The sequence below is a fragment of the Pelmatolapia mariae genome, linkage group LG20 (assembly GCF_036321145.2).
Source record: "Pelmatolapia mariae isolate MD_Pm_ZW linkage group LG20, Pm_UMD_F_2, whole genome shotgun sequence".
Taxonomy (NCBI): Eukaryota; Metazoa; Chordata; class Actinopteri; order Cichliformes; family Cichlidae; genus Pelmatolapia; species Pelmatolapia mariae.
In genome coordinates this window covers 4,010,604-4,248,545 of record NC_086244.1, presented here as the reverse complement: position 1 = coordinate 4,248,545, position 237,942 = coordinate 4,010,604, and the positions used below count along the sequence as shown (strand labels likewise).

The 237,942-nt window shown below is 40.3% G+C and overlaps 3 protein-coding genes and 1 pseudogene across 3 annotated transcripts; all 4 read left to right on the top strand.

Annotated features, from left to right (window-relative positions):
* Positions 1-27,862: 27,862 nt before the first annotated feature.
* Positions 27,863-97,167, top strand: kcnd1 (potassium voltage-gated channel, Shal-related subfamily, member 1). The gene is made up of 9 exons (XM_063465431.1): positions 27,863-28,094; positions 39,122-40,333; positions 44,636-44,881; positions 50,929-51,641; positions 82,366-82,528; positions 84,438-84,521; positions 90,796-90,891; positions 91,574-91,824; positions 91,940-97,167. Exons 2-9 carry the CDS (start codon positions 40,178-40,180, stop codon positions 92,145-92,147), a joined length of 1,917 nt encoding a protein of 638 aa, XP_063321501.1. The 5' UTR covers positions 27,863-28,094; positions 39,122-40,177; the 3' UTR covers positions 92,148-97,167.
* Positions 97,168-108,583: 11,416 nt separating this feature from the next.
* On the top strand, positions 108,584-165,199 carry LOC134618348 (suppressor of tumorigenicity 14 protein homolog). Its single transcript, XM_065469630.1, has 20 exons — positions 108,584-108,724; positions 110,035-110,105; positions 111,237-111,430; positions 114,090-114,318; positions 114,742-114,878; positions 116,956-117,053; positions 117,464-117,564; positions 118,925-119,058; positions 119,150-119,254; positions 126,055-126,159; positions 127,764-127,868; positions 129,803-129,919; positions 130,005-130,188; positions 132,390-132,661; positions 132,906-133,042; positions 134,136-134,260; positions 155,178-155,921; positions 162,792-162,877; positions 163,904-164,034; positions 165,107-165,199. Exons 1-20 carry the CDS (start codon positions 108,584-108,586, stop codon positions 165,197-165,199), a joined length of 3,309 nt encoding a protein of 1,102 aa, XP_065325702.1.
* Positions 165,200-167,753: 2,554 nt separating this feature from the next.
* LOC134618346 (suppressor of tumorigenicity 14 protein-like) lies at positions 167,754-196,549 on the top strand. Its single transcript, XM_065469629.1, has 15 exons — positions 167,754-167,779; positions 167,869-168,062; positions 172,965-173,193; positions 173,810-173,946; positions 175,093-175,197; positions 175,959-176,063; positions 176,278-176,382; positions 178,464-178,568; positions 179,331-179,435; positions 183,944-184,063; positions 188,808-188,921; positions 189,007-189,190; positions 191,836-192,107; positions 194,053-194,189; positions 196,388-196,549. The coding sequence occupies exons 1-15, from the start codon at positions 167,754-167,756 to the stop codon at positions 196,547-196,549; spliced, it is 2,100 nt and encodes a 699-aa protein (XP_065325701.1).
* A 2,368-nt stretch (positions 196,550-198,917) lies between these two features.
* On the top strand, positions 198,918-214,274 carry LOC134618345 (suppressor of tumorigenicity 14 protein homolog; annotated as a pseudogene).
* Positions 214,275-237,942: the final 23,668 nt, after the last annotated feature.

Below are 237,942 nucleotides of genomic sequence, written 5' to 3'. Positions count from 1 at the left end.
CCAACCCACATACACAAAACTGCACAAAACACAGAAGTCAGATTTAAAGTTTTTGTGAAGCTTTGTCTCTTTATTAAGAATCAATATGAAACCTTTAAAAATGCTTTTAGGGACATTTTCTGTGTCATTCAAGTCTATTGTGAAGACTTAGTATTGAGCTGTTATGATAAACAGGATGTAGGATATTTTGTTCCATACGGCTGAATCACTGGACAATACTGCATTTCGTTAAATTCCATGTATCTAAATATGAGCATGAATGCACAGATGCAATTATTTAGATTCCACATGGAACAAGTTTGTGCTTCACTTCTTTTGTACCAACACATCACATATTATGTAATTGTTCTATGCATTTATGCATCTATGATCACAGCAGAACAATGACTGTCACGGGGAGTGCAGGAAGGACGCACAAACAGATAAATTAAAACCCACATTTTATTTAATGGAAAGTTGAAGTCCAATAAAGTGCATCGAAGTCCAGAACATAAAGCAAACCACAGAATTCAAATTCTTCAACAACTACAAACACTGAAAACAAACTAATATGTTTCATGAAATGGAAAAAAATTATTTTATTGTTTTGCACAAACCAAACCTGATGAAAACTTGATAATTTGCTGAATTTACCCTTAAACATGGATTTATAACCTTTTTCCCCACCTGGTAGTTACACGTCCACCCTCATGCCTGCTGCAGATTTCAGTCCAGGGTTCATGTTTTATAACATACGTGGTTACTTTTAGATTGTTTTTATTTGTTCTTTCCCCCTATGTAAATACAGTAGTTACATTGTTACACAACTTGTATGTATTTTAAAGAGGTTTTCTGTTATCTGCACCGTTGGGCAGCAGACAGATTGAGAGGGACGGCTGCAGACAGAAAGCATCGCGTTACATGAGAGACAAACGGGTTTGAACAGGTAAGACTGTGCAGGGAGGATGGATGGACAGGTGAAATGACAGGTAAGAGTCACAACTGATCCTGTTCCTGTGGTGTGTGACACTACAGCCGGACACAAAGACCAGGATCTGGGGGCCAGACAGGCAGAACCACACAAAGCATCGGGTTTCCTTCGTCCCTCAAAGTTTCCACAAACTCTCAACAGCAGACTGACAGACACCTCCCACAGCAGGAGTTTCAAATATGTGGTGGGCGGTATTTCTGAGTGGAAGACACTGGAAATACATAGATGTTGGTTAGTGGGGTTTTAAACCTAACAGGAAATAGAAATATTGATTTTTCACAGCTGAGCTTTAAGTTCCCCAATCAAATTTATTAGCACACCCACTCCAAATTAAAGACAAAACCTTGTTTGTTTGGCCGACTCTGAGTAACATTTTCATGGAGTATTGTTAGTTTCAAAAGAGAATCTGCAATATTTTAATGCCTAAGAGTTAGACTAGAGAGAAAAAAAGAATACTTTAATAATCCCTAAGCACATGATGTGGGTTACAGTTGCTCCAAGACAGTAACAGTAACAGACTAAACTAATTAAATAATACGATATATTACAATATATCAATTATAAATACCAGGAATATTACAGAGGTGAAATATAGATGATTGACATTTGACTGTAAAACTTTGTCATTTGTTATTTTACTGTAGAGCGTTTGCAAAGGGTGCAACTATTGTAATGAGTACAGTGTATATTTTGGAATCTAAGAATTTTTATGAAACTCTTGTACTCTAGAGCAGGGGTCCCCAATCCCAGTCCACGAGGGCCGGTGTCCCTGCAGGTTTTAGATCTCACCCTGGGTCAGCACACCTGAATCACATGATTAGTTCATTACCAGGCCTCTGGAGAACTTCAAGACATGTTGGCCGTTTATCAATGCCCAAGTACGCGAGTACGTACTCGCGTTCTCGGTGAGTACGTACCCGCCGAGAACGCACGGGAGTACATACCTGCCGAGAACGCGAGCACGGACTCGTGGGCCGTTTCTCAATTCTCAAGTACGCGAGCACGGACTCGTGATTTGTACAGTCGGAACACCAGCGTACGTGATGATGTCACAGGTCCGGAGTTTTTACTGCCGTCCCCTCTTAATTTAACTGTAAGTAACATGTTATGAAGCTTAACTTTAATCACAGCCAAACCGGTTTACTCAGGAACAAATAAAACACTGAAATAAACCAAACATTAACATTTAGAAGTGATCTAAGTGACTTATATATCATTGTTAACCTCAGTAGTGAAACCTCTATTAATAAAAATAGTGTACATGTACATACGTGTACATACCTTAATAAAAACAAGCAGGTGAGATGTTAGAACGCTTTTATTTCTATTCTAGTGGACACTCAATACTATAGACAGCTGCTGGGGTTTCTTTAACCTGAGTAGTGAGACGTCCGCGAGCGGGCGGGGAGGGGGGGGGGGGGGGGGGGGGGGCGGGGGTTGGAAACGATGTGCCGGGAGTCTGCTGTTGAGTTTTGGACGAAATGCATTCTGGGATATTTAGCTGTCCCAAGTCTACACCGATGCATGCTCGATAAAATGGGCGGATCGAGAACACATCCGGGACTTTTTCGCGTTCTCGGCGTGATGCGTACTTCGAATTGGAACAGTACTTGGTCTCCGACTGATGACGTATCACGAGTACACGAGAACGCAAGTACGCACAAGTACGCATATTGATAAACGGCCGTTGAGCAGGTCATTTATCCATTTAAATCACCTGTGATGGATCAAGGACACATCTAAAACCTGCAGGGACACCGGCCCTCGTGGACTGGGATTGGGGACCCCTGCTCTAGAGGCTATGAGTGCTCAGAAATGCTGTAAAATATGGCAAAATAACTTAAAATGAAAATAAATGGTTCCCAATTTGATCCCCACCTACACTTGATTAGATAGACCAAGTTATTTGTTTGGTAAAACAAATATGAAATTAGGCAGCTCAGTGAATTTCAGACTCAGCATCAGAATGGGGAAGAAAGTAACTTTTAACACAGCATGTTAGTTTGTCCCTGACAGGCTGGTTTTAGTATTTAAAAACTGATGAACTGCCTGGATTTTCTCAGAAGTCAGTTAATAATGACCAGACTTCTTTGAGCTGATGGGAAGGCAACAGGAACTCAGATAAACACTTGTTCCAGCCAAGATATGAAGAAGAGCATCTCTGAATACACAACACGTCAAACCTGGAAGCAGAAGACCACACTGGGTGTCACTCCTGTTAGAGAAACTGACTACAATTAACACAGGCTCACCAGATTTGGAGAAGATTGGAAAAACGTTGCCTGGTCTGATGAGTCTCGGTTTGTGCTGTAACATTTGGATGGCAGGGCCAGAAATTGACATAAACAACATCCATCCCACCTTGTGTTAATGGTTTAGGTGTCATGGCTGTGTGCAGGCAGGCAGAGAGGAAGGACCCAAAACGCAGGACTCACGGAAGCGGAAGTAACTCAGAATGAACTGCTTTATTGCAGGCTGCTTACCAAACAGAAGACTAACTAAACTGGAAAAATATAAACTAACAGGCAGGCAAAAACAGGTAACAGGACACACAGCAGAAACTGAGGGTGAGTAGACGTTGACGACGCGACACCGAGTAGGGGAAGACACAGACACTAAATACAAGAGGTGAACGGAGCGAAGAGGAAACAGCTGGGAGACACGGCTGACGCTGATTACACTGACGAGACAGGGAGAGCACAAAGCTGAACGCACTGACATAGGACACAGACCTACAGAATAAAACAGGAAGCACACGACAGACAGAGACACAGACGCAGACTCATAAGCAGGCATAAGGACATCATGGACAGACAGAGAAGACTAAGCACAGGCAACCTAAACTAAACATGAGGGCAGGATAACGAAACCCAAACCAGAAATAATCATCATCATCCCCAGATAGCTTAAAGAAACAGAATACAATCACAATCAAAACAGCATCACCCGAGAATAAGAACTAATCCATAATGCAGAGATAAACCAAAACCTAAGGAACTCAAAATGCTGGGTCGAACCGACCCAGGACCGTAACATTAGGTGGGTGGAGGTGTAATGGTGTGGGGGATAGTTTCGTGGCACACTTTGGGCCCTTTAGTGAGCCTCAGTGAGCATTGTTTAAAAATCGCAGCCTGCCAGGATGTCATTGCTGACCATGGACATGACTTTATGATCACAGTGCTGCTTCCAGCAGGATATCACATCCTTTCACAAAGCTCAGAACATCTCAAACTGGTTTCCTGATCATGACAATGAATTCACTGTGCTTAAACAGCCTCCACAGTCACCAGATCTCAGTCCAATAAAGCATCTTTGGGTTATTGTGGAACACCACAGTCGCATCATGGATGTGCAGCTGACAAATCTGCAGCGACTGTGTGATGATGTCAACATGGACGAAGATCTGTGAGGGACGTTTCCAGCATTCAAATCTTTAATCTGTACAGTTCAGAGGCAAACTTGGTCAATCCCAGCACAAGCAACGTGTGACTAATGAAATGAGTGTATGCATTTGACAGTATGAAGGTAAAAGTTTGCATCACTCCATGAAATACAGCCCAGTGAGCGGGTCAGGTGGACTGCTCTCAGAATGTTTCTTTTGCTTTTTACAGTGTCTATTTTTTAACAATGGCAGATTATTAAATATACACATCAATATAAAAGGAAAAATACATCATCACATATTCAGGCGATAGAGAAAGTACTAAAAACATGAAAATAAGTTCCATGTACAGATGGAACCTCATTAACACTGAGAGTCAGATCATCTCTGCAGTCATCACTGCAAGATAAAAATATGTCTCAGTCTCATTGCAGCTGCTGTTTGTGCGACAGCTGAGGGAGAAGATGGATTTATGTGGCACAAAAACGGCACCATTTGTTTCCATTAGTGGGAATCAACAGTTTCTGAAATTGAAGCTTCCAGCTGAGTGATATTATTCATGTGACATTAGAATATTTTTTTTTGCAATATTTCAAAAACATTAGAGAACGGTGTACATCGTGTCGTGGCAGCAAACTGCAGTCTTTTTTGTCACATTGAGTGCAGTGTACACACTTGCAGTTTAAACCAAGTACAGCCGCTTCTGTCAAACTGCACTTGAGCTCTTTTGACTCTAAAAATAAAAACGCCACAGTTTTCCTGGTAAAGTTCACTGACCTGATTTGATCAGTTTCTCTGTATTAACATTAAAGCAGCACAGACTTGGTAAAATCTTGTCATGTCCCATTATCTAATTGGATTTCCCGGTGATAATGTCATCGCCTGGGGCAGCAACGGCGCTTGTGATTGGTCAGAGCTGTCAGCCTGCAGCAAAACGCATTTTAAATTAATGTATTTTTTTGATATATTGATTTGAGCTAGTTTATGTTTTGAATGCAAATTTCTCTTTTCATCTTCTTCTCCGTCTTTGGTGTCCTGCCTGCTGTTTGTAAAGCTGCCTTTACGCGGCTGAAACATAAGCCAGAGAGAGAAACCATTAGAAGCTTTCTTGCGCTCCTCCTCCAACCGTCACTTCCTTATTTCTCATGTGTCTACTCCATCCTCTCACTCTTGACCTGCTCCTCCTCCTTGTATCAGTGAGTAGATCATTAAACTGACACACTAATAATTACTTTTTCGTGTTCTTCTTCTTCTACAGTCCAATTCTGTGAAACACCCCATTATCCACCCGCCTGCACTCTCTACCAGCTTCTCTGAACTCTCATTATTTTTGGCTCAGCTGAAACCACCATCCAGCTCTCTCTTTACTCCTCTCATTTCATTCCACTTCAAACAAATGTGACTGAAATCAGCTTTTAACTGTTACTGATCAATCACAGCTTCATTACAGTAAATGGCTAATCTGATGTAGGGTTAGGATGTTGTTTATGGCATTTAATGGTGCATTAAAAAGCATTATCTTGTGTTGTGATACGATATGAAATAATTTGGTGTCTTGTCGTTGTTACTTCATGGTGCCAGGCTGTGATAAAAGGCTACTTCACACTGTTTTTCATGATCTCAGGTCACCATCTTCACCTGCTTTTTGTTCAGTAGCTCTGGTTGTTAGGCTGCAGCTGAATAATTAAATGAACCTAGCTGCAGTTCCTCTAATGGCCACTTGGGCCTGGCTCTGCAAAGGAGTCAGTCCTCCTAAGCTGGGCATAAACTGTGCGATTTTTTCAGTCGCGTTATTCAGCTCCTGCTCAAACTGTACCATTGAATCGCAGGTTAGAAGTTTGTAGGTCTCACACTATATGGCCAGTGTTGGGAAGGTTACTTATAGAATGTATTCCACTACAGATTACAGAATACATGCCCCAAAATGTATTTTGTAACGTATTCCGTTACGCTACTCAATGAGAGTAACGTATTCTGAATACTTTGGATTACTTAATATATTATCATGCTGTTTACAACTACATGAATGTGATTTATTACGATTACTGAAGGTCCGCGGCTCCGAACCATAGTAAAGGGACCTCTGGCTAATACGTCGGGTTCATGTCGGGCTCGTAGCCGAAAAATAGCTTTACTTTGTTGTCTGGGTCAACTTTGCTTGCGAGAGACAGAGAGAGGCGTTGAAAGGCTGCTCCAACGGAACTTATTGTTTCGGAGGAAAACACGAACACAGTGTACAGTCGAGTCTTAATAGCTTACTTACAACTGGGCTCGTCAGGCACTCTTCTTGGCTGCAGTGGTTATTATTATATTTACATGCTTCCAGCTCCCGTTTCTGCTCCCGTTTCAACTCGTAGTTTTCCACTCTCCTTTTTCTCCCTCCTCGTGCTCACAGACACATAACGGGTATGGCAGTCCATTCTCCCTGCAGCACGGACTACACTGCCCATGAGGCTACATTCTTTAGGGCTATGTCTGTAGCAAAGTAACTGTATTCTAAATACCACCTTTTTAAACAGTAACTGTAACGGAATACAGTTACTCATATTTTGTATTTTAAATACGTAACGGCGGTACATGTATTCCGTTACTCCCCAACACTGTATATGGCCCTCTGATGTGACCTGAGTGCTCATACTCTCTCCTACACTCCATATTATCCATTCTTGATCTGCACACATCTCAAGACGTCGCACGCTCATACGTCATTGTCATGTGACACTCTCACGAACAAAATCAGGGTTTAGAAACGCAGCGTGCTTACGGGAAAGTAACAGTAATCGAATTACTTTTTTGGCAATATTAATCCATTACTTTACGCATTGCTTGGAAAAAGTAATCAGATTGCTGCCCATCTCTGGTCATGGACTACACCGACTACACCGACCGCTTGACTGTGTGTCTGTTGTGTGTGAGTCTTTTAAAGGATGTTTACTCTGTATGTTGCACTTGTGGAGTTTATGGATGCTACTTTCATCCATATTTGATCACTTACAAACAAAAAACCACCATGGAGACATCGTTGATGTAGTCTTGACATTCAGACTCACGGTTAACATCACAGTGGCTATGCCAATCTTTTATATACATATTAACGTCAATAAATGTAGAACAACTTTTCCAGAGCAGCCTGAACCCAGATGGGCTCCTTTTAAGCAGTTTAAAACTCTTCGTGAAATGAATCATAGCTCGGTTAATTTGTTGTTTCTGACAAACAGTTTATTATAAAACACTGTTGGAAAGCTTAAATATTAGTACACCAATAAATGCTCCAACCTAACTGTTCATGTACTGTTTATTTAAGCTTGTGCAATTAGTGTAGAGCTGAATTTCAACTGGGTTGGGCTGAGCAAAAGCAAAACAGAAATCCTACACTCTGGTGTGGATACAGATCACTTTCCTAGAGTACGATAAGGTATTGGTGTCTTGTCTTTAGCAGAGGATGTATTCTCTACATGCCTTTGGCAGTTTAACCTTTAAGTGCATATTTTTGCATCAGACATCAGGCAGTAAAACTTGCCTTTTTTTCTTTGACGTATGCTTGAATCCCTGCAGGACACATAAACACACATAATGACATTTATTGTAATTTCTCAGCTGCACCACAGCTCTGAGATTCTCAGACACACAATACAAGTCGCACATATTTTGGTTACTTTGTGTCTTTTTAAATGTTTTATATCATGTGTTCCGCTGACATGTGTGGTGTTTGTTTTGCACCGCTCTGAAATCTTTTTTATTGAGTTTCCAGCAAGAAGTCTGAATATTTCACTGCAGATGCTCGGGCCCAACGAGCCCTTGGCGTTTTGGAGGGCTCGGGCCCAGTAAACATGTTGAGTAATCCATCCACGTGTGTATTTTTGTGAAACTGTGGCAGGAAGGATGGTATTGTGTATCTCGTGCAGCTGGAGTCTGATGTTGAGGACGACAGTTTAATTATAGAACAAGCATGTCAAGAAGATGATACCAGCCTCAGAGTGAGGGCTGGCTCAGAGCGCGTGTGGGTGTGTGTTAACTATAGATTTGAAGTATTTGATATTGAATTTCTTTCCAAACAAATGACAGTTTTGTCACCGTGGACCAGACAGTGCAGAGTGACGTGGGTCGCAGCTGTCTGCTCGGCTTTCCAAAACGACCTTCAAGGCACGAGTACAGTAGTCTAGAGTACTAAAAATAAATGTCTGGGTCTTCCTGCACCGTGAATTATTTACTCTCATCTTAGTTTTTAGGAGAATCTGATTTCGTCCTGACACAGTGCCTAAAATGCAGCTCTGTGGGCGAGACTTCTCAGATCACTATAAACCAAAACATTTAGACACTGATCTTTCGAATTTCCTTCATTAAATCAGAATTTAAACAATCAAATTAATTAATTAATTTTCAATTAAAAGCATCACAATAGGCTTTGCTTTTAACCCGGTGATGTCTAAGTACCCTCGTTACCCTGACCCTAACTCAAAATGGTCAGAGAGACCCTGAGTTTTACAAAAGAAGAAAGAAAGACAGATAAATAAACTAGAGGGACAAAAAATGTCCAAAGACAGATGCAAGATAATGACAACAAGAACTCCAAACAGACACTAAATGACACAAAACATCTGTAGGATACACAGCTGGAGGCACAAAGAGAAATATAGATGAACGACACTTCTTTGGTTTGTGGTCGCCTTCTTATCTCGTTCAGAGTGGAGGTCTTGATCCTTTATAGGTGGGAGAGGGTGGGGGTTGGTGGTGACGGTGGGGGTTGACATGTTGTTTGTGCCAGGAGCCCTGGGATTGCCTCCCAGTCCATCCATAATGAAAAGAGTCCATGATGCAAAACAGGATGGGAATTAAGTCTCCCAGTTTGTTTCAGTGCATGAATGAGTTAATATGAATGAATATGAATGAGATTTAGAGACAGTGTGTGAATGACTCTGTGTGTGAGAGAGAGAGAGACAGAGAGAGGTAGAGAGGATTGCGTGAGAAGGAAGTGCTTCTTTGCTTTCTCTGTAAATGTAAATCGACCACTCACTGACCTTCCAGTGTGTGTGTGTGTGTGTGTGTGTTCAAGCATATAGTTTGCGTGTCAGGATCTGCATCTGTTGGCCTCTGGTTGCCTGATCGTGTGCAAAAACACTGTCGTGCAGTGTGTGTGTGTGTGTGTGTGTGTGTGTGTGTGTAACAGCTGCAGTTTTCGACCTCCACACTGAGACATTTAGTCTTTAGATTTTTGCGTGTTGAGGATTCTGACTTGGTTGTAAGGTCAAGGTTATAAGTTTGTGTTTATAGTTGTGTGTGCACCATAAAGGGTTTAGGGTTTATATTTGTATTTAGATCCGAAATACTTTTTTTGTCTTTAAAGGGAAAGACTAAGAAAAGAAGCACGGCTTAGAAAAAGAGTATCAAAGTCAGATGTTTTGACATTCTTGGTGCTGTGTACTGTGAATTGTTCCTTCAGGGATGGATGTCTGCAAATGTCTGCCCTGAAGGAAAAGACCAGCACAAACGACCAAGACTGGGATTCTCTACAATGACAACAGACGCTCACAGCGTGTTGAAAGTGCATGAATTTTGGCTGTATGAGTGTACTCTTCCCCAGGGTCAGATTATTAACACAGAGTTATTCTGTAATGCCTGCTGTGGAAGGGGTTACACAGTAGACAAGCACACCTTGGAGTAAAATATACTGTCTATTTTGTATTATTATCATGGGAAATTTTGTTTCAAGAAACATGAATTAACATTAATTTTGCCCACTGCCATGAGACTGTTAGATGGTGGCAGTAGAAACACATCTAAAAAGCCTGGTTGTGATGCTTACATGTGTATATGTATGATGGCAAGCTCTGACTCTGAAAAATGAAAGAAAAGCTAAAAACTGCAGTTCCTCTTGTAGCCACTTGAGGCTGACTTGAGCAAGAAAGTCAATCCCATAGACTCCTATTTTAAAACGGCCAAGCTCATAGCAGAAATTAATTATGTTCACAGCCTAATACAAAAACTAAAACAAAACAGTTTTGACTCCATGAATATTTCTCCCTTGTAATTACTCTGCAGTGGGTGAACTTAAATAACTCACCTTTTTAATTCTATCTCCATTATGTGGGGTAGACCATCCAGTTAACATGTGCTTCAGTTCTAGCATTTTATTACTCTGGTTTCCCACTTCATAAAATCTATATGGATGTTAATTTTGTTCTTTATCGCTCATCTATCCAGTCATAGAACAGGACCTGATGACTCTGCAGAACCAGCCCACCCAAAATCATATGCTCCAGTAATGGCATTAGTATTATTGGTACTGATTAGCATGCCTTTGTATGTGTTCCAATGTAGTTTATAGAGACAGCTTGCTAACCAAGCTAGCTAACATTAGCTGATCTCATACAAAGATGGTCTCTACTGTGCAAAAAACACTCAACACGGTGATTTCAGAGACACTGACTCTTTCCTCCAGCATAACCTACCTGTTCCTGCTGAGCTGGTTCTTCTCTATAGGCGATCTCACCACATCAGCTCACCTGCCCGTCCAACTACGACTCTGTTCACTGGACTCAATCAAACCATTGGTCCCCATCTAAGAATCCTTCTGTGTTTCTCACAAATGAGCAATCGTACTCGACTCAAACACAATACTCTGAAACATTCCTCTGGACTCCTTACCTGGATCAACCCACCTCTCCGCTCTCTCGTTGACACCGGTCCCCATAAACCAAACTGTCCTCTGGAAACCTGTATGCTGACACCTCTTTCTGTAATTGCTTGTTGTCTATTTTATACACAGCCTATGCATATGTCACTCCCAGGGTGTGTTTGCTGAGACTTTGAACAGCTTAATTTTAGTAGATTTGCTTCCACATGCAGTGTGACCCTCAGAAGAGTATTTTCTATCATTCTATCACTCTCCTTGTTTTACTCTTTGCTTTCCCATTGTTTTCTGCTCATTTTTCTCACCTCTTTTTAATTGATCTCTTTAATCTTTAGTCCCCCCTTTCGATCTTTCTATCAAACCAGATCTTTTATCCATCTTTTCCTCTTCTTGCTTAGCTCACTTTGTCTCATCTTTCTCTGTTTCTGATTTGTCATCTGCATTCGTCCTCCCAACAGTCTTCTTTTCTCTCTCTCTAGTGTTTAAACCCACAAATATAGTTGCACACATAGTAAAAGTCCTTCTCCTCCTCCCTCTGCCTGCATTTCTTCTCTTATTCTCTTTTGCTGTAGATATTCTCTCTCTCTCAGTCCATATCTTTTTACCCCCTCCCTCTGCTCTTCCGTCTTTCAGCCTTTAAATGCAGAACTTTGTGTCTGAATTTGGCTCGTTCTGTGTGAGTGGCTCATCTATTTTTCATGAGTGTTAAATTATAAACTGTGGGTCACTGCTCCGCCCTCTGCTAACATCCCCTTGACTCTGAGAGAGACATAAACTAGCACAGAGAAAGAGTAAACAGTAGATGGATATCAGGCCTCGATGTTATCGGGGTACTCGCTGGTGTTGTCCATTCTCCATCTACCTTGCAGTCAAACATTATACTGGGCTCTTGCTCCTCGTCTGTAATGGAATGGGATTCTGTATCCTTTTAGGGGATCTGAATCATCCTAAAAAAGACCTTGCTGCTCTCCCTTGGCACATAAAAAATAGTTTTTGCACCAAGTCTCTAAGATAATATCAGAGCGTTAAAAGACTCTTTGACCTCTTTGAACACACCAGCTCACTGTGACCCGGTGTGTTCCCCAACCAGTGATTGCTGAGGTTTCTTGGGTGTCAGGTAAAATCAGTCACAAAAGAGCTACACCAGAAACCTCCTTGCATTTGTTTTGGTCACCAACAGACTCTTGTTGCTGCCTGGAAGACACCTAGGTACCCTGCTTGCCTGCAAACACTCACCAACTACTTTCCAAGTGATACTTGGAGATGTTTGTCTTCAAAATAAAAGTTTCAATCAATACATTTCAAAAGCCGCGGTTCATACTAGCTAAGAGATTTGCTGAAAGGATTGCTTGTGAATGCTTTGTCACTAGGTGAAATTTGCATCTAACTTCTCTTTGTGACTATCAGCAGCAGCCTACAGCAACCACTTAACAACTCGTTAGGAAATGCACACGTTCTCTAGCGACCAGTGGCTACTGGTCTTTAGGCCTCTATGACTAGTAACCTTGCAACCAGTTCCACAGCAACAGCTAGCAACCTCCAGCAACCAGTCACCAACCAGTCAGGGTATGGATAGTTTTCCCTAGCAACCTGTGGTTGCCCAGGGGCCACTAACTAGTCTGTAAGCCTATTTGGGCGATGGATAAAATCAGAGCAATCAACAGAAATCTATGGCAGGATTCTATTAGACAACACAGCGCAGGAGAGATTTAAACCGTAGAGATTTTAAACAGTAGATATTTGACTTTGTCTTGACTTTGTGTATCCGTAACTCAAAATGCAATGAATTTTTTCAACTGGGTGGAACCGGACAATTTGTCACCGTGTGATGCTGTGTTACTTTGTGCACATACATTAGAAGTATAACTTGTTTAGGAAAAACGTTTTTTAACTTCATTTTGGGCAAAGTCAGCAAACTTTTTTTAAAAGCTTTTTTAACCAGATTTGATTTGTCTGCTGACCAGAGAAATCTTCACCATTCATTTACATAGAAGCTTTAGAATAGGCGTCTACATCACTGCCAGTAGACGATATCAAGATATTGGCCAAGTGTCAAGACTGTCACAGGTTCCACAGAAGCACAGAAGGCATATCTCACAGAAGTAGGCATTTGGAACTTTCCTGTGGATGAGAGCTGGAAATACAAAAAAATCAAGTGTAGATCCTGGGATTCAGCTAGCTTTGATAGCTCACAACGTCCTAGGTGCTAAATGCCATTGGCGTATATCGAATTACACTAGTTTATGAATACAGCTGTTCAGTTGATGGATCCAGCTTGCTAGATTTAGCTCATAATTAACAACATGAGCAGAATTATTAAAACAAGACATAATGTATTGCTTACCTTCTCATATTGAAGTCTTATAGCTATCCACTGGTCAGCTGCTGAGCTGCACGCATATGTTTTGTTTTGAAGTTTGTTCCAAGCTAGCTGTTTTGCTATATTTCCAGTCTTTATGCAAAACCAGGCTTAGCACAAGAAATACAGCACTGTGCAGACAGATTGACTATTTTTTAAAAGTTTGATATTTTTTTTATGGATTGAAAATGTCACTTATAGACAATGTAAACTTGCAGAGTGATGATATCCACTAGTTAATCACAAGAAATTGTAATCAGGGGAACTCCTGTTGAGTAAAATAGAACTAAAATTAAATTAACAATATTAAAGTATCATTCAGTTAAATGTAATTCACATCAGAAATGTGTAAAAAAGCTGTGAAACACATGGAGGAAGTAAAAGCTTTATTCATCCTGGTGTAGTGAGCTGTTGTTTATTGGAAATAGATCATGAACTCATGGTGAAATGTTGGAAACTTTTTAAAACTGAGAATAAAATTAGTTTCAGAGAACTTCTGTTACATTTCAGAATTTCTCAAAGATCTTTTCCTTGACAGAACATATTATTTTTCTAACTTTTGGCTTCAAAATACAGGTTCATGCATTAATAATACAGCAATATAGACAGTATTCCTAATTCAACAGTTGAATTATTGTTGTTGTCAGAAGTGTCTTACTTTCTGAAAAAGTAATCTGGTTTCCCTGAATGGAAAACGCTGAGACACCTGGCGCAGGTGTGGCAGGGCACCGCTCAGCTAATCCCGGCTAACCTCCACAGAACTATTTACACCTCTGCATGAATGATTCATCGAGAAGGAGCTCTTATAAATTACACATGAAACAAACTCTTAGCTGCTGGGTACATACTACATTAGCACAATCTCTCAGCTCAGCATTTACAACCTCAGGCCCTCTGCAAGAAACACAAAGCCACTTCAGATTTTATTGCTGGACTCTAAAAAAACATCATCTGATTGGCTGAAAGACGCTTGAGTGAAGCTTTTTTCTTTTCGGCAGCACAGAGAATTTTGTTGGAGAGTGGCATGTTTCCAAAGTAAACTCATGCACCGAGGGTAGGGAACACTTCACAGTCACTGCCGCTTTTTTAATGTCCAGAGTGAAATAAGCTTGACTTCATAGATCATCAGTACATTATACACATCAACACAGTCAGCGAGTTTATTAGTTTTTCTCTCTGGAGGCTTCAGACCAGACTATTAAACAAGGAGGACGAGCGCGATATTGGAGATGATTCAACAGGGATGACAGAGCGGCGTGGCGAAGTGTTTGTTGATGAGATGAGTTATAAACTTATGACCGATGACGGAGAGTGACTCTTTTGCTTCGGAGTGAAATGAAAAGTGGGTGTTTTGATGACGGAGCTGCTGTTAGGAGGGACTCCAGATGTCTTTAAAGGCTGCTGCAGATACCAGTGTAACATACTGGCTGTGAGTCAGTCTGGAGTTTAACGTGAGTTTTTCATAAGTCAATATGAACACAGCTGCTGTTTTCTGTATTGCACATGAAATTAATAATGAATGACCGCTTAATGGTGAATAAATAACGATTCATGCTTTCACTTTCTGTTGCTGGCTTCCTGCTTAGACTCAACCTCATCTCTGGTCACCAGTCAACCTTCAGAAAGTTTCTGTCTTTGTTGATGGCCTCCTGAGGGGATCATTGTTCTCCCCAAGTCTCCAAAAGGATTCCACCTTTGGCATCAGTTTCCTGCTCGGGTTCTGAAGGACCTGTGCCTGCAGGTTCTGTATCCCCAGTGTCCTCAGCCATTCACATGTAGGCTCTGCTTCTGAGTCGCCCTCCAGAGTCATGCTGCTTGCATTCCCCACCTCCAAGCCTCCAGACAGTATGCCTCCTGGCCATTCTCCTGAGTAGTCTCACCTGTTTGCCCTGGTCCTCTGGCATTTTTGCCTCAATATGTCAATAAACAGGAACAGATGAAAAGTCCTGGACATCATGGGCAAGATTGTTTAATAACCTCGGCTTGGATGGACTCAGTCAGGACCAAGAATGATGGTGTGAGCAGCAGTTTGATGGCTTTTTATACTGAAGGTAGGAACTGACTCTAAAGTCTAACATCAGAGGGGAGGAACATGCAGGGAAGGAGGTCAGAGTGGATGGGTGAAAGGTTGATGACCAGGTCTCTATAGGGACTGAACATTTCTGTAGGCTATCCATCACATTTACCACATTTACAAATGGATGGTCCATCTATTGTTTCTTTTCCTCAGGCTTTTTACTTGAGTGAATTTTAGTATTTATTTGGCTGAAAGATTGGTTGGTTTATAAGGTTTTCTAAAATATATTTTTAATATCTTTTTTTCTAGGGACATAAGACATATTTACATTACCAGTGTTGAGATTCACATTATCAGATTAATTTTAAGTTAGCTTCCATTAGCTGTGGCTATTTAATTATGATAGGAGTGCTATGAAACATAAGTTGATAGCAGGAAAAAAATCAAGCTTACCACTTCGTGCACTTCAGTAACTGACCAGCGGGCTAACTGGGACCTTTGTGCTCTGACCCCACAGCACCATAGGCTGTATATAAAATGTGATTGAACCCACTGTGATCTGACATTTTGAGTTTAATGGCTTTGACTGTTTCCATGTACCCTTTAAAAAATGTTTTAGACTTTTTTTATTATTGTTTTATTTTTCTATTAAAAAATATTAGCTCAATGTGAAATCGATGGCAGTATGTTTTGAAAACATTGGGACAGGGTCACGTTTACTACAGTTTAGCATCCCCACTTCTTTTATTAACATCAGTTCCCAGATGTTTACAGACATCTGTTCCCAAAAGTCAAAAATGTGAACATTCCTCTCTTAATTAACATTTTGCGATTTCATGAGCAATATTAGTACGTTTTGAATTTGATGGCAGCAACACAGTTGGAACAAGTCTGTGTTTCCCACTGTGCAGCATCCTCTCGTCTTTTAACAACAGCTCGTAAACATCTGGGAACTGAGGACACCAGCTGCTGGACTTTCTAACTGCTCAGCAGCCCTGCGTTTTCTCTCATATTTCATTCATTTCATGATGTGCCAAATGTTTTCAGCTGGTGAAAGGGCCTGTCTGCAGTCCAGACAGGCCCTTTCACCAGCTGGACTCTACTACTATGAAGCCATGCTGTTGGAATAGAAGCAGTCTATGCATCTATTCCATTTTTCTATGTCCTATTGTGAATAAAATATGAGTTTATGAGCTCTGCAAATCAATACATGCACTTTATTCTGTTTTTATTTACGTTTTACACAATATTCCAACTTTTTTGGAATCAGGATTTTGGCTTGGTTAACAAAGTCCAATGATAAACTTCCTGTGCTGGCAAACGTGTCGGTCAAGCAGCCACTGTTACCGCTAAGCTTTGATAAGATCGAAATGCTTGAATTATACAAAAGTTCACCAGTGTGGAGTTGTAAAGAATAGGAAACAAGCTCCAGAAGCCAAAATCATTTCTTGTAACCAGCTGAAAACTTGCTTATGAAAGCTGACTTGCTTTGTCGCCATCAGATAAACTGCACTTTCTGGCACATTCAGATTAGCTTCATTTATCAGCCTCAGAGGACGCTGTCTGGCCAGGTGGGAAATCTGAAGAGTAAAGTAAAAAAAGAAAAGTGTTTTTTTTTTGTTTTTGTTTATAAAGTTCAGCCTTTGATATTTGTATTAACTTTCAGTTCGTCTTTGGTTTTATCTTCATTGATATTGTTCAGTTATTATGCGACCAGTAATTACTTGGTAACACATGATCCAGATTTCTCAAAGAAAGATTTGTCCAGAGAATAAGTCTGACTCTAATCTCCCCTCATTGAACCCTGAGGACTTCTGGGAGTTCCCGGTTTGTCTGGGAAATGTCAGTCCACTCAGTACTGATGTCTATATATAGACATCACACACACTTGCACGCGCGCACACACACACACACACACGCGCACACACACACACACACACACACACACACACACACACACACACACACACACACACACACACACACATTGTTCGTGTGTGTTCGTCTCTCCTCCTTTCTTTAGATTCCTCCTTTTTTCCATTCTGTCCTTTCCTCATTACTCCCTCCATCCCTCTGCCAAGACTGCACTGGGCCGCTCTGAATTATTAATGAGGCCACACACACACACACACACACACACACACACGCACACACACACACACACACACACACACACACACACACACACACACACACACACACACACACACACACTGTGTCTTCCTCTGTGATCAATACGGCCACAAAAAGCTTTTCCTCTGACCCTCCCTCCTCTTCATCTTTCCTTTTACTTCTCCGCTTTACTCCTGGCTCATTCTATTCTATTCTATTCTATTCTATTCTATTCTATTCTATTCCATGTTTTGCATAATTGGGACCCATGGTAATATATCACAAACTATTCTGTAAACCTTTGGGATAATCTTGCTTATTCACCGGACTTTTATTAAACAGACTTCAGCATTTTGGGGGCATTTTCACTCCATTCAGACTGGAATTATAGAGCAGGTCAGGAGGATTTAATGTTACGAGTCCTGGTCAGTTTAATCTGTGCATATTTCAACCACATCCAAGTAGTACTTTCAGCTGCAATTACTTTTTTTTTTTTTTTAATCTCCCGTGAATTGAATTCTACTCCAGATCCGTATTTTTGAGTGAATTTTCCTTTTAACTTGTTCTGTGAAATTTGACTTTTGTGTTATAACTGCGAAAGCCAGAAATGTTAGCAGCCTCGTAGATAGAAACACCCACATATGAACCCTTTTAGAAACCAAAATGATGACAGAACAAAGTGGTGATGAGTTTTGAGATTCTGTTGTTGCCTTGTTTGCTCGTTTTCTTTGTTCAGTGTTTACTTTGATGAAATGTGATGAAAACATTCAGCATCATGGAGAAAGTAAGAGGTGAATAAATCAGATGAACTGATTATGTGGGAATGTGAACATGAATTATGAAAACAAAAAGACTAATTTCCACTTTGTACTTGGAAATGCTTTTTAACAACTTTCACCTTTACCCTCAAAGGGGGGAAGATGACCCTCAGCCCATTCTCATTCACGAGGTGTCACTTAATGCCGTTTGTCAAATCTGCTGGCTCGGCTCATTTACATACAAAATGTCCTTAGTGTTGGCTGTAGATCGTCTGTCACTCCCAGCTTGTCATCTACCAACTTGCAGGGCTGCAGTAATGAAAGGTGCATGTTTGAACCCAAATTGGGATCTTTTCCCAAACCTGCCCAGGTAGCTTTAGTCTCCAAACATGACTAGAAAGGAAAAATTAAGTGACAGATGAAACAAATGAACAAGTAGAAACAAAGTGTCATGGTGTGGGTGGCTCACAGTAATTTTCCACAGTCCCTGCTCTCTCGGAGTCTCCATCACTCCTCCCAGGATGACCACCTGAGACTAATCAAGCCAGCTGTATTTAAGACCAGCGTTCACAACCAGCCTTCGTCAGATGGTCTGCTAACCTACGTTAGTGTATGGCTTCATGACTTCCATGTTTCTCATAGTTCATGTACTTACCTTTGCTCTCTCAGTGGTTCCTTGGAAAACTCCATCATCATCACAATAATCTCACTAACCTGGACGCTGGTCTCTACTCACGTCTTCACTGCCGGTAACCTCTCAGTTTGTCTTCTCCAGTCTCACCTGCCGTCTCTGTTTGGAATCTCGGATCGTTACTCCACTGGACTCACCCAGACCTCGTCTCCACACTCGTTCCACCTGCGAATGAGTAAGGCTGTTCCATTCTTCGACTGTGGATCTGCTGAACCAGTTTCCCAAACCAACTCTGACTCAGCTCTCCTTCTGTTTCAGTGCCTCTCCACCATCGGCTCTCGCACCACAGTTCCCCTTGCTGGTCTTTGTCTATCACAGCTTATGTTCACAGTATCTCATAGCTCCTGTTCATAGTATTCCCCATTCATGTTCATTTACCCTTGCCTCACTCCTAGCTTTAGCACTTGTAAATATGGCTGTCACAACATCACTGTAAAGTTCTTGCTCACTTCATTCTGAGCCTCTGAGTCTGCCTTTGGGTTCACTTCACGTTCTGGCTTCGGCCCTGACACAAAGAGAAACAAAATGCTCGCAGGTGTAAAAGTTTGGTGGACAAACCTGCAACTTCTGACACCGTCACCCCTCCAACCTCCTAGTGCAGAAGTTCCGGCTCCCTAAAGCTTGACTGTTATCACTTGACAGTCAATACAGCTGCAGCCAGTGTATCACCACAGCAACGTTACAGGACACCTTGTTCATAAAAGGATCAAGTCAAAGCATCACAACTTCTTAAAACTGCATTCAATGATTTCAGCAGTTTTTTGTATTTTGACCATGAGCTTGAACAAAACTGTAACACTGGTTAGGTGTAGGTAGTGTGAAATTGTAGAAAACACTGGCTTTTTTTGGGAGACTGGTTTACAGCCCAGTATTCATGTATATAAGTCTATATGACCATCCGTGCCGAGGACTGAGCAGCTTCACTATATGTAATACGTAGATTCTTTGTTGTAGTTTAGTTATTTCATAGTTGCCGATTTCTTCTTGGCCTTCTTATGTCTCCTTGAGTTCATTTCCTGTGGTTAATATGTGTCTATTTCCAGGACCTGCTGTCTTTGTTGAAACCCAAAACCAAATTGGAGGTACTGGGAACATGAATCAGGCCTCTGGGCCATTGTGGGGGTGTGCAATGGAAACCTTCCCTGTACTATTTATTACAAACATCTTCATGAAATCACTCAAATGATACATTTTTAGAAATAATCTTTCATCAAAAATGAGTGTAATTGTATGGTGTGTGTGTGTGTGTGTGTGTGTGTGTGTGTGTGTGTGTGTGTGTGTGTGTGTGTGTGTTAAATTTACCTGAGGGAATGCAGGAATAATGGGGACTTAAACAAATGGTCCCCTGAGTCCTAAAGCCCCTCTCACCACCTGATTAACCATTGATTTTTTCACAGCTGGGTGTGTGTGTGTTCGTGTGTGTGTGTGTGTGTGTGTGTGTTAGTGCATGTGCGTGGTATTTCCTGTCTCTCGTACAGCAAGTCAGTCAACACAATTACAGCCCAACCTTTGCTTTGACGAAACCAGACGAGACAAATAAAAATGGAAAATGAAAAAATAAATTCAGGCCAAATCCAAAACTCATTCAACTCCTTACATTGTGTAACGGGGGGTGTGACACATTGTTATCTGATGAACATCTCACTTCTATTAAACCCAGTAGATGCTGGCGGTTTGCACACCCTCGAATAGATCTTTGGAGACAAATATGCAGGTAATAAGATTATAGAAGACTTTGATTAGTAGCTGTATATCGACAGTTTTGGGAAGGTTACTTATAAAATGTATTCCATTACAGATTACAGAATACATGCCCCAAAATGTATTTTGTAACGTACTCTGTTACGTTACTCAATGAGAGTAACATTTTCTGAATACTTTGGATTATTTAATATATTATCATGCTGTTTACAACTACATGAATGTGATTTATTACTGTTACTGAAGGTCCGCGGCTCCGAACCGTAGTAAAGGGACCTCTGGCTAATGCGTCAGGTTCCGTGTCGGGCTCGTAGCCGAAAACTAGCTTTACTTTGTTGTCTGGGTCAACTTTGTTGCGAGAGACAGAGAGAGACGTTGAAAGGCTGCTCCAACGGAACTTATTGTTTCGGAGTAAAACACGAACACAGTGTACAGTTGAGTCTTAATAGCTTACTTACAACTGGGCTCGTACTTTTCCACTCCATTCCTTTTTCTCCCTCCCTCGCTCACAGACACATAACGGGTATGGCAGTCCATTCTCCCTGCAGCACGGACTACACTGCCCATCAGGCTCCATTCTTTAGGGCGATGCCTGTAGCATTCTGCCTATTGCCTTCATATTAAATCATTTTTAAAAATATTTCTTCACGTCATTATGAGACGCGAGATTGAGGCACAGGCATTAGGGCCTCTTAATGCGTGTTTTGTTTGGGCTTCCACTGGCGTGGAATTACCAAAGATAGAGCGGGTATAGCCTAACATATTGTGGCGAGCTCAGACAAGGTGGAGACAGAGGTGTCGTTTGGTCTTGCTTCACCGAGTTTCCAGGGAGCACAGCCGTTTATTTTCCAACAGAAACACACCGCCGCTAACCCAACTGCTCGGCATAGCTTAGCACAACAACAAAAAGGCGCACCCTCACACAGGAAACACACAGTCGCAGAGAGAGCGCGTCACCCTGTAACCATGGCAACCGTAACGCTGCTGCCTGGAACAACAGAACAAACCCAAACAGTCCTGACCCGCCACAATATGAAACAGGAAAATACCGCCGTGTAATCCATTTATTTCAACAAAGTAACTGAATTCTGAGTACCACCTTTTTAAACCGTAACTGTAATGGAATACAGTTACTCATATTTTGTATTTTAAATACGTAACGGCGGTACATGTATTCCGTTACTCCCCAACACTGTATATTGACAACAGTAAAAGACAGTCAGCTGGTTAATTATATATATCGTTGACATCATCAATAAATAATAATAATAAACAAATACAGTTTTAGTTTGAGGTAGAAGGAAATGGTTCTGGGACCCAAAAGGCAACACCCTGCACTGCAACAGATAGACACTAAACAAATGCTGGAGTCTGCAGGGTATGATCTTTACCAGCATGAGTATAAAAGCTAGATGTAACTTCAGAGTCTCCAGAATGAAACCACTAAGCCAAGCTTTAGTGGAAAACACACTCATTTGAAAGGTTCAAAAAGAAACTTTGCAAATCACGTCACAGGGGACCAGCCAAAACGTAGCTTCTATGAAATTACAAAATATCCATAAGAGATGTAAAATATCCAAAAGGAGACACATAAGTGCATCAACAAAAGGGAGAAACAGTCAAAAAATGACAAAAATGAAACACAGGAGGTTTCAAAGACACAGTAAAGTAAATGAGTGCAATATTAATATTACACCTGGAGAGTAATGTAAGAAAATCCAAACTGGCTATGAAAAATGACCAGTTGGTGTAATAAAGAATCATAATTTCACAAAAGTCATGGCAGCAGACAAGACTTACACTGCATATCCATCACTCTGATTTCCACACTTGGAAGGGATTTTTTTAAGTCTATTTGCCTGAATCTATCTATCTATCTATCTATCTATCTATCTATCTATCTATCTATCTATCTATCTATCTATCTAACTACCTACCTACCTACCTACCTACCTACCGTGGTATGTTGCAGTTGTGCCCTGACTCACTGCTCTAAGTCTGACACTGGCCCTAAAATTTAAAAGCACTCAGCCTACCTTCCAGAAAGCCATTGTTGTTAATGACAGTCATTGTCGTAAATGAACTGCAGTTACCATTTAGCTGTTTGCATTTGTGTGCAGCTCATGCTTATTCTATGAGCAAACCAGCACTGGCCAAAATACTGGCAGACTTACAGAGGACTGTCATATATGCTGCAGGCACTCTATATAATGATCTTGTACCGTAACTGAGAAACCAACTCACATGTACATCTCAGTGTCAGTATGAAGACGTCAGCTACCAGCTGATGTATAGTGTGTAGCTGAGATACAGTTTGGTGGCAGGCCCTGCTCGATACCTTATAAAGCAAATGTTAATTATTGCCCTTTTTGCTTTTGTAATTTAGTGCTGGCCAGTATTAAATACAGTGCATCATGGCTTATCTTAGAAGGTGAAATAATCCACAGTAGCTAACTGGTCAACTGACATTTGGTGATATTTAATTTTTAGCTTTAGTTGATGAAGAAACCAGAGAATCTGGAGCTAAGTTACCAGCAAGATTAGACCTAGAAATTTGGATTAATGCTCTGACCTTACCCAGCATATTTTCTTCTGGGGAGATGACATGCAGTTTATGTGTGTTAGCTAAATGAGCTCATCAGCTAATATTAGCCCAAACCATGACCTGTCCATGAATGAAATTTCCTGCTTATTTGGACCCTTATTTCCCCCGGCATCTGCAAATTTCAGATTTTATGGGTAAATCTTTCTTCCAGCAATGTTCGCTAATACTGACTTACCTGCTAAATACCAATTTATACCCAATGTAACAACATGATGGCTAACCTTAGCTTTTTCTTTCACCAGCGTAGTATATGAAACCATATGAGTTTAATTGTTCTTTTGATCCTTTCTGAGGATTTTCTGACTACCTGTGTTGTGCTGGGGGCCGGTTGTTTGCTTCGTGCACTTGGGAGTCTCATATAGAGCCCAGAGTTGTTCATTTTGGTCTTGCCGTTATGGTGCTGTTACTGATTGATTTCAGGGATATTTTTCAGGCTGAAATTAAAGAAAATTGCCCAGGGCTTGAGGGCTCAATCAATGGAAAACTCGTTTAAAGGGCCATGCATGTACTTCTGTTCTTTCAGCCCATTAACTATAAATGGTGTACATGTAACAATCCTGCTATCTCATCACCTGTTAGATCACTTTTCATTCTTTCCATTCAGCTTTATTCAGGTTTCAGTGTTATGTCACCAGAAAACAAAATCAGATCTTTTCATGCAGGAGTCGGGTTTAACAAAGACACATGGGTAATGAACACTGTTGCACATGTGACAGTAAAACAAAAGCATGTGTGACAAGAGCTTGAATTCTGTACAAAACTCCTAAAAAACACAAAGGTCTTTGTTAGCCTTCACAATGCAAAGTAAAAGCAAAGATATCACAAAAAGAGTATCGTAAAAAAACCTGAAGGGAAGCAGAGCGGGTTACAGTGTTAACACTAAGGAGTTGTTGTGTCTCAGGGTCGTGTAGACATGAAAAACATCCAAGAAGCCTCTCGGTCAAAGATGCAATGATTTGTGTGATCTGACCCTGTGAGGCTTCACTCAGTCGGGCTTTACAATAAAATGTTTTGTGTATGTCACACATACACTGCAATCAGTTTTTTAGACATCGAGCTGGTCTGAAGATGTGTGATTAGGTTTGTGTGTCTGTGATGACACCGTGAGTGACAGGTGACCAAGAGGTTTTTTTTTTTGCTTCACATTCATTATTTAGTTGTAACTGAAGTGTGTATGTGTGCGGGTGTGCATGCTGTCTCTTTAATCGTGATGGAGTGAGTTGTCAGTGTGGGGGCGTAAACCTGCTGCACTCACACTTTCAAACTGTCTTTGTGTTTTGTACATGTTGCTGCCTCATGTTTGAATTAACTTTAGTTTTTTATTTATTTCTCACTTTAAATTTGTAATTTTACGATATTTGTAGTGTACTGCTCAATCAAATGTATCACGGCAATTCATCATGCGGTGTTTTCTGGGACAGTAGACTTTGTAGGGTCTCCCAACGCAAACTGATGCCAGGTAATGGGACAGACTTAGAGGTATCCCCAGAACCTTGAAAACGTTCCCTGGGATGGGAAACAGGGGCCCTGGGAGCTGGGAGGGGAGCTCCTCATGAGCCGGCCTTGAATGCATGGCGCTCTCCAAGAAACAACAGACTGGGCGACTGACAAAGGTGTGTAGCTGGACCCACATCTGAACTATTGACTTAGAGCATTCTGATATTCTGATTGTAACCAAAGGGATCTCACAGGGTGTTGGGTACATTGTTGTAAGCCAGGAGTGTGGGAACTCCAGGCCTCAAGGGCCGGTGTCCTGCAGATGTATCCTTGATCCAACACAGCTGGTTTAAATGGCTGAATGACCTCCTCAACATGTCTTGAAGTTCTCCAGAGGCCTGGTAACGAACTAATCATTTGATTCAGGTGTGTTGACCCAGGGCGAGATCTAAAACCTGCAGGACACCGGCCCTCGAGGCCTGGAGTTCCCCCACCCCTGTTGTAAGCCATCAAATCATTGTATATTCAAGATAAGATTTATATCTACAACCATGCGAAAAAGAAAGTTTAAACACAGGATTTTGTTCAGTCCTGGAAAACTTAGTAAACTCTTCCTGCTTCCGTAGGAATTAAGAGGGTAAGTAGCAGCCATATGCTACTAATCAAATAACGTCTATTAACTAATCATCAGCAAGTGTGACCCCCGGTAAAAGCAGAAGCTTTGCTAAGTTGGAGCATTTATTTGTGTGTTAACACAATGCTCTTCCCGTGAGTCGGTGTCCCAGCAGATTCATCCCAAGATCAGACCATCTCAGACTTTAAAGGTCTCAGTTTTGTTAGATTTTAAAGTTCATGATAGCATAATTAGAAGAACACTGAACAAATATGGCTCGTGTTGAAGGGTTGCCAGTAAAAACCCTCATCTTGGTCCTTGCATATTTCTCCTTAGTCCTCAACAAAAATGTGACAGACCGATAAAGTCATACGGAAAACAATTACTTTAACTCATTGCTGATATAAGTGGATCTGCAAACTATCATGTGACACATTTAGTTTTTCACACAACTGCATGCAGTCTTTTGAACCTTTTCACAAACAGAGAGACTTCAGAGGTAAAGCTTTTTGATTTATCAGTTGCTGTAACTCTTACCTTTGGTCATCAGCTCTTGGTAATGATCTCAAGGATGAGGTGAAGTAGCTGAAATGAGTTTCCTTCTCGGGATGATTGGACTGAGCCTTAGAGATTGACAGTGAGGGGGATCTTGGACATCCAGAGCAAGTTCAGACTAGACTTTGAGTTTAAGATGTCTGGGGCATCTGATCAGAATCCCTCCTCCCCTGTGAGGCTTTCCAGGCACCCCAACTAGGAGGGCATCCTGAGGCAGATCCAGAACTTGCAGGAATGATTGTATCTCATTTTGCCTGGGAGTGCCCTGAGGTCCTCCAGGAAGAACTGAACACTGATATTAGAGAAAAATGCTTATGGGGAAGCAAATGGATGGATCAATATCTGTGATGCAAAGGTGATTAGCAAGTAGTAGGAGAAATATTTTAAAGGGGACCAAGTCTTCTAATTCTCAGCTCCACATTTAATCTAAAAAGCAAAATACAGAAAAACACATGGTTTGCTTTGTCATCAGGACAGATCACTGGCTCTTTAAATGTTTTAGTGCACAGCTCCAGTGTCCGGCCGTGTGGGTGTTTGCGCGTATGGACAGTGTTTTGTCTGATTAAGTGTTTAAGCTGATTGTGTTACCTTCACGTGTCTAAGGGAAAAAACGAAACCCGACCCTTAAGATGATTCAGGTAAACCTGCTACATTCAACCTTGAATTAAAAACTTCTGTACTTTATGTCAGTAGATTACACATGACTACAGCTTAAATTTGTATTGAGTATTGTCAGATGCTCTACTAATATGGATCCTCATGTAGTTGTGATGTTTGAATGGGCTGCACATGGTCATTGTAGGGAAAAAAAGATATATTGAGAATTAATATGGAAATAAAATTTTAAATATGTGAAAAAAAATTGGGTTAAAACTGTAATTTCACAAAAGCATTAGTGAGGGTAAAATATCAGATCTATGTAAAGTCAATGTCATCATGTCATTGTGCATGAAAAGTCACAACAGTGTGTTGTGTAATGGAACATTATTGGAATATTGTCCGTTTCAATATTGCCTAAAAATAATGCCGTGTAAGGTTTCACAATGTAAAGTTTTAATTTTTGTAAGTTAATTGCTTTTGAATAAATCAATATATAGAGATTATATTGCATCAGTTGCCAGTTAAATACAATTATGTTAATTTATAATATTTAGATTGAAGTTCTCAGAATCAGGTGGTGTGAAAGTATCTCAAGAAGTAAAGTTACAGAAAATAGTTATTATAAAAACAAACAAAGACTCCATTCATGACACATCCCTGAAATCTGCCCCATTACAGCCCTAACGAACATGTAACACCTCTCTATTTTTTAAAATAAAACTGTCACGAGTAATTTAAATTAACACCATAAAGAATAAAGGTCATAGCTACGTTTACGTTTTTAAAGTGAAAATAAAGTTAGTAATTTAACAAAGAAATAAGTTTGCACGCAGAGCACGTGATAGAATTTGGAGTATAGAATAGTCATTATTACACAAATGCTGTAATTTCAAGTGTCTTTCTAATAACAAATATACATTTTTTCCTTATAAATAGTTTTTTTTAATTGCAACTTTATTTTACTGTTTGTTCAATGAGGGGTTTTTTTTTTTTTGGGGGGGGGGGGGGGGGTGTACACAAATGATATGAAAGATTTTGTAGTGTAATCTGAACACGTTACATCAGAAGTTGTAATTTTCCTCCCCCTCTCTCTCTGTCCATTTCTCTCTCTCTCTCTCTCCTTCCAACATGAAACTCCCATCAGTCTGTTTAATGTAGAACAGTGTGTGTGTGTGTGTGTGTGTGTGTGTGTGTGTGTGTGTGTGTGTGTGTGTGATGAGAAAAGGGAGGGACACGAGGAAGAGAGCAAGAAATGACAACGAACAGAGAGAGAGAAAGGAGAGTGAGAAAACAAAAAGGAGAGAAGGGGAGGGTCGAGCAGGAAACAGGAGGAGGTGGAGCCACAGAGAGAGAGAGAGAGAGAGAGAGAGAGAGAGAGAGAGAGAGTGAAAGAGAGAGGGAGAGAGAGAGAGAAAGAGAGAGTGAGACAGAGAGGGATGACAGGAGATGTGGTTGTTGCCGCGGCAGCAGAGCAGGACAGATCTGAGACAGTAAAACAACACTCCTCCTCTTCTTCCTCCTACTTCTTCTTCTTCTTTTTTATTCTTCTTCTGTCCTCCTGCATCCGTCCACAGTGGTTTCACCTGGAAAACCTGCCTCCTCTTCCTCCTCGCCTTACTCTTCACCTTCATCATCATCAGCAGCAGCCGCACCAGCAGCTGTGGTAAGTAGGATGGAAACTGCTCCAGATACACCGCTACCACTGCTGAGAATAGAATAAGAAGGGAGTGGAAAAGTCGAGTGGAGGAAGAGGAGCGGGACGGGATGGCGTGGTGGAGAGGGGTGGGGGTGGAGAGGGGTGGGGGGGTGAGAAAGAGTTTGGAGCGAGGAGGTGAAGAGAATAAAATCAGAGTAGAAAACTTGGAATAAAGAGGAGCAAAGAAGAAAAAGTGGCATTTGTGACTAAAAACTGTAGATGGAAAAGCAGCAGAACAGGACGAGGGAGGAAGAATAGAACTGAATAAAACAGAATAGAAAAGAATAGAAAAGAAAGGTTTGAGGTGTTTGGGATAAACAGGTGACAGCAAGTTCACCAATTTATGACAAATAATTAAGAGAAAGCCTCAAGATTAAGATTTAGATAGAAGATAGAAGCGGATATATGTGGATAATTTTCCTGTGTGTGTGTGTGTGTGTGTGTGTGTGTATGTGTGTGCGCCTGTGTATGTGTGTGCGCCTGTGTGTTGAGGTTGACGTAATCCAGCTGTATGAATTAGTGATGAAGTTCTGTGTGTTTGCTATTAACAGTGGTTAGCAAACACACATACACACACACACACACACCTGCTGCTTGAACACTTGTCATATGCATGCGTGCACACACATACATGTGCACACACTGTGCTCATTAATATTCACACACCTCCTCCTTCTGCAGTCCTGAAACTCTTTAAACCTGTCCAACAGGGAGTCCTAACTCACTTATTGTATTTTTTTACCTTTTAAAGTTTAATTGAGAGTCGATAGGAAAGATTTAAATCATGCAAGTCAGGAATTTTTGATGGCATTGCACGCTCGAATGTCTTTTGTAGTCTTGATACTTTGTGACCTCACGTCTGGCTTCAATCCATTACGAAAGGTGTACATCTTTAAAAACACCTCACTCATGTAAAAGTTGATGTTTTTATTCTGAAACAGCCACTCAAGTAAACAGTGCATTCTTGGGGACCGATTTCATCGGCAGATTAATGACTATTTTGTACTCCACAGAGCATTTGTGGCATTTTCTGTTTCGTCCAATAAGGACACGTGAAAAATATAATTTTTCCCTGTAAGGCTCTGTGGTTTCCTAAATGTGGACACTGTCGTTTCTAGCACAACATTCTTTAAGAAAATAAACATTTTAGGCTAAATAAATGGGTTTTTTTTGTTCTTATCAAAGATGAAGATTGTTGTGAAGTCACTGCGTTATCAGACTGTTTCATGGTAGCTGGTCCTGATTTGTGTCAGTGACGCAGTCGGTCTGTTTCTCAGCTGACTGCTGAGAAGCAGACGGTAAATAATCTAATGTGAAACGTCTTCAAATTCAATCTATGCCAGTTCATAGCTAACGTGATGCTGCACAGGCTTTTAACTAGTTTTAAGGTTGCTTTTTAATACGCGGGCACACTTTGGTAGCTGAACAAATTTCACTCGAGGTTTTACAGTGAAAGAGGAACACAGGCTGTGATGTGCTTTTACTTTAACAGTTTTTTGGTGAAACTCTGCAGGATATCCTGATATGACACATATGCAATACTTAATCAGTGAGAGTTTGGTCAACTCCTCCTTGGCAGCACATTTAATCCACTGGATAAGAGCCTTTGCTGTACTGGGCGATGTTGCTCTGGTGTGTTTGTGTTGCTCTGCCATCGTGAGTGGAAGTGAGTGGACTGTGTTGGAACGCACGCAGGAACGGCTGAAGACTTCCGAGCCGATGATCAGAGCTGTGAAAATGAGAAAACTGGCATATGTCTTCATTTCAGGAATACTGGCAATGCATTAGCAAGCTTGATGCAATTACAGAGCATTACATTAGCATGATGGACTACAGCACAGAATTAATGCAGTTCTATAAAGCAAGGATTTGTGTATTTTCTAGCATGCAGGATAAGGTAAGCTGGTTCTTATATAGCGCTTTTCTACTTTACCTGAGTACTCACCTCATTCAGCCATTCATACAAAAACTTTTTCTATAGTTTTTCTACATAAGTGCTTTCTATTGAACATTTACACACATTCACACTCCAGCGGATGCATCGGAGATGGGGTTACTATCTTGCCAGATGATATTTGGTATGCAGACTGGAGCAGCCAGGAATTGAACCACAAACCTTCCAATTAGTAGATGAAAAGTTGTTTTGAGACTTTGCCTTATTTTCTCATAATAAGCTTTGTTTATAATCACTGTTTAAAGAAAATATCCCGATTAAGGCTAAAATACACACTTTTACAGGGTTAACAAAAAACTGGAACTCATCTGCAGCGAGGTTTGCCTCCATAGTCGTGAATACCAGAGTGGCGGGTCACACCCGGTCTCATGGCATCTTTTTCAGATGTTGGAGGGCATCTTTTGACATTTAAATTGCGTAAATAAAATTTGACAGCTTGGGATTAACCTCCTATCATCCCTAAGGTCAATATTTAGAGGCAGGGAGTAATGTTAGGTCTAGTTTGAAGAAGGAATTATACTTTCCACGTCTGCAAGGCAGTAAGGGTCCACTCGGATCAGGCAGCAGACTTCAAGCAGATGTCAAACAATGTAACAGGAATGACTCAGCCGTGGGGTCTCCAGCTGTCCAGCATCCACAGTAGAGTATAATCTAGCCTTTAGCCACATGCTAAAAAAGTTTCATATCAGAACCCAGAACAGTTTTCAAATCCAGTCTCTAACATGCAACATGCTTCTGTTAGAAGAGTTTCCTTACAGATGTTTTATGTGCAACTCGCTGATGAAAAGTCAGTATTCAGTGCTATTTGCACACAGAGTAAACATGATGTTAAAGATCTGAACTGTCAGAGAAACGTGTTCATACCATATGGTTTGGATTGTTCAGTGAGTCAAGTACCCACTAAAAACCCAACAGTGGCTGCTTTAGTAACAAAAAGCTCGCGGGTACATTGATGTGTGAAAGCAGTGCCACGCTGGCTGCAGCCAGAGCGCAAACTAAGAAGCAAATCTGTCAATTTTAAGGACAAACACATATCTGGTTCTTCACCTCAGTGAGTGGATGTAACTGTGTGTCAGCTAAAAGTTTAGAGCAGCCACTAGATATAAATGAACGACACAGAAAATAACATAAAATAGCACATGTGCACGATTTAAATGGTCTGAGCCGGCTATAGATCAGTCCTTGTGCAAAAAATGGACACAGCTCTCAGCAGTGAGTGTGGAGCTGCATGTTATCTGAAAGTGCAGCCGCGCTCTGCATGTTCCGATAACATGCATCCTGGTGCATTTGTGCAAAATTTACGCTGCTTTTTCCCACCACTTTTCTCCTGTCCTCACCGTGTTTCTTTTGTTAATTTAAATTATCTTCTCCTGCACAGAGTAGGACATCAATCTGGAGCATAAAATAACCTCACAGTAAGTGCTAATCAGCATGTAGGTGCTAAGACCAGTGAGTCAACAGCTGCCAGCCTTGTTACATGTCTTTGAAATGTATGGGCGTCATTTTGGTCTTCCACATAGATGCAACAGTTTGCTGCAGTCATCTGGAAAAAAATAAGAAGAAAAAATATTTTTATATGTTTTCCACAATGTTTCAAGTGTCATCTTTTTGTACCTGCTGATTATCTTTATTAGCCAACAACATTATTCCACACAACAGTGAATGGAAACATTGATAAAATAATTTAAATTTTAAATTGTTCATGAGATGACGTAAAAATGTCTTCATAGAATGGGTTAACCTGTAGGAGCGTTAATACCGGATGATCCCTGATGTTGTTCACTTTAAAAATAAAAAAAGGAAAAGCCAGCAAAGCCAGCAGCGGTTGAAAATAAAATATAAAATGTCTAATACATTTTAACTCCAGGTCTATAATAAAAGAATCAAAGCTTCGGTAGCTCTGTGTGCAACTGAATGAGCAGTGTTCATCAAACTCTGCAACAACCTTGTCAAACCTGCGTTGGTGAACAAAAATGTGTTGAACTCTTCTAAGACCTGAGGTCCAGTGAAGGCTAGAAGTGCAATCTTCCATGTGTCCGGTTTATCGTCCAGCTCCAGGCTCTCAGGTACAACATGAAAGGCAAAACCTCAGCCAGCTTTATATTTTACTTCCACTTTTTTACACTTCTACTTCTCGTACCATGTAATACTTCTAATACACGTAGAAACTTGAGTCTAAGACCTTCAAATTTGGCAAACTATTCCGTGTACAGAGCCATAATTACAAGCTGCTAATCATCAGGTACAGCAACAGGTATTAACAGGACATTGGCACCTTCTACTGGTCAGGAGGTATCATCAACTCTTATTAAACTACTATCGCTGCATTCGTGAGCAGCTCTGTGCTAATTTAAGTTACTGTTCTGGTGGGAAACGCCAGCATATGTACAGATGATGAGACTCAAGAAGACAAAACAAAACAAGAGGAAATAAATCATAAATCATGATCAGAGTCACAGCAATCCAGTGATAGTAGTCGGTACATCAATACGTACATTAAAACAAGCGTTTTAATAAAGACTTGTGCTCCTCTCCATTTGAAACTACTAATATCTGACATCACGGTGGTGCATTTATAAGCTAGCGTGGAGGAACTCACCTGATCCTTTCATTTCTTCCTGTCATTATACTGGTTCTCAAGCAGGCTACATGTTGGGGTTGATGTGAATTTCACACTGAGGTACCTTTAGATCCTCTTTAAAAAATAAGGAAGGTGATGGGATTTTAATGACAGGAGGAGCAGCCTGTTCAGGTCTTTTCAGCTTGATTTGTTGGCAGTTTATACTAATATAAAAGGTTCATGTATTCTCATCAGAAAAATGGTGAGATTATGATTATGATGTTTAAAAAGAGTCAGCTTCTGAAGTATTAGACCCTGACATGTGCTAATGATCTTTGGGTGGTTGCATGTTGGTGCGTAAAGGAGTGGAGCATGGAGCCACATGACATCTGATCAGGATGCATCCTGACCTCCTTACTTTCCAGGTTTTCTGGGCAATTACAGTTTTAGAAGGAGACCCAGGGGCAGACCTCGAACCCGCTGTTAGATTATATGTCTCATCTGGTCTGGGAAATCCTCAGGATCCTCCAGGTGGAGATGGAAAATGCTGCTGCCACCTGACTGTGATTCAGCAGCACCTAATGGGTGGATGGGTGGGTGGATGAACAGATGGGTTGATGGATGATTGGGTGAATCATTTTGCTTTTGTTTGCTTTTGTCAGCTGACATATTTTCGGTTAATCATTATATCCACTTTTGTGCAGATGCTGTATTCTTTTGCTTGTACTGTTTGTGTGTGTGTGTGTGTGTGTGTGTGTGTGTGTGTGTGTGTGTGTGCCGCAGTGAAGCGCTGCTCAGTGATGGCCGTCTAATGGTTTCACACAAACACTTAGACTGGCCGGCCATGTGCTGCCCTCCATCACTCTGTGAGTGTCTGTGTGGGAACAGAAGTTTCCACTCCAGCAGAAACGCTGCTCCTACTGTTTCAGAAGCTTTCCTCTCATTTAAAACAACCTCATTTCATCTGTGAAATAAATTTTATATTTAATAATTCTTGGTAAGCGTTTTCCAGCCGTCATGTGAGACAACACAACTGCTTTTAACAGCACCCTCTGAGAGCTGTAGTAATAACGACAGGTGGAGGTCAGGGTGGATGGATGGGTGGACTGCTGTTTATTGAGTTTACTGACCTCAGATTTGCGTGTGTCTGGTCTTTGGCAAGTTCTACAAACATTTGCACTGAACGATGGAACAGCATGAAAACACTACATCATAGCATGATAAAGTATATACATGAAAAGGTAAAGGTGGAAAAATAAGGGAGTACTGAGCACTTAACAAAAATTATAACAAAAACAGTTTCTGAACCTAAAATATACCAAATACATGCCCGTAAAAATACTGTACAATGCAAAACATTGAAAGTGGAACAGTATCCTTCAAAGCAAAACTTCAGTTTTGAAGAACCGATGACCAAAAGTATAATAAAAGTAGGCTTCATTTGTATAACGCAAATGTAACCTTAAGCAGAAACACTAACCTAAGTTTTATTTTAGGAGCAATAATCCTAATTTGAGAAAAGTAACATAAAAATAGATCAAAGAAGAGATTAAAATGATAAAAAAAATAACTCAGCTGTAGAAACAGGATGTAACCACTAGCTGAACAAAGAACAAACCCACAATCAATAAAACAAGAAGGAAAACTGTAAAATCAGAAAGACTGAAAAGTCCCCACCGCACTTCCCGAGGACTTTCAAACATTTTATTGATCTGTGAGCAGACAGCCTGGTTTCTCTTTATTGATTAGTAATCAGAAGCATGTTTTCTGCTGATTAGTGATTGGAGACCTGTTGTTTTCCTGTTATTGATCAATTTATGTGAAGAAGAGCAGATGCAGAAGATTCATGTTTTACTGAAAGGTTTGTTACCAGTGGATCGAGTTTTACGCCGTTTACACTTTATTTAGTTGTGGCAGTTTGTATGAGGGTGAAGCACAAGGTGATCTTCCTAAAGGGAAAAAAATCCCTTGGAAAAAAGAAACTTGGAAAAATATATATATTTTTTTCTGTTAAGGATCTGCTTTGCTTACTTTACAAGGTTGCCTGGAGGGGATGAAAATCCTGATGATTGTACCCAGAGTCACCGTATTATCAGAAGCATCGGGACCTTGGAGAGAAGTTGCTGGGATTTGGTGGAGTTCAGAAGAAAATTGCATATTGATCTGAATGAGCGTCTCCTACTTGTGGTGTTTCATGTTTCCTGATGCATCTATGAAGAAGTTTCTTTCCAAACAATTTTCCAATATTGTGATTATTTTTTAGTTAAATATTACACTGGAGCAGCTCGTTACCCAACTGGTGTACAAGTGTTTCCACACTAGGGGACTGGATATTACCGCATTTCTCTGGTTGTCCTCTGGAGATGCTTTTGAATTGTCGCGCTTGTTTGCACAGGGTACTTTGCATCTGTGCAATTGTAGTGAGAGCCTGAACTACATTGCAATTCAGCCTCATACTTTGCGGGTGCTGGACTCCAGCAGGGCTGCCCTTTGTCACCACTTCTGTCACAAGTTTTTTATACAGAGTTTCTAGGCACAACCACGGAGTGGAGGGTGCGCTGCTTGATTGCTTTGGGATGATGTGGTCGGGCAGATGGATGTCTGGGCCTGCCATATCAGACCTGTGTGGGAGGAAAGGGATGGATGATGGATGGATGGATGGGACTGGACATTTGAATGCAGGTTTTATTATAAAGTGTTATTGAACATTTAAAAGGCAGCCCACTGAATGATGGAAGCTCTTTACCTGATCTAAACACACTACTGGTCCCACTATTGAATAATGTATCTGTTTACTTCAGCTGATTCATTTCATAATCACAAACAGATGAATGTAGAAGACAAATAGAGCAATCAGGCAGATCCCATTAAAGGAGAACTCCTTTCAGGTTTGCTCAAAGCTTTTAAGCTGTACAGACAACACAGTGACTGATGGGTTGGATGGATTACATGTGAACACAGTTCACTGTACAGATAAATGCAGGGCTATAACATGTTGACTTTTATTCTGTAACTTCAGTTGTTTATGTTCTTTGAATTGTAGAAACTCTTTCAAACTTTTGGGATTCGGCTCTTGGGTGGTAATGACCATAAAACCAGCAGCCAACACATTACCAGAAGGGTCGAAGGTGCAGCACCAGCTGCTTGATGGGAGCTAAACGCCAATCCCAGAGCAGTGGCTGCAGATAAAAGGCATTATGCGGGTGCTGTAAATATCTAATGTTCACTCAGAAACCATGATGTCAGCAGGGATTCCCACAGAGAGGATGGGCAGATGGGTTTACTACAGGCCTGCAGACTGAGGAAAGAACTGCAGGTGGAAAAAGACTGTCCAACACGTGCCAGAAACAGAAAGCCTTTCAGCTTTTTAAGCTGTTTACTACAGACATTACTCACCTCGTGTGGTACTTCAAGGACATTCTTCTGGAAGTGAAACTGCTGAACTAACCTGAAATACCCATTTTAGAACCTAACCTCTATTTTCTTGGCCATTTAATTCAAATTACAAAATGAATCACAGGGAAGACATTCCTTAGCTGGTTTTAATGTGTTTTTTCAGTTTGCATATTAAACAACACCAATCTGTTATCATTCTCAGGAAGTCAGACGCTGCCATTTCATCAAAGCGCTCTTTGGCTTTAGTACATAATGCACTGGGCGATGGCAACAGGGAGGAAGGTTTTACTTCCAGTTCATCACATATTGATGCTTGTGAAGGACACTCGGCATCACATTTAAAAGCACTTGATAAAAAGAGACATTTGAACCCACAACAGTATTTTCCTCATTCTAATCAAAGCTGTATTCACTCATGGACTCAGTACTCAAGATCAGTAATGCCCTAATGCAAATGTATACGGTATATATCACCTCCTTGTTCATCAACATTTTGGCCCAACACACTTGTAACATTTAAGCCTTGATAAAAATTACCAGCGAAAATATAGAGAAAAGAAATAAGCGTCATGACAGAGTGACTGAATGTTTCTGTTCAGTTAAAGCTTTCCTGCTGAGATGATGGAAAGCTCAACTTGGAGCACGTTCACCGCTGAGCGCAGGGAAGCTGTGTGTGTGTGTGTCTGTCTCTGTGGTGGATTGCATGTGCTTAGTGGTAACTGAGGCAGTGGAGCTAAACTAAACTAGTCAGGCTGAAAGTGTATTCATAATTCATCAGCAGACACACACTGGAGACTTTACCGCGGCAGGACAGGTAACAGTCACAGGCAGGTGACTGTGTGTGCGCTTAATATGTTTTACTAAAGTACTAACAGCAACAGTACTACAGTATGGAAGTATTCTACTAATGAGAAGTAAAGGTAGTGCAAAGAAAACTGCATACAATAATGTAACTTTGTAACTTTGATTTTTAGTTTTAGTTTAGTCTGATTTCTAAGTCATATTTGAGGAGACTTTTTTGCATGCAGGTAAAAATTCCATATGAAGAGCACAGACAGATAAAAACTAAAAAACATATTCACTATTGCTTTTAGTATCATTGGGAGCCTCACAGTCAAAAACTTATGAGCAGAAGTAGTTAATGTTTGTTGATCATCACAAAGGTTTCTTGGGGTTTAAGAGGTTAAATTTCCTGAAGACGGCAGATTCAGTGTGATTCAACTCAAACCTGAGGAAGCAGTGGTTTTATTGCTCCCACTGTGGACTTAATGCAATAAATGCATGACAATAACTTTTCATCTGATGGTGAGGAGTTTCACAGGAAACTTTATTGTTCTGCTTTATTGAGTGAAGAACGCAGTGGGAGAAATAAAGAGAGAAAGAGGGAGATGGCCAGCGATGTTTTTCCTCGGCAGACTGAAGATACGCTACTCGTCTCATCATAAAAAACATCTTTAATAACCTGAAGCCTTATATCTTCATCTTAAGCACATGAACGGAGCTTCAGCTGTACAGCCCTCAGGGGAAGTTTGAGAAGGAAGAAGAGGATCAATAAACAGACATGAGATGTACATACTGTCCACTGTTCAATCAAAATGATTCGTTTAGATTTAATGATAAAACGAGTGTTTGTCTAAAACAGCATTATATGTGTTATTTATTTTTTCTGTCATCGTTTAGCTTGTTTTTGTAACACATTTTAAAATGGCTCTAATAAGTACTTTCTGCGGTGGTTTTCATTCTTCCATTCACAAATTAATGATGGTAGACCTGCCAACCATATTGCTCATGAGAAATAGAACTTCCGAGTCCCGGGGTTCAGAGGACACCTTCACATATCGATTGGCCAACGATTGATATACCAACCACATCACTGGCTCACCTGCTCGTTTGGGAGGGGGTTTAGAGATCTAAAGAAGGAGTTGAGGTGATTTGGGCATGTCAGCAGGATGCTTCATAGATGCTTCCTATGTGAAGTATTTCACAAGAGGTCACCTTTGCAGAACCACTCTGTAGATGTCTCTGCGTGGTGTCTGGGGAGAGCGAGGTCAAAGCATCTCTGCTTAAATTGCTGCCACTACAACTTGGACACGGATGGATGGATGGATGGATGGATGGATGCATGGATGGATGGATGAATGCATGGATGGATGGATGGATGGACCAATGTTGAGTGGATGTAATGAGGCCAGAACCAGGTTGAAAAATATCAGTTACATATGATCCCTTTGTGTTCCCGTTGCTTTGAGCTTATTGTTGGGTGTTTGCTTTTATTTCTCCTGCCTCATTGACATTGATTGTCTTCACCTGTGTGGTTACTCTCACCTGTGTTTCATTTCCCCCAGCTGTTTCCCATTCCCTGATTAGCTAATGTGTATAAACAGTCCAGCCCTTCTCCTCAGTCGTTGTCTTAGTGTCTGTTTGTCTTGTTTACCTACCCATGTGGGCACCTTTTTCACTCCTGAAGGTTTTGATTCCTAAACCAGCGATAGGTCATGAACAAAACTACTCATTTAGTGTCGGGAAGATCTCAGTTCAGGGATATACACATGCAGAACATGCTACCCTACTGGCACTGTTTCACAGACTTCTCCACACAACCACTAGAAATTTATGTATAGTTTGGTTGCTCTGTGTTTATCACTGATTACAGTGATTAACATCAGCCTACTGAGCTGTCTGTTAGGTAGATGAGGGACCTACTTCATACAAATGGGACTAATAACAACTGACAGTGGTCATTAAACAGGTTGATTAAATCAGATTTGGGGCTTTGATGTGGTCTGGGTCAGTTTGTGTGTTCCGGTATGTCTGTTGCATTCCCGGACACTTGGCTACCCAAGTCCACACAAATCAGCTCCTGAAGTAGGAACAAAGACTCTTGGCTGTAGTACAGTACGCCAAAAAAACAAAGTCTTTCTTCCCTGTAAGGACCCTTGCAGTTCCTACCTCTCTTCAGCTTTTTCCCACCCATACCTCCTCTTTTCTCTCTAAATTCAGTCTCTTCCCTCCTTCATTTCTCCTTCTCCTCCTGGTTTGTCTCTCACTCTCTGCTTCTTTTTCTGTTTGTGTGTTTTCTGACAGGACAACCATACATGGACATGGAGAAAGGAGCGCCTGACGTCTCTTCTACACTCAGAAACAAAGCTGGTGTCTCTCTTTCCCCACCACTAATGCCCCGGCAACTTCAATAAGAGGGAGAGACTAAAACACAGAGACAGATAAAGGGGAAAACGGCAAGCAAAAGCAGAAAGAGAACAAGAGGAAGAGTGAGGCTGCACAACCATAATCTCCACAGCTGAGAAACACTTAGAGGGAGGGAGGCAACACAGGCGATTCTGTCTATCTTGCAACTTCAGGGACCATCATCACAATTTAATAAGAATTTGAAAGGCTGCGGTGCTGCAACAAATCAGTCTTCACAGGGAAAGAGGGTGGGTGAGAGAGCTAGAGTCAGACAGAGAGAGAGCGAGAGAAAGGGAGGAGGCCAGACACAAATGTTTTAACGCTTCCCTACCTGGATTCATATCTTTCTGCCTTTTGTTGTAAATCCCCGCAGCAATAAACCTGCGACGGCAATATCAAAGAACCACTTTATTATTATTTTACACATAATCTATTGTACTAAGACTGCTGAGATTTCAAGAAATTATGTTTTCCTATCAAGAGAGTTCATATTTTCAAGAAGTGCATCCTGTTTAGAACAACAGGACTGAGAGGAACTTGTAGAGAAACAGAGAAATATTTTAAAAAAGCAGCGTTTACCCTGAGAAGTGTCTCGCAGGCCAGACGGAGAGGAACAGAAAGGACGGCGTCACTAGAAGACCATCCAAATTGCAACAAAATAAAAACACGGGCCTCACGTTTGTTCATCGATCTGCTTTCCTGCCCCTTTACAGCTTTTTTTCATGGCTTGACACCCAACTGCAATCTGGCCCCTCCCTTCCCCTTTCCTTCCCCCCCAACATGTCCAACCACCTCGCATCTCACTGCCCAGACCGCCAAAGGAAATCAGGGCAGCTGAAGAAGTGAGCAAGGCTTTAACCGAGCCAATAAACATTTCATTAGCTCCATCCGCTCTTCCCTCCTTCGACGAGGACAAGAACTCTCAGACTCTACAGGTGGGCGCTCTGATACAACATGGCAGCCGGCGTGGCGACATGGCTGCCATTTGCACGGGCGGCGGCAGTGGGTTGGCTGCCGCTGGCCAAAAAGACGATGCCCAAACCTCCAGTGGACAACTCGTCCAGATCGGATGAGATCCTGTACCTCAACGTCAGCGGGGTCAGGTTCCAGGTGGGTGCTGGCGTCCACTGAGCATGCTCTAAAATGCTTTCAAAAAAGTGGCTGCAAGTTACAGAAATGTGGGAATTCACAGTTGAAAGCTTTGTGACTGACTTTGTAGAAAAGTTTGAGTTTTGTAAAGAGCAAATTTACACTATTTTCATTGAACATCAAAGTTTGAACTCAAAAGAATAAAAAAGAAAGAAAGAATTTATTTTAAAAACATGAAATAAAAACAACATCTTTTCAATTTCTTGATGCATGCTCAGTCATCCAGGACATCTTTTCAATCGTCCTAACCAAGAATGAAAAGATGTAGTAAGCATGTCATCAAGGCCAATGCCTTCCATTACACTCCCCAAACATACTTAATAGATTAAAAGTAAAACTATGACTGTAAAGTTTATATAAAAACTGTAAGTGAAATATAATATTAGGTTGTTTTTATTGGTTTTTAGTGTAAAGGACACTTACTGTGTGTTATGAGCTTCCATCCACTCACATTCTCACCTAGGACCAAGTTAAATTCCCATTTTACTTAACGTGCATGCCTTTAAATTATGAGTGGAAGTTGGAGTACCAAGACAGACTTTCTGACCTTTCAATAAACAATATGAAACCCTAAAAATAAAACAAACGGCAAGCAAACAACAAAAAGAGAAATAAATTAAAAATCAGAAAATAAAAAATTATTACATTTAACAGGATGGAACAATTAAAACTTTGATGTTGTTGAATAAAAATGATTTGGATTAATTGACAAATGAAATGCATAAAAACTTAACCTCTAACAAAGCATTATGTATAAACATCATCAGATATTTCTTTAGTAAATAATTTTCTGTTTCAGAAAATTAAACTGTTGAGATTAAATTTAATGTTGAGATTAAGAATCTCACATGTGAGAGTCGTCCTGGGCAACACTACAGCTGAGTCTTTGCTGTTCAAAGGAAAATAAATGTGGAAGGAAAGGAAAAACCGAGGAGCTGGGCACCACGTTGGCATTATGTATGCTATGCTCATAATCTCCTACGTACATAACTGATAAATAACTAGAAGGGTTATTTTTTGGGTCTCTGACGATCTAATGAATGTAGCACCTGTTTGTCCGTTTGTCCTGCTGGTGTCCTGCATGAACGGATTCTTAACATCCACCACCCTTAGCTTCAGCAGCCTTAACATCCACCCTACAGAGGACGTACCTCCGCCCGTGTGTGCCACTACTGGGTGTAAGTTATGCGTTGTGAGCTTGTCCAATATGAATGTAAATCCTCGGGATGCCGGGCTGCTTCCTGACAAATCAGAGGCCTCGTTTATCAACCGCCTGTGGTGCATAAGCAGTGTTTATGCTCGTGTCCACATTCTCTATCAAACTTTTCATTTTTTTTCTTGGGTTTTAGATTTAAAAGCACTCTTCTGCATGTGTAAACACAATTCCAGCGGTAGACAACGCCAATATTAATATCAGCCGTGCAAAATTTGCAGGTTGTCAGCTGTAGTTAATAATTATTTATTTTTTTGCAGTGCAACATGAGTGAGTTTCAATTACAGCGAGCAGCTTTATTTCCCTGACATTCAGTCTTAAGTGAGGTTCCCTTTGTTATGACAAGAAAATGCAGAATTTTTCCGGTGAATTGTGCTTCTTTTAAATTAGTTTCTGCCTCCTGCTGCGTCTTTTTGATGTCAACAAAGCCTTTATTACACACTGCGTTTGTTGGACGAGCAGCTCCATAAACTACAGCAGATCCAAAGATTCTGTTAGTGCCATTCAGTTATTATATATTATATAATTTTATATGCATTATATAATAATTCAACATTGTTACACTTCAGTGCCCCTCCTTCCTAGTTTTTTTTCTGTATAGCACAGTCTATTAAAAGCAAGTGTATCAGATAATAATAATAATAGTGAAAAACAAAAACAGTCCTCAGTGATCCTGGATTATGATAAGAAAAACTACCTTAATGAGACTCCCAGCTCTCTTAAAGGTATTATTTTTTTGTTTGTTTTAATTTAGCAGGTCTTAATTTGTTGTTATTTTTTCTCATTAAAGTTGACCTATTTTCCTTTCACATAAAAACAAACCAGTGTATTAACTGAATCATGCTACATGCTATATTAGCCTATATTTGTTTACATTTTGAAAGCGATGCTTTGGCTATGAGCAGTTACTCTTCAGTTATTCCTGAATGTTTACTGTTGTGGGATTACTGTAAAACAGCACTGATTCACACAGTTAGGCAGGGGGATATTATTCCAGCACAGCAAGCAGGAAAGAAATATTCCCAGCTCCACATTTTTATTCTTGGACTGTTCTGGAGTAGATTTGCATGATTCAGTTAAAAATAATCCTTACTTGTCTTAAACTGGGCCTCGGTGCAGTTCATCCTCTGTCTGGAAGATGCCGTTTTAGCTCGTTTCCCTCCTGCTTTCAGCCAGCTTTCTGAAAGAGAACGTTTAGAGCAGTGAGCAGCTTTTGGGATTATTTGTAGGTTTCATGCAGACCTCATTATTCGAAGCTTTGGTTGTTTAATATGAGCCTTTCAAACATGAAATTCAACCTATGGTGTTGGTTGGTTTTCTAGTCATTGAATGCGACAGTACTGAAATCAGGACCTGCTGTGAACGCTCCCAAAATCAAAGTGGACTGAAATTCCATTTGCAGGTCCTACAAAGGTCAACTTCTAATTTCCTCTAAAATTGTCGTACATTTGTCTTTTTTAATGAAGAAGAACACTCTAAAGGTTATTAAAACTCATTATCTGTTGAAGTGTTACAGTCACTTGACATTTTCTAGGAGGAAAATTAAGAGCTCTGTCACTTACAGAACTATTTCCAGAAACTTGTGCTCCCGTGATGTGTTCCAGCCACGCTCCTACTTCCACGGCAGCAAGTTGTAAATCCTGTATGTCTAATCAGCGCATTGATGTGCATTTGGTAGAAATAATAATAAAATGGCTCCACAACTAAAATAGATTTGGGTAGCTTTCAGCGTACTTTCTGCTGCGGTGGCATAATAAGAGGAAAGTTCTTGTCGAGCTTGTGACTTTGTCCTAATTTTTCAAAACAAAATGCAGCAGCTTGAAGTTGCTGTAAAAATAGAAACTTACAGTAATGCTGCCATTTAATATGGAATCCTAAACAAAACAGCAGAGGCATTAAAAAGGCCCTACTTCACCATTACCATTAGTTACTGACAGTCCACTGCTCCCATCTAACATCTCACTGCCTCCTTCAAATAGCACTTTTGCTTTTCACATGTGAATGTGATATTTGGATTTTTATTTTTAGAATCTTTTGTACATTTTACACGGGTCACTTCACTAAGCCCCAAACCACCAGTGGGAAGGTTACTTCAGTTTAGAGATCGTTACCACGTTCTTCCCTTTCTCAAAGGACTTTTTATATTTGATTTATTTTCAAATAAATGTTACCAACTTGGGAATGAAGCAGAACATTCCTCTAAACGCTCAAACCTTGACATCCAGGATCTCACTGCTGGCAGCATTTTAAAACAAGCTTTTCTCTTTTCTCTCCACAGACGTGTTTGTCGATGGGCTATAGCAGTGCAGCACGATTTTATGTAGTTGTCGGAAACTAATCTGGTTGGCAGTTTGTTTGCTTTTTGCTGAAGTTTAGATCTTTTTGAAACAGGAGTAGTTTGCTTACACTGACGGACTGCCTATAGCAGCCTATATACTTTTGCTATTTGAGGGTGTTATTTCCAATGCAACACCGTGGACGAAATTCCATGTCCCAGGAACTAGCTTCAGTAACTGTGGCCTTCACCAACCCACCTGACTCTCACAGCATGCTGCTTCTTCGGGCTGTGCCTGATCAGGTCCCATGGGGCTAATGTCTGACCACCCCAAAGCTCAGGGAAGTGACTGAAAGAATAAAACTGGATAGGAACGAATTTGGCTGGGAGGGTGAGGTGTCCAGGAACGACTCAAAGTAGTGACACCACTCCTTCACATTAAAAAAAAGCCTGTTGAGGTGGTTCAGGCATGTGACTAGGATGCCTCCTGGATGCCTTTCAGGCAAGGTATTTTGGACATGTCCTCCTGGGTAGAAGCCCCAGGAATCATGCCTCTCAGCTGGCTTGGGAATGTCTTGGTGTCTCCCTGGTTAAGCTAGAGTCTGTGGTCAGTAAGAGGGAGGTCTAAGCTGTTCTGTTTGGACTGCTGCCCCTGCAACCTGAATCTGAATAAGTGGTAGAACATAAAAAGATGGATGATTGATGCTTACTGTACACGAGAACCTGAGAAAACTCCTCGATTCTTATCTCTTTTCCTTTTTTTTTTTTTCTCCAGACATGGAAGAACACTCTGGACCGTTATCCTGACACACTGCTGGGCTCCTCTGAGAAAGAGTTTTTCTTCAACGAGGACACAGAGGAATATTTCTTTGACAGAGATCACGAGATGTTCCGACACATTCTGAACTTTTACCGCACAGGGAAGCTCCATTACCCACGACACGAGTGCATCCAGGCCTTTGACGAAGAGCTGGCCTTCTACGGCATCGTGCCGGAGATCATTGGAGACTGCTGCATGGAGGTACACCTACTCTTTCTTCTACAAAGCCTCCCCCCTTGTAGTTCAAAATGTTACTAATTGTTACAAATTGCATAACAAATGAGAACCCACTTATACACAGATTGGTATTCATCAAGTTAAAGAGATAAATTGGATTTTGTTCCGTTATGAACAACAGAGGACACATTTTCAGTTGTCATCAGTCACATTATTGCTTTTCAGGTTTGTCAAATTGCTCCTAATGGTGTATGCAGTAATCTTTGCCACTGTCTACAATCAAGCAAATAAATGAGGTAATAATAGCCTGCTGAACCATCAGGTGTAGTAGGACGTCTACTAACCACATCTAATGGGGTAAAAAGGTCTAATAATGGCCATTTAACATTCTGAATAGTGCGGTATGAACAATCCTTATAGACGAAAGTGAGATTTTGGATTAAAAACCCCAAAATGTTGCATATTCTTGCCCAATGACTCCATCGAGCCTCTGGGCTTCATTACAGCTCTAACAGTCCAAATGATGAGGGCAGGTTTCAGCTTTATGTTCTTTTAACTGCAGTCCTTTTAGACGACTTTATAATGCCTGCATCATTTGTAGTGTACTTATGTGGACGCTGTGACCTTTGACCTTTTATCTCTTTCTAATGGTTGACTCTAATGCTGGTTATTCTGCTTCTGCACTCATTAAGTCTCTCTGGAGGGGAACATCATCAGCCAAACGCCTAAAGAGTAAAAACATTGATGGATCTGAGAGGAATGACTAACCAGGGCTGCTCTCAAACCCCATTATCAAACTTTGACTCATTAAAACAGCGGTGATGAGCCCTCGGAAACGGCAGCAGCCCAAATACAATCTGATTTGCCTTTTTATTGCTCCTGATTTTGGAAAGCTCCTTACAACGGCTTTCTGTAGGGGATTTCTTTAACGAGCCTTAAACAAGTCTCTTTGTTCCCTGCCCACTCTCAGCACAACAGATCACCTTCAGAGCTTGTTTTCCATTTTATTAGCCTTGTCTGCACAGACTTTATTTTTATATCCCCGTTTTTATAGCTGACCCATTCATTGACTCATGAATGAGTAATTGTTCATTTCCTCTTATTTGGCAGATCTGATCATTTCCACAAATGTTGATTCAGCTCTAACAAATTCTGGTATCTAAATTTCTTTTTTTTTACTCTGAGTCTTCACCAATTTCCCACAATTTTTTTTTTAGTCCTTTAGTCGACAAATTCGGTTCTTGTGTTTGATATTTACTGAAATTTGCTCGTTTACTGAATATTAAATCTCCTTCTAGATCAAACTGTAGAAGCTGCTTGCTGCTTTACATTTTACTTGTCTTGCTAAAAGCTTTCAGGAATGCCAGCAGCAGGTGCTAGAGAGAGAAACATTGATACATTAAAAAAAAGATGATGTAAAAACTGGGTGAAAGTACTTTGTTTCTTAAAATCTGAAAACTCCTCTATAAAAATATATATTCCTGTCATCAGTCTTTGTTTATTTTTAGCTGAACAAACATTTTCAGAAAGTTGAGGGTAAACATGAATCTCATCCCAGCATGCACTGGGCGAAAAGCAAAGTTCAGCTTTCTGCTCCATCTCAACCTGGACGCGTCAGAGTCTCCAGAGAGCATCTGGCTTTTATCCCGTCTTCCTTCTCTCACTCCAACCGGTCGCAGCAGATGGCCCCGCCCCTCCCTGAGCCTGGTTCTGCCGGAGGTTTCTTCCTGTTAAAAGGGAGTTTTTCCTTCCCACTGTCGCCAAAGTGCTTGCTCATAGGGGTGGATTGTTGGATTTCTCTCTGTATGTATCATTGTAGGATCTACCTTACAATTGTTGTTGTGATTTGGCGCTGTATAAATAAAATTGAATTGAATTTTCTAATAATTTTTACCTTTATGATGTTGAACCATGCCCCTTCTTTGAATTATTGTGGTTCAATATCAAAGCAGATAACTGAGCACTCACTTGTAGCACATTTATAAATGATTAAACTCCATTAGCCTTGCGAGAAACCACCAATTGATCTCAAACCACACAGCATTATTCCCAAACATTACGGAAAAGACAGCTGTGTGACCGAAGTTATTGCAACAGTGACCGACCTACTTGCTTTTCATCTGGCTCCTTTAAAGACGGGGACCAGGAGCAAGATTAGTCGCAGTCAGTTCCTGTCTTCAAACCAACTTTGGTGGGTCAAGACAGCAATAACACAGGGATAAGAAGAGTCAGCCTGCTATAACTTTTCATGCATTGTTGTATGAAGCCTGGGGTGGACTGGTGCAGATTCCACATATCAGGCATGACTCTCTCAGCCACAGACTAGGCCGAATGTAAACACAGAGTAAAGTACTTAGTGTAAGGGAAAGTTTTAGGCATGTGTTTCTCAGCTGGAGAGCAGAGAGTTGCTTTATTACAAACTGTTCCTCTTTATAAGCCTGAAATTTATGTGTTGTAGCTAACATCATGTACTCTGTGTAAAACACAAAATGTTATTTCAGTCAGATCCTGAGCCATCTGTGCGTTAATGCTGTTATTGTTCCATGTGCCTAAATGCACGCAGTGCTTTGGGATTTTCTGCACTGTGTAAAACAGAATCAGAGTTTTGCACCATGGCTGCAGTCTCACAAGCTATAGTTCAAAAGCCTTGTTATGTCTGAAAAAGTATGTGTGCTTGGTTTGTTGGCTTTGTTGGCCACTGATGATGCAGCTGCTGTGGTCGGCTGATAGAGAGGAACAGCCACACTCATGAGTGAAAAGATCAACCATAACCTGACTGTCATTCATAAATTAGAACTTGCAGCCTATGATGGGTCATTTTCATTTATTTATTAACTCTCAGACTCTGAAGGTTTGCTGTTGATTTCACTGAGCAAAACAAGATGCCCCCTTCCCTGTATGGAGGTTCAGAGAGGTGTTTAAAAAAAGTGATGCTCTGCAGGAGCGCGGAAAAAAATCTCTCATCAAAACAGACGGTTTTCTTAATCATCTACAGTAGTGTAATATTCATTCTTTCTTTAAACTGACAGCTTTTTGTGCCGTCGAATCTAACTTTATTAAATATTCAATACCAGAGCTTACTGTAATCTGATTACTTTTTTCAAGTAAGCAGTAAAGTAAGGGATTACTATTGCAAAAAAGTAATTAGATTACTGCTACTTTTCCATAAGCATACTCCGTTACTAAACCGGGATTTTGATTGTGAGAGTGTCTCATGGCAATGATGTACGAGCGTGCGACGTCCGTGGCAGCAACAGACGTGATCAACAATGCGTAAGAGAGTACGACCATGCAGCGTTTAAGCTTGGAAGTACTCACATTACTTTGAGTTTGATTCTGTAAAAAGTGACAAAACCATTAGTGTCCGCTGTACACTCTTTGTGGGAAGAAACTTCTTTCTACAGCAAAAAATTAAATTTCAAATCTGAGCGAGTGCTGAGCACGCTGCCATGAGAATGTGAAATTCACAGAGAACCCCCCGGATCCCCCCACTGACTTGACCGCTGTGGCACCGGTGCAAACCTCTACCCGCCCCACTCCTGCTAAACAGGTGACAATAGATTTAAGAGCAACAGGACTCAGTGCTGCTGAATCTTTGATTTTCTTTATTTTCTGCTGTGTTTCACTTGCATCTATTTGAAAGAGTGAGTGTAAACACAAAACATTATTTTATTTTATAAGCTGGAATATGCAGAAAATAGGTTTAAATGTTAAACACATTTCTCCAAGTCAAAGACTGTTGCATATAATTAAATTTTTTCTTGATGCATAAAGTTAAAAGATTAAAAGTAAAACCTTTTAAAAAGAGACTTTTCATTTGATTCAATTTTATATGATGGATTATGCAGAAAAAATAGAATTGGGCTGAAAGGTCTATTGCTTTATGTATTCAGGTTGTGTATCATTTTTGTTAAAAGTAACGGAGTAATAAAGTAACTAATTATAGTAATCAGTAAAGTAACGGGACTACTTTAACGGACACAGGATTTAATTCTGGCATGTTAAACCGTCTATTGTTACATTTGTACTTGAACTATGAGACTGCATCGTAGATATTAATTTGACTAATTATAATGGCGACATTTTGTAACATTCCTCCATCAATCCAATTAGTCCCATGATGCGTTGCCTTTTGACATATATGGTATGAAATAGCGCCTATGGAGGGAAGTAAAGCAAGAAACATCGATGCTGCTCTGTGTGCGCGCACTGCTGAGAGAAGGCAGGGAGTGATTGCTTATCTCTGTTCTGATCTCTGTGTAGAAATGTTACAAAAAGCCTGAAACACTGGAACCTACTCTGCTCCCTTTAAAAAGGAAAACGTGCATCCTCGTATGTGTCTAGCATTAGTATTCTCCTCCTTCCTCACTCTGACTTTCTGTTGAGTTCAGTTTACTTCTGCTCTGTTTAGTAACATATCAGTATTATTGCAGAGCGGGTCTGTGTGGGGCTCCGAGTGAGGACTGAGTAAAGAGCAACAGGACAGAGCCAAAGTTTTGTTAATGCACTCAAAGCTTTGACTCATCCAGCCCTGCCAATTACGCACTCTTCCTGATCACATCTCTCCCTCTCATCCCAAATAGATGAACACTCCTTGCAGCAACTGACACACACACATAACAGCACAAAATAAGACATGCTTTTTGTGTTAAATGTACAGCCATTTGCCTAACACAAACATTGGATTTGCGTGTTTTATTATTTGATGGACAGAGGAGTTGCGCTCATCAGCACAGACTGACTCGCCGTGATTATATGTTGGCAAATGATCTATATTTATATATTGGATCTTGATTTATTGCAGACCTTCACCAATCTGTTTTAGAGGGATTGCAGTCAGTGCGAGTAAACCATGTCAAAGTCGTGTCTTCGCCCCAGATTAGGGGAAAAGTATTGCATTGTTTATTTGTAATTTATGCATCAGAAAGTATTCAGTAAACTACATTTTTCAGACATAGTTGTGAAAGTTGTCTTCCTCCCCTTACCCCAACCGGCCGTGGCAGATGGCCCCACCCCTCCCTGAGCCTGGTTCTGCTGGAGGTTTCTTCCTGTTAAAAGGGAGTTTTTCCTTCCCACTGTCACCAAAGTGTTTGCTCATAGGGGGTCATGTGATTGTTGGGTTTTTGTCTGTATGTATTATTGTAGGGTCTACCTTACAACATAAAGCACCTTGAGGTGACTGTTGTTGTAATTTGGTGCTGCAGAAATAAAATTTAATTGATTTGAAAGTTATTACAAACTCTAAAACTAAGATAAAAACATCGTTAATATTGGAAAGCATTGTTCTAATTTAATTATTGAGCCAATGATGGGCTATTTCACCAAAGGAGCTCTACTCTGATGCTTCTTTGATTAGAAGTATGCCACATAACTAACCAAAATAATACTTTCTTGTCACTAGTATCCCATAGCAATAACTGCAATGACCATGAAAGTGACAACAGAAACAGGTACCTATTAGTTAAAAACATTAGTTAATTACTTTAAAGTATTTCTTCTTCTTTGCCTTCCAAACGGCAGTATTCTGAGGTTCTTTAAATGATATAAGTAAAATATTGCTGAATTGGAGCTTCACCTCATCACAAAATTCATGGTTTACTCTGACTGGTCAACTCCAGAAACCTGAGCAAGACTCTTATGTATCAGCGTTAGAAAAGGACAAATAAGTATATGAAAGGATTTTGTATGACTTCTGTCTGTTGATGTTTTGGCTCAAGGATAGGCAGGGCAGCCCAGCTGCTTGTAGGCAGTTTAAAGTCATAAGGTCTTTCCTTATCTACAGTGTAGGTGTACGAGGGGATTTGTGAAACTGTGTGAGCACAGACTATCAGAAATGGATGGCTGTTGTGCCTGTAATGTGTGTTCACCTGTTCTCCTTTCATAGTAAATGGACCTAGAGTTTGTATTTTTATCTGTCTTCTGAAAAATTCTTTCTACATGAGAAGAAACCTGATCTCATCACAAACTACATACAGTTGTTACAGAATCCCTTTGTTTTTTGCTCAGCCACATCAGGCACTTAATGTAAGCGACACTAAAGTTTTTCTTTTCCATTCCCCTTTCCTGTGAAGGAATACAGAGACAGGAAAAAAGAGAACCAGGAGCGTCTGGCAGAGGACACAGAGGCCAACGAGTCGATGGACGCCCCACTTCCTCCTGACAGCACCCCCAGGGAGCGTTTGTGGCGAGCCTTTGAGAACCCCCACACCTCCACCATGGCGCTTGTCTTCTACTATGTCACCGGCTTCTTCATTGCTGTGTCAGTAATCGCCAACGTGGTGGAGACGGTGCCCTGCCGGCCTCCAGAGGGCAGAGTTAAGGACCTTCCCTGTGGGGAGAAATATCAGCTGGCCTTCTTCTGCATGGACACAGCCTGCGTGCTCATCTTCACCTTCGAGTACTTGATGCGCCTGTTCGCCGCGCCCAGTCGCTGCAAGTTCATGCGCTCTGTGATGTCTGTGATTGACGTAGTGGCTATAATGCCATACTACATTGGCCTGGTGATGCCCGAGAACGAGGACGTGAGCGGCGCCTTCGTCACCCTCCGGGTTTTCCGCGTCTTCCGAATCTTCAAGTTCTCACGTCACTCACAGGGTTTGAGGATTTTGGGCTACACGCTCAAGAGCTGCGCCTCCGAGCTCGGCTTCCTGCTCTTCTCCCTCACCATGGCCATCATCATTTTCGCCACCGTCATGTTCTACGCCGAGAAGGGCACCAAAGGCTCCACCTTCACTTCCATCCCGGCCTCCTTCTGGTACACCATCGTCACCATGACGACCCTGGGGTGGGTAAACATCAGTTCAGTGTTGTGTGTTTGCTGGCCTGACGTGTAACAGAGTTTTATCCTGCTACTGATGACTGTACACCTGTTAAGATCATCCCCATGGCAACCTTGGCAGGTTCAGTTTCCGTAAACACTCTGTTTCGTGTCGGGACATGGATACGTCCTCATTATTAGTTATGGAAGACAGCTTTACTGTCTGTTTCCACCATGAAAAGAGATGAAGTGTGTGCGTTGCGTGTGTGTCTGTGTGTTTGCTTCCCACTCGTTGCTTGTCGAGTACGGTGGTGTATCTTCACCCTGCTGCCGCCTACACTCATCACCGCTGCCATGTGGATGGAGTTTGAATGTGTGTGTTTGTGTCTTCACCCTGCAGCTCTCCAGCCCCGATCTATTATCTGCTTTTCAAAGAGCCTTTGGAAACATCAGAAATAGAGCGTGAGTCAGGAATCTGCCATAAGCTCAGAGCGAGCCGACCATACTGCTTTTTAACAACACACATTCAGCGCGTCTTCTCTATACGACTCTTTACACCTACCTGTCTGTGAATGGAGAGAAAGAGAGTTCAAAAGGTGTGAATGGGAAAGTGTGAATTGCCGCGAATGACTCAGACTGCTCAGTATTGTAGTAAACAATCAGCAGTGTTAAAATGTAAAGAGTTGAAACACTGACTAATTTGGGTGAATGAAAATAAAAGGTTTTTATGGGGTTTTTTTTCCCAGCACAATGCTGGCTATTAAAATCCTGCACTTTGCATCGCATCCAACAAGTTGGCTGAGTTTGACTTCTGCAGCCTGCAGGGTGTACTACAAAACAAGATTAATGGGTTAGAGAGTTATATAAAGCTTAAAGTCACGTAAATGATGTTTTGGGAATTTTGTAATCTCACGTGTTGTGCTGCCACCAGATTGTACAGAGGGAGCAGTTTGAAAAGATTACATTTTCTCTAGAAACAAAACTCTTTTGCTTTCAGGTTTGACTTATTCTCCTCTCATACCAGCGCTGATGTAGCTGGTTTGCCTGGGTGGCACACCCATCGTTCACAAGCGTACTGCAGAAGGTACTCATGCCCCACCGGTATAATTGCTATGGAGCTGTGTCGACGTCACCATTGGTGTGCAAAGTGACCAATAATACTGTGGCCCTAACACAGCACCAATTAGGGGGGAAAAACCTATTCCATTAAAATTAGCATCACTTTAGTTGTACAACAAACTAATGCAGTTTCACATCTCCTTTATAGGACAGAAGGCTTTAATGCTCAAACACATTCAGTTTAAAGTTTCAGAGCTCTGATGTGAAGCTATCACATTAGAAATAAACAGCAGCACTTAGCGCTCACTCAACATTAAAATAATTAACTCAAATTAAAATGTTCTGTGGGCTGAAACATTAACCCCTACATGTAAAATAAAACACATCTTAAGAGAGACAGACCCCTCTCACTTTGGGTTATGACTGGCTATAACCCAAAAGGACATCTTGTACATAATGAGGTTTGCAAGCAGCTATAGTATAACAGGAGCATGTGCAGGTCATGTGGTGTCCATATTAGTTGACTGGTGATGCGCAAAGTGATCGTCAGTCAGTCTATTCTTAGTGGTCCTCTGTGTGGAGGACTGTGTGGCCACCATCCACCCCAGCCTCCATCTGCTAACAGATACAATTCACAAATACATTTTAATGGAATTATTTGACAAATTACATGGCTTAATGTGTGGTGCTGAAGAAGTGTTGTCTAGTTTATGGTTATAACTCTTAACTAAGCTTGTTAACTGATTACTTAGTACTCCATCATGTCACTTAAATATAGTCACTTCTGGCTTCAAAACAAACATCAAAATGTGGAGTCCAGAAACCAACTGGTAACAATGTTTTCAAAAGTAATGTTAAAAATTTTAAATATAAAATGTTGTCATATTCCCCAAAGCAAGAGAGAGGAGAACAATTTTGGGAAAAACCCAAGTCTAACAAAACACATGCACCTCTCCTCTCCTCTTTTTTTCCCTCTCCTCTCCTCTCCTCTCCTCTCCTCTCCTCTCCTCTCCTCTCCTCTCCTCTCCTCTGTCTCCAGGTCCATTAGTTATCAGCAGGGAGAGGCTGGCCTCTAAATGGATTCTGCAGGCAGCAAAACATAACCAGGGCTTTTACCTCATCCCTCTTTCCTTCATTTCTTCTCCTCCTTCTGTCTTTCTACACCCTTGTAGGGAGTATGACTTTCTTTCCTTCGCTTCGTTACTGTTTTCCTTCCCTTTGGCTTCACACCAGAAAATATGCGTGCTAACAGAATAAATAAAACTGCACTGTGATTGATGAATTGACTCAATGGCCCAAATATTGACCCGTGGAAATCAGGTCAGCAGTCACCAGCCTCTTCAAATCTCTTCTTCAATAATCTCCTCTGATGTTTGATGTTCATAAATTAAGTAGGAAAAAATTAATAAAGCTGTCAAAATAAAAATGAAATTAGATATTGGAAATAATGGACATCATTTCCCCGGAGCTTTGGAGCAGAGTGACCCAGAGTTAGCATCTGTGCTTGTATGAAGGCCCCATTAATGCTGAACAGTATGGACACGTTTTCATTGGAGTGTTAAATATGTTGACTCATTGTCTGCTAGTTTGTGTTCAAGCACTGAAGCCAATGCAGAAGCGCCTTAAAGCTGCATTCTTTCCAAAGACCAGCAGGGGGCGACTGCTGTGGTTGCAAGAAGAACTCCAATTAGAGAAATCCTGCCTCAGCAAATGCTTTTCTAATGAGTCTATGGACTCATTCAGTAGCTTCAAATCTACTGACTATAGCACGATTTTAATCTGAAATATTATGGTACTCACTGGAATCAAAAAGAAGGATAAAGCAAGATATTAGGGCTGACCTGCTGTGTGACTCAAGACTCACTGCTATTGGCCTTTTCCACTCGTTTTTAGGGTTTTCCAGGGTTCTCCATTGTTGTGTTGTTTGTGCTGCATACAAATGACATTATGGGACTTAAGACCACGTTGGTATAATGACCCCAAGAACATTGAACTGGTACTCAGTTGTAATGGAAAACAACTGAAATCAAGTAGAATCAAGTCGAGTAGGTACTAGTGGAATAGAGACATGTGACAACCACTCTTTACTCCTCGCTTTCAAAACAAAAAGATAGTGACGGCTCGAGGCTTCACAGCAGTGGGTGATTCCAGGATGTCAATGGCCATCTTTTATATACAGTTGCGTACAGTGTTTCTTGAGTTGCTCGAAAGAATAAGAATAAGAATCCTTTCTTATGTGTTTCAAACAATGAAATTTCGTCTGGTAGCTCGGCACAGCAGAGAAGAAGCACGTAGCTCACCCTTTTTACATACTGATGTATATACTATACATGCATATATACACACAGAACCACACTTTTTATATCTATGTACACACACAAAAGAAAGACACTATAAAAAGAAGCACTATGAAAAAATTGAATCCACCCTATCCACTCGTGCAGGTGTGCAGAATAAATATTTGCAAAAAGTCACAGCATTGAAATGGATTTCACAGCTCTGAGGAAGAAGCCGTCTCTCAGTCTGGTGCTGCGTGTCTTTATGTTTCAATACTGCTTTTAAGTAGGAAGCAGTTTAAACAGTCATATAAGCAGGAAACATACATTTCACCCGTTCAGTATAGATGCTTGAAGTAAATCTAACTAAAAACAGATGAATGATGGGAAAATGATCACCAGGGACATGAATGTTATTTCTCATATTTTTGCTGTTGTCTGATTTTTAAATGAAGGCTTTTTGTAGGATGGTAGACTTTCAGAGACTTTCAAATGCAACTTGAATTTTGATTTTCAGCTGGGATTTTAAACCTTTTTCTCTACGTACAGTCTTCCGCTCTTTCTTCTTCTTCTTTTCTTTACATCCCCCGGCATATCACTCTTCTTTTTATCTCTCATTGCTTCTCTTCCTCCTTTCTCTCTCCAGCTTGTTTCTTGTCTGTGGTCCAATCTACTCATTTGTTTCTCTTTGTTCAGTTTGTTATCACTGTTTTTCATCGCGCTGCTTTTATTGCTTTGCTCCTGTGTTTTATCACTGCGCAAATAAACTGGAAGTGAAATCATAAACCCATTGCAGCCCGTCCAGAAGCAATATATGTGAGGGGAAACATAATCTGCTGGAGCTCATTCAGAGAGCTGTTGCCAGGAAAATGTGCACACTATTTGTGTCTGGACTTCAGATAATCCATGCTTTCCTTCAGGTGGTCTGATAAAAAGCATTTAAATGGAACAATTAATAGTTTACCTCACTGGGGAAACACTCTATTCACCTGTTGATGAGCTGAAATTATCTCATTAAGATTTTCTTCTACTGTTCAGGTGGAAATTAAAGAGTGGCCATGACACGGAAACTAGACTAGAATACAAACGAGACGCATTTGTATCGAGGACTCTCCAGTGCAGTTTCAAATATTAAAGAGATTTTTTTTCAGAAGCAAAAAACTTTTTAAAAGACAAACTAAAAGGGGGTTCAAAGTCCCAACTCAGTGTTGGATCAGTTAGTATGTAGATGATGTTGGATTAGCTCATCCACGGTTTTTCTTTGTTTTCGTTTTCTTTTTAAAACATTTCTACCAACATAAAACTTTTTAAAGTTAATCATAAATTTCATAGTTTTGCATATGAAAGAAATATTATTCAAGCATTTATACAAAGAAATATTGCTAAAAGATAGTCAGCTATTTGCTTATTAGGTGAGTTTGTGCAAAATCATTTGAATTTTAATCCAGTTCATTTTTCGCCAGTCAAGCCCTGGTTAGTTTCTGGGAAAACACACTGGTTGTTAGTACGGGTCAAACACACATTTATGGCCCTCGGGAGGTTAATCCAACCTGAAACACATTAGACAAAGACAAGCATATAAGAGCAACTTTATTACCCCCTCTGTATACTTCAGCTGTACAGAGTTTGTACTGCTGCAGAGCACTTTACCATCGGTATTATTTATAGGAACGAGATAGGAAGCAGCCATTTCCTCTGAGGAACAGGATGTATATGAGCCTGAGAGCAAGAGCAGCACTGGCCTTATAAAACAGCCTGGATGGAATTATAGGCCATCTCAACACATGGCATACACTGTTAATGTTTTAATAGAGAGGAAGAGGTGGGGAGGCAGAGGATTCAGACAAACAGAGCTCCAAGTAGAAGAAAATGAAAAAATTCTAATCAGAGTCCAAAAAATCCTTCTGCTAACAGGCTGGGATATAAAATGGCCACGGACATGGGCTGATTGTTCCGAGACTTATGGCACCGTGTGTTTGAGTGCCTTTAAATATTTAATGTTTGAAAGTCGCTAAAGTGACACCCAAGTGAAAATAAGCAGCCACAAATGGACTGAAATAACCAACGATTTCACTAGTTCAGAAAATATTGTTGGCACATGTGGTTGATTTCTCACCTCCAGTACTTTGCAATTCCTGGAGATCCAAAGTTGTTCAGTTGTGCAATTCTCATATTTTAACTGTTGGAAATTTTCAGTAGGATTTTAGAAATAGACTGGATTCTTGAATGTTATCCAAGACAAGATTCTGAAAAGTTATAAGGCGTGATTCTTGAATACTGTAATGCTTCAGGCGAGATTTTAGAATCTGAACCTTTGGCAAGATTTTGAGACGCTTTAAATTAAAGTCTTAATTTAACCAATGACTGTGACATTTACATTTTTGGATGAGAACTTGCCTAAAGATACTTAGCAAAGTGAAGAATGTACAGAGAACCACACAATGTTCCTTTCACCTGCCTTTAAAGAGATGGTTGAAGATTTGACTTTATAGTTTATGTAAGAATAAAGCATTGGTTTCTGATGTTTTATTAGGTAAGAGTTCATGACAGTATTGCACCAATGTTGGTCTCCGCAAAGGTAGAAAGAAAACTGCCTGAACAAATAACACAGTTAAATGAAATTTGCCTCTTTTTTTTAATCTTACAGAAGATTAATTTAGCTTTCTCCTGTGTGAGAGAGACACAGAGAAAAATAGAGGAGGGAATCACGTGATCACCACGATAGGGGATTTGCTGATCTATGTGACCTTATATCTATCCTATCTTACTGGGCTGTGATGGAGTAAGAACTCCACCAGAGATCCATAACGGAGGAGAAATCAACTGCTGTCTCCTTGGCGGAGAGCTTTGAGGGCCACAGTGTGACACCGATCAATAACCTGCGATCGATCGACTCCTGGCAGCAACTGTAATGAGTCTCTGATCTATGCTGTTCTAGATCTATGCAGGAAGTTTAAGTGAAGGGCAGCAGATCTAGAAGTCCAGATGAGTGCTGGATACATTAAATGACAATTACTCGGAGGTTGTTCATTTTTCTTTGGTTTCAAATTCATACAGATTAGATTGATGGTTTTCCTTTTAATGAGTCGTAAACCTCTCAAAGTATTTTCATTTTGGACGTTTTCTAAATTTTAAATTCTAAATTGCGTTTAAAAAGAGCATCTTTCTTGTTAATGCATTAATTCCATGACAAAAATAGTTATTACTAAGTCTTCTATATATTAGCACATCAATCCAGTTTCCCTACTCTAGTTGCATTTTCATGAATGACACTTTAGTCCAGTTTTTGTGTTCACTTTTCCAAAAGTTACATTTTTATTGTTTTTAACCATATAATTTTCCTCAGTGCCATTTTAATACAGCTTTCCTCGGTGACTTTTATGGTGCAGTTTCCTAGTTGCTGTTAAATATTTAAATAAATTAACTGATTTGACTATCATAATGTTTTCTTTTATCTCTCCTGTGAACAGTTTTTCATTTTTATGATGTCATGATAATAATAAGCTTGATTAGTTATATACAACTGATTTATTACACCTTAAATCAACTTTTATTCTCCCACAGTGCAATGAGAAAGTGAGTCCGCATAGCTCCCCTCTGTGCGTGTTATGTAACAGGTCACACTTGTATAAGGTGCTCCATTCAGACAGTGTCGGAGCAGCAGCATGACATTTACCACAGGTCATTATGTAACATGGTAATTATCAGGTGGTACTAATCAGAGTATGCTAATAGAGACATTTTTGTAATGTGGAGGTGCACACAGCATAAGTGTTCATGAATGACTTCAGCAGGGATCTCCAGCCTAATATTCAGAGACTTTGTTAGCTGTGATGTGCAGATGAAACAGCCCCAGTGCAAAAACATTTCAGTCATTTCTCAGTTTGCTTTTTACAAAGTGAAAAATAAATGAGATCAGAGTTTGGTGTGACCAGTTTCCTTTAGAACTGAACCAGTTCTCTTTAGTACACCTGCACACTATTTTTTAAGCTAGTTGGCAGGTAGGTCAGTCAGCAAAGTACATTTCTTCAGTGGATTTAGGCTGTCTCTTTCTCTTTTTATTTCTTTAAGTAATCCCAAATGACTCCATGGTTTTGAGAGCGAGATGCTTGTTTTAGACTGGTTTCAGACTTTGAACTGTTTTTGCTCTGGATGGAGGTTTTTTTTTTTTAACTTGTTTTGCTTGATTTTCAAGTTGGCTTTAGACTTTAGATTGGTTTCAAACTGGTTATAGAATGAATTTTGAATATTATTAGACTGGTTTAGACTAGTTTCAGAAGTGGTTTCTAACTTGATTTTGAAGTAGTGTAGATACTTTAAAGCAGTTAAAGCAGTTTAGGCTGGTTTTAGACCAGTTCTGGACTAAATGCTGGGTTAGTTCTGCAACAGTCTCTATACAGTAATATCCCAAATATTAGCATAGTACCTAAATGCAGTGCATGCAAATTAGATGATGTTTAAAATGGCTCCTTATCTGTACAAACTGTTCTCTTATGATATTAATTTTTTTAACACCTGATTCTGTTAGACATTTACAGGCAGGATCATCTTTTATTGTGAAATCAGTGACCTTTGTAGCTGCAGTGTGTGTAATGATGTTAATATTTATTCATGTAGCAACACTGAACACATTTTCCTCCACCTTCTTCACATTCACAGAAAACACTCACCATATGGGCCAAATTCTACAACCACAATCTGCTGCACATACATATAGATAGTGTAGTTTTAAACTATTATATCACTTAAAGGCAAAATTCTCTCAAACCAATGAAGTAGAAAAAAATAGATGGATATCTATAATCTATCATAATAGAAATATTTAATTTCCCAGAATTACATTTTATGTTAATTAGTTGTACAATATAATATGATGAAATATAGCTTCTAGCCTAGACCTCAGACTAAAATAAAACCTGAACAATCATTCAACCCTCTGTGTCGACTGAAATTTCCTTACAAATTCAATAACCTTCATTGGTCCTCACAGAGATACATAAGCATGTGCACACACTCGGTCTCTTCCCTTCAACAAGCACTACCAGGAATTTATTGCAAAATGTAATTAAGGATTTGATTCTTTACTTTTACCCCAGAGACATGCACACGCACCCAAACACCGCTCACAGTGTCCTTCAACATGGCAAGAAAGTAATTTATCTTGTTGCTTTGTGATTAGGAAATCCTCATTTCATCACAAATCCCCTGACATGCACGAACACACACACACACACACACACACACACACACACACACACACACACACACACACACACACACACACACACTTCCATGCCTCCGAGCCTGGGTGGGGCTGTTACCATGGTTACGTACACTAGCCTATGATTTTTCAGGTGGTTTTTGTGGTCAGAAGATTTCATAATCTGATTAAAGTATGATTTTATGTGACAGAAATTGAGACAGATGGTTTGTCAGACATGTGCATGCACCCAACTGCACACCCACCCACACACACATGCACGCACCCGCACGCACGCACACGCACGCACGCACGCACGCACACACACACACCCACCCACACACACACATGCACGCACACGCACGCACGCACACGCACGCACGCACGCACGCACACACACACACACACGAGTGTGTGCTCTTTTTACTAATGTTATGGGGACATAGATCTATTTATATTGAGACACTGTGAGGACCCATCGGCATAATGGACTATAATTTATAAAACTAGTATGAAGACTTGGTTTAAGGTCAGGGTAAGTCTCCAGGTAATGAATGCACTTTAAGTCAGTGTCGTCTGAACTGTTTCTGTATTACTCATGTTCCTTGGGGACCTGAATACCTTTACACAGCTGCACTGTGGGCGGGGACTTAACTTCCCTCTGGGGACAAAATAGTGTCTTTATCAACTCAAGTTGGGGTCTAATTTTTGCGTCTTTTAAACTTTTGTTTCTGTTGTCCAATGTAGATGATAATTAACTCTAAGGTTTCTTTCTCTTTTCAGATAAAAAAAAGAGCACAAATTCTGCCTAAATTACACGACTCATAGCATCAATATTTGCATCTCATGTTGTACCATTATTCTGCCAAGTTTCTTTACCCCTGAGCCATAAATGAAAGGGTGACCCTGCCGGGTGGGCGGTGTGGACACCCAAGTTTGGGAATGCGATAACTCGAGAATTGATATCATAGGTTTATCTACTATGAGGTTGAGGGGTACCACTGGGTGCTGCCAGTATTTTCTGCTCTATTTTCAGTCACAGTGTGTTAGCATCACATGTTTTAACAATATATTTACACTTACTTTATAGTTTCATTTTCAATTGCATTTTTAAGTACTTGGTTAGACTTTGGGCAAGGTCATTGTTTGGTATATTGTATGGCCCATCCCTACAATAAACTTCCAAAAACATGTATTCTAGAGCCTTAAAATGCTACAATATAATACTACTACTTCTTGTGCTTAGACCACTTTAGCTGTTAGGCACCTGATTAAAGCGTGAAGTCAAGACTTGGTTAAATTTCCTTATTATGTTAGGATGTCTCTGAGAAATGAATGTGAGTAAATGCAGTGTTCTCTGAAATGTGAGTGTGTGAGTGCTTCTATTTTACAGGGTTATAAATACACAGAGCTATAGTAGGGACTGACTTGCTATTAAAGACAAGAGAGTCTCCAGTTCCAAGGTGAAATCCTGTATTTAGTTTTTTTTTCTCACCCAGCTGCTGCTGGCCCATTATTATAGAGGGTAACGTGTGCCTGTTCAGAGGTTTTAGCATTAACATTGCTAACAACCAACCTTATCCAAAACTTAGACTGCTTTAAAAAAACACCCTGATATTCATATGTCCTCGGTAAAAACTTTAAAATCAGTTCAGAAGAACAGAGGAAATTAAATCTGAGCTCTGAATCTACGTGTCGACCTCTGCCGCCCTCCCATCATCCTTGCGTCTCCCCCACAGCCTCCAATAAAGCTCGCAGCTATGCCGGTCGTCTGAGGGTCAAAGCTTGTTTCCCTCAGCACAGATTTCACATTAAGCTGATTTACAGACACTGAAGCTACAGTGGGAAGTGTTGGAAGAGAAATAAAGAAGAGCACAGGAAGAGAAGACAAGGATGATATTTAAGCCGTTTAGTGTAATATGAACTATGGATGGCCACTGATATTAGAAAGTGACTAATGACTTTGACAAAGTAAAGTCGTGACACAGTTCAGGAACTATAATCTTTTCCTGCTTTAATCATTTATCACCTGGATGTATCATATTGATTCTGTGTTCTACACTGCTGACTTTATAAACTCTTGTTCAGTGCTAGAAATCTAGTTTGGCTTTTTTAGGTGAATCCAAAGAATGCTGAATATATATTGTGAATGATTAGGAATTAGGAATTCTATCCATCCTTCAAGTTGTTCAAGAACAATTTTAGAAGGTTCTTGGTGTCCTTGATATTAAAAGACTTCTTTGATGCTATATGGATCTTGATGCACAACTTTAAAGATGTTCCAGGGTTGTTTACGGGGGTCTTGAGGAACCCCTGTATGTAATTTAGGGGGTTTGAGGCTTCTGGAACCTCTTATGAGATATTTTAGTTTTGTTCTAGACTTTCCTGGTGATAATCCAGAAATCCTTAGTTTGACTCCACTAGACCTTAACGCCTTGATATTCCTGTAATCCTTACAGTCATTGATTCCTTAAAAGGATTTTGGATTTTTAAGTGATTAATATTCTTCTAGGCCACTTTCCATTTTTTTTCACATTTTTCAAATGTCCTTGCTAAAGTTCTAGATATTCTCAGGGAAGGTTTGTTTTGTGGGGGTTCCAAGTCTGTGGTGTTATAGCTGCTATTGAAGTTCCATGTTCTTTACGAAGTTACAATAATCCCTGTTACACAAGGAATTATGGAGGTTAGATGTTCTTGAAGATGTTCCAGAAAATCTTGAAGAAGTTGCAGAGGAGGTGGTGTCATGAACGGTCAAGAGATTCTTTTTCCTGTTTTTTTAGTGGACTTTTAAAAATCTCTTTAAGATGTTGGGATGATTTAAATGATTTAAAAGACGGCCAATGGAACAGTGTCTGTGAAGGGTCTACTCCCACTTACACCTTGTCCCATGTGACCTTAACAGCTCACACGAGGGCAAGGTGGGTCAACAACTCTTAGGAGCACCACCAAGGTGAGTTGTCTTCAACGTGAGCACTTAAGATTTCCAGTGCATGTGACAGGCTTCAGGCAGACTTGAACATGAAAGGCATTCTTGAAGTTGTTCCGGAAGTAGTTCAATTGAAGGCTCTCCCAACAGAGTTCCAGGTGGTCTGAGCTTTCATGAAGATCTTCCAGGGCCTTGATCAGTTCCAGAAGTCGTCATATATAATTAAAATGTGTTGAAGGCCTCTTATAGTTACATTAAAGATGGCTGGAATATCTGGAAAGGATCATCTTGTCAAAGCATCCTGCAGGTTTGAAACAGGCTTGAGGAGGTTTGACCAAGTCTCTGACAGATGACAAAATGTAAGATGAGTGTAAAATGTTTCTGTTTACATACAGAGTCAACTCTTCAGTGAAACTGGTGAACACTTCAACAGATATCTGGCAGCCAGTCAGAGAGCAACATTGTCTTTGTCAAAGCAAACACAATGCTCATGCACACGATAGTTTATTTATCAATGTGTCATCATTCTTTCTTTTATTCTTTCTTTCTCTTTCCTTAGCTTTGCACTTCCCTCGTCCTCTCTCTTCGTGTACAGCTTATCTAAAACATTTAAAACATCATGTGATATTCAAATCACGTGTCTGTGTGTGTGTGTGTGAGCGAGAGAGAGGGAGAGACAGAGAGAGAGGTAAAAATAAACATGGAAATGTAGATTATGCAAAATGAACAAATAAAGCACATTAGAGACGCTCTGAAACAACGTGAGCTTCTTCTCAGCAACAAACACTGATGAGTTAATAACAAGGAGAGGAGTATGCAGGGGGAGGAGGAGGAGGGTAGGTGGGAGAAGGGAGAGAGCGTGGGAGATGTAAATACAGGAGAAAATGAGAGGGCAGAAAATAGGAAGAACGAGGCGTAGAAACAAAGAGAGAGAGGGAGATGTAGAAAGAAAGCAAATGATTTTATTCTCCTCTGAACTGACGTAAAGCTCCCTGAGGTCAAAAGAAATGCCCACAAAGAACGGTATATTTGTTTTAATCTTAAATAATTGGTTTATTTGAAGTGCCCTTTGCTGTGTGGAAGCTGGCGTGTTCACTCTGTTTATATGAGAAACCTCCTCATTAGCAAAAATAAGTTATGTGTCATACAAAAGCAGCTCTCAGAATTATTGTTTAAAACTACAAATATGTGAAATTAGAAGTTTAGAAGTGCTGCATGTGCCTTTAAAAACAGCAAAACAATAGAGCATCGCTGGTTAATTTGCTAGCACTAACATAAACTGCCTTTAGAGGACAACCCACAGAGGTGTGTCCATCAGCACTGTGGATTTAGTCACTTCACAGATCCATGCACATAGATCATCAGCGCAATTATGCTTCATACATGATAAATCAGAGTTTTGGTAAATAAATGTGAGAATATATGTGCATGCCTGAGTTTGTATGATTTTCATTGTACAAGAATACAAAACAAAATCAGGAAAATATATATTCATTAGTTTGTTTACGTCTTTTTGTTTCTAGGTTCACGTCCTTCTTCATGTTTGCCTTTGTTGGCTAATTGTCTTTAGGTTTTACTTTGAAGGCTCATGTGTTGCATATACGTACTTCCTGCCTTTGTTCTTTGACCCTGCTTTTCCAGTTGTCTGGCCTGCCTTCATTGTTTCCACCTGTGAACTGGTCCCATCTGTTTCTTTTGACCATTGTCTCTAGCTTATCTTGTATTTTCTTCAGTCTTTTTATTAATTTCTTGATCTCCCTGTATTCCTAACTTTTGGACCTGTTCTGATATAATTTCTATGTTTTTGTTTGTTTCATTGTTTGTTCTTTTAAATAGTTCATTGGTTTGTGTAACCTGTCTGACTCTAATGTCTGCATTTGGGGCCTTAAACTTAAACCCAACATGACTGAACATCTTAAATGAGCTTCACAAACTTGTTTTACTTTTTAATTTAAACATTTTTTAAATTAAAAGATATTTTCCATTTTGTGATGAAGATTTTTATTGTGTGGATTTTGCTTTGTGGATGGCTAAAAAGGCTTTAATTTAATTTATTGTTTATTAAGTTTATTGTTGTGTTTTCATGTGATGTTGTACGTCTTTTTTTTATTGGGGGGCTGTTTTATTACCACCATTTTACTTCATGTCTTTTATTTCAGCTCAGCCTTGCATGATTATTTAATATATTATTATATTATTATTTTATTAAAAACCTGCAGCTGAGAACAAAAAGTAAAACAGCTTGCCCAATATTTTAAAAGAGTTATACATTTAAACTTCAACACAGCACCTGAAGCCAAATAACTTATACCAGAACATGAAGAGGTTCCTGGTTGTTCACCTGATGAGTAATGGTTGCTTTTCATGGTTTATTTGATATTTTATATTTTATGTACCATTTGTCCAAAAGTGAGGACACAGAAACTGTCAGAATGTCTGTTATTTTGGGAGAGTTTTAGTTGGTTTTATTTTCAGTGTCTAGAGTCTAATAATAGCACTCTACAGCTCACTGCTCACATGCCACATCGATTCTCAGTTTATATTTATATTTCAGCTCTAAAATCTCCCAGTGGATTAAAGACTAATCAATATAGGATCATACCATTATCTTGCCAGCACACTGAGGCAAATCTGGGTCAGAACAGAACTCCATAGATGCTATTATTCTTTTTATTATGCCAGGGAGTGTTTGATAGCCAGATAAGGCCTTTAGTCACTTCGATGCCGAGAATTAGGGATGTTCCTGAGTTTTTTGGCAGCAGGGATGCTGACGCGCAGTGAGGTTATTGCCAGGACTTCCTAGGGTCCATTATAATGTCTAATGTTTTATTCACATCTAGTTGTTTCATTCGCACAGCTCTTACCTCCTGTCTGTGTGCTGACTCGTCAGCCGTGCTGACACCAACAATCAGAGCAGTGTCGTCAGCAAACATGATGATGGTGCATTCATTTGAGTTGCATTTGGCAGACATGTTTGGAAGCAGGTCAAACAACTATTACTGTTTTTGTCAGCAGTAAATAGGTCAAGAAGTCTAAGTCCAGTGCTAAAACAGAGGCCTAATGAGGATACCTCTCAAACACCAAGCAACAGCCAGTCAGGGCTTCCTCCTTTGTGTGGGAGTCTACATTATGTACACACCTGAATGAAATGGCCTGCTCTAAAGGTATTGGCCTTTTCTGATCCATCATTTAATCGTAGTTACCTTCTAAAAACATGCTCAACATATCACAGACATCAACCATGTGGAAGGTCAGAAAACTTCTGCCTGTGGGAAAAAAGTAAGAAGATTGCACCTGATCATCACTTTCCCTGCAGGTAGAAAAGAGTCATCACTGAATAACTATGAAAATAAAACTTTAAAACCTTAAATAACATTATTGAAGTCTTATCTAAAATGCCGTAAGCCCTGCATGTATCCAACAGTCAGAATAATTTTCTCTGACAATCTATTCTCTGTTTGAGCTCATCATTTGTGACAGCTGTGATTCTTGGCTGTTGGACAGATCTCTGTGCCTTCCATGCTTCCCTCTGTTTAGTTTTAGTCCCCATGTCTCAATGTTCATTGTCTTTTCAGTACTAACTATTTTACTACTTAGTTTTCTTTTGCGTCATATTTGATCTTGCTTTGTGAGTGTCTGCTTAACCCTGATTAGTTTCACTTGGGTTTGGCTCCACCTGTGTCTCTTTCTTACCGGTGTTTACCTGTATTTTTTGTTGTTGTTTTCTATTCAGACTTTGCCTTTCTTAGGGATTTCATGACAGTAAAAAAGGCTTGCTTTTTGTTATTTAAACCTGCCTACATGCCCTGCTCTTGGAACGTCCCTCCTGTACATTCTGGCTTATCCTTGTTTCCCCTTGACCCCCACATTTAAAGATTGGAAAAACACTTGCCAGACTAGCAAAATTAAGGTTACAGGCAACTTACAATGTACCCCTCTCTTTAAAATGTAAAGTTTCTCTTATCAACTGTCCACTTGCTTTTCCCTCGTCCCCACAACATTCAAGCCCAGCTGGTAACTTTTCAATATTGAACACACATCTAATTTTGTTCAAATATACTCCAAACATAAGATGAGATGCATTAAGCCATGCACAACTTTTTCACTTGTGCCTCAGCACAGTAACTTCCGTCCTCATCAGTCTCTGAGTCCCATGGACATTTTCTACATTAGTTTGGCTGCAGAATCACAGCAGAGTGGATCGCTGCGGCTTTTGGACTCACTTCCTGTTTTCTTGGTTTCATTTAACTGTTGCAACTTTCCCAAACCAAGCCACATATAAACTGCAGAGCTGTCAGACCAGATAATGGTTTTTCATTCTTTCTAATTGAAGATGCATTACGTTGCACTGTTGATGGAGGGCAATTAGAGCAGCTCATTGTATCTATTAATATGAAGCAGATGTTGGTCATTGCTTAAAGTGCTAAACAAAGTTGTAACAAAGCACAAGTCATATTCAAGAATTCTCATAAAAACAATGCGTTCACTTGTTCCGAGGCAACACATGGTTTTTAGGTGATGAGTGGAGCTTTTGGGACAGGGTTACACTGGACATGATATCATATCTGGTTCATGATAAATCACTCTGAGGTCTTTATTGTGACATGGTCTGGTGGGACTGAAAGAGGAGGAAGCTGACGTCTCTGTCAGGGTTCGTTTCCTGATGAAATAAATAAGACGCCATGACGTTAGCGAGCAGACCACGTGAGCAGAGCTCGTTTTGCTCGTAAAACTTGTCCAGAATGTCTCTGATGTCACTGTACAGTAGAGTTTGATTCACTTTGATCTGAATGTTGGAACTCTAAGCTTTAGATAACAACACAACCACTCTGATGCTGAAAATAGACTTTCCGTCTTATTTTTGGGATTTCTTTGATTGTAGCTCAGCCATCGTCGGGCATCACGTCTCTGTCTGTTTATTATTTGCTTCCTTTCTCTCACAACAATCTTCCCATTTTTTCAGTTGGGTGCATTTAACATTTGTTTTATCAAAGGTTCAGTTTTAAAAACTTTGAGAGCAATTGCTGTTAGGTATTCATGCAATTGAATCTAAATTATTAATAATGAATGTAACAGAAGGCAGGAGGGGATGAAGGAGGCAGTCAGATTCATAAAGGAGGGACTTTGCAATTTAAAAATTCTCCCCTGTCAGTCTTGTAGTTGGGTTTTTACTACTGATGGACTGGCATTTTTTTTAAGTTGTCACCTTCTGTTTAAAGCAATCAGACTGCTTTGACAAAACCTTGTTTGTCCACCATACTCCATGAGGTAAAACCATGGGTTTTATAACAGAGGTCTGCTGGCTTGGATGAAAACTGTAATAATGTCTCAAAAGGCTATCAGAAGGTAATGTAAAGCCAAAATATTTGCATTAAAGATTATATTTTCATGGTTTTAAGGGGCGTTCCCAGGGACTCAAAGCTCTTGTCCATACCTGTATTTAAAGGTGTTTACCTGAATCTAAGTGTGACAGCAGCTTTCAGCCATATGTTAGGGTTTCAGACAAGGATGCTATCTTTGCAAAAGATGATTTCATGCAAAAACTGAAAGAGGAAAAGGTGAGATTTAAAAGGAGTAAAGGAATGCATGGAAATAAAAAACAAGAGCTTAAATAACAGAGAAAGGAACGTGAGAGAGAGGGGATGGAGAGGCAGGATTTCAGTTTGCTTAAAGAGCTGGATCTCCTTCACCAGAGGAGGAGAAAACATGGAACAACCATCCCTCCTCCTGCAACTTTCATCATCACTCTATCAATTAAACATGGCCGTGGATTACACTGGAGGAGGAGAGGAGAAAGAAAGGGAGCAGACGGAAGGAGAGCGCAGGATTTAGGAAAAGGAGGAGAGGTGATGGAGGAAGGAGGGGGAAAGATGAGGATGGAAAGAGGAGGAGAGCAGAGAGGCTTTTAGCAGCCTGATGTAACCCAGAATAGAAGTTTTCAGAGAGGAAAAACAAACTGAGCTGGTGATCAAACTTGTCCGGTCGATACCGGTGTCCTTGTGAAGAACAATTCAAACAGTTTGGAGGCAGAAGAGGACACTCACGGGGAGCCATACAGGGAGCTCAAACCCCCAAATTTCACCCGTTTTTTTTCCTCCGCTTTTCGCTGCAGTTGTGTGAAGCATAGATGGTAAAATATTGAGTGTTCCTAGAAGCTGCATTAACTCATTTGTTTGGTCACGTGGTTTCGTCGCATGCAAAAGTTAATTTTCACAGAGAGCTGATAAAATGCAGGAAATGGAAAAGGCTCATTTTAGCTGCAATTATTAATGCAGTGATGACACAAATGCTCGGGATTGGATTAAAACCCCTGAAATGAAAACCTTATCCGAATGGTGTTTACGTCTCTTGTTACGGTGTAACATCAGCACTCTGGCAGTTTCTCGGCTGCTGTCAGTCAAACACACACAGACGCACACAGTCAGTTGAGACCAACTTCTGATCTTCAGACCTGTTTTCTGCCTTTCAATAACAAAACTGTTGAACAAATTCATACTTTAAATGTTGTTGTCACCTTTAACCCTGAACTGGATAAGTGGAAGAAACTGAATGAATGGATGTTCTTATTTCTCGATTTTGCTGGAGTAGCTTTGCAAGAATCCCACTTGCAGGGAAAAACAAACCGTAGACAGCTTCTCCTCAGTGGAGCCTCTGCACAACCCCACCTCCTTAAAAGGTGTAAATGAACACAAAAATTATATCTGCAAATTTGACAGCAGAAATTTAAATAATGTAACATCAATTTTGCCTGCTCATCATGGCACATAATGGCCCGGGTGTATTTGAATATTTCATTTGATCACAGTAAAAAAAAAACCATCACTTCTTCTGTGCGCTGATGTAAACTTGCATTTAATGTCACGTTGTTACTCAGGTTGACTCCTGATGAGCGCGTCATGTGTACAGCAGATGGCTGTATGAAGACATCTGTGATAACAGCTCCTCCTGGAAGAAGAGGGAACTATCGGTAACCCTGTTGGACTACACTAAAGTCTGAGCTCTTGGGACACAGAAGAGCTTTTAAACATTGGAAAGTTGCCACATTTAATATGAATATTCATAACTACCATATTGCTGTATCACTTTACATTCTGCTTTAGATTGCATGAAAACCGTTGTATAAATAAGAAGTCTGATGTGGATCAGCAGTGCTGCCAAAACTTTATTAACATATTGTTTGGATTTACATAACATCATTATTTACAAATTTGTGAAAAAATTAACCGTGCCAACACCTGTCTTGTTTGGTGTCATATTAAAACATAAAAGTACAGCAAAGCTGACGAAAACAGTTAATTACAAACACATCTGGCAGTGTTTTTATTTAGTACGTATTTGGACTGTTTGACTGTTCAAAAAGTTTTATTTCTTACATCATAAATGAACAAATTCAAATATCTCCGAGTGTCCGGCCAGTAATCGAAATCACATATATCTATTACAGATAACTGGGAAACCACACATCCTATGTTTCATTTTATATAGAATATAACTTGGAAAATATTGATCTTCTGTATAACTAAGGTCAACTATAGAGTAACGACTGGTTTCTGGTCATCATCTTACAATTATGCTCTTTGAGACAACATTTTCCTGACCCGGCGCCATATGAACACAGTTGAATTGCCTGCTTGTGAGTAATAACACCCAGTGTTGGGGAGTAACGGAATACATGTACCGCCGTTACGTATTTAAAATACAAAATATGAGTAACTGTATTCCGTTACAGTTACCGTTTAAAAAGGTGGTATTCAGAATACAGTTACTTTGTTGAAATAAATGGAGTACACGGCGGTACTTTCCTGTTTCATATTGTCGCGGGTCAGGACTGTTTGGGTTTGTTTGACAGCTATGTTCTGTTGTTCCAGGCGGCAGCGTTACGGTTGCCATGGTTACAGGGTGACGCTCTCTCTCTCTCTGCCTGTTTCCTGGGTGAGAGAGCGCTTTTTTGTTGTTGTTGTTGTGCTAAGCTAAAAGGCAGAATGCTACAGGCATGGCCCTAAAGAATGTAGCCTCATGGGCAGTGTAGTCCGTGCTGCAGGGAGAATGGACTACCATACACGTTATGTGTCTGTGAGCGAGGGAGGGAGAAAAAGGAAAAGTCCGAGCTGTCACGGAGCAAAAACGGGAGCTGGAAGCATGTAAATATAATAATAACCACTGCAGCCAAGAAGAGTGCCTGACGAGCCCATTTGTAAGTAAGCTATTAAGACTCAACTGTACACTGTGTTCGTGTTTTCCTCCGGAAAAAATAAGTTCCGTTGGAGCAGCCTTTCAACGCCTCTCTCTGTCTCTCGCTAGCAAAGTTGACCCAGACAACAAAGTAAAGCTAGTTTTCAGCTACGAGCCCGACACGAACCCACCGTATTAGCCAGATGTCCCTTTACTACGGTTCGGAGCCGCGGACCTTCAGTAACAGTAATAAATCACAGCAATAGTACATTCACGTAGTTGTAAACAGCATGATAATATATTAAGTAATCCAAAGTATTCAGAATACGTTACTCTCATTGAGTAACGTAACGGAATACGTTACAGAATACATTTTGGGGCATGTAATCTGTAATCTGTAATGGAATACATTTTAAAAGTAACCTTCCAAACACTGATAACACCGATGCGTCTCTGGAGGCTTAACGGTACATTTTTGCCCCGAGGCGCCTCTGGAGGTTGTTCCGGCCATGAAGGCGATGGAAGATTTGCTGTAACTCTTTCTACTCTGAGTTGGATCTTGTTGTTGTGCGGTTGTTGGTTGCTTGCACTGAGGGGATTTTGTTGAATGTTCAGCAGATTCTTTTCTTCTCCTCTGCTGTTCTAAAAGTGTTTCTTAATTTAAAGCTTTTGGACCATGTAAGCACATCAAAGTGTGATTATTTCAAGTGCTGAGTTAGTGAGGAACATATTCCATGTTTGTGATGACTGAAAGAAAAGCAGGAAGCCCAGAAGTCGAGCGCCACTCCTCTGTGTGCCTGTATGCTGTTTAAAAATTAAAAGAAAAGAGCTTAAATATCCAATCATATTAAGCTGAGTTTGAGTGGATACATTTCAACTTTCTTCTTCTTTCTTTTTTTTACGTTTTGTTTTTTTTATAAATGCAAAAAGTTGGAAGATGCTCAATTGCGTTTCCCCATTTCAAAATAATAGTAAAATACAAATATTAAGAAATACATTTTTAAAAGTCCTTAAATTTTCGTTTCAGCTCTTCTCTTCTTCTTCCATTGTATCTGATCGGGGGGCTCTCCCTACAATTTGATTGTCCTTCCTGCTCTTCTCACTAAATTAATTACCATTGGCTGTCTGCCCCTCTATTAGATTGTGATTGGCTGGCTCCCCTATTACAGGTAGGAGATAAGGATCGGTCTCTGCGTTCCATTGGCTGACTCGGCATTATTGGATTTCTATCTGCTCCAATTGGGAAGCAGCATTTGCTTTGTCTTTTAGTCCTTATGGCTGGGAATCAGTTTTTAGATTTCGAGTGACTCTCCAACCTTCCCGTTTCTTTTTCACTTCCCTCAGTGTTTTCCATCTTTCCTCGCCGGCCTCCCTCTCTCGGCTTGTGTCTGTCTGTCTGGTCTTTGGTATCGTGGCTCGGTGCAGGATGACATAATTCTGACCATGAAATATTTAACATACTGAGAGAGCAGCTCAGAATATTTGGGCTGACCCGTGCCTCCCGAGACACTCCCCTTTTGTAAAACCGTTATTTATGACGACGGCTGACTCCAACTCCAGCTGCAGGGTCACTACAGTCAGATATCTGAATGAGACCGTTTTGCTCTGCTGGAACTCAGACAGGTTTTATTTTCTCCTTTTTCACGTGTATACACTATAAAAGAGAAAAGATAAAAAACCTTCAGATTTCTGTGAAACCAACTACAGTAAAGTGTAATTTCTTATCATTAGGCTTTGAGTTTGTCCAACTCTGATTTTTCACTCTTAAATTTCTTTAAAATAATGTTTAATGTTTTGGCACGATACATTTTTCTAACTTTAAATGCTATGAGAGTTTCTGAGGCACAACAGCTGTCATTTTTATTAATGTTGCATCTTTTACAGGGTCTCTCAGTATTTTCCATGTTAACCACTGTTCAGACCAATAAATAAATAAAGGTATAAACGATTCAGTATTTAGCTTCTCCTGCAGATTTCTTTTTATGTGCAGTGTGGAGGACACTTAGCCTGTAGGCACTGCTGGGTTTATAAATAACTCCCGTTTTACAGAAAATATGATTAAAAGGTTGAGTAAGTAAATAGTAAGGTCTGTATGTGAGTGCACATGCTTGAGATTTACAGATTCAGTATACGCTGTTTTTCCTCCTCTTCTTTCTCACACTTTGTTCATCTTGACCTTCTCGCCTTCTTCTTTCTCTTTCTCTTTGCCCTTCTCTTGGCTGTCCTCACTCAACCTCCTCTTTCCTCCCTCCTTTCTTCCCTCCTTTGCTTCCTCCTCCTTCCATCTCCCTCCTCTGGCTTCGCGTCAAGCTACCACTCGATGTGTTGTCCTCCTCCTGCTGCAGGACGGAGACTTGGCTCCAGCAGCTGTAGATAATGACCCAGGAGAAAGAGGTGGGAGGGCGGGAAGAAGAGAGAAACGGGAGATGGCAAGAGAGATGGAGGAGAGAACAGAAAGGGTACGAGAGAGAGGAAGGAAATAAAGGAAATGTGTGGAGAAAGGAGGGAGCGATGCACGGAGAGACAATATAAACTTTCTAATGCCTCTCTCGACATGCCAGCTACAAGCCCTCTAATGCTGCCATCCATTATTTAATATTAGCAGCTCCAGGCTCTCTCTCTCAAACACACACACACACACACACACACACACACACACACACACACACACACACACACACACACACACACACACAGAGTCTTAGTTGGTTTAATCACCCCACTCTGCAGTCACAACCTTCTACATTATAAAGAGCAACTTTACTCTGAGCTGAATAGCTTCGTTTTACTGACCTCTGCTGGTTGAGCATCCATCACGGTCTGAGTGAGTTCATGGCGAGCACCTTTGGCTGAGCGGTAACTAAAAATGTAGTTTAGCAGAAATCCAGGTAAACTGAACGTCAGCTCAGCTCTGGATGAGATCTGGCTAAATTTCAGATCATTTGCTTTACTAACCTGTGGTGAAGTGTAACTAAATGCTGCTTTGGCTCCAGTTAAACTCCAGCTAAACTTCAGCTAAGCTATGACTGATGTGCGACTTTAGTCTGGCCAGGCTTTCCCAAGCTCAGCTTTGGTCAAGCTCCAGCTCAACAGTGCTCCAGCTCACTTTGTTTCACTTGTTAAGAGCTTTTACTCATCTTTTTCAGCAAACTGAATACACATTAGCAGCTTGAGATACAGCGAACGGCACTGTGCTGTTTCCATGTGGTAATTCTATGTTCATCACATAATTTGCAACTCATTTTCTGACCAGCACAAACATGTGAAATGACTCTTTATCATCAGAGATATTGATAAAGTCACTCAAGAAAACATGCAAATTAACTTTTTCTATCTAATTAATGTTTTGTTTCATGTGTTAAAGGATGCACACGCTCTCCGTCTGTCAGAGGCACGTTGAACATCCAGGTACACATGCCATTACACAAATGTTATTTGAATGAATGAGACGGTATTCATATTCATTAATTTCCTTAATTCGTTCAGACTGAAAAACATTTAAAAAAATCGGCAGCTGTAGCTTTAAAGCCTGCTAACACGCTACAGCTACTGTACAATAACTGCTGCACCGACAGAAAAGATCTTCATGGAAATTATGGAAATGATAGAATATCAGACTGTGTGTGTGTGTGTGTGTGTGTGTGTGTGTGTGTGTGTGTGTGTGTGTGTGTGTGTGTGTGTGTGTGTGTGTGCATGCAGTAATACTCTTTGGGTCAGTGAATAAGATAAACCATTAAAGTCATGTTTTTGTCTGAATGAGTTAAATATAAATCAGGCTTCATTGTGAGTCTGTGCCTTTGCACTCTGAGCACTATGTGAGTATGTACTCTATGATCCATATACAATGTGTATATGCATTATAGAGGAGGCGGCTCATAGGTTGACCATGCTTTATGTTTGAGATTATTTTCTGCTGAATGGCTGTGGGCCTCCGGGCCACTCTGGGTGATGTAGTTGGTTGACCTTTTGATCTTCTTTTCTTCTTCTTCATCTTTAGATCCACCATAGATCTATCGAGAGCTCTACGCCATATTTTTATAGATCTGCTTAAAAAATACCTTAATTTATACATAAGAAAAACAGGCCTGACTGGGGAATAAAAAATCTTCCACCTAATCAAACAGCCTCAGACACACTGAAGTTATTGAACCTTGATGCAAAAAAAGAAAAAAACCTGGTGCAAGAGAAAGAAAGTACAAGAACGCTGCATCGATTTTAATCATAGCGGGGAAAGTCTACCTCTGCACTAAGTGTAGCTTCTCAAAGTGGCTGCAAGCTGTGTTTACTAATAGATAATACCTGGCTCTGATACAGGATGGAAAGAAATCTTAAATAAACACACACTCAAGTATTGGGTCATGCTTCTTAATCTTTGAATTCAGGTGTTTTCAGTCGTATTGTCACAAGTGTATAAAATCACGCACCTGGCCACGCAGTCTACTTTTACAATCATTTGGGAAAGAATAGGATGCGCTAAAGACGCGCAAATCAGTCACTTTGTGAAACGTCTCTCCTGTTAGATGCTCCACCGTCAAATATAAGCAATATTATTGCCACACTGAAGTCTTTAGAAACCACTCTGTCACATTCTGCAGTCGCATTTCAGAGAGGTGGAGCTGATGGTGTAAATCTCACCAACAGTCTGCTAAATCAGTAACTGCAGACTGCCTGTGGCATTAACATCAGAGCAAAGCTGTGCACCAGGAGCTTCAAGGCTTAGGTTTCCATGGCCGAGCAGCTTCTGCAGGCGCAGTGTTTAAGTGGCCCAGTACTTTAAATCCATCTGTTTTCTTACAGTTTACAGTCTTTGCAAAGAATAAAGCGAGGAGCTGCAGGCATGATGTTTCCAGAAGGATGGTGTTTGATACCACCAAAACATCCAAACAGAAACCATGTGGATAAATGAGGAAACAGACGACATGTTCAAGTGGGAATCAACGAGATTCATAATTATAAAACATTTCCTGATTACATTTCATTGTAAAGCCTGTGGGCTGAGGACGCTGATGAGACTGTTTTAAGCCTTAATTAAAAACTTGAATTGATTTCTGTGACACAAAAATAAAAGATATGAACATATTTAATGTAACTTTAGCTGCACACAAGTGCGACAGCTGTGTTTTATCTTTCAGACAAGTTGGTTCCATGTTTATTGAATCTGTTTCACCATGGTATGCCTCCATTCAACACACATTCACTCAAACCAACAGGCAGCAGCATCAAAGCTAATTTATGGTCCATTAAAGGGGCACTGCGTGTAATGTTTGGCTCTGGACGGAGGGCCACTGCAGATTTACTGCTGCCGTCTGGTAGTAAAAACTCACAAACACAAGGAGGACGCTTTACAGCTACGAGAGAGAAATGGAGCGTGTGCCTGTTTGTTGGTATTAAAAGAGGCAAAAGCTAAATATGTCTTATAATTTAGGTCCAGCAGTAAACAGAAAATGCACTATAATAACAGAAAGCAAATGAGCCATGATTGCATGACATTTATCAGACATTGCTGTTGCTGTGCCAAGCTTTCCTGTATAAAAACATTTCATACTTTATATTTGATTAGCTATAAGTTTGAAGACAAAGAAAACAGCGATCAGCAAAAACTGAGGTGACTATCTTTCAACGAATATCCACAGAATATTCAGTATATTGCCCAGAATTTTATTTTCAATAAAGACACATTCAGGTCACAGTCAGCCTAGACTCACTCAGCACAAAGACTGAAAATGAAATTTAGGAGTATTAAAGAATATTTCAGTTTTAGTAGAAATGCAAGAAACTAATTCAAAAATCACCAGCTGCTATTCAATTCAATTCAATTCAATAAAACTTTATTGATCCTGAAGGTTGACCCCGAAGGAAATTGGGTCAATCTATCTTCTACCTATAAAAGGTAGAAGATAGATTGAAAAGACAGCATCAGTCATTTTTTATTAAAAATCAAATCACTGTCAATCTGTAATTTCTTTTATATCTCACATTCACAGAGCTGAGATTTATTACTAAAAATATTAATAAAAAAAAAAGATTTAAAAGTTTCAACCCAGAATATATTTAATTCAGGTTTATTTATTTAGCTCCAAGAGCATTATGAGTTGCTGCTTTATATTGTAAAGTAAGGACCACACAGTATTAGAAAGAAATTATCCAACGATCAGATCCTGTATAAGCAAACACTCAGGAACAAGGAAAAATTCCCTTTTACCAGGAAGAAACCTCCGGCAGAACCAGGATCAGGGAGGATCGGCAGGGACAAAAGACACGCTGTGTGAGCCAGAGCCAAACGTTAGTCCTTACTAATGATTAAATGCACAAATATGAACACAAAGACAGTGAAGAAGACCATTCAATTCAATTCAATTTTATTTATACAGCGCCAAATCACAACAACAGTCACCTCAAGGAGCTTTATATTGTAAGGTAGACCCTACAATAATACATACAGAGAAAAACCCAACAATCATATGACCCCCTATGAGCAGCACTTTGGCAACAGTGGGAAGGAAAAACTCCCTTTTAACAGGAAGAAACCTCCGGCAGAACCAGGCTCAGGGAGGGGCGGGGCCATCTGCTGCGACCGGTTGGGGTGAGAGAAAGAAGACAGGATAAAGACATGCTGTGGAAGAGAGACAGAGATTACTACAATCCCCATGATGCAGTCCCACAGGAGCCTAAACATATCTGCTATTTGGTTTGTGGGATACACCTTAAATGCATGTAGTGGATGTCAGTAATACTAACAGACAGGTATATGCTTAAACCCAGAAAAGAAAAAGTTAAGCTCTATCTCTGTTGTCTCAAGCCCTTCTATCCAAAAACAGGAAAAAGGTCATGAACATTTTGGGTTAGCTGGCTTGATGAGTGATGTGCTGAGCTGAATATTAGTTTCACAGCTGCTTAACTTGGCTGATTTAAAGCGTTTGTATCATCCTCTTGTTACACCTGAAAATCCATTTGTGCTGCCGCCTGTAATACTGCAGCTTATAAATGTTGTTTTCCTGCATACGGCTGCGCTCACCACTTGAAAAAAAAAATCATTTTACAAGTTTTAATGAGAGTTTTGAAGCATCTGTGATAAGATGGCTATTAGAAGTTGGTTCGAATTGGATTTTTTCTGTAAATCCATACAAATTGCCTATGAAATCTAATTTAGTTTTCAACATTTGCGAGGAAATGTAAATTTGTTGTTGAACTGATTAAATTGCAGCACCCGCGGGGGAAAAATGACTTGGCTGCTAGGGCACCTCTAATGATGGTAGCACCTGATGAATGTGCAGGCTCTTTCTTCCTTCTTCAACAATTGCATGAATCACAGGGTCCATAAAGTGCAGGCTAATGAGGCTGCTGTTCCAGCTGTACGGAGTTAAACAGCTGGCAGATGCTCCGGTCGGCCGTCTGCCCGTCACAGAGCGGTTCATTTCCATTTCCATTCATTTACATTCTGAGCTGTACTCACACGGCTGGCAGCAGCTCGGTGCCTGTTTTCCCATCTTGTTCTACAGCATCAGGAGTTGTAGGAAGTTGGCAAGTTTATGACTTCGCCCTTCATCAGTATTTTGGGTTAAAGTCCTGAACTATGCTGCCATCTGAAAATGAGATTTCTGAGATGTTTTTTTTCTGCTCTGATGTTTTCTCCTATGAAAATTTTGTGCCAGCACCACAGAAACAAAGCCAATAGGAGGTTATTTAGGAGCATACTAATATCCTGATGGTGACGCTGCCACAGTCATAAAGACTTAGAGTCTACATTTGGAAGTGGACTGGCCTGGCTTAAATCTACCACAGTGCACGAGCTCTGGAAAGGGAAGACTCACAACTTGTTTCTGTTCACTTAGCTTTAACATGTTGGTTAGATGTAGGCAACAGAAATTACAATTAAAGTTTTTGGTTTCAGGGTTTAGTCACTGTGTTGGTCTATGATGTTTGATCTTATAGTATCTGTGTGTCCTTACCTTTTATTAGATGTTACCTGTTGCTTTACTTCCACCTCCTTGCCTACCTGTGTTTCATGTCAGCGTTTGTCCTCGTGTCCTCCATATGTTCCTCTTTGCATTTCCACTGTTGAGATTAAGACAAGCCTAGAGATGAAAACGAGATGAGATACAGTAAAATTTAAATATTAGTTTTGGGTATCGGACCCTAGGCTGTATATTTTTCTGTAAATTGCACACTTTTGACACATACATACATATGCTTTAAAATGTCATTAAATTGTAGTTTGTGCTTATTTTACAAACCTTGAAGTAAAGATTATGTAAAAACTTGAGAAATGATGAACGAGGGAGGATCCAGATACAGGCCTCTCTGATGTTCAGGCTGAGTTCAGTTAGAGATCCGGCACAGATTCATCCTGGCTGTTTGGCCACAGTCTGACGTCTCCGTCGATTCTTCTGAGTGCTTTTTGCCAACAATTACAGATGACTTCTGTTCCTCTCTGCCCTCTGTTATCTCCATTGATCTGCTCCCAGCTGCCAATATTTCTCCCGGCTGAAGACACTGGAGGTTCAGTAAAACTGACCCGCGTGCCATCAGCACGCCCTCAGCTCCCGGCGAATTACAGTCAGTGATGCACTCTCCTCAGCCATGAGTCCAGTGAATTTAAGAATAAGCACAGAGCTGGGTGAAAGATGCATCTTAACAATTAACTGCATATCACTTAGCTAAAGTCATTTAGCTTTGGAGAGTGGAAAGTCAACCAGTGAGAGCGCCTAAAAGATCCTATTAGTTGTTTCAGAAGTGTCTCACTCTGTCTTTGTGCTTTATGTGAGTGACACGGTGGGACGCAGGTCTGAGCTGATGTTTGGAAGTGTGGAAATTCTGGTTTCAAAAAGCAGAGGACCAGGTTTGGTGAGCGTGTTCTGGCTCATTTTAAGAGAAATAACATACTTCCAGCTTCTCAAACATGGATTTTAGCACACGGTGTTTGTCTTTCAGTACCACTGCATAATGTTTAGCTTTCAGAGTCCAGGTCATTTGAAATCAAGGCCTTGAACTAACCACAGAGTAAACCGATTAATAGAGAAAAAAAGGAAATCAGCAAACGCACACTGATACCACCGAAGGTCTGTCTTTAACACCTCGATACAGAAATTTTGATCCAGTAAGAGAGCAGATAAGGAACCTGGGATTTTCTCGAATGATTAAACTTCAGGATGTTCTGGCTCCATGCAGACCATCTCTGCACTTTTTACCACGAGGTAAAGTGTAGGGTATATGGACTATAAAGAAAAGCTATGAAGGAATGAGGGAAAAATGCAAATCCTTCTGTGCAGTCTGTCAGTCAGCTGAATGCACTTCAGTACATATGGAATTAGATTTAGAAAACAGGATTTATGCCAAGAATAAGAAGCAATTCATTATGAAACTCATCTTCAGGAGGAGCAACTGCACAGCTTTAAAATTAGCTTTAAAGTTTTGAAAAATAATAAAATGGCTTGTAAGATTTGAGCAGCACACAGCAGACAAGGTCGTGGCCTTATTTTGAGAAGGACGGATATATAATCTACTGCAGCAGGTACACGAGCAGAGAGCTGCAGTTCATTACCTACATATCTGATTTACTGTACAGCCTGTGCTGATTTGCATATGTGTAATATAAAGAGTTTAATTCCACAGTGAGAAAGACACCAGTTAAAAAAACGGGAATGTGTTCTTACAAATTAATCATTTAATCAGCTGGAAAGAAATAATTTCTTTGAGTAAAAGTGATTGGTACACAGTTCACTGAGGACTTAATTATAATAACGACTTTATGAGAGATTTTACGTCTCTCTTTGGAGAAACTTTCTAAAATAAGGTTTCTGATGCTAAAAGAAGTACAAATAAATACTACAGCAGCATTTCAAAGTTATTGTGTGATAATGTTTCATTTCAGATCCTAATACAAAGTACAGGTAGGTTAGGAAGCAAAAAGGAAACGTTAATGAAACGTGGTGCAGGTTTTTTTAAGATTTCCCATAAAGTAAACTAAGCTAAAAAAAAAAAAAGTGTCATTTTAAATGGATATATATAAATATTCATCTGAATCAGAGCCATTTAGAGATCACTGACTCCTACTCAGAGACTGCATATGAAACAATGACATAGCTTCTGAATCCAAAAATGGAAACCTGTCCAAACACCTTAAAACTTTCAAAAAGTAGTCCTGCTGTAAAGAAGTTTTGAAAAATGACCTTTGGCTCCTTTGATCCACTTTTCCTGATGAGTTTATGGTTTCATCTGCCCATTTCAAGCCTTATTAAATCTAACATGATGTTCATTTTTCAAATATGATCCCCTTTAAAGTCAAAAAGCACGGCAGAGCCAAGTATGCTTTATACTACCTTGTGATTAACCAACGGCTATCATATGAGCACGCCGCGCCCCGTGATTTCTCAGGCTTATGTCTGCTTTAATAAAGCTAAGAAAACTTTTCAAAAATGAGACTTTGGCTGCATCATCCAACGGCACTTCTTAAACTGGAGGACCGATTGCTGATCATATCTCTCTGAATATTTACTTAAAGAAACAAAGTAAACACGTGGAGCTGACCATCAATCAGCTTCTAGCTGTTGAGTGGTTTGTATAGTAAACTGTTGACTGGTGCAGCTGCAGGTTTCTTCCGTCGGTGTGTCTGAGCAGAATCACACAAAGCATCCTGGCCTCCTGCCCACTCTCTAATCTCTTCCTCCTCCTCCTCTTACTTGTCCTCGTCTCACTACCTGTGATTTATGGCTGAGCACAATGAAAGGTGAAGGCCGCATGAGGCAGCGACCAGGAATTTGTGAGTGTGTGTGTGAGCAGCTTTTCAACACTGGCACTGTAATCTTGTGGAGGACTTGCCTATTTATCTTTTAACTAATACCACAGATTGAAAAAAAACCCTCTAAAATCAAATAAATATCCAGTTTCAGTGATTCGTGTTAGTGGAAACATTTTCCCAGTATTGAACTTGTTTGTCTAAATTATGTTTATATAGTAAATTGCAGCCTCAAACTTTATTGGGGGGACATAATGCTATTTATGTAATGATCACCATAAAGAAGTCTTCTTCTTGCTTAGCCTCCTGCTTGGACACGCTACAGAGAATCAATGGATTGATTTATTCGGAAATTTCATATGAAACACATTTTCTCTCTGCAGATATGGAGACATGGTTCCAAACACCATCGCAGGGAAGATCTTTGGATCGATCTGCTCTCTGAGCGGCGTCCTGGTGATCGCCCTGCCTGTACCTGTCATCGTGTCCAACTTCAGCCGGATCTACCACCAGAACCAGAGAGCGGACAAGAGGAGAGCACAGCAGGTCTGATTCTGACGTTTCAGTATCGAGCTCAAAATAGTCTAACCAAGAAGTAAGACTGCAACTTCTAGGTTCTGATGCAGGTTTAAGACAACACAAATAAAAACCATGTAACTAAACATCCACCTTTGACCTCTTCAAGCTCCATCCATCCATGCTGTGTTCTGGGATGAGTCTAATCAGATACTGTGGCCTTTAAAACAAAATCCCTTTATGATTAAAGTTGGCTGAAAACTTTTGTTTTCAGAGATACCTCATTTCAGCCATGCATTGATTCATTTACTCACTGAGCAGTTATCTTTTGACTGAGGTCTAGCAAACATCTAACAGGCCAAGGCAACCCTTTAAGGCCATCTCCTTGAACATCTCCTTTCAGTGCTTCCGTTCTGGCCACTTGCCATCTAGGATCGACACCGGAGTCACCCTTTAATTTGATTTTGGGGAAGAAATAGAAGTCACAGGAAGCCAGACCTTCCTAGCCACTAGAAAGCCAAGGATTTTGTTGATGCAGCCCAATATTACTGCCTATTTACTGCACTGTGGGTGGCTGCAGAATGGCATGCATTGCAGTTGCATGAGTTGTGGCAGAGACATAATAACACAGATGATATGGCAAAAATGGTGGTAGATGTATAACTTCTAGAGAAAAAGACTTCATAAAACCTTTTTAAATAATTGCCTAAACCGTTACCAACAAGCACCAAACATTCTTCCTGTGATGCCTCGAGATGTGATAGCGGACCTCCATGTTAACAGTCCAACCCTGTAGTGGTGAATTCTTGCTGTGCAACCCTGTGAATGTTAAAGAAAACAGTGAGCATGCTCGTGGTCGTGAAACCAGCTCCCAATCCTCGACATGAAAGTTGAAGTTAATGTTTGCTCTCCTCATATATTTGAGGTCCACAGATGGAAATGAATTGGCTTTTATACAACACTTTGCAGATCTTTGAAATCACTTTCAGTGCTTTAAAGGAGAAGCATTCACGTAGCCTTTTTCACTACACTTTATTTACCTCACACCCGTGGCCAATTTATAACCACTGGTAACCTACAATGCAGGAATACATGCAAACTCCACACAGAAAGGCCAAGACAGAGGTGACAGCTTTAACTACTGCACAGAGATGGGCATGTGCAAATAATGAGAAGATGACTTTCAGAGAGGAATCTAAATGTAGCCCTGGGAAGTGCTAAAGGTGTAAACGTATGCAGCCATTAAGGGAGGACTGGCCAAATTAAAATCAGGTCATTTTTTTGCTTTTTGGGTGGGGTCATAAAATGTTTAATACACTGCACAAACAGAAATAGCAAATCAAGATAAGCAGCGTCGCCGCTTCATCCCACTTTTGATAAATGAAACCAAAATATTTTGAAACTGTGTGCTGCTTTGTCTGTGTGGGTTCTCAGCCATCCAGGTCAAGATAATCTAAGTTTCTTGAAGATTTTTCTCTCATCCAAGAAGCTTCTTCAGCTCTAAGTTCATTGAGCTGTGCTGCTTTCTTCTCCTGGTGCTGTGCACCTCTGGCACTATGACCAATACTGCACCCAGCCAATAGGAGGCAGCTGTGATATTTTGGCTTGACTTCTGTGTAGCTGTCATGCCCATCAATTTTCATTTTTATTCTTTGGGTGCACCCTAAACGTACATGTGGTGCATCTTTATGCTTCTATTGTATCAGCTGAAAAAATAAAGTTTTATTGAAAAGCACCTTTAAAGCCCGAAAACTGGAGCTTTGCAGCAAAAATTGCAATTCACCTGAAAAATTATGAGTTTAGAGACAGATGATGTGCTCCTCTACAGTGTGTGTGTGTGTGTGTGTGTGTGTGTGTGTGTGTGTGTGTGTGTGTGTGTGTGTGTGTGTGTGTGTGTGGGGCGCTGACGCTGCTGTTTTCCTGTATTTCTGTCAAACAGAAAGTGCGCTTGGCTCGGATCCGCATGGCAAAGAAAGGAACAACCAACGCCTTCCTCCAGTACAAAGAAGACCGAGCGCTCGGGGTGAGACACACACAAACATGGACGCAGACACTCACACTAACAGTGGATGATTTCTCACTGTCAAGGAAGAAGGCTGGATTACACTCGGGTTAACTCAGAAAGTTGTGGAAAGGTACGGAGAGATAAAGGGACTAAAGACAGAGTGAAAAACACAAAGTCACATAAACCACAACAAACAAGATAAAAATCAAATAAAAGTACACCCAAAGAGAAAGCTGGCTGATGTGTGGGGCCAAACTTTATAACTGTTAAACCCACAAATAAATCTGAGCCTGCAAATAAATTTTACATGAGATTTCTTAACGAGGCATCAAATGTGCTTTCAGCAGCTGCAAAAATTTGCCTTGACCTGAACCATCTCGGTCTATTCAGTAAAAACCACCATGCACGAGGCCTCATAAGCTACATGTAGTTTCTCACTTTCCTGTAGTTTGCCCACAAGTGTCCCACACACAGATGTGTGCAGTATACTGTGGACAGAGAGATCTTCAGGCCACATGTACATGCAATAAATTTGGGGATGACGATGTTTACTTCTGCATACATCATCCAGCATTATAAATACCTTCATCATCCATCATTTGCTCTGTAATAAGATTTCCAGGATGTTTGACCTTTAAATTCAGGAAATCTTTGTCCTCCTTGGTTTTGCTAATCATGACAGCACTCTTACAGGCATGCATCCACTCCATAAGCACAATGTATGCGAAGGAGCTACTGGAGACCAACACCTTTAGGACCAGAGATATCTGAATACATAATATGGTTCACTAGGATTCTGCTGATCATGACTTATCTATATTTTAGCTGCAGCTTCTGGTTGGAACATGAGTAAGCTAGACCTCTCACAATGCATTTCAGGACCCTGTCACGGTGCTGGGTTGGTTGACCCAGTGCTTTGAGTTCAATATATCTGGATGGTTTATGATTTATGTTTAAATTAATTTAAGCTCATTCTGTTTTCCCCAGGTTGCCCTGTTATAGTTCATTGTTTATTAGATTCCCCTTGTGTCTTAGTCTCCCTCGCTCTTCATGTGTTTCAGTAATGTCTTTGTCTTTGTTTGTGTTTCCCCCAGCCATCATGTTCTGTTTCTGCTTAGTTATGTCCATGTCTCATCTCCAGTCCCCTTTTCCCTCTGTATGTTTATAGTGAATGTGTTCCTCTTTGGTTCGTCATTTTAAGCCTGCGTGTCTTAATGTTTCCTGTTTTATTTTGAAGAGATCTGGTGTTCCATGTTCAGTGTGTTTAGTTTCACTTCCCTGTGGCGTCATTATGTTCATTCTAATCAGCTGTTTCCCCGTGTGTTTCCACTTCCCCTGATCACCTCCTTTATGTATTTAGTCTTCATTCCTCATCCGTTTGTCCTGCTATGTTTCCAGGTGAATGTATTCATGCCAAGTCTTCATGTTTCAGGTGTCCGTGTCCACTTTTAGGTCTTTTATCTTAGCTTTAGTTCACCCAGTTTAGGTTTCGCCCTCGCCCTGCCCTTTTGTTTGTATTATTTTTGACAGCCTTAATAAACGGCTCATGTTTTTTTGTCTCTTCGCGTGTCTGCACTTGGGTCCATCTCCTCACTCCACACATTCAGCTTCTGCGACTGTGACAGACCCATCTTTGACTCAGCTAAACAAATAAGTCCCTGTGATTTACACAACTAAAATGATATTTTCCCCTCTATTTGTGTTTATAATTTCCCTCAAATAACACATATCACCGTCATGTTTAGCTTTAAAGCTCAGTGGACTTAATAAATATGTTCAAACTGTCTAGCAAAATTTGTTCTATATTTTTGACATTACACCGGCTAAAGCTATAAACTTGGCTGTTTTTATTTTTAATGACCGACACTAACAGAACACAAAAAGAAAGTCAAGCTTGAAGGATTTCCAACTCAAAAACAGGACCATGACAATTATTACAGTGAAATATATTAATTGTGTAAATATAGCTATTTTGTAAAAATGTGGATTTTGTCCATTAACAATGTTTTTCTTAGAAAATAGTAAATCCATCTATCAAAGTTGTTTCCTTTTTAAGTGGCAGGTACCACTAACTATCCAGAGTTTTTCTGAAAGTTTGAAGATTTACTTGTGAGTTGTTTTCTTCGAAATCCCCCCAAACAATCAATGTCATTTTAGTTATCATCTGCAAATTGAATTCAGTATTTAATTTTTTAAAAAGTGAGCTGCAGATTTAATGAGTTTTGACATGCTGAGGTGAGGCAAGACTAAGAGTGAGGCAGCAAAACAAAGAGCGCTTCAGACCCTCAGACAGACGAAGAGCTGCTGCTTCAGCAGTTTGGTGATTCGCTAATAACAAGCGCATGAGAGGAGAGTTTCCCCAACAGCAACTTGGCAAAAGAGCAGTGGAACCTGATCACTGTCCACAGATGCAACAGACACAAACAACAACGTACTGTGAAGATTTAAATCAGACGGTTAGATACTTTACTGATCGCACAAGGCAAATTCAGAAGTTTCAGGATCCTGCAGAGGTTGTTGTTTTGCACATAACAAAAGGCAGCTAATTGGTGTTTTTTCCTAGACACATGGAAACCTTTCAAATGAAAACTCAGCAGGATGAAATAAGCCTGAATGCTAATTAGAGTCTTCTGATATCATCTTACATTTCTTTGACAGATACACAGATACACCTGCAGATTAAGATTTTACATTAAACACATGATCAGAATAATTAAAAAGCAGCTGACAACCAAAACAGTTTTAATCCAATATTTCGGCGTTAACCCACAAGAGCCCAGACCCATTTTTACAGTCAGGAAAACTATGAGTAAATGTTAAAACTGGAACTTTCCTCAGTGTGTAAACAGGCCCATGCTTCACCAAAGATACTGCTGTCCCAAAAAAGCTGCCCTGTGGTGTATCATATTATGAGTTTATGGCTCAGTCGCACTAGAGTAAAAATTCAGTTTATAAATGCAGACAGATTTAGTTTGCAATCAGTCACAGTTGGTCTGGCCCAATCAGCACAACTCATCTGTGGTCGGTCTGTTTGCATAGGGGCCATAAACCGGTTGTATGCTGGCTATATTTCTACATAAAAGCGAGGTTGCTGAGTGCCAATGTCATTTTGCTCTTGAATTTGTATCCTCCAGCAGCTACATCTCTATTTGTGCAGGAATTTCAGAATGTTTATGTCAAATCTATGAGGTTCTAGCCTGACTCTGAATAAAAGCAGTTAATGTGAGTTAATTTAGCTCAAATTCTGTTTAATGGGAATTTCTGCGTATGTAGATGGCAACAGATGGTAAAAGTTGCATTAATGTTGGCCATTCCTGGAGACTCCAAACACTGTTGCCCCAGTGTGACTCTGGTTTTAGGTCATAGTGAGATGTTTGTTAGTTCCAGCTCCTTGAATGGATGCTTGTTAAAGAAACCTTTGGCATCACATTTAAACAAACTGGGTGAGCCTACAGTTTTAGCGCCTTAGATCCAGCTATTGTTTGGGATGCAGCAGCTCTTGGTTGGGCAGAATGAAGTATGCAGAAAAGCCAAAATAAAATAAATAATCTGAAACTCTAAAGAGGGCAGCTATCTCTCGGTGTCCAGTACTACACCATTTTTGCATCTTTTCCTTGTATATATTTCTCTAAAATGCTAGTGATGCTAGCTATCTGACAGAACAGCCGTATTTAATGTGTAGTATGATTAAAGATGTCCTTTAGTTTCCACTCTAAACTTCCATTTAAATACCTATAACTGTCCAAATTTTTCAGACTAGAGAAAAGAATTGTTTCTTTTTTTTGTTATAATTTCAGAACTCACATAATTTGTTGGGGTGTGAGGAGTATGAAAGATTCAGAGGAGCCCTCAGCCTTTTAGTCTTGTTCCTATTTACTAGATGGATGTATCCCACAGTGTGAACCTGCAGGAATATTTTTATTACATTCTGAAAATAAACTGGATCTAAATCACTGCAGATCTGAGGAACTTTCTTTTTTTATCTTTCAGCTTAATCGTGACTCAGAGTCTCAGTTTTTTCTTCAGTCAAGAGGATGAAAGATTCACCGGGTTTAAATGTTTTATCATGAAAACGGCTTTAGGCTTCAGGTAGAGGGTGAGTGGATGGGTCTCACACAGAGACTCGCACAGATATTGTTGAGTCTTAATCTCTCTGCTGCACTGAGCCAAAATGAGGGATGACTGCTGGATTTAAAGAGTGCATAATGAGGGTGAAGAGGAAGAAAAATGGGGTGCAGAGAAAGTGGCGAATATATGGAGAAAGGGAGGAAATCTGTGCTACAGGGCAAGAAGAGAGCTTCATTTTTCTTCATCATAACACATGAAAAAAAGTTTAGGGAAAATAACAAAACTCAATTAAAAGCCGGCTGGGAAAAAAAACAAAGCAAAATGAGAAAGAGCGAGATAAAGGTGATTAAAATAAGAAGAAAAGAGTCTTAAAGATATGTCGATCAGCTCTCAGTTTGGCCTTTTAAAACATGAAAAGATAACTTTTGCAGTTGTTTCTTATTAATGTGGAGAAATCTGAACTGGAGATGAGTTACTGATAAAAAAATAAATTCTAGGAAAGAAATTCTGCATTTTAAATCAAGGATTTGTCTTAGGAGACTGAGCCAAAGGAAAGATTATGAGCTCATTCAAATCCAGTGGTGGAAATCACACAGTCTCAGCATTAAAAATGACTCCTTTACTAGTGCAAGCAAATATTAGTTAAAAAGTTACTGTTTAAAGTGCATGTATGCAGAAGCCTCTTTTTGCTGCATTATTAATCTTTTATTAAACGCAGATTATTTACCTGTAACAGTTTAGAAAAGCAGTTATTTTATTACAACCTCAGTATGAGCCGTCAGCTGTTAGATGAACGCTTGGTAAAAGTGGTGGAGTCAAAAACACAGTATAGTCCTTCTGAACAGGTGTGCCGTCTTATGTGGGACTGTACAGCAGCTTTATCCCTCAGCCCGCCGCCCCACATATCCAGACAATGTCCCACATTTCACAAGTTTATGAAAGTAAACTCGTGAGTCTCATAAGAAACACGTACCTCAAAAATAGATGTTCTGATCTATTTATGCTTCCCCTGCTGCAAATAAGATGAAATGATTACAAGACAGAGCAGCAGCTGAAATAAGTTTGAACAATAATGCAAAAAGAGAAAAAAACAAAGCAAAAACGCTGAAGCTTAGTGATTAACACATTCACCTTATCCATGAAAATCCCTGAATAGTTTCCAGGTGGAAAAATGAAACTCAGTAGGTCACAAACCCGGGTGGCGTAAAGAAAGCCATCTTGGATCCACCTGCAGTAGGGACCCTTGGGAAACAAAGGAGTGGCTGAAAGTACCTTTATTTAGTTGGAGTTGGGAAAACTGTATTCAAATAAATGGACTGTTTCTGTTCAGTAATAGTTGGCAGCTTTGTGCTTATTCAGGAGGTATCAAAATTTGAGAGCATCTCAAATTTTTCTGATACCTAGTGGAAAAGACGTCATGTTTGAGTAAATGTTCTCATTTTCCTTGTATTTTACCTCCTTTACTTTTATTTTCACCTAATTTCATTTTAAAAATAAAATTTGTTATTTTATTACATTTTCATTTCTTGTGTCCCCAGGTTCTTTTACTTTTACATTGCAACTGTTTCCTCTATGAAGCACTTTGAACTTTTGTCATGTGTATGAAGTGTTATACAGCTAAAAGTTAGTTTGTGCCCGTCAACCAGTTTGTCGACAATCAAGTGTTTCCTGACAATGTGACCAGTAACATATAAAAATGTTTTCATTTGCCTGGAAAACTCTGTCTTCATCATTACAGCCTGGAGCCAACACATTAAAGTAATTAATACTTGTTTGTTTTTATGCCGATGATACGAGTTTCTACATCACATCCGCCTCATCTCAACTTTATCTCTTTTCTCTTTTTTCAGTAAAGTTTTAAATGCAGATAGTTAGAGATTTAACACTGCACTGGATTGCTCAGGATCAAACATAGCAACCCAACATAGAAAGTGATTATTGTGGTTTTACTGGTCAAAGAAGCAAACAAAGACCAGGATGAGCCTACAAAGATTCATTGAATACATGATTGTGTTGATATTTGACATTAAACAGAGGAACTGAACTTAAGTTCTTGTAGAAAGAAGTGTTGATCATAAGATAAATCCTTATTATTGAATTCTGCAAACAACCTTATTAAGGACATTTGTTAAGAGAACCTCAAAGTGTGAAGCTATCATCGCCAATTCTACAAAACAGTATATTTGTTAAACAAATTTTATTACATGTGTGTGTGTATTTTCAGGGTCGTGACAGCGATAGCACAGCTCTGTGTGTGAAGAACAGATCGGCTTTCGAGCACCAACACCACCACCTGCTGCACTGTCTGGAGAAGACAACGGTGAGGTTTCAGACATTTAATTTCCCTCAGGACCATCAACTATTACATCTTATGCAGACAGAACTCAAGCTGCCTCTTACTTTTTTGAACACCAGTTTAAAATATCTTCAGCAGTTCTTTGTCTTTGTAGAAAGCCTTAATATAAACTCTGTTTCTGATCCTAGAAACAGAAGCTGGATAAACAGACTCACCAAAGTTTCCTTTAAGTCGCCCTTCTGGATTCTCTCTCAGTACATTTTGAAATTTACATTTCATTCAGCCCTTTTCATCCATGCCATTAAAATAAGCTTACAATCATTCAGTGTAGAGAGATATATATTTTTAACTTCACTTTTTAAGACGGTCAGCAGTCACAGACTGATGATCACACATAGATTAATGAACAGAAGAATTTCAAGAGCTTCATCTGGAAAAACTAAAGACAAAAAGACAATCATACGCAGAAAACACCCTAAAGATAACACAAATATTCAAAAAATAAAAGAAACGGGAAGAGAAAAAATATATTTAAGAGAATGTATAACTGTAACATACAAATTAGACCACAAAAATATGCAGAGGCAGAAAATGACAAAGATTTAGATTTACGACTACGGAGAAATGCAAAAGCCCATGTTCCACAATCCACACATGCAAGATTGAAACTTCAGCTGACCTCCCTCCTTCCTGTCTCTGCTTACAGAACCATGAGTTCACAGATGAGATGACCTACAGCGAGCTCTGTATGACTGAGTCAGTGGGCTTCAGAACCAGTCGCAGCACTTCGCTATCCAGCCAGCAGGGGGCACAGAATAACCCCACTGGCTGCTGCCCCCGCAGGGCCAGGAGGCGAGCTGCCATGCGTCTGGCTAACTCCACTGCATCAGTCAGCCGGGGGAGCGTCCAGGAACTGGACACCCTGCATATCAAAACAACCTCCATACCGCCACAAACGTAAACACAGATGCTATAATCAGATAAAGATACACACCTGCGTATCTAAATTTATCACAAAAATAAAAAAACAACCTTTTGCTTATCTTGTCTTTTTTCTTTTTCTTTATTTCAGTCGTTCCAGTCTGAACGCCCAGGCTGATAACCTAAAGCTGAACTGCGGGGAACAAGATTTCACGGCTGCAATCATCAGCATTCCCACGCCGCCTGCCAACACACCGGACGAGAGCCTCCCCCCATCGCCTGCCCCCATCCCCGGCATCCTGCGCAACACCCGAGCAACAGCTTTTACCCATGAAACCGTCAAAATCTCCTCCTTATAACCTCCAGCTCCACACATGACATCCCTCCTGACACCCCTCCGCCCCACCAGCCACTTTCCCAGTGAACTTCCTTTGAACCTCTGATCCTGGATCTGGGGCGCTGCTAGCTGAAATATCGGGAAGAAAATACTCAGATTGATTCCTGACTGATTGCTTTAACTTCCACATACATTTCGCTGGTTACATGGATTAAACAGTCGTATAGCTAAAACGGCAGATGAGATGGGAAGCAAAATGTACGACCACATCCAACGACAACTGAAAAATAAGAACCTCAAAAAAAAAAAAAAAAAAAAGAAGCTCAAATCAAAAGCTACAACTTCATGAACGAAGCAAAAGACCTTAAACCTTTAGTATCCACCCTCATGCATTTTGTCTCCTTGCACACATTTGACCTGCCTTGCACAGTTTTGACCTTTTAGATCTCATTGCACAAACCCATGAAGGGTTCAACCTGAAACATCAGTGGAAAAGAAGCCAAGACTCCAAAAGTCATCCCGAACTGGCTGATGGTTTGGTTTGCCTGGCTTTGTTTTGCCCTCCTTTAGAGGAGGCATGCTAAATGACTGCTGACGACAGAAGTTTTATTTTTCAGTGTAAACTCGACATGAATGGACTGAGTGGTTTTATAAAAAAAGAGAGAGCATTACCTATTGCTTTGGGAGGGACCAACAACCACCAGAGGATCATTTAGAATAGGTTGGTTTAGTTATTGGTAAAAGATTTAACGGAGATGACCTGTAGACAACCAAATAACCCTCAGCAGCTTGAAGGGCCATATCTAAGACATTTTGTGGTTTGAGGTTTTTTTTTCTGGTAGGAAACATGTGCCGGTTATTAAGTCAGGAATTTTTGTTTTCTTTGGCTGGATTTCTTTTCATTCCAATGACAGACTACATGTTGAAGCCTGAATGGAGCGACAGTGCTGCACAGCTAAGTTCACTTTTGGATCTCTTTTGCTTGAAACATGAAGGTTTAAACTCTAAACAAAGAAGCTGAAAGACTCATCTGCACTCAAATGGATTTTTGAAGAGTTTGTGGATGAGCTCTCTGACGGTTCTCGCTGAGCAGCTGAAGGTCTCATATTTAGAAAATCAAGGAAATCATGAAGGGGAACTCTTGATCACTTGACCTTCAAATAATTTGGGAAACTCTGTGAAACCCAACAATCTTTGTTGAGCAACTCACAAAACTACACTGGGCAGTCTGCATCTTTAAGGAGCTGGGCTGGTCTGAGCAGCACTGGACTCACCTGGTTTTCTAAATAAACTGTGGAGAGTTAAATTTATGGTCCTGGACTGGATTACTCTGGTCTAGTCTGACTGTAGCTCTGAAGTGTTTGTCAGTGTTGACACTAACGCCCAGACCGGGATCAAGAGCCTTTTACCTTTCAAAATATGCAACATTACAACAAGCAGGAAAATAGCATCAACAACTGAACAGAATAATATTAGTAACAGTTATAATGTGTGTGTTTAAAACTACAGTAATTATTGCAGGGAACAAAGTGTAAAGCAACTAAAAAAATGCATTTGTTATGCGATCTTTCCACTGAGAGAGAACATAACGAGTATTCTGCAATAGATTTGAAGGGGAAAGGAAACGCCGACACTGAAAGCTCTTTAAGCGCTGAGAGTACGTTCGCCCCGATGACGGACACTTTGGAAGAAAAAGGCATGTTTTTCACATCTTTGCTGAAGTGGAAAACATCCACATGAGCAATGATTCCCGCTTGTTTATATCATTAATCCTCTTTTTCTTCTGTAATGTCTTCATGCTTTTAAAGGCTTTAATACAAGTAACTCATCCACAATATTTATAGAGCTTATTTAATCTTTTGCCAACATGCTCTTATAACATAAGGTAATGTTATGATGCTAAACTAAAGTTCCAACAAATGAGAAACTTTTAGAATTTTTAGTTGTTTTATTTTTTTTTTATGTATAATCAAATTAAACAAGTCATGATCCTTCTTTACAAATAGTTGTTTCTCTGAGCACGAGGCCGCAAGTGACATTCAAAAGTGTGAACATCTATCAGCAGACTGGACAGTAAGTCAGCTAAGTATGTTACTGTTAATGGATCGGGCGAGTCCGTTTTTAAACCAACAAAATCACTTCATAACTGTAAAAGAAATTTCGTTGATTAAGTACACCTGGTAATCATGTTTACACTTGTAATGAAACCGCTCTGCAACCAGACTGAGACCGCCTCCTCCGGGGTCTTAGTGCATCTCACCCAAGTGAGATTATAATGTTCACATCTGTGCAATCAAACTGCGCCAAATAAGAAAATGAACCAGAGTTCAATTTGAACAGAATAAACAGGGCATTTGTACACAGTCTTTACCTTACATGTTCAAGAGAGACGGGTCTCCTTTTGTGGCTTTACTGGCATCTGAACGCTGACAGAGAGGAATCTCTGCAAGAGTCTCAATCTGTTATCAGCTAAATCCACAAAAATCGAAATCTAGTATAACTAAAATAATGAACAACTCTACAAATAAGGGATTTGAAGTTGAACATTAATGTTTTTACTTCTTAGTATGCAGGCGGAAAGAAATGGTAACTCAATATGAGTTTAAACTGAGTTCAGTGCACTGATTTGAGTAAAATAAAGGCTCTGTTTGCATCTAGATGGAAGCATGTAGCGTCGGCACTCACTGGGCGGAGACTCGTGCTCAGATGTGTTAAAAGTTACCTTTTAAATATACGTCAGCACGTGCATTCAAAACCATACATGCTTTTTCAAGAGTGTACGCCGTCGGCCACGTGTGAGCTCAGCTGCGAGCGATTTGTTGAAGCGTTTCCTCGAACCATTTAGGAGCAAGTGTGAATGCGTGACACACAGACAGAAGACAAGAGGTACATACTGTAACATATTTTGTATCATAAACTTTCACCCGCATCTTCCAATCAAATCCTCAAATCTAAAAAAAAAAAAAAAAAAAATAGAGAAAAAGAAAAAAGATAGATGAAAGTCATCGGGTATCTGACTGGCGTTCCTTCGTGCATGAGCCTCGTACAGTAGAAGTAGCACTACTGATCATAGGAATTTATAAAGCATATCAGAGAAAAAAAGAGAAAAAAAACACGACATAGTGGGGAAGAAAATCTCATCATCTGTTCTTTTGCATGACGACTCTTATTGTTTTCTCTCCTGCCAGTTGTTGGTTTGTTTTCCTCATCCCCTCTGTTCCTGAATCTTTTCAAGACGAGTGTTTGCACCACCGAGCAGTTAGATTACCGAGAAGAACTCGAGCAGATTATTATCAGTGAATCATTCAGGCATGTTCCTCGCCAGAATGCAAAGTGTGTATGCGCGAGGTCGGGCGGCTGTTTGTGCGTGTACGTGTGAATGCGTGTATGTGTTCGTATGATGAGCAGTCACAAATATGCATGGATACCGTTATAGGTATTTTATCTGTTTTCTCCTGCAGTTTAACGAGAGAGCGGGGACTGGACGGACTGGCTGTTCGCTGGATGGATCTTTGGCTTGTTTTCTGAAATACCTTCGCAGTCTCAATGTTTTCACTTGGCCCCCAACCGGCATCCACCCCCGCTGTCTGTGTCACTCAACTGAATTTTTAAAAACTGATTTTACAAAGAGAGAAAAGCTTAGGGAGAAAACTAAATTCAAACAAAAAGTTGGATTTTAGAGCCAAAAACACAAAAAAGGAGCATTGACGCCCACTCGCTTGCTCTTTAAGTCAGTTATTATCAAACTTAAAAATAGGTTGTGTTAAATTAGCCAGCTGATACACTGTGGCTTCCTTGGCCTTCTGACGGTTTTTTTTTTTTTTTTTTTACATTTCTTTCTTTTCTTCTTCTTCTTCTTCTTTTTTTTTTTTTACGGTGAACCTTACACGTTTCTTTTAATTATTATTACTTTTAAATTCCAAAACTGTGAAGCAAGTTCATTTTTTAAGTCGATATAAATCCAATGTTATTTCATGAGTGAGGTACTGTCACTCATGCAGATGCTGATGGGTGGAGCCATGGCTGGGAATCATGGCTTGACTGTAATTTACTGGGATCTGCTGTTTAATGTCATGTTGCTTTGGTGTCTCTGGAAATCAGGAAACATCTAAATTTAAATTTGAGCTGCCTTCTTTGGTAATTTAGTCCTGTCATAAACCTTCATAGAGATGCAATATATACGTTTCAGACATGGCTTAGTACGGGACATACGTGTACTGATTTAGGGGGTGATGCTGTCCTGGGGACAGACCTGACCATGAGATTTAATAATCACGGTTTAAGTGTACTGATTACTGCAGTCATAGATTTTATTGTGATTGGTCGGCAGGTCCAAATTCATCCATTAACCCCCCCTCCCCTTCCAGTCAGATGTTCTCTGTATGTCACAGTTTCAGCACGAGGTTTAAAGAGCAACTTAATAATTCCAGTTATTAATGAGAAATGTAATGAGATGAAATTAGATGTAATGTAGTAATGAGAAAATAACAATTTTCCTTAATGCTGTGTTTAGATTTTTTCCTTTGTTTGTGAAATAAGCAACCTGAATCTCCTGATGAGGATTCGGAGTCTTGGGGAAAAATATAAACTGTAAAAGTTCTTTCACTGTTACACTGTGTATAACTTACACTGTTATGTTTCCAGAAGCCCAAAGACTACTCATAGAACCAGAGTTATGTGTGCAACAGATTTGATGAATGTGTGAAAGACTGTTTCCAGTTAAAACTAGGTGTTGAGTTGCTCTTTAACTTATTTATGTTGTTTTGAGAATGAAGTGGTGGTTCTAAAGAATTTGAGCACAGGTAATTAAATTTAAATGTCACTTTTTTTTTAAATGTCAGGTGAACCTGACTGAAGCACACTGGTCTGATCCTGAGGTGACACAATGGGAGCTTAAATGAGATGATAAGCAGCATTTCAGACGCCTCAGAGTTAAAGTGTTGATGTTCAGTCTCAGAGAGAGAGTGAGGAGCGACGAATAAATGACGGAGAAAACAGCATTAAAGCACAGAGGTGTATATTCCATTCCACTAATAAAGACAACAGAAATCAGAATGTGGTGTGCTGTGTTTGTTCCTCAACATTTATCCTTCACTGTTACAAACTGCTTGTGCAAGTCCAGCAGTTTGTAGCAAACCCCAAACTGTCCAAAATCCCCCAGAATCACTCTTGGCTCATTATTTCTGGATCTATTTTCTATCTAACTTGTGAGCTCTAGCATATATGGATTCAGGGGTATGCATGGTAAAACACTGACCTCTAGTGTCGTGTATACAGATTACAAGCCACTGTGTTTCCTTTTATTCCTTATTCTGACATGGACACTTTGTGCCCTGTACCAAATTTTGTTACCAGATAAAATGGTACAAAAACCTGCAGGCACATTTGCAGATTCACATAATAATAAATATGTAAGAGGAAATTAAGTGCTACTGCAAATATCACAGAAACACCCATCATTTTAAAAGTGATCTGATGTAATAGAGCTCCTGGTTTTCTGAAGTTTCTCTGCTTTTCACTCATTTTCAGTCCACTCCTGATATCTGACCATTTTCAGAGGATTATTTTTGTCATTTGTTGAAGCACTGAACACTGACCTATGAATCAAGGCACCTAATTCAAGGGATTGATGTTGTGTCTACACATAGCATACATTTTCACTGCTATGCAGATGACACCAAACTTCAGTATTCAAGATTCAAGATCCTTTATTTGTCACATGCATAAATATACAAGTACAACACGCAGTAAAATGTGTCCTGACACACTCCTCAACTGTGAAAAAAAGAGAGAACATTATATACTTTATCTATCTTTATCTATCTATCAACTTTATGTATTCATGAAGTCAGGTAACACACACCAATTGGTTAAACTGCAGGAATGTCTTAAAGACATAAAGACCTGGATGACCTCTAATTTTCTGCTTCTGAATTCAGATCAAACTGAGGTTATTGTACTCGGCCCTAAAAATCTTAGAAATATGGTATCTAACCAGATTCTTACTCTGGATGGCATTACCTTGGCCTCCAGTAACACTGTGAGGAACCTTGGAGTCATTTTTGACCAGGACATGTCCTTCAATGCACATATTAAACAAATTTCTTGGACTGCTTTCTTCCATTTGCACAATATCTCTAAAATTAGAAATATCCTGGCTTCCCTTCATTGGCTCCCTGTTAAATCCAGAATTCAAAATCCTGCTCCTCAGATACAAGGTCTTAAGTAATCAGGCCCCATCTTATCTTAATGACCTTGTAGTACCATATCACCCTATTAGAGCACTTCGCTCTCACACTGCAGGCTTACTTGTTGTTCCTAGAGTATTTAAAAGTAGAATGGGAGGGAGAGCCTTCAGTTTTCAGGCCCCTCTTCTGTGGAACCAGCTTCCAGTTTGGATTCGGGAGACAGACACTATCTCTACTTTTAAGATTAGGCTTCAAACTTTCCTTTTTGCTAAAGCATATAGTTAGGGCTGGACCAGGTGACCCTGAATCCTCCCTTAGTTATGCTGCAATAGGCGTAGGCTGCCGGGGATTCCCATGATGCATTGAATGTTTCCTTTCCAGTCACCTTTCTCACTCACTGTGTGTTAATAGACCTCTCTGCATCGAATCACACTTGTTATTAATCTCTGTCTCTCTTCCACAGCATGTCTTTATCCTGTCTTCCTTCTTTCACCCCAACCGGTCGCAGCAGATGGCCCCGCCCCTCCCTGAGCCTGGTTCTGCTGGAGGTTTCTTCCTGTTAAAAGGGAGTTTTTCCTTCCCACTGTCGCCAAAGTGCTGCTTGTAGGGGGTCAAATGATTGTTGGGTTTTTCTCTGTATGTATTATTGTATGATCTACTGTACAATATAAAGCGCCTTGAGGGGACTGTTGTTGTGATTTGGCGCTATATGAATAAAATTTGAATACGATTAGACTTAGCAAAGAGCCCATTTTAAACTCCATCTTTAGGCACTTCGTTACTAGAAGCCTATTGGAAAAAACATATCATGTGTCCTCTTTTTTTATTTGAATAAATGAAAAATGCCAAAGACATAAAATACTATTTCTGTACTAAGAAGAGCTATGAAAGAGCTTCACTTTTCAGCATAAAAATCCCAAACACACTGCTAGTGCATGCAAAACCATACCTTCATAGACACACACCTGTTAGAATTATAAACTTAGTTTTTGCCTTGTATTTCGTTGTATGTTTGCATGTGTCAATAAATTTTACATTTTCCTAATAAACTGTAAAGAAATACAGGATAAATCAAGACCTTATGCAATTTCAACAATTTCAACAGTCTATGTCAGTTTTCCACATTAAATCAAGTCTTACAGATTACAGAGGATAATAAACCCTCACAGTTGTGTGTTACGCATTACATCTCTTCATGTCCAGATAGTTTTTCTCCTGTGGAGTAAACCTAGTGTCACCACACCAGAAACAGAAATAGATTTTTCTGAAAAAAAAAAAAAAAAGTATACCTATTACTTCATTGCAGTTCTCACACTGTGAAGAGCAGTGTATTGGTGAGCCGGTTCTGGCTCCTCAGCCACATCTTTGACACCTCCGTTCTATCTATCTGACCCTCCATCAAGGAGGTTATGTTTTTGTTAGTGCTTGTGTGTATGTCACATCTGTATATCTTGAAAGATTTTGCATGAATTTTGATCAAACTCTGCAGGCGATGTAGAGTGGGGTCATGTCAGCAGTCCATTAAAATTTGGCTTACACCCACCGCGGTCTTCAAGGTCGACTGAATGATTTATTGGTGGAAAATGGACAAAAAGCCGTATAACTTAAAAACTATGATTCTTACAAGTGCTGTTGTCAACACATAGAAAGTACTTGATTGATCTGAGCGTCAAAGTAATAATAATACTAAAAATATCTATTTTTTAAAAAAGTTTCTAACTGCTATTATTTGTATTGATAATATATAGGCATAAAGTGAATAATATACAAGTATTTTAAATATCACTTTACTTTGAACCTATGACCTCTTCTTCGAAGTCAAGTAGAGTCAAATTTTTCATAAAGTGTCTATTATTTTTAAAGCAGCACTTAAAATTCAGCTATCTTTGTGTGTGTTAACAACATTTAGGAAATGATACTGTTACATGGGGATTCTAATTCCACATTATACTTTGCATCCAAATATTACATTACATTTGACCTCTGACCTCACTTTTACATTTGACATTTTCCTTTCTTTCAAGTTAACGCCAAAAAGCATTTCAAGTATGTTTAAAGAGTTTACTGTCAAGAGAAAGAGAATGAGCTGTGTGATGATTTAGAAATATCCCGTACTGTACTGTAATATAATAAGCTCAGCTTAGTCATGTCCAATTATTTACAAATCAATAATAAGCAATAATCATGAAATTTAAACAATAATATAGAAATAGTCATCTGGCAGTGATGTCAAAATTCATTTCAAATTATTTGTAAATTATCTGTACGTGTGTGAGTCGACGTGGGGAAAGAGGCATTCGTCAGTATGAGTGCGTGACAGTACTAACTTGTTTTACTTGAAATCTTTACTGTGGTAAAGTTACAATTTTACTGTGTAAAACTGTAACCTGGAAAATGTCCCTAGTATCAGTTTTGTTCCTGTTTGATTTGATGTGGTTTGACACTTTGTCCTGGTGGGAGAGTCCCAACTTTTGCACCAATTAGCACCAGAACTGCAGAGGAAAGTTCAACAGGTAACAAACACTTGAATAGTTTAAGTGGTTTTCTATTTACTAAAGTCATATTCTTTGACACACACACGAAAAAATCCTGACATTTATTTTTTTCTTTTAACAGTTTAGCAGTTTAACCTAGTTTCAGCTCTCTTGTCCTTTTTTATTCTTTTATCTTCCATATTCAGCTATGACGAACCACTAGAAAATAGTTTCTTTGCACAATGACATTAAATAATCTGTCTATACCACGTAGTTTAAAGCTTTGGTTACTTATTATTTTACAGAATTCAAAATATAAAACTAGTCATATACAGTGCTGTAATATTATAGATCAGACTTAAATGATTAAAGCCATCTCCAGCTGTAGCTTTACAGTGAAATTCATATTAACAACCTACAATAAACAGTCACAATTTAAAAAATTAATATTATTGACATATTATACTAATAATTGGTGCCTTTACTGTACTTTAGCTACTTTAAGGATATTTTAATGCCAATTTTTATTTCTCTCATTGCCTGAACACAATTATTACTTTTATTTCAGAGTCCTTAAACTTGTTTCAGTATTTTGTGAAGCAGTTTTTCAATTTAAAAAAACACAAACTACATAATGAGTCATTCTATTGGAGCATCTTAAAAGAAATGCAAAGTTTGTCGAGTATTTGGAAGGTGCTGGTGTGGTTCTCACAGGTTCGGGTATAGACAAATGATGTGCAGCTAAAACCACATGCAACTGTAATGGAAATTCAAAATGCAAACAAACCCCAAAAAAGTTTCCTGTTGGAAACCACGATTGTTCACAGGTGTCAGACTGCAGGCTATTTGCTTCCTCAGTAAACTGACACCTTCCACCAAAACATACAGTCTTAAAGTCACAATGAATAATGCAGTGATACAGTCTGTTAAAACAGCCAGCGTTGTTGCTTTATTCACTGCTTTATTTCTTACTATGTTCTATTTGAAAAGGACTTTGTGTGGATGCAAAGAAAAAAGCTGTGACTGGTGGTTATATATGACTCTGCCTGCATGTATAGTGGTTGTCTTATTGCTCTATGTGGTCCAAATCTTTCAGAGGTTCTGGAAACAGACATGCTTATACTGTTCAAAAAGATATGATGGATGAATCTTTGTCTTAATCTTTGTTTTTTGTAGAATGTGGTATGGTGGAATAATTAAGAGGATCTCTCACTGTACACTGGGTTAGGATTGTTTTATGTTTCAAGTATTGTGTGCTTTTGATTTTGTTGCGTTTCTGTTTGGGATAAAGGCCACACCCATGTGGGAGCAGTCCAGCTGCCAGCTATTTGGAGTTCTGGGAGTACTTGATTGGTGCAGGTTTGGCTCCTTCTCTATAAAGGAGGAAACCTGCTGGAGAAACAGGAAGAGAGGGGGACTCAGGTGAATCTGTGTAGTGCTGGTTTAAAATGGTGATCCCCAGATGGAAATCAAGACTCATTTTAATCAGGACTTCTGTGGAGGGTTTTACAAACGACTGGAAACTCCTGGTTTGTTGGAACTGTGTATTAGGGGAGATTAAGGAGGAAAAGGCTGCTCTGTAATTATGAGGTGACCAACTGAGTGAAATCACCTAAGACCCAGAGAGGAAGCACTTAAGAGTCCATCTGGGCTCTCCCTAAGAGATGAGGGGGAGGAGCTTGGTCATTTGGGAGGGCTTCAGAGTACAGCTGCTATTACTCCACATAAAAAGGAGCCAGGTGAAGTGGTTTTGGCTACAAGAAGGAAGCCCAGGATATTTGAGCCATATAACCATACTTAAAAAGGGAAAAAATGGATGGATCGAGATGTCATGGAACATTAGTTAATTCACTCTAAGAACGATGATTTAATTTGTAATTTTCACTTTTTAATGTTATTCTGTTAGTTTTAGTTTCCTAGTGTTATTACTACTTTTGTTCTTATAGATTTTTTTACTTTGTCATGAAGATCTGAGCTGATCACAAGAAGTTGCTGTGCACCGACTCTTATCTGCATGCATCTTGCATGTCTCGTGTTGCTCGTTTTCTAGGGCGTACTTTGGTTCAGAGGTGCTCGCAGTATTTCCACTTAAAAACCACTGGATGTGGTCCGGCTTCATACGTCATGTTTGAGAAGTTGAACCTGGTCAGGTGTTTTCAAAAACCCCAGTACAGATCCCTCCAGATCTAAAGAATATACAAACATCGCAGCAGAATGTATCCTACAAAAAAATAAAATCACGAGGGAACGATAACATCACATTGAGTATAAGTTCATCATTTAATCCTTCTATGAGGTAAATATCCAAGACTCTTCTCCTCAGTAACGAGTCATGAGCTCCTTCTTTATGTACTCATTACCACAAAACTACATCCTCATCATTAGCTGATTGAAGTGGGCTGCTACTGGATAATTCCTTTTGCAAATGGAAATTACTGGTGTTTTTTTCCAGTGTTTTTAAATGAACGATGAACCAATACTCAACATAATGTTTTATACAAGTATAAAATCGTCATATCAGTAGTAGATACCATTATTTCCATCTTCTGATGTGTACTGGCGGCTGTGGCTGTGGCTCAGGTGGTAGAGCAGATCAGCTACTGATTGGAAGGTTGGTGGTTTGATTCCTGGCTCCTCTAGTCTGTATGCCAAATATCCTTGGGCAAGATACTAACCCCAAATTGTGAATGTGTGTGAATGCTTATTAGTTGCACTTGAGTTTAGAAGTGCTTGTATGAGTGGGTGTGATTGGGTGAATGAGGCATGTTGTATAGAGCGCTTTGAGTACTCCGGGAGAGTAGAAAAGCGCTATATAAGAATCAGTCCATTTACCATTGACAGTAAATTGAAGCTTTTAGTCTTTGCTTTGGAAGCCTTATGAATGTTTTATCAGCAAAACAATGTTTCTGTTACTTTCAGTATCTGATTATTATGGTGTGGTTTTGAGGGTTTGAACATTAATTGAATTATGTCTGATTGTCTCACACCAGTTACCACCAGTACTACAGAAAACTGTAGCTGAATATTCCTGAATTTCACATTTACTTGTTTTTTTGTGGGGTTTTTTAACACTAGCAGCTACTGGTGGGTGGTGAGAACTGGCTTCAACGTTAGTCACTCCCTAAAGAAGTACTTAGTTTCCTGTTGGTTCAAATGTCAAATGTGGGCAGTTTTAAACATCTGCTGAAGTTTGCTAAAACAGCCGACTGCGTGTGCAGCTGAAAACCACGTAAACACCTCTGAGCTGAAAAATAAGTCAAAGGTGAGTGTTTTTTGGCCTTCATACAAACAATTATAATAATTTTTGTACATAAATAATCTGGTGTTTAAGATGATTACATCTGTTCTTCAGCATTATGGGAACAATATTAATTATTATATACTGTCCTGGTCAAATATGCCATGTCTGTGCAAAGTTTCATGGAGCCGTGGTGAATTGAATTAAGTTAAATTAATTTTTGAATTCAAGGAGAACCTTTCTTCTGTCCCATGAAATGTTCCCACCACCTTAATCCAGATTCCCAGGTACGTTTGACTAGCAGGTTCAAAGGTTCCTGCTGCTTTTTGCCGATCATGGAGGAATCTCAATAGTAAGCTGTGATCATGTATGGCACACAAAAAGAACTGCACTACATTGTGTCTTGACACAGGCACAAGATTTGCTACAGTAGTTAGCACTGTCACCTCACAGGATGTGATATAGATCAAGTGTTTGAAGTTTAGAATAAAGAGCTGCATGAATGTAACTGGTCAGTGAAACTACACATTACTATATAAGTGTAAGTACGGTAAATTTGGATCTCCAAGCATAACATAACTAAATCACCTGAAAATGAACAAATCAGAATCTCTTTATGCTAACTGAAGTTAAACTAACTGAGATTAAACCACGTCAAAGATGAATTGGGGGATAAAATTATAATGTAGAAAACATGCGCAAGTGTTTTTGTGGATACTGGGATACTTAAAGGAGCGCAGCCAAAAGTCAAAATATCTGTTATCAGGTAAATGCTTATTACTTCCTATTTTTTCCACAGACAGTAAAATAAACTAAATTGTTAAGTTATTCTGACACATACAACTACTGTTGTTATTTAAATCGCTTTTGCTGAAGTGCACTCAGACACAACATTAAAGACTCTGTGCTGCTGCTCCACACTGACAGAAGCAACGGACAAGTAGGATATTTAAAGCTTTCAAAAGAAGAAAAAATCAGACCTTCAGTTAAACGAGTTCTTCTCAAACACACAAATATTATCTCACAGCATTACTACATTTACCCTTATATTTGGATTAATATTTATTATTGTTGCTTTAATATTCAGTTAAATTCAGCTTCTGTTAGTTTCCAGAATCATTTTGTTTTTTATTATCTTTTTTTTATTGAGTTCTTTTTTTCTCAGGTGCAAGATCTGGGCTGATCATGAGTTTCCATGCAGTACACTGATTTAGGCGTGATTATGGTGTTTCCACTTTGACTGTTTATGGTTTTATGAAATGCTTTATATTCTGTGAAAGTTTGGTTTCACCCAGGTGTTTTTAAATTAATATGTTTTATAGTTCTATGTGAATAGACCACACACATCCTGTGGGGGTGGGGCATCAGCAGAAATGAGTGTGAGCGTGCAGTCAAAGGTTTTGGTCGTGGCACCAATGACAAATATTTATTTATTTGCAGATAACAGTTTTTGAAACTCGTGAAGTCCCTGTGATTGTTCTTTACTACATCATAGCAAAATGTGAAAAACAAAAAACATACTAAAGTGTCAAAGTGCATGAAAAACAAACTTTGTGCAAAAAGGAGAAAACTGCTGCTGTCAGTCAATACAGTTTTGTATTAAACCATTCAGAATTGCCACTTGTTGTCTTTTGCCCAAACATGGGTCTGACTTATGCATCAACCATCCAGTACTCAGACCTTTTTAGTGCAACTGTCCCAAATTACACATTCCAATTTATTTTGAAGAAAAAAAAAACGAGCAGTGACAATTTGATCTTTAACAGTTTTTGAGATATTAATGTTCAGACATTGGATCAGACTTTTTTTTTTAATTATTTGATATGAATAAAATTCTTACATATATCAGAATCTAAATAAGGTTTAAAGAACAGGCCACCAATCTGATCTTTCTTTTCTTTACTCATTCTTGTTCCAGAACTAAGCTTCCAGTAAGAACCAACACCGTCCAGACAAAAGTTTTTGTCAGTGGGTTTCTTCTCGACTTCCACCCAGACAGAGAGAGAGCTGCTGCTCACCTGCTGCTGGGATATTTAAATTAAAAAAATAAAAAGGACAATGAACCACGCTGAAGTTTAAGAAGAAGGTCACTGGGAACCATGAGTTGGGAAGCTGAAGATGTGGATTTACTGGGTTCACAGGAGAGTTTAAGTCCCAGACAGGTGAGTCCAGCTGTTAACCTGCCCATGATGTCACATCAGGAACAGGTTTGTTTGTTTAAGCTGAGATTAAAAAAGCAGAAATATACTGGTGTCATATCGAAATGTTAATAGTTCCAAATTCTCTGCACCTCCAGGATGTTTCTGCACCACTAAATAATCTGTGCACACAATCTTGGTTCAAAAAAAAAAAGGTTAAAAGGTAAAAAAAAAAAAAAAAACCCCGAAATGGTTGAAGTTCTGACTTTTGAGAAAACGCCCACTTATAGTCAGAAGTTGGGGTAATTTCTCAGGCTGTCATCAGAAACCCTAAAAATAGTATTAATGAAAACAGTGACTAATCCAGATGGTGGACATGAGTCACAGTAACTGGTTTTATTTCATAAAAGATTATCCAAACCATTTCTTTGACCACTCATTGGTTTGGATAGTCTTAAGGCTGGAAGCTGGGAGTGTGGCTGTAGCTACAGCTGCTAACTGAAGTCACTGAACTGAACTCAACTTCACCTTGTTTGTGGTGCTGCTGCCTTTTTGAAATGTTTAAATGGTATTAGCTGATAAACTACGTGTCCTGCTGTGATGTGCAGCCAGTCTAAGAAGTTTGAGCTTCGGTTTTATAACAGAATAAATCAAATATTTTATTAATAATTTAATTGTCAATAATTAGCAGATATCTGTATGTGTGCAATTCAGCGGTACACTTTATGGATGCAGGTTGCTAACTAACCTTAAATAATCTAGTGTTTGGCGGTAACTTAGCACTCCACCTTCTCCTCTTGAATATTTTTACTTCTGTCTTTACAAAAATAAATAAAATGAAACATTCCTTAACTGTCCATTTCAAATTGCATGTAAGAACAATTCACTTTCTCTGCCCTTATTTCATTGTCAGCAGCCAAAAGCTTCCTCTTATAGTTCAGATTTTTCATAGCTTAAATGTTTTTAATAGACAATTCTTGTTTGTGTGTTCCTTTTAATGCATCCTTGCAGGACTTTGTTACTGACTGAGTCAATTTGTGCTGACTTCAGTCCTTAGAAGTCTCCTGATCAATGTCATTGTCTTACCTTTAATATACTGTTTGATTCTTTAAGTGGAACAAGGGGTGAAACTCTAACAACAGTATCCTGTCTGCAGTATGGTGACCGTTGCACAAACTGCAGTCTGTCCAAGAAAAGGTTGTCAATAGGAGTCGGTCTGCTGATAGTAGCCTTTATTCTGGCTTTGATGACTGGATTGCAGCACCTTCATTGTAAGTGGACTTTATTAAACTTTACTCATTCATAAAGGTGTGCAGTTCATTCAGCTCGATTTTTGTAGAGGAGTGACAGAAGTTCAGGCAGGTATCCTCCAAAGACCCAGCATCTCTTTATGAGTTAAAGACCTCTGCAGCATTCATCATTTATACAATCTATATCAGTCCTACTGTACTGTCAAGAGGACATTCTGAGTTTTCTGTCAATGCCACAGTCGTGGTTGGGCTAACAGAGCACATGAGCTTTCTTTTCAAAATGATGTGAGTTGCAGCTTCTATTTTTTTATTGCCACGAGGGTTAGGGTTAAGTGATGGGTTTTTTGCAAATATTGCGATTGTATTCCCAAAAATCAAAGTCTGAACTTCCATTTTTGTAGGATTACAGAAATGTAGTGAAAAGTTAAATGGACTCTTATAAAATGCTTTTCCACTCTAGCAGCTTTGAGCACATGTCTCATTCACTCACATATTTATACAAGTGTTCTTTCTGTGTCTAAGTGCTTTCTATCTAACAGTCACACCCTGATGAACATCGGCAGCAACTCGGGGTTCAGTATGTTGCCCAAATATATTTTGGTATGCAGACAGAGCAGCCAGGAATCAAACCATCAAATCTTTAAGTCTTTAGCAAATGACCTGCTCAACCTCCGAGTCACAGCCTCAAACTACAAGGGACATAATATTTTCGTTTTAGTTAATTTTATAATATTAAGTTTTTCTTTTTTCCCCAAGTACAGAAAAAGTTTAATTCTTTCACTTGTTCATCCTGCTCATATAATGCAGAAAGTGAAAACACATAAACACTGGTGCACTGTTTTGATAACACATCAGTTTCTCTATTTGCTAAATAACTAAAGTTCTTCAATATATCATTAGGAAGATGGTCGTGATTGAGGCAGCGTTTCAATAATAAGTATTTAAATATTTGCGTATATGCAGTATTATGGTCTGTGTGTTAGTTTCCCACAAATATATTGTATTAAGTTCCTGTTAATATAAAGTGAAACTTGCTGCAGTTGAAGGTAATGGTATAACTCCAGGTAATATTTCAGAATTAGTCTTTCACAGCCAGCTGTGGTATTTTTTTATGTGAACAGTTGTTTAAAATTTTCATTAATCATATATGCAATATTGAAACATCCATGTATGTCATCAGCACACAACGATGTCACAGTGCAGAGAATTTACATCGGCTCCATGGAAATCAGCAACCAGCGATTCCTGCCAGAGCATGAAGATCCCAGCAGCTCAGAGTTTACTCAGCTGGCCGCTCAAGTCAGCCAACAGGTGACACCTAACAGACTCACAGCTGTATGACATGTTATGGACTTTATGATGTGTCCAGGTTTGCTCTTGTGGAGAAAGAATTATTGAGTAAACAAAGAAGAGTAGTATGAGATATAGAGTGGTTAACACATTTATTATACCACCTGTCATAACAGTGAGAAAGATCAGCATCACAAAGTGCTTTAATGCAGACTCTTTGTTTTCACTGAATTCTTGATATTTGACTGTTTTCAACAACAGTGAGGAATTTCCAACTGAATTCACATTTTTATACCCAAGTTTGAGACAGCACACTGTCACAAGTCAGAAATTAATCAAGCATAACATTCAACCACTAAAACAACAACGAAAGTAAATAACAGTAATTTAGCATCTTAATGACATAAAAAAAATATCACTAAAATAAAATATATTTATAATTTTTTATTAACAAACCTGCTGATACTGGTGGATTAACCATGAGGGAAATATAAAAGTTAATAATAGTTCTGGTTATTACCAATGCTGCTAATTTAGGGCAGCTGCAACATAAACCTTAGGGTGGATGGTGGCCTAATATATTTGTTAAGCACTGTAAAAACATTTATTGTGAGATTACAACAATCCTAACATTTTATTCTCATACAGTTTCATAAATCAGCCTGTAAAATCAACTCTAAGAAATTCATAAAGTCTTGAGTTCTAAAACTCTGTTGTGACATTTGGATGGTAGGGTCAGAATTTGGTGTAAAGAACAGGAAACCATGGCTTTATCCTGCTTTGTGTCAACAGTTCAGTCTGGCAGTGGTGGAGTAATGGTAGAGAGAATTTTGTTGTTGCTACACTTTGGGCCTCTTAGTACCAACTGAACATCATTTTAACACCACAGCCTACCCAAGGATAGTTGTCTTTACGCCCACATGATACTCACTGATTTCTTGAACATGACAATGAGTTCACTGTAGTCAACTGGTCTCTACTGGTCTTTGTCACATGCACAGTGTCACATGTCACTGTGCATGTGACAGATCTCCATCCTCTCTATATAGATCAAGATCTCTGAGGAATTATTCCAGCATTTTGTTTACTCTACGCCACAAAGGATGAAAGCAGTTCTTGTATATATCCACATAATGAGACCTGATTAAATATCAGGGTTAACTGCCTAATGATTCAGTTACAACATGGTTCGTTTTGCTAAATGACTGCTTGCTATGAATCTGTATTGTAATCTTGATGTTATCACAAACCTGTGGCTTCCTCTGTTGTGTGTTTTTGTCTTTGTTGAGGCAATTAAAGGAAGTCGCTGCAATGACTTTTTTCTCTTTCAGCTGAAACTGATTTACTCCAAAGACTCAGTGCTGGCCAAATACTTCAAGCGCAACACCGTCCAGGCCTTCAGGTACTGTGAAATAGAAACTTGACTGTGCCTGTCAGGGGCCATGATGTCATGCTGACTGTTAAATGTTGTGTGTTTGTCATTTGTTCAGTGTCAGTGATCAGCTTATCTAGTTAAAGATGTTAAGGTGCTGAATCAACAGTCAGTTCTTGAAGTTTATGTTTTCTAAGACGCATTAGAGTCAGTGCAGCTCTGACAAGAGTCAATATGTAATAACTTGGTTATGACTACATTTCCAGAACAGCTGGTCTACATGTTTGATGAAATTGTGCTCCACACCAATTGTATAACTCTATAAATAGCAGATAGCAGGAATAGATAGCTAACAGGAGAAATATATACAGTCAAGAGGGATATATATACAAAACAATAGAGATGCACGCAAGGGGGTGCGAGGGGTCACCTGTGATGGCCCTGGTTTTTCCTGAGACAGTAGGATCTGGCAATGGCCTCCAGGGGTGGCAAAGGGCAGCCACTGATTTTTTTTTTTATTTTGTTTTTGGGTGGGTCAACAACTACGCCAGTGAATCGAGCCAAGCACCCCGGAACCAGAAAGTACTCACATCGCATTGGGGGGGCAGTAGGGTCCACTCTCCCCGCTGGGCCCTAGGCTCAGCAAGCCCCAGACCCCCAAGCCTATGTGTTTGGGTTGAGTTGTAACAGGCTGAGAACGTGAGAGAACTGTGGAGAAGTGAGTGTGTGTACAGATGCTTTGGTCATATGAATCTCCTGTAGAAGGATAATGTGATAACTGCCTGTAAGTCTGATACAAACGCATTAATTTTAAGCCTCTTTTCTCTGAAACCAGCTCCATGTACATTCCATGAGGCAAACCTCAGAAGTCTGAAGGTTGTCGAGTTTGGTGGTGAGGGTGTGTGGGATTATGGTGTTGAACGCTGAGCTGTAGTCCATTTCTGTGCTGATTTTAATGTCACAGGAGGTCTGGAACCTGGTTATTGACTCAATTTTTATGGACTATGTGCAAAACTTGCTAACTCTATACATCTGCAGAGTATTCAATGGTTGGTTTTAATATGGTGGATTGGTTTGTACCTAAAATACTGAACTCTCTTGTTCAATGGGGCACTTCAAAAATAAAGTCTGTATAAATCCTCTCTGTGTCTTGTGGTTCAGTGAGGGTGACAGTGGTGATGACAGCATTGTGGTGTATTATGAGTCGGAGTTTGATGTCCCCGTCCCTCAGCAAACCACTGTGGATCAAGCCATTGAATCTCTGGAGCCTCCAGCAGAAAGTGAATGGAGCCAACAGGGACAAGGCTTGCTGAAAGCCAGTGACAACCTGAACATCAGCAATATCATTTCACAAGGTTTGACAGCTCACAGACTCATGCAGTTTACACTTTTTCACAGGTTTGTTCTTCGCCTGTTACCAAATCTATTACCAAAGAAAGCCTACATCTCTCATTGAAATTGGCATGATTGAGTTAATGTGAAATCATTAAAGACTCGACACTAACAGCCAGTAATCTTAACCAGTATTACAACATCATTCAAGCTTAAATTGACTTTTTTAAAAAACACTGCAGGGACTAACCATCCAAAGCTGTCCATGGATTCATTAACTTTAGTTCACCTTTTGTTTGGTATAATCTTTATCTGCTTTGCAGATCAGTTACTAAACGTGCAGTAAATGTTGCTTTCTGATCAAGAGGTCGTTCTGTAAGGAACTAGTTCAGACTTCCAACAGGTATATGACTCGGCAATGACCAACAGATGGCAGCATTAGACAGGAAGATGCACATAGTCCATGGAGAGGGCAAATGTCTTTAAACATCTTAAACGTTCTGAAAAGATTAGGCTTAAAACTTTCCTTTTTGCTAAAGCATATAGTTAGGGCAGGACCAGGTGACCCTGAATCCTCCCTTAGTTATGCTGCAATAGATGTAGGCTGCCGGGGATTCCCATGATGCATCGAGTTTTTCCTTTCCAGTCACCTTCTCACTCACTATGTGTTAATAGACCTCTCTGCATCGAATCATATCTGTTATTAATCTCTGTCTCTCTTCCTCAGCATGTCTTTATCCTGTTTTCCTTCTTTCACCCCAACCGGTCGCAGCAGATGGCCCCGCCCCTCCCTGAGCCTGGTTCTACCGGAGGTTTCTTCCTGTTAAAAGGGAGTTTTTCCTTCCCACTGTCGCCAAAGTGCTTGCTCATAGGGGGTCATATGATATGATTGTTGGGTTTTTCTCTGTATTTAATATTGTGCTATCTACTGTACAATATAAAGCGCCTTGAGGCGACTTTTGTTGTGATTTGGCGCTATATAAATAAAATTGAATTGAATTGAATTGAAAAGTGCAAGAATGATCTAAGTTAGGTTAAGATATGAGCCTTTGAAATCACAGCACCATATTTTCTTTTTAAAAAATCTTAAGTTAACATATATTTGAGATCTCCTGGTATCCACTTTCCTCCCAGCATGATTTTAGTTGATTTAAATGATTCGGAAGACAACAGAGATTCCTAAGTGGTTGCACCACTGCTGAAAATACCTTGTAGTGTGTGATACATGCAAAACTGTGATGTTTGCTGAAGAGCACTTAGAGTAATATATCTATCTGTGTATCACTGTTGTCTCCCAGTGGTGAGAAACTTTGAAGTCTTTGAAACACTGGATTTGCTCTAGTGGCTGCTAGACTGCTGCACTGTATCTGATAAGGCAATAGGGACTTGGTATATGCTGCTACTCTTGCAAAAAAGCTTCAGGTGTCATGCTTGACATGTGATGTGGCTGACACAACTGTATGAGACGGATAAAGAAGTGTATAAACAAGGTATCATTATTGTCAAACTTATGTGAGTTTTGATGTGTTGAACTGAACAAATGCTAACCAGATTAAACTTAAACTCCAGTGTGTGAATGGGTGGATGACTGGATATGTAAAGCGCTTTGGGGTCCTTAGGGACTAGTAAAAGCGCTATATAAATACAGACCATTTACCATTTACCATTTAAAATAATAATAAATCAATTAAATGAAAGCAAAAATAAAATGATACATGATTAAAGAAATATTATTTTAAATTTCCCCCAATATTCATCTGACCATAACACATCCATCATGATGACTTTTTACTATGCCTTCCTGGAAAGCATCATGACCTTCTCCATCACCTGCTGGTTCCACTCCCTCAGGAACAGACTGCAGCACACTGCATCAGTGTGCTCTAAAATCATCGGCCTGCCTGTCAGAACTCTGGCACAGGTTTTCAGCCAACAGGCCCTTAGACAGGCAGCCAAAATCATCAACGACCCCTCTCACATTCTCCACCCCGCATTTCAATGGCTCCCCTCTGGGCGACGCCTCTGCTGCATCTCCTGCAGGACTGAGAGGAGGAGAGCCACCTTTGTCCCCAAAGCCACTCTGCTTTTTAACTCCAGCCAATAAGACCATTTCCCACACCCATAAACATAAACTACACTCTTCTTATACTGCAGGCACTTTACTTACTTACAGTTATTTATTCACCTTTCAGTCACTACAATTTCAAAGCTTAGTAACTTTTGTATATACTGTATATTTTGTGTATTTATTATCTCACTCTTATTGCCTGTTTATGCCCTGTCCTTATCTTCAACATCATGCTGCTCTGTTGTATGTTAATTGCCCCTTGGGGATAAATAAAGTCATTCTGATTCTGACCATGTTGTTGTTGTGTTTAGATCAACATCATGAAATTTGAACAGATATGTGTTTTCGTAATAAATTTATTTTTGTCTTCACAGCCATAGATCAACGCTTGGCCAGGACCCCATTAAGTGGTGAGAACTGTTTTACCTTCAAGCATTTGTGTATTTAAAGTTCGAACTTTATTCAAATTAACATGTAAAGCAGTCTGTTCATGGAGGTAAATATGTTGCAAAATATAAGAGCTTGTACCTTCATATCCTGTTGAAAAGAAAAAATGATGCATTCATGGTAGCATTGGTGTGGGTCAAACAAGAACTTTGTCAATGTATTTTCAGAGAGGAAGTTCTTCGACATCCATGTCAGACACCCTGGATTTGTTCATTCTCCGGGGTTTCCAGACTATCCTTATCCTCCAAATCTCAACTTGCAGTGGAGGCTTCGGGCGGACCCCGGCAACAGAGTCTGGCTCAACTTCCACAGTCTGATCTTGGAGAATGACTGTCAGCATGACTTCATCAAAGCCTATGATTCACTGGCCCCCATAGAGAGACGTGCTCTGACAGAGTGAGACAAATAATCCCTCTCCCAGAATTTAAACTGTCATCTCTGTTGCATGAGTGAACTAAAATTTTGGGCATAGAAGTTAGCATCAGACAAAATAAAACATTTAATGAAAAAAATTTAAATTATGACCTCTGTTTGTTTCGAGATTTCAGCTTATTACAGTGATGTACAGATATACTTCAGCTAAAGCTATATGTATAAGAAAAGGCAGAAAGGTACACTCATTGTTTTTATTGCTGGATTTGTTTGCAAAGAAGTTTTTGAATGGTAATTATGTAATAATGTAGATAGATGTTTTAGTTTTGCAAGCTACCATAATTCCTGTCCAACTTACTTAAAAAATAAACTTCTGTAATGCTTTTCAGGCTTCTGTAAAGTTCCTCTTTAAAAGGTAAATGTTCTGTTTCTGTGTTTTCCTCTCAGACAGTGTGGAGACTCTCAAAAGTCATTGTCCTTCATCTCCTCTGGAAACGTCATGTTACTGACGCTGGTCACAAATGAGGAGATAAACTTCGCTGGCTTCGAAGCAAACTACTCCCAGATTCCTGTGACTAAACTAAGTAAATTAAGACATATTTTGAACAACTATCACTTCATGTTTTTTTTTAAGGAAAAAAACAAATATTTTCACTGGGACTGAAAGACATGAAAATGTATGTTAGGAATAAATTTAGATCGTATTTAGTGGAAATAATATTGCACTTTTAAATATACATAGATTAGTGTGTAATTTTGTCTTGCAAGAAACTGACTCCTTGTCATAAACATAATTATTCAATAAAAAGTCCATAAGAAAGCACACTGACAAAAACATGTTTGCCACTGTAACTAGGATTATGCACTTGAATGTGTATGAAAACAGAATTCAGTTGATTGCAGATCTGTAGGATTATGCTGTGAGTGTAAACTCCATCTCCTGACATTTCTTCTGGTTCTTGTGACATTAGAAACTTCATAAATAGAAGCTGACTATAGTGATGAACTACAGTGGCTTGCAAAAGTATTCGGCCCCCTTGAACTTTTCCACATTTTGTGACATTACAGCCACAAACATGAATCAATTTTATTGGAATTCCACGTGAAAGACCAATACAAAGTGGTGTACATGTGAGAAGTGGAACGAAAATCATACATGATTCCAAACATTTTTTACAAATAAATAACTGCAAAGTGGGGTGTGTGTAATTATTCAGCCCCCTGAGTCAATACTTTGTAGAACCACCTTTTGCTGCAATTACAGCTGCCAGTCTTTTAGGGTATGTCTCTACCAGCTTTGCACATCTAGAGACTGAAATCCTTGCCCATTCTTCTTTGCAAAACAGCTCCAGCTCAGTCAGATTAGATGGACAGCGTTTGTGAACAGCAGTTTTCAGATCTTGCCACAGATTTTCGATTGGATTTAGATCTGGACTTTGACTGGGCCATTCTAACACATGGATATGTTTTGTTTTAAACCATTCCATTGTTGCCCTGGCTTTATGTTTAGGGTCGTTGTCCTGCTGGAAGGTGAACCTCCGCCCCAGTCTCAAGTCTTTTGCAGACTCCAAGAGGTTTTCTTCCAAGATTGCCCTGTATTTGGCTCCATCCATCTTCCCATCAACTCTGACCAGCTTCCCTGTCCCTGCTGAAGAGAAGCACCCCCAGAGCATGATGCTGCCACCACCATATTTGACAGTGGGGATGGTGTGTTCAGAGTGATGTGCAGTGTTAGTTTTCCGCCACACATAGCGTTTTGCATTTTGGCCAAAAAGTTCCATTTTGGTCTCATCTGACCAGAGCACCTTCTTCCACATGTTTGCTGTGTCCCCCACATGGCTTGTGGCAAACTGCAAACGGGACTTCTTATGGTTTTCTGTTAACAATGGCTTTCTTCTTGCCACTCTTCCATAAAGGCCAACTTTGTGCAGTGCACGACTAATAGTTGTCCTATGGACAGATTCCCCCACCTGAGCTGTAGATCTCTGCAGCTCGTCCAGAGTCACCATGGGCCTCTTGGCTGCATTTCTGATCAGCGCTCTCCTTGTTCGGCCTGTGAGTTTAGGTGGACGGCCTTGTCTTGGTAGGTTTGCAGTTGTGCCATACTCCTTCCATTTCTGAATGATGGCTTGAACAGTGCTCCGTGGGATGTTCTAAGGCTTGGTAAATCTTTTTGTAGCCTAAGCCTGCTTTAAATTTCTCCATAACTTTATCCCTGACCTGTCTGGTGTGTTCTTTGGACTTCATGGTGTCGTTGTTCCCAATATTCTCTTAGACAACCTCTGAGGCCATCACAGGGCAGTTGTGGAGCTGTTTTGCAAAGAAGAATGGGCAAGAATTTCAGTCTCTAGATGTGCAAAGCTGGTAGAGACATACCCTAAAAGACTGGCAGCTGTAATTGCAGCAAAAGGTGGTTCTACAAAGTATTGACTCAGGGGGCTGAATAATTACGCACACCCCACTTTTCAGTTATTTATTTGTAAAAAATGTTTGGAATCATGTATGATTTTCGTTCCACTTCTCACGTGTACACCACTTTGTATTAGTCTTTCACGTGGAATTCCAATAAAATTGATTCATGTTTGTGGCTGTAATGTCACAAAATGTGGAAAAGTTCAAGGGGGCCGAATACTTTTGCAAGCCACTGTATCTGTTGTTCAGATTGTGGTGGCACGCTGACTGAAGACAAAGGCTCGTTCTCTTCACCATTTTTCCCCTCTAATTACCCTCCAAGCACATCATGTGTCTGGAACATTGAGGTAAGTCCTCAAGATTCTTTTTTATATTAATTTAAATTAGAAATTAGAAATTAAGAATTAAAAAATGAATAAAGGGTTGCTATCATCTTCCCTGCATAGAATGTACCATCAACTTAAGCTCAATTTTATTTTATTTTTATATTCCCAAGTCACAGCAGGTGCTTTATAATGTAAGGCTGTTCTTGAGTTATCACATTCACAAACGTAGGTGTCCACACTGCCCTTCTAGCAGTGTGATGACCAATCAGCCTTTTACAGCTGAGTGGTAAAAATGGATGGAAAACAATACACATAGATGCAGATCCCATCTAAAACCCCAAAGAATCCACTGATCATCCACTGACCTTGACATCCATTTTCACAACATTTTCTCAGTTAATAATTACATTTAAGTTGTATTTGTCTTTCAGGTTGCAAAGGAAAAATTTGTGAAGGTTGACTTCAAAAAGTTCTTTGTGGGAAATCAAAGTGAGCATTGCCCCCATGATTATGTTGACATCAACGGTGAAAGGTAAGTAAGCATCAGTTTATGCCTCCTTTTAGTTACTTTGTGCATCATTTGTGCCTTTGGTGGGATTGCAGGAGTCCAAAATTAAAACTGCAGAGTTCTGAGTCAGCAAGTCCCAAATAAAGACCACAAGTCAATGTGTCAGAAGAGTTTTATGACTTGATCACTCAAATTGTGGACATTGCCTTAAATTTGATTTATTCTTCTCATTTTCATCTCCATATTTTATTATTGTACTGGACTAGAGTAGCTTTGCATGATTCACTGTTCAAATAATAATAATTTATCTTATAATGGGCTTTTGATGTAGCCTCTGAAAAAAGCTCATCTCTCTTTAAGCCAGCTTTCTACTGATGAACTGACCCTCACAAACAGAATGTTTTTTCTGGCGGAGAACACTAAAGTAAGGGGGGTGGGGGTGGACAAAACTGGAGGGTTAAACAGCAGGTGGATGGAGTTTGTGTGCCCACAGGCACAGCTGTGTGCGGGAGCTGACCATTTGAAGGATTTCCCTAATATTTGACATCATACAGACCCAAGTGTAGAAAAAATATATTTTTTAATATATTTTTTAATTTAGAGCATGCTTAAAACAGAAATTTTGGCTTACTGCACTTGTGCTGACCATTGCACTGTCAATTCTATCAGGCACACTTGGTGATGGCCACAGAATCAGAATTACTGTCACTGTAGTTGGTTATGTGTTGACACAACATTGCCCCATGCCTTTTTTATAGTTGAATGATTCATGGGTCATTGCTGTTCATGACTGGAAAACTATTGCTCAAGCCCATCTTAAAAATTACTTCCAAATTACATGAACAGTTTTCAAAATCCTAGGTCCCATATATGCTAATGTAAAGCCAACTGGGGGTGCAGTTACACTCAGTTCTAACCTTTGAGCCACACATCAGTTCTTTCTGATACAAATAAGAAGTTACTCTCTCACATCCAACTAGTTCAACATGTACCTGAGCTTATTACTGGTACTTATAAAAGTATGATTCTATTTGAGGTGTCTGTAGCTCAGGAGGAAGGAGTTCTAGTTCTGGTGTTCCTACTTAAATTTACATTTCAGGAACAAACTTGAGTTTTAACATTTGGCTATTTGTTTGGTGATGAAGCTTCTTTGTAGCTGGATGAGTATTGTACGGTATGTGCACTACCTGAAAGTATTAGTTATTTGTCCCTTGTCACTTTTGTGTTGCAAAAAGAACACTATTTTTGGACTTGTGTGTGTATTTAGGTCTGTTTAGATGGACACACACACACACACACACACACACACACACACACACACACACACACACACACACACACACACACACACACACACACAGTGAGCTATCTCTTTTTGTTGTAGGCTGTGTGGCAATGGCTTAAACACCAGACTGATCACCATCAAAAGCAACAAGGTGACCATTACGTTTAACTCGGACTCCTCCTATGTTGACCAGGGTTTCACTGCCGAGTATGAGGCCTTCATCCCAACTGACTGTAAAGAGGACTTTTCAAAAACATTTTAATAAAAGGATTTCAGCATTTTCCAAAGCAGGCAAATAGATGAAGGGACTTTTTGTTTTATCAGCTTGTCCGGGAAGGTTTCAGTGCAACAACACCCTGTGCATCAGCAAGATTTCTCAATGTGATGGCAGGAACGACTGTGGGGATAACAGCGATGAGATCAACTGCAGTGAGTCCAAACCATCAAACATCTTTGTATAAAGTGTAAAAAGAGTTAAAGAAGGTTTAGCAAAAAATGTGGACTAAATCTCAATTGGACTTGCACTTTTTTCTATGCTTAAGTGCTTTTATATCTAACATTAACCTTGGATTTGCACTACGACAGATGCATCAGAGAGCAACTTCAGGTTAGTATCTTGGCCAAGGACATTTGGCATGCAGCCAGCAATTGAACCACTAAACCTTTGCAATTTGTGGATGTAGTGCTCTAACACCTGAGCTACAGTCAACCCAAACCCTGGGATCAGCTGGAGCTACCTACCCAGTTTGGGGGTCACTGGCCCAAGTGGTCCAATTACCATAGGGAACACAGAGTTGCCTTTATCCGGCACATATTCTCTTGCTAATCTCGCAGCCCTTGGCATTTCCTTTCTGGGCCCTGCTCATGTATTGAGCCATGTGCTTGTTCATCTTAGCCAAATGGACAGGACCTTCCACATGGTGCTGCCAGAAGGGATTGTCTGTAATGCAGTATTCAGATATTCTAGTAGAAGACCTAATAGAAAGTAAAACGTCTAGTAGACTTTCAGCGGGTACTTCAACGGGGTACTTGGCAGTTGGCCACCCGAGGGGGATATTGTCTTTCCCTTTCATCTATTTAATGTACCCGTTGTTTTTGTTTGGGCTTAGTAAGTAAGTAAGTAAGTAAGTAAGTAAGTAAAGTTTATTTATTAAGCGCTTTTCATAGACAGGCTGTCACAAAGTGCTGTACACAAAGATTAAAATAAACAGACCGTTAAGACACAGAATAGACAATATACACAATATAAAAGGTTAAAAGTAAATAAAAATGTAAAATTTAAAAAGCGTTGATCAACAGAAGGCTTGTTTAAAAAGATACGTTTTTAACTGCTTTTTAAAGGATGCCACAGAGTCAGCCAAACATAGTTGTGGTGGTAAACTGTTCCACAGCCTTGGTGCCACAGACTGAAAGGCTCTGTCCTCTTTGGTCTTCAGACGTGTATGGGGAACAACTAACAGACTCTGAGTCTGTGAGCGGAGACAACAAGCAGCAGTGTATTTTATAAGAAGCTTGTATAAATAATCTGGGGCCATTTAGTGCTCTGTACGTTAAAACAAGAATTTTAAAACGAATTCTAAAATCAATTGGGAGCCAATGTAAAGAACATAAAATAGGAGTAATGTGAGCATGCTTGCTAGAACGTGTTAGTAGCCTGGCTGCTGCATTTTGTATAGCTTGTAGGTGAGAAAGAGATGATTCATCTGAACTGGTAAACAGGGCATTACAATAATCTAAACGTGATGACACAAATGCATGAACAATTTTTTCCAGTTCAGCTAAGGAGAACATATGTCGCAGTTTAGAAATATTCCTTAAATGAAAGAAACAGGAACGAGACAGAGATTTTACATGTGAGTCCAGGCCCAGAGAAGAATCAAATATTACTCCAAAATTTCAAATATTTGACTTAGGAGAGGAACAGAAAGGGGCAAGAACCTGAGTGATTTTACATTGTAGTTCAGGAGGAGCTATGATTATGGTCTCTGTCTTATTTGTGTTTAATACAAGATAGTTGCTAGAAAGCCAATCAGAAACCCGAGTTAAGCACTGGACTAGGGTGGACAGCCTATCCACCTGATGAAGCTTAAAGGACATATGCAGCTGAATGTCATCGGCATAGAAATGATAAGAAATGTCACTAAAAGATTGAATAATGCTAGCTGAAGGAAGCATGTATAAAGAAAATAATAATGGACCCAAAACTGAACCCTGTGGAACTCCGCAGGTTAGGGTGGCAATGTTAGAGGTAAACCTATCAGTCCTAACAGAAAAGGTCCTGTCTGATAAGTAGGAGGAAAACCAGTCTAGGGCGGATCCAGATATACCAGCCAAAACCTTCAGCCTGTTGAGTAGGATTTTGTGGTCAATGGTATCGACGGCTACGCTAAGATCAAGCAAAATGATCAGTACATATGATCAATGATTAGCACCCAATTTCAAAGTGTGGGGATGATGAAATCTCCCCCTGGCTTGACGTCCTGGCTCCAACTTGCTATTGTACCTTGCCAATTTCTACTTGCAATAGCAGTTGCTTCTTACGACCTCTTACAGATGTTGGAACATTGAGCAACTTGTTGTTTGAATGTAAGTGTAAATGGTTGCGTTAAAGAATTCATAGTTCCCAAATCCTCATGCAATCTTTTTCATAGAGGTTACTGGTGTAGTAGCATTCCAATAGTACCCTTTTCTCATACCTTGTCCACTTATGCCCTACAGGGGCACTCTCTATGGTGCCCCTGTAGGGCGATCGTGGCGCCCCTGTAGGGCGATCGTGGCTCAAGAGTTGGGAGTTCGCCTTGTAATCGGAAGGTTGCCGGTTCGAGCCCCGGCTTGGACAGTCTCGGTCGTTGTGTCCTTGGGCGAGACACTTCACCCGTTGCCTACTGGTGGTGGTCAGAGGGCCCGGTGGCGCCAGTGTCCGGCAGCCTCGCCTATGGGTAGAAATCTGTGCCATCAGAAACTGAATTTGAATAATTTGAATTTGAATTGCTCAGATTGAATCTGAATTGTAACTTGAATAAATGCATTTGAAAACTGAATTTGAATTAGTCTAATTTGAAATTGAATTTATGGTTTGAAAATGATCATCACTAAATTGAAATTGAATTTTATATTTTGAAAATGAATTGATTTGCTTTGAAACTGCATTTTATCCTTTAAAAATTCAACTCTCGAATAATTTCAGTTTCACTTCTCACCATTCAGTTTCAGTTCTACAATTCAATTTCAGTTCCAAAATTCAGTTTTTTGGAACTTACTTCCGGTTCCGGTTCAAGAGTAATGAGCGCAGATTAATAGAACTACGTTTTACTAGCGGACCTAAAGTGTTACTGACGGGATTCTACAGCATCTTGAGCTGAATTAAGACTTCAGAAGTCATTCGTCATGTCGTATGACCAGCGGATAAACTCTCAGGTTGGTAATAAATGTATTACATGTATAAGAACAAGCATCATGTTAACAATTGATAGCCGTACGGTAACTTTTATGCTTATTGTAGCTGTTAGCTAAAAACGCTAATTTAGCCTAGTTTGCCCTGGATTCAGCTTTGACAAACAAATATGATCGACTGTTTCTAGTAGAAATCCAAAGTTGTCATCTTGTACCCTGTCAGAGCCCTGTATGCTTGCAGAGACCCCTACAGTAGGGAAACATGCAAAACGGTGTCCAAACCTTTGTATTTGAGCTTTATTTATGTCTTACACAGCATCCCAACTCTTTAGCTAACTTAATAATTTTAGCTAAAGTGAATAGTTAGTCTAATTCATTAGTGCAGCATTACTGGATCACCTCTGTTTGAAGTGATATAATATGATATACAACTATCACTGTGTTTAACTACCATAATAATTCTTAGGGTACTGAGTGCATGCTTAGTTTTTTTTTTTTAAACATACTGCTCCATTGCTATGTTTGACAGGCTGAAGTTGTCGGGTCACCTCCTAAATCGACCATCTTTTACAGGTGTTTTGTGCCAGAAATGGAGTGTCCACTGAAGACTGAAGATACTGAATCTCTACGCCTTGCCATTGATCCCTCTTGTGCCTTCATCTAGACAAGAGACATTAACTTAACCACTCTCACATGCTCTGTACCTACATCACCTTCCCTGACAGTCGTAGCTTGGCTCATCTGAGGGTGAAATTATAAGAATGTGTTATTTTGCAAAGTGCTCTCTAGGGTTCCTAAATAAAATATGGCATTGAGGTCATTTCTTTTGAATTAATCCCTTCTTCTGAAATATAAGAACCTCTCCTGGTTTTAATGGCACTTTGGATTTCCTTACTTTCTGTTCCACTTCCAAACCCAAATAGATGCTGACAAGCTGACACAGTAACATGGAAGAGGGAAAGAAGTTGGAAAGGACTACTACAAATAAACCTAATGCCTAACAATGAAAAATGTAAAATAAGAACAATAATAATAATAATAAAGATAAAAGATGAAGTAACAAGTTTTTAGTTTTTTGTTTATTCCAAATGATCATCCAGATGTCTGTGACGTGATGACAAACACCATAATGGGAGGCCTTAGTCATCACATGCTTAAACTCATCATATATTTTTGCATATGCTGAACAGGCAGTCAGACATGCTGTAACTGTGGGGTAGAAAACAGCATGAACACCATACGGCAGGGGTCTCAAACTCCAGTCCTCGAGGGCATGGAAAAGTTGCATGACACCGGCCCTTGAGGACTGGAGTTTGAGACCCCTGTCATATGGAATATGACAGGTGTGGTTGAACTGCATGAAGACTCTGAAGTTTCTCTTCTCTTCTGGCAGGACAGGAATGTGGCCTTGTCCTGTGAGCCACCGTAAGGATGTACTTAGAGTAGAACTGGACTGTCACCGGCCTCAGGCTCTTCATGTTTTCAAAGACAAAGCAGTCATTTAGATAAAATATTAGATATTGTTTACCTGTAAATGCACAAAGAGAATTTAGAAATGTAATTATTGTCAAGAGTGAACAAGCACTGACAGTATAATCTACAGCTGTGGCCAAACGTTTAGAGAATGAGAAGTGTTGTTTGTTTATTTACAAAGTTTGCTGTTTCAGTGATAGTTGTATATCATATTATATCACTTTAAACAGGTGATCCAGTAATGCTGCACTAATGAATTAGACTAACTATTCACTTTAGCTAAAATTATTAAGTTAGCTAAAGAGTTGGGATGCTGTGTAAGACATAAATAAAGCTAAAATACAAAGGTTTGGACGCTGTTTTGCATGTTTCCCTACTGTAGGGGTCTCTGCAAGCATACAGGGCTCTGACAGGGTACAAGATGACAACTTTGGAATTCTACTAGAAACAGTCGATCATATTTGTTTGTCAAAGCTGAATCAAGGGCAAACTAGGCTAAATTAGCGTTTTTAGCTAACAGCTACAATAGGCATAAAAGTTACCGTACGGCTATCATTTGTTAACATGACGCTTGTTCTTATACATGTAATACATTTATTACCAACCTGAGAGTTTATCCGCTGGTCATACGACATGACGAATGACTTCTGAAGTCTTAATTCAGCTCAAGATGCTGTAGAATCCCGTCAGTAACACTTTAGGTCCGCTAGTAAAACGTAGTTCTATTAATCTGCGATTGAACCGGAACCAGATGTAAGTTCCAAAAAACTGAATTTTGGAACTGAAATTGAATTGTAGAACTGAAACTGAATGGTGAGAAGTGAAACTGAAATTATTTGAGAGTTGAATTTTTAAAGGATAAAATGCAGTTTCAAAGCAAATGAATTCATTTTCAATATATAAAATTCAATTTCAATTTAGTGTTGATCATTTTCAAACCATAAATTCAATTTCAAATTAGACTAATTCAAATTCAGCTTTCAAAAGCATTTATTCAAGTTACAATTCAGATTCAATCTGAGCAATTCAAATTCAAATTCAAATTATTCAAATTCAGTTTCTGATGGCACAGATTTCTGCCCATACTCGCCTCTGTCAGTGCGCCCCAGGGTGGCTGTGGCTACAATGTAGCTTGCCATCACCAGTGTGTGAATGTGTGTGTGAATGGGTGGATGACTGGATGTGTAAAGCGCTTTGGGGTCCTTAGGGACTAGTAAAGCGCTATACAAATACAGGCCATTTACCATAACCTGGTTCCAGTAGCTCACTTCTCATCAATATGTCCTGGATCCTCAACACCTGATGTGGATCTTGTTAATACAGGCAACGGGCATTGCTTCATTTATATATTTCTTGCTCATAGCAAGATGCCTGGGGCCCTTAGTGATTGGGATTTAAACCCCTGATGTACTGTTCTGAAGACAGTTAGTGTTACCGCTGTACAGCACACGTTTTTGACCCATGCTTATTGGGAATTCCTCGTTCGTGGGAAATGCAGTCCCTATCACAATTGGGGATTCAGTGGATACCCATTCCTCTTGACGAAGGGTAGACACAAGCTGATCCACTCAGTGTGCGGCATGTATATATCTAACTAGACCCACACACAGAGCACTGTTAAAAGTTAAAATCGGTTTATTTAACAGATTGTCAAAAACCAAGGAAGCAAAGTCAAAGTAAACTTTATTGTCATCTCTGCTATATCCGGTGCAGCATACAGAGAGACAAGACGACGAGGCTCCAGGTACATCAGTGGAAAAACAAGCTTATAAATAGATATAAAAATGAGAAGAAAATAATAAATATACGCTTAAGAGTTACAATTAGAATTTACAGTTTACTATTTACAATTTACAGTTTGGTGTGGTTTAAAGTGACCAGTGTAGCAGCTTGTAAACCCGGAGCAAAAAAGATTGTCCATAGAGCAGCATAAATTGTGCATACAGCAGCGTGTCTTGCAGAGGTAGTGGTGTGTAAAGTGCAAAAGAAGTTGGTTAACAGACTGTGTGGGTGTGAGTGGTGGGGGGAGCGGGAGGGCTGGTAGTGAGTTCAGGAGTCTGATGGCTTGTGGGAAAAAGCTATTCCTCAGTCTGGAGGATCTGGTCCCGATGCTGTGATAGCATCTGCCGGATGGAAGGAGAGAAAAGAGTCCGTGTGAGCGGTGTGAGGGGTCAAGCACGATGCCGGAGGGCTTACTGATGCAGCGGTTGTGGAAGATGTCCTGTAGCAGGGGGAGAGATGTTCCGATGATCTTGGCAGCTGCTTTAACAATCCTTTGTAGTTTGCTGAGATCACCAACATTGCAGTTTTCAAACCACACGGAGATGCAGCTGGTCAGAACACTCTCTATGGTTCCCCTGTAGAACATGGTGAGGGTGGGAGGAGGGAGGTTCACGCGCTTCAGGAGTCTCAGGAAGTGGAGGCGCTGCTGGGCCTTTTTTGTGATGGAGGCGGTGTTGGTGGTCCAGGTGAGGTCGTCTGAGATGTGAACTCCCAGGAACTTGATGCTGTTAACAGTTTCTACCATGGAACCACGGATGCTGAGTGGTGTGTGGGTCGAACGAGTCTTTCTGAAGTCAATGATCATCTCCTTGGTTTTGTCCACATCCAGTGACAGGCTGTTCTCGCTGCACCAGGACGCCAGCTGCTGAACCTCATCTCTGTACGCTGACTCGTCGTTGCTGCTGATGAGTCCAACCACGGTTGTGTCATCAGCGAACTTGATGATGTGGTTAGAGCTGTGTAGGAGAGTTAACAACAGAGGGCTGAGAACACAGCCCTGAGGAGCTCCTGTGCTCAGCCTGATGGTGCTGGAGATGTTGTCGCTGATTCAGACGGACTGAGGCCTCTCTGACAGGAAATCTAGTATCCAGTTGCAGAGAGGTGCTCAGTCCCAACTTGCTGAGTTTGTCAAACAGTTTTTGGTGTTGAATGCTGAGCTGAAGTCTATGAACAGCATTCTGACATAAGTGTCTTTCCTGTCCAGGTGAGAGAGGGAGAAGTGAAAATCAGTGGAAATCAGTGGAAATGTCCTCGGTCGACCTGTTCGGCCGGTATGCAAACTGCAGCAGGTCCAGTGAGCAGGGGAGGTTGCTCTTCACGTGTGCCATGACAAGTCTCTCGAAGGGTCAGGGAGATGGGACGGTAGTCATTCAGGCAGGATACTGAGGATTTCTTTGGCACTGGGATGATGGTGGTGGACGCTGGGACGATCATCTGGCTCAGTGATGAGTTGAAGATGTCTGTGAAGACATCAGCCAGCAGATCAGCGCAGTCTCTCAGCACATGACCTGGGATGCTGTCTGGTCCAGCAGCTTTCCGTGGGTTGACTTTGGTGAAAGTTCTTCTTACATCAGCTGCAGGCAGAGAGATGGTCTGGTCAGTGGTGGGGGGCGTGGCTTTCTTCACTCGCGTGTTGTTCAGTCCTTCTTTTGTGCATGTGCACACTTTGCATGTGGGATGGCGTGAGAGAGGTGGGCTCTGGCTGTTCTGAGAGCCGGTTTATCTCCAGACCAGAAAGCAGCATTTCTCTCCCTCAGACATGCACGTACTGCTGCAGTTGCTCTGCATGAATCAGAGACAAGATGTTAGAGGTAGTGCCGGTAGTCTGTGGGCACACACACTATCAACAAGATTGATTCAGTTCAGTTCAATTCAATTTTATTTATATAGCTTCAAATCACATCAACAGTTGCTTTAAGATCGCAGGAATCTAAATGCTGAGAAGTCTGCACAGAAACACAGGTTAAAATCCAAACGGAGATTGACGGTGATGAGAACAGGACAGATGTCAGACACGTTTCCTGGCTGATGAAATAATCTGACGAGGCCTGAGAGTTTTCTTCCTCATTAAGAAACCAGCATAATGACCCAATTAGGAGCAGGTAGGTTAATCAGCAAATCTTGTGACGTGTGAGTAATGAGCAGAAAGGTGGAGATGCCAGGAGGAGGCCAGAACCCAAATGATTATAAGGAGAATTATTTATTTATTTTTTATAAATATTTAATCAAAGGATTGTAGCATTTTCTGAACTAGGTAAATAGATGAACAGATTTTTTTCTGTCTTGTCAGCTTGTCCGGGAAAGTTCAAGTGCAGCAACAATCTGTGCATCAAGAAGACTCTGCAGTGTAACGGCAGGGATGACTGTGGAGACAACAGTGATGAGCTCAACTGCAGTGAGTCCAAACCATCAAACATCTCTTTGTGTAAAGTCTAAAAAGAGTTAAAGAAGGTTTAGCAAAAAATGTGGATTAAATCTTAACTGGAATTGATCTCAGAAGACCTGACAGCAACATAAAGTCTGTTTAAAAGAAGAATATTCTGATAGATTCCTTTTTTCCCAACTTTATACAAAAGTCCCAGGCATACAGTACAGAACACCACCTGATAGTTCACTTTACAAGCATCAACTGCATGTTAACACTCCACCCACCTACCTAGCACCCACCTACCTACCTCCCCACCCACCTACTTCTTTCCGGGACACCTAGGACTTTCCAGTTAGCGAAAGTGAGTTTATTTATAGTGAATAGTGAGCAAACAATGTAGCAGTTTCCAAAGACGTGACTTTTTCCGTGGTACTCCCAACTCCTGCACGGTGCTTGTGGTCTGTGCTGTGAAAGGTAAAAATCCAACATTCGATATTTACAACAATGCTCTGCTCCTGCGACACACTCCTTTCCAGGTTCCTAACAAAACAAGACGTGATGATCAGTTTAGCGTTCACATAGACAAGCGCAAAAGACAGGTTCATATCAGAGCCGGGGCTGTACTGACTAGGTCACTCAACCATCCAGCATCAACTGAAGCTCAGCCACACTGTTAAGTAGTGGGCCATTGATCATCAGCCGGCGAAGGTTGTAGGCGACAGTTGTGGCTGTCTTCAGCGGAGGAATTCCTTCCGGTCTGATGTTTGCCCATAAACCGGCACGCTGGACACACATACACACACACACGCACACATACGCACGCACGCACACACGTCAGAGAGAGAAAGAAGAAGATAAACTGTCATTTGTCCAAACTGAGGCTTAAGGGGAAGAGTAAAGGAGTCTAATCCACTCTCCAAAGGATTAGGAGATAACAGCGATGAGATCAACTGCAGTGAGTCCAAACACACTATGTAGGGAGCCTCATTCAACCTTGTCAAACGCTTTCTCCACATTGAGGGAGACCACAACCTCTGTAGAACTGGAAGAGGTAGTGATATTGAGAAGATGTCTGGTATTCGATAAGGATTGCCGAACCGACACGAGCCCGGTCCGATCTGATCCAATATTAGCTGGTAGGATAGGTTGAAGACGAGTAGCTAGGACCTTTGAAAAGATTTTAAAGTCAATATTTAACAGGGATATTGGCCTGTAGCTGTCACACAGCAAAGGGTTTTTATCCTTTTTAAGAAGCAAGCAAATTGATAGACTAGATTCCGAAGATAATAGTCTACTTGGATGAGATTTTTTTTCTGCTTTCTTCTGGAGGAAATTACCCCTCTTTAAATCACATCTGTAAGGGAACAAGCTGGCCCATTCATCATTCACTGAGATCAACGGTAGTCTTCTGGATTTCGAGAGATTTTGCGACACATCTAGTTGCAAACACAGTTCAGGTTGAAACAGTACTTGGTGCCTTAACTAAAAGCTGTAATGGACACAGTGTTATTGGCTGGATGGATGAATCTGAGTGGCTTGATCTTATGTTATACAAATTGTGATACCTGTGGAGAAGAGAACCTAGGATGCAGAAAACTTGATGCTGGCAGGAATTAACAAAAAAACCATTTATTTTTGCTCTTATAAAAGTCCAGTAACATAAAAACATGAAATACAAAGACTGGGATACTAAGAGGAAATATATTAACTGAAACAAAGAACTAAGGCTCAAGATATTAAGGAGAGTGATAAGTATAAACAAACTAAGAACCAAAAAGGATTCAAGGGCCACAAACTGAAAACACTGGTTCTTGAATCCTACAGCTAAAATAAGAAGCAGAGCTAAAATAGATTCTTTGCAGATGCTGAAAAAGAAGAATGGCTTCAATGAAAAATATTTTTAACATGTTAGATTAGAGTTTTCTTAGGGACTGATATCATGTGTGTCTCCTGTCATTTAGCTTCAGTGTGCTCAGCATTCACCTTCCACTGCAGTAATGGACTCTGCATCAGTAAACTGAACCCAGAGTGTGATGGAGAGCAGGACTGTGAGGACGGCTCTGATGAGGCTAACTGTGGTACGTTTACCACACACTCACCCACAGATGGTTGCAGTGTGACTTTTCTAGTTACTTGTATATAAAGATCTGTGTTTGCTTTCAGATTGCGGGACGAATCTGTACAGGAGCACTCGTATTGTGGGAGGTCAGGCAGCTAGTGTTGGTGAGTGGCCCTGGCAGGTGAGCCTCCACTTCAAGGGTCTCGGACACGTATGTGGAGCCTCTCTTCTGAGTGACCGCTGGCTGCTGACTGCTGCCCACTGCGTCCGAGACACTACAGTTTACAAGTAGGAGCTCTTTCTAAAGTGATGAGGCCAAGTGCTTCGTACCAATTAGGATCCATAATCAGACATGTAAAATTTTAAAACCTTGCCTGAATCTCTCGTTCATAGTCATCTACTCTGGAATTTCTAGACAGCTTCCAGTACATTAATAATTTTACATCTTTACCTGGAGTTCCTGTTCTCACCCTTTGGTTGTGTCCTCTGCAATTCCATCTCAGACCCAAAATTTTAACCCAGAGCACCCAATATGCCTCACTTTGGATTCTTTTTTTTCACAAAAAATGAAAATGATTTTTAAAGACTGTCATTTTGACAAACTGAAAGAGATTCAGAGGATGACCTTGAATGAGAGACCCGCCTGTCTTAAACAGGTAAGGTTTTGTTCTGGTCTGAGGCCAGTCGCAGATCCTTTTATAACAATTCATGTAAGCTAAACTGTGACAGACACCATAAATATGGCCTTGAAAAGTGCTTTCACTGTCAAAATGATATGTGGAGGTTATATAACTCTATCCTAAGCACTCATTCTGTATTGGAAGTATCTTTGGATACTTGCTCTAAATGGCGTTACCTTGGCTTCCAGTAACACTGTGAGGAATCTTGGAATTTTTCACCACCATATGTACTTAAATGTGCACAATAAACAAATATGTAGGACTGCTTTCTTGCACTTGTGCCGTAACTCTACAATTAGAAATATCTTGTTTTAGAGTGACGCTAAAAAACTAGTTCATGCATTTATTACTTCTAGGCTGGACTACTGTAATTCATTTTTATCAGGATGTCCTAAAAACTCCCTGAAAAGCCTTCAGTTGATCCCAAATGCAGGACCTTTTAGGCCCCTCTTATGTGGGAATCAATTCCCAATTTGGATACAGGACACAGACACCTTCTGTACTTTTAAGATTCTGCTTAAAACTTTCCTTTTTTGAAAAGTTATAGTTGGATCAGATGACCCTAAATTCTCCCTTAGTTATAATGCAGTAGGTCTAGGTTGCTGGGGGCTTCCTGAAATACACCAAATGTTTTTTTTTTCGTAACCTTTTTCACTCTGTTATTTAAAAACTTTAGTTCTCTTCCACGATGTGTTTTGTCCAGTCTTTTTCCCCTCACCCCCAGCTGGTCATGGCAGATAGCTGTCCCTCCCTGAGCCTGGTTCTGCTGGAGGTTTCTTCCTCTGAAAAAGCAGTGTTTTCTTCCCACTGTCACCAAGTGCTTGCTTAAAGGGAGGTCTGATTTTGGAGGTTTTCCCTTTATTCTTGTAGGGGTTTTACCTTACAATATAAAGCACCTTGAGGCGACTGTTGTTGTAATTTGGTGGTATAAATTGGTATAAATTCAACTGAACCGAATTGTGAAATTATTAGAAAACCTCAGCTGCTCTCTGTTTTTACAGATATAATTCAATAAATTCGAACAAACTTTATATAAACTATAAATAATATATCTATTGGGGCGATCGTGGCTCAAGAGTTGGGAGTTCGCCTTGTAATTGGAAGGTTGCCGGTTCGAGCCCCGGCTTGGACAGTCTCAGTCGTTGTGTCCTTGGGCAAGACACTTCACCCGTTGCCTACTGGTGGTGGTCAGAGGGCCCGGTGGCGCCAGTGTCCGGCAGCCTCGCCTCTGACAGTGCGCACAGTGTGGCTGTGGCTACAATGTAGCTTGCCATCACCAGTGTGTGAATGGGTGGATGACTGGTTGTGTAAAGCGCTTTGGGGTCCTTAGGGACTAGAAAGCGCTATACAAATACAGGCCATTTACCATATTGTCTATAAATTCTAAGACAAAAAAAGGTAGAGGCAAATATACTCTGAGTTTTCAACAGTTCAAAACATTGTTTTAACATTAGTATACCATGACAATTTTAAACCTCAGCAGTGTCAACAGAATTAGTATTATAAAATTAATCATATAAAAGTGACTTACTCAAGGCAAAAGGTAGTTTATTGTGCCATTGTTAAACACTAAGGGAAAACTATGCACAAAAGACTCTGCAAGTCTTTCCTCAACACTTTTTAATGCTTGTTTAAAACCACTTAAAAGTAAAGACAACAGTTTCAAATATAATTAGAAATACATTTAAAATCTATCCATTTACTAATTTAAATTATTAGCCGTTGATCTAACTCAGTATTTTATTTTAAATTCAATTCCAGATTTGAATTTAAAGAAGTTGTTTACAGCTGTCTGTTTTATTGATGTAGGCTCTCTCACACTGACCAATGGGAGGCCTTTTTAGGCCTTCATGTGCAGAATCAGACCAATGAGTGGACAGTAAAGAGGGGTGTGAAGCAGATCATTGCTCACAGGTACTACAACAGCTACACTGAAAACAATGACATCGCTCTGATGGAGCTGGACACCAGAGTCAGCCTAACCCAGCACATCAGACCCATCTGCCTGCCTTCCTCCACCTACTACTTCCCATCAGGCCAAGAGGCTTGGATCACCGGCTGGGGGACTACCATGGAAGATGGTGAGATGATAATAAATGACAGTGCTGAAACACTGCCCATCTCAAAGCTCATATCTTTCCACACTGGAAGTGATGAGGGTGTTTGTGAATTTGAATAAAATAATGAGAAGGACAAAAATATGAGTAGTTAGTGTGAGCAGATCTGTGGAGGTAGTTTGGTTTAATATAAACTTTTACAATCAGAATTTTTTTTTTTTGTTATCCATCCACAAGCTCTACATGATATGATCTTGTTGTCTCTCAGGTGTCGCGGCGAGTGTCCTCCAGATGGCAGAAATTCTGATCTTCAGCAGTCGGTTGTGTAATCTCCTCCTGTATTACAGGGTCACAGATAACATGTTATGTGCCGGATTCCTTTCAGGAGGCGTGGATAGCTGTCAGGTACAAATCATTCACACATGCTTGCAATCTGGTTGTTAGCACCTTTTTCATTAGTGTGTACTCGTATCGAGTGGTTGTGACTCAACTCATATCCCATTACGCCACCTAAAGCGTGTGGCCGTTGTTATAGCAATCCCACGGCGTAATTACAAACAACAACAAACAAACTTTATTTGTCACATACACATCATACAGTGAAATCTTAGTGTCCGAGCTGTGGACAGGCTGTAGACGTCGAGGCGACGACATAACTGCTGCTCTGGCTTTTCGTCAGACTCGGGGACTGCGGCGTTGTTGATTTTGTAGCCATTTCCTTTGTTGCCAGTGTTGTGCCAAAAAGTGATGTTATATTTTTTATCATTTCCTTTTCCCTCTCGGCTAGCTCTCTCTTGAAAAACACCTTTTTAATGTCAATGATACTTTTACCCGAATAAATGATGTACATATAAAAGTCAGTTTGCTAAAACCTGATTGCAGCAGCTGCTTTGTGATAGGAATGCTCTTTCTGGCTCTGAATTACTTGATATTCTTCATGACAGATGTGATTGACCTATTTTGACTGATTTAAGGTGAACAGGTCATTTATAACACCTTAAATTCCTGCAAATACCAGAAATCACTTTTTTGGCACAGCGATGGCACAAATGCTTCAAATGTTTCAGTGATTCAATCATTACTTATTTTTTATTTTTAAAACCCAAGCGGGGCGCCACAGGCAGTGCTTACCTGTCAGTAAGTGCTGAGCCAAGATGGCGGCCACGCGAACAAGAAACTTGATGTATGGTGTCGATGTTTTGAGCTATGAGCGCACTTATTTCCCAAATCAGTGATATGATTATTCGGATCAGAAAATCGAGCCTGCTTCAAGAAAATAAATGCCACAAATCCTTCCAGCAAAATTACATCAGTTTTTAGTGTGTAAAAGCCTTCAGAGAATCACATGGTTTGTATTTTGATGCTTGTTGGGATTCAGTCGGAGATATTTCTCAGTAAATTAAGTGAGCTGAATGTCAAGTTCTGCTGTGACTCTTCTTTCTAACGCTCAGGGTGACTCCGGCGGGCCCCTGTCTGTCGCCAACTCGCATGGGCGGTTTTTCCTGGCAGGCGTGACGAGCTGGGGCAAAGGCTGTGCTCTAAGTTACAGACCTGGTGTCTACACCCGAGTTACCAAATACCGCAGCTGGATAAAAGAGAAAAGTGGAGTGTAGCAGCAGGACGGTGAACAGTTCTCGGGATTTTGGGTATCTATGTTGGAAATCAAACCAGATGTTGACATTTTGAATCACAGCTTTGTTTATTGGAATTTATAAGGATGTGAATTAAATCATGTTTTTAAGAAAAGTGCTAAGGAGCAATCATAAAAATGTAAAACGGAGCTAAAAAAAATAAGTTGGAGTGGGAATAAAATCAGCCTTTCAATTATCTATTGAAAACTAAACCACATTATTATAAAACCCCAAGATGAAAAGTTTTATTCTGCCATTTACTACAAAGTTTACTATGTAAATATTCTGCATTTACATTAGCTAGGATGTTTAACCTAACCTCACCCTGGTCCAAGTTTAGCCAGGAATTGAATAAACTGATCCATTAAACTTTTTGTAATTGACAACAAACAATACTGACAATAAAAACACATATAGCACAATTTTGGTGCAGAGTGCAGAGATTCTGGAATATTTATGGAATAAATATTTCATGCATAATTAGTTAATATATATACAGTATGTGTAAGATATGTAAAAATGACTGGACACGATCCAGGTATGGATGCTTACGAACTTTCTGTTTTATTTTATGCTGTGTCAGCTCGATCCCTGCTGCCAGCTCCTCTCCTGCCTTGATCGGCCATCCTCCTCTGGCCCCTGCAGCTACTGAAATAGGGAAGCCATGATTAGATCATACTTGTTGGCTGTGACAAACAGCCTCCCCTGACACCACACCCTGAACCTTTGGCGTACACTGCTCTGTAGCAGGGGAGGAGCTGGATCAGGCTGTGACCAGGGCGTGATGGCTCTGCAGTGATATTTCCTGCTCATTTCCTGATACTGGATTTGTAAAAATCCTGAATTGAGAGTCAGCACGAATGATTTTTTTCTGCAGACCTCACAGTGCATCGTAGTCTTTTTTGTCCTGTTTGGTGGCTGATCTAAAGTATACAGTGATAGATGAGCAGAGAACAGACTGGGTTACTACATAAAAACTACTCAGGCAGCTGGCACAAGAAGTACTGCTAGGCCTTTGTAATTATGGTGTCTATATTGGGGACCACTTCAGATCTACAGAGATTCTGGATCTCAGAAATCTGAAAGTTTTCCACAATTTTTTTTTTCAACGCAGAATTATATTTTTAAAAATTATGTGAAATAAAAGCAACAATATCTTGATCACAAAACATGTTGTACTTACTTTTTGTTTCTTTACATGAGATAAAATGTTGGTTCTCACATTGTACGTCTGTGTTTTTCTGTCTTGAATTCAAATGTTGTTTGATGCCATCATTGTTCCTTTTAATGAAGTTAAAATATGTTTAAAGAAATTAATCTCTTGTTACTAAGACTTTTCCTGTTCTCAAGATTGAATTATGCTGTTAATATAGTATCTGTTCGGCTTGTCATTTATCATGATTTTAATTACTTGTGACTGTTTAAAGATTTCATTTTTTGGTTATTGATTAATTATTGCTCCACTCTTGCAAACTTGCTGAGCTGATTAAGTGGTTGATTGAATATCTTAAATAACCAACAACACACTCGCAGATGACGTCCTGTGAATGTCTTTGAAACATGTAATCTTAATCAATCATAATGTGTTTTTACTGTTTCAATAAAAATCTTTATCAATATCCAGTCAAACTATTTTCAGCTGAAACTTTATCAGAATGGTTCCCCACAACAGGCCGCTCCACACGTTTGACTTGTCCATAATGTTTATAATTAACATCTATTTACTAGGGGTGGGACTCGATTAAAAGAATTAATCTAATGAATTAGAGGCTTTATAATTAATTAATCTTGATTAATGGCATCTAATCGCACAAGAAAATTTGCTCCAAAGTGCAAATGTTTTTTTAAAGGGTTTTAGTGGGCGACAGAATCAAAAAATAGCTTACCATTCTCTTCAATGCGCATGGCACAGTCCAGGAATGGCAAACAGTTATCCTTTGTTTTCCCTGGTGAACTTAATGTTTTTATCCACATATTTAATGCCATACTCTGTATTTACAGACTTCCTAAGATCCAGTGTCCCAGTCAGACCCATTATTAGTAGCATAAACTCAGCCACTTACAGTTTTGTCAAAGTCCTAAACACTAACTTAACAATGTAGTGTATGCTGTACAGTGTAGCGAGGAATGCTCAGACCTCTACATTGGAGAGACCAAACAGCCACTTCATAAACGCATGGCACAACATAGAAGAGCCACCTCCACGGGACAAGACTCGGCAGTTCATCTGCATCTAAAGGACAAAGGTCACTCTTTCGAGGATGCCAATGTTCACATTTTGGATAGAGAGGACAGATGGTTTGAAAGAGGAGTGAAAGAAGCATCTATGTCCACTGTGAATGGCCATCTTTCGACAGAGGCAATTGTTTACGACACCAACTGTCTGCCATCTATAATCCAGTTTTGAGTTCCCTTCCCAGATGCCTTAACGCCCACTCACATCCTGGGCCATTTGACCTCAGGAAATCACATGATAGGGTGGTGCTAGGTTGCACAAAAAGGTCACCAGAAACCTTGACTGATTGTGACCTACACCCGTTTTCAAACTTTGGCTCATGTGATTAGGTAGAGGATCATTAGGGGGTCCTTTTGTCCCTCTTTGGGGGGATACTCCCACAGCGCTTAAATCTGGGACTCTCCACCATTTAACCCTAGAACTGAAGATTGATTGATTGATTGATTGATTGATATACCTTTATTAGTCCCACAAGGGGAAGCTTCTCGGATGAGAGGTGAAACGTCTTCAAGCAACTTAAAGAAGTCCAGACACTTTTCTTTCCAAGCTCCTTAGACTACGAGGACCTGGATGACTGAGAACCTTCACAGACACATCAGAGACCTCCATGGTGTGATGCAGGTGGCAGAAATCAGGTAAAACCACTGAACATGAGACATATGTCTCACCTCCAAGAAGCTCAGTCACAAACCTGTAGTAGACAGTTCAAGAAAGTCATTATTAATCTACACAATAACTGTCAACTATAGAGCTTTTTGAATAAACAGTAACAATATGTTAAGAAATAGTTTTATTTACTTACATCGCTCAAGACAGTCGCCAGCTTTTGAAGTTTTACCAGCTCTGATGGAGTTAAAATGACAAACTTGTGCTTTTGTTTGTCTAAAGCAGGAAAAACAACCTCTTCATTCTTTAGTAGACGAGAAACCATATCCAGTGTTGAATTCCACCGTGTGGAAACATCCTGTATGAGTGGCTCTTTCTGTTGCCCCTGTTACAGGGCTGCCTGTGATGCATCTAATTTTGCTCGATTTTAGCAAAGCTGTTAAATTTAATTTGAAATAGTCTTTCGGCACGGCAGTTGGAAAGTTGGATCACCTGACGCTAACTGTAGCACATTTTCTAACCCCCTATCTTCTTTTTTTTTTTTCTTCCTGTCCCGTTTGGATCTTTAGCCATCAGAATTGCCATCAAAAAACGTGCCTAGCGGATTTACTTTACCAAGTGGATCATCATGGTCTTACCATGTTGGTCCATTTGATTGACCTTTACTATAAATATGTATTTATTTTATTTTATTTTCAGTTGTTACAGACGGGACAGACATGATTTGGGGATAGGACAGGGAGAAAAAAAGAATGAAAGAAAAAGAGGGAGAGAAAGACAAAATAGAGGGGAGAAGAGATAGTGAGAAAGGTGGGGAAAAAAAAAAAGCAAACAAACAAAAAAGAACAAAAAACACCTGGATCACCTGTTGAGAGAAGAAAAAAAAAACAGTAGAGAAAACAAAAAAAAAGAGCAACATAATAAATACAACACCATCACAATAAACTAGCTAACCATAGATAACAGTAGATACTAAATATTAAATGTTATTGTGCAATATGCAAGATCGACAGCCCACAATGTGCTTTGAGGTAGCAGCCAAGAAAAGTGTAGTTTGTGTCTGTGAACACCCATGTGTACACCTGTGTGCACACCTGTGTGGACCAGCATGCTTGTATTCAAAAGCATTCTCCATGTAACGATCTGCTAGGGAGTGTGGGGAGCCATAACCCCGTCCCCCAGGGAATGAAGCAGGTATGGAGGAGATTCAGGCCCCAGACATCCAGAGGCCCCAAGGAGGACAACCATGGGGGGCAACCGTGCCACCCTCCTGGGAAGAGCTGAGGAGAGCCCCAGGCGAGGGGTCACCCAGAAGCCATGGAGCAGAGGCCAGAGGGGGTTGCAGTGACGTGCCCGCGGGCTCTGCCGGCAGCCAGCTGTGCCAGAGAGGACCGAGCCCCAGGCCCAGAGGCCAGAGGCCTGATGGCCTAACCCCCTATCTTCTACCACTGTTAGTGCTCTACAGTCCAGAACAATCCATTTTGCGAGAGAATTTGTAAGTTTGTCCGATGTTGACTTAATTTTGGTCCTGAAGCCAGTCATTTCATCACATTTGGCCTGCCGACACCTTTTGTTGGTACTCGAACTGGGACTGCTACCGCTACCAGCTCCCACAATTTCTGTCCTTGCAGCAACATGTTTTGCATTTAGATGGTACCGTAAGGTTGAAATGCTTCGGTGGTATGCAGACTCATTTTTGCACAGTTTGCACAAAACCACGCTTTTATCAAGGCTTCCGTCAGGTAGTCTTTTGAAATGAAATTTGCATCCAATCAGCCCCAGCAACGCGCTTTCTTCTGATTCTTTAGCTATGTCCCAATTCATAGGCCGTATAAAATGGGATGGTCTAGCCTTCAGATTTTTGCCACCAGCTGTCTCGGTGGAGTTTAATAAACTCAGCCATCTGCTCCTTGCTCACTAATAACACGACATTGGAGTAAATTCTCGACCATCTCACACTTCTGTTTAATTAGCTGTGTGAAAACTATAACTTTAATCTCAGCCAAGCTGATTTACTCAGGAACAAATAAAACACTAAAAAAAGCCAAACAAAAACATTTTTAAATTATCTGAGTGACTTTAGCCCGAGTAGCCGTTTAACCTGAGTAGCGAAAGACTGCGTGGTGTTTGAAAACGATGTGCCGGGAGTTCACTGTTCTCGCAAACTCTAGTGAGCCTCAACCTCCTGGTTAGCTATCAGGCTGGTGGGTAACAGACATCTCCGAAAATGTCAGAGCACACAGAGTAATAAGAGTAATATTAAAACTAAGTAGCTGTCGTCATTGTTGGAAACTGGAATTGGCTGGGCCGCGCTATGAAGTCTGGGATAGGTTGGGCCATGAAGGATACACCCGACCCATCCCACAAATTCGGGGAAATGAAGGACACATTTGTCGTCCGCGTTTGGAGCAGCCTTCAAATTGGGACAGCCTTCGTCACCTGGCTGTGACGTAATCGGCCTTAAAATGCAGCCTCCAAAGGATGCAGCCTATGAATTGGGACATACCTCTTGTAGCTCTGATCTGTGCATCAGTGTAATCTGTATACAGTGGCCCCTCATTTATCGCGTGAGTTACGTTCTAAAAATAACCTGTGATAGGTGAAATCTGCAAAGTATTCAGTTTTATTTTTTACAGTTATTATAGATGTTTTAAGGCTGTGAAACTCCTCACTACACACTTTATGCACTTTTCTTAGACAGGCATCGACATTTTCAAACTTTTTTCTCTCGTTTAAACACTCTCAAAGTTCAAACCTTGGTAGAAAAATAAGTCCAGTATTATAGAATGGAACCAAAGATCAAACCCTTTTTTTCAGTTCAGGAACATGGGAATAGAGCAGCTGGCAGAGAATTCAACATTAATGAATCAATGGTACGGAAGTGGAGGAAGCAAGAAGAATGAGTTGAGTAAAGTTTGACTTATCTGACGGTTTTGTTTTGCTTAATGCGCCTTATAATCTGGAAAATACGGTAACTTCTACCTTCCTTTAACATGTCCAGAAGTCCAACTTTATGTGCGATTGTTAGCATCTTCCTCTGCCTTTTGGGTGCTACTGCAGGTGCCTTTGACGGTGTAAAACATTTCGTCAGCAGTGTTGTGTTTGTTGGGAAGAAGCATACAGTACAGCACTTCAGAGTCACACTGCTAGAGATCGAAGATTTATGTAAATTTGACAAGCTGAACGCATTCTGTACTGTACAGGAGACACGGCATGAGATTGATTGACAATGGTCTAGAGCCAATCAGGATGCAGAACACAATGCGCTGTAAAAAAAAAAAATAAAAAAAATAAAAGCATGTAGAATTGCACAAAAAAAATCTGCAAAAACAGCGAGGCCACGGAGGGTGAACCGTGTTATAGTGAAGGACCACTGAACCAGGAAATCGTGCACTGGCAACATTCCCCTTTGCTTGGATTTTTTTCAGATTAATTAATCGTAATTAATGCGTTAAATTCCAACTCCTAGTATTTACTAAAAATAAGATTAAGAATAAAAGTAAAATGTCATTGTTCATATATAAAAGTGATTGTTCAGTTTCAGTACTTCATTTTCTTAAAACACTTGAAAATGTCTCATTTTAAAAATGGTGAAAATTAATTCAAAATTCAATTCTGTTTTTCAATTTTATTTATAAACATTATAAAATAAAATGGATTCATCATCCATTTAATTCTCTTCAATGATTTTAATGTATGCGGTTGTCAGGTAGAGAATGAGGACACTCTGCATACCTCCTGTGGGAGCAGAGGAATCAGCTGCAATGAGTGTAAGAAAGTACTACTTCGTTTTGCTTTCAGTTAACTCTCCCTCTCTGGTTTCATGTGGTTAGACACTGGACTCTCATAACAGTTACCATCATCACCGCAGAAGACGCCAGCTGAAGAGGAAAACAAGCACGTGAATAGCTTAAGTGGTTTCATAAACCGTTGTAATATTAAAATAAAGTGTAGTATGATAATATTACTAATGAAATGTTATAATAAAAATAACCTCACGTTCACACAAACAGTTTAACCTACTAGTAAGTGGTGTCAGGGTTCTCATTACAGACGTATCTGGGACACAGTTGGTGACAGAGAGCGGTACAGTACATGCTTCCTGTCTCGTGGTTGCACTGCACTACAGACATTTTCAGTAATTAAACAGACCACGACCTTAAACTAGTCAAAAGTCATCAGTGTCTAAACATGGCCAGTAAACAGTTTAGTAATGCTGGTATCATTTACAAACTGTGAGGGGACGTTTGTAGTGACCAACATCACTGTCTCCTCCAGTGGTGATAGGCCCAGTGTTCAGATGTAATTTAATACTATTACTCGAGTACTTTCCTGTGCAAAATTAATATATTTGTATTTTAAGCATCTCTGTGTTGTTCTACTTTTAACTTGTACTCTGGATGGCTGTACTGTATTTGGAGGCCAGTATTTTACTTTGTATCATTTAGTTCAAAGCTTTGATTACTTATTATTTTACATATTTCAAAATATAAAGTTACTCATATATGATCCTGTAATGTTATAGATCAGGGTAAAATTATTGAAATCATCTCTAGCTGATATACATATTAAAGGAGTAACAATTAATAATCCCAATCCTATTAAAAAAAATCTAATGCATAATATTCTGCCTTTTCTTATTGCTTAAAGAGAATTATGACTTTTAATAAATACTTAGCAGGTAATAAATACATTATTTAATAAATAAAAGCAGGTAAAATTAGTTATTCAATTAAAAAACATGCTTAAACTCTTGTTCAACCCATTTTAATTCATCTACATAAAAGAACAAATCTTCACTTGATCCTGAAAATCATGTTGGTGTTTCTATATAAATGGTCCACACTGTTTTTACACTGTTTTATTCTTTTCTTTTTTTTATTTCTTTTCTTCTTCTTTTTTTTAAATTCAGATGGCCCATTTAAAAAAACACAAAACATTGAAATACTTCTGACCTACATAATGAGTGAGTCACTTTGATGGATTTAGCAGAAATGACAAATGTGTCAAGTACTGGTAAGGTGCTGGTGTGGTTCCCACGAGTTTGGGTGAAGACAAATGAGCTATAATGCAGATCAAACCACAAGCAACTGCAATGGAAATTCAAAGAAAAAGAAAACTGGTTTCATGCTGGAAACCACAGTTGTTCACAGGTGTCAGGCTGCAGGCCATTTGTTTCCTCAGTAAATTCTCACCTTTTATCAAACATGCAGTCACAAACATGCAGTCACAATGAATCATGTAGTGTCCCGTCTGTTAAAAGACCCGACATCTATTCTCTGCATCGTGTCCCATCATGTCTTATTTGAAAATGATTTTGTGTGGATGTGCAAACCACTGTTTCCTGTTTATATATGACTCGGCCTGCATGTTTTGCGGTTGTCCTATTTCTCTGCATGAAATGAATCTATCAGAGGTTCTGGAATTACACATGTTTAGAATTTTCAAGTCTCTCTACTTTCTTTTTATTATATGAAATTTTACCAGCTATTTTTACCGGTCTGCTGTGGTCTGTATCTAAGGTAATCAATGGACATAGTTAATGAGGTAACATTTGCTTCTCAAACTCTGTTTGATAATGAGGATGAGGACCATTATAGATATAATTAGGCAAAGAAAAGGGAAATTAGCTTTTTCAGTTATATACATAGATATATAAAACAAATACCAAAAATTCAGTAGATGTAACAGCCAAATCTTTGTCTCAGTCAATGTAACAGTGAGAGCTGGGGGTGTGTGACTGGGAGGAACTGCTGGGCCAATCTAAACCCAAGTGATGTTCTGTTATTAGACTTGTTAGACTGTGCTAATCATGATTTATGCAAATGTGAGCATAAATGCACTTGGCTACAGGACATCCAAGGTTGTAGGTCAATGACCAATTTTGAAATTGCACCATCGGATATTCGCTGGATATTCAGGTGGACAGAGGAGCTGAGCTGTGCCATATTGAAGCACTTGGTGGTCAGCTGGATCATGTGTCAATTAGGAAGGCTGGTGAACCCAAGCCTATAGTGAGGCTTTACTTTGAGCAGAGGCTCCAGTCCAACAAACAGCATTCCAACACTAAGTGTGAGCGGGTCATGTTCTTCATCTCCATTTCTGTGGCTACTGTACTGAGTTGCGGCCATTTCTACTTTAGTGAGTTGGAATGTTTTTGGATGTTTTATACCTCATGAAGGTGAGTTGGAACAAAACACTGAGACTCATAAAATAGTGTTAATTAAGTCAACGTGCAGAGATTTTTTCTTCCTATGCATCTTTCACACATTCAGGAGTGCAGAGATTTTGAATCGGTTGTCCTCTTCACTTATTTAAATAGTTAAGACTCACAACAAAAGTCAACTGTTGTGTTTTATATTGTAAGGCAAAGACCAACGATAATGCAGAGAAAACCACAACAATCAGTCGACCCCATGAGCAAACACTTGGTGACAGTGTCAGTAAAAATCATCCATTTTAACAGAAGGAACCTTCGGCACAACCATCTGCTCTGATTGGTTGGGGGTGAGGGGAAGAAGACAGGACAAATGCAACACACCCAGAGATCAAAATTATTTTTAATCATTATCAATGATTAATTATTTAATACAAACTGCATCATGGGAAGCCACCAGTAGCCTAGGTCTATTGCAGCAGAACTAAGAGAGGGTTAATGGTCACCTGATCCAGGCCTGACTATAAGATTTATCAAAAAGGAAAGTTTGAAGCCTAATTTTAAATGTAGAGATCCAAGGTCTCCCGAATCCAAACTGGAAGCTGGTTCCATAGAAGAGGGGCCTGAAAACTGAAGGCTCTCCCTCCCACTCTACTTTTAAATACTCTAGGAACAACAAGTTCAACGAGATAATACAGGGGATATATGCTCTCTCTCTGTGGTCCCTGTCAGGACTGTTGCTGCAGCATTTTGGATCAGACTTTACTGTATCTGGACGGTTTCACTGATATTTGCATTGATTTTTTTCTTTCTCCCTTCATATAGTTATTCTTATTTTCTCTCTTCCACACCAAACATGAACACCAAGTCTTAAGTCTCACACCAGTACTACAGACAGCAGTAAATGAATGCACATCACACTACGATTCATGTTTCGTGTTTTGTTTTTTGTTTGTTTTTTACACTGGAAGTGGTGGGTGGTGAGAATGTGTCAACTGAAGTCACACCCCGAAGAAAGACTTGGTTTCCTGTTGGTTCAGATGTATCAGGATCAAAGTGACTTAGTTTTGTAGATTATAACCTGCCATATGTGCAGAGTTTTAAACATCTGCTGAAGTTTTCTAAAACAAGGAGCTACATTTACACCCGTCAGCCACATAAACACCTCTGAGCTGTAAAATAAGTCAAAGGTGAGTTTTTTTTTTTTTTTTTTGGGGGGGGGGGGGGGGGGGTTGTCTGAATACATACAATTATATTCATTTTGTACATGCAGTCAACTAATCTGGTGTTTAACATGATTAAACCTGCTAATGTTCTTCAGCAGTCTATTCTGACTCTCTCTGAATGGTACACTTACCTTTAAAGTATTTTCATGACTTTTAGCCTGAAAGTTGGTGCCTCTTGTACCTCTGACTGATGATTCTAATGTACCTGTTGGTATTTGAATGATGTGTCAAAACAGCAAACTGGAATCTCAAAACAGTAAAACGGTATATGGTGCACAAATGAAAACTGAAGTGCTACAGAGGTCAGAGATGCAACAGATTTGAAAAAAAGGTGTTATGGTGGTGCAGTGGTTAGCACCGTTGCCTCATATTAACAAGGTTACTAGTTTGAATTGTGGCCAATGTTAACTAGTGATTCTAAATCAGCTTTGGCTGTAAAAATTTCTAGAAGCATAAACATAAAAGAGCTTCATGAAGGTATTGTTAAAAGTGCTCTGAGCGGGCAGTAAAGCTAGAGAAATATTCTATATTTATGCTATATATACAAATGAGTATATTAAAGTTGCACCTGCATGGACAATCACCCACAATGTAGCTCATTCTGAGATTAAAACTAGATCATTCAACAGGGGGAAATTATGACGACAGCCGAGCAGCCATTTCAGCAGCCCCCCTCCCCCAGTTTGTGATTTGAAAGCACAAACTAGTTTTCAAAGTGTTAATTAATACTGAACTTATATATATTGTTATAAATGGAAAGTAAGAGGATGTGTTTGACGATACAGCAGTGAGAAGTTCAGAACGTTCATGCCACTTTTCATTTTTGATAAAAATATATTTAAATCATTGTGGCTGCTATGTTGTCATGTCTTTAGTAAAACAGGACTTGATGTTTTTTTTTTTCCAAAAACAAGTGTTGTAAATTCTTAAAGATAGACTTTCCCTCCTCTAAAACATTAAGGACTCACATTAACATCCTTTTATTAATGTCAGATAGCTTGTTCTAAATGTATCCACAGTCCTAAATTTGCTATAGATACTTATGAGGGAATTCTTGGGGCAAGTCAGAATTGACCTAAACTGTGCAATATTGTATATAGGCAGAAAATATGAACTGTATGTAAGTTTTAAACAAAAGCATTGTGAGCCTCTGCACCATGCATGCCTTCGTTCCCTAAAATTCTAAATTTGGACATCCAATTAGGGCGAGCAGCATGTTCTATTCAAATAAATTGCTACATGTATAAAATGAAGTGTAATTTAGTGCAGTAATTACTCCTGACTCATAATTTTTTGAATGACAGATTTATACTTAATTCTGTTAACTCTGGTTTGCTGTGTAATATTTTCCTGCGTTGTTTATTGTACATTTAAAATGCTGCAAAAAATATATAATGCTGAAATTATTGGCTTTTTTGACAGGTCTGTATTTAGAATCTTTTATGAAACAGTTCCTACGTGTATACAGGTAGGCTCATAATGTGTTGAATTGTACTCTGTACACCACCTCAGCAGATTTTAAATGAAGCAGTTAAGATGTGATTAAAGTAAAAATAAGCTTAAATTCAAAAGCTTTTAATACAATTTCTTATTAAATTATAAGGAATAAAAACCATTTTTATAAACAGAGTAACAAAATTAGCAAACATAGTTTTTAAATATAAGCATTGTTTTTAATACTTGGATGAATATCCTTTGCAGTCGATGACTGCCTGAAGTCTAGAAGCCATGAATATCACAAAACAGGCCTACGCCTTGATTTAAAAATGAGGTTAATATATTATTAAAAAAACAAACAACAATAATAGCTGAATTAAAAGGCTTGAGCACCATGTGACACGGTTAACTGCCAATATCTAGTGTATCAATGTAAATATTACAGAACGCATTAAACTTTTTAAATTCAGTCAGTTATGGGATTTTTCATACATGCTAACCTGAAAATGGTGTAGCCGGCACCTGCTCAACTTCCCTGTTTGATTAACCCTAGAACACTATCGCTATAAATAGTAACACAATCACTAACGCCGGGTGATTTTTACCCGATATAATATGACCAACTAAAAGTACTTGTCATCAAAATATATCAAACACAAGACAAATCAGAGTGGTCAGTGTTTACTTTCAACTGTGCCATGTCTAACAAAATGAAAAAAAGTGTCATGGGGGGATGCTAAAATAATGCTCCAAAATTACAGAAAAATCTGGAATTCAAGAACAAAAAATTCCTAAAAAAAAAAAAAAATGACGCTGGAAAGCTGGTCTTTGATACACCCATTCCTGGGACATTTGAGACTTCCCTGGTGAAGGCACAATCTCCTCGACACACTAACAGCTGCAGGAGAGAGAAATCATGTAAATGTATTTGCTCGGGTGAAAATCACCCAGCGATAGGGCTGGACTGGGACAAAAAATCGGCCCGGGCATTTTGACTAAAGACCGGCCCACCAGATTATAGGAAAAACCATAAATCCTTTGAATGAAAACAAACGCTGTTGTCACAGTGATGTACACTGTCTTGTTGGTATATATGTATCAGTCTAATAAACTTAAACCTACACCATCCTCCCAATTCTGGTATTCTGAACAGTACCCAAAAGTAGACTGCTTGGTCAAGTTAACCTCCTGAACTATCTACAACACATGGTGAAAACCTGCAATTAACACAGAGAAGACTAGAGGTGAGACATGATCATTACTGATTACTGATGACAGATTTAGATATATTTTCATAAACTATTCATTTGCCACATCAATAAACAGCATGGCAGGGCAAAATATTTTTTTTAACATGGCAACCTTTAAAAAGTAAAAGATGAGAAAGAATAAAACTTAATTGACTTTTTGATGACATTTTACACACAGTACTGATACAGTATCTAGAAAATGTGGGAAAATACTGGCATCATATACAGTACTTAGCTACTTCTGAAGAAATTATGATGGGACCCTAAAAAAATTACTATGTACAATAATGGATTTCTATACATTTTACATCAGATGAAAACGTTTGTTGCAAGATTCAGATAATTATTTGCTAAAAGCGAGACATTTTAAATGAGAATAAGAAAGAAAAGTATTTCTTTGTGCCCCCCTCTCCCTGTTAATGCCCTTCATGGCCCCCTGGCAAAACTTTGCTAGACCCGCCCCTGCACAGTTACCAGCTGTCAGCTACTTAGAAAAGGATCCTGGTGTTATTTGTCTCTCAGAAACAGTTCATAACTTCCCTTCAACTCATTCATGTCACCTAAAAGGTAAACCTGTTTCTCCATCAGCTGTTCAGTTCTGATGATTCAGTAAGGACATCTCCTGGTTTCATCTTCATGTTTCCCTCTCACCACATATCCAAACTGATATCATGACCAGCAGCTTTACAGCTGTGGCTCCAGCAAACATCAGCTGATACTAGAAATTAATATTAAATAAATTCTAACAACAGTTGATCAAGCTTAAACGTGCTGCTGTTGTTTAGCGCGACATCTGCTGGTTTCCTCTTTCTGGCGCAAAGTGGGCGATAAATAAACAAGAGAGAAAAGCCGATCAGCTGATCATTGATCAGTTTCATGATTGAAGTAGCAACAGCAGAGGGAGGGGGAGAGAATGAGAGGAGAAGAGGCAGCTGTGCAGCGTAACGACAGAATAACTCCAGCTTTGTGTATTTTTTTCATTGTAGCTGAAGTCCGGGACAAACTGTGTTCCTTTTCAGCTCAATACGAAACGCAAAATATTTTCTCTGAATGCGGGACGATTCCGTTTTTTACGGGACGGTTGGAAACTCTAATAACTAACATTATAAATAAAATAAGATAAAACAAGTTCAACATCAATAATATCATAGCTCCCGCCCAGCAGTATGTAAACTCCATCATGCTAGCTAGTACGCAGTACCAGTTATTGTAACTGACTGTAAAAAGTCAGCATAACGAAAATAAACTACACCTAAACTTGGTTTATATCTGACCCAGATAGACTGCAGGTCATAACTTCTTGCCTGAAGTTCAGTTCACCGCCTCGGGTCTCTGCTCCTCCTGCCTTTCTGTCATCCACCTGCCAGCGTGTTGCATCTGCTGGCCTCCACCACTTGCTAATGTTACTGAATCTGTGAAGGCTCCGCAATAGCCACCACCTAACAATTGAGTTATTTTTACAAATCTCCCAGCATCTGGCCAATCCACCACCTTTCAGTGTTTATACCGTTACGGAAAAAAAATGAAAGAAAAAAAAAACAAAACCCATCGGCCCATAAAAACGAAAAATCACCATCGGCCCACCGGGCCCAGCGATAGTGTTCTAGGGTTAAACCACACGGCAGGAGTGGGCATCCTCTCTAATCAAGGCTTTCCACGTCAATGTGCAAAAGGATTGAAACACTTCCTAATACAGCACACTACCCAGCTAACAGGGGAGCGCTGAGGGAACGTTGTCCCATGTTTGAAGTCAGGTAAATGTTCACTTAAAAAAACATGCAGCTCAGAAGACGTTCTGAGAAATTTCAGTGAACCTTCGGTTTCACCGTTTACAGCGTTTCTCCCACTCACAGCCACCTTCCAGCTGTGTTAAGTTACCAGGATCACTATTACAGACTACCTTAAATGCCTTATCCAGGGGCGGATCTAGAGAAATTTTCTTAGGGTGGCATGAGGGTGGTAAGGAAGTCAAATGGGGTGGCAAAATTAAAGTATTTTTTTTTTCAAACACATATGCAGGCGGTTGCGTATGGTTAAAATGATTCAAATGCAGTAAGTATACATGTTTTTCATATAAATATAGTCTATAACTTAATTATTTTCTGCCCAATAAGTATAAAATCCAGAAAGCAACAGAACATGTGGTGGTTGCTTTACAAACACAATTCTAACTTCAGTTTCACACTTTTTTTGTTAGAAAAAAAACCAAATTGCTACATGCTTAAATTTACACAAAATGTCAGAAATCTGCACCGTCATGAACAAAAAACGAAACCTAACTTTTCATGATTTGTTAGGTTAACCTTTTAAGATACAAAATATAACTGAACAATTTTGACTCCTTTTGATTTTACATTTGTATTTCACCCTCAAATCCTAGTAGTTATTTTTTTATAACTTGAAATGCAAATATAAATTGTACATTTTGAAAACTTGTGCACACATTTTGTCAACATATGCAACTATTTATCTGAAAATACAGCCATGTCGACAGTTCTCAGATCATCCATAAACACCATTTAAAAATACTACTATAACTAAAATGAGAGAACAATCAGGTGTCACAATAAGATGCCCCACAAACTACTTGTGCCAGTAAAAAAAATTGTTCGCCACAAGACAGAGGAGAACAGCACAGGGACAAACCTGCAGGCCTGACAGCAGCAGTATCACTGCTCCTGGTTTCACCTGGTGACAGTGTTTACATTGCAATGTGCCTTTGTGACAGTCATTAGTCCCCTCACTGACACACAAAACCAAACAATGACTACACAACACAACATACTAACTATACACTCCATGCTAAATGTCACATATATATATGTGTTACCCCCCCTCCACCATTAACAAATGGTTCAACCCATAGCGCAGACCTGTTGTTTTCAGTAGCAAGCGATGCTTATGATTGTGCCAGAGCACATTTTGAATCAATACCATGGGAATTTCAGATTTCGGACAGATGGTTGGTAACACTATGCAATAAATTCAGTTTTAGAATTTATTTTCACTGTTAACTGTAACTGCACTCAAAGTGTTAATACTATCTTATTTTAATGAACAACACTGTCATATGCAAAACTAGGGTGGCACTTGGGGTGGCAAGAGATCATTTTAGGGTAGCACTTGCCACCCCATGCCACCCTTCTAGATCCGCCCCTGACCTTATCTAATACCTTAAAAACACGTGGTTTCACACATCTTGCTACATTTTTACAATTAATTTGTCATCTTAATTTGTTGCTTATTGTTGCGGCAGACATTTGCACCTGTCCGGGAGAAGCAACCTGTTACTTGGCAACTCTTGCAGCTCCTCCCCGGTGATCTGATCCCTGTAGCAACTCTCATGTTATCCTATTTTTAGAGTCGATATCACTACTTATAGTTATTAATAGTGTCAGCATCTATTAGCAATTATAATACTGGACAATTCTTGTAACAAATCAAACATAATATATTTCAGAGACTGATGACAATGGCACTGAAATAAAGTTGATCCAAATGTATTTTAATATAGGTTAAAAAATCGGAGGCGCCAGCTGTCAGAGTGCAACAATATCCACAATCTATTCCACAAAACCAGATTACAATAAATAAGATAAGATAAGATAAGATAACCTTTATTAGTCCCACACGTGGGAAATTTGTTTTGTCACAGCAGGAAGTGGACAGTGCAAAAGTTATGAAGCAACAATTAGAATAAAATAAAATAAGAATAAATACAGTATACAACTGTACAGAATAGAATAAAATAAAATACTATATACAGTAGAATAAAATAGAATAAAATATGCAATAAGATAAAAATAGAATACAAGTGCTATATACAACTCAGTAAAAATATAACGATACCAGAAAAGATTATTGCACATGTGTGAATGTGTGTGTTGATCAGTTGGAGTCTTTGTTGTGCAGTCTGACAGCAGTGGGGAGGAAAGACCTGCGAAATCTCTCCGTCCCACACCGTGGGTGCCGCAGTCTCCCACTGAAGGAGCTGCTCAGTGCTGTCACAGTCTCATGCATGGGGTGGGAGATGTTGTCCAACAGGGATGACAGCTTAGCCACCATTCTCCTGTCACTCACCACCTCCACTGGGTCCAGAGGGCATCCTAGAACAGAGCTGGCCCTGCGGATCAGCCTGTTCAGTCTCTTCCTGTCCCCAGAAGAGATGCTGCCGCCCCAGCAGACCACACCATAAAAGATGGCTGAGGCCACCACAGAGTCATAGAAGGTCTTCAGGAGTGGGCCCTCCACTCCAAACGACCTGAGTCTCCGCAGCAGGTACAGTCTGCTCTGCCCTTTCCTGTAGAGGGCGTCTGAGTTATGAGTCCAGTCCAGTTTGCTGTTCAGATGAACACCAAGGTACCTGTAGCTGTCCACAGCCTCGATGTCCATACCTTGGATGTTCAGTGGTTGCAGTGGAGGATGTTTGTGCCTGCGGAAGTCTACCACCAGCTCCTTTGTTTTACTGGCATTGATCTGGAGGTAGTTCAGCTGGCACCAGTCCACAAAGTCCTGAGTCAGTCCTCTGTACTCCTTGTCGTCCCCATCAGTGATGAGGCCGACTATAGCAGAGTCATCAGAGAACTTCTGCAGGAAGCACTGGGTGGAGTTGTGGGAGAAGTCTGCAGTGTAGATGGTGAAGAGGAACGGAGCCAGAACCGTTCCCTGTGGGGCCCCCGTACTGCAGACGACCCTGTCCGACACACAGCCCTGAGTCCTCACATACTGTGGTCGGTCGGTGAGGTAGTCCAAAATCCATGTAGTGAGGTGATGGTCCACTCCAGAGTTCTCCAGCTTGTCCTTCAGAACCGAGGGAAGAATAGTGTTGAAGGCACTGGAGAAATCAAAGAACATGATTCTCACAGTGCTTCCAGCGGTCTCCAGGTGAGCGAGGGAGCGATGTAGGAGGTGAATGACGGCATCATCCGCTCCAATGCCAGGCTGGTAGGCAAACTGAAGTGGATCCAGTGATGAGCTCACAAGGCGCCGAAGCTGAGCCAGGACCAGCCGCTCCAGGGTCTTCATCAGGTGGGATGTCAGAGCCACCGGCCTGTAGCTGTTGAGGTCCTTGGGGCGTGAAGTCTTTGGCACTGGTACAACACAGGAGGTTTTCCAGAGCTGTGGGACTCTTCCCAGCCTCAGGCTCAGGTTGAAGAGGTGCTCCATCACACCACACAGTTGGTCCGCGCAGGACCTGACGACCCTCGAGCTGATGCCATCTGGACCCGCTGCCTTCTTGGCTTTAATCCTCCTCAGTTCCCTCCTAACCTGGGTGGTTGAGAGAGACAGGCTGGAGCCTTGTGTTGAGTGTGTATTGGATGCTGTTGTTGGGGGTGGGGAGGAGTGAGCAGGGTGAATAGAGGAGGTCTGAAGTGTCTGAGGTGTCAGAGGTGGAACAGCAGCAGTGGGGGTGGTTGAGTCTGCAGCCGATGTTGAAGACTGCCTCATGGCTGAATCAAATCTGTTGAAGAAATGATTCAGTTCATTTGCCCACCTCACATCCCTCCCAGGCAGAGAGTTCTGATGTTTGTGGCCTGAGATGGTTCTGAGGCCTCTCCAGACTTCACCAACGTTATTTTGCTGAAGCTGGTTCTCCATCTTCTGCCTGTAGCTGTCCTTCCCATTCCTTATCAGTCCCCTCAGCTCTCTCTGCACCCTTTTCAACTCCTCTTTGTCTTTGGATTTGAAGGCCCTCCTCTTCTGCTTGAGGACGGCTTTAATTTCTGGGGTAATCCAAGGTTTGTTGTTGGAGAAACACCGTACAGTCCTGGTAGGTACGGTGTTATCCACACAGAAATTAATATAGTCAGTAATACATGTAGTAAGGCTGTCGATGTCCTCTCCGTGGTCGTCACAGATCACCTCCCACACAGTCGACTCAAAACAATCCTTAAGAGCCTCCTCGCTCTCCTCCGACCATCTCTGTACTGTGCGGGTGGCTGGTGGCTCCCTGCGCACTAAGGGCTCATACACAGGGACAAGGTGCACCAGGTTATGATCAGATCTGCCCAGGGGAGGGAGAGATGATGAACTGTATGCCTCTTCTGCATTGGCATACAGTAAGTCCAGTGTTTTATTGTCTCTGGTTGGGCAGGTCACATACTGGGTGAAGGTGGGCAGTGTGGAGTCCAGTGAGGCATGATTGAAGTCCCCTGATATTATGAGGAGGGCTCTCGGAGATTGTGTTTGCAGTCTGCTGACCACTGAGTGGAGAGTGTCACAGGCTGCATCCGCGTTGGCCGAGGGGGGGACATACGCTGTTATCGCGATAACATGCGAGAATTCCCGGGGCAGGTAGTACGGACGCATGCTAACGGCTAACAGCTCAATGTCTCTGCTGCAGAGTTGTTCTTTCACAGTGATGTGCCCAGGGTTACACCATCTGTCATTCACAAACACTGCCAGTCCCCCTCCTTTCCTCTTACCGCTCTCTCTCGTCCTGTCCGCTCGCAGCAGCTGGAATCCCGGTAGTGTCACGCTCGTGTCCGGAGTTAGCGGTGTTAGCCACGACTCCGTTAGCATCATGATGCTACATTGCCGGTACTCCCTCTGTGACCAGGTTAGCGACGTGAGCTCATCCAATTTATTGTGCAAAGAACGTACATTTCCAATAATTACAGAAGGAAGAGATGGTCGATAACGTCTCCTTCTCGGCCGACGGCGCTCCTTCCCAGCACGACACCCCCGTCTTTTCCTCCTCAGCTCACTGGGAATGTCGGGTCTGTCCGCCGGCAGTACTGCTGTGGGACGCAGCGCTAACAGCTGATCCTTACTGTAAACAAAGGATCCCTGCTCTGGGTCCCCAGACACGGGTGAAAAAAGTAGAAAAAAACTAAGAAAAACGACCAGAGCTAGCACAAAACGGTAGAACATGGTTGCAGAGTCTAATTACTAATACGTTAGTTATAAAAAATTACGAGAGAAAAGATAAGAAAGAAATAAACTCAGAATGAGCAGAGCTGCTGTAACAGGCTGCCGCACACGGGGGGGGGCGCCGGAAGTAGACAAATATTTAAAGCATTTCTATTCTTTATGAATTAAATTTGAGCAGATTTCTAGAAATAACTTATTTACATTTACACATATGTATACATTTGATTAATTTATTTGTTAAACATTTTTTCCTTTAGCAAGTTCCACTGTTGTGTATGTCAGGCACTCTTTAAATTCTCTACAAGCACAAAGATTGTGGAGTACATACATCATTGCACTCTCACCACACTACTCGCTTAACAAGTATGCTTCTCATAAGTGGAAGAGAAGCTTAATTACAAAGAAAGAAAACGGGATTTCCAACACTGGTCGTACAAATCAAAAACACTGCGGTTTCCTGCCTAACGACACATTTACACAGTGAAATTTCTACTTCTGTGGTTCCTCTACATTGACTGGAGGAATGATGGCAAAAGATGGCACTTGGAACAAAAAATAATGACGTCACAGTTACCTACAGGTCACCTTGTGGTTAGCCAGAGAACCAACGTCATCTATAAGAAAGACAAATGGAAATTTGTTCAAACAAAACATTTTTACAGAAAAGTAGTTTTACTATTTTCAGGTCATTATAGTCTGTGGTTGAAACAGATATTTTTAATGTTTGTCAGTGACTCAATCCCAGCAGATTTATAAACCCTTTCTTAATAATATAGCTGCTTTGTAATTGCTGGATGGTTTCCAGAGACGTGTCCCAATTCTATCCAACCTAACACAAACTCTAAATAAATGCAGGTGCAGTATTTCTGTAATTTTTATACAATAAAGGAATGTATTTGTCAGTAGCAGGTAATCATATGTAGCACTGATCACATGACTAATCAGCCTACAATAGTTATTACGTAAAAACTATTTAAATGCACATGTCAGTAGCACAGTGTTGCTATGACAATGAGGAAGAAGAGTAGCCCTTTATTTTCATTGTACATGTAAAACAAAATTATGGGTGCTCCGAGCCAACTGTGCAGGAATAAAACATAAAACTGAGGCCTTCTGACCGGAAGGCCTCAGTCAGTACGGATCGGGAACTGCACCTCCAGCACCACCACACTGAGCACTGGGGCCCCACAAGGCTGTGTGCTCAGTCCTCTGCTGTTCACACTGCTGACTCATGACTGTGTAGCAACACACAGTTCAAATCACATCATTAAGTTCGCTGATGACACGACCGTGGTGGGTCTCATTAGCAAGAACGACGAGTCAGCGTACAGAGAGGAAGTGCAGAGGCTAACGGACTGGTGTAAAGACAACAACCTGTCTCTGAATGTTGACAAGACAAAAGAGATGGTTGTTGACTTTAGGAGGACACGAGGCGACCATTCACCGCTGAGCATCAATGGCTCCTCTGTGGAGATTGTCGACAGCACCAAATTCCTGGGCGTCCACCTGGAGAAAGACCTCGGCTGGTCCCTCAACACCAGCTCCCTGCACAAGAAAGCCCAACAGCGTCTCTTCTTTCTGAGAAGACTGAGAAAGGCCCAGCTTCCACCACCGATCCTGAGCACCTTCTATAGAGGAACTATCGAGAGCATCCTGAGCGGCTGCATCACTGTCTGGTTTGGGAACTGTGCCATATTCCGCAAGACCCTACAGCGGATAGTGGGAACAGCAGAGAAGATCATCGGGGTCTCCCTCCCCTCTATTGAGGACATCTACACCACACGCTGCATTCGCAAAGCCACCAGCATTGTGGCTGATTGGACACACCCCTCTCACACACTCTTCACACTCCTGCCATCTGGAAAAAGGTACCGAAGCATTCGGGCACACACATCCAGACTGTGCAACAGCTTTTTTCCACAAGCCATCCGTCTCCTCAACAAAAAGGGACTGGACTGATAAACACACACACGCGCTCACACACACACACACACACACACACACACACACACACACACACACACACACAACTGACTAATCAACACAACCACAAACACACTGACCTACACCACCAAACTATCGTACACACCAACCTGTAAATGCTCTTTTGCACAATATTATTACTGGATGTTTTGCACTAATTTCTTCACTTCCTAGTCTTCCTTAGATAGTTAGTTAGTTTTTGTTAATTTATGTTGTAATTTATGTTAGGTCAGTCTGTCTTGTCTCTGCTAGCCAGCTAACTAGGCCTCTTAGTTAGCTAGTTTAATGTTTTCTGTTAACTTATGTTGTAAATTATGTTGCATGTAGCACCTTGGTCCTGGAGGAAAGTTGTTTCGTTTCACTGTGAACTAATTGTACATGGTTGAAGTGACAATAAAGCCAACTTGACTTGACTTGACTAAATAGTAAGACAGAAATATATACAATCAAGACCAATATATACAAAACTAGAGCCTGCTGCTTAACTCAAAGAATGATGAAATGTCCTACTCCAGGGTGGGTAGGAAGATATATTAAACACAGCAAACTATATCGCACAACATCCAGGTGCGAGTGGTTGCTGGATGAACAACAGAAGTGGAAACACTGATATCTGTCAATGATAACATACAGTGGCTTGCAAAAGTATTCGGCCCCCTTGAACTTTTCCACATTTTGTCACATTACAGCCACAAACATGAATCAATTTTATTGGAATTCCACGTGAAAGACCAATACAAAGTGGTGTACACGTGAGAAGTGGAACGAAAATCATACATGATTCCAAACATTTTTTACAAATAAATAACTGAGAAGTGGGGTGTGCGTAACTATTCAGCCCCCTGAGTCAATACTTTGTAGAACCACCTTTTGCTGCAATTCCAGCTGCCAGTCTTTTAGGGTATGTCTCTACCAGCTTTGCACATCTAGAGACTGAAATCCTTGCCCATTCTTCTTTGCAAAACAGCTCCAGCTCAGTCAGATTAGATGGACAGCGTTTGTGAACAGCAGTTTTCAGATCTTGCCACAGATTCTCGATTGGATTTAGACACCAGACAGGTCAGGGATAAAGTTATTGAGAAATTTAAAGCAGGCTTAGGCTACAAAAAGATTTTCCAAGCCTTCAACATCCCACGGAGCACTGTTCAAGAGATCATTCAGAAATGGAAGGAGTATGGCACAACTGTAAACATACCAAGACAAGGCCGTCCACCTAAACTCACAGGCCGAACAAGGAGAGCGCTGATCAGAAATGCAGCCAAGAGGCCCATGGTGACTCTGGACGAGCTGCAGAGATCTACAGCTCAGGTGGGGGAATCTGTCCATAGGACAACTATTAGTCGTGCACTGCACAAAGTTGGCCTTTATGGAACAGTGGCAAGAAGAAAGTCATTGTTAACAGAAAACCATAAGAAGTCCCGTTTGCAGTTTGCCACAAGCCATGTGGGGGACACAGCAAACATGTGGAAGAAGGTGCTCTGGTCAGATGAGACCAAAATGGAACTTTTTGGCCAAAATGCAAAACGCTATGTGTGGCGGAAAACTAACACTGCACATCACTCTGAACACACCATCCCCACTGTCAGATATGGTGGTGGCAGCATCATGCTCTGGGGGTGCTTCTCTTCAGCAGGGACAGGGAAGCTGGTCAGAGTTGATGGGAAGATGGATGGAGCCAAATACAGGGCACTCTTGGAAGAAAACCTCTTGGAGTCTGCAAAAGACTTGAGACTGGGGCGGAGGTTCACCTTCCAGCAGGACAACGACCCTAAACATAAAGCCAGGCCAACAATGGAATGGTTTAAAACAAAACACATCCATGTGTTAGAATGGCCCAGTCAAAGTCCAGATCTAAATCCAATCGAGAATCTGTGGCAAGATCTGAAAACTGCTGTTCACAAACGCTGTCCATCTAATCTGACTGAGCTGGAGCTGTTTTGCAAAGAAGAATGGGCAAGGATTTCAGTCTCTAGATGTGCAAAGCTGGTAGAGACATACCCTAAAAGACTGGCAGCTGGAATTGCAGCAAAAGGTGGTTCTACAAAGTATTGGCTCAGGGGGCTGAATAATTACGCACACCCCACTTTTCAGTTATTTATTTGTAAAAAATGTTTGGAATCATGTATGATTTTTTTTCCACTTCTCACGTGTACACCACTTTGTATTGGTCTTTCACGTGGAATTCCAATAAAATTGATTCATGTTTGTGGCTGTAATGTGACAAAATGTGGAAAAGTTCAAGGGGGCCGAATACTTTTGCAAGCCACTGTATATGTTGCAGTGTGGATTTATACCTGTGGTAGTCGTCTTTCCCTGGAAGTATTTTTAGATGGTCTACTGAAGCATTCATCTCCATCTCGTGCATCCAAACCAACACGCATTTTACAATCTGGATTAGCCCAAAACCGACTTCAGTGTCGTCAGGTCAGGATTGAGGACAGTTTGAAATCTGTTAGTTATCTGGAAAGTAGTTATCTGTTAGTTAGTTATCTGATTGAAAAGTGGAATTACAGGAAGGAGTTGTACTTAATCACCGCCATTAAACTGGGATAGAAAATTAATTTCAGTACAACCAGTGCGCTCTGTGATGCCATTTGTTAGCCAGAAATAACAGACACTTAAGGACTCTGCAGTGCTGCTCCCACACTGACAGAAGTAATGGAAAAGCAGGATGTTCAGTGCTTCAAATGAAGAAATATTGAAATCTTTCAATCAAATGAGCTATTTTAAGACACAAGATTATTTCATAGCATTATTACATTTATCTCTTATATTTGCATTGATATTTATTATTTTTTCTCTTTTAGTAAGTTTCCAGAATCATTTCAGTTTTTATTATTAAAAACATTTGACTTTAGTTTGCTTTTAGTTTTAGTATTAGTTATATTTTTTATATGTTTTGTTTTTTGTCAGAAGGAAATATCTGAGCTGATCATGAGTAGTGGCCGTGCGCGGTCTCTTATCTGAATCTCTTTTTGGACCTCAGCTTCTTTCAGATCATCTGGCTCATTCTTAAACCCTCATAAACCTTAAGCATGTATGCATGTGTTGTACTGCTCGCTTTCCATGCTGTACTTTGTTTAGAAATTATTCTGGTGTTTCCACTTTGACGGTTTGTGGTTTACTGATATGCGTCAGATTTTGTGAAATGCTTGAATTCAGACGCTGAGGTTTTGTGTGTTTCAGTTCAGTTGGTTTCTTGAGTTGGTCAGGTGTTTTCCAAAAACCTGATTACAGATTTATCCAGGTCTGTTGGTATGGATAGCAGTGGCCCTCTTTATTGAATGCAAAATTGATATTAAAAAACCCCACCGTATTACCAGGTGGACATACTAGCCCATATTAGAGGTTCTGTACAAAGCACTTTTAGGCGACTGTTAAGATTTAGTGCTGTATGAATTTAACTGCACAGGCATTTAAAGGATGCATGTGGTTCCTCCTCTCAGCTGTTTATACACCAGGAAATAGTCTGTGCACAGAGTCTTGTAGTCTTTCTCATAAAGGATTCCAATGAGTTACCTGTTGTTGGCAGTCACTGATGAGTACCACTATAGTTTACTTTAAAAATGACAATTTCCCAAATAGTTGTTAAACTTTTCTCCCCATCTTGCTTAGCTGTAACAACTTTTTTAGAATAGGTAAAACAAAAATGGCTCAACGTGACCAGCAGCAAAACACTTGCAGAGTCCAAACAAAATGCAGATGTTGATGGATTGTCATACAATTACTTCCACATGTATAAGCCACATAAGTGCACTGTCAGTGTGGTCCCTTTAGTATTTGTATTAAGTAAAACACCATGTATGGCAAACAAATCTGATCTCCAACTGATGAGGGATCTACAGGCATTTCTTTTACTTTCCATTCAATAATGTGCAAATGATGGTTATGACATCTTGATGCATTCTCAATCATCCAGGAAAGTAAATCTCCAAAAGTTGATTCTGTTCATCTGGACGTACAGAATCAACTTTTGGAGATGGTTATGACATGAACCTTTCCTCTCTTGCTTCACAGGATTAAACAAAGGAGGTAAACTAACACATCAGTGGGAATCCCTGTGTGTCACCATCCTGGGTTACTTGACCCAGCGTTTTGAGTTTTCTTGTTTTTTGATGTCATTTTGTATTATGTTTCATGTTTAAGTCCTCTTTGGTAGTCTGAAGTTCATTCTCTAGTGCCTAGGTCTCTAGTGCAGAGGGGGGAGGGGCCGTAGTTACGCTCGCAGTAGCACAGGAACAGAGTGGGAGGGAGAGAGAGAGAAAGAGAGCCAGGGACAACAATGTCACATTAGAAAAGTATAGTAATAATCCACAACTATTTTCATTTGTGGATGATAAAGGATTCAGAAAGTTTATTCATGCAGTGAATCCTATGTATGCAATTCCAAGCAGGAAAACACTCTCCCAAAAAATCATCCCAGGCCTATATGACAGAGAATGTGCATCTTTTTGTTTTGCATCTTTTAATTTATATTTTATTGTGTTATGGTTTGCAGATTTTTGTGTTGTTTTGGAGTTTGTACGTGCTTTGTCTCTAGGGGCCACCGTAAATATACTTTTATTTATTCACTCCACATAAAATGTATTAAATAAATTATAAAATACAAAAACCAACCTTTTACATTTCAACTTTGAACTATTTAAATTTTCAGCTTTTTCCTTTTAAACAAATTTAAAGTGAAACAACACAAAACACTGCAAACCACATCACAATTAAATATAAATTAAAGTGTGAGAGTGGAATTGCATACATAGGATTCAGTGCATGAATAAACCTTCTGAATCCTTTATCATTTGCAACTGAAAATAATTGTGGATGATCACTATACCTTTCTAATGTGACAATGTTGTCTCTTGTTGTTGTCCCTGGCTCTCTTTCTCTCTGTGCTTTGTCTCTAGGGGTCACCGTTTAGATTTATATGTTTGTTTTTACATTAGTAATAATAATGGATTGCATTTATATAGCGCTTTTCGAGACCCTCATACTGCTTTACAATTCCACTATTCATTCACTGTCACATTCACACACTGGTGGAGGCAGCTACAGTTGTAACCACAGCTGCTCTGGGGCAGACTGACAGAAGTGAGGCTGCCATATCGCGCCATCGGCCCCTCTGGCCAACACCAGTAGGCGGTAGGTAAAGTGTCTTGCCCAAGGACACAACGACCAGGACAGACAGAGCTGGGGATCGAACCGGCAACCTGGTTACAAGATGAGCTTCCCAACCCGGAATTCCTTTTGTGCATTGTTGGGTCTGTGTTTCCACATGCCCCGCTAGTTTACAGACTTTTTCCTCATGAAGAAAAAACAAAGCAACAGCGGTCGATCGATTTGCTTGCGCAAGGGAGGCCTCGTCGGTATCTCAGGAACACACTTCGAATCCCACCACAAAATGACCCCGACTCCGGCCTCCGCTCCATCTGCATCTTAAGGATAAAGGTCACTCTTTCGAGGATGCCAATGTTCACATTTTGGACAGAGAGGACAGATGGTTTGAAAGACGAGTGAAAGAGGCCATCTATGTCCACTGTGAGCGACCATCTTTGAACAGAGGCGGTGGTTTACGACACCAACTGTCTGCCATCTATAATCCAGTTTTGAGTTCCCTCCCCAGACGCCTTAATGCCCACTCACATCCTGGGCCATCTGACCTCAGGAATTCACACGACAAGGTGGGGCCAGGTTTCACAATGAGCTCACCCGAAACCCTGGCTGATTAGGTCCCACACCCGCTTTCACACCTTGGTTCATGTGATTAGAGGATCATCAGGGGGTCCTTTGTCCCTCTTTGGGGGGATACTCCCACTAGGTTTAAATCTGGGACTCTCGGCCATTTGACCTTAGAACTGAAGAAGCTTCTCGGATGAGAGGTGAAACGTCTTCAAGCAACTTAAAGAAGTCCAGACGCTTTCCTTGCAAACTCCTTTGACTACAATGACCTGGATGACTGAGAACCTTCACAGACATAAAACTGAATTACATTTCACTTCCTTTTCATAAAAGGTGTGAAAGAATTGTTCAGCTGAAGGTTAATCCTTTTTGCTAAGCACAATCTGAATATAAATCATATTAAAGGCAGAACTAAAGTCAATAAAAAGAAGTCTGGCATATGCAGACACTTTAGAACAAATTGCATTGTTGTGGAGATGGAACGACCTGTGCTGTGATTTCTTCTACAGGCATTATAAAGCAGAGTACAGTGTCTCAGTCAACAAAGAACTAAATGCATCTGTGCTGGGCTGCAGTGGGTTCCTCTGCAAATGTTCTGAAAAGAAATGCAGACATGCAGCCCGACCCTGTAGCTGTGTTAGAGAGACATGTGTGTATAGTCTTGAAAACCTGTTAACATTCTGTCATCATTGATGTTACACTTTACTTCATCTAAAATTTCAAGTCACTCCTCAAATATCTTTTTCTTGTTGTTGTTGTGGTCAGTGTCCCTTTAAAGGCTTCCTTTCATAGTTCATATTTGTCATAGCTTAAATGTTTTAATAGGCAAATCTTGTTTGTGTTCCTTTTAATATCCTTGCAGCACTCTGTGGCTGATAAAGTCCTTCTGTGCCGTCTTCAGTTCTGCAGTGTCTGCGTGTCATTGTCTTCCTCATAATACCATTTTTTGTATTTCAGTGGAATATTTTTTAGTCTGTAACAACTGATAAACTCTAACAGTGGTCTCCTCTCTCCCTCTCTCTGTCCACAGAACAGCCACAGTTACATAAACTGTTACTGTTTACGTAACTTCATCTCTGCAGGATGAAGGTGTGGATAGGAGTCACCCTGCTGATAGCAGTCGCTATTCTGCTTGCGATGAGTCAAATGCTGCCCTGGCCCTTTCACTGTAAGCTGCCTGCATACAATATAATACAATACAACTTTATTTATATAGCACATTTAAAAAACCAACAGTACACCAAAGCGCTTTACAATAGAAACGGGAAAATTAAGACATGATTAAATAAAATGCTCTTTAACAAAGTACCACATATGTTAGCAGGTTGAAGGCACTAATTATACAGGAGTAAAATGGAATATAAGAACAAACTTACTAAAAAAAGATAGATATAACTAAAAGATAAGTACATAGACAAAAATGGAGCCAAATATAAAATAGGGACACTAACTAGAATTTGAACTTTGCTGTTGTGAGCAATCCTTTCAGATTCATTTTGCAGAGCTGGCATTTGTGACCCCATAACTAAAAAGTGACAGCAGTCAAGGCAGGTATCGACCTAAGACCCAGCAATTCCTTTTTGTCTTCTGTGTAGGACATGAGTCAGAGACCTCTATGTCATTCACCATTTATACAATCTATTTCAGTCCTATTGTACTGTCAAGAGGACATGATGGGTTTTCTATCAATGCCACATTTGTGGAGGTTACAGAGAACATGGACTTTCTTTCCAAAATGATGGGAGAACTGTAAATAAAGGATGGCTCGTTCTGTAATCAGTCTACTGCTGACTATAAGCTAATGGCAAAACAATTCCCCACTGCAGCCAGTTTTGATAACACAGTCATTTCTCTATTTGCTAAATAATTACTGTTCTTTAAACTATCACAAGTCATGATGGAGGCTGTGTTTCAATATTAAGTATTCTAATATTTGTGTATGTGCTGTATTATGGTCTGTGTGTTAGTTTCCCACAAATATATTGTATTAAGTTCCTGTTAATATAAAATGAATCTCGCTGCAGTTGAAGGTTTTGGTAAAACTCAGGTAACTTTTCTGAAAACATGCTTTCACAGCTAACTGTGACATTTTTTATCTAAGTGTTCAAAAATGAACTTTTTCAATTTAGTTGAGTAAATTAAAAAAAATTCCAGGTTGTGTATAAAATATTTTAAACATTTTGTGTGTCTTTAGTACACAACAATGTCACAGTGCAGAGAATTTACATCGGCTCCATGGGAATCAGCAACCAGCGATTCCTGCAAGAGCATGAAGATCCCAGCAGCTCAGAGTTTACTCAGCTGGCTGCTCAAGTCAGCCAACAGGTGAGACCTAACAGACTCACAGCATATATGTTGTATGACACGTTATGGACTTTATGATGATTCCAGTTTTTATCTTGTGAAGAAAGAATTATTCAGGAAACAAAGAAGAGTAGTATGAAATATACACACCTGTCATAAAAGTGAGAAAGATCAGTATCACAAAGTGCTTTAATGCAGACTCTTTCCTTTTCCGTGAGTTCTTTATATTTGACCATTTTGAACAACAGTGAGGAATTTCCAACTGAATTGACATTTTTATACCCAAATTTGAGCCAGCACACTGTCACAAGTCAGAAATTAATCAAGCATAACATTCAACCACTAAAACACCAACAAAAGTAAATAACAGTAATTTAGCATCTTAATGACATAGAAAATGGCGTTAAGATGAAAAAATATAGAATTTTTGTCAAAGAGCCTGCTGATGCCTGTGGATTAACCATGGGGGAAACATAAAAAATAATTTGGGTAATTACCGATGCTGCTAATTTAGGGTAACTGCGGCATAAACCATAGGGTGGATGGTGGCCTAATAAATTTGTTAAGCACTATAAAAACATTTATGTGAGATTACAACAATCCTAAAGTTCTATTCTCATACAGTTTCATAAATTGGCCCGTAAAATTAACTCTAAGAAATTCAAAAAGTCTTGAGTTCTAAAACTCTGTTGTGACATTTGGGTCAGAATTTGACGTAAACAACAGGAAACCATGGCTCCATCTTGCCTTCTGTCAACATTTCAGGCTGCTGGTGCTATAATGATGTGGGGGATATTTTCTTGATACATCTTGGACCACTTCGTACAAACTGGGCATCATTTAAACACCACAGCCTGTCTGAGGATTGTTACAGTCTCTTTATGACTACAGTGTACCTACCTTCTGATGCTTCCATAAAGATAACGCGCCATGCCATCCTGTCGATTTGGATCAAAATGACTGCTTGCTATGAATCTGTATTGTAATCTTGATGTTATCACAAACCTGTGGCTTCCTCTGTTGTGTGTTTCTGTCTTTGTTGAGGCAATTAAAGGAAGTCACTGCAATGATGTGTGACTTTTTTCTCTTTCAGCTGAAACTGATTTACTCCAAAAACTCAGTGCTGGCCAAATACTTCAACCGCAACTCCGTCCAGGCCTTCAGGTACTGTGAAACAGAAACTTGACTGTGCCTGTCAGTGGCCATGGTGTCATGCTGACTGCTAAGTGTTGTGTGTTTGTCATTTGTTCACTGTGATCAGCTTATCTAGTTAAAGATGTTAAGGTGCTGAATCAACAGTCAGTTCTTGAAGTTAATGTTTTCTAAGATGGATTAGAGTCAGTGCAACTCTGACATGTATCAAGATGTAATGGTTATGACTGCGCTTCCAGAACAGCTGGTCTTTTGCTTGCTCCTGACCAATGTTCCCTCTAAGCTGCGCACGTGCGCAATTGCGCACTGTTGGCACGGTCTCTGCGCAGAGAAAATCTGCGTTGCGCACACAAAAAAAATTCTAACCTGAATTGAAATTAAAGTAAATATGTGCCGACACCGGTGTTTTAGCTAGCAAAGCGGCGTGGCTGATGTGGAGTGAAGCCACGTTAATGACAACGTGTACAACCATTGGAGATGTGAGCAGGACAGACGGAACAATTGACGGAAAAAGTGTGGACTTTATACCAGTTTTTAAATTGTGTTGATAGGCCACGTAAAACCAGAGTTATGATAAAAAAAAATATGCAATGTTTGGTTTTCTTCCTGAATACTATCGTTGTTCATATTTACTGCGGGAAGAAACGGTAAAAACGGCGTTTTATAAGGAAAACGCTCTCCACCTGTGAGCAGAGACGAAACCAAAACACCCCCCACCCTTTCCCATTGGTCGAAAAATGTACCATGTCGACCAATCAAAACATGGCATTTAGTTGTTAAGAAACGGGAGGAAGTTTTAGGAGTGACGGCGGTTTTGAGATGTGAGAGATTTGCAACGTTTAGCGCAAATCTTGTGTAGTTAGTGTGTAGTGTAGTCAGTAGTTTTGTTGTGTGTGTCAGAACAATGAGGCGACTACTGAATGTTACAGGTGTTACAGGAGTGATACATCTCCTGTTGTCAGGCCTGCAGGTATCAGGCTGTTGTTCTCCTTTATCTCATAGTGGACAGAAATTATTTTTTGGAGTGGCACAAATAATTTGTGTGGCATCAAATGTGATGCAGAACAGCTGATTGTTCTGTAAATATTTTGAAATGTTTATTTAAAAAACCGCCTTGGCAGCATTTTTAGGTAAACAGCTGCAAAACACTTTGTTGTTTGCAAAACTCAATAACTTTTTTGAAGAAGTAACTATATAATTAATTGCCCAACATTGGTCATTATATACTGTATTTTGCAGACAGAGAGTTACAGGAGTCAGAGCTTTATTAAAAAAAAGAAAGTTGTGTTTTCCAAATTGGAGTTCAAGTTATTTTTACTTCCAATAGTGTTAACATACTACACAGGTCATGAACAAGATTTTTTTTTAAATTTTCATTGTAAGTGGGCTAAAGCAGTTAATTAAACGTAGTCTAACAGAAATGTAAATGCTGGAATTTGATTATTTTAATAAACCATGTAACTTGGATGGATTCGACGCTGGCGTGACCACAGTGCACACGTCTAATGTCGCTCACAGTGGTCCAAGGGATCGCTCAGGGAGTTTGTGTGTGAAAAATTAGAGGGAACATTGCTCCTGATATCCAGTAGTTCGTTCTGACCAAAAGGTCAAAGGAAGGACAATCACTGCTGTGTGCCCGGGGCTCAGTAATGCTCAGAGGCATGTGTATACACAAAAGTACTGAGACATCAATACATTACAGCTACAGGAGTGCCTTGGCCATGGAAACCTATGCCATGTAGCCCCACCCAGTTTCTGTGCTGGTTACTGAGATGATTTTTACATACCACATGCAAAAGTGTATGAATCTGCAGAGTATTTGATCTTCTTCCTCCTAGAGTTATTCCCACTCTGCCAGATCCGCTTTTCTGCAAAGCCGCCTCCATTCAGCACGATCAAGGGCATCGTTCAGGTTGGCGCCTATCTTCTTCACGTCATCTTTGATTCTGTCCATCCATCGCCTTTTTAGTCTGCCCCTTGATCGCCGGCCTTGGGGGCTGAGTCGCAGTGCTGTTCTTGCCACTGAGTTTTTATCACTTCTGACCACGTGCCCATACCATCGCAGTCGCGCTTCTTGCATCTTCTCTGTGATCGGCGTGATGCCCAGCCGCTTTCGGATGCTGATGTTCATGACGCGGTCCCATCGTGTCAGGCCCAGGCACCATCGCAGCAACCGCATTTCCATTGTGTGAAGGGCCTGTTCGTGCTTTGCGGTTGCTGGCCAACATTCTGATCCGTAAAGGGCCACAGGGCGCACTACACTCTTGTAGATCTTTCACTTGAGGCGGTCGGGGATTCTTCGGTCACACAGAACACCAGTGACTTAGTGCCACTTCATCCAGGCCGCATTAATCCTGGCTTGTACTTCTGGCAGGATGTTGCCATCGTTGCTGATCATCGATCCGAGGTACTTGAAGTGAGACACCTTCGCCAGGTCTTCTCCATCGACGCTGATGTTCCGGTCGGTTTTGGGGCCCGCTTCTAAGTACTCAGTCTTGTTGGTGTTCAACCTCAGCCCGTCACTCAGGTGTGTCTTCCATTGCTGTGTTTGGCGTTGCAGCTCCATTCGGGATTCTGCAGAGTATTTGATGATTGGTTTTAATGTGGTGGATTGGTTTGTACCTAAAATACGGAACTCTCTTGTTCAGTGGGGCACTTTAAAAATAAAGTCTGTATAAATCCTCTCTGTGTTTTGTGGAGCAGTGAGGGTGACAGCGGGGACGACAGCATTGTGGTATATTATGAGTCGGAGTTTGATGTCCCCGTCCCTGAGTGGACCACTGTGGATGAAGCCATTGAATCTCTGGAGCCTCCAGCAGAAAGTGAATGGGGCCAACAGGGACAAGGACTGCTGAAACCCAGTGACACCCTGAACATCAGCAGCATCATCTCACAAGGTTTGACAGCTCACAGATTTATGAATTTCAGTTTTCCACAGGTTTTTTCATCGTTTGTTAACAACTTTATTGCCAAACAAATCCTACATCTAGTGACTGAAAGAGCAAGATCATGGATACAAAGTGAGCTTCCTTCGAAGGGTGGCTGGCCTCTCCCTTAGTGATAGGGTGAGAAGTTCAGCCATCCGGGAGGGGCTCAGAGTAGAGCCGCTGCTCCTCCACATTGAAAGGAGCCAGTTGAGGTGGTTTGGGCATCTGACAAGGATGCCTCCTGGGCGCCTCCTTGACGAGGTGCTCCGAGCATGTCCCACCTGAAGGATACCCCAGGGCAGACCCAGAACACGCTGGAGAGATTATATCTCTCGGCTGGCCTGGGAACGCCTTAGTGTTCCTCTGGATAAGCTGGAGGAGGTGGCTGGGGTGAGAGAGGTCTGGACTTTTCTGCTTAGGCTGCTGCCTCCACAACCCATTCCCAGATAAGCAGAAGAAGATGGATGGATGGATGGATCCTACATATTATCAATAAATTTGCCATAATTGAGATAATGTGAAATCATTGAGAAATCCAAAACTGAGTAAGAAAGAATGCAATTCTTAAGAGAAAAAATGATCAATCACGATAATTGTTATGCTTGTAATGCTTCAGTAATATGCATCATAAGCATTATAATTATAAGCATCATTGTTATCTTTTGATAAGGAGAGTCTCAATGTAAGTACAGCAACCTACATCCATAGACTTTGAACAACAATACAGTTTTGTGTGCAAGATAGTGCTGTTCGATGCGGTTTTGGCTATTAAACTCTTTGGCACTGCATGTTTGAATGCAAAAGTGAGTTAATTCTCACAGCGTGCTCAGATATGACAAGTGAAAATACATCAGGGAAGCTACATTCAGGATATGCAGCCCATATATTTTGATGACGATGAGCTGGGAAGCAAAATTCGCTTTTTTGCAAGAAGAATAATGGCCTACTAATGCCTCCTAGTAAATTAGTAATACTAGTAAATTTGATAGATGTAAAGTTTGACGCAAGCAACGTAAAAAAAATGAGACTGTGAACACTTTGCATGAAGCATGCTATATACTCAGTAAACTGCAATGTTTGTTTTGCACTTACAGCACTTAGGCAGTATATGTGCCTTGAAGTTAATTGTGTTTAGTGAAGCCTCAGACAAGAGCACTCAGCGAGGACACCTTATTAACTTAATGGCGTGAGGTGGAAAGTTCTCACCCCTTGCATGGTTGTGAGAGTCAAGAAGGTTGTATGCAGTATATTAGCAGGTGAAATACCGGCAGTGTCACATGGCATAGACAGCGCCATCTTTCCGTCCACATTAGACTGTGATTTTACCACTGGTGGGGTAAAAGTTCTTATACTTATAACTTCTGTCACAGACAATGTTTTCCTGGCCCGTCAAATTGTGTTGTGCTTATATCAACATGATGAAATTTTAGTTAAATTCAATTTTATTTAATGCACAACAATCACCTCAAGACACTTTATATTGTAAGGTAAGGACCTAAAATAAAACAGAGAAAACAAAGAAAACTCCAACAATCATATGACCCCTTATGAGCAAGTTTGTTGACAGTGGAAAAGGAAAACTCCCTATTTACAGGAAGAAACCTCCAGCAGAACCAGGCTCAGGGAGAGGCTGGTTGAGGGTGAGTGGATGAAGATAGAAGGAGCTTAGAGATATTGCAGCATAACTAAGGGAGGATTCAGGGTCACCTGGTCCAGCCCTAACTATATGCTTTAGCAAAAAGGAAAGTTTGAAGTCTAATCTTAAAAGTAGAGATAGTGTCTGTCTCCTGAATCCAAACTGGAAGCTGGTTCCACAGAAGAGGGGCCTGAAAACTGAAGGCTCTGCCTCCCATTCTACTTTTAAATACTCTAGGGACAGCAAGTAAGCCTACAGTGTGAGAGCGAAGTGCTCTAATAGGGTGATATGGTACTACAAAGTCATTAAGATAAGATGGGGCCTGATTATTTAAGACAGGATTTTAAATTTGATTCTAGATTTAACAAGGAGCTAATATGGGAGAAATATGATCTCTCTTTCTAGTCCCTGTCAGGACTCTTGCTGCAGCATTTTGGATTCACTGAAGGCTTTTCAGGGAGGTTTTAGGACATCCTGATTATAAAATAAAATCATCTGGCCTAGAAATAATAAATGCATGAACTAGTTATTCAGCGTCACTCTGAGGTTTAATGAATTAATTATAGAGATATTGTGCAAATAAAGGAGTCTTAGATATTTCTTTTAATATGCGTATTGAAGGGCATATCCTGGTCAAAAAAGGTTCCTCACAGTGTTACTGGAGGCCAAAGTAATAGCATCCAGAGTAAGAATCTGGTTAGATACCATATTTCTAAGATTTTCAGGGCCGAGTACAATAACCTCACTTTGATCTGATCTGATGTTTATGTCTTTAAGACATTCCTGCAGTTTAACTAATTGGTGTGTGTTACCTGGCTTCATGGACAGATAGAGCTGGGTGTCATCTGCATAGCAGTGAAAATGTATGCTATGTGTTCTGATGACACTGCCTAAGGGAAGCATGTATAATGTAAACAGAATTGGTCCTAGCACTGAACCCTGTGGAACTCCATAATTCACCTTATTGTGTGAAGAGGACTCTCCATTTACATGAACAAATTGGAGTCTATTAGATAGATATGATACAAACCACTGCAGCGCAGTACCTTCAATACTTACAGCATGCTCTAATCCAGGGGTGGGCAATCTCAGTCCATGAGGGCCGGTGTCCCTGCAGGTTTTAGATCTCACCTTGGGTCAACACACCTGAATCACATGATTAATTCGTTACCAGGCCTCTGGAGAACTTCAGGACATGTCGAGGAGCTAATTTAGCCATTTAAATCAGCTGTGTTGGTTCGAGGACACATCTAAAACCTGCAGGGACACCGGCCCTCGTGGACTGAGATTGCCCACCCCTGCTCTAATCACTAGTGGTGCAACGGATCACGGTTGATCCGAAATCCGAACCGATCCCACTCCACGGTTCGGTACGCACGTGATCCGAAGATTCGAAAAAGAAAAAAAAGTATGTGTATGGTGCACGCGGTCAGTCTGTCAAGCGGTAGTTATGGCCAGCGCTAGCGGTCCAAGTAGCGGAGCAGAGGAGTTTGCGGCATTTAAGCAGCCCTTTGCTGCCCAATCCGACCGGGCTAAAGCTATTACAAAAGCTACTGGGGTGTTTAGCTGCAGACGGGAGGCCGTATTCCGTTGTGCAAAACAAGGGGTTTAAACTGTGATGAACGTGCTTGAGCCACGCTATGATATTATGTTGCGCGTCCACTTCAGTGACAAGATCGTTCCAAGCATGTATGAGCAGGAGAAGTTTAAAGTTGTGGCTGAACTGTCCCAGGCATCTTCTGTTGCTCTAACTACAAATGGGTGGACCTCCAGGGCAACGGAAAGCCACGTGACCGTGACCGCTCGTTATATCACAGCGGAGTGGTAGATACAAAGCCCTGCACTGCCCTATAGATTACATTAGATTAGATGAAACTTTATTTATCCCTTGGATGGGTTTCTTCGGGAAATTCAGTTTCCAGTAGCACAGCACCGACAGAAGTTGCAGAATGTGAGCAGAAATATACCAAATATACACATATATAAATACAGAGAATACAAAAGGGATAAATAGAATAAATAGGAATACTAATACAAGGGAACGGCACATTTTAAGTATTGTGAGTCTATTACACCGTTGGATATTAACAAAAACTATTGCACAGTGAAAAGGCACTACAGCTACTTGTTCCCCCCTCCTCTGTCCCCATTTCCCCTCCCTCTCCCCTCCAATGAGGAGTTAAACAGTTTGATGGCGTGTGGGACAAAGGACTTTTTAAGTCTGCTGGTCCTTGACTTTGGGAGAAGCAACCTGTCACTGAACAGACTCCTCTGGTTGTTTATGGCCGCGTGCAGAGGATGCAGAGGATGCCCAGCATGGTCCATAATGTCCATATTGCACCTTAATTTGTTTTTTATATAAGTGCGTGGAATAAGTCTTCAGTTGAATGTTTTTTAATAGGCAAAAAATATTTAAATAAGTAAACGGCGAGTCGAATATTTGTCTTTTTTTTCTATTTTTGCTGATCCGAAAATTGATCCGATCCGTGACCCTAAAACCGTGATCCGATCCGAACCGTGAGATTTTTGATCCGTTGCACCACTACTAATCACTGTAACAAAATTTTATGGTTAACAGTATCGAACGCTTCACTGAGGTCTAGCACAAACACACAGATGAGTCCACTGTCAGAGGCCATAAGAAAATCACTTGTAACCTTCACTAAAGCTGTTTCTGTGCTGTGATGAGCTCTGAAACCTGAAACTTTTCATTAACATTAATTAATGGTAGGACTTCCCTGAGCAGTCTTGTAGGAATGGTTTGGAGGAAGTAATTACTGAAGTTAACTCAGAAAGATAAATTGAAGAAAAAGACTCTAAATAAATATCAATGGTAGTGAAAATAGCTGTAGATAATGTTACATCTGTGAAATGGTTACAAGTTGTTGTTTTTTTCAAATCGCCACTATTTTAACAGGAGGAGAGAAGAAGCAGAGAGGTGTTTAAGACTGCAAAGTTTATTATCTATGTGGTTTACTAATACATTTATCTTTGTGTTTACAGTTATAGATCCACGCTTGACCAGGTCCAAATTAACTGGTGAGTACTGGGTTATCTTCAAGTATTTCTAAATGTAAAGCTCAAATTTTGTTAAAATAAATTTAAAACAGATTTAAGTTGCCTCAAAATGTAAAAGAGTCTATTTATTTAGGTGAATATGTTACAAAGCATAAGACCTTCATATTCTGATGCACAGTAACAATGATGCAATGTTACTTTTGTTAACATATTTTCAGAGAGGAAGTTCTTCAACATCCATGTCAGGAATCGTGGAATTGTGCATTCTCCGGGGTTTCCAGACTATCTTTATCCTCCAAATGCCAACTTGCAGTGGAGGCTTCGGGCGGAACCTGGCCACCGAGTTAGGCTCGACTTTCACACTCTGATCTTGGAGGACGACTGTCAGCGCGACTTCATCAAAGCCTATGATTCGCTGGCTCCCATAGAGAAACGTGCTCTGACAGAGTGAGACAAATAATCCCTCTCCCAGAATATAAACTGTCAGTTATCTCAAAGTTTCTGTTTGTTGCCTGAGTAGACTGAATGTTTGGGTTTTGAAATTTAGGTCAGAAAAAATAAGACATTTAAAGATTTATGTATGTCCATCTTAACTGAAGGTCTTGCGTTTGGTGACCTCTGTGTGTTTGACGTTTTACCTTATTATAGGGATGCACAGATGTACCATGTAGGCCAGATGCATGAAACATGGATGCACACATTTTTTTTACTGATGGAATTATAACATTCACAATGAAGTAGATGTGTTTTGAAATTAAATGCAAACTTCTTTAATTCCTGTTTAACTTACGTAAAAAGACAATTCAAAAAACATAACAAAACCATGTGTAAACCTTGTCTAAACTATACGGCATAGCTGTGCATTTTTAAAACACTAGTCTTTTACTATAAATTCCAGTGTATGTTCAAGAAGAGGAATTTTGTTCACACACATCCTTGATGCATCCAGCCCCAGGACTGTGGTATCCCTGCTGTGTGCTATCAGAAATAAAACAGGCTTTTCAGGCTTCTGTAAAGTTCCTCTTTAAAGGTTAACCTTTCTGTCTCTGTGTTCTTTTCTCAGACAGTGTGGGAATCCTCAAAAGTCATTGTCCTTCTTCTCTTCTGGAAACGTCATGTTACTGACGCTGGTCACAAATGAGAAGAAAAACTTCCCTGGTTTCGAAGCAAGCTACTCCCAGATTCCTTCGGCCAAACCAAGTAAATTAACATACAATTTTTTTGTATTGTTTTGTTTATTTTCTTTTTCAAAACAAATATTTTCACTGGGAATATGTGAGGAAAATGCATAGGTCACATATCGGTGAAATGTGAAAAGTACAGTCAGTAATTTTTTGAAGGTATTTAGCAGAGTCTATAAGGAAACTTAAAGAAGTCCAGATGCTTTTCTTTCCAAGCTCCAGAGACCAGAGAAAAGCAGATATTCATTTGTATCAAACACTGATCTAAGGTCTAGAAGGACAAGCACAGAGATGAGTCCACTCTCAGAGGCCATAAGAGGATGATTTGTAACCTTCTTGCATTTGCGCAATATCTCTACAGTCTACATGTCCAGTCTGCTCACCTTGTGCTGTAATGCTATATAATGATCCTCAACAAAATCAACAAGCACCATGCTGACCATTAAGTTTAACTCAAACTCCTCTTAGGTGTCACCCAGCATTTCATTGCGGACTTCAACCCAACTGATTGCTAAGATATTTTTTTCTTTAAAAAAAAAATGTTTCCCTGAAGGACTGCAGCAATTTCTAAAGTAGGTAGAAACCAGGTAAATAGATGCTTTTGTCTTATTAGCTTGTCCAGGAAGATTCCAGTGCAACAATAACAAGTGCGTCAGCAAGAGTTTTCAATGTGATGGTTGGGACAATTGTGGAGACAACAGTGATGAGATCAACTGCAGTGAGTCCATCAAACATTTTCTGTGAAGACTAAGAAGGTTTAACACCAAATGTGAATTTAATCACAGCTAGAAGTGGTCTTCAAAAAGCTAGCAGCCACACTCAGTCTATTTAAGTACATTCTTTTTCATTCAGTTCAGTTCATTCTTCGTTTTCCCACTCATTGCAGTGTCTGCTTAATGTGCGATACATCTAAGATACAATATAAAAAAGGTCAGTATTAACTAAAAATCTGCCTGTGCCATGGGTTGGATGACAATGGCGACAACACAGATGAAGAAAACTGTAGTGAGACCTGCAGAAATTGAAACTGTTCTCCTTTGTACTTACTGAGAAAAAAACATTTAGTCTTTCGTGATTACACGAAAGACTAAATGATTATCTGTAAAACTAACGCATTTTCTGAAACAGGTAAATAGATAAACCGATTTTGTGTTTGTGTTATCAGCTTGCCCGGGAAGATTCAAGTGCAACAATAACAAGTGCGTGAGCAATACTTCTCAATGTGACGGCTGGGACGATTGTGGTGACAACAGCGATGAAATCAACTGCAGTGAGTCCATCAAACGTCTCTTTATCTAACGTCTAATAAGAATTAAAGAAGGTTTAGCACCAAATGTGGATTTGTTTTTTACTGAGATAAATATGCATCTACGGTCACCATCAAATGCAACAAACAACATAATGACTACTAAGTTTAACCACTAAGTTTGACTTGTTCTACGTGTCAACCAGGGTTTCACTGATGAGTACTGACTTCAACCCAAATGATCGCTAAGATGATTTTTTTTTTTTTTTTAAAAAGAATGTTTAGACGTGAAGTGGTCTTCAAAAAGCTAGCAGCCACACTCAGTCTATTTAAGTACATTCTTTTTCATTCAGTTCAGTTCATTCTTCGTTATCCCACTCATTGCAGTGTCTGCTTAATGTGCGATACATCTAAGATACAATATAAAAAAGTCAGTATTAACTAAAAATATGCCTGTGCCATGGGTTGGATGACAATGGCGACAACACAGATGAAGAAAAACTGAAGTGAGACCTGCAGAAATTGAAACTGTTCTCCTTTGTACTTACTGAGAAAAAAATATATGTATAGTACAACGGTCACCATCAAAAGCAGCCAACAAACAACAAAATGACCACTAAGTTTGACTCATTCTATGTGTCAACCAGGGTTTCATTGAGGAGTACTGACTTCAACCCAAATGATGATTTTTTTTCTGCTGTAAATACGTGATTACACGAAAGACTAACACATTTTTTGAAACAAGTAAATAGATAAACCGATTTATCTATTGTTTGTCTCATCAGCTTGTCCGGGAAAGTTCCAGTGCAACAACAACAAGTGCGTCATCAAGAGTTTTCAGTGTGACGGCTGGGACGATTGTGGTGACAACAGTGATGAAATCAGCTGCAGTGAGTCCATCAAACATCTCTTTATCTAACGTCTAATAAGAATTAAAGAAGGTTTAGCACCAAATGTGGATTTGTTTTTTACTGAGATAAATATGCATCTACGGTCACCATCAAACGCAACAAACAACATAATGACTACTAAGTTTAACCACTAAGTTTGACTTGTTCTACGTGTCAACCAGGGTTTCACTGATTTCACTGATTGTCTCATCAGCTTGTCCGGGAAAGTTCCAGTGCAACAACAACAAGTGCGTCATCAAGAGTTTTCAGTGTGACGGCTGGGACGATTGTGGTGACAACAGCGATGAAATCAGCTGCAGTGAGTTCATCAGACATTTCTTTTTGTGAAGTCTAAAACGAGTTCACAATTGGTTTAGCACCAAATGTGGATTAAATCTCAACTAGAAACGGTCTCAGAAGAACTGGCAGTCGCATTCAGTCTATCTAAGTACATTCTTGACTATCACACTCATCACAGTGTCTGCTTGGGGTGGAAAAAGGTCCATATAAACCAAAAATATGCCTGTGTCACGGGTTGGATGACAATGGCAACAACACAGATAAAGTAAACTGTATAAAGACCAGCAGAAATTGAAACTATTCTGCTTTGTACTTACTGAGTGAAATATATATGCATAGTATAAGGGTCACCATCAAAAGCAACAACATAATGACTACTAGGTTTGACTCCATTTGACTTGTTCTACATGTCAACTGGGTTACACTGATGAGTACTGACTTCAACCAAATGATCGCTAAGATTTTATTCGTTAAATAAATGACTACCTGAAAGACGAAGGCATTTTCTGAACCAGATAAATAGATGAACCGCTTTTTTGTTAGTCTTTTCAGCTTGTACAGGAATGTTCCAGTGCAACAATAGCCTGTGCATCAGCAAGACTTCTCAGTGTGACGGCTGGGACGATTGTGGTGACAACAGCGATGAAATCAACTGCAGTGAGTTCAACAAACATCTCATTGTCTAAAGTCTAAAAAGAGTTAAAGAAGGTTTAGCACCAAATGCGGATTTGTTTTTTACTGAGATAAATAGGCCTGGGTATCGTCACCGATTTCTATAATTGATTCGATTCCAATTCACAAGGTCCCGATTCAATTCAATCACAGACTTGATTACATTCAATTTAGCCTTAGACAGTCATCATTTATCAGCACTGAAACTTGTGAGACTTCATCAGAGGTGTAAGCATCAGAACACATGCCTTTGTGTGAAATTAACTGAGAATAAAACACAGAAAAACATGAAGGAGTTTTTCCTGGCCTGGCTTTTTATAGTAGATAACATTAAAAATATTCTGCAGTAGATCAAAACTAAAGAAAACCATGAACCAACACATGAACATCACCTGATGCTGCTGAAGTGAAGCAGAGCAAAGTTACAGAGGATTTATTTGAGACACAGCTAAGTGTTTTGCATATTTTCTAAAAAGTTTAAATTTCTTCAGTATTGAACAGCAGAAATTAGGCTTTCTTGCTGGAGGTCAATTTTGAAAAACAAAAAAACAAAAAAAACAAAACAAAACAGAGGCCAACAGCACTGAACACAACGGTAGGCTGGTGTGTAATAAGAAAATAATGCAGAAAACAGAGATTTGAGATGGACAACTGTTCTTTAAGTACACTGAGAGAGAGCAAGAGCTGTGCAGGAAGTGTGATTTTATCGTGGTGGAAGCAAAACAGCAAAAGTAAGGGAATTAGTGACAATGTTTATCATACAGGAAGTGTAGTTTTGATCTTCTTTTGCTGCTGGTTCAGTGGATTTTGGTCAGAGAGTGACAAAACCTGCAGCATCAGAATCTGTGAGCTGTCGGCTTTCAGCACTGACGGAGTGTCTGTGTACGTGCCGTCGGGTGAGAAAGCCGACATCTCACAGATTCTGATGTGTCGGGTCCACTCTGTGTTTACGTCTTTGTGTGGTAGTCCATGTATCTGCTCTCGTTTGCTGTTTTATCTGTTTGGTGTTTGTTGAAATACTTTTGTGAGCTTTAACCTGAGATTCTGGCGTTTCTGGCAAAATACATTTATATATAAAAGTCCATTCAGGATTTAATGAATCGACATCGCTTTATTCAAGCTAAAATCGATTTGAATTGGAAAATCGATTATTGAAACCTACTCCTAGAGATAAATATGTATGTATAGAACAATGGTCACCATCAAAAGCAGCCAACAACATGGTGACCGTTAAGTTAAACTTCTTTTGACTCATTCTATGTGTCAACCAGGGTTTCACTGTGTACTGACTTCAAACCAACTGATCGCTAAGAACATTTTTTCTTTTCTTCTTCTTTTATTTATTTTTTAATAAATGATTATCTGTAAAACTAACACATTTTCTGAAACAGGTAAATAGATCAACCGATTTTGTGTTTGTGTTATCAGCTTGCCCGGGAAGATTCAAGTGCAACAATAACAAGTGCATCAGCAATACTTCTCAATGTGACGGCTGGGACGATTGTGGTGACAACAGCGATGAAATCAACTGCAGTGAGTCCATCAAACGTCTCTTTATCTAACGTCTAATAAGAATTAAAGAAGGTTTAGCACCAAATGTGGATTTGTTTTTTACTGAGATAAATATGCATCTACAGTCACCATCAAATGCAACAAACAACATAATGACTACTAAGTTTAACCACTAAGTTTGACTTGTTCTACGTGTCAACCAGGGTTTCACTGATGAGTACTGACTTCAACCCAAATGATCGCTAAGATGATTTTTTTTTTTTTTTTAAAAAGAATGTTTAGACGTGAAGTGGTCTTCAAAAAGCTAGCAGCCACACTCAGTCTATTTAAGTACATTCTTTTTCATTCAGTTCAGTTCATTCTTCGTTATCCCACTCATTGCAGTGTCTGCTTAATGTGCGATACATCTAAGATACAATATAAAAAAGGTCAGTATTAACTAAAAATATGCCTGTGCCATGGGTTGGATGACAATGGCGACAACACAGATGAAGAAAAACTGAAGTGAGACCTGCAGAAATTGAAACTGTTCTCCTTTGTACTTACTGAGAAAAAAATATATGTATAGTACAACGGTCACCATCAAAAGCAGCCAACAAACAACAAAATGACCACTAAGTTTGACTCATTCTATGTGTCAACCAGGGTTTCATTGAGGAGTACTGACTTCAACCCAAATGATGATTTTTTTTCTGCTGTAAATACGTGATTACACGAAAGACTAACACATTTTTTGAAACAAGTAAATAGATAAACCGATTTATCTATTGTTTGTCTCATCAGCTTGTCCGGGAAAGTTCCAGTGCAACAACAACAAGTGCGTCATCAAGAGTTTTCAGTGTGACGGCTGGGACGATTGTGGTGACAACAGCGATGAAATCAGCTGCAGTGAGTTCATCAGACATTTCTTTTTGTGAAGTCTAAAACGAGTTCACAATTGGTTTAGCACCAAATGTGGATTAAATCTCAACTAGAAACGGTCTCAGAAGAACTGGCAGTCGCATTCAGTCTATCTAAGTACATTCTTGACTATCACACTCATCACAGTGTCTGCTTGGGGTGGAAAAAGGTCCATATAAACCAAAAATATGCCTGTGTCACGGGTTGGATGACAATGGCAACAACACAGATAAAGTAAACTGTATAAAGACCAGCAGAAATTGAAACTGTTCTGCTTTGTACTTACTGAGTGAAATATATATGCATAGTATAAGGGTCACCATCAAAAGCAACAACATAATGACTACTAGGTTTGACTCCATTTGACTTGTTCTACATGTCAACTGGGTTACACTGATGAGTACTGACTTTAACCAAATGATAGCTAAGATTTTATTCGTTAAATAAACTATTACCTGAAAGACGAAGGCATTTTCTGAACCAGATAAATAGATGAACTGCTTTTTTGTTAGTCTTTTCAGCTTGTACAGGAATGTTCCAGTGCAACAATAGCCTGTGCATCAGCAAGACTTCTCAGTGTGACGGCTGGGACGATTGTGGTGACAACAGCGATGAAATCAACTGCAGTGAGTTCAACAAACATCTCATTGTCTAAAGTCTAAAAAGAGTTAAAGAAGGTTTAGCACCAAATGTGGATTTGTTTTTTACTGAGATAAATAGGCCTGGGTATCGTCACCGATTTCTATAATTGATTCGATTCCAATTCACAAGGTCCCGATTCAGTTCAATCACAGATTTGATTTGATTCAATTTAGCCTTAGACAGTCATCATTTATCAGTACTGAAACTTGTGAGACTTCATCAGAGGTGTAAGCATCAGAACACATGCCTTTGTGTGAAATTAACTGAGAATAAAACACAGAAAAACATGAAGGGGATTTTCCTGGCCTGGCTTTTTATCGTAGATAACAGGGCTGCCACAAACGATTATTTTGATAGTCGACTAGTCACCGATTATTTTTGCGATTAGTCGACTAATCAGGTCATGCATCCATTGGACGTAAAACGTACAGCTTATTGCACCAGCATGCATCTGCTCTTATATAACTATCATTAGCTTACAGCTTTAAGTGTTTAAGGTATGTGCTAACTAAAGACAAGATGATAGTTTATTCAATTTTAATGAAATTTGCAGATTGTTTCGGTTAAGTTTAATAAACTCCTTGCTATCTAAAATATAACAGGACACCGGAGTATATTCTCGAGCATCTCACACTTCTGATAATCAGTTGTCTGCTTGACATTTATTCAGCTGTGTAAAAACTATAACTTTAATCTCAGGCAAACCGATTTACTCAGGAACAAATAAAATACTAAAAAAAGGCCAAACAATAACATTTTTAAGTTATCTAAGTGACTTATGTTCTCACGGGCTCTAGTGAGCCTTTCCCCCGGCTCTAGCTATCGAGCTAGTGGTTAACAGACGTCTCCGAAAACGTCGGAGCGCTTTTGAAAATATGTGGTGTCTTGATAAACTGAGCAGATATTTGAGGTTTACACAGTTACATTCTCGCCTGAAAATATGTTAAACGTTTATTTTGTGACCCAGAAAGAATAATAAGAGTAATATTAAAACTAACTAGCTGCCGCCATTGTTGGAAACTGAGCTGGGCTGCGCTATGAATTCTGGGACAGAGCTACTTCTTCTTCTTCGGGGTTTAACGGCAGCTGGCATCCTTGTACATGCAGTGCTGCCATCTTCTGTTTCAGTCCGTAATTACACTCTTAAATCCTACTACTTATTCCTGCGTCTTTTGTGTTCTTACAAAGCTTCAAACGATGCGTCGACTATTAAATCAGTCGTCGACGATTTTGATAGTCGACGTAATCGTGACTAGTCGACTAATCGTGGCAGCCCTAGTAGATAACCTTAAAAATATTCTTCAGTAGATCAAAACTAAAGAAAACCATGAACCAACACATGAACATCACCTGATGCTGCTGAAGTGAAGCAGGGCAAAGTTACAGAGGTTTTATTTGAGACACAGCTAAGTGTTTTGCATATTTTCTAAAAAGTTTAAATTTCTTCAGTATTGAACAGCAGAAATTAGGCTTTCTTGCTGGAGGTCAATTTTGAAAAAAAAAACAAAAAAAACAAAACAAAACAGAGGCCAACAGCACTGAACACAACGGTAGGCTGGTGTGTAATGAGAAAATAATGCAGAAAACAGAGATTTGAGATGGAAAACTGTTCTTTAGTGCAGGAAGTGTGATTTTATCGTGGTGGAAGCAAAACAGCAAAAGTAAGGGAATTAGTGACAATGTTTATCATACATGAAGTGTAGTTTTGATCTTCTTTTGCTGCTGGTTCAGTGAATTTTGGTCAGAGACAATGTTCCCTCTAAGCTGCGCACGTTCGCAATTGCGCACTGCTGGCACGGTCTCTGCGCACAGAAAATCTGCATTGCGCACAAAAAAAATCTAACCTGAATTGAAATTAAAATTAAAACTTTAACAATTCTGTTTTGCAGTGTTAGTCAGTAAGTGACTGGCTGCTCCCGTATGGGATTAGAACGATGCCACCTTATCCTATAGTTCAGCCAATAATGTGATTCACATTCGTATACACGCAGCTAGTCTTTTAGCTAGCAAAGCGGCGTGGCTGATGTGGAGTGAAGCCACATTAATGACAACGTGTACAACCATTGGAGATGTGAGCAGGACAGACGGAACAACTGATGGAAAAAGTGTGGACTTTATACCAGTTTTTAAATTGTGTTGATGGGCCACGTAAAACCAGAGTTGTGATTAAAAAAAATATGCAATGTTTGGTTTTCTTCCTGAATACTATCGTTGTTTATATTTACTGCGGGAAGAAACGGTAAAAACGGCGTTTTATAAGGAAAACGCTCGAAAGCACTCTCCGCCTGTGAGCAAAAACAAAACCAACCCCCACCCTTTCCTATTGGTCGAAAAAAGTACCGTGTCGACCAATCAAAAAATGATATGGCAACGTGGGATCTAGTTGTTAAGAAACGGGGGGAAGTTTTAGGAGTGACGGCGCTGCTTTGAGATGTGAGAGATTTGCGACGTTTAGCGCAAATCTTGTGTAGTTAGTGTGTAGTGTAGTCAGTAGTTTTGTTGTGTGTGTCAGAACATTGAGGCGGCTGCTGAATGTTACAGGTGTTACAGGAGTGATACATCTCCTGTTGTCAGGCCTGCAGGTATCAGGCTGTTGTTCTCCTTTATCTCATAGTGGACAGAAATTATTTTTTTGGAGTGGCACAAATAATTTGTGTGGCATCAGATTTGATGCAGAACAGCTGATTGTTCTGTAAATAGTTTGAAATGTTTATTTAAAAACGCCTTGGCTGCATTTAAAAAAATAAATAGCTGCAAAAAACTTTGTTGTTTGCCAAACTGAGTTACTTTTTTGAAGTAGTAACTATATAATTAATTGCCCAGCATTGGTCATTATATACTGTATTTTGCAGACAGAGTTACAGGACTCTCTCCCAGACCACAGACTCATACTCATAATACAAGTCAGAGCTTTATGAAGAAAAAAAATAAAAAGTTGTGTTTTCAAAATTGGAGTTAAAGTTATTTTTACTTCCAATAGTGTTAACATACTACACAGGTCATGAACAAGATTTTTTAAATTTTCATTGTAAGTGGGCTAAAGGAGTTAATTAAAAGTAGTCTAACATAAATGTAAATGCTGTAATTTGATTATTGTAATAAACCATGTAACTTGGATGGATTAGATGCTGGCGTGACCACAGTGCACACGTCTGATGTCGCTCACAGTGGTCCACGGGATCGCTCAGGGAGTTTGTGTGTTCGCTCAGACACATGAAAAATTAGAGGGAACATTGGTCAGAGAGTGACAAAACCTGCAGCATCAGAATCTGTGAGCTGTCGGCTTTCAGCACTGACGGAGTGTCTGTGTACGTGCCGTCGGGTGAGAAAGCCGACATCTCACAGATTCTGATGTGTCGGGTCCACTCTGTGTTTACGTCTTTGTGTGGTAGTCCATGTATCTGCTCTCGTTTGCTGTTTTATCTGTTTGGTGTTTGTTGAAATACTTTTGTGAGCTTTAACCTGAGATTCTGGCGTTTCTGGCAAAATACATTTATATATAAAAGTCGATTCAGGATTTAATGAATCGACATCGCTTTATTCAAGCTAAAATCGATTTGAATTGGAAAATCGATTATTGAAACCTACTCCTAGAGATAAATATGTATGTATAGAAAAATGGTCACCATCAAAAGCAGCCAACAACATGGTGACCGTTAAGTTAAACTTCTTTTGACTCATTCTATGTGTCAACCAGGGTTTCACTGTGTACCGACTTCAAACCAACTGATCGCTAAGAGCATTTTTTCTTTTCTTCTTCTTTTCTTTATTTTTTAATAAATGATTATCTGTAAAACTAACACATTTTCTGAAACAGGTAAATAGATCAACCGATTTTGTGTTTGTGTTATCAGCTTGCCCGGGAAGATTCAAGTGCAACAATAACAAGTGCATCAGCAATACTTCTCAATGTGACGGCTGGGACGATTGTGGTGACAACAGCGATGAAATCAACTGCAGTGAGTCCATCAAACGTCTCTTTATCTAACGTCTAATAAGAATTAAAGAAGGTTTAGCACCAAATGTGGATTTGTTTTTTACTGAGATAAATATGCATCTACAGTCACCATCAAACGCAACAAACAACATAATGACTACTAATTTTTGCTTCATAACTTTTGCACTGTCCACTTCCTGCTGTGACAAAACAAATTTCCCACGTGTGGGGACTAATAAAGGTTATCTTATCTTATCTTATCTTAAGTTTAACCACTAAGTTTGACTTGTTCTACGTGTCAACCAGGGTTTCACTGATGAGTACTGACTTCAACTGAAATGATCGCTAAGATGATTTTTTTTCTTTTTAAAATGAATGTTTACATGAAAGAGTAATAATAATAATTGATTGCATTTATATAGCGCTTTTCAAGGCACCCAAAGCACTTTACAATTCCACTATTCATTCACTCTCACACTGGTGGAGGCAAGCTACAGTTGTAAGCACAGCTGCCCTGGGGCAGACTGACAGAAGCAAGGCTGCCATATCGGCCCCTCTGGCCAACACCAGTAGGTGTTAGGGTAAATTGTCTTGCCTAAGGACACAACGGCCAGAACAGAGAGCCCGGGGATCGAACTGGCAACCTTCCAGTTACAGATGCGCTTCCCAATCCCCTGAGCCATGGTCGCCCATAACGGATTTTCTGAACCAGGTAAATAAATAAACTGATTTTTTGTTTGTCTTTTCAGCTTGTACAGGAATGTTCCAGTGCAACAATAGCAGGTGCATCAGCAAGACTTCTCAGTGTGACGGCTGGGACGATTGTGGTGACAACAGCGATGAAATCAACTGCAGTGAGTCCATCAAACATCTCTTTTTGTGAAGTCTAAAAAGAAGGTTTAGCAGCAAATGTGGATTAAATCTCAACTAGAAATTGTTTAAGCAGTCACACTCAGTCTATCTAGGTCCATTCTTTGCTATCCCACCCATTGGAGTGTCTACTTAGGGTGGGATACTTCTAAGATACAATATAAAAAAGGTCCATATAAACCAAAATAATGCCTGTGTCATGGGTTGGATCTCTATGTCGACAACACAGATAAAGAAAACTGTATCAAGACCAGCAGGAATTGAAACTATTCTGATTTGTACTTATTGAGATATATGTAAACTATAATGGTCACCATCAAAAGCAACAAACAACATAATCAACACTTAGTTTAACTCATTCTACGTGTCAACCAGGGTTTCACTGATGAGTAACGACTTCAACCCAAATGATCGCTAAGATGATTTTTTTTTCTTTTTTAAATAAGTGATTACACGAAAGACTAACACATTTTTTGAAACAAGTAAACAGATAAACAGATTTTTTGTTTGTTTTTTCAGCTTGTACAGGAAAGTTCCAGTGCAACAACAACAAGTGCGTCAGCAATACTTCTCAGTGTAATGGCTGGGACGATTGTGGTGACAACAGCGATGAAATCAATTGCAGTGAGTTCATCAAACTTCTCTTTTTGTGAAGTTTAATCAATCAAGCTTTTTATTTGTTACATGCAAGAAGACAGGAAAGACAGGTTGGAGACAGGTGGTAATTTGGAAAAAAACAATGAAATGTACAATAAAATGGGCAAGTGGAGGAGGGAAAAAAGAGACCTACTCATACTGGGCTCCTTATGGGAGGTCAGCATGAGAACAGAAAACAAAAACTTGATTTACTTGATCTACATGTCACTGATGAATACTTCAACCCAAATGATCATAAGATAATTAAAAAAATGATTACTTGTAAGACTAACACATTTTCTGAACCAGGTAAATAGATGAACTGATTTTGTGTTTGTCCTATCAGCTTGTCCTGGAAAATTTCAGTGCAACAATAACAGGTGCATCAGCAATACTTCTCAATGTGATAGCTGGGACGATTGTGGTGACAACAGTGATGAAATCAACTGCAGTGAGTTCATCAAACATCTCTTTGTCTAACGTTTAAAAAGTTAGCACCTAATATTTACTGCAAGAAATGACTGATTTCACTTTAACTTCCACATGTATGCAATGCGGGGACTCCAGCAACACTTAAAGGGAAGAGGAACAACTTTATTGACTGACCAACACGTTTTGGCTTCTGGCCTTCATCAGGGTCAAAGTAACACATAGTAGAAGTTTGCTTACATAAAAGGCAGGAAACAGAAAAATAAAATAAAATTAACCAATCATATCTTCATAGATAAACCAGCTGACATATAACAGGTTGGTATTGGTTAATTGGGTAAGTCACGCCCAAGTAAATACTGGACTAGATCATTAATGATGAAGACAGGGGGGAGGAGACATAATCTCCACCTGTCTTAAAAGCCGAAACGCGTTGGTCAGTCAATAAAGTTGTTCCTCTTCCCTTTAAGTGTTGCTGGAGTCCCTGCATTGTGATTTTTTTCATCCTCTCCACGCACCTTGGAAGCACGTGAAGTTGTGCCAGAAATTTTTGTTGTGGTTTATTAACTTCCACATGTACTCAGAGCTTTCTGGAAATGAGACCAGCCTGAGCTGTGGCATTGTAATGAAATAGGCTTTTTTTTCCAAAGGAGCTTTGGATCAAAGGTCTGATAGAAAAAAACACTTTCAAAATAGTTTTGCTTTTGCTTTGTTGGAAAATGGGCAATATCCATGCAAAAACAGGATCTGCATCTGTCATGGAAAAGACGGGTGTCTGATGCAGTGTTTTTCAACCTTTTTTGAGTCACGGCACATTTTATAGATGAAAAAAATCCCACGGCTCACCACCAACCAAACCTGTTCCAAGATGACACATTTTAGCCTAATACAGTACATATAATGGCAAGTGTAATGGCTGGGACGATTGTGGTGACAACAGCGATGAAATCGCTCAGTGTGAAACCTGGGCCTGTTTAAAAGAACACAAAGATGACACTCTGTTTTTACAGCAGCCATGCTTGTAAAGCATAGCTCACATAGATATGTCAGAATGGGGAACTCCTTGGCAGCAGTCAACCAAAAACTGTCCAAAGATAGATCAGCAAAGCTGAGCTTTAAAACACGGTCTTGTCTCAGTTCAGTTAGTTCTTCCTGCTCCTGCAAAGTCATATCCTTTCCAAAAACTGCTGCTGATATGGGTCCCTTACCCAGTCAAGGCATTCAGGGGAGACTGAGGGGAAATTAATGGACAACTTTTCCTCAGGCTTTTTCAGGTGTTTACCTATTATTTCATACAGTGTGGCAGTTTTGATATCGCCTTGCCATTTCTGAGTGAGTAGGAACATGCCAAGGTTGCCATATTCCAGATGTTGTTGCCAGAGGTGCACCTTTGAATTGAATCCATTTATTTTATCTGTACTTGTGAGCAATGTCATTTCAGCCTTGCATTCGTGTGTTCAGTTAATTTAAATGCTGAAATATATCTGCCATGTAAGCCAGCAGCTCATACACACGGGTCAGTACTTTGCCGCGTGACAACCATCGGACCTCTGTGTGGAGCAATAAGGCTTCATGCTCCGCTCCCATTTCCTCACATAGAGGTGCAAATATGCGGCTTTTCAGGGGTCTTGTCTTGACGAAGTTTACCATGTGCACGACATCATCCAGCATGTTTGCTGGTAAAGTCTTGGCAACGAGCGCCTCGCGGTGCAGAAATCAGTGCGTAACAATAACATCTGGGTGTATCGACGTCACTCTGCTAACGAAACCTTTGGTGCGCCCGACCATCTCTGCTGGTCCATTAGTGCAGACACTCGTGCAGTTTTCCCACCCATTTCCTTTCCTGTTGCTTTTTCTGGCAGTGCCTTGCAAAATAGAAAGTTTTCTCTGATGGACTCTCCATCCACAAAACGCACATTGGCCAGTTGGATATGTCCACTAATGTCCGCAGACTCATCAAGTTACACAGTAAACTTCCCACCGATGCGTATCTTCTCCAAAACCACACTTTCAATGTCTGCAGACATGTCATCGAAAGTCTGGCACTTGTGTTATCTGAGAGCTCTCAGATAACACAAGTGCTATCTGAGAGCTTTGAGAGCACTTTCAGACACCTTTGTGTTTTTTCTCATTAAAGTTACCTGTTTCTCAGCATGTTCACGCAGGCAAACAAAATAGTCTGCGTTCTTGTTTTGAAGTGAGGGATGCTTTGTGTGCAGATGGTGTTTAACCTTGCTTAGGACCATGGCACTGTTTGAGAGCTTTTCCCCACACAAACATAACAGAGTTGGTGCAGTTGGATCTCTAGTGAAAGTAAATCCAAACGAAAGATAACTTTTGCTGTATTTCCTCGAGCTCACCGTTTTTTGCTCTCTTCTGACCACCACTCATACTCGGCTCCTCTGGACTCGAATGTTGCCCAGGGCCCAGTTTGGAGTCTGCAATTTTTCCTTTCAAATATTTATTCATCTTTGTTGTATGTCTTGCAACTGCCACCTACTGACATGAAAGAGTAATTACTCTACCGGTCACTGCATTGAAAGCACAGATGCCCAACAATGATTTTATTATTTGCTGTAATCATTAAATTGTATTTTTTGGGCCAATTAATTGAAATTAAATAATTTTAAATAAATAACACCAGAGCAGTGGTTGGGAAACACTGCTCTGATGAATGTGAAGAATGACAAAACTAAAGCTAATATAAATGATTTGGAGATACTAAAAATTAAGAATGGATTTCATGAAAAAAACATTTTAATTGATATTTTGACCTAAAAGATTCCTTTGTATTAGATTTTTCTGAGAGACTAATGTCATGTGTGTCTGCTGTCATTTAGCTTCAGTGGTGTGCTCAGCATTCACCTTCCACTGCAGTAATGGACTCTGCATCAGTAAACTGAACCCAGAGTGTGATGGAGAGCAGGACTGTGAGGACGGCTCTGACGAGGCTAACTGTGGTACGTTTACCACACACTCACCCACAATTGGTTGCAGTGTGATTTTTCTAGTTACTTGAGTATTAAGATCTGTGTTTACTTTCAGATTGCGGTACGAGTTTGTACAGTAGCACTCGTATTGTGGGAGGTCAGGGAGCTAATGTGGGTGAGTGGCCCTGGCAGGTGAGCCTCCACTTCAAGGGGCTAGGACACATGTGTGGAGCCTCTGTGCTGAGTGACCGCTGGCTGCTGACTGCTGCCCACTGCGTCCGAGACAGTACTGTTTACAAGTAAGTGATAAAAGTAAGTGATAAATATTGCTGCAAATGTTGTAAAGTGTAAGGATTTGAGCAAATTTGTCAAGGGCGAAGTTGTGATGGCTAGGTGACTGCGTCAGAGCATCTCCAAAACTGTCTCTCCTGTAGCTCCCAGTCTGCAGTGGTCACTATATACCTTGTGGCGGGGCGTGGTTTGTAGATGCCATGCAGGTGCGTCCATTGCACCTGCAGCAGGAAACTCACCACATACCTATAATGGTCCAAGGAAGGAACAGTGGTGGATTAACGATCTAGTATGTGGGATGTGCTGGACATAAATGCCCCACTTTGAAAATGGTAAATGGCCTGTATTTATATAGCGCCTTTCTGGTCCCTAAGGACCCCAAAGCGCTTTACATATCCAGTCATTCACCCATTCACACACACATTCACACACTGGTGATGGCAAGCTACGTTGTAGCCACAGCCACCCTGAGGCGCACTGACAGAGGCGAGGCTGCCGGACACTGGCGCCACCGGGCCCTCTGACCACCACCAGTAGGCAACGGGTGAAGTGTCTTGCCCAAGGACACAACGACCGAGACTGTCCGAGCCGGGGCTCGAACCGGTAACCTTCCGATTACAAGGCGAACTCCCATTTTGTCTTGATTATTATAGGGTCTTTACCTTACAACATGGTGCTCTGAAGCAACTGTTGTTGTGATTTCATATTATATAAATAAAACAGTTGAATTGAACTGAAAAATATTAGCCATCTCACCTGCTCTTTCTTGTTGTAAATGTAAAACTTTTAGTCACATCCAATGGAGCTGGCAGGACTCGAGACATGGGAGTTGCGTCTTCTTTCATTTCATTTCATGTATTTATTTATTTATTTCACACTTGGTACAACAGTTTCCACAGTTAGTTCTTTCAGACAAACCAACCACACTTTCTATCGGTATAGCACTGCAACCATGTGTGAAAACTTAAAACTTCAACGGATTTATTTTACAGTCACTTAATCCAAAAAGCACAAGACATATTGTCTTGGGATTGTTATCCAAAGGCTCCGGGGACATAGAAGGAAGGTTCACACATCCAGTTCACAATAAAAGCTCTCTCTCAGACGTAGGAACACTCTCTCACTATACACCAGGGAAGAGACACCAGGAAAGACACTAATGAGGTAGGTCAACGATCCAGCATTCCTTGCTGGATCGTTGACCTACCTCATTAGTGGTAAGTTGTAGTCGCAGCTATAGCTCGTCAGCACTAGGTGGGTGATGTTCCTCAGGTGTGCAGGGCGGGAACCCAGGCAGAGTACTTGCATGAACACTGACACCAAAACAAACAACAGAGAGTGAAAAGAAAAAGAGGCAGAATGTGGCAAAATGCTTAGAGAGAACTAGGGGACCATAGCAGTGCACCCCACCTCCCCAACCCTTCCACCCTGAATGGGAGCCTCCTGGAAGCCGCACATGCTCACAATGGAAGTCTGTAGGCATCACTTTATACAAGGTGGCAGCCTGGGGAATCCAAGAATGCTCCTCCAGTCTGTACCCCTCCCACTCCACAAGATATGGAAGGCCCCTCCCTCGGCACCAGGATTCAAATTCCTTTAAAGCAGAGTCTCAAACTAAAATCAGCCGCGGGCCACTGCTGGCACCATATCTCATTGGAGGGTCACTTCAGTGTTCAAGTAGTATAAACAAACAAACAAACAAACAAGAAAACACTCACAAATATTTCCTATAATGTAGTGGTTTGTTTTCAGGGCGCAATTTCCAATATTGTATAACAAAAAAACCCTGTAGACGTGAACGCTCTTAACTAATTGAAGCCTTTCATTGAACTACCAAATAAACAATTTGGTCCTCTCTTTCTGGCCAGACACATGTCAGCACTTCTACTATATTTGTTTGTATTTAACAAAATAAAGATGCAGACATAAGTGTACACATTTGTTTTTGACTGCTAGTGAAAATTGTTTTCTTTTTGTTTATACTCTTTTGTTAACTCGGCCGCGTCCGCTGCTCTGAACCGTAGTAAAGGGACCTCTGGCTAATACTTTGGGTTCATAGGGGCTCGTAGCCGAAAACTAGCTTTACTGTCTGGGTCAACTTTGCTAGCGAGAGACAGAGAGAGGCGTTGAAAGGCTGCTCCAACGGAACTTATTGTTTCGGAGGAAAACACGAACACAGTACACTGTGTTCGTGTTCGCCAGTTGAGTCTTAATAGCGTACTTACAGCTGGGCTCGTCAGGCTGCAGTGGTTGTTATTATATTGTTGTTATTATATTTACATGCTTCAAAAAATTCTTTGTGTCTAAAAATCTTTTTTTTTTTTTTTTGAAAGCAAGCTTTAGGTCAGTTTACTATGAGGCTGCAACAGCTCCAAACATTGTTTTGGCATTAAAGACTAAGAATTTACTAAATAGATACAGTGACAATTTTAGAAATCAGAGGCATCAACAAAATTACAAGAGAATTTAAATCAAACAAATGTGACTTAATGAAGGCAAAAGATAGTTTACTGTGTCATTATTAAATACGGCATGTCTTTTCTCAGCATTAATCCTTGTTGAATATTTTTGAACCATCTTCATTTTAAATGTAATTACATTACAATTACAATTAAAGCATTTGTTTACAGCCCTAACTGTTTTCATGGTGCAGGCTGTCTCAGGCCGACAAATGGGAGGTTTTCCTGGGATTGCAAGTGCAGAACCAGACCAATGAGTGGACAGTAAAGAGGGGTGTGAAGCAGATCATCGCTCACAGGTACTACAACAGATACACTGAAGACAGTGACATTGCGTTGATGGAGCTGGACACCAGAGTCAGCCTAACCCAGCACATCAGACCCATCTGCCTGCCTTCCTCCACCTACTACTTCCCATCAGGCCAAGAGGCTTGGATCACCGGCTGGGGGACTACCCTGCAGGGAGGTGAGATGATAATAAAGAAGTACTGAAACACTGTATCAAAGTTAATATCTTTCTACACTGGAAGGTGATGACAATGTAATACAGTAAGGGGAATTACTGAATAGATTATATTAATGGGCCAATAGGTTCAACTATAGGAGCACAAGGGTGTGTTTAAGTGAGACAGAGACAGGAATGTGACTGAAAAGAACCAGCTGTCTTTAGTGAACCATAAGTTTTGACAACCACAGGGATAACGCACTTCACACAAGTGTGGAAAAACATTCAATTCAATTTGATTTATATAGCGCCAAATCATAATAAAAGTCGTGTCAAGGCGCTTTATTTTGTAAGGTAGACCCTACAATAATACATACAGAGAAAAAACCCAACAATCATATGACCCCCTATGAGCACTTTGGCGACAGTGGGAAGGAAAAACTCCCTTTTAACAGGAAGAAACCTCCAGCAGAACCAGGCTCAGGGAGGGGCGGGGCCATCTGCTGCGACCAGTTGGGGTGAGAGAAGAAGACAGGATAAAGACATGCTGTGGAAGAGAGACAGAGATTAATAACAAGTGTGATTCAGCAGAGAGGTCTATTAACACATGGGAGGATTCAGGGTCACCTGGTCCAGCCCTAACTATATGCTTTAGCAAAAAGGAAAGTTTGAAGCCTAATCTTGAAAGTAGAGATAGTGTCTGTCTCCCGAATCCAAACTGGAAGCTGGTTCCACAGAAGAGGGGCCTGAAAACTGAAGGCTCTGCCTCCCATTCTACTTTTAAATACCCTAGGGACAACAAGTAGGCCTGCAGTGCGAGAGCGAAGTGCTCTAATAGGGTGATATGGTACTACAAGGTCATTAAGATAAGATGGGGCCTGATTATTTAAGACCTTGTAAGTGAGGAGCAGGATTTTGAATTCAATTCTGGATTTAACAGGAAGCCAATGAAGGGAAGCCAAAACAGGAGAAATATGCTCTCTCTTTCTAGTCCCTGTCAGGACTCTTGCTGCAGCATTTTGGATTAGCTGAAGGCTTTTCAGCGAGTTTTTAGGACTTCCTGATAATAAGGAATTACAGTAGTCCAGCCTGGAAGTAATAAATGCATGAACTAGTTTTTCAGCGTCACTCTGAGACAGGATATTTCTAATTTTAGAGATGTTGCGCAAATGGAAGAAAGCAGTCTTACATATTTGTTTAATATGTGCATTGAAGGACATGTCCTGGTCAAAAAGTGTTGGGTGCACCCTGACTCCTAAACTGTTATAGAAAACAGATTTCTCAAATTCAATGTCCATTAAAAGGAAGATCTCACACACCTTTCAAATGTGGAGAATATTCCACACAGCAGCTTATTATCCACAGTCCCAAATAAAACTTGTCCAAGGGGTATAGTCCAAAAATTGGGACTGAGAAAATGTCAGTCAGTGGTCTTATGTATAACCAGCTGTGTGTGAAAGTGTGGGTGATACAGACCTACAGTACCGCAAGGTGCAGCAGATCATCAAGTGGAAAAGAAGGGAAAATCAGTTCAGGTGGGAAGGCTTGTCATCTATCACTTGAGGAATCCACCTCAGGAGCAATCCAGCATGCTATAAAAAACCTGACCTAGCAACAGACAGGGTCAGAAGAGCAATTGTTTTAGCTATAATCCACAACTTGAGTTTGTGTTGACATCATATTTGTTTTACAGTTGCCTATAAGATGTGTTTGCCTAGCCTGTATTTCACTGGAAAATACAGTACCACTGGAAGCAAGGTTTTCATGACTTAAGTAAAAAATAGAGGGTGACCAAATGAGTTCAAGGTTTTAGAAACTTGTTAGCAGCTACGATTGATTATAAACCTCACTTTAAAATTAGGATTTATGTGCTGCCTCTAAACCAGCATAAACAGGATCAAACAGTAGTGAATTGCTTTGTCATTCATCAACAAGCTTTATAGAACACAACTTTGTTGTCTGTCAGATGCCGAGACGGCCATCCTCCAGAAGGCGGAAGTTAAGATCATCAACAGCTGGCTGTGTAATATTCTACTGAATTACAGGGTCACAGGTAACATGCTGTGTGCTGGAGTCCTTTCAGGAGGCGTGGACACCTGTAAGGTACAGATCATTCACACAAACTTGTAATAGTGAGAGGAAAGGTGAAGTACTTTACTGCTGTTTTGGTTTTTACAGCTGCATTTGTTTGATGAATTTACTAAACAAGGGTGTTTAGTTCAAAGAGGAACCTATAGACTGTATATAAAAGATGCATACAGCCACTTCACTGCCACCTATTGGTTTGTGAGCTACTCATTTTAAAGCCTCAGTGTTAGCTTTATAGCTCTCAAATATGTGATTTTCTGGAGCCAAAAGTGACCATGTTTGGAAGAGTGTGTGAAGTGCATGAAGAGAGTAGGTAGTGCTAGCTTGGTTAGCAAGCTAAATCCATAAGGCTCCACATAGCTACATGCTAGTTAGTGCTAAACAGGTTAAAAATAATATAGCAGAAGTAAAATTTATTGGGAGTGTGGTACCACATAGCTGTATGATCACAGATGAGTCCATTTGATGATGTAGAGCCTAGTGAAGCTGCCTGTGCTGTTAAGGGGGTTAAGGGGTGCCTAAAACTTTAAACCTTAAAAAAATCCACTGGGTGAGTTATGCAGCTCACAATAACTTCTGATTATTTTTAAGACCAGTCTGCAAAGGTAATTACTAATAAATGGTATAAAGGTTTTCGGCACCAGACGTCGCAACTTAAGGGAAACTTACACAGTAGAAGCAACCAATTTATGTATATGAAATATAATAAATGAATTTAGCTTTAACGGCAACTATTGTTATTTATTTATTTATTTAATTTTACATAACAGAAGTTTTTTGGTTTTTAATTGTGATGCGGTTTACATCAGCAGTAGCTTATTATAGACACTACCAGCTGCAGGACTGTTCTGCTAGCAGGTTTAATCATCTGGAGAAAAACAGGAGACAGACCAGATGTGGTCATTGTTAAACGATAGCTATGCTTTCTTGAATCCTTTCTTCATGTGAGCTTTTGTGTCACAGTAGCAGGGACATGACACGTATAAAGGGAATGAACTGATCAAACAGTGACCTCTAGTGTTTTGTATTCATATTACATCACATAGTCCTGGCACATTTTACAACAGATACAACTGGTTTGTTTTCAGTACAGTGGTCCCTCACCATAACGCGGTTCACCTTACGTGGCCTCCCTGTTTCGCTGATTTTTATTTTTATTTTTACAGCGCATTGCGTTCTGTGTCCTGATTGGCCGTAGACCATTGTCAATCAATCTCGTACTGTGTCTTCTGTACAGTACAGAATGCATTCAGCTGGTCAAATATACATAAATCTTCAATCGCTAGCAGTGTGACTCTGAAGTGCTGTACTGTATGATTGTAAGTTTTCTTCCCAACAAACAACACTGTCGATGAAACGTTTTGCACCTTCAAAGGCACCTGTAGTAGCACCCAAAAGGCAGAGCAAGATGCTAAACATTGCACAAAAAGTTGGACTTCTGGACATGTTAAAGGAAGGTAGAAGTTACTATATTTTTCGGACCATAAGGCACATTAAGCGAAACAAAACAGTCAGATAAGTCAAACTCTACTCAACTCATTCTTCTTGCTTCCTTCGCTTCCACACCATTGATTCATTAATGTTGAATTCTCTCGCAGCTGCTCTATTCCCATGTTCTGCACCTGAAAACAGCGTTTGATCTTTGGTTTCATTCTATAATACTGGACTTATTTTTCTACCAAGGTTTGAACTTTGAGAGTCTTTAAACGAGAGAAAAGTGTGAAAATGTTCATGCCTGTCTGAGAAAAGTGTATAAAGTGTGTAGTGAGGGGTTTTACAGCCTTAAAACATCTATAATAGTTGTAAAATATAAAGCTGACTACTTTGCGGATTTCACCTATTGGGGGTTATTTTTAGAACACAACGATAAACGAGGGACCACTGTACCTCATTTTGATGTGAAAAGTCACGTGCTCATGGGAGATCATCTGATTATTTGATTGAATAATGTAATATTATAATAATGTAGAGTCTGTTGAATAATGCAGTATAAAGTGCATTGGGGTGACTGTTGCTTCAGCACTGATTAAATACAACAGCATTTTGTATAAACACATTGACAATATCAAAAAACAGAATATTAAGAATACAGTGGATTTCAAAATTGTTAGAATAACAAGTTTTGTAATATGATGCTTCTTGGGACTCAGCTCAGTCGCAGATATTTCACAGCAAGTCAGCCTAGTTGATTGTAATGTTCTGCTCTCTCTCAGGGTGACTCCGGCGGGCCCCTGTCTGTCGCCAACTCCCGCGGGCGGTTTTTCCTGGCAGGTGTGACGAGCTGGGGCAAAGGCTGCGCTCGCATATACGCACCCGGCGTCTACACTCGGGTTACCAAATACCGCAGCTGGATAAAACAGAAGACTGGAGTGTAGAAGCTTATGGATTACACACATTCCTCCTGGAAATGGAGCCAGATGTTGACATTTTTTGAACTTGTTTTTTTTAATGACCCTAATACCAAAAATGATTAAATGCACATTTACAAGGCATCAAATGCAGAATTTTAACAGTTAAACTGTTACCTTAAGATAAGATGCTCAGTTGAATGGTAGCACTAATAACTGTCACATTGAGAAAAATAAGTTGTGACCTCTAATAAGATTTACATATATTAACCTCAGCTGGCCTTTGATCTTGCAGATGTAAAAATTGCAAACAAATATTTTATAAACTATAAATAATCCAGTATGCACAAATTCTAGAAAAAACAGGACCAAATTTATTATCAGGTTGCAACAGCTCAAAACGTTGCTTTGGTATTAAAAATCTTTAAGGACTTACTCGACAGGTACAGTGACAATTCTACACCTCTGAGGCATCAACAGAGTTAGAAGAGGATTTAAATGAATCATAGAAATGTGACTTCAAGGCAAAAGGTAGTTTATGCAGCCATGAATGCTCCTAGTGAGCGTTGTGTTGTGCAGGGTGCAACTCCCACTAGGAGCACTTAGAAATTCATGCATGACCAGTATGACTGAGCAGACATAGTGTGGTACTGTATCTTTTAAAAATATGTGAAAGAACAGCAACATAGCTGTAGTTTGCTCAAAGTATATATCCTAATTACTCAATTTAATCTCATATAAATAAACTAAATGTGGTACTTATGTGTGTTTTCCTAACTGAATTCAAAACATCTCCACCTCTCTGGGTAATATTGTCATTGTATTTTTATTATTATTTTTAAATATATATTTAATATAAAAAAAACGTATTCTCTTCTTACTCATTAAGGGTTTTATGTTTTTATGGATGATTTATGCCATTAGCATTGTATTTGATCTGATTGTAATTTTCATGATTTTTATTACAGAATGTCTGAGTATTTAATGACTTCATAATGGCCTCCTCATATATTGTTTAGTCATTAGTTATTGATCTACTCTTGCCACCTTGCTAAACTGATCGATTAAGTGGTTGATTGTTGCCTGGTTTGACTTTTTCCAAGTTATTCACTTCACAGGTGATGTAGGCTGAACTTGAAATATGTAATCCTTTATCAGTGTCTTTACACTCTTTGAATAAAAATCTTTTTTAATATCACTGAAGAAGATATTTTCAGCTGCTTCCTTGTCACAAGGAGTCCCCACGGTGGACCACTCTGCATATCTGATAAATGAAGGATGCCTATAGTAACCACAAATGCCCATGTTATTAATATAATAATATAATTTTTTTTTAATTATGATGCAGTTTAAAAGTAGCTTACTACAGACTCAACCAGCTGCAGTACTGTTCCGCTAACAGCTTTAAAGTAATCAGGTTTAATGATCTGGAGAAAAACAGGAGACACACCAGATGTGTTCATTGTTCTACGATAGCTACGATAGAACAAATGAAAAGGACAAAAATGCTGTCTTGACGTGAGCATTTGTGTCACAGTATCAGGGACATGAACTGATTAAACACTGACCTCTAGTGTTTCTTATTCATATTACAACATTTTACTTACTGTAGATACAACTGGTTTGTTTTTAATACCTCGTTTTGTTGTGAAAAGTCACGTGCACATGGGAGATCATCTGATTATTGGATTGAATATAATGTAATATCATAATAACGCAGGATCTGTTGAATAATGCAGAATAAAGTGCATTGAGGTGACTGTTGTTTCAGCGCTGTATAAATACGGTACATTGTACACACTGTATAAATAAAAGATAAGATAAGGTAAACCTTTATTAGTCCCACAACTGTCAAATCTGCTTGGTCACGGCAGAAAGCGGACGGCACAAAGTTAAGAGCAGCATAAAAGAAAAACAATAGAATAGAATAAAATGAAAAAGAATAAAATACTATGTCAAAACTGCAATGAGGCCAGATACGCTGAGTTTAGCTGCTGATGGGAAGTCTGTAGGTGAAGTAACAGGTGTGTGCTCCACCTGCAGCACACAGTCTCCTCCTCTCTGGGCTCCCTTTGATCTCCGACCTGCCCTGTTTCCTCATTCTCGCTGTAGAACCCGCTCTGACACCGACCCAGAAACACCACCGGCTCTGGCCAGGCTACAGCAGCTTTAACTAACCTGTCAGAAAAAGACAAAATCCAAATAATAATAATAAGAAGACCGCTGTTTACGTTTGTTCTCAGCTGGGAAGAGAGACAGAGAGACAGAGAGAGAGAGAGAGAGAGACACCTGCCGCTGCTCACCTGTCGCCGCCATGACAGCGCTGCGATTTTAGTGTTGGAGAAAAAATCGATAAGCGACAAAAGAGGGAAAAAAGAAAAAGTCAAAGGGACTAATGGATTCGCTGGATTCGGGACAAAAGTTCAGTCCCAAACGGGTAAGTCCAACACCTGTTATGGTAACCTCTCAGTGACGTCACACCAGGAACAGGTTTTAAAAAACATAAATATGATTGATTTATATCTGAATTATGAAAGTACTGATATGCACAATGTCAGAAGGATTTCTGGATTAGCTTTACAACACAGGCTGAACCTGTTTCCACGTCACACTGCGGGTTTTATTGGTTTAAGTGCGATCTGTTCGAGTAATGTGAGCACTGGTTTCTGTTGAACTCCACTGAAACCTGGCGCGCCTCTGGCAGTGAACCTGCATATTTTCACTTTTTGAGGGTGGATTTTGGTGTCCACCTTTTATTGATTAGGTGTTTAAATGACAGAACGGCGCCTGGTTCAGTTTTAATAATCAAAGAGCTGGAAACGACATCAGCGTTTGTTCTTTTCTCATTTCTGGTGTTTTATATAATAATGAGCTGATTAACATTTTCTGATCAAACATCTAACTTGAGAAACTGACATGCAGATGGATTGAAGCAATAAATCTCAAATTTCCACCCTAAAGAAAGCAGTTATTTTCCAGTGCCTGATTAATGTGGCAACGTTATATAGTTTCACTGTATGTGTGTTTGTATGTTTGTTAATGTGAAACCAGAAGTAGACTAAACACTGCTCAGGCATTGAAAGAATGTAGATGGTTTCACCTCCTCCACACCTGTCAGTAAGTAATGTGTGGACACAGTTTGAAGGTCCCCTGTGATCAGTGACCTGGGCACAAACAACCCCACTGTTAGGCACCCGGTCCAGGGTGTGCACCGTCTCTCGGCTTACGCCCAGCAACCTTACAACTCTTATCTCACCACCAGTGTTTCTGCAGGTGTGTGGACGTCAGTGGAGTGATTAGTATTTGGACTAGATTGATTATTTCTTGCCCTTTGCCAGTTGTAATATTAAAAAATAAGGCTTACAAAGTGTTTTTCCCCATGAAAGTAGTAACTAATTAGTAAACTAATACTGACCTTAACCTTGTTCATTTAATAAGATTAAGTAGACTAGGGCTCTGAAATGTATCCAATTCTGATGTGAATTCCAGTTTTGATTTCTAATGATTATTAAAAGAATGTAATTGAAATAAAACAGCTTTTTTTCATGATGCTCTTGTTTTGTTGCTTGTTTTATAATTTTCCATTTGTACAAGTTCAACGTCAAGTAAATCTGCTTTTTAAATGATCACTTAACCCACTTTTGTCCTCACAGTCATCATGATTACCTCACAGATAAAAGACCTGTTATCCTCGAGTAGAGTCTCAGTTTGTTTGTTTGTTTGTTTTTTCCCAAATCCTGTTATTGATGATTATTATAATGGAACTCCTTAGAACCGATAGAAACATTAGGCCGTCTTTACCAAGTGGCTTCAAGAATCCAGAATAGAGCTGGAGCTCATTCGAGAACCTGGTAGAAAAGCTGCGCAAAACTATACTGATATCAATTCTATCTTCTGAAGACAAACAGTGTTTGTTTTGTCAGTAATTCTGGATCTTCTATGTAAGCGCGTAATATCTAGTTTATTAAAGAGATCAATGTTAATCACACATTGTGGTTAGATGTGCACATTATGTCAGGGTTTGTGGAAGGGTTAGTTAGGGTTGTGCTTCACACAATTTTACCTTTGAGACAAATGATTTTTTGGGAGAGGGAGAGCATTTATGTCACACCCTATAATGAGGCATCAACCAGCTCTTTAAAGCACTGTATTAGAGATCTAATGGTGTGTCCAGGATACAACATGCTGGCATTTCATAACAGTCATAGAGACATTCCTGTGCAGCAACACCCTGCTTGACACAGCTGAACAGGTTTACAGTGCATTGGAAAAACACACTGTGTCTTCATTTGCCGCCTTTACAGTTACGAGTACAACTAAAAACTAAAGGCAACACCTTTTCACAAATTTATCATCAACTTTGAACCAAAGTATCAGGTTGGGGTGATGTCCCTGGTTCTTAAAACCTGCTGTGCTCACTGTATATTCTGACTCCACTTTGTTGTAGCACTAGTTAATAGTTCTAGGTGTTTTTTTTCCATTGACACTGCTGGATTGTTTTACTTTCAAAATATCAGCAGTGACATGAGAGGAGGAAGAACTTAATGTCTGCATATTTGCTAAAGACTGATGGAAAGAAATGGAGGTACATATGCAAGTGCTCGCTCTCGTTTCTCTTTTTTTGTAGTTTTGTGGAAAATGTGCATCAAACATATGTTTGTTGCACAAAACAGACAGTTTTGAAAAGTAATCTGAAAAGCTGTGGCTGTAAAAACACAAAACTTGTGAAAAAGTTGACAAAAGTCAAATTTGCATGAGGTGAACTGGGAGCCCTTTGTGTATCTGTCACTAACCTGCAAACAGGAAGCACAGTTGAACCAAGTGGCAAAAAACTAAGTCAGTCGCCACAGACTCCCGTATTAAAGGGCACAACTGTACAACAGAAATAAACATGTTTGCATCTGTTATAAAAACCTGGTTTACCCTGTGTGGCTAGCTTTCTAGTTGTCATAATAGCTGTTTTTATAACTCCTCTTTTTGATGACTTTAATGCTTGAAATTGGGGGTCAGATGGAGCACTCCATTTTACTTGGTGCCTTTTATTTACTATTTTTAATGGACCAGTCAGGGGTGTACCTTTCCTGTCGACCTGTGACAGCTGGGATGGGCTCCAGCTGCCCTGAATAAGGATGAGCGATTCTTAGACAGGCTGTGATGTATATGGATATAGTTTAATAACTTACTCAGGTCACTATGTTTACCCATTAACTTAGGAGTCCACTCTGTGGTCCAATATGGACATTTTAATCCTTAAAAACTGCAAATCTCACAGTGAGTCTTCTACATTTTTATATAGAGTCTGTAGTAAATACAAACACGCTGAACAGCAGCGTCTTCAAAAAGCTGGGGCACTGTTGAATTTAGACGGAGCGCTGTGCTGCTGTCACTGGAGAACATCATTCAATACTGCAGTCGAGTAAATAGCCCACAATCTACTGTCTACTAACCTGCTAAAAAAAACAAAGATAAAAAAACAAACTTTGGCCTTGAATAAAACAAAAATGTTGAGGCCACTTTGAGATTTTGTACAGTCTTGAACAAACTGATAAACTTTGTCTTCTCCAACTATCTCTGTATGCAGGACAATGACTTTGAGGAAGCATTTCTGCCGGCTCCAGATCACAAGGACCTGGAGAAGAAGTCATGCAACAAGAAGTGGGCAGGGATAGGAGTCGCCTTGGTGATTGGTGTTCTGGCTGTGACTGCATTGCTGGTCGGGCTGTTTTGCCGTAAGCTGACTTTATCAAACTACATTCAGCTGTACAGCTGCTTAGTCTTCCTAACCTGATGCTGTGGGTTGGATCTGAAAATACACATCTGTGCGGCTTGATGTCAGACAGGATATCAGGCAGGTGTAAACTCTAATTGAAACAGAGCAGCTACCTGGACTCTACGCCCACTGCGGTCGATTATCTTATTAATAGTGTTACGTCCTCGCTGCATACAACTCTGGATACTGTGGCTGCTTTGAAAACTAAAGCTTCAAATTCATAATAATTGACTCCCTGGTATAAATCTCAAATACACACCTTGATGCAGATAACCTGTAAGTTGGAGAGGAAATGGTGTCTCGCTAATTTAGAAGAGTTTGTCACTATAAAAATACCCTCGGCAAAGCTAGGACGTCTCCCTAATGAGTGAAGAAACTACCCCAGCTTTCCTCTCACAACTGTAGCAGTGTTATTTGTCCTGTAAGAGAGAGAGGTCCAGTTCAGTAAGGGCACACCTGTCAGTCAAGCTAGAGCCTAACTTCAAGCTGAAATCCAAAGAGTTACGAGGAAAACTCATCCATAAAATTGTTATAAAAATTATATACAGTTGTGATCAGAATGTTGTGTATAAAGATATTGGAAACATCTCTGTGTGTCTTCAGAGCCCCAGCATGTGAAAATGAAGAGAATTTATATCGGCTCCATGGAAATCAACAACAAGCAATTCCTGCCACAGTATGAGAATCCCCACAGTTCTGAGTTCACTTACCTGGCTGCTCAGGTCAGCAAACAGGTGAGACCTGACAGTTCCAAAGCATCATGGGAATTTTCCATACGTGTTGTTTTATACATGTTTTGAATTCAAATACATTCATCATGAGACCTTCAGGTTTGCTCTTTGATAGAAATAAATATTTAGAAGACATACAAGAACAATCTGAAATAGAGATGCATGTATAGTGGAACGGACACGTGTGTGTGTGTGTGTGTGTTAGTGTATAATTGGTATCTTGGAGTGCAGCTGTCTTCATTCACCAGCATCTGTTACACCCTCAACTTAGAAACACACATTTCTAACATTGAACCCTCCAACGTACAGCACTATCAGTAGGCAGAGGTGATAGCACTCCTACACTTCCAGTGAGACTAATCTTTTCAGGCCTTTTAACAGGACCTACTTCCCCAAAATCCATTACAGCACACTCTGCGTCACTACATGATTGTGTGCTGCGAGTCTCAGTTGTAACCTTGATGTTATTTCTAACCACTTCTGCTCTGTGTCTTCCTCTGTCATGTGTTTCTCTATTTGTTGAGGCCATAAAGGTAATAGGTATCATAATGTGACCTTTTTCTCCTTCAGCTCAAACTGATGTACTCCAAAAACTCAGTGCTGGACAGATACTTCAACCATTCGTCCGTTCAGGCCTTCAGGTAATGTGAAAGAGACTCTGACAAAGAGACAGCGTGTACCAGCCAGCCACAACAATATCACCAGTGATGTGCAAAGTGAATATTAATGAGGATCTTTTAAGGGGTCAGAAATAAAGGCAATAAGTCCAGTCCACGCTCTGATAGTTCAGAGAGCAAAAGGACCTACACAGTACTAATCGGATTGTTGTATTGACGCGGCTGATTGGTTTATACCTGTAATGCTGAATTATATTGCGCAAATGCTTCTCTGTTGCACTTAATGAAGTCTGTACAAATCCTCTGTGTGTCCTGTTGTGCAGTGAGGGCGACAGCGAGCCGAACACCATTGTGGCTTATTATGAATCAGAGTTTGATGTCCCCCCACCTCAGCAAGCCTCGCTGGATGAAGCCATTGAGTCTATGCAGCCTCCGGCAGGAAGTCAGGAGGGGGGAAAAGGACGATTCCTGCTGAAACCCACAGACACCCTGAGTGTCAACGACATCGTGTCACAAGGTTTGATGGCTCACAGATTCACACAGATTAGTTTTCTACAAGGTTGCTCATCAAAAACAACTTTCAAGCTTTTTTTTAAATCAAATTATTATTAGCTTCGTATTCACTATGGGCACTTAATCACCTGCTGTTCTACATATGTCTGTTCTTCATCTGCCTACACTGAAAAGTAAAAATTATTATTTATCTAAGCTTGGATATGAACCTTTAAACCTGGAGCACTGTGCTGTCTTTGACAACTCTTGGAAAAATTCAAGTATATTTGACTTACGTGCAGATATTTTGAAGATGACTGTCTCTTCTAACAGTTAGTGGATTGTTTAACTCAGCTCTTATCTTTTCTTATGGGGAAACATTTTCTAGAAGCTTCTTTTCCTCATACAAACATGATGCTGGACACTGTTAAAGACTGAGGAGAGAGGAGATTCCTAAAGTGGTTAAACTGCAAAAACCCTTGGATCATATATAGTTATATGTAATAAGAGTCATAGTCCTGGTGTATATGTATAATCATAACTATAACATTTGGTGACAGACAGTATGTTACTTGTGTCTCACTGCAATTCACAAATGATCAAAAACTGCAGCTGATTGAACCAGAAGCTGCAATACGGCTGCTAAGCTTTCGTTTCCAATGACGACACTGAGACACCAAGACATCCCGCTACGATACGTCTGTTTCGTCTGTTTCCGCCACAGTTTTGTTAAAAACATCGAGTAAAGTTTATTCACAAATGCTAAAATTGCTATTGTTGTTTTAATTAGTAATGAGAAACTGATATGTGGTTTACTAACACATTTATCTTTGTGTTTACAGCTATAGATCCACGCCTGACCAAAACCAAGTTTTCAGGTATAAACCAGTTCTGTGGTGGGAACTTCTTTTTCTTTCTGTAATTCTGTATGTAAAGTTTGACTTATTAAAATGTCCCCAAAAAAATTAAAGGTGCATGTTTCACAGCTGGGGTACTTCATCGTAAAACAGAACTTCATCGTAAAACATATTCTTCTCGTCATATTTTCAGAGAGGAAAAGCTTTGACATCCACATAGAAAACTCTGGGCACGTTGAGTCCCCGGGGTTTCCAAACTCTCCGTACCCTTCAAACGCCTACCTGCAGTGGAAGTTTCGGGCAGACCCGGAACACCGAATCCAGCTCGACTTTGACGACCTGATCCTGGAGGACGACTGTCAGCGAGACTTCATCAAAATCTACGACTCGCTCGTCCCCATAGAGAAACGCGCTATGACAGAGTGAGTCGAACGATCTCTTCCTGGAATTTAAAGTGTCAGCTATCTCAGAGAGAACAAAACAGGCTGATATTCTTATTCTGTGTTTTAATAGCTGTTCATTTTTATCATAAAGTGATGCTTGGGCTAAAGTAACCAGGTTCCTGAATATGTTTACCCTGAAACACTGGCTCAGGTTTAAAAAAAAGGCATTTTGTGGTTTTTAGTGTTTTTAAAAATTCTAAATAATGATCAAAAGTTGATTCATTATTATTATTTTATTATTATTATCAGGACAGGACTGTGAAAGTGAGAGTAGGGACTTATAAATATATATTGGCAGAGACTATGGAGAGAATGTAAAGATATGGAGATATATATTTAGTTGTTTCAGAGTGACTATAATTGGACAGGATACAAAATGAGGATGTCAGAGGGACATGTCAGGCATACGCAGAGGAGGGAAAGTGGATGCCTCGTACATCTTTATTGTCTTACATGGTCAAAGTCACAAGTTTGTGTTTGGGAAAAGGCATTAAAACGGTTTTTGTGCTGACACATGCGTTATGCACCTGGCCCCAGGAGCACTAAAGGTTTCTTTCTGTCTCTCCCTTTTCCCCTCAGACAGTGTGGATACCCTCACCAGTCGCTGTCCTTCATCTCCTCTGGAAACGTCATGCTGCTGATGCTGGTCACTAATGAGGAGAAAAACTTCCCCGGCTTCAGAGCAAACTACTCCCCGATTCCTCAGACTACACTAAGTAAATCAAACCTCTTCTGAACAGCTGTCAGGTCTTTGTGAAATATTTCCACTGGGCATAAAAGACATGAAATGTGTGACTTGAATGTGTGTTAAAAACAAAGCAAAACGCAACAGTAGCAGAAATCTTAGGACTGCCTAATGTTTCCAGCTCAGAGATTACAGAAAAATTTTTTCAATCAGTACATAATAATAATAATAAATGTGTTAAAGGTCAGATCTAAGGATGCTATCTCGGGGTAAACTCTATTAATTCTGCAGCTAAAGTCTTTGAGGATGATCTAATATGTCACTATGAACTGTGCGTTCTTCAGACTGTGGCGGCACGCTGACCGGAGAGAAAGGCTCCATCTCTTCACCGTTCTTCCCGTCCAACTACCCTCCTCGCACCACATGTGTGTGGAACATCGAGGTAAGCCTTCATTTTACTGAGGCTTCTGCACAGCATCCTATTTGTTCCCAGGACCGCACTCCAGCAGACTCATGTTAACAGACACCTGAACAACCAGCAAAGACCAGCAAACTGCCAAAACACCTGTTTTTATAGAAGCACTCACTCTGGCTGATGCTCAATTACTCAAGCACTGACTCTTTAAATAAGAGTGTACTTATTTTTTCCATGCACTCTTGTATTTTGGCTTGATTATTGTTTAATTAATAATTTGCAGGACATTTAGTTTCCTTTTTAACATGACCGTATGCAACTTTAAATTCTGCCTCCAGGTGAGCTGAGGACGAAACAGAACCATGCAGAAATCTTTGCTCCTGGTTTATGAATCTTATTTCCTGATTTTTAAGCTTTGTTCACAAAGTGTAAATGCTTCACTGCCAACCTGAACAAGAACTTCTTAACTGAATTTCATTCCCGCCACTGAAATGACACTTTTCAGTTAGCTGACCCAGAACCAAACTAACTTTTCTCTTACACTGACCAACTGGGTCTTCAGCAAAACAATATAATTATCATTTATAAAGATAAACCCCATAGATGATGATGATGATGATGATGATGATGATGATGACGACAATGACATTTTTCCATCATTGCTCATTTTAAATTTATTAAAAGCACAAATCAGAAAATGTATTTATTGGACTTATTTTTATTAGTTGATCATGTTTTAAATATTTTACACTCCTGTTTCATAATTGTTTTTTACTTTGTTTTTCAGGTTGCAAACAACAAATTTTTGAAGGTTCTGTTCAACAAGTTCTCGCTGGGAAATAAAACTGAAGGTTGCGGCCATGATTATGTTGAGATCAACGGTGAAAGGTCAGTAACGAGCAGTGTTATGCCTTTAAAAAAAGATTATTCTTAGTATACAGTGCTGTGAAAAAGTCTTACATTACCACCAATTTCTTTATATTTAGCTTGAAGAATGGGAAATAGGTGATGTGAAATACATGGAAATACAGTATATGAGGCAACAACCTGGAATGGTTACCTTTTATTCTTTGACAAGTGTTTTTATCATTTCTTGAAGTCGTCTTCAGGAATAGTTCTCCAGGCTTCCTGAAGATCATTTCAGAGGTCTTTGGATACTTGCTGATTATTCTGATTTCTGTCAAAATGTTTACTGACTGTTGCAGTAATGTTGAGGTCCAGGCTCTGTGAGGCCAGTTTCCTTACTGATAGTTTTCCATTGTCTGCTTTTCGGCATTACTGCATTGTCGATGCTGCTGCTAATCAGATACTCATCAGAGTATGGTGGATTAAAATCTCACGATAATTCCGTACTTTTGAACTGGTAACCAAATACCTTTTTTTTTTTGTTTACAGATGGCTGTAGACACTCACTGTTTAACTCTGTGTCTTCTCTTCCTCAGTACATTGTGACAATTTGAGCCAGAAATTGTAATGTTTTAAATCGCTCTGTAAAACCTGTTCTTGTGTAATCTGGAAAATTCCAAACTGCGTGAGTTTGTTGCCTTGATGTTTGAATGGTTGATAAGTTAGTCATGATTAGTCACTTATGATTAGTGAGTGGCTTAATAAACCAAAAAATGTTGTCCCAATGGTCGGGTACAAGGACCGGACTGAAAATGAGTGAAAAAGTAGATAACTGCACTACTGTAAATGCTGTGTAGACAATCATACTGTACAATACAATAATTACAGTTTTACAACTGTTTATTATAACTCGCAATTGTATATCTACAATCTGTATAGTTTTCATATTTTTAACCATATGTACAACCTGTACATAGCTTGTACACTCACTACAGCTACAGCCTGTACATACTTAAAGTTATAGTATATTCATAACATACCTTCATACGTGTAACATACCTATAATAAATCTATATTCTGTATTATATCTATATTATTGCTAAAGCACTTTCTGGATAGATGCAAACTGCAATTTGTTGCCTCGTACTTGTGACATGTGCAATGACAATAAAGTTGAATTCTATGTCTGTGTGTGTGTGTGTGTGTGTGTGTGTGTGTGCGTGTGTGTGTGCGTGTGTGTGTGTGTGTGTGTGCGTGTGTGTGTGTGTGTGTGTGTGCGTGTGTGTAAGTAAAATATGTAACCTAGTTAGCTTTTCTGTTTTTTTTTTGTTATAGGCTGTGTGGCAGTGACTTGAAGAGCCCAGTGTTCACCATCAACAGCAACAAGATGACCATTACATTTAAGTCGGACTCCTCCTACGTTGATCAGGGCTTCACTGCTGAGTACGAGGCCTTCACCCCGAACAATCGTAAGGATACATGATTAATTTAAGGACTGTAGCGTTCTCTGAACCAGGCAAACAAATTAGGTACTATTATGTTTGTCCTATCAGCTTGTCCGGGAAGGTTCACGTGCAGCAACAACCTGTGCATCAATAACACTCTGCGGTGTGACGGCTGGGGCGACTGTGGAGATGACAGCGATGAGATCAACTGCAGTGAGTCCAAACCGTCAAACTTCTTTCTGTCTGAAAAGAATGAAATTAAAGGAGCACACTGAAAATGCTCTTCAATGAGCTGGCAGTCACATTCAGTCTGTCATCTTTTCTGTCCCTAACAATGCTGGGTTCTCTTTGTGTGCCTCATTAGAGTGCGATGCGTCTCAGATACAGTGTAAAAATGGTCACTGTAAACCAAAATTTTGGCTGTGTGATGGGGTGGACGACTGTGGAGACAACACGGACGAAGAAAACTGTGGTGAGTGCAGCGAAACAATAAACTGGACCATTAGCAGTTGATGTTCATATTAAACATCGTTTAAAGTTTTGAATATCGCACTAAACACTCAGGCTGTGTTATCAGTGACAGAGAATATCCCAAATATGGTCTGACTGCACTTACACTAGCCCCGCCTGCCTGCCAGTCAAATCCTTTATATTTGGGAGGGGCAGCCAATCAGAAGAAACTTGAGGAGATTAAAAAAAGGAGAATAAACTGAACTAAACTTTTTATATATTTATAAAAAATGTATAAAGCCACTCAAGTTGAGGGAAATAATAAAAACCAAATAGATTTCCTTTTTTCAGTAAGAAGAATTAGTTGAAACTTTGCCAAAGCAAGAGGCAAATCTTATCATTTTTTTCTCCATACAGTTTAAAGTAATATGTGCATAAACAGTACTGTAATAAAAACAGGACAATGCAAGGTGGCAGATAATGCAGGAGGTTGTTCTGCCAGTATAGCCAGTTTTGTTGAGGAATGTAGGAAGCACTGCAGGCAAATCAGACCAGAGGGTTGTGCAATCACATTTCCATAAGAATCTGTTGACATGCAGAGGTAGTGTATATAGAAAAAAGGTGTAAGACTGGCCTGTGTTTGTTTTAGTTGAAACAGACTCCTTTAAAAACGCTCTGGAATTAAAATAGCAACAGGTCAAATTAAACACTGGAGTAGAGGGTAGTAAATAAGTGATTTTTCTCTTGTTTTACAGAAACATGCAAAGGGCAGTTTTCCTGCAAAAATGGCCGCTGTATTGCAGAGAATTTGAAGTGCAATGGAAAAGATGACTGCGGTGATGCGTCTGATGAGTCCAAATGTGAAAAATGTAAGAAGTAAAGTTCAAATAAGAACTAAGAAAATGTATGGTTTTCATGAGAATCTTTAATCAAACAGCATTTCAGGGTAAAGGATACCTGTGGGTCAGAGTTTCTTACTGATACTGCACGTGTCTCTCGTCTTTCAGCTTTAGTGCTGCAGACATGCTCAGAGTTCACCTACCAATGCAAAAACAAACTCTGCACCAGTAAAATGAACCCAGAGTGTGATGGAGTGCAGGACTGTACCGACGACTCTGATGAGGATAACTGTGGTAAGTTAACCACACACTTGCCTACAGATGGTTGTGGTATGGAGTTTAGTGACTTGAGCGGTAACGCCTGTATGTATGTGTGCTTTCAGAGTGCGGAATAAGGCCGTACCGCAGCTCTCGCATTGTGGGAGGACAAGCGTCTCGGGAGGGCGAGTGGCCCTGGCAGGTCAGCCTCCACTTCAAGGGAATGGGACATGTGTGTGGAGCCTCTGTGCTGAGCGACCGCTGGCTGCTGACCGCCGCCCACTGCGTTCAGGACAAGTAGGAGCTCCTCTATCTGAAATGACAGGGCTGAGTGTTTGCTGATATGAAGTGTGATTAAAAAGTTCTAGAAACAGACCTCAGAAAAATCTAAAACCTTATTTTAATTTTGCTCATCTCTCTCTTTATTCATCCAATTTAACATCATCTTCTCAAATAGAGCCACTGTTGATGTAGGTCCCTGTTCTCACCACTTACACTGAGTGCTCTCTATTTTCAATGTGGACGTCAGACTTGTGCAGACATCAGCTTTTGTTTCAGACCAAAATTCTCTGTTAACCATCACCGTTGATGAGAACTCGATCTCCAACTATAACAGAGAAATTTTCTCCTTAGAGGCTGAATTCAGACTTTTAAAGTATGAATATGTCATTACAAGTGAGCAGCAAGACCAGCCAGCCGCCTGTGGAGCACTCATCATTCGTGGCACTTTGTACTGTGAATCCCTGTTTAGATTGTGAACACAGTGTTCCTGTGTAACGAACTGAGGTGTCAGAGATGAACTTTAGGTAGAAATGACTGGGACTGTGGTTGTGCCATCATCTGTCAGCTTAGAGTGCGCTGAAAACATGAGAGCCTTACTGATACTGAATCAATCTTTGCTCACCACCAGTACTGTTCACTACATTTGATCCACTGTGACTTTTTCACCGCTGTAAAAATAAAGGACACTCCTTCAACTAGATTGCATACACTTTGTAGAAGCATGGGTATAAGTGGGGGACACGTGTAGAGTGATCTAAAACTATGAGATGCACTCAACAGTTTCTTTGCAGTTCAGAATTCCAATAACTTCTTATATATCACAGAAGCATGATTACAGACTGGCTGTTTCAGTATCACTAACTACAAAATAATGTATTTTCCTGTACATTATACATCCTGCTGATTTGATCTCTAACTAGTCCTCCCAAAACCAGATACAAGTCACATCCTTTCTAGTGGAGATCTAGCTTTGAATTCTGTGAACCACAGATTTTACAGGGTTTTTTTTTAATGTACTTGTATATGCTTTTTAATGTAAAATCAGACAAATGATATAAATGAACTGAAAGAATTCCTTGGCTGTTTTGTCATGTAGATTCTCTCAGGCTAACCAATGGGAGGCTCTTCTGGGTCTTCACGAGCAGAGTCAGACCAGCAAGTGGACCGTGAAGCAGGGCGTGAAGCGTATCATCGTTCACCCGGGCTACAACCGTGAGACCTACGATAACGATATCACTCTCATGGAACTGGACAACAGCGTCACGCTCAACCAGAACATCTGGCCCATCTGCCTGCCGTCCCCCGCGCATGACTTCCCAGTAGGAGAAGAGGCTTGGATCACTGGCTGGGGAGCTACCAGGGAGGGAGGTGAGATGATGAGAATGATGAGAACACAGCTTGTCTGAAACTTCCTAATATCCCAAACTGGAAGTGTTGTGGAAGTTTGAGTTTGTCTGAAATGGGACGTTCCCACAAACAAACTTAACTGATCCCATAGATGTATCTGCCCAGCCAGCCAGTGGATTCAACACTAAGCATTGTTCTTAAAGACCTAATAGTAAACATAACAGTGTTCCTCAACATAAAATTCCCCCTACTACAGCACTTTGCTCTCAGACTGCTGGTTCAATTGTGGGATACTTACATGTAAAATGAGATGCACAGCCTTCATTTTTCAGGCCCTCTTCCATGGAGCTTTCAGTTTGCAGGTGAGAGACAGAGACCCTCTCTGCTTTTAAGATTAGGCTTAAAACTTTCCCTTTAGACAAAACTTAAAGTTAGAGAGAGAGCCTAAACTCTCCCTCACTGCAATGGGTCTGGCCTGCTGGGAGCTTCTCAAGTTGTACTGTGTTTATACACCACTTTACATTTAAAGGTATAAGAGTATTTTTGTACCCTAAGAACTGTTAGCCGAAAATTTAACTTGGCGAGGTGTACAGTGTGTCCGTTAAAATGTTTTTGGGTAACTGGATAAGATGAATAAAAGAGGTGACTGATCTAAAAAAACAAAAAAAACAAAAAATGCAACAAGAACAAAAAAATAAACAACAAACTTTGAGCATCTGAAAGTCAGATCATGACAAAGAACCAGAGCGCTATTAGAAGTAATTTTGTTGTCTATCAGGTTTCGGGGCGACTGTACTGCAGAAGGCAGCAGTCCGGATCATCAACAGCACAGTGTGCAAGAGTCTCCTGACAGACCCGGTGACCGACAACATGCTGTGTGCTGGAGTCCTCACAGGAGGCGTGGACGCCTGTCAGGTACAAACTCGAATGCTTGTAATAGACAGATGTTTGTTTAAGTTTGTTTGTTTAAAACAAATAAACTACGTTTCTGTGTTTGTCACACTTTAATGTTTCAGGTCAAACAAATTTCAATATTAGACAAGATAACACACTTAAACACAAAATGCAGTTTCTAAATAAAGGTGTTAATTATTAAGGGGGGAAAAATCCAAACCTGCATGGCCCTGTGTGAAACAGTGAACCTAGTAACTGGTTGGGCCACTCATAGCAGCAGCAACTGTAATCAAGCGTTTGCAATTAATGGCAATCAAAGTAATTTACAGCGCTGTGGAGGAAACCTGGCCCTCTTATCTTTGCAGAATTGTGGTAATTCAGCTACACTGGAGGGTTTTCAAGTAGGAAATGCCTTTCTAAGGTCACACCACAGCATGTCAGTCAGATTCATGTCAGGACTTTGACTAGGCCACTCCACAGTCTTCATTTTGTTTGTCTTAAGACATTCAGAGGTGGACTTGCTGGTTTATCTTGGATCATTGTCCTGCAAAACCCAAAAGTATTGGTATTATGTTCCTTTTCTGAAATGCTGTTACTTTTACGCCAGATGTGATGGGACACACACCTCCCAAAAGGTTCTACTTTTGTCTCATCAGTCCACAGAGTGTTTTCCCAAAGGTCTCAGGGATCATGAAGATATTTCCTGGCAAAACTGAGACAAGCTTTTTTGTTCCCTTTAATTTTTCCCAGTCTCTTTCTTATGGTGGAGTCATGAACTCTGACCTTAACTGAGAGAAGTGAGGCCTGCAGTTCTTTAGATGTTGTTTGGGTCTTTTGTGACCTCTTGGATGAGCCGTTGCTGCGCTCTTGGGGTAATTTTGGTCGGCCAGTCACTCCTGGGAAGGTTCACCACTGTTCCATGTTTTCACCCTTTGTGTATTAATGCTCTCACTGTGGTTCGCTGGAGTCCCACAGCTTAGAGGTTTGAGGTTGACACTTGATTGCATCCTCTGATCTGTCTTATCTGCAGAGCAAATACTGCCCATTTTTGATTTGGCTCTGTAGAAAAGACTAAACAAAGATAGGAAACTGCAAAACAGCACATGTCTAAGCAGTCAAAACATTTTTACATTTTAATTTAACGTTTAATATGTCCTGTTTTTAATGCTTATTGGGACACACAGAAAACCTCCAAGCTGAAAATAATCTCTCTCCTCTCTGATTCTCAGGGTGACTCTGGTGGACCCCTGTCTTTCACCAGCACCAAGGGGCGGGTCTTCCTGGCTGGCGTGACGAGCTGGGGTGAAGGTTGCGCTCGCAAGAACAAACCTGGCATCTATACCCGAGTTACCAAATATCGCAACTGGATAAAAGAAAATAGTGGAGTGTAGGAACAGGAACGTGCACAGGTTCTCTGGATTACGAGTGTTTCTCTTGGATTCACTGTGGAATGCGGAGCACCAAAACGAGTCTGCATGTATTTTCTCTGCAGCACATGCACAAAACTTTGCAACATCCAACATAAACTGTCTTGTTGAGAATTGCGAGTTCCTATCAGGACTTACATCAGAACATATCCATTCTCGTCCACTGCCTGTTTTTTATATGAACTGCCTTGTTGTTTCCAGAGTGTAAAAGCTGCACTTTCACCGTGTTATTTTTGTAAGGATATTAATCACTCATCAGGTCTGCTCGTCTGTGCCCTGCTAATTTGCACTGCTTTTGGTAAATTGTGGTGGAAGTTTGTGAAATGACGCATCCTGGTCCCACATGTGTTCTGTGTGAAGGTGAGCTGGCTTGTAAAAAATGGTGCTTGAAATATTCTTGGGGCTTAATAGAATATTAATAATAGAATATTGTGAATATTCATTGCTTACTTACATTCAAATTGCAAATATCTTCAAGGCTCAGGATTTTTATTTTAATTATAACAGAATTACAAATTTAACTGATTTAGTTGAACAGGATAAAGGCTTGAAGTTAAGGCCAAATAAATATGATCTCATAATAAAAGGTTTACTTTGGGGGCTCAGGGTTTTTTGTCATTAGCTAACCCAGTTCTTCAAATTCATTTAGAAGTCTAATTTATTTATTAGGGAGAAAAAGTTCTCTGTTAATGTTAATTAACTTTTAAATTAACATTTTAAGTAACTATAATGAGAGGTGGCACTGGAATAGAATAGAATAGAATAGTACTTTACTGTTATGTACATGTATAACGAAATTATGGGTGCTCAACGCCAACTGTGCAGTTTCAAGCGCTGTGCAGCTACATACATCCGTACGCTTGAACATAAAGAGGTTCTTCTACAGGTGGAGTTTATATTGCAGCTACACAACATTTAATTCAGGAATAAATTTAAAAATGTTCCAAATAAGCAGTAAAATGCTGTAAATTTAGAATTCAGATGAAAACTTGAAAGATAAAACAGCAAAAATAAATGCATTCAAAGTGATGCGGCCGCTGCACGGGTCTGTTGTGGTGAAGAGTGTAAAAGCGAAGCTCTCAATTTACCGGTTGATCTACGTCCCTACCCTCACCTATGGCCACGAGCTGTGGGTAGTGACCGAAAGAACGAGATCCCGGATACAAGCGGTGGAACTGGGTTTCCTCCGAAGGGTGGCTGGCCTCTCCCTTAGAGATAGGGTGAGAAGTTCAGCCATCCGGGACGGGCTCAGAGTAGAGCCGCTGCTCCTCCACATCAAAAGGAGCCAGCTGAGGTGGTTCAGGCATCTGACAAGGATGCCTCCTGGGCGCCTGCTGGGTGAGGTGTTCCGGGCATGTCCCACCGGGAGGAGGCCCCGGGGCAGACCCAGGACATGCTGGAGAGCTTATATCTCTCAGCTGGCCTGGGATCGCCTTGGTATTTCCTCGGATAAGCTAGAGGAGGTGGCTGGGGAGAGGGAGGTCTGAGCTTCTCTTCTTAGGGAAACAGCTGCCAATAATCATGCAATAAAAACTTTAATGAACATATATATTTATACTATGTGGCTCTTTTGTTTATGTTTATATTTAAATATAAAATGGATTTAATGCTACACCACACCCACTGTTGTTAAGCAACTGAATTTTCTCACCTTATTTCCATGCACAGTTCCAAACTATATCAACTTAAATGTTTACTGGAATTTAATGGATATAAGCCAAATTCACCCCGTAGTTACAAGCTGCTGACATCTACTTAAAGTGTCCAAAAGTACAAGGTGTGAAGTCGTCCACTAAATGGAAAACTGGAGAAAACTCCCTGACAAATATAAACCAGCTGAAGGCTCAGGATTAAAGATTTTAGGCACCTTGAGTTGATTGCGTTTGTGGTTTTGTGCTATATGAATAACATTGAAGTGAATAGAATAGACTGAGATATTTCTTAAAATCTTTTCTGAACGTATTCAATGAGAGTGACTTGAGACGGACCTGTCGCATAATCGCTAAGGATGTAGGATCAAACTGGTGGATAGCTAGATATCCCTGTGAGCTGCCATTACTCAGATTGAGTTTGTTGGATGGACGGACTGAAGATGGAGTGACAGTCTGCTCCCAAACCTGGTGTGTCTGGAACACATTTTCTTTAAACAGTGGTACTTGAAGAAGTATGCAGCATTTTAAGAAAGCAGTGACCTCTGTAGGAGAGGACAATGTACCATCACATGTATCCAAGTATTCAACTGTTTTGCAGGCCAGAAAAAGCTTCTAAGGTGACTGTGAATACAAAGCCACAGCACTGAGTGAATCATGCCCTCTCCTTTTCCATAGATGACTCAAAGCCAGTGAGACCTTGCCGCCTGGGTCATGTTGTTTTCTGCGACTCCTTGTTTCCCAAAGGTTGGTACGATGTATGAAGCAGCAAAAGTTAAAACAAAGGGAAATTAATGGAAAATCAGAAATAAATGTAGTGCAGAAAATTGACTTGGGCAACAATGTGCATGAGTTCCAGGTTTTTGTGAAGGTTGATGCTTTGACAGTGGAAGTGTGTGGTTTCCTGTTCTGTATATTTTCAGAGGGTATAAGCAGGATACCAGCAGATCGGATCAGAGATGGAGGCCTTAATCACAAATCTTGCTTTGGGAAAACGGCGTACCTACATTGTCATCATTGTGATCTTTACCATATCTGTTTTATTTAGCGGCAACTTTGAATGCACTTGCAAATCACAAGTGTCTGACTGCAGCATTTACATGTTTCTGACTTCTATAATAATATTTATCTTAATGCTGTGGACCAGCAACTCCTTTCAGAGAGTCTCTAGATTCACATGTGATGGTACATGTGACTCTAAATGCTGCAGGTTTTGTGATTCTTTTCTCCGTCACTTTTTAAAGGCATCTTTGGTTAGTGTGCTGTGGGCTGCGTATCTGTTTTTCAGTGGAGACTGGTATGTCTGCTGTATGAGCCATCTCTCTAACAGAACAGACGAGGCACAGTTACCCTGCAAAGACAAGTGGAAGCTCACTATTGAGGCGTGACTACGCATCACTGAGCTGAACAACGAGTCCAGGGTTAGTGGTTTTTTCTTCCTTATTCATATGTTTTAACCTGTCATATTAACACAACAATATGAATGCATTTTGTGTTTCTTTTTCAGAGATATGGCTATTTTTTGCTCATGTTTGTCAATGGTGCAACAGCACTGATATCACTGATTAACTGGAGAAAATGCTGTAAAAAAAATATCAAGTCGCTTTGACAGAAGAAAAACTTATTACAAACTGATTTTGGAGGAGGAGGGTACGGTGCGGAAAGAACTTTTAAGGAAAAAGGCAAAAGAAAAGCTGACTGATTTACTGAAGACAATGATCGAGGATGAACAATGGGAAAAATGTTTCAATGCTGCAGAAGAACTGATTAAAAGGGAAGAGAACTCACCATATGAACTGGAGGAGGCCAGAACAGTACAATTTCAGGTAAACACACTTTAGTCCATTTTTTACAGCACAAAACAAATGATAAAACGCAAAGTGGTGTATAAGTGTTTGGTATTTTATAAACTTTCCTCCAGAAATCTGAGTTAGTAATTGGTTACAGGATTCTCAATGCAGTAATCCATACTTTTGATGAAATTTTACCACAGAAACATCATTGGAATCAGAGAAATAGCACTGTGTTGGTTTAAATTGTATTTGTAAGATACAAATATCAGATAAATATCAGTAAAAACAGTGATGAATCTCTTTTTACTAGGATATCACTGTCACGGTTCTGGGTCATTTTGACCCAGCTTTCTGTTTCTCATGTTTTGGTGTTTTTCTAGATTATGATTTATGTTCTGATTAATCAGTGATACTGTTTTGATTATGATTATTATTTAGTAGGTTTTGGTCAGGCTCTCTCTGTCTAGTCCGTGTCTTAGTAAAGTGTGTTTTGTTTCCTGTTTTACTTTGAAGGATCATGGTCTTGTGTCTGTGAAGGTTCTCAGTCATCCAGGTCATCGTAGTCAAAGGAGTTTGTAAAGAAAAGCGTCTGGACTTCTTTAAGTTGCTTGAAGACGTTTCACCTCTCATCCGAGAAGCTTCTTCAGTTCTAAGGTCAAATGGCCGAGAGTCCCAGATTTAAACCCAGTGGGAGTATCCCCCCAAAGAGGGACAAAGGACCCCCTGGTGATCCTCTAATCACATGAGCCAAGGTGTGAAAGCGGGTGTGGGACCTAATCAGCCAGGGTTTCGGGTGAGCTCATTGTGAAACCTGGCCCCACCTTGTCATGTGAATTCCTGAGGTCAGATGGCCCAGGATGTGAGTGGGCATTAAGGCGTGGTGGTGTAGGGTCCTAATTACTCCAAGTTGACTCCCATCACCCTCTGGAACACAAACTTGGAGTAATCAGGACCCTACACCACCGGGCAGAACATGTTCCCTCTAAGCCTGAGGGAAAAAAAGAAGGAACACACACACGTAAAGGAAGCACTCAAAACATGCGGTTATCCTAACTGGGAGTTCATAAAGTCAGCAAAGAGGCACAGAAAAGAAGATCAGACACCAGTGAGGGAGGATAAGAAAGACAGACGCAACAACATTGTCATCCCCTATGTAGCCGGTGTATCAGAAAAACTCAGGAGAGTTTTCTCCAAGCACGACATCCCAGTGTACTTCAGACCCAGCAACACACTCAGACAGAAACTGGTTCACCCGAAAGACAAAACTCCAAAACACAGACTTAACAACGTGGTGTATGCTGTACAGTGCAGCGAGGAATGCCCAGACCTCTACATTGGAGAGACCAAACAGCCACTTCACAAGCGCATGGCACAACATAGAAGAGCCACCTCCACAGGACAAGACTCAGCAGTCCATCTGCATCTTAAGGATAAAGGTCACTCATTCGAGGATGCCAATGTTCACATTTTGGACAGAGAGGACAGATGGTTTGAAAGAGGAGTGAAAGAGGCCATCTATGTCCACTGTGAGCGACCATCTTTGAACAGAGGCGGTGGTTTACGACACCAACTGTCTGCCATCTATAATCCAGTTTTGAGATCCCTCCCCAGACGCCTTAATGCCCACTCACATTCTGGGCCATCTGACCTCAGGAAATCGCATGATGAGGTGGGGCCAGGTTTCACAATGAGCTCACCCGAAACCCTGGCTGATTGGGACCCACACCCGCTTTCACACCTTGGCTCATGTGATTAGAGGATCATCAGGGGGTCCTTTGTCCCTCTTTGGGGGGACACTCCCACTGGGTTTAAATCTGGGACTCTCGGCCATTTGACCTTAGAACTGAAGAAGCTTCTCGGATGAGAGGTGAAACGTCTTCAAGCAACTTAAAGAAGTCCAGACGCTTTTCTTTGCAAGCTCCTTTGACTATCATGGTCTTGTGTGATGTCAGTGTGTTCAGTTTTACTGCTCCCCTGTCTCGTTAGTCCAATTTCTCCCAGCTGTGTCTCCCTTCTGTTGCCCATTCCCTGATTACCACTCTGTGTGTATATAAGCCCTGTGTTTCTCTGTGTCAGTGTCGTGTCGTACCCTCAACTCGCTGTGTGTTTGTTATGTCCGGTCCTCCAGCACCTCTGTTCAAGGTCTTGTTTCGTTTTTGCTTTGCTTTTGTGAGTTTTATTTTATGAAGGGTTTGTCCAGCATTAAAGCTGCGTTTTCAGTTTAAATCCAGTCTCCAAGAGTCCTGCATTTTGGGTCCACCACTTCTGCCTGCCTGCCACACAGCCAACCATGACAATCTCCTCCAGTGTGCACATCAAACATCCACTAAATTGTACATATATACATATATATATATGTATATATACACATACATACAAACACCCATCTCGCCCCTGCGGGCGGTTTATCCTTCAAGCTCGGGTCCTCTACCAGAGGCCTGGGAGCTTGAGGGTCCTGCGCAGTATCTTAGCTGTTCCCAGGACTGCGCTCTTCTGGACAGAGATCTCCGATGTTGTTCCCGGGATCTGCTGGAGCCACTCGCCTAGCTTGGGAGTCACCGCACCTAGTGCTCCGATTACCACAGGGACCACCGTTACCTTCACCCTCCACATCCTCTCGAGCTCTTCTCTGAGCCCTTGGTATTTCTCCAGCTTCTCGTGTTCCTTCTTCCTGATATTGCTGTCATTCGGAACCGCTACATCGATCACTACGGCCGTGTGTGTGTGTGTGTGTGTGTGTGTGTGTGTGTGTGTGTGTGTGTGTGTGTATATATATATATATACACACACACACATACACACAGAGAGAATCCATCCGATTTGCTAAATTCCGATGTTCCAATCACTTCCATGGCCACAGATTTAAAATCAAACACCTAGTCATGGAGACTACTTCTTTAAATATTTGTGAAAGAATGGATCACTCTCTGGAGGTCACAAACTTCCTGAATCAGTCACTACAGACCTTCAGATTAGCTCAATAACAGTACACAGAGAACTTCATGGAATTGGTTTCCATAGCCAAGCAGCTGCATTCAAGCCTTACATAACCAAGCACAAAGGAAAGCATTGAATGCAGTGGTGTAAAGAAAGTCACTGCTGAAGAGAAATTATAAAATAAATTATTATTATTTTATTTATCATTCACTGGCCCCGTAGTTCCAGTGAAAGGAACTCTTAATGCTTCAAGACATTTTGGACAATTTCATGCTCCAAACATTGTGGGACCAGTTTGGGTGCACCAGTGCAGAGAAGTCTTAAATGACTTAAATGAACATTATCTCTGGCTAGTATCTCTGCAATCACTTTTCTAAGGTTGAAGCACTTGCCATCTGTGTAGTAGTCACTAGAGGTCACTGCTGCCTCAACTTTTACTTTTCATCTAAGCTGTTGCTGTTCCTCACGTTTCTTTCACTATAGTTCATCATATTTTCCTGGTTTCTACAAACTGAAAAGGCCCATGTTCTAATAGTAATCGAGTTCTGATTGATTTGAAGACTTATAACCAGAGCAAATTCTAGCCTATATGTAAGGACGTGTTGGCAGATATAACAGGCAAGTAGTTTTAAGTTGGAGCAGCTGACTAATAAAGTGAACGTTGCTGGTTTGAGACTGTTCAGATGCTGGCATCTCTGAAATGAGATTCTGGTTGAACATAAACACTAAATGAACTTTTGATTAGATGGACAAGTTTTGGGCTGGCTGAGTCACTTTTGCTCACAGCTAAACCCTTCTTTCTAATGAAAATCTCTATATTTCTTTTCTTTTTCAGCACCTTCAATCATCTGATTCAGAACAAAGGCTACTGGAGATTTGAGGAGTCTGACCACATAAATCCAAAGGCATTAAGAACAGCATTTATTTTGTTTTTTTAAATTTACGTCCCTGCTTTTCATATTTGTATTAAAGAAGCCAGTAATTCAAAGACTAAAAGAACAGAGTACAAACATAAACGAATGATGTATCTCCATCTGCCACAGCTGTGCAAAAAATAAATGCACAGCACCTGGAACACAAAAATTAGAAAATTCAGAGCTACATAAATCAACAATCTTATTGTGTGAGACACCTTTTCATTTGCCACTAGTTGGGACTGAACCAGCTAATATTCATTTGCACTAAGTTGCAGGATTGCTTCCTAATTACTGATAGATTTTAGGTGGTGAGAAGACTTTCCATGCTTTTTTGCACCTCCCTTTCCTCATGTATCATTTCTCATTGTTACACAGAATGTAATTTGGATTGTTACCGACATCGGGCATTGAGAAATATATTTACTGAGAATATTGGTGACGTGTTTAATACTTATTTTACCCGCTGTGTATAATACTTGAGGTGGCAAGTAACGATGTACAAATACTTTGTTACTGTAGGCCTACTCATGGACAGTTTTCAGGCATCTGTACTTCATTTGAGTAGTTTTTTTCTGACTACTCTTTATTGTCTATTCCTTACATTTTTAAAACAGGCTCATTACTTTTGCTTTAACAGATTTGGGGGGGGGGGGGGGGGGGGGGTGATTATTTCATGTCCATAAAAAGAGATGATGTGTGTCAAAGTCCGGGGCTAAAAGTGGGACGGTGTTTTTTGTTTTTATCTTTTTTTGCCACAACACACAGTGTGTTGCTAGCTAAAGGTCCAGCTGCTGTATTTCACAGAGAGAGAAAAGAAAGAAAGCTAACTTCACTCAGAGATGGAGGAAGATAAGAAAGACAGAAGAGGAGAAGAGAGGTTAGATTTAAAGGGAAGGACTGCTCAGTAAAATTTGATAATGTCACATCTTCCTTTTTCTTTTGGAGCTCAGTTGTAGTTCAAGTTAAACCAACTATTGGAGGCGAGATGCTCCTATGTTAGCGGTATACATTTTGAGAAAAGAGAATGTACTTCTATTTGATTGATCAAAAATTGTTGAGAAGGGCCTTGGTTTAGACTTTAGCCCCCCTTACTGGAGGATAGGTTGCGCTCTTCTCCTCCTCCATCAGTTACAGCTTCATCTTGGAATGGACACATGCAACACACACTTATCCTGAACCTTTTTCATGCACCTAAGGTAGCATCTATGTGTGAGAGCTACTGTTTCTTGACCTTGCTCTCGCTCCCACATTCCTGCATACAGTCTTTTACTAAGTCTGAAAACAGCTCTCAGTCATGTAAATCCCTGGGCTACGGCCCATGTCGCCTATATCAAAAACCGCCACTGACTGAAAATGTAAAGCTTACATGTAAGTCCTCATGTTTTTGATTGAGATATTGGGTCTGTATATGGGACACTGAGTAAAATATATATTGTACAGAAGGTCTGAACTTTTACCAACTCGGTATATTACACAGGGAAGTTGGGACAATGCCAGCAGAAACAGCTTAGATATTTTTCAGTTACTCTTCAGGAAATAAAACAAACGCTGAACATTGTTCAGTGGGAATCCTGCTGGTCTGACAAGTTTGGTTGTTTTTTTTTTTCACTTGTTTCACTATCAAGCAAAGTTAAACTCTGAGACAGGTATTTGAGGTATTTGGAATGGAGACAATCCCACTGACAAGAAAAAAGATGCACAGATTTTGCATTTTAAATCTGCAACAGCCTGTTGGGACCTTTATACTTTTTTATTTCATTTCCCTTTTTTTGCCCCTGCTTTTTACTTTCACTTCTTCTCTGGTTAGACATTTGAAAAGACTTAGTTAGATTTTGTGAAAGCTTGTGTTTAAGGTTAAAACAAACTCCTCCACAACAATATGACCAGTCACAAACTAAATGACAAGGTGGGTCATTTAGTTATATAATAAAACTTCCTGCAAAGGAACTGTCAACTAATGGTCAATACTTTGGTTATTACAGACAAACATTACTAAGATTTTTTAACAAGATGCAGAAGGCTGCCAGCATACACAGAGGTGTGTGTGCTTGTGTGTGGGGTGGGGGGTAGGGGTTGGGGATGGCGGTGTATCACAGGTGCTTGCCTTTCTGTGAAGTTAATGCATACCATTTGATAAGTACCTGAATAATGCAGACATGCTCAGACCTGTTACCTGAAACTGAATTCAAGTGTCAGTATATGTTTACATTTCACATTCCAGCTCTCATCAGATGCAAACTCTCCAGCAAAGATGCAGGACTTACTAGCAAATTTTCCCTTTAGGGAAATCAGCATTTTTGTCATTATTATTGGCAGTTTTACTTACAATGTTTTGCTTGACAGGGATATTGGCTGTGCTTGCAAAAATGTAGATTTTGACTGCTGGGTATACCTGCTTTCTCCAGCCTGTATTATATTTGTCTTAATCCTCTGCATTGACAAGAAAATGAGAACAGCCTGCCGGTATTCATGTGCATGTCCATGCTCAGGTAAAGGCTGCAGGACACAGTTCTTTGGAGTTTTATCAAGTCACACTTTGAAGGCGATTTGTGTTGGTCTGCTGTGGATGGTCTCTGTACTCATCGATGGAGACTGGTATGTTTGCTGTAAGGTGGGTCGGTCTGAACAACAAGCAAAGATGGCCTGCAAAGACAGAACCAACATCACAAGTGAGGAAAAAGAAATCATCACTGAAGAGAAAAATGTTTCCAGTGTGAGTATTTCATTCTATATTCACAGCATAAAACACTGATCTGAAGAACACCGTCATACTCTTCTTTGATGTTTCCTTCTTAGAGATTCGGCTTTGGTCTGCTCTTTTTCATCATTCTTTTGGTGGCCCTCAAGTCACTGTGTTGTTGGAGGAGATGCTTCAACAACAGAAGAACTTTTTTTGACCTGGTGATCTTGACAGAGGAGGGGAAGGTTTGGAAAGAGATTCTGAAGGAAGCAGGAAAAGAGGAGTTGACTAGAAAAATCTATAACAAAATAGCTGGACATCAGTGGAACGAATGTGATGTTGCTGCAGGAATGATTGAGAAATCTGAAGAACCAAAACTTTCTAAAGAACAACAAGAAAAATTGAGAGAACTACAGCAGGAACAAGAGTAGTTGTATTCTTGATAATTGGGCTGTTCAACTTTTAACTTCTCTGCTTTCTTCCTCTGTATGGGCCTTTTAGGATTTTGTTTTACAGTGTACTTTGAATTTTCTTTGACAGTATATATAAATATGGAGATAATGTCTTGGCATTGCTGCAGAAATGTAAATTACATTGACTTTGTAAGCTGAGTATAAAATCTTGCAGACCTTTAACTGAAACCTGTTGTACATGCTGTTGATTCAGTTATGGTTCATTTTGTTCCCACCTTATTTTTACTCTGAGCAAGGTGAATGTAATTTATGTCACAAGTTCTTTAGCTGCACATAAATCTGAGTTTAATCATTTACATCGACCTTGTTTTTATTTCTTTGCCATTCTGTACACATTTTTTTGTCAGCCCTAAAATAAAATACAATTCTATTAAATAATTTTTTTGTAATCATTGAGGTTTAACCACTACAAACAAAAGTGCTTAGAAATCCTGATTTACCATATCAGGCACTATAAAGCACATTTAATCATGTCTTTTGTGCATTACAAACTAGGACATATGTGCTTGCTCTGCCTTTGCTTTAATGGCAGCACAAGCCTGTGCAGGTCTGACATTGTGCCAACATGTTCTGACACGGTTCCAACGGTTCATTGCACATTAACAGTGTTTCTCTTTCCTCACTATGGAGATCTGGTCCAAAATCCAAATTTAAAAAAAAAAAAAACCTATATAAAAGTGTGTGTGTGTGTGTGTGTGTGTGTGTCAAAATGTTGAATTCTGAAAGGAAAACTGTCACAATTATGCAATATGGACATCCACAAAAATATCCTGTAGGTTTTCCACAACTTTCAGCTGCAAAACAAGCAATGCACCTATTTAATACTTCCTCATTTAAAAGAGAGGTGAAAATTAAAGAGACTCTAGTAAACCAGGCCTTGGTATTTAGAGAGGGTTAATGGACAAACTGGTGATGGTTTATCAACTGCAGACAGTAGTGGTGGACAACCAGGGGAAGATGGGCGTAGTGATAGATGTAGGGACAACGAATGACAGCAGCACCAGCTAGAAGGATCACAAGAAGCAGGAGGAGTACCAAGGGCAGAGGAGCTTAAGAAGATGTAAGGGGTGGAGGCAACCTGTAGTCCCAGTAGTAATCGGAGCACTCAGTGCAGTTGCCCTTAAACTGGACGAGTGACATCAGCATTCCCAGGAACACCATCCGAGACCTTTGTCCAGAAGAGCGCAGTCCTGCGAATGGCTTTAGATACTGCGCAGCACCCTCAAGCTCCCAGGTCTTTGGTAGAGGACCCCAGCTTGAGACCTGTTTAAGTGAGGGGGAAAAAAGAGTGTGCAGTCTTGGCTTCATGAACAAACCCAAAAATATTGACAAATTCACACACACACACTTTATTACTTTGTTACTTTTTAAAAAATCCTTTTTTTAGTTTCTGTATACCTGACCTCGTGTGCCTGCTCTGTTTTTTGTTCTTTGAATTCCTGCATTTGAATCAAATTAATTTTCCCTATAATCTACACATTCTTTCAGACATTCTCATTCAGTGCAATACTTATCACAAGTTAAAATTCATGGAGCCATTCAGGAATCATTAGCAATACAATATAATACATGTTTTAATTTGCCCTTAAAAATACATCTGCAACACATTCATAGACAAAACCTGGTCTGTGCTCTGCATATGTAGCTTGTGACCTCTGATCATGTAACAGTGATCAGAGGTCATTAACTGGTCTCAGTCGTGGTGGGAATTGCTAGCCACACTCAATACAGAACAAACAGCTGCAATTACATTATAAATTAACAATAACAACGGTAGATCAACACAAGATAACTGGAATAGCTGTAATAACACTGAATGCAAAATCAACAGTCCTATGAGCCCTTGGGTTCCTTTCCTTGGCCTGCTACATAGCCCCCACCTGAAGAGGTTAGTCATCCCTGACAACCGTGTCACCCCACACAAAGTCTTTCAAATGTTCTAGAGCCCATCTTAGGCGAGCAGGCCGATTGAGGCCAACGGGGGGAGAGTCATTCTGATCAGGACACGGGGTCCAGCTGGCACCCCTTCTCCAATAGCAAGTGAGGCCCACAGAGATAATATCCAAATAACTACCCAGAACTTGAAAAGTCATCTTAAATGATGTTGCCAGCTACAAATGTCAACCTGACACCTTGGCATTCTCATACACAGGCCACACAAAAAGGCCAATGTGACAACAACAATACCTATAGAAAACAAAAGTGTTACTGCAAGCTTCACACAAAATATGTGACAACAAGTCGAAATGCATTAAAGGAGTTTTTGAGGGAAGCATTAGCAGATGATATGAAAGCAATCATCTTTGACAAAGTACAGGGAGAAAGATGGAGAGAATGTGTTGATGTTGCTGGAGGAATGACTGAAAACTCCAGTGAACCAAGACTCTCTGATCAGCAAAAAGAGCTCCAGGAACAGTAACAACAGGACCAAGACCATCAACAACAGCCAAGGCAAGAGTTGCAGTACCTGGAAGAATGAGGAGCACAATCTGATGGAGGAGTAACTGAAGAGATAACTACAGCAAGTGCAAGAGATGAAGCTTAAGTTCAATAAGGAAGCTCTCTAGTCACTCATATGTCTGCTACCCAGGTGCTTGCATCTAATCTAAGCTTTACATCAATTCCACTTTCCCATGCTGTCAAGCTGATCGTGAAATCTGGAATCTAGTCCAATCAGCTTCTTCCAGCCTTCTTCAGGCCAATCAGCCTCACTTTAAATCTCACTGCACATCTGTCATTCTTCCTTGGAGCAACCCACCTCCTCTCCATCACCGAGTCTCATCATTCAGGCTGCATTCAAGCCTCCACCTTCAGCCACACACTGCTCGCTCTATGTCCTAAAAAATCATTGACTGGGTTCCACTTAACCACGTCAGAATCACCTGCTTATATTGTGCAACAATTTTAATAAATTTACAGAAGCCATGATTTTTCAGTTCATTTAATTTTCATGCTCTTTGAATAACATTAGCTTACACTGTCCCCTCATAGCAAGATGAATTTGTTGGCACAGTTCAGGAATTTGATGTTCTACCTGTTCCTGCATGAATTGTCTCTGGGTACTCTGGGTGCCTCCTATCCTAGGTCACAGTAAAAAAAATAACATATGTTTGGTACTTTGAGTTTGAGTGGCTATAAACTACTTTCCATGTGGTGTAGCTCAAGCAGATTTTTGGAAACAGGAACCACATGGTTTTGTGTGGTTTGTATCTAGTGATTATAACATCTAGCTTGCGTGCAAATGCCAAACTCTTATTATAGATTAAGAACTTTCAAATTAAATTGGCTTGTAGAAAATTCTGGCTCTATTGTCACAGGCAAGCTGTGGGGATGTTGCAAGAAGGAGGACCTAAATGCTGGACTTATGATAAACAGTATGTTTATTTACAGTGGTGTAAACAATTCACAGAATAATAAATCCCCGTGTGTTCCCTTGACTCCTGTGTCGTGTCTTCCACCCACAAGTCCGTGCTCCGTGCTCTTCCGCTCCTGTGTGTCGCCGCACCCCGTGCTCACTGCTCTTGTCTTCCACGCTCCTTCTGGGAGAAAATAACAAAGAAGCAACTGTCAGGACACTCAACCATTGCGGGCATGCACTCACTCAACTTGGCTCACTCAGCAGCACAGTGCAGCAAACATAAATAATATAAAACGAGTCCACAACTGCTCAGGGACCCTGGGTCTCTGACATCTATGTTGCAGTTGTTGTGATTATTATCACATTTTTTGATATTTAAAGAGCTCAGAAACTCTGGATCAAAAAACGGAGTTCAAGTGTCTTACCCTTCAGCAGTATCCAGCCATACTGCTATATTTTCACATGAAGTATCCTAAGTATTTGTCTTAGTAACTAAACTTTTTGTGGCTCTAGTTATGTGTATGCTGAAAACCTTGGTCGCAAGCCCCTTATTATTGGTGCTTTACTGATGAAAGCCTTTTTATTAGTTCTTGAGGACAAAACCAACTATAAGCGTGTTTCTCATACTTCCTTTCCCCATTTGCCCAAAAATCATTGCTGAGACAAGTGATTAACTTCATCATTTTTTCAGTCTTACCAAAGAAATAATGGAATGGGGTTTAGATATTTATGCAGGACAACCACTTGGTTTAATATTGGGCTTTTGCATGTTAGACCACATTTATGTTCAGTCATGTATTCATGGTCACTGTAAAACTTAAGGAACTAACAAAAAGGAAGAAGAGGTATTAGCAGGAACAGAAACAGCTGATCTGTCAGGAAAACCTGTAGGAAGCATAAAATATATCTCAAGATAATGAATTTGGTAAAAAAGTAGAACAACAAAACAAAAACAGGTGAAAGCATTATAGACTGTTGTAGAAAATGTTACAACAATGCAAAGCTCAAATTTCTATTTCAAGCATCAAAAAAAAAAAAAAAAGAAAAAAGAAAAAAGAAAAACCAGTTCAGAAGTTTTGGCGTGAGATATGTGAAGACTTATCGAAGTGTCTGAAATGTAACATTCCAACTTCTCCTTTAGTATGTTTGTTGGGCAGCTTAGATAATGTCACTACGGAAAAGAATATAGCCCATATGGTTTTCACTGCCCTATGCATAGCCAAGAAAACAGTCCTCATGAACTGGAAAAATAAAAATAATCTTAATTCTAACCAATATAGAAATTATCTATTAGATTACATTAGTCTTGATACAGCCTCTGCCACCACATCAGATCAATTGCTCTGGGCTCCTTTGATCAGCTCCATCACCTAGCGGGGGTGGGGGGCCATAGTTTGGTCCCACCTTCACTGTTGTGATTGGTGTGGGGGTAGGGACAGGCTTAGGGCGTCGGGGGGTTCCCCAGGAGCATCTTCCTTGGGGGGCTCAACCCGGGGTAGCGGTCATGGCCAATTAGGGGCTCTGTTGGCTCTTAGGTGACGGTTTCCTCGTGGCTGCGTGCAGCGGGGCTAGGGGAGGGTCTGTGCTGACGGACGTGGGTTACTGACCTGGTAGCCTGGCTGCCCCTGGGTGGGTCCGGGATGGGCGTGAGGTTCTGGGGGCGCTCCGTCTCTGGGCTGGGGCCCTGGCCGGGCCTCAGGGGCTTGGGTCCTGGTTGGTGTGTTGCCGAGGTTGTGGGCGGGTGGGTGTATGGGGGCCCGGCCCTGGCGCGGGGTGCCGCCGGTGCATCGAGCCACCTGGGGGGCTCTTCAACTGGTGGGGGAGGTTGTCACATCTTGCAGGAGCTTTCCTCTCTTCAGGAACTCTCTCTGCAGGAGGGGGAGATACAGGAGTGGTGGAGGAAGATCTCAGCCTGGGCGTCTATTGTCTTGTGTAGTCTGGAAGATGAGTGGATGATGGGGTGGGTGCAGTTTTCTCTGTGGTGGGGTCGGGTGAATTGTCCCGGGCTCTGTGGGGCCGGGGGGCGCTGCTGCACTGGGCCCCGGTCCGGATGGGCCTGGGCCCCCTTTCCCTGGCGGGTTGCACAGCATGGGGGTGCCTACTGGGGTCAGCGGGGGAGCTGGCCCCAGGGAGGGGTCACTTGCCCCTCCCTTCCTTCCCTCCCCATCTCCAGCGGCCTCCCTCTTCCCGCTCCACCACAATCACCCACACATGCAGGGCCTTGGGGTAGGGGTGTGTCACCAGGGTGCAGAGGAGACATCCCCCCCCTCTGTCCCCTTCTGGCTGCCTCTGCCTCAATTTTATCCCACAACTTAGACATTCACATTACTCACACTCTCATTACACATACATATAGGATCTTGGAGGTGGGCACGCTACACGGATTCCAAACTACCATCAGGGTGTACACCTCACCCCTGGCGTCGTTGCCCACCTCTCAATTTTAAATACACGTAGACATTGAGGGCTAGCAGGAGGGGCTATATGCTTACCTGCTGCTCTGGCAGGTGGCTCCATGCCCTCCTGGGTTTTAAATGCACCTTAGAACACACATACATCAACAGTACATATGAGCGGGTGGAGGGAGGTTTGGAGTCTTCCTACACCCCCGTTCTCTGCGGCCTGCTGGAGCAGGGGGGCTAGGAGGAGGAGTTGGCCGTCCGACTGGGGTCTGGTGTATGGGGCCTCCCTGCTGCTGCGGAGTCGGGGCGGTCTGCTTCTCCCCATCGCAGGGAAAAGGGTTACACCACCTGAGTCTGGGTGCAGTTTCCCCCTCCAGGGGCAAGGGTACCTAGACTCGGGGCTTAGAGTACGCTTGGGGAGTGTGATTGTGTGTACAGCGTCTCTCTATGTCTGTCTCCACGTTGGGTGAGTGTTGAGCAATTGTATATGAGAGCATGAGGGTGGGAATAGATGTTTGTATCTGTGTGTGCCTGTTTGTCTGTGTCTATATGTCAGGTTGGGTATCAGACGCCACCTCTCTGAGGACATCTCAGGCCCTCCAAGGTTTGGAGGCCCATCTCCCCCCACCACTTCCCCTGCCGGTGGCGGACGCCCTCAGACATCGGTGCGTTGGTGGTTCTCTGTCTCCGGGGGTGGGCGCCCGGGTACCCACCGGCTCACTCCTTGGCGGCTGCTTATTGGGGCCTGGAGCCTGGGGCTCGCTCGGGCCACTTTGGGGATGGGGTGCCCTCGGCCTCACGGCCCAGGGCTCGGCCACTCAGGCACAGCTGGCTGCCGGCGGAGCTCACGGGCACGTCACTGCAACCCCCCCTGGCTTCTGCTCCGCGGCTGCTGAGTGACCCCTCATCTGGGACTCTCCTCAGCTCTTTCTGGGATAGTGGCGCGGCTGCCCCTCTGTTGGTCTTCCTTGGTCTCTTGTGTTCTGGGGGCCTCTGGATGTCTGGAGTCTTGATCTCCTCCATACCTGCTTCATGCCCTGGAGGTCGGGGCAGTGGCCCCCCACACCCTCTAGCAGATCATTACATGAAGGAACCTTTTAAAAACAAGCGCGTTCATGCTCACAGGTGTACACACAGGTGATCACACACACAAATTACACCCTTTTTGGCTCCTACCTCAAAGCACACTGTGCGCTGTCGATCTCACGTGCTGCACAATAATGTTTAATATTTAGTATTTACTGTCATATTCTCATATATCATTGTGATCTTGTTTATTACTCTCGTTTTCTTCTGCTTGCTTTCTTTTTTCTTTCTCAACAGGTGATCCAGGTGATCGATATATGTATTTTTTGTCTGCTTATTCTGTTGGTTTTTGTTTTTTGCCCTTTTTCCCCGTCCCTCTTCTCAGGTTTTTTTCTTTCCCTCTTTCTTTCTCCACATTCTCTCCTCCAGTCAAGTCTGTCCCGTATTCAGCAAGTGGAAAAAAGAAAAAAAAAAAAAAAAAAGAAAAAAAAAAAAAAAGAAAAGAAAAGTGAGAACCCATCCACTGTTTTTTGTTTCTGAACATCATTCTGACATCTACAGCAGCTGTTAGTTACCATTGCACCCTGCACATGCCCCCTGCTCACAGCACACACAGAAAAAATCCTTCATTTTAATTTTATGTCACAAAAGCTGTGTTCCAAAACATAGGCTGCATCCTTCGGAGGACCCGGCCTTCGCGGTCTACGTGGGCCGGGTCCTTCAAAGACCAAGAAGGCTGGAAGTGCGAGGCTGTGAAATGGAACAGTCTAGCCTTCAGATTTGCGTCACCGCTGTCTCGGTGGAGTGAAACTCTGCCATCTGCTCCTTGCTATCTAAAATATAACAGGACACTGGCATAAATTCTCAACCGTCTCACACTTCTGTTTAATCAGTTTTCTTTTTGACGTTTATTCAGCTGTGTAAAAATCGGAGGAACCCACCCGATGGATTAATAAAGCTTTATTTCTTCTAATCTAAGCTAATAACTTTGATCTCAGCCAAACTGATTTACTCCAGAAAAAATAAAACACCGAACAAAGCCAAACAATTACATTTTTAAGTTATCCGAGTTACTTATATGTCATGTTTAACCTGAGTAGCGAAAGACAGCGGAATTCTGAAAACGATGAAACTGGGAGTCCGCTGCTCTCGCCTGGTCGAGTGACCATTGAAACCCCCGGCTAGCTATCGAGCGGGTGGGTAACAGACGTCTCCGAAAGTGTTGGAGCACTTTTGCAAATATGCGATGTCTTGATGAATCAAGCAGATATTTAAAGTTTACACAGCTACTTTCTCGCCTGAAAATGTGTTAAAAGTTTATTTTGTGACCCAGAAAGATTAATAAGCATAATATTAAAACTTATTAGCGGCCGCTATTTTTGGAAGTACAGGCAAATTAGGATACACCCGACCCATCCTTCAAATTCGGGGGAAATGAAGGACGCATTTGAAGGAGTCAACGAATTGGGACAGCCTTCGTCCCCTGGCTGTGATGTAATCAGCCTTCAAATGCGGCCTCCGGAGGATGCAGCCTACGCTTTGGGACACAGCTAAAGTATTTAACTTGAAGAAGAAAAAGAGCTAACCTCTACTCTGTAAACCTTTAAGCATTTATCTTGGGCTGTAAGTGATATGTTACAGCATTTTTTTAAATGTTTATTATTACATTACACCTGAAGCATTTATTAACAAAGCTGATTTTAAAAACAGTCTAATGGGTGAATATCATGTAGGTTGTATTTTCAATTCAAGTTAGTCTCTTTTACCAAGACCAAGAATTATTGATCACAAAATTGTTTTGGAGTGACATGGTGGTGTAAGACAATCCTGGTTTTAAATTTGTTGGCAGGCTGGAGGAATTTGATGTTGCACCCGTTCCTGCTTGGGTTTTCTCCGGGTAATCTGGGTGCCTCCTGCAGCCCAAACACATACCCGTTATGTTCATTAGTCAATAAACAAAATCTAAAGACGAAGCCTTACTTTTGCTCAGAACATTTTTTTTTCTTTGACTAAGTTTAAGAATCTTTATCAGTTTTGTGATAATTTCCTGGAAATTGCGTAATTGAATTTTCAATAAACTTCAAAGCTAATATCAACAATTTATAACATAATAAATGTCACAGTAACAAAAACGTTTTGGCACTTTGTGTTTTGTGTGGTTAAAACCTATTTTCCATGTGGTGCAGCTCAAGCACGCCCAGCGTTTAGAAACATGAACCTCGTGGTTTTGTGCGATTTATGTTCAGCAGGTATAACTTCTAACTTCTGATCTCACCTGATTTCAAACATTCGTGGCAACTGGCTTCACAGCTTGAGTCTTTTGGGTTCATCCTTGCAATACATTGTCAGGGCAGCCTTCATTTCTTTGCTGTGGGCTGTGTATGTGTTCCTAGATGGAGACTGGTATATTTGCTGTATGAACAATCTCTCTGAACCACAGGCACAGCTACCCTGCAAGGCTTTTGGCATCACCGATAAGGAGCAAGTAATCATCACTGAACTGCAAAACAAGTCCAGGTTGAGTACTTTCTTTATTAAGCTAAAGAAAAACAACTGCTGAAGTAGCTGGTGGTTTCATTTCACATTTTCTGGTTCCTTTTCAGACTATTGGCTCTTTTCTGCTCTTTGGTATCATTTCTGTGCCTACCCTGTGGTCAACAATTGAATGGAAGAGACCTTCAAGCTCAGAGAGGAAACATTTGTATTACAAACTGGCATTGGAACAGCAGGAAAGTGTTCTGAAAGGTAAGCTGAGGAAATATGCAGGTTGAGCAATGAAGTTGAGACCAAAATACGTGCTGAACAATGGGAAGAGTGTTTTGATGTTGCTGAGGAACTGATTAGAGCGGGTGCTACACCGAGGATTTCTGAACCAGAGTGAATAAGGAGCACGAGCAGCGCAGGACCAGATTAGATAATCAGACTGTTAGATGCTTCATCACATTATTAATAACCTCTAATCAAAGCTCTAATCAAAAATGATTTTTTCTTCTTAACATTTATGTGAAAAATTCTGATGTACTTATTTTCTTTCATTTTGTTAATCGTGCATTTCAACCTTTGTATGTTCGATCAGTATACTCTGGTCCTAGAAGAAGAAGGAAAGCTTAACACTATAAAACCCAACATATCAAATACTAGCCATAAAATTCAAGTACTATTAAATGAAGTTGCTTTGTTTCTCCTGACAAAGTATAAAAATGTTTTAATTTATATACATATTCTATGTATCATGTGATAAATCGAATATGAATGGAAATATACTGTTCACAACATTATCAATTTTTTATTGCATTTTTTTTTACATTTAGATTGTTTCTTTAATTAAATTTTTTTTAATCTTGAGCTAAAATTGTTGCATGAAAAAAAAAAAAATCCCCAAAAGGTCATTCTGTTCATCTGGACAGCATTTTCAGTGGGTTTGATATGCACATTGTCATGACCGTTGATCAGTGTTTGTTGATCAATGGTCATGAGAATTTGCATAATAATGACCAAGGAACTGACCTCACAGTGGGCTGTGAGGACATTGCGCAAATGTACTGTTTATAAAGTTGGAAACCTGCCGTTAGCTGAGACTGAAGAAGTCACTTGGACGAGTGAAGAAATGTTTCTCCCACTGATGAACACAATTAACTTTGTAGGATTTCCTTACCTGGATGATTGAGCATGCATACAGATTAATAAATAAATAAATAAATAAAAACATAATCTCATTCATTTCAGTCTTTAATTCATTTCAACAAATAATCAACACAGGTTTTATGGTAACTATAATGCTGTAGTTTTGTAGTAGTTAGAGGCAGTCCTATGTACTTTTACTCAGTGATGTAAGATAAGATAACCTTTATTAGTCCCACATGTGGGAAATTTGTTATGTGCAGAATCATTCAAATATTTAGGTTACTGAACAGTTACAGTAATTATTCAGTAACGTGATTCAGACCACATAAATACGAAGGATGCAGGATAAACTATGTAGCAATGAAATTTTATCTGCTCATAAATGCAGATCATTGCAGCTTTTATCTCTGAAAATCTGTCAGGATATTCGATACCTGGGGTTGCAGAGTCTACAGGATACTGCTGTGTAGCTTCTTTTTGTCTACAATGCCTCCCTGAGGGTAAAAGCTCAAAGTGCAGGTAGTTTCCATTCACAACTCAGGGAGGTTTCCCCTTTAGGTTTAAATTCACCAGCTGAGACCACATCTTACTTTTAGCTCTGACAGCATTGTGAGTAGGTAATTGCAGATGGCTTGAGCATGAATTGAGGCTGCTTTGTTGCAAATATGGGGAAGGAGCGGCAGAAGAAGAGATCAGAAGAAATTCTGATGAGAGGGGGGAACCTAAATCAGGTAGCGACGGGGCTGGACTGAACATAGGCTCTGGTGGTGAAGCATGCTGGGAGTTTTGAGGCTTGAGGTAATGGGCCTGTCAGCTAGGTTGAGTTTATCATAAAAGCAGGAGATGGAGAGGGCGTTGACTGGCTGTTTGTTTATTTCATTTGAACTGAACTGCTGTAACATGAATCCAATTGAATTTCCACCTCAGCATGCATTCAAGTTCTACAGAGTCTTTCTAACGATCTACTAATTTTATTCAGGTGTGTTCAGGGATGCATGGAAAAGTTTCAGGACACCGGCCCTCGAGGACTGGAGTTTGACACCTGTGATAGATGATGCTGGTGAGAGCACATGAAGCGAAGGAAGCATCTTGAGGAATTATGAGGGGAAGGATTTGGAACCAGTGGTTTGGGAGGATGAACTGCTGTAGCAAAGGGAGGCATGAATAGCATTTGACTGAAAAAAAAAAAAAGAAAAAAAAAAAAAAAAGGCCTGAGCTGTAAACTTGACCAGGTGTTACTGAAAGCTGCTCTGACTGTCCGGTGCCACAAAGGTTAGCTGCTGCTTTTTGTCAAGAAGGGAATAGTAACAGAGAAACTGGCACCCTGGTATAGTAATGAAACTACCTCAAACTAAACTGAATTTTAAAAAAGTCTGATGGATTCATACTAGATGATATAGCAATTCTTAAAAAAAAGGACTTTTATCAGTAGGTCATCAGCCCATAACTAGGATAGTTTCTATTCAGAAGCTTTGGCTGCAATAGCTGTTGTTTTCAATCTTTGTTTTTAGCTCTTCGTATTTACATAGTTTGATTTTCTCTCTTTTTTCATGTGAAAACTCTCTTAGCTAGACTGGGAAGCCTTGGGTTGATCATTGAGTTGATAACTACTTTTGTGCCACCACTTACACAGATTACACATTTTGGGGTAACTTAACCCAGATGTGTAAAGATATTACTTGTTGTGAGGCAACAGTGCGAACCACCATACTGCGCTGCATACAACGCAGTGAGGGGAAATGCACACAGCATGCACTGCAGAGCTGGAGAAGCTGGCACCTTCAAGATGAAAAGGTATTAAGCAAGCCCATGTGGTTTTAATGCCATTTCCTCTTTGCACAATACAATGTAGAGTATGTGAACATAAAACTCTAAACGCCTCCCTCCTGTCTCTGTATCTGCACCATCTTCACAGCTAAATACTTGTTTATTTTCATGTATTCTGAAAGAATAGAGGGAATAATTTGTGTGAATTTTAGTGTAAATATTCAGCATGTCCTGGTACTGAGTGAAATCTGTTATGTCAAATAATGCCTACATCCTCCCAGTATACACAACGTGGCCTTTGCTGTCTGCAGTTCTGTTTTAGAGACCCATAAAAGCCATTTGAGAAGTTTAGTCACAGATTTCAGCTAACTGTGCTTTGTATTTTTTGTTCCCCCCTTTTCCTACTTACAAATTTGTTTTATTGTCAACTTGCTTCTGACTTTCACTTTCAGTAACTGTTTAGGTTTATGTACTGAATAGTAGAAAATACTAGGAAAAAATTAGGAAACATTTTTAGATTGTGGTCCACTGAAAACTGGCAGACCCACCTCGGTGGCACTGATGGGATGAGACCATCCTCAGTCATGTAATAGCTTAACAGAAAATCAAAGCTTAGATTACATCACTTTAACTGTATCTCTCTCAAGTTACCTCACTATTTTTCAGGATATTACTAGAGAAAAAAAAAAAAAGAAGGTGAAGGTCTGTGAACTTAACCTGAATTTTATTTTGCTGACACACAAGAACAAGGTTTGGTATTCACTGGCGGTCTTTTTAACAGCCGCAAGGTGTTTGTTATTGTTCAATCTAGAGGCTGTTAAGGCTTAAAATCTTAGTGTCAGACTTCACAGGTGTGCCAGCTGTCTATAGGCCTTGCCTGTCCAGTAAATATGGCAATGAGGTACACGATATCAAAAAAAAAAAAAAAAAAAAAAAAAAAGTTGTTTCACTTCAATTCAACTTTATTTATATAGCTCCAAATCACAACAGTCGCCT

What these genes read in the sequence shown, in the direction of transcription:
- LOC134618348 (XM_065469630.1), top strand. Translation starts at nt 108,584, where the DNA reads ATGTCATCAGCACACAACGATGTCACAGTGCAGAGAATTTACATCGGC. An exon ending in CCGCTCAAGTCAGCCAACAG is followed by an intron (nt 108,725 to 110,034) that starts GTGACACCTAAC and finishes TTTCTCTTTCAG; the next exon opens with CTGAAACTGATTTACTCCAA. An exon ending in GAGAGACGTGCTCTGACAGA is followed by an intron (nt 114,319 to 114,741) that starts GTGAGACAAATA and finishes TTTTCCTCTCAG; the next exon opens with ACAGTGTGGAGACTCTCAAA.
- kcnd1 (XM_063465431.1), top strand. Translation starts at nt 40,178, where the DNA reads ATGGCAGCCGGCGTGGCGACATGGCTGCCATTTGCACGGGCGGCGGCA. An exon ending in TCAGCGGGGTCAGGTTCCAG is followed by an intron (nt 40,334 to 44,635) that starts GTGGGTGCTGGC and finishes TTTTTTCTCCAG; the next exon opens with ACATGGAAGAACACTCTGGA. An exon ending in TTGGAGACTGCTGCATGGAG is followed by an intron (nt 44,882 to 50,928) that starts GTACACCTACTC and finishes TTTCCTGTGAAG; the next exon opens with GAATACAGAGACAGGAAAAA.
- LOC134618346 (XM_065469629.1), top strand. Translation starts at nt 167,754, where the DNA reads ATGATTGGTTTTAATGTGGTGGATTG. An exon ending in CAGCAGCATCATCTCACAAG is followed by an intron (nt 168,063 to 172,964) that starts GTTTGACAGCTC and finishes ACATATTTTCAG; the next exon opens with AGAGGAAGTTCTTCAACATC. An exon ending in GGGGACTACCCTGCAGGGAG is followed by an intron (nt 192,108 to 194,052) that starts GTGAGATGATAA and finishes GTTGTCTGTCAG; the next exon opens with ATGCCGAGACGGCCATCCTC.